This window comes from Crocodylus siamensis, chromosome 15 (assembly GCF_052110815.1).
Source record: "Crocodylus siamensis isolate JL-2025a chromosome 15, ASM5211081v1, whole genome shotgun sequence".
Lineage (NCBI taxonomy): Eukaryota > Metazoa > Chordata > Crocodylia > Crocodylidae > Crocodylus > Crocodylus siamensis.
This window is the reverse complement of record NC_143409.1, coordinates 51,277,231-51,557,325: the sequence shown is the minus strand read 5'-3', so window position 1 is coordinate 51,557,325 and position 280,095 is coordinate 51,277,231. Positions and strand designations below refer to the sequence as shown.

General features: G+C 51.4%; 13 protein-coding genes, 1 long non-coding RNA gene and 1 pseudogene across 37 annotated transcripts; 10 read left to right on the top strand and 5 right to left on the bottom strand.

Annotated features, from left to right (window-relative positions):
* The first annotated feature begins 14,514 nt into the window (after window positions 1-14,514).
* On the top strand, window positions 14,515-16,219 carry LOC149852776 (olfactory receptor 2B8-like). Its single transcript, XM_090028411.1, has 2 exons — window positions 14,515-14,529; window positions 15,275-16,219. Exons 1-2 carry the CDS (start codon window positions 14,515-14,517, stop codon window positions 16,217-16,219), a joined length of 960 nt encoding a protein of 319 aa, XP_089884537.1.
* A 5,963-nt stretch (window positions 16,220-22,182) lies between these two features.
* Window positions 22,183-33,860, top strand: LOC149852775 (olfactory receptor 2G3-like). Its single transcript, XM_090028410.1, has 2 exons — window positions 22,183-22,296; window positions 32,916-33,860. The coding sequence occupies exons 1-2, from the start codon at window positions 22,183-22,185 to the stop codon at window positions 33,858-33,860; spliced, it is 1,059 nt and encodes a 352-aa protein (XP_089884536.1).
* Window positions 33,861-52,847: 18,987 nt separating this feature from the next.
* LOC149852773 (uncharacterized) lies at window positions 52,848-69,697 on the bottom strand. Its single transcript, XR_016439436.1, has 3 exons — window positions 69,559-69,697; window positions 67,900-68,011; window positions 52,848-53,076 (listed from the first exon to the last, which is right to left on the bottom strand). It is a non-coding gene; the product is annotated as an uncharacterized LOC149852773 (long non-coding RNA).
* LOC149852774 (olfactory receptor 2B8-like) lies at window positions 53,797-58,928 on the top strand. Its single transcript, XM_090029494.1, has 2 exons — window positions 53,797-53,889; window positions 57,984-58,928. Exons 1-2 carry the CDS (start codon window positions 53,797-53,799, stop codon window positions 58,926-58,928), a joined length of 1,038 nt encoding a protein of 345 aa, XP_089885620.1.
* A 1,306-nt stretch (window positions 69,698-71,003) lies between the features above and the next one.
* MGAT1 (alpha-1,3-mannosyl-glycoprotein 2-beta-N-acetylglucosaminyltransferase) lies at window positions 71,004-96,658 on the top strand. Of its 2 annotated transcripts, none has more exons than XM_090029775.1 (2): window positions 71,004-71,140; window positions 92,381-96,658. In XM_090029775.1, exon 2 carries the CDS (start codon window positions 92,457-92,459, stop codon window positions 93,816-93,818), a length of 1,362 nt encoding a protein of 453 aa, XP_089885901.1. In that variant the 5' UTR covers window positions 71,004-71,140; window positions 92,381-92,456; the 3' UTR covers window positions 93,819-96,658. The 2 variants fall into 2 exon arrangements, with proteins under 2 accessions (XP_089885901.1, XP_089885902.1); XM_090029776.1 differs by lacking the exon at window positions 71,004-71,140 and adding an exon at window positions 84,503-85,043.
* Window positions 71,020-121,621, top strand: LOC149852771 (uncharacterized). Its single transcript, XM_090029821.1, has 2 exons — window positions 71,020-71,140; window positions 117,333-121,621. Exons 1-2 carry the CDS (start codon window positions 71,110-71,112, stop codon window positions 118,250-118,252), a joined length of 951 nt encoding a protein of 316 aa, XP_089885947.1. The 5' UTR covers window positions 71,020-71,109; the 3' UTR covers window positions 118,253-121,621.
* Window positions 121,622-126,055: 4,434 nt separating this feature from the next.
* On the bottom strand, window positions 126,056-138,615 carry LOC149852770 (uncharacterized). 7 transcript variants are annotated; one of them, XM_090029720.1, is made up of 7 exons: window positions 138,558-138,615; window positions 137,840-138,157; window positions 137,199-137,406; window positions 134,465-134,649; window positions 132,938-133,064; window positions 130,530-130,643; window positions 126,057-129,543 (listed from the first exon to the last, which is right to left on the bottom strand). In XM_090029720.1, the coding sequence occupies exons 2-7, from the start codon at window positions 138,065-138,067 to the stop codon at window positions 128,045-128,047; spliced, it is 2,361 nt and encodes a 786-aa protein (XP_089885846.1). In that variant the 5' UTR covers window positions 138,068-138,157; window positions 138,558-138,615; the 3' UTR covers window positions 126,057-128,044. The 7 variants fall into 7 exon arrangements, with proteins under 7 accessions (XP_089885850.1, XP_089885846.1, XP_089885844.1 ...); XM_090029718.1 differs by having other exon boundaries at window positions 138,514-138,590; XM_090029719.1 differs by lacking the exon at window positions 138,558-138,615 and adding an exon at window positions 138,444-138,553.
* Window positions 138,616-138,690: 75 nt separating this feature from the next.
* LOC149852769 (zinc finger BED domain-containing protein 4-like) lies at window positions 138,691-150,907 on the top strand. Of its 2 annotated transcripts, none has more exons than XM_090029687.1 (6): window positions 138,691-138,837; window positions 141,741-142,047; window positions 142,430-142,625; window positions 143,542-143,631; window positions 144,660-144,767; window positions 145,743-150,907. In XM_090029687.1, exons 2-6 carry the CDS (start codon window positions 141,817-141,819, stop codon window positions 148,319-148,321), a joined length of 3,204 nt encoding a protein of 1,067 aa, XP_089885813.1. In that variant the 5' UTR covers window positions 138,691-138,837; window positions 141,741-141,816; the 3' UTR covers window positions 148,322-150,907. The 2 variants fall into 2 exon arrangements, with proteins under 2 accessions (XP_089885813.1, XP_089885812.1); XM_090029686.1 differs by having other exon boundaries at window positions 145,740-150,907.
* A 3,046-nt stretch (window positions 150,908-153,953) lies between these two features.
* LOC149852767 (uncharacterized) lies at window positions 153,954-183,367 on the bottom strand. 7 transcript variants are annotated; one of them, XM_090029741.1, is made up of 11 exons: window positions 183,246-183,367; window positions 181,339-181,664; window positions 180,714-180,921; window positions 178,876-179,060; window positions 176,665-176,797; window positions 172,754-172,870; window positions 167,241-167,428; window positions 166,613-166,817; window positions 164,950-165,039; window positions 161,761-161,936; window positions 153,954-160,668 (listed from the first exon to the last, which is right to left on the bottom strand). In XM_090029741.1, the coding sequence occupies exons 2-11, from the start codon at window positions 181,573-181,575 to the stop codon at window positions 160,159-160,161; spliced, it is 2,049 nt and encodes a 682-aa protein (XP_089885867.1). In that variant the 5' UTR covers window positions 181,576-181,664; window positions 183,246-183,367; the 3' UTR covers window positions 153,954-160,158. The 7 variants fall into 7 exon arrangements, with proteins under 7 accessions (XP_089885867.1, XP_089885868.1, XP_089885870.1 ...); XM_090029742.1 differs by lacking the exon at window positions 183,246-183,367 and adding an exon at window positions 182,997-183,230 and having other exon boundaries at window positions 178,876-179,057; XM_090029744.1 differs by lacking the exon at window positions 183,246-183,367 and adding an exon at window positions 182,997-183,229 and having other exon boundaries at window positions 161,869-161,936.
* Window positions 167,435-172,740, bottom strand: LOC149852768 (uncharacterized; annotated as a pseudogene).
* On the top strand, window positions 183,246-204,844 carry LOC149852766 (uncharacterized). 9 transcript variants are annotated; one of them, XM_090029713.1, is made up of 6 exons: window positions 183,246-183,405; window positions 190,618-190,799; window positions 192,215-192,341; window positions 195,181-195,339; window positions 197,394-197,510; window positions 198,847-204,842. In XM_090029713.1, the coding sequence occupies exons 2-6, from the start codon at window positions 190,785-190,787 to the stop codon at window positions 200,799-200,801; spliced, it is 2,373 nt and encodes a 790-aa protein (XP_089885839.1). In that variant the 5' UTR covers window positions 183,246-183,405; window positions 190,618-190,784; the 3' UTR covers window positions 200,802-204,842. The 9 variants fall into 9 exon arrangements, with proteins under 9 accessions (XP_089885839.1, XP_089885838.1, XP_089885842.1 ...); XM_090029712.1 differs by having other exon boundaries at window positions 190,615-190,799; XM_090029709.1 differs by having other exon boundaries at window positions 183,293-183,405; window positions 198,850-204,841.
* A 3,104-nt stretch (window positions 204,845-207,948) lies between these two features.
* On the top strand, window positions 207,949-220,189 carry LOC149852765 (uncharacterized). The gene is given in 9 exon segments (XM_090029737.1): window positions 207,949-208,017; window positions 208,231-208,427; window positions 208,871-209,081; window positions 210,122-210,297; window positions 210,782-210,908; window positions 212,548-212,664; window positions 214,194-214,375; window positions 215,146-216,256; window positions 216,259-220,189. Coding segments are annotated over 8 exon segments (2,106 nt in total). The 5' UTR covers window positions 207,949-208,017; window positions 208,231-208,391; the 3' UTR covers window positions 216,405-220,189.
* A 2,156-nt stretch (window positions 220,190-222,345) lies between these two features.
* Window positions 222,346-230,277, bottom strand: LOC149852764 (uncharacterized). The gene is given in 4 exon segments (XM_090029759.1): window positions 222,346-224,001; window positions 224,773-224,889; window positions 227,500-227,626; window positions 228,962-230,277. Coding segments are annotated over 4 exon segments (1,521 nt in total). The 5' UTR covers window positions 229,178-230,277; the 3' UTR covers window positions 222,346-222,940.
* A 10,780-nt stretch (window positions 230,278-241,057) lies between these two features.
* Window positions 241,058-247,335, top strand: LOC149852763 (uncharacterized). The gene is made up of 12 exons (XM_090029800.1): window positions 241,058-241,376; window positions 241,685-241,795; window positions 242,250-242,353; window positions 242,768-242,803; window positions 243,026-243,093; window positions 243,267-243,294; window positions 243,544-243,642; window positions 243,987-244,039; window positions 244,229-244,480; window positions 245,907-246,149; window positions 246,674-246,724; window positions 247,181-247,335. The coding sequence occupies exons 1-12, from the start codon at window positions 241,325-241,327 to the stop codon at window positions 247,221-247,223; spliced, it is 1,140 nt and encodes a 379-aa protein (XP_089885926.1). The 5' UTR covers window positions 241,058-241,324; the 3' UTR covers window positions 247,224-247,335.
* A 5,487-nt stretch (window positions 247,336-252,822) lies between these two features.
* LOC149852762 (zinc finger protein RFP-like) lies at window positions 252,823-262,702 on the top strand. Of its 2 annotated transcripts, XM_090029756.1 has the most exons (8): window positions 252,823-254,148; window positions 256,087-256,182; window positions 258,180-258,410; window positions 258,775-258,797; window positions 259,429-259,544; window positions 260,554-260,613; window positions 260,979-261,043; window positions 262,044-262,702. In XM_090029756.1, exons 1-8 carry the CDS (start codon window positions 253,729-253,731, stop codon window positions 262,575-262,577), a joined length of 1,545 nt encoding a protein of 514 aa, XP_089885882.1. In that variant the 5' UTR covers window positions 252,823-253,728; the 3' UTR covers window positions 262,578-262,702. The 2 variants fall into 2 exon arrangements, with proteins under 2 accessions (XP_089885882.1, XP_089885883.1); XM_090029757.1 differs by lacking the exon at window positions 262,044-262,702 and having other exon boundaries at window positions 252,826-254,148; window positions 260,979-261,813.
* Window positions 262,703-280,095: the final 17,393 nt, after the last annotated feature.

Below are 280,095 nucleotides of genomic sequence, written 5' to 3'. Positions count from 1 at the left end.
AAGGATTTTGAAGCTGTCTCCCATGGCTGTCTCATTAACAAGCTAAGGAAATACAGACTAGATGAAAGTATTGTATGGTGGAAACGTAACTGGTTGTATCATTGTGCTCAACAAGTAGTCAACAGGCTCAAGGAAGTATCAAGTGGGGTTCCCTAGAGATCTGTCTGGGCTCCAGTACGGTTCAACACCCTCATTAATGATATGCATGGCAAGATTAAGTGTATGCTCAGCAAATCTGTGGATGACACCAAGTTGAGCAGAGCTGCAGACATCCTGCAGGGCAGGGCTCAGACCCAGAACGACCTGCATAGACTGGAAAAAATGCTCCGCAGTCAACCAGATGAAATTCAAGAAGGGCAAGTGAAAAGTCCTGGTGCTGCATGTGAATGGACTAGAGAGCCTTCCCCTAAACACAGGGGATGACCCTCATCTGGCCAAAAGTTAGGGAAAGTAGTGTGGTTGCAGAATTGGAAACACAAGACTCTCCCCCTTAGGTAATGACCTCCAGCATGGTGATGCCCAACACTTGCTACCGCCTGAGAAGTGGTGTGAGACAAGAAGGAGATGACCTGGGTGGAGTGTCAGTCCCGGGGAGGCTCCTGCAGCTGACAGCCTTTGCAAAAACCCATAGTGGAAGTCCCGTCCTCTCTTGGTCATTAAAGATCCCTTCACACTCCCTCCTCCACCAGAACTGTGTCCTCAGCCAGGTCCTCCCAGGGGCCTTTAGCAGTTATCAGTCAGTTTTTGTCTTCTTTTGCTCTTTTTTTCCTATAGAAAATTGTTTGGTTTTGGTTGTGGAAACACTGAAAATCTGATTTTTCTTTTCTATCAGCTGCAAGTGCCATCTGTTGGCAGAAGCCCTGAAGCAAAAATGTTCTCTGGTTATATGTAGAGTTGAAAGAAAAATCTCAACCGTTTTGCTCAGATGTCCTAAAAAAAGCAGGCCAGTTTCCCCATGCTGCTATTCAGTGTGGTCCTTCTTTGCATGTTTGTGAACAGGACTGGAAATGAGGAAAGAAAGAGGGAGACCACAGGCACGGTCAAAACGTAGCTATGCTATATAATTACATTATCTACTGGGAGAAAATGAATATATTCCAACTTTATTGTTTTATTGCAGGTATGAATATGACACACCAGTGGCACCTTCTATTCTCCCATTCCCCCTTAAGACATACCCCCAGTGTCCCTGTAATCCCTCCATCACATCAAAGGCTCTCCCCATTCCTCCTTCTCCCCAAGGGAATAGTCCTCAGTCTCTTTCCTATGCTTCAGGGTCTGAGTGTGGTCCAATTTCATCCACCATCTGTTCCTGCGCTTTCCAGTAGGGTCTCTTTGCCTTCCTAGAGTCAATGCCCTCATACAACTGTTCCCCTATGGCTTTCCTGCTACCAGTACTCAAGGTAAAGAGATGATGTTAGCAGCCTCTGGGCTAAACTACCAGGATAGCATTTGCAGTGGATCTGCCAACTTTGCCTCTTCCACTCAAGCCCAGAAGAACAGATTTTATCACTTTACAATTACAATTTTAATGCAGTTTTTAACAACGGTCCAGGGTGTACCTTCATTCTACAGGGAGTACGATCCTTAAGAGTTTAAAAGTATAAAAAATAAAATACAAAAATGCCATGGTAAAGATGAGACAGATGAAATATATTAAAAAATGCAACGTGAGGTAGTGAGGATCAAACACTGAGGACACAAAGTGAATTAGGTTAGATGCAGTAGACTGACTTAGCATATAATTTAGACAGATATGAGATACTTTCCCAAAGTTTGCTTTGCAAATAGGGTTTAATCGAAGCGGGAATGTGTTCACCAGGATGTATTTACAGTAGTGTTTTCAATGTACCTTGGCTTGTCTTGTCTATTAAAGGCTTTGCTTTAAAGTGGATATTTTGGTTCTTTTGTTTCCTTCAGTGACACTGAGCCTAACTGATATGTAGATGTAGCTTCAAGGTTTCTCCTACAGAAAGCCACTTCAGCTTCCTGGCTTGCTCTGAGCCTTGCCACATCCATGCAATGAGTGTGCCATGTCTCTGCCAATACTTAGAAGGAAAAATAAACGCATAAAATGATGGTGGGGCGGGGTGTTGCAGGCAAGAAGGGGCTTCTGTTATATCAGTGTCCAGAAGGGAAACGTATGATGGGGCTTTCTGCTACACTAAGTTCTTCCCAACTGATGCCTCCATGATCTGGTAATACTGCACTGTAATACATAAATAAACAGGAACTGGCTGGGGCAGGGATGCAGATAATCCTCCCTAAATGTTCCTGAAACTAGGACAGGACAGTGATAAAGCTGTATTGGTGTAAACCTTCCATTTTTACTTCCTATTTTTTAGAAACTGAAATTTGAACATTCCTGCCTGACCTGAGCTGACGAAGAATTCCCAGTGCCATTACTAGGGATGTGCACTGAAGGAAAGAAGAAGGAGAGAAGAATCCACCCCATTTGCTCCAGCGGTGTTACTCCCGGTTTACAGGAGACTGGGTATGAACACACCTGCATTAGATCTGGAAGCAGTTTGCTCCTGAGTAAACGCTCTTGAGCAGGCATCTACATGTGCAGGGAAGAGGGAGCAGATTTTCTGCTATTCCCCCAGCTGGGGTCATCTGCAGACTAGCTGAGGGCACACACTACGCACTCTTCCAGGTCGGTGATGAAGATATTGAACAGAACTGGTCCCAGGACCAACCCCGGTGCACTCCACTTGACGCTGGCTGCCAACTAGACTTCAGGCCATTGACTACTACCCTCTGAGTCTGATGATCCAGCCAGTTTTTCATCCACCTTACTGGCCATTCATCCATCTCTTACTTCCTTAGCTTGCCTGTGAGAATATTTTGGGAAACCACACCAAAGCCTTGCTAAAATCAGCACATCCACTAGTCTCCCTGCATCCACAGAGCCAGTCACCTCATCATAGAAAGCAATCAGGTGGGTCAGGCATAACTTGCCCCTGGTGAATCCACGCTGACTGCTCCTAATCACCTTTGTCTCCTACGAGTGCTTAGAAATGGATTCCTTGGGGGTACCTGCTCCATGATTTTTCCAGGGACTGAAGTGAGGCTGACTGGGCTGTAGTTCCCTGGATCCTCCTTCTTCCCTTTCTTAAATATGGACACTATATTTGTGTCAGGATCACCATGAGTTTTCAGAGATAATGGTCAGCAGCTCTGCAATCACATCAGCCAATTCCCTCAGCACCCTCGAGTGCATCCCATCTGGCCCCATAGACTTGTATATGTCCAGCTTTTCTAAATAGTCCATAACCTGCTCTTTCACTATTGTTGGCTGCTCACCTCCTCCCCAAACTGCGCTGCCAGGTGCAGTAGTCTGGGAGCTGACCTTGCCTGTGAAGATTGAGGTGAAAAAGGCACTGAACCCTTCAGCCTCTTCTCTGTCACAAGCTTGCCTCCCCCATTCAGCAAGGGACCCACACTTTCCCTGATCCTCCTCTTGCTACCGACATACTTGTAGCAAGCCTTGTTAGTACTTTTATATCCTTTGCTTGCTAGCTGCACTTTGGCCTCCCTGACATCATCCCTCGCACTGAGCAGGAATAAAGAGAACCTGCCCATGCTGTGCCAAAGACATCGCTCCTGACATATACTGGAGTGGTAGAAAGATCACTAATACTGGATAGCAAGAAAAACCTGCATGTGTCTCTGACTTGCTTCCATGCTCTGTCACTCTTACATGTTCGACTTGTCCTGAGATTGACTCCCTCTGGATTCAATTAAAACCACTTCTGAATCAGGCACAAAACTTTCTGATGACTGTCCATTCCTGGTATGGTGTTATCAGAGGTGGTCACACACAATAAGTATCCTTAATAAGGCCTGTAATTCTCATTCACTGTACGACCCAGAAGCCAAGATGTTAACGTTGACCACTAAACCAGGCCCTAATGAGCCATAACATGTGGCATAAACAGTGCTGTCAGCTTCTTGTTTGGGATGAGCCATGGGGCAATGATGATCTTACCTTGGGGCCTACTGCCTCCCACAGCTGGACATACAATGTAGGAGTAAAGACCCTTCAGTCTCTTTTGCCCTAACCATTAGATACAAGCTCTTTGTTGGAACATAAAATATGACCCTGGAAATTTGACTCCCAGCCCCTACTTGTAATGCATTAAACCCCATTACCTCCCTGCAGACTAGAGCACTGATGTCACCATTGGGGTCACTTGTCCTGCCTGTGGTGCAGGACAGATGTGCCATCCCTCTAGGGAGGCAATGGTGAAACAACCTCCCCTTGTACTCCAAAACCCATAAATGCTTGGCTCGCACCCCACAGGGCCCTGTGGAACTGGGGGTGGGGTGCTGCGGGGTGTGAGGAAAAGCCTCCTACACTCAGAGATGTGGACTCGTTCAGCTGGATTGCAGACCTGAACCTGCCCAGATAAAAGGCATACCCAGCCCTAATCAGCAGAGGGACACAAGAGCAGGAGGGGAACTAGGAACAGAGACCGGAGGAGTTGGCTGCATAGGTTGCTGGCTTGCCCTTGCACACATGCATCCTTCCCTTTCTCTCTCCTTTCTCCATCCGTCCACCTCAAGCATACATCTCTTCCATCACGTCTGTCTTTCGAACCCTCTCCCTCAAGCTAACTCTTCCCCTCTCTCGCACGCTGAGCCAGATTGATGGATCCCATAGCTGTAAGATGCAGGTTATGAATATCTGTTCAACCACCACAGCTGCCCCACTCCCATCTCTGTGAGACTCTCCTGAAGCAAAGCGCCAGCTGAGGCAGCATCCCAGAGTCAGGCAGAGGCAGTGCTGGCACACAGGAAGGGCTCAAGATTGGATTTTATCCCTGCCTGCCAAAAAGACCCTTCGAAATTGAGCTGGACCACTCCGAATTGCATTTCCCTCCGTGCCAAAGCAGACTTGGGCTGTCAGAACAGGGCAGCAGGCACCACAAGCCAGACTGCGCTGCAACTGGAGCATCCTAGTTGCCAGGAACCAGCCAGGTAGCCAGCAGGCAGCAAATGGAGGTGAGTCCAGAGGCTTTTCTTTCCAACCATTTGTTCAGGAGGACAGTAAGTATTGCTCAGAGAGTCCAGAAGTTTGGGAGTTTGTCCAGTTGCTTTTTAGCTCTTTTAAATGGGGATAACAGCATCCCCATGCCTTACAGGGGCTTTGAGGGGATAAATGTATTAAAGACAGTTGCAGGGATATACCTTAGCTGCATTGGTCTAACAGAGAAAAACAAAACTCTTGGATCAGAGATAGTATCTCTTACTAGACAAACTAAATAATAGGAAAAATGTTTTTTCTTTGCAAGCTTTCTGGTTCAAACACCCTTCTTCAGGCTGAGGGGAAAAAAAATTCCACCCTCTACCTCCCCTGTGCAAAATGAAGTTTTTTTCTACCTAGAAATCAGAACCCATAGTAAGGGTGATATGTTTTATTAAAATATCTACATTTTTGCAAAAATAATCCTTTAATTGCAAGCTTTCAGGCACAAACACTTGCAATTAAAGATTTGTTTCGAGGGTTTTTTTGTAAAAATCTACTTGGTGTTATAAAAGATATCACTGCTATCATGAGTTCTGATCCTTTTTTACCTCTAGACCAATATGGCTACAACCTGGATACTTTTTCTACCTAGGAGAACTTTTACAATCTTTGAATTTTTCTCAGTTTGAGGAAAGGCGTTTGGACCCAAAAGCTTGATTTTATGTATTGATTTATTGCTACTATTCAGCTGGTCTAATAAAAGATATCGTCTCTGACCCAAGAGTTTTTTGTTTGTACGGACATTTGGACACACACCTACACTGATTATAGGGACCAGCTACATACCTAAGGTAGGTGGGCAATAGCTTTGGATGGACTTCTAACCTTCCTTATCTTCTTTCCTAATCCTGCAAACATATTTGAGGATAACTTTTATATATGTAAGGAACCACACAGTCTGTCTTCCTGTCTAGCTGGGTAATTCTCATTTGTTGCATAAATACCTTAGAAAGAAAATCACTGGGATTTGGATACACAATTATTTTTCATTTCCTTGGACGATAGATCTTTCTTGTTTTGCAGGATCAGGCTCTAAATTGCTGGTATGACTACACACAGGATGTTTTATTCCTGCCTTCTCTCTCCTCTTCCTGTGGTGCTTGTCAGGGAGAAAAAAATCATCATCTTCTTCATTCCCATTGAGACAGCTTACATACTGATACATTAGTTCTTTTAGGATACGGACACATCCTCTTAACCACTTTAAAAGGGGGAGGGGGCTGGACTGCTGGAGAACATGCATCAGCTGTTATTGTCCAGCTGTCACATACTGCCACATGATCAGGCAGATAAGTTAATTAAATCACTGTTACTTTCAACATAAACAAGACAAGATTAAATTTGCATTGGTTTTGCTGCATGTGTATTGCTACAAGACCATGTAGATTTAATAGACTTAACATTTGCATCATAACAGTTTATATTTATATCAAATGATATTGGTGTGATTGTTACGCATCTGCATATTTACTCTTTTCATACAAATTCAAACCTTCCAGTCCTCTGATGACTGGCAAATAGTATCAGCCATTGCCGTGAGGATCTGTTTCAGCTGGTGATGCAGTATCATTTGGACAAGGTGGTTCCCAAGATACAGGCTCCTGTAAAAGTATACTACTTAGGAACTGCCAGTTTGTATGATATTTTGCTGTACAGAGCTGAGGAGCAAACTAAGATGCAGGATCCACATGCAAATGATGGGATTGGCTTTCCCCTGAGCTTAGCTCGGTTCTGGCATCAAGAACTACCTGCAAAATCTCAATGCTAAAATGTTATTGCGTTTTGATTCTGGTTCTGCATGTCACTAAAACAGCTAGTGAATTCTGTGAAATTCATTAAATATGGCATGCTGCCATAATGCTGATTAATACCTCATTAAAGATGATTGACAATTCAGGCACAGCAACAATTAGTTTAAAGGCAACAAACATAATACAAATATGTTAAAATATTTTTACCATAAGAAGCTGACTGCTTTGTGATGTTACAGAGGGTAGAAGTCATGTATTCTAGAAATCATTTCCTACTTGGGAAGGGAACTAGAGCTCTACTATATGGTATAAGCTTCCCTGATGGCACACATTGTTTCTATGAAGCCCACAAAAATTACTATCAAGATCATGGTAGTTAGCTTTGAGTAACTACATTTCTCAGAGTAACTAAATTTATTCCCTGCCATTAAGCATCCAAAGCTGTAGGGAGCCCGACAAAATGGATAACATGATGGTATATGCGGAGTCATTCTAGTGCGTGGGGTTGGATCTGGTATGTGTGGGGTCATTCTGGACACATGGCCAGAGCTTGGGTACATACTATTTCTCCAGCAAGCGTCAGATCTGACATGTACAGGGTCCACAGCCATGTCCAGCATGCACAGGGTTGCTCTGACATGCATAGCTGGTCTACTCCAGCGGTACCTGCAACTGCTCCTCTGAGGGCTACCAGAACTGCTGCTGCCCCCTCCACCACCCTCCCATCCCCAGACAACCCCTGGGTCTAGACAAAAGTGCAGCTCTCAGGTCTAACTCATGGTGATTCATAGAAAGTGCCATGAGTTACACCGCTCCTCCCAACCCAGCAGTTTCATAGTTTCATAGTTTTATAGTTTCTAGGGTCGGAAGGGACCTGAGTAGATCATCTAGTCTGACCCCCCGCCATGGCAAGAAATAATACTGGGGTCAAATGACCCCAGCAAGATGTTCATCTAACCTCCTCTTAAAAACCCCCAGGGTAGGAGCCTGCACCACTTCTCTTGGAAGCTGGTTCCAGTCCCTAGCTGCCCTGACTGTGAAGTCGCGCCTCCTGATATCTAGCCCAAACCTGCCCTCTGCCAGCTTGTTACCATTATTCCTGGTCACTCCTGGCAGTGCATGAGGGAACAGTGATTCCCCCAATGCCTGCTGATCCCCCCTGACTAATTTATAACAGGCCACTAAATCCCCTCTCAGCCTTCTCTTTTGGAGGCTGAACAGGTTCAGGTCCCATCGCCTCTCCTCGTAGCGCCTGCTCTGCTGCCCCCGATCATGCGAGTGGCCTCCTCTGGACTCTCTCCATGCTGTCCACATCCCTCTTGAAGTGCGGCGCCCAGAACTGGACGCAGGACTCCAGCTGCGGCCTGACCAGTGCCGCATAGAGGGGGAGGATCACCTCTTTGGACCTGCTCGAGATGCATCTGTGGATGCACGACAAGGTGCGGTTGGCCTTCCTGACTGCCTCCCTACACTGCCAGCCCATGTTCATCTTGGAGTCAATGATGACCCCCAGATCCCTTTCCGCCTCCATGCTGACAAGAGGGGAGTTCCCCAACCTGTAGGTGTGGTGCCGGTTGTTCCTCCCCAGGAGCATCACCTTGCGCTTGTCTGTGTTGAATCCCATCCTATTCTCATCCACCCACCCCTGTAGGTCCGATTGCAGCCTATTCCTCCCTTCTAGTGTGCCCACATCCCCCCACATCTTAGTGTCATCAGCAAATTTGAACAGGGTGCTTTTTACCCCCTCGTCCAAGTCACTGATGAAGATGTAGAACAGTGCAAGCCCTGGAGGACCCCACTGCCCACGTCCTTCCAGGTTGAGAAGGACTCATCCACCACCACTCTCTGGGTGCGGCCCTCCAGCCAGTTGGTGACCCAATTGATTGTGTGGGCATCGACACCACAGCCCCCCAGTTTCTTAATGAGAACAGGGTGAGAGACAGTGTCGAAGGCCTTCCGAAAGTCCAGGAAGACTATATCCACTGCTACCCCTGCATCTAATGATCTGGTAATCTGATCGTAGAAGGCCACCAGGTTGGTCTGACAGGACCTGCCACTGATGAACCCGTGTTGGTTGCCCCTAAGCATGCAGTCCCCTACTGGCCCCTCATGGATGTGTGCCAGTATAATTTTCTCAAACAGCTTGCCTAGGATCGAGGTAAGACTAACTGGCTTATAGTTTCCTGGGTCCTCCTTCCTCCCCTTTTTGAAGATGGGAACCACGTTGGCTCTCTTCCAGTTCTCTGGGACCACACCAGAGGACCACAAGTGCTCATAAAGCCGTGCCAGGGGTCCTGCAATGACCTCGACCAATTCCTTTAGGACTGTAGGGTGGAGATCGTCCGGGCCGGCTGACTTGAACATGCCCAGCCCCTCCAGAAGCCCCCTAACTAGTTCCACGCTAACCTTTGGCCCAGGTGTGCCTCCTCCGGGGCCCGAGGGGGGCCCAGCAGGAAGGTGGTTGTTCTGGTCCCTACTTAGGAAGACAGAGGCAAAGAAATCCTGTTGCATCAGGAGGGTGGAGGATCAGCTCCACTTTAGAGACAGTCCATGGAGAGAGGCTGCATCTGTGCAGCCCCTCCTCCTAGCTCAGTCCCCACCCCATCTCGCAGCTCACCTGCTGTCTCTTAGGTGGGAGCGGGGAGAAGGCAGGGGAGGGAGGTCCATTCTGGGGTTTTCTCAGCCTGCTGGGTTGCAGGGTGGGTATATTGGAGCCCTTCCACCACCCCAGGTGAGGGGCTTCTCCCCCCTCCCCACTCCAGTGGGGCTGAGAAAACCCCAGAGCAGACCTCCTTCCTGTACCTTCTCCCCACTCCCATCCAGAGGCAGCCAGGCTGTGCTGCAGCTGGAGCAGACAAATTAATGAAAACACTCTGCTTTGGAGCATCTTTATTTGAACCCTCATACAATGAGAGCTAAATTGTCATCTAATCAGAGGGCTCTGCAGCCGTGCTTTTCTGTTTGGGTACAGCTTTAGGGCGCTTTCAAGGGGCCTATCGTACGACAAATGTCATTTCTGTCTGCACCCCCTGTGTCAGCCTCTCACCATACTCCTAGTATCATGCTCTGCTGCAAGTGGGCAGGCAGGTGGGTGACTGCACAGATAGAGGCATACTTTGCAGTCCAGCTCATCTCCTCTACTCCACCCATACCCCCAGGCCTGACAGGAAGGGCTACCAACGTGGTTGCCTGTCTGAGAGACCCTACTGGAGCAGCCTCAGCAGTGGGGGCCGCCCTTGTTCCATGATGAGAACAGGAGGGGACACTCAGTGGAAAGAGTCCTCATGGCACCAAATGGATCAGCAATTCTCAATTTTTTCAGCCTCAAGCCCCCCATTCTCATCTTTTCTGAATTTAGATCTAGCTCAGTGGTTTCTACTGGGGTGCCACAAAATTCAGGTAAGTGTGCCACCAGTTTTAATGCAGAAAAGTTTGCCCCAGCTATAGAAAGGTTTGGGAAACACTGGGGTAGCTGGAGTATGAGACTCTATGAGCAAGAGAGAGGTGGAGCAGAAACTGTAGCTATATCTATAGCAGCATTTCTCAACCCGTGGTTCATGACCTAAAAGTGGTTGTTGGACTATAGGAAAGGGGCATGAACAAGCTTTTAAAAAAAAGGATCAACAAACTTAAAAAATGGATTTTCCTTTTGGGAGAAAAACATGGGAAATGGCAGATTTCCCATTGCAGGCTGGCAAAGTTTCAGCCTTCAAGAGGCTGCTTGAGGCTGGGGGGAGCAGGAAGAGGGCGATCAGGCAGGAGGCATCACATGCATGGGCGTGTGCACATGCATGTGGCAGCCAGGAAGCATGAGAGCAGGTAAGTCTATGAGATGGGGGGAGGAGGAGCATAGACAATGTATCAGGGGACAAGGGGACACAGGCAACACTGTCTGCCACCCCACCAGCTCCCCAGGGTACAGATGTGGCATGAGGGGAGCGGCGGCAGTGGCCAGGCCATAGCAGCAAGGGTGAGCCACAGCCCAGCACACAAGTGGCTGGTGGCAGGAGAAGATGAGGGCAATGCCTCTCCCCCATCCTGTCTGTTATTCCTTGAGCTGCTGGGGATAGCAGCAGGGCCAGGAGGCTGTATTCTACTTAAACTATTTACTGGGTCAGGACTGGCCATTGATGTTTACAAATGGGTCCTGGTACAAAAAGCGTTGAGAACCACTGATCTATAGCATCCATTTGTGCCACTGCCAGAGACAGGATATCGGGCTAGATGGGCCATTGGTCTGATCTAGTATGGCACTTACGTTCTTATGTAGCCCCTGGCCCAGCCACAGGCTGCAGTAGCTGAGGAAAGACAATTTGCACAAGAGGAAGCTCAAAAACAACAATCTTTTGGTGCAGGTGATTCAGGGTCAGCAGACTAACTTACAGGAGCTGGCCAAGTTACAGCTGAGTCAGGCTGAGGCTCAGCAGGGCCAAGTGCAGGACAGCTGGCACACCCTCAGCAGGGAGTCAGAAGGTAGGAGACCCCTCCTGGAGGGAGCTGCTGAGTTATACACCAGACAAGTGACTGTACAAGATGACCTGAGGTCTTTTGACTCATTTCAGTGGGTAGCAATTGCCACTCAGTAGAGCCAGGAGAACTGGACACCTGGGGCATTTATGGACAAATCTTTTCATCCCATGATGCACCAAAGATTTCATAGATTTTATAGATTTGTAGCATCAGAAGGGACCTCAGTGGATCACCAAGTCCAACCCCTTGCCCTGGTCAGGAAAGAGCACTGGGGTCAGACGACTCCAGCCAGATGACTGTCCAGTCTCCCTTAAAGACCTCCTGGTCTGGGAGCTTTATTGATTGGTGAGACTTAGGCAGCTTATTGGACTCGGACTGGAGAGAAAGCCCTTGATTCAGAGAGTCCTTAGTAAAGAGGTTGTCTAACAACACCTATTAGTAATGGTTTAGGGCCAAAAAGGTTATGAGGCTTTGGCTATTGGGGCAGGCATTGGCTGATGATGCACAGAAGTAGCTATGGCCAGAGAGCCGAACTCCCACCAAAATGCTGGAACACGTGATCCTAGAACCATTTATCTGGGATTTAGATTGTAGCACTGCAGCGTGGGAGATACAGCACTATCCCACTAGAGATAGCAGTAACGCTGGCAGAAGATCTTGCAGCACCCCGCCCCCCCAAAGGGAACATGGTGAGCAGTCAAGGGCAAGTCAAGCAAGGATGCATCCTGAAAGAGAGCAATACCCACAAGCAGGAGGCCAGTACAACCCTAGAGACAGAGGGCCCACTACCCAGACTGACCAGGGGTGGTTATTTGAAATGGGGGCCAAGGACACTGGGTACACTCCAACCTGAGGAAGCACCTTTCCAGTGTCATGGGGTGTGGCCAAGGGTCCAGGGGAGGAACCTGTGGCTTTATTTTCCCTATATAAAGGGTATATAGGGAAAATAAAGCCTTGCCAGAACCATACCAAGGTGGTAAAACTGCAGAGCACAAGAAGCTCTGGTTGTCATCTCAACTTTGGAAATATTCAAGAAGATATCCCCTATGAATGGGACAGAAGAACTATCTGCTTTAACCATAAGCAACCAGGTGGCAAGAAATGAGTGACCAGAGGCTGCAGCAGCAACACCACTGAGGGCAATGGAGGAGGACACGGCCACCCCTGAGAGCTAGCCTTAATGTCTGCAGCAGCACGAGCAGCCACAGGACAGGGAGACAGAAGCACTGTTAGTAACAGCAGCCAAGATTGGCAGTGCCAGTGAAGAGGCAGGTAAAATGGATAGTGCTTGGACAGTTAACAAAGAAATGGCAGAGAGAGTGAATAGAAAGAAGAAGGATTCACATCCCAATTCAAAGGACAGACATGCAGGCGCAGAAAGAGATCTCAACCACAAAAGAGTGTTTGTGAGTAACCTACCATATGATGTGACTGGTGTTCTGTTAAGTCAGATGAGAGAGAAATTTGGTGGAGGTCCATGACGTAAGACTGTTTAAGAATGTCAGAGGAAAGTCCAGTTGCTATGGCGTGGCTGAGTTCAAAGATGAAGAATTCATGAAGAACACAAAAGAGCAGGGGCGGGCAATTAGTTCCACTGGAGGGCCGTTTAACAAGTTTTGGTGAGCTATGGAGGGCCACAAGGGTAGCCGCGCACCTTGACAGGTGCCCCGCCCCTGGTCACCGTCTTCGGACTGGAAGTCCCACCTCTAAACTCTGCCTTTGCCACCAGAAGTCCTTGCCTTTACCCCAGAGGGAGGGTGATATCTTGAAACTGAAAAAAACCTCCAAATCATATACTAAAAAATAAATCATCTACTGTAATTTATTTTAATTTTATTTTAAAATATTTTTGTCCTGATTTATGTGTGTTTACATCGTATATATAGAGGCAACTGCATAATAGCTCAAAATATAATCCTACTCTTGTATATTTTGTGTGGACAGTAAGGGGTTAAGTGGGGGAATGTGGTTAGAGAGTGGATGTGTGTGTGTGTGTGGTGGAGTGTGTGGGGTGTGGGTATGGTGGATGGGTGTGGATGCATGTGGGGTACGTGGATGGTGTGGGCACTGTGAGAGGGGGTGGATGTATTGTAGGTGGGGTGGAAGAGAGAGAGGGAGAGAGGGAGAAAGAGAGACAGGGCTGGGCCACCAGCTCCGTCACGTGTGGCTCTGGCAGACTGCATGCAAGCCTCATGCGATGCAGCCAGGCAGACCCCACGCCAGACTCTGCGCTCCTACCACCTCACCTTGGGACTCTGCTGGCCCTAGGGCACTGGCATGGGCTCCGTGCTCCTGCCTACCGCCACCACTCCCTTTCTGCTTCCCTACTTTCCCTCCCATATGCCCACCAATCACTACTGCTGCCTCTTCCCAACCACCGTCATGCCACAGGATGTCTACCCACCCACCAATCCCCTGCCCACTATCCACCTGCCACCACTTCCCACCACTCCTCCAACTGTTTTCTTCCCCCCTGAGACGCCCACCCACCTCCCACTCTAGCTCCAGACCACTCTAGCCAACACCATGTCATTCCTAGCCACCTGGCTGGGACCTCACAGGACAGTATGGAACAAGTGCTGCCAAACCCAGGTCCTGATCACGATAGTCCCCTCCCCAGTGTCCCTCTGCCACCACCCACAATCCGATTTTTTTTTACTTTCCACTTCAACAAAGGGAGGGTGTGAAACAGCCAAAGGGTCACCAGGCCAGAAGATGTAGAGGTTTCCAGTTGGGGGCTAGAGTTGGCCTTGCTGCTCAGCCACTGGGTCCTGCTGCCAGCTCCCCCTGGGTCCTGCTGCCACTGGTGCTTTGTCATCTTTGACAGGCAGCCATGCACAGAAAATAATTAATTTTCTAAATTTTTGAGGGGCCCTGTGGGCCAGATAGAATGGCCTGGTGGGCTGAATCCAGCCTGCGGGCAATATTTTTCCCACCCCTGCAATAAAATTATGAACAAATATGATCTGGGGAGGAACCTTTGAGCATTAAAGAGACTCCTGATGTTTACAGGACATTGCAGCATGTGAGGGAGTCCTCGGAAGAGAGGGGCTTGATGTTGCCCCCAGGCTAGGGATTTACTGGCTTCTGTTTCTGATAACCTGAACATTCCTCTTAAGGTTATCAGTAACTGGGAGCCTAGCAGACTTGGGTCCATTATTTGTATTGGTAACCTTAATCCTAAAGCTGGCTGGACAAAACGGAAGGAGGTATTCAGTACTGAAGGATTTATAAAATGGGTAGAGATCAAAGCAAACAAAGATGGGAAGAGTCAAGGTATGGAAACAGTCATTTCTGAATGACCCAGTGAGGCAGTCCAGGATGTATCTATAATCAGTGGGCAGTTTCTGTTTGGCAGACCCATGTAGGTAAAAGGAGATGCCAGATCAGTTTCTCATAAAGACCTTCAAGAGATGTTCTGCAAAGTGTCGTAATTGTCCCACAGCCTAGTGGTTGTTTGAATGGGCCTTGGGCCGGGGAAAACCAGTTCAACTTAAATGAGTTGCTAGTACCTTTCAAGAAACAAGGGAAGGTGCTAGTTTTCATCTATAAAGAAATAAACAGTAACCTTCTGCAAGTGTAATCAGTACACCAAGTCCACTTGCTGAAAGCAAGTGAGAGGTCAGTCTCAGCAGTTGCTCCTCAGCTCTTCCTCTTGAGGCCTTACAGAGCTCAAGCTTAGATATTTTTTGGAAGAGCTACAAGACTTTTCTGACAAGAAGTTTTTCACTCCATGCTGAATTGAGGGTGGGCACCTCAACTTACACGTGCGTTGATATGGTATGTGCCGTAGATGACCCCTGAGATCTGTGACAACTCTTATTCTATGATCCACTTTTCTGTAACAAAACTATTCCTCAGCACAGAGATCCCACCGCTCACACCAACTGGGCCTGATCGTCTATAAAATGCCACAAGTACGAACGATCCCTTCCGAGTAAACACAGCGCTGTTGGTGAATTTTTCCCTTCCTCTCTCTAGCTGCTCCTTTCATCCTTACCTTTGTCCTTTCTCCCAGCAGGAAGAAAGAGGCAATGGGAGCTCCCAGGGAGTGTTCATCCTGCTGGGGCTTTCTAACAAGCCGTACCTGGAGAAGTTGCTCTTTGTGGTCTTTCTCATAACCTACATCGTGACATTGCTGGGGAACCTGGCCATTATTGTGGTTTCACGATTGGATCCTAGTCTCCATACGCCCATGTACTTCTTCCTCAGCAATCTCTCTCTCCTGGATATCTGTTACACCACCAGCACTGTGCCTCAGATGCTGATGAACTTCCAAGGCACCCTCAAGACCATCTCCTGGGCCGGCTGCGTGGCGCAGCTCTTCGTCTTCCTTGGCCTGGGGTCCATCGAGTGTGTCCTGCTGGCAGTCATGGCCTATGACCGATATGCAGCTGTCTGCCAGCCCCTGCGCTACACCAGCATCATGAACCACCGCCTCTGCTGGCTGATGGCATCTGCCTCCTGGCTAAGTGGCATCACCAATTCCCTTGTACAGACTAGCCTCTTGCTGCGGGTGCCCTTATGTGGACGGAACCGGGTTGACCACTTCTTTTGTGAGGTGCCAGCTCTGCTCGAACTGGCCTGTGCCGATACTTCCATCAATGAGATTGGGCTCCTTGTGGGCTCTGTGGTGTTGTTACCAGTGCCTCTGGGCCTTATCCTAGTCTCCTATGGCCATATTGGGGCTGCTGTAATGAGGATCCGCTCAGCTGAGGGCAGGCGCAAGGCCTTTAATACCTGCACGTCCCACTTAATGGTGGTATCGCTTTTCTATGGCACGGCCACCTATATGTACATGCAGCCCCCGTCCAACAAACCCCATAACCAGAGCAAGATGGTTGCACTTTGCTATGGTCTCATCACCCCAATGCTGAACCCCCTGATCTATACACTGAGGAACAAGGACGTGCATGGGGCCCTAAGGAGAATAATAGGAAAGCAGTTTGGGATGCAGAGGCCATAAGCCAGAACAATGAAATGGGACTGCCTGGCTGGAGTTGCGGCCAAATGGGATAGAGAGCCCGCTCCTCCAGTTGAGGAATGGTTCAAGGTGAGGGGGGTTGGAGAACAGTAAACTTGTCTTTTCTTCTCTAGGTCATTATTTCCAGCCCAGCTCAGTAGTGCCTGCCAGTTTTTAGAGTCTGCAAGTTGATGTGTGTCTGCATTCAAATACGCTCAGTGGAGGGTCAACCCCAGTATCCTCAGGAGGCTGCTGCAGCTGACAGCTTTTTCAGAGGGGGTGCAAGTGAGCACCCATCCAGCATGCCTTGCCGTGGACAAGTGTCTCAAGGAACGCTTGCATTCAATCTTAGGGGGTTTCAGGGGTAGGTCACCTGAGACTGGAGGCATTTTCATTTTTCTCATTTCCCTTATGTCCTAAACATGAGTCCCGTAAAGCTAAGTAGCCTGCACCTGGCCAAACTCTGCAGCGTGCTTCTCTGACTTGGGTACATGTGTGTGCTTGGAAACATACTTCTGGGTTCCCAGAGATTGGCGGGGGGGGGGGGGGGGGGGGGGGGATGATGAGGGGAAGGAGTTTTAAGAAGAAAGAGAACAAAGTTGGTTGTTAGAAGGATAGATTTTACTGAATAAACAGTGCAAGGGAGCTCACTGATAACAAGTGTCAGCAAAAGTGTTGGGGGGAACGGCAGTCGAGTTCTGGCCATATACCAGAGCAGCCAGTTAGGGTGCAGACAGAAGTGACAATTTTCATGCAATCTGACCCCTGAAAGCACTCCACAGCAGTCTCATAACACGCATGCACAGCTCCAGAGCACTTTTAAACAGCCAATCACATGAAAAAGTAACACTTGTTCAATCAGGTAAATAAGTGAAGGGACTCTCAATCAGACTGCTTTAGAGAATTTGTATGCAGTTCCCTGCGCGGGTTAAATGTCCTGCCCCTGGTTTACCACAGGAAGGAGGCAGAGTCTCCTCCTTGTGCTGCCAGAGATGGAGGGGGAGACTCTGGCCAGCACCCCCACCCCCAGGGAGAGGGTCCCCAGTGCCACATGGCACTGCTCAGGGGGTCCACCCCCTGAGAGAGCCCTTGGCAGCCCAAACACCTGCTGGTGCCTCAGGCGGGCAGGGGACCGAGCCCAGAGACACCAGCTGGCCTCACTATCAACCTCCCAGAGCAGACTACAGAGTTGCCTACCTCCTGGCCTCAGCCAGTGGATGGAGGCTCAGAGCCCCCAGCAAAGCTTGAACATCTGTTAACTTTCAATGACACTGTAACTTTAAATGCTTTGTGTAAAGCACTTAAAGTTACAGCATGATCAATAACTTCTGTAAGCGCCCCTACAGTAGGAAGGGGGAGAAGCAATGCCATAGGAGATGCCCAGAGGACTGGCCAGCCCCACTGCAGGACACATTTGGTGTCAGCGCATCACTGATCCAGTTCACAGGGACCTGGTTCAGGAGTACATCATTTTCTAGGGTTGCTGGTTATAGCCATGTCGGCCTAAGGCCCTAGGCAGACAAGGTTCTTTGGGTAGTTGTGATATCTTTTATTAGACAGCTAAATAGTTGGAAAAATTGTTCTTTGTAAGTTTTCCGGCACAGACGCCCTTCTTCAGGCATAGGGAGAGTCTCACAAATCACCAGCAGACTATCCCTATACCTGAAGAAGGGTGTTTGTGCCTGAAAACTTCCAAAGAACACTTTTCCAACTGTTTAGTTGGTCTAATAGAAGATATCCCACATACCCAAAAAACCTTGTCTGCCTTATTTTCCAGGTCCACTTTGGAACCATTCCAGGCAGCTTTAAACAAGTTTAACAGACTTGTCCAATTTTTTCTGCACTCAAGGCACCCCTTGACAGACTTGTGATGTCCCTCTGAAAATGTTAGCACTTAGTTTTCACTCACTCTCTGACTATCGAAAAATAATAGAGCAATTCTCAGTTGCAAAGAATTCAGAAAGACGATAATGGGTCTGACACTATGGATTCAGGATTTGAGATCTCTGGGTTTATTTTGCGATCAGATTTGCACGCCTAATATTCCTAACACCAGGCGTCACCCCATGGCATCCTTGCAAGGTTCTCAAGGGCCCCCGGCTGAGACTCCCTGGTCTATACTCTGGGAAAGCAGTTCTACCTCCAATCCACTTCAGCTGCAGGCTTAACAAACATAGCTGCTCTTACTGCCATCTTTTGGCAGAAACATAAAACTGACAATTCTCTCTGGTCATATTTACCGAAGAAATAAAAACCCCAACGGAATAAATGAGCCATCTTGCCCTGCTTCTGCTCGCTCTCATTTTATCTATTTGGGGCTCAGACAGTAAAGAAATTCTTCCTTATGTCCAGCCTGAAACGGTCTTGCAGGAGTTTGTGACCGTTCGACCTCGTCATCCCTTGGGGCGCTCTGGTGAACAAATGTTGCCCCAGGTACTGCTGGTCACCCCTGATAAACTTATAGACAGCCACCAGATCACCCCTGAGCCTGCGCTTTTCCAGGCTAAACAGCCCCATGGCTCTCAGCCTGTCGTTGTAAGATCTGTTTTCCTGACCTCTGATCATGCACGTGGCTCTCCTCTGAACTCTCTCAAGCCTCTCCACATCCTTTTTGAATTGTGGAGCCCCAAACTGGACGCAGGACTCCAGCTGCGGCCTCACCAAGGCTGAGTACAATGAGAGAATGACGTCCCAGGATTTGCTTGAGAAGCATCTCTGGATGCAAGCCAGCATTTTGGTTGCTTTACTAGCTGCAGCATCGCACTGCAGGCTCATATTCATCTTGTGGTCAATGATGACCCCCAAGTCTCTTCCTTCCGTAGTGCTAGCCTTTTTGTGAAAGATGCATGGATGCTCCAAATGAATGAGGGTGAACACCGTGCTGGAGGTGGAAGAGCACTGATGTAGGTTAAGGGGGTTAGGAGGTAGGTTTTCAAGACAGGTTGGCAGCTAATTCACTATTGATTCACTAAATCATTTACTATGAGTTAGCGGGATATGTACACATTTAAATTGCATAGGTGATATTGTAAAGACTGCTAACAATCTTGTATGCCTATATATCTTTGAAAATATCTTCCTGCATTCCTCCATCCTTCAGGGTATATCTTCATTGCACACACAAAAGCTAGCTTAAATTTATCTTGGAATTGAGTATCAGTGAAGTTATGGTGACATGATGCAACAGGGTAGGTGCCTCAGAGCAGCTGTGACACCCTCTTCATGGTCACTCTCTGCTCCGGTTCTGCTATGGCTCTAGGTACCTCCATCAACTCTTGCTGGTTATGTCTTGATGTGCTTAGTAAGATTTGGAAAGGGAAGCTCCCTGCCAGCAGATCTCCTCAGATCCTTTGGGACTCACTCTAAGCCTCACACTTAATGGCTAGGGACAGAAGTTACACATCAATCAGTATAAGTGATCAAAAACTGGTTTACACATGTAACGGAGCAGAAGCTCAGCGCACAAAAAACAGTTTAAAATGACTGAAATTGGTTTTAAGATAAACCTGGTTGAATGTAGTATCAGACTTAATTGATTTGAGTCAAACCAGTTAATGAAACTTCTGTCCCAACTCCCTTCCTTGTTCAAGTTAAATCACAGTTCCCCATCATCCCAGCATGCTTTGATGCTGAGCTAGGCTGTGAGAGAGCAGGGTCGCCCCCTTTCTCCTGGCTCCCTAGCTGGAGCAGTGATGGCTGGCTGATGGGGAAGCACAAACCCAGATGGGGAGGCAGCTCAGTCTGCAAGGTGGGGGCATGCCCCCCGCCAGGCAAACCACAGCGGGGATATGGGGACAGGGATGGGGTTAAACACCCCTTCCCCCACTCAAACTTACTGCTGGCTGCAACTGTGGACTACAAATCCGAGAGGCACCTGGAAGCAGGAAGAGGAGGTGATGAGCAACCCTGTAGAGTCCTGCTGCTGTGATTATGGACTGCAAATCCCAGAGACCTTGGGGGCAGCAGAAAGAGGAAATGAACACACAGCCAGAGAGCCATGCTGTAATGCCCCCCCAGCTTCTGGCCTGAACTACTGTAGGCATGTGGCATATTTCCTGAATCAGAGGTACTCGTCTATTCACTTCTGTTTAAATTTAATCTGTGCAATTTAGACCAGCCTGCAAAGACTGAATCAAGTGAGCCTCAGGCTTTTTGACTCTCTGTACTTAGCCCTGTTGCCTTAGGGCTAATCACAGGCTCCAAACCTCCCCTACAGCCATGCCTTGCACCTCTCACCCTGCAAGGCACCTACCTCATGAAACCTGGGGAAACCATTAATTCACACATTCTTTAGTATGGATTAATGGCTTCCAGAGCTTCATCAGGGTAATTAAGCCATAGTTTCAGGCCATTTCCAAGCTAGACCAAGGCTGCAAGTGGCTCGACTGAGGTCCAAGGACCTTCAGCACAGTTCGTTGCCAGTGGTGCGTGCATGCATGCAACGAGCCATGCCAGGGCTCCATGGACTCGGGTGCTGCAATTTGCACTCATCTAGCTGCCAGCCACAGCCAGCCAGCCTGGGACCATGGTCCAGGTACTGTGCAACCTCCCCACCCCCCACCCTGGAACTGGGAAAAATATTGGTCACCCACCCATCCCTGCAGTTATGAAGCTCAGGAGACAGGAAGGCCGAGGCTTGCCAGGCAGACAATGTACAGCCTTTAAGGTTCTGTCCACGCAGAAAGCTGGCTCTGCACAGAGGAGATGGGAGCTTCTCTAAGTCATCCCCCAACACAGGCATCCATCAAGCAAGAATAACACACACACTGCTTCAAAATCTTTCAGATTATACTCGCAGTATTGAATATTGATCTAAACCCCAAAATGGTATTCCATCTCTGTTTAATTTGAATGTGGATAAAAAAAGTTCCCTAAAAGAGTCTGGATTTTTCCTGTTCACATTCAAACTTCAGCCTCTTGATTTTTTGCCGAGGGAAAAAAAACTGTTCTGAATCCTTACTCCATACTATGGAAGGGGTAAACAGAGCTGTTAAATTCTCTGTGACTAACTTCACCCCTAATTTTTGTGACTTTTCTCTTAAATTATCAAACAGTTTTATATAATCCCTACAGATTTGCCCATTTTCTCTGTAATTAATCCGTAGTGACCCAAAATCACTTAATAGTATTTGCAAATAAAGTTTCACCAGCTCTGATGTTCTCAGTATCTCATTGATAAGACCACAGACCTCAGAAAGAGAAGTAACATGTCCAGTATATGCATATGCATATATAATAAAAGGCTCCGTCTGTGTGTCTGTCTGTCTGTAACACTTTTGCCCAACTGCACACGTGCCAATAGGCTGCAGGCCGGGCAGCCGGGGGCAGGACCAGCTGGGTTAAAACGGGAGCCCCTCCACCAGCACTGCCTCCTCCTGCAGCCTCCGGCGTGGCAGCTCCCTCCCTCCCACCTCCACAGAGGGGGAAAAATAATTGGCACAAGCACTTTACTAGCAGCGGGGCCAGCTGAGGAAAGACAGGAGCCCCTCTGTCGGGCCCACCTCCTCCTCCCCTCTGCAGTGCGGCAGCTCCCTCTGCCCACCGCCACAGAGGCAAAAAATAAAAATAGGTAGAGCACTTCATATGTGGCAGGGCCAGCTGAGGAAGGGTGGGAGTTCCTCCATCACAGAGAGGCTGGACCGGAAGAGGGGCAGGGGAGTCAGACCCGAACCAGGGGGAGGCGGGGCAGGGTCACACCTGAACAGGAGGGAGCAGGAGCAGGTTCGGGCCTGAAGTGGGTGGCAGGGGATGGGCCGCAGTCAGACCCTAACCGGGGCGGAGGGAAGGGGTGCAGCAGGGTCGGACCCAAACATGGTGGGGAGGGTGCTCAGACCCAAAAGGGGGGTCCCCTGCTGCTGGCAGCAGCAGCCCTTCAGGGTGTGCTTGAGGAAGAGCTCCCCCAGCCACAGGCAGCTGCGGCTGAAATCCAAGAGCAGCACATGGCAGCACAGGGTCAGCCCAGCCCGATGGTGCACGGCTTCCCGCTGGAGTGCCAGGAGCACAGGGAGTCGCACACCAGCAAGCCGGGCCAGCTCCGTGCCTCCCCATGGGGCTCGCAGCACTCCAGCAGGGAGCTGCACGTAGAGGCACAGATCCAGCCTGGCCCAGCCCAGTGATACATGGCTCCTGCCTGCAGTGCTAGCAGCTTCATGTGCTGGCACAGAGCCTGCCTGGCCTGCCCAGTGGTGCACAGCTCCCAGATGGGGTGCTGAGAGCAGCATGTGGCAGCACAGAGCCCTCCAGCCCGATTGCACGTGGCTCCCCATGGTTCCTGGCTGCACTGCTGGGAGCAGCAGGGAGCCGCACACCAGCAAGTCAAGCCAGCTCCGTGCCTGCACATGAGGCTCCTGGCAGGAGTGCCGGGAGCCCCATGGAGATGGAAGCATAGAGCCGGCCTGGCCTGGCCTGGTCTAGCCATGCACGACCTCTGAAAGCCTGCACCTCCAACCAGGTTTCAAAGGGGCAACTATGGGCCAGTAATAATTGTCTTTTGGAGGGGCCTGGTAGGCTGGATCCTCCCCACAGACCATATTTTGCCCACCCCCGTGCTAGGGACTGCGTCTGGCCCATGGACCAGGGGTTGAGCATCCCTGCTCTAAGTAAATTAGTGCTCGACATCCAGCCTACAGAACTCCTCATGGGTCTAGAAATTTGGTGGCGGGAGGAATAGTAAGATTCAACCTGTGGCAGCAGGACTAAGAAATAGAAAGAATGATTGCATAGCCCAGTAGTTTGGGAACTCGCAATACATTGGAGAAAAGGGGGTTAAGTCCCTCCTCCAATACTTTCTTACAGAAGCAGAGCAAGCCAGTTTGCGCACTGAGCTGCAGGGGCTAGTTCAGTGGCAGCTGCAGTGACAGATGCTGTTCTTGTGTCCCTCTGAATGGGTGCCCATATGCCTGATTTATTAACTTTTTTAAGGATGCCAGTGTGTGGGCATGCGGTATGATGGGGCCACGAGCACCATGAGTCGCCTGAACCCGTCTGCTCAACTAACAAGAAGGGCTGGCCATCTAAAGCAAGCATCTCCCCAATGCTCTGGGTGACCTTATTTGCCTGGGAAAGAAGCCCCGCTTTGTCCCTGCCTTTCCCCCGCTGTTCCAGGGTGGCCTGCCTCAGCTTCTGGGGAACGGGGGCTTTGGAGCAAGAGGGGGACTTGCTTTGGGCATGCTCCCACCGGTGCCAGGCTGAGGAGGAGCAAGGGCAAGGGGGTGGTGCCTCTTCATATGCAGCAGCATCCCCGTGGTTCTGCAGTGGTTCTCGTCCTTGCCCCAGCTGGTCTTGCATCAGCAGTGCGGGCAGATAGTGTACTTGGGATCACCTGCCACCTCAAAATGATCCCACACTACATTGCCCCCTCACTTCTGGGGTGCAGGTGTGGATCCTGCCTTATCCCCCTCCTCAGCAGGCAGGCACAATGACGGGGGAAGCTGAGCCACCTGGCCCCACAACCTCCTCCACAGCGCCTTCCGGAGAAGGAGACCTGGCTCTAGGGAAATTTGAGGGGTGGAGCACAAACTCCGATTCCTGCTCCTGCCCCAGAATTTCCCTGGCAATGGCCCTGAGCTCCCTGCTTCCAGATCTGCTCCTCCTCTGGCACTGGGAGCCTCGCACTGGGAAATGAAATTGTAGGGGAGGAGACTGTCATGCTGGTGTTTGTCATGCTGGAGGTGCTGGGCGTTGTTCTTATTGCTAGTGTTCATGGAGGTGGGGCAGGTGCAATCACTGCTGCCACCCCTCGCTGCCACTAACAGCAGAAGCCTCATGCGTGCTAGGGAAGAGGGTGCGTCTAAGTTTGGGTGTGGGGGACATACACCTCTCACTTTGCTCCTTCTCGCTCCCCTGCCAGAAGACCTGGCACCTGCCTTTCAGCACACTTCATAATGTTTGCTGTGCTGGAAAACGTGTGTGTGTGTGTGTGTGTGTGATATATCTTCTATATGCTTCCTATATCTTCTATGACTTTACTGTATCTTCTATCTGCTTATTTTACTAAACTATATCTTCTTCTATCTGCTTATTTTAATAGATATCTCCTATGTCTTTACTATATCTTCTTCTATCTGCTTGCCATATTTTCTATCTGTAACATACTGGAAAGGTGTATATGCAATCCTTTCCAAGAACAGAGACTAGCAAGAGACTTACTAGGAAGCCAGTCACTGCAGACAGCCACTGCCTTTCTCATGCTGTTGCTTGCGGACGGACAGCCCACAAAAGGGACAGAAAGACTTCACACAGAGCCTTATATGCTGTTTGTCCATCCCTCCCCCAGAGCAGTGGGATTGGAAGGACCTCAGGGACAGATCGCAGACACTGGCCAGCTACAGATATCAATATCAAAGCAGTCCTTTCACACACACCCCCAGCCCCCTCCTTCTTCTGAGTTTCTATGTCCCCGCAAACACGCCTCCAAAACCTTCCAAAACACGCAAAAAGTTTCAAATGGTTTCATTTTGCTTTGGAGATGTTTCACAGCCTTCCGTTTCATTTCAGATTCAGTGTTTCAGATGCCAAAATGGGCTAAAACACCTCTGAAATGAAACAGCTGCTTCAATTGTGCACAGCCCTAATGATCAGTAATACTAAATAGCAAGAAAAGATACTTGTCTCTCTTACTTGCTCTCATGCTTGGTCACTCTTGCATCTTTGACTTGTTCTAAGTTTGACTCCTTCTGGATTCAATTAAAACCACTTCTGAATCAGGCACAAAACTTTCTGATGACCTGTCCATTCCTGGTATGGCATTATCAGAGGTGGTCACGCACAATAAGTATCCTTAATAAGGGCTGTACAACCCAGAAGCTTCGATGTTAACGGTGACCACTGTGCCACATCCCAGGCCCTAATGAGCCATGACGTGGCATAAAGAGTGCTGTCAGCTTCTTGTTTGGGATGAGCCATGGGGCAATGATGATCTTACCTTGGGGCCTACTGCCTCCCACAGCTGGATATACAACGTAGAAATAAAGACCCTTCAGTCTGTCTTGCTTTAACCATTACATATAAACTCTGCCTGAGCACAACATATGACCCTGGAAATTTGACTCCCAGCCCCTACTTGTAATGCATTAAACCCCATTACCTCCCTGCAGACTAGAGCACTGATGTCACCATTGGGGTCTCTTGTCCTGCCTGTGGTGCAGGACAGATGTGCCATTCCTCTAGGGAGGCAATGGTGAAACAACCCTCCCCTTGTACTCCAAAACCCATAAATGCTTGGCTCACGCCCCACAGGGCCCTGTGGAACTGGGGGTGGGGTGCTGCGGGGTGTGAGGAAAAGCCTCCTGCACTCAGAGATGTGGACTCGTTCAGCTGGATGTCAGACCTGAACCTGCCCAGATAAAAGGCATATCCGGCCCTAATCAGCAGAGGGACACAAGAGCAGGAGGGGAACTAGGAACAGAGACCGGAGGAGTTGGCTGCATAGGTTGCTGGCTTGCCCTTGCACACATGCATCCTTCCCTTTCTCTCTCCTTTCTCCATCCGTCCACCTCAAGCATACATCTCTTCCATCACGTCTGTCTTTCGAACCCTCTCCCTCAAGCTAACTCTTCCCCTCTCTCGCACGCTGAGCCAGATTGATGGATCCCATAGCTGTAAGATGCAGGTTATGAATATCTGTTCAACCACCACAGCTGCCCCACTCCCATCTCTGTGAGACTCTCCTGAAGCAAAGCGCCAGCTGAGGCAGCATCCCAGAGTCAGGCAGAGGCAGTGCTGGCACACAGGAAGGGCTCAAGGTTGGATTTTATCCCCCATATGCCAAAAAGACCCTTCGAAATTGAGCTGGACCACTCCGAATTGCATTTCCCTCCGTGCCAAAGCAGACTTGGGCTGTCAGAACAGGGCAGCAGGCACCACAAGCCAGACTGCGCTGCAACTGGAGCATCCTAGTTGCCAGGAACCAGCCAGGTAGCCAGCAGGCAGCAAATGGAGGTGAGTCCAGAGGCTTTTCTTTCCAACCATTTGTTCAGGAGGACAGTAAGTATTGCTCAGAGAGTCTTGAAGCTTGGGAGTTTGTCCAGTTGCTTTTTAGCTCTTTTAAATGGGGATAACAGCATCCCCATGCCTTACAGGGGCTTTGAGGGGATAAATGTATTAAAGATGGTCGCAGGGATATATATTATAGCTGTGTTGGTCTAATAGAGACAAACACAACTCTTGGATCATAGACAAGTACCTTTTATTAGACCAACTAAATAATAGGAAAAATGTTTTTTCTTTGCAAGCTTTCAGGTCTATAGACCTTTCTTCAGGTTGAGGGGAAAACACTTCCACTCTGTACCTCCCCTATGCAAAATGTTATTACTTTTCTAGCTAGGAGAACTTTTTAGTCTTTGAATTTTCCTCAGCCTGAAGAAGGATGTTTGGATCCAAAAGCTTGCAAACACAGAAATGTTTTTTTTGCTACTCCTTAGTTGGTCTAATAAAAGTCTCTGATCCAAGAGTTTTGTTTGTTTTTAAGGATAATGGGACACACACCTACACTAATAACAGGGACCAGCTGTGTACCTTAGGTAGGTGGGAAATAGCTTTGGATGGACTTCTGACCTTCCTTATCTTCTTTCCTAATCCTGCAAACATATTTGAGGGTAACTTTTATATAAGAAACCATACAGTCTGTCTTCCTGTGTAGCTAGGTAATTGTCATTTGTTGCATAAATACCTTAGAAAGAAAATCACTGGGATTTGGATACACAATTATTTTTCATTTTCTTGGACGATAGATCTTTCTTGTTTTGCAGGATCAGGCTCTAAATTGCTGGTATGACTACACACAGGATGTTTTATTCCTGCCTTCTCTCTCTTCCTGTGGTGCTTGTCAGGGAGAAAAAAATCATCATCTTCTTCATTCCCATTGAGACAGCTTACATCTGATACATTAGTTCTTTTAGGATACGGACACATCCTCTTAACCACTTTAAAAGGGGGAGGGGGCTGGACTGCTGGAGAACATGCATCAGCTGTTATCATCCAGCTGTTACATACTGCCACAAGATCAGTGGTGTTCACCATTCTCAGTTTTTACCGACTTTTGCTGATAAATTCCCTGATTTTTTGTTTGAAGTCATTCAGTTTTTACTGATTTACACCTGTTTTTCATTTCCAATCCCTGTTAACCGGCATGAGTGGGGAATGGTCCAGTTAACAGGGATTTGAACTGAAAAGCAGGTGGTGTTGCTAAGCTAAAAGTGCTGCTATACTGGTTACCCAGAAGACAGGTTTCCGGCTGGACACGGGGTGGCGAGGGGCGGTGGATGCATGCAGACAGGGGAGGCGGGGGGGTGGCATGGGCCGCACAGGGCTGGGGCAGCGTGGCTGGAGCCACTGCCGTGGGGGCATGGGGCTCCTGGCTCTGACCCTGGGTGGGGTGGGCCGGGCCACAGGAATCGCTCCTGAGGCGGGCGGGTCCCACCTGCACCCTGGCGGCTTCAGCTTTGGCCCTGCTCCAGGTGCTGGGAGCTGCGAACCCCACTGCGGGGGACAGGCGGGAAAGCCTGGCCCCCGTCCCTGCGGCAGGTGCTGCACTCAGCCATTTCACATGGGCCCGCGGGGCTGGAGCTGCTGCCTGGGAGCATGGAGGTGCCAGCTCTGAACCCGAGCAGGGTGTGCGGTTCCACTGTCAGGCGCCCCCCACGCCACATCCAGACGCGCGCCGCTCCCCCTTCCCCCAAACCAGGGCTGCCCAGCAGCAGGCTGCTGCAGCAGGGGTTGGAGCAAGAATGCAGCCAGGGCAGAAAGGTAGGCCTGGCGCCACGGGCTTCCTGCAGCTGATCTGGGGACACGCTGTGATGATCTGTTTTAGTTAGTGATGCAGTGTCACTTGAACAAGGTGGTTCCCAGGGTACAGGCTCTTGTAAAAGAATACTACTTAGGAACTGCCAGTTTGTATAATATTTCGCTGTATAGCGCTGAGGAGCAAACACTGGCAGCGTGGAGAGGCAGTCAGGAAGGCCAACTGCACCTTGTCATGCATCCACAGATGCATCTCGAGCAGGTCCAAGGAGGTGATCCTCCCCGTCTATGCGGCACTGGTCAGGCCGCAGCTGGAGTACTGCGTCCCGTTCTGGGCGCCGCACTTCAAGAGGGATGTGGACAGCATGGAGAGGGTCCAGAGGAGGCCACTTGCATGGTCAGGGGGCAGCAGGGCAGGCCCTACGAAGAGAGGCGACGGGACCTGAACCTGTTCAGCCTCCAAAAGAGAAGGCTGAGGGGGGATCTTGTGGCCTGTTATAAACTAGTCAGCGGGGACCAGCAGGCATTGGGGGAGTCACTGTTCCCCCGAGCACCGCCAGGAGTGACCAGGAATAACGGTCACAAGCTGGCAGAGGGTAGGTTTAGGCTAGACATCAGGAGGCATGACTTCACCGTCAGGGCGGCTAGGGTCTGGAACCAACTTCCAAGAGAAGTGGTGCAGGCTCCTACCCTGGGGGGTGTTTAAGAGGAGGTTGGATGCACACCTTGCTGGGGCCGTTTGACCCCAGTACTCTTTCTTGCCGTGGCAGGGGGTCGGACTAGATGATCTGCTCAGGTCCCTTCCGACCCTAGAAACTATGAAACTATGAAACTATAATATGCAGCATCCACATGCAGTTGATAGAACTGGATTTTCCCAGACATCAGCTTAGCTCTGGCATCAAGAATTACCTGCAAAATATCAATGCTAAAATGTCTTTGGGTTTTGATTCTGGTACACATGATAATAAAAACAGGTAGTGAATTCTCTGAAATTCATGCAATGGCATTAAACTATGGCCACTAAGGTGCTGCCATAAAAATGATTAGTAAGTCATTGAGAATGATTGACAATTCAGGCATGACAACCATATGCTTAAAGACAACAAATATAATACAAATATGTTAAAATATTTTTAACGTGTGGAGCTCGTTGCTTTGTGATGTTACTGAGGGCAGAAGAAATATTTATTCTAGAAACCATTTCCTATTTGGGGAGGGAACTACAGCTCTATCGTATACTATAAACTTCCTTAATGCCATACACTGTTTCTATGATGACCCCAAAAATTACTATGGAGATGCATGGTAGTTAATTATGAGTAACTAAAAAAATCTCAGGGGAATATACAAATTATGTCGTCTTCAAGACTCAGAGGATGAAGCTACATACTGAGATGTGTGTTTCTGCTGAAGTCTCTTGAGATACCTGTTGGTCACTGAAATTAGCTCATGTGACAAATTCTCTTTGGTTCTAATGTTTGTGCGGTAATGTGTCATCCAAGATTTAACCCCAAATCAGTGATGCTCAGCCTCTGGCCTGAAGGCTGAATGCAGCCCACGGGGCCACGTCGTCCAGCCTGCAGGTGTCGATTTGCAGGTGGGGGAACAGTGGGAGCATAAATCGCCATGGCTCTGGAGGCCACAGCAATTAAAGCTGCCACCACTCCCCTGCCATTAAGCATCTGAAGCCGTGGGCAGCTCCACAGGTGGGATAACACGGTGCGACATGCAGAGTCATTCTAGTGTGAGGGGTCGGATCTGGTATGTGTGGGGTCATTCTGGGCACATGGCTAGACGTTGGGTACATAGCGTTTCTCCAGCACATGGGTCAGATTTGACATGTGCAGGGTTGTCCCACAGCCACATCCACTGTGCATAGGGTTGGATCTGGTGCCAATGAGGTCACTTCACAGCTGGATCCAGCATGCCCATGCCACATGGGATCTGGTCTCTGGATCCACCCTGCCTCTGCCACCTGGTCCCCAGGGCCAGGAGGCTGAGTGTCACTGCTCTAAGTTAATCATTTTTATTATACTGAAAATATGTACTGCAAGTTACCATGTGCATTATATTACTAGACTATTCAAATAGCCCCACTTAAGCCAGTGACTAACTGCCTGAATCAAGAGTAGCATCAAAGTGTTGCTGCAGCTGTGGTAATTCAGGCAATACATAAGAAGCAGGGTATCTGCCTGATCATCATCAATTTTATTACACCTGTAACGGAACCCTAACCCCTGTTACTGAGGAGAGTGCAGGCTGTAGGCTGTAGATCACATAATGGAGAACCCCTGCATCCTATTAGGGGATAAGGGAGTGTGGTGACCAGATGAAGCAGAGCTCAAGAGGGATCTTAACCCAGCTGTGTCAGAGAGGGTCAACCTGGCCACGGCAGGGGAACCAAGTGCAACTCCCTGAAGGATGCACGCTACAATGAGCAAGGAGAGAGGGGCTGAGGCTGGCCTTAGCCAGCAATGGAGGGGAACACACCTGAGGAAAGGCATCCCTGAAGGTTAATATTGGTTTTAGTCAGGTTGTGGGTATATTTCATTGAGGGTTTTGTTGTTTAACTGTGAGGCATGGGATGGAGTAAGGGAGTACGAAGGTCACTCTGTGCAGCTGGCTAAGGGTGCTAAGTGTCTTCTATTCATCTGTGGACTGACAGGTCCTAGACATACAGAAATAAGAGCTTGCTCAGAGGTAAGACACCTGGCCTAGGGGCTAAGCCTAAAGCAGGCTGAAAGTGCAGGAGAGAGACTAAACTTGCTCAGGGACAAGATGCAAAGGAGAAGGGCTGACCCTATCTGAGGGCAGAGACATTCTCCAAACAGTCAGACTTTAACAAAGACTGGGTCATAGAGAGGTGGCTCAATGATAAATAGGCACCTAAGGGCGCTTGTACATGTGACAGTCATCACGATGTACATGTGATGAACATGTCATTTGTGTGACTTAATGGCGGCACACTTTACACGTGTACCAGTTTGGGGGGTTTAAATCTGTCTGCTTGGTTACAACTACATCCCAACATAGTTTAGTTTGCAACATTACAAATTACGATGCAGCTGTCTGCTCACCTCCCAGCTGCAGGAGAGGCAGGCATGCTCCACAGAATAAAAGGATCGGGCCCCTCAACACTTCTGCCTTCAGCAGGCTCTTGCGGCAAGCAGGATGCCTGGGGTCACCCAGGCTTGCAGCTGGGGCAGTGCAAGAAGGTGGCAGGATGGTGGCTGAGTGTGCTAAGGCTGGAGAAGGTGGTGGGGATGGGGCATGGGACCACCCAAGCAAGCTACTAGCTGGTCGGGTACTGCCCCAGCTCAGAGGTGCCCAATCCAATGCTTCCCCAAGCCCACTCGGACTTTCAGCATCCTGTGGTCCCTTCTGCCTTCTCCAGGTGCCAGCATACCTAGCTTGCCCCTGGGGCAGTGCAGGGAGGTGGGAGGAAAGCGACTGGGTGTGCTGCCAGCCAGAGAACATGGCGGGGACAACGTACCTGACAAAGTCTGGGTGGGCTGAGGGAAACATTAGACCAGGTGCCTCTGAGCTAGGGCAGCACCCAGCCAGCTAATAGCCCATGCGGGCATCCAGCACCCTATGCACCATCCCTGATGCCTTCTCTGGCTGCCAGCACACCCAGCTGCCCTCCTGCCATCTTCGTGCTGCCCCATGGGCAAGCCAGCCCATTCTTAGGCAGCCCCACACGTTCTGCCACCCACAGAGACCTGCTGAAGGCAGAAGTGGCGAGGGGCCTGATCCTTTCTTTCTTTTCTGGAGGAGGAGCCTATCCACCGCTCCCATGGCTGAGGGGCAAGCAGCCAGTGGCCTGAGCAGCCCCTGAGCTGTGGGGAGCCCTGGCCCTGCTCTCCACAGCAGCGGGGCCCGGGTGGGCTCCTAGTGGGCCGGGTGCTGCCCCAGCTTGAATTGGGATGAGTGCTGCCTCTGAGCTGAGGCAGCACCCAGTCTGCTAGCAGGCTGCCCAAGTGGGGAAAATTTAAAAAGGATTGGGCCCCTCACCATAATGTGACTGAAAAGTTGAAACAATAGACTGTAAACTGTAAGAATAAAACCCTGAGGATTAAACCCCCATCACATGTACAAGTACCCTAAAGTATCACGTTGGTATTCTGAGGGCTGTATCCCACATTTATTATCAAGATCAAGATGTGGCAAGTGAATACAGGCAAGTGCCCTAGTGAACCAGAGTGTGAAACCGGCCTTGGGCTGGCCATCAGAAGACAACTGAGTCACCTGGGAGGCAGAGGCACCAATACATTTAGTGCATTAGCTGCGAATGACCATGTGTTGCCAAGTGAGAATAATGTTGTTGGTATAGCTCAGTGATTCACAAAGGGTGAGAGCGAAAAGGGCAACAAAAGTGCACCATGAAATCCCATTACGGGTAAATGCTGTCCTCCACTGTCTGGCACCCTGTGCCAAGTCCAGCTACTCCAGCAGTACCTGTGACTGCTCCTCTGAGGGCTACAGGTACTGCTTCTGCCACTTGAGCCCCTTACCCACCCCCAGGCAGCCCCTGGGTCTAGACAGAAGTGCAGCTCCCAGAGCTAACTCATGGCGATTCATAGAAAGTGCCATGAGTTAGAAGACAGGGCCACACAGGAAAGCTGCTTGCCGCTGCGAGCTCTGCGCTTCCTTGGAGACGCGTCCCCTGCACACGCGGGAGCGCTGCGGGCAGCAGTGTGGGGTGCTGGCCCTCACTGCTGCCATGCATGTGGGAGATGTGTCACCAGGGCATCGTGGAGCTTACAGAAGCAAGCAACTTTCCTGAACGGCTGTGCTCTGCCCTGTAGCACTCGGTCACACCCACCAGGCTGTGGAGACCCCAAATGAGGGCAGCAGGGCAGGAACCAGAGCCCTAGGTGTGCGCACACCCCACCCCCACCCCATGCACGGATCTGGCTGCTCCTTTCATCCTTACCTTTGTCCTTTCTCCCAACAGGAAGAAAGAGGCAATGGGAGCTCCCAGGGAGTGTTCGTCCTGCTGGGGCTTTCTGACAAGCCGTACCTGGAGAAGTTGCTCTTTGTGGTCTTTCTCATAACCTACATCATGACATTGCTGGGGAACCTGGCCATTATTGTGGTTTCACGATTGGATCCTAGTCTCCATACGCCCATGTACTTCTTCCTCAGCAATCTCTCTCTCCTGGATATCTGTTACACCACCAGCACTGTGCCTCAGATGCTGGTGAACTTCCGGAGCACCCTCAAGACCATCTCCTGGGCCGGCTGCATGGCGCAGCTCTTCGTCTTCCTTGGCCTGGGGTCCATCGAGTGTGTCCTGCTGGCAGTCATGGCCTATGACCGATATGCAGCCGTCTGCCAGCCCCTGCGCTACACCAGCATCATGAACCACCGCCTCTGCTGGCTGATGGCATCTGCTTCCTGGCTAAGTGGCATCACCAATTCCCTTGTGCATACTAGCCTCTTGCTGCAGGTGCCCTTATGTGGACGGAACCGGGTTGACCACTTCTTTTGTGAGTTGCCAGCTCTTCTCGAACTGGCCTGTGCCGATACCTCCATCAATGAGATTGGGCGGCTTGTGGGCTCTGTGGTGTTGTTACCAGTGCCTCTGGGCCTTATCCTAGTCTCCTATGGCCATATTGGGGCTGCTGTAATGAGGATCCGCTCAGCTGAGGGCAGGCGCAAGGCCTTTAATACCTGCACGTCCCACTTAATGGTGGTATCACTCTTCTATGGCACAGCCACCTATATGTACATCCAGCCCCCATTCCAGAAACCCCGTAACCAGAGCAAGATGGTTGCACTTTGCTATGGTCTCATCACCCCAATGCTGAACCCCCTGATCTATACACTGAGGAACAAGGACGTGCATGGGGCCCTAAGGAGAATAATAGGAAAGCAGTTCGGGATGCAGAGGCCATAAGCCGGAACAATGAAAAGGGACTGCCTGGCTGGAGTTGCGGCCAAATGGGATAGAGAGCCCGCTCCTCCAGTTGAGGAATGGTTCAAGGTGAGGGGGGTTGGAGAACAGTAAACTTGTCTTTTCTTCTCTAGGTCATTATTTCCAGCCCAGCTCAGTAGTGCCTGCCAGTTTTTAGAGTCTGCAAGTTGATGTGTGTCTGCATTGAAATAAACTCAGTGGAGGGTTAACCCCAGTATCCTCAGGAGGCTGCTGCAGCTGACAGCTTTTTCAGAGGGGGTGCAAGTGAGCACCCATCCAGCATGCCTTGCTGTGGACAAGTGTGTCAGGGTGTGTTTGCACTCATACATTGGGAGTTTCAGGGGTAGGTCACCTGTGACTGGAGGCATTTTCATTTTGTGTGCTTTCCTTTTCTCCTCAACATGAGTCCAGTAAGAGTCAGTAACCGGGCCTTGGCCAAACTCTGCAGCGTGCTTCTCTGACTTGGGTACATGTGTGTGCTTGGAAACATACTTCTGGGTTCCCAGAGATTGGCGGGGGGGGGGGGGGGATGATGAGGGGATGGAGTTTTAAGAAGAAAGAGAACAAAGTTGGTTGTTAGAAGGATAGATTTTACTGAATAAACAGTGCAAGGGAGCTCACTGATAACAAGTGTCAGCAAAAGTGTTGGGGGGAACGGCAGTCGAGTTCTGGCCATATACCAGAGCAGCCAGTTAGGGTGCAGACAGAAGTGACAATTTTCATGCAATCTGACCCCTGAAAGCACTCCACAGCAGTCTCATAACACGCATGCACAGCTCCAGAGCACTTTTAAATAGCCAATCGCATGAAAAAGTAACACTTGTTCAATCAGGTAAATAAGTGAAGGGACTTTCAATCAGACTGCTTTAGAGAATTTGTATACAGTTCCCTGCGCGGGTTAAATGTCCTGCCCCTGGTTTACCACAGGAAGGAGGCAGAGTCTCCTCCTTGTGCTGCCAGAGATGGAGGGGGAGACTCTGGCCAGCACCCCCACCCCCAGGGAGAGGGTCCCCAGTGCCACATGGCACTGCTCAAGGGGTCCACCCCCTGAGAGAGCCCTTGGCAGCCCAAACACCTGCTGGTGCCTCAGGCGGGCAGGGGACCGAGCCCAGAGACACCAGCTGGCCCCACTATCAACCTCCCAGAGCAGACTACAGAGTTGCCTACCTCCTGGCCTCAGCCAGTGGATGGAGGCTCAGAGCCCCCAGCAAACCTTGAACATCTGTTAACTTTCAATGACACTGTAACTTTAAATGCTTTGTGTAAAGCACTTAAAGTTACAGCATGATCAATAACTTCTGTAAGCGCCCCTACAGTAGGAAGGGGGAGAAGCAATGCCATAGGAGATGCCCAGAGGACTGGCCAGCCCCACTGCAGGACACATTTGGTGTCAGCGCATCACTGATCCAGTTCACAGGGACCTGGTTCAGGAGTACGTCATTTTCTAGGGTTGCTGGTTATAGCCATGTCGGCCTAAGGCCCTAGGCAGACAAGGTTCTTTGGGTAGTTGTGATATCTTTTATTAGAACAGCTAAATAGTTGGAAAAATTGTTCTTTGTAAGTTTTCCGGCACAGACGCCCTTCTTCAGGCATAGGGAGAGTCTCAAAATCACCAGCAGAATATCCCGATACCTGAAGGAGGGTGTCTGTGCCTGAAAACTTACAAAGAACACTTTTCCAACTGTTTAGCTGGTCTAATAGAAGATATCCCACATACCCAAAAAACCTCGTCTGCCTTATTTTCCAGGTCCACTTTGGAACCATTCCAGGCAGCTTTAAACAAGTTTAACAGACTTGTCCAATTTTTTCTGCACTCAAGGCACCCCTTGACAGACTTGCGATGTCCCTCTGAAAATTTCATAGATATCATAGACATCGGGGCTGGAAGGGACCTCAGGAGATCGTCGAGTCCAGCCCCCGTCCAAAGGGCAGGAAGTCAGCTGGGGTCATAGGATCCCAGCAAGATGAGCATCCAATTTACTCTTGAAGGTGTTCAATGTAGATGTTTGAACCACCTCCGATGGCAGTCTGTTCCAGACCTTGGGGGCTCGGACAGTAAAGAAATTCTTCCTTATGTCCAGCCCGAAACGGTCTTGCAGGAGTTTGTGACCGTTCGACCTCGTCATCCCTTGGGGCGCTCTGGTGAACAAACGTTCCCCCAGATCCTGGTGGTTACCCCGATAAACTTATAGGTGGCCATCAGATCACCCCTGAGCCTACGCTTTTCCAGACTAAAGAGCCCCATGGCTCTCAGCCTGTCATCAAAATGTCTGTTTTCCTGACTTCTGATCATGAGCGTGGCTCTTCTCTGCACTCTCTCAAGCTTCTCCACATCCTTTTTGAATTGTGGAGCCCCAAACTGGATGCAGGACTCCAGCTGCGGCCTCACCAAGGCTGAGTACAAGGGGAGAATGACGTCCCAGGATTTGCTTGAGAAGCATCTATGGATGGAAGCCAGCGTTTTGGTCGCTTTACTAGCCGCAGCATCGCACTGCAGGCTCATATTCATCTTATGGTCAATAATGACCCCCAAGTCTCTTCCTTCCGTAGTGCTAGCCTTTTTGTGAAAGATGCATGGATGCTCCAAATGAATGAGGGTGAACAGATCCATACACATTTAAATTGCATAGCTGATATTGTAAATACTGCTAACAGTCTTGTATGCCTATATATCTTTGAAAATATCTTCCTGCATTCCTCCATCCTTCAGGGTATATCTTCATTGCACACACAAAAGCTAGCTTAAATTTATCTTGGAATTGAGTATCAGTGAAGTTATGGTGACATGATGCAACAGGGTAGGTGCCTCAGAGCAGCTGTGACACCCTCTTCATGGTCACTCTCTGCTCCGGTTCTGCTATGGCTCTAGGTACCTCCATCAACTCTTGCTGGTTATGTCTTGATGTGCTTAGTAAGATTTGGAAAGGGAAGCTCCCTGCCAGCAGATCTCCTCAGATCCTTTGGGACTCACTCTAAGCCTCACACTTAATGGCTAGGGACAGAAGTTACACATCAATCAGTATAAGTGATCAAAAACTGGTTTACACATGTAACGGAGCAGAAGCTCAGCGCACAAAAAACAGTTTAAAATGACTGAAATTGGTTTTAAGATAAACCTGGTTGAATGTAGTATCAGACTTAATTGATTTGAGTCAAACCAGTTAATGAAACTTCTGTCCCAACTCCCTTCCTTGTTCAAGTTAAATCACAGTTCCCCATCATCCCAGCATGCTTTGATGCTGAGCTAGGCTGTGAGAGAGCAGGGTCGCCCCCTTTCTCCTGGCTCCCTAGCTGGAGCAGTGATGGCTGGCTGATGGGGAAGCACAAACCCAGATGGGGAGGCAGCTCAGTCTGCAAGGTGGGGGCATGCCCCCCGCCAGGCAAACCACAGCGGGGATATGGGGACAGGGATGGGGTTAAACACCCCTTCCCCCACTCAAACTTACTGCTGGCTGCAACTGTGGACTACAAATCCGAGAGGCACCTGGAAGCAGGAAGAGGAGGTGATGAGCAACCCTGTAGAGTCCTGCTGCTGTGATTATGGACTGCAAATCCCAGAGACCTTGGGGGCAGCAGAAAGAGGAAATGAACACACAGCCAGAGAGCCATGCTGTAATGCCCCCCCCAGCTTCTGGCCTGAACTACTGTAGGCATGTGGCATATTTCCTGAATCAGAGGTACTCGTCTATTCACTTCTGTTTAAATTTAATCTGTGCAATTTAGACCAGCCTGCAAAGACTGAATCAAGTGAGCCTCAGGCTTTTTGACTCTCTGTACTTAGCCCTGTTGCCTTAGGGCTAATCACAGGCTCCAAACCTCCCCTACAGCCATGCCTTGCACCTCTCACCCTGCAAGGCACCTACCTCATGAAACCTGGGGAAACCATTAATTCACACATTCTTTAGTATGGATTAATGGCTTCCAGAGCTTCATCAGGGTAATTAAGCCATAGTTTCAGGCCATTTCCAAGCTAGACCAAGGCTGCAAGTGGCTCGACTGAGGTCCAAGGACCTTCAGCACAGTTCGTTGCCAGTGGTGCGTGCATGCATGCAACGAGCCATGCCAGGGCTCCATGGACTCGGGTGCTGCAATTTGCACTCATCTACCGTGCTGGAGGTGGAAGAGCACTGATGTAGGTTAAGGGGGTTAGGAGGTAGGTTTTCAAGGCAGGTTGGCAGCTAATTCACATAGCCATTTACTATGATTGTTAGCGGGATCCATACACATTTAAATTGCATAGCTGATATTGTAAATACTGCTAACAGTCTTGTATGCCTATATACTTTTGAAAATATCTTCCTGCATTCCTCCATCCTTCAGGGTATATCTTCATTGCACACACAAAAGCTAGCTTAAATTTATCTTGGAATCAAGTATCAATGAAATTATGGTGACATGATGCAACAGGGTAGGTGCCTCAGAGCAGCTGTGACACCCTCTTCATGGTCACTCTCTGCTCCGGTTCTGCTATGGCTCTAGGTACCTCCATCAACTCTTGCTGGTTATGTCTTGATGTGCTTAGTAAGATTTGGAAAGGGAAGCTCCCTGCCAGCAGATCTCCTCAGATCCTTTGGGACTTACTCCAAGCCTCACACTTAATGGCTAGGGACAGAAGTTACACATAAATCAGTATAAGTGATCAAAAACTGGTTTACACATGTAACGGAGCAGAAGCTCAGCGCACAAAAAACAGTTTAAAATGACTGAAACTGATTTTAAGAAAAACCTGGGTGAATGTAGTATCGGACTGCATTGATTTGAGTCAAACCAGTTTATGAAACTTCTGTCCCAACCCCCTTCCTTGTTCAAGTTAAATCACAGTCCTCCATCATCCCAGCATGCTTTGCAGCCCTGAGCTAGGCTGTGCTGTTGGCTCGAGAGAGCAGGGTTGCCCCCCAGCTCCCTAGCTGGAGCAGTGATGGCTGGCTGATGGGGGAGCACAAACCCAGATGGGGAGGCAGCCTAGTCTGCAAGGTGGGGGCATGCCCCTCGCCAGGCAAACCACAGCAGGGATATGGGGCCAGGGACGGGGTTAAACACCCCTTCCCCCACTCAAACTTCCTGCTGGCTGCAACTGTGGACTACAAATCCCAAAGGGACCTAGGAACAGGAAGAGGAGGTGATGAGCAACCCTGTAGAGTCCTGCTGCTGTGATTATGGACTGCAAATCCCAGAGACCTTGGGGGCAGCAGAAAGAGGAAATGAACACACAGCCAGAGAGCCATGCTGTAATGCCCCCCCAGCTTCTGGCCTGAACTACTGTAGGCATGTGGCATATTTCCTGAATCAGAGGTACTCGTCTATTCACTTCTGTTTAAATTTAATCTGTGCAATTTAGACCAGCCTGCAAAGACTGAATCAAGTGAGCCTCAGGCTTTTTGACTCTCTGTACTTAGCCCTGTTGCCTTAGGGCTAATCACAGGCTCCAAACCTCCCCTACAGCCATGCCTTGCACCTACCCTAATTAAACCTGGGGAAACCATTAATTCACACATTCTTTAGTATGGATTAATGGTTTCCAGAGCTTCATCAGGGAATTAAGCCATAGTTTCAGGCCATTTCCAAGCTAGACCATGGTCCCAGGCAGGCTGTGCCAGGCAGCTGGAAGGCTGCAAGTGGCTCGACTGAGGTCCAAGGACCTTCAGCACAGTTCGTTGCCAGTGGTGCGTGAATGCATGCAACGAGCCATGCCAGGGCTCCATGGACTCGGGTGCTGCAATTTGCACTCTTCCAGCCACCAGCCACAGCCAGCCAGCCTGGGACCATGGTCCAGGTACTGTGCAACCTCCCCACCCCCCACCCTGGAACTGGGAAAAATATTGGTCACCCACCCATCCCTGCAGTTATGAAGCTCAGGAGACAGGAAGGCCGAGGCTTGCCAGGCAGACAATGTACAGCCTTTAAGGTTCTCTCCATGCAGAAAGCTGGCTCTGCACAGAGGAGATGGGAGCTTCTCTAAGTCATCCCCCAACACAGGCATCCATCAAGCAAGAATAACACACACACTGCTTCAAAATCTTTCAGATTATACTCACAGTATTGAATATTGATCTAAACCCCAAAATGGTATTCCATCTCTGTTTAATTTGAATGTGGATAAAAAAAGTTCCCTAAAAGAGTCTGGATTTTTCCTGTTCACATTCAAACTTCAGCCTCTTGATTTTTTGCCGAGGGGAAAAAAACTGTTCTGAATCCTTACTCCATACTATGGAAGGGGTAAACAGAGCTGTTAAATTCTCTGTGACTAACTTCGCCCCTAATTTTTGCCACTTTTCTCTTAAATTATCAAACAGTTTTGTACAATCCCTGCAGATTTGCCCATTTTCTCTGTAATTAACCCGTAGTGCCCTAAAATCACGTAATAGTATTTGCAAATAAAGTTTCACCAGCTCTGATGTTCTCAGTATCTCATTGATAAGACCACAGACCTCAGAAAGAGAAGTAACATGTCCAGTATATGCATATGCATATATAATAAAAGGCTCCGTCTGTGTGTCTGTCTGTCTGTAACACTTTTGCCCAACTGCACACGTGCCAATAGGCTGCAGGCTGGGCAGCCGGGGGCAGGACCAGCTGGGAAAGAACGGGAGCCCCTCCACCAGCACTGCCTCCTCCTGCAGCCTCCGGCGTGGCAGCTCCCTCCCTCCCACCTCCACAGAGGGGGAAAAATAATTGGCACAAGCACTTTACTAGCAGCGGGGCCAGCTGAGGAAAGACAGGAGCCCCTCTGTCGGGCCCACCTCCTCCTCTCCTCCGCAGTGCGGCAGCTCCCTCTGCCCACCGCCACAGAGGCAAAAAATAAAAGTAGGTAGAGCACCCAGCTTGGGAGTGAGGTTTCTACTACATGTGCGCTGTGCAGGAAGTGGGTTCCACAAAACCCAAGCAGCTCTAAGAAACTTGGACTGTTAGTCATTCATAAACCCGTTTCTTGACTTGGCTAAGGCCAAATAGGAAACTCTCTTCACAGGGCAGGGAAGTGAACCCAAATCTCCCCAGTTCTTGGCCTGGACCATCCTTTCTCATGCTTCACCTTTCCTCCTCAACAACGTCCCTTTTAACTCCATGTTAGACTCCATATGACTGAACTGGTCGTACACCTTCTTCCTGCAGGCTCCTTTCATACCCCTGCCTATGTGTGGAGAGGATGGCTCAGGAGCAAGAGAGAGGCAGACAGGAAGATGAGAATATGATGCAGAGGCAATGAAGAGAAGACCACAGAGCTGGTGCACTGTGTATCTAAGATAGCCAGTGTCCAGGAGCCAATGGTATAGGAGAGGAGGAACTGGGCTGTGGTGCAAAACAGTGCTGAGAAATCGAAATAAATAAATATATGTATTTTTATTGATTGATTTTAAAGAAAAGGCAGAGAAATGCCCTCAGATATTGCTAACCTGGAATTAATGTTGCCTGATGCTGCCTCATGTCCTTCCAGAGCAACAAGTTCGCCTAATCTGCCAACCGGTCACACTAGAGAACAAAGGGTAAGGTAATGCAATCTGAAACGTCCAAATGTCATTCAGAGTTGAAGACATGCCAATGTTGTCTGCGCTCTGCTTCTGCGAGCTATTCGCTAGCACACTCATAAGCCAAGTCCCTGGAGCTAACGCAGAACAGGGAACTGGGGACAGGACCGAAGGCGGTATCTGCCTGCACCAGTTCTATGCTTAGGCACTGAACCTGCTCCCCGCTTGCTACACTGGTTGGACTCTTCACAGCCTTTTATAGCCCATTTCCCCAGGGTCTCATACAACACTGCTCTACGTTCACTTCATTGCACAGATCCCCCAATACTAAGGAGATAACCCCCGTGTGCTGCTGGTGTCAAAATTTAGAAGTATTGTCACTGAGGGTGGGTGACCGGGCCAGTAGCCCTGGGCACTGCCTGCACTGGGAGGTGCAAAAGCAGTTGCTGCTGCAGTGGCAGCTGTCTACACTGCTGCAGCCAGGATGGCAGGAACCAGCATTGCTCTGTGTGCTGGCAGGTGCCCCAGGCACAGGCCTGCCCTGCCCTGCTGTGCTTCTGAAAATTACCACTGGGATGAGATGGAGGGGATATCTTAATGAAGACATTCTCCTCTTTTCTTTTATGGCACGCAAGAGGTAGGTGGGATAGGGAGAGTAGCTCGGGCCTTTCCAAAAAGCCTGGGTACCCAGCTTCTCCCCAGATCACAAAACTAATTCTGCTAACCTCCCTCCAACTAGTGCTTACACAGTCCGTTAACAGGGTGCCTAATATGAAGAGTGTGACTGGAGGGGATAGAGACAATCTTCACTACATATTCCTAAATCTGGGATAGGACGGGGTGATGGCGTCAACTGGACATTTTTTTTTTCTCGTTTGCAGAAGCTAAAGCCTGAACCTGAACATTTACATACCCCTGGGTGGGGACTTCTCAGTGGAATCACTGGAGGTCTGCACTGTGGAAGAGTGATGGCAGGGAATCAGTCCCAGTGGCTCCAGTGGTGTTACTCCTGGTTTACATGAGTGTAAGGAAGGAATCAGCTCTTGTTAATCCAGTGGGGTTACTCCTCACTAACCTACAATCAGTGAAAACAGGATCTGCCCATATTATGCCAAAAGGATCATTCCTGATGTGCAATGGCTAAGTACCCCAGGGAACAATCAGTGGCACCGGACAGCATGAAAACACACATTCCTTATATTTGCTCTCATGCTGTGTGTCTTGTGTGCATTGCATTTCCCCTGAGTTTGCTTCCCTCTGGATTAGTTCAAATCACTTCTGAATCAGGTGCAACCAACTTTTTACTGACTTGTCTATTCCTGTTGTGGGGGTTTAGCACAGAGATGGTGCTGCAATCTATAAATATCCTTCAAAAGAACTGAAGTCCTCTCTCTCTGCCCCCCAGGTGAAAAAAGGGATGTGCTCCAGGAGCCCAGCCTGGCTAGACAACGGTCTCTTGAATGAGTTGAAACTCAAAAAGGAATCCTATAGAAAGCGGAAACTTGCCATATTATTAGGGATGAGCATAAGAGTAACAGATGGGGGTGAAGGGAGAAAATTAGGAAGGCCAAAGGATGACTTGAGATGCAACTGCTAAGAGGCATACAAAGGTAATTAAACTGTCAAGAGGAAGAAGAAGACCAAAAAAAAACCATTGGTCCCTTACAGGATGCAGATGGCAATCTAGTTACGGATGAGGCAGAGAAGCCTGAACTACTTAAAGGTTTTTTTAATCCAGCATCAGAAATAGTGGCAGCTACCAGATGATGATGAGTGCAGTTTACAGTAAAAATAAGGCATGAGTCAAAAACCCAATGTAATAGTAGAACAGGTTACGGATTACTTAGAGGGGCTAGATCGGGGTGGGCAAAATGTGGCCTGTGAGCCAGATGTGGCCCACCAGGCCATTTTATCCAGCCTGCAGGGCCCCTAAAAAATGTAGAAAATGAATATTTATCTGCCCCTGGCTGCCTGTCATGCAGCCCTTGATGGCGTGCCAAAACTCAGTAAGTGGTCCTCCGCCTGAAATAATTGCCCACCTCTGAGCTAGATGCAGGGCTGGATGGGATGAACACTAGGAACACAAGGAACTGGCTGAGGTGATTTCAGAGCCATTAGTTGTCCCCCCGAGACCTGGTTGAAGGCTGGGTGAGGCCCCGGATTGTCGCTCCTAGTGAGTGATGAACTTAAGGGGGAAGGTGTGTCGCAGGACACTTCCATGCCCTGCTCCTAGGAAAAGGTACAGGTGCTGGCTGCTGGGGCAAGCGCAGTTCGGTCAGCTGACCGGAAGGGGGCAGGGCCTGGCCTATATAAACAGCCTAGGCTGAGGCCAAGCAGGCAGTTCCCCACTAACATCCAAGGGAGAAGGAGCTCTGCTAGAGCAGGCAGCCTGGAGAAGCTTGATGGCCTGAACAGCTTCGGTTTGAGGACTGGGTGGAGAAAGCCCTGGTAAGGGTTTGATCGATGATTAGCCGGGCGGCTTAGAGGTTTGCGTTTAGCCAGGGGGCTTAGTTCTGAGTTGAAGCCGATGGGCTCGCGTTAATGCTTTTGGTTGTTTGTTGTTACACTGGAGGACTGGGTGAGGCTATCGGGGTTGGAGGAGGCCTCATAGGGGCTGCACAGCGGTGTGGGACCCCCGGTGCCAGAGAGGGCACTGCATCTAGGGGTGCACTGACCCCAGCCCAGAGAAGGGGCACAGTGCATTGGGGGCCAGGCACGGCTACGGCCGTCTGCGTCCCAAGCACGGAGAAAGGCCCTAAGGCGGGTGAGAAGCCCCAGGGAGGGGATTTGGGGCCAGGCACGGCTATGGCCACCTGAGCCCTGATTGTGAGGCAGGGCCCCAGTGCGGGCGGGTTCGTGAGAGACAGCCCTGCAGAGGGCGCAGGCAAGACGGCCGCGAGAGAGGCCAGGGAGCGTCTGTGAGGATGTGGGCTACAGCAAGGGAAGCAAGGGGGCGCCGTGAGGGCGCTGTAAGGGATTGACTAGACAACGGCCGGGAAATCTGCGAGGCTTGGGGCGTTGTATCAGGGGTGGTAGGAGCCACACGTACCCCTTAAGGCTTTAGTGCATGGAGTCAGCTGAGACAGGGCACAGACCGGGCTAGATAAGGGGTACCGTATCCAAGAGGTCGAAAAGGCAGCCTCCCATAACACTAATGACATCAAAGACGTGGTGGGCGAGAACGAGGGTGCATTGACACCGACTTGGCATGGTAGGGGGCGCTAGGAGAGATCACGGCTGCTCCTAGGACCCCGCCCTGTGACACAGATGATTGCAAAGGGGCAAATATACTGTCCATCTTAGGTATCCTCAAGGAATCTATTCCAAAGTACCTAGAGGAGAACAAGGTGGTCAGGTTCAGCCACCATGGATTCACCAAAAGCAGCCTCCCAGGCTCCTACCAGAGAAGCAGTCTCCTGCAGGGGTGACACACTCACCCACCATGGCGATCTTCAAAAAAGTGTCTTGACACCAACCTTGCTGGGGTCATTCGTGCCCATGTGCAGGGGGGCTGGACCCAATGATCTGTAAGGTCCCTTCCAGCCCATAACACCTATGAAACTATGAAAAACAAATTTCCCTCTGTAATAAGGGGAGGCTCTATGGATGAGGGGAGAGCAGTGGACATGCTATACCTTGACTTTGCAAGGCTTTCGAAGCTGTATCCCATGACATTCTCATTAACAATATAAGGAAATACAGACTGGATTAAAATATTGTACAGTGGACACATAACTGGTTGTATCCTCAAGGAATCTATTTCCAAGTACCTAGAGGAGAACAAAGTGGTCAGATTCAGCCACTATGGATTCACCAAAAGCAAATCATGCCAGACCAACCTCATTTCCTCTGTAATAAGGTGAAGGGCTCTGAGGATGAGGGGAGAGCAGTGGACATGATATACCTTGAGTTAGCAAGCATTTTGAAGCTGTCTCCCATGGCCGTCTCATTAACAAGCTAAGGAAATACAGACTAGATGAAAGTATTGTATGGTGGAAACGTAACTGGTTGTATCATTGTGCTCAACAAGTAGTCAACAGGCTCAAGGAAGTATCAAGTGGGGTTCCCTAGAGATCTGTCTGGGCTCCAGTACGGTTCAACACCCTCATTAATGATATGCATAGTAGGATTAAGTGTATGCTCAGCAAATCTGTGGATGACACCAAGTTGAGCGGAGCATGCAGACATCCTGCAGGGCAGGGCTCAGACCCAGAACGACCTGCATAGACTGGAAAAAATGCTCTGCAGTCAACCAGATGAAATTCAGCAAGGGCAAGTGAAAAGTCCTGGTGCTGCATGTGAATGGACTAGAGCGCCTTCCCCTAAACACGGGGGATGACACTCATCTGGGCAAAAGTTAGGGAAAGTAGTGAGGTTGCAGAATTGGAAACACAAGACTCTCCCCCTTAGGTAATGACCTCCAGCATGGTGATGCCCAACACTTGCTACCGCCTGAGAAGTGGTGTGAGACAAGAAGGAGATGACCTGGTGGAGTGTCAGTCCCGGGGAGGCTCCTGCAGCTGACAGCCTTTGCAAAAGCCCATAGTGGAAGTCCCGTCCTCTCTTGGTCATTAAAGATCCCTTCACACTCCCTCCTCCACCAGAACTGTGTCCTCAGCCAGGTCCTCCCAGGGGCCTTTAGCAGTTATCAGTCAGTTTTTGTCTTCTTTTGGCATTTTTTTCCTACAGAAAATGGTTTGGTTTTGGTTGTTGAAACGTATTGGAAGTCTGATTTTTTTCCTACCAGCTGCAAGTGCCATCTGTTGGCAGAAGCCCCAAACCGAAAACGTCCTCTGGCTATATTTAGAGTTGAAATAAAAACTTGAACTGGTTTTCTCAAGTCCTAAAAAAAATGGTCCAAGTACCCCTGCTGCTATTCAGCGTGGTCCTTCTTTGTACGTTTGTTATTGGGATGAAAGGGATTGGAAATGAGGAAAGAAAGAGGGAGACCCCAGGCATGGTCATAACATTTCTATTCTGTGTAGTTACATTATCTACTGGATAAAAAAGGAATTCCCACGTTATCATTTTATAGCAGGAATGAATATGACACACCAGTGGCCCCTACCAGTCTCCCATTCCCCCTTAAAACATATCCCCGGTGTCCCTGTCACCCCTCCATCAGAGTGGAGGCTCTATGAGTCCCCATTCCTCCTCTCCAAGGCAGTAGTCCTAAGTCCCCCTCCTATGTTTCAGGTTCTGTGTGTGGTCCAATTTCATCCACCATCTGTTCCCCACTTTTCCCTGCTCTAGTAGGGTTTCTTTGTCTTCCTAGCATTACTGTCCTCATACAGCTGGTCCCCTATGGCTTTCCTGCTGTCAGTACCCAAGGTAGAGAGATGATGTTAAGAGCCTCAGGGCTAAGCTACTAGGATAGCATTTGTAGATCTGCCAACTTTGCCTCTTCCAATGAGGCAAATGAAGAGACAGATTTCTACCATGGTAAAAATGGGTGCTGAGAAAAATATTATAGATAAAAAAACAAGAAACTGAAATGCCCCCAAACATTGTTTACAGGGAGTTCATGTTACCTGATAGTGTCTACTGGTATTCCACAGCTGCATGTTCAAGTAAGCCCACAACCCTGACAAGTAAGAAATAAAGGGGTAAGCTGATGCAGCCTGAAATGTTGGACACTGTGGCTGTCCAGAACTAAAGAATGTGCTAATGCAGTCTGAAACCTGCCTCTGTGAGCAGCTCCCTAGCGCATCCATAACCCACATCCTGGCCCCATGCCCTTGCAGCTAATGCAGACCATTCAGGGAACCGGGCACACAAGCCCTTTAAAATCGAGCAGACACCTCCTCGGCACAGAGGCACGTGCCGACATCAATTCTATGATCAGGCTTTGAACCTAGTCTTCAGAAAAAAACCCTCTTCTACTACCCCAAGGGGAACCTTCACAGTACTTACTTTTACACCCCCTTGATGCTTATCCAAAGGGTCCAGTGTAACACTATTCTTTTTCTTCCCCTCAATAACATAGACCCGACAACACAATATGATAATTCCCATGTTTGGATATTGTCACAACCTACAGAGTTTAGCACAGGGACAAGATGGAAGGGAGATCTCAGTTAAGTCATTCACCTGTTTTGCTTAATGACACACAAGCAGTAGAGGTGTCAGGAGCATGGTTAAGGCCTGCTAAGAAGCACAGTGCGCCCTGCTTCCCAATGACAAAAAAAGTTCTACCAAGCTCTTCCCAACTGATGCCTCCATGATCCAGTAATACTGCTCCTTAAGACATAAACAGTGACTGGGGGGGGATGCAGATAATCTTCACAAAATATTCATAAAACTGGGGCAGGACAGGGCTAAAACAGTATTGGTGTAAACCTTCAATATTTACTCCCTCTTTGAACACTCCTGACTGACCTGAGCCTAAGTGAAGAATTTCCAGTGGACTCACTTGGGATCTACATTGCAGGAAGGAAAAAGGAGAGAAGAATCTTCCCCATTTGCTCCAGCAGTGTTACTCCTGGTTTACAGGAGACTGGGTGTGTCTACACCTGCATTAGATCCAGAAACAGTTTACTCGTGAGTAAGCGCTCCAGGAAGCAGGAGCAGATTTGCTGCTAATGGCAGCGAAATGCTCCCACTTCCTGAGGCCCTGCAATGCGTGCCTACCTCCTCAAGGGGAAGCACTAGCATCCCCCTAGGTACTAGCCTGGGGGCTAGCAGGGAGTACAGGGCCAGGAGACAGCTGTCTCCTGACCAGGGCTGGGACATTGCTCCCCCTGCCCTGGAAGCAGGGAACTCCCAGTCCTGGCTCTCTGATTGGGGCAGGAGACTTGCAAAGAGCTGCAGGGAAGGGGCAGGTCTCAGCCCCCACCCCAATCCACCTGTGGGCAGCTAGCAGTGAGCCCTAGGCCAGGGATTCATCACCCAGCCAGGGGCTCACTACTAGCTGCCCCACTAGTGGACCATGGCAGAGGAGTGGGATTTGCCCCACCCCTGTAGTACTTTCAGAGCCCTGCTCCCCAGTCACCCAACTGGGCTGCAGAGTTGGGACCTGCCCCTGACTGGGACAGAACCCAGCCCCCACTCCACGATTGTGGGGTGGGGCTGGAGAGCCTGTTCCCCATTCAGCTCCATGGTTGCGTAGCTCGGTGCAAAACAGCCTGGAGAGCTTGCTCCCCAACCAGCTCTGTCATCTGGAATGATCAGTAGGGCTGTGCAAAGGGCTATGTTTCATTTCAGTTTCAGATTCAACCGTTTCGGAGGACAATGATTCGGTTCAGTGTTTCAGAACGCTGTTCCGTTCTGATTCGGCCGAATCTGTTTCGCAGTTTCAAAGCTGTTTCGGTGATTCAGCCTTAGACTATAATAGGAAATCATTAAAATACCTGTAACTTTGTCATTTCTTGCCTGATTCGGATGAAGATTGCAGGGATGTTAGCCCCTTCTGAGGGCATGAAGCCTGCCAAGGTGAAGGGGTTTCTGTGAAACTGCACCTCAATTTGTTCTAAGCAAAACTCGTGACACGTGTGTGTGTGTAGGCACAGCAGGATGAAAACAGCAGGCATGCTAGCCAGAAACAGGGGGCCTTCCTGGTGCTGATTAGATCTCTGCCCACCCACCTGTTTCTGGGCCAACAGCCCGCCCCTCTTTTGCCTGCCAGGCCTTGATGGAAGACCAATTCAGAATGAACGCACAGCGGACATCTATTACAGACAAGAATACCTACCTGTGGGGCACATTTCTCACAAGAAACCCACTCTGTTTCCAATCTCTCAGGCCTGTTCCTCAAAGGAAATTTACAAGCCACTTTTCACAGACGAGTCTATGAACTTCACTTCATCAACCTCCTACATACAGAAACTCATGGGCTCAATATAGACATTGGATTAATGACACACTATAACCTGCCCGACACAACTCCCCAGGTACCCCTCCACTTTTACCTGCTACGTTCCCATTCCACGCCCCACCTCCTCCCCTCCCCCCTGACCTGTCCCTGACCCCCGGCACCTCAATTTACATTTTCACTGACTGGCTTTCTTGCCTGCATTGCATGCCTGTCTCTGGATCCAGATGTCTGAGGTGAAATGTAAGGCCATCTGTAGACCTGCCTTGCTCAGCTCCTCCCTCAAGTACTCCCTGCATGCCTCATACAGGGAGGGTGCCACCATCCTGCTGAAGGTGGTGTGTGTGGGCATGCGGTATGATGGGGCCACAAGCACCATGAGTCGCCTGAACCCGTCTGCTCAACTAACAAGAAGGGCTGGCCATCTAAAGCAAGCATCTCCCCAATGCTCTGGTTCACCTCATTTGCCTTGGAAAGAAGCCCCGCTTTGTCCCTGCCTTTCCCCCGCTGTTCCAGGGTGGCCTGCCTCAGCTTCTGGGGAACGGGGGCTTTGGAGCAAGAGGGGGACTTGCTTTGGGCATGCTCCCACCAGTGCCAGGCCGAGGAGGAGCAAGGGCAAGGGGGTGGTGCCTCTTCATATGCAGCAGCATCCCCGTGGTTCTGCAGTGGTTCTCGTCCTTGCCCCAGCTGGTCTTGCATCAGCAGTGCGGGCAGATAGTGTACTTGGGATCATCTGCCACCTCAAAATGATCCCACACTACATTGCCCCCTCACTTCTGGGGTGCAGGTGTGGATCCTGCCTTATCCCCCTCCTCAGCAGGCAGGCACAATGACGGGGGAAGCTGAGCCACCTGGCCCCACAACCTCCTCCACAGCGCCTTCTGGAGAAGGAGACCTGGCTCTAGGGAAATTTGAGGGGTGGAGCACAAACTCCAATTCCTGCTCCTGCCCCAGAATTTCCCTGGCAATGGCCCTGAGCTCCCTGCTTCCAGATCTGCTCCTCCTCTGGCACTGGGAGCCTCGCACTGGGAAATGAAATTGTAGGGGAGGAGACTGTCATGCTGGTGTTTGTCATGCTGGCGGTGCTGGGGGTTGTTCTTATTGCTAGTGTTCGTGGAGGTGGGGCAGGAGCAATCACTGCTGCCACCCCTCGCTGCCACTAACAGCAGAAGCCTCATGCGTGCTAGGGAAGAGGGTGTGTCTAAGTTTGGGTGTGGGGGACATACACCTCTCACTTTGCTCCTTCTCGCTCCCCTGCCAGAAGATCTGGCACCTGCCTTTCAGCACACTTCATAATGTTTGCTGTGCTGGAAAACGTGTGTGTGTGTGTGTGTGTGTGTGTGTGTGTGTGTGTGTAATATATCTTCTATATGCTTACTATATCTGCTATGACTTTACGATATCTTCTATCTGCTTATTTTACTAAACTATATCTTCTTCTATCTGCTTATTTTAATAGATATCTCCTATGTCTTTACTATATCTTCTTCTATCTGCTTGCCATATTTTCTATCTGTAACATATTGGAAAGGTGTATATGCAATCCTTTCCAAGAACAGAGACTAGCAAGAGACTTACTAGGAAGCCAGTCACTGCAGACAGCCACTGCCTTTCTCATGCTGTTGCTTGCGGACGGACAGCCCACAAAAGGGACAGAAAGACTTCACACAGAGCCTTATATGCTGTTTGTCCATCCCTCCCCCAGAGCAGTGGGATTGGAAGGACCTCAGGGACAGATCGCAGACACTAGCCAGCTACAGATATCAATATCAAAGCAGTCCTTTCACACACACCCCCAGCCCCCTCCTTCTTCTGAGTTTCTATGTCCCCGCAAACACGCCTCCAAAACCTTCCAAAACACGCAAAAAGTTTCAAATGGTTTCATTTTGCTTTGGAGATGTTTCACAGCCTTCCGTTTCATTTCAGATTCAGTGTTTCAGATGCCAAAATGGGCTAAAACACCTCTGAAATGAAACAGCTGCTTCAATTGTGCACAGCCCTAATGATCAGTAATACTAAATAGCAAGAAAAGATACTTGTCTCTCTTACTTGCTCTCATGCTTGGTCACTCTTGCATCTTTGACTTGTTCTAAGTTTTCACTCCTTCTGGATTCAATTAAAACCACTTCTGAATCAGGCACAAAACTTTCTGATGACCTGTCCATTCCTGGTATGGCGTTATCAGAGGTGGTCACACACAATAAGTATCCTTAATAACGGCTGTAATTCCCATTCTCTGTACAACCCAGAAGCTGAGATGTTAATGGTGACCACTGTGCCACATCCCAGGCCCTAATCAGCCATGACATGTGGCATAAAGAGTGCTGTCAGCTTCTTGTATGGGATGAGCCATGGGGCAATGATGATCTTACCTTGGGGCCTACTGCCTCCCACAGCTGGATATACAACCTAGGAGTAATGACCCTTCAGTCTGTCTTGCTTTAACCATTACATATAAACTCTGCCTGAGCACAACATATGACCCTGGAAATTTGACTCCCAGCCCCTACTTGTAATGCATTAAACCCCATTACCTCCCTGCAGACTAGAGCACTGATGTCACCATTGGGGTCTCTTGTCCTGCCTGTGGTGCAGGACAGATGTGCCATCCCTCTAGGGAGGCAATGGTGAAACAACCACCCCTTGTACTCCAAAACCCATAAATGCTTGGCTCGCACCCCACAGGGCCCTGTGGAACTGGGGGTGGGGTGCTGCGGGGTGTGAGGAAAAGCCTCCTGCACTCAGAGATGTGCACTCATTCAGCTGGATGTCAGACCTGAACCTGCCCAGATAAAAGGCATACCCGGCCCTAATCAGCAGAGGGACACAAGAGCAGGAGGGGAACTAGGAACAGAGACCAGAGGAGTTGGCTGCATAGGTTGCTGGCTTGCCCTTGCACACATGCATCCTTCCCTTTCTCTCTCCTTTCTCCATCCGTCCACCTCAAGCATACATCTCTTCCATCACGTCTGTCTTTCGAACCCTCTCCCTCAAGCTAACTCTTCCCCTCTCTCGCACGCTGAGCCAGATTGATGGATCCCATAGCTGTAAGATGCAGGTTATGAATATCTGTTCAACCACCACAGCTGCCCCACTCCCATCTCTGTGAGACTCTCCTGAAGCAAAGCGCCAGCTGAGGCAGCGTCCCAGAGTCAGGCAGAGGCAGTGCTGGCACACAGGAAGGGCTCAAGATTGGATTTTATCCCTGCCTGCCAAAAAGACCCTTCGAAATTGAGCTGGACCACTCCAAATTGCATTTCCCTCCGTGCCAAAGCAGACTTGGGCTGTCAGAACAGGGCAGCAGGCACCACAAGCCAGACTGCGCTGCAACTGGAGCATCCTAGTTGCCAGGAACCAGCCAGGTAGCCAGCAGGCAGCAAATGGAGGTGAGTCCAGAGGCTTTTCTTTCCAACCATTTGTTCAGGAGGACAGTAAGTATTGCTCAGAGAGTCCAGAAGCTTGGGAGTTTGTCCAGTTGCTTTTTAGCTCTTTTAAATGGGGATAACAGCACCCCCATGCCTTACAGGGGCTTTGAGAGGATAAATGCATTAAAGACGGTTGCAGGGATATATATTATAGCTGTGTTGGTCTAATACAGACAAACAAAACTCTTGGATCAGAGACAAGTATCTTTTATTAGATCAACTAAATAATAGGAAAAATGTTTTTTCTTTGCAAGCTTTCAGGTCTCTATACTCTTCTTCAGGCTGAGGGGAAAACACTTCCACTCTCTACCTCCCCTATGCAAAATGTTATTTCTTTTCTAGCTAGGAGAACTTTTACAATCTTTGAATTTTAGGAACTCCCAGTTTGTATAATATTTTCCTGTATAGCGCTGAGGAGCAAACTAATATGCAGCATCCACATGCAGTTGATAGAACTGGACTTTCCTGGAGATCAGCTTAGCTCTGGCATCAAGAATTACCTGCAAAATATCAATGTTAAAATGTCCTTGTGTTTTGATTCTGGTTCTGCATGATAATAAAAACAGGTAGTGAATTCTCTGAAATTCATGCAACAGCATTAAACTATGGCCACTAAGGTGCTGCCATAAAAATGATTAGTAAGTCATTGAGAATGATTGATAATTCAGGCATGACAACCATATGCTTAAAGACAACAAATATAATACAAATATGTTAAAATATTTTTAACATGCGTGGAGCTCGTTGCTTTGTGATGTTACTGAGGGCAGAAGAAATATTTATTCTAGAAACCATTTCCTATTTAGGGAGGGAACTACAGCTCTATTGTATACTATAAACTTCCTTAATGCCATACACTGTTTCTATGATGACCCCAAAAATTACTATGGAGATGCATGGTAGTTAATTATGAGTAACTAAAAAAATCTCAGGGGAATATACAAATTATGTCGTCTTCAAGGCTCAGAGGATGAAGCTACATACTGAGATGTGTGTTTCTGCTGAAGTCTCTTGAGATACCTGTTGGTCACTGAAATTAGCTCATGTGACAAATTCTCTTTGGTTCTAATGTTTGTGCGGTAATGTGTCATCCAAGATTTAACCCCAAATCAGTGATGCTCAGCCTCTGGCCTGAAGGCTGAATGCAGCCCACGGGGCCACGTCGTCCAGCCTGCAGGTGTCGATTTGCAGGTGGGGGAACAGTGGGAGCATAAATCGCCATGGCTCTGGAGGCCACAGCAATTAAAGCTGCCACCACTCCCCTGCCATTAAGCATCCGAAGCCGTGGGCAGCTCCACAGGTGGGATAACACGGTGCGACATGCAGAGTCATTCTAGTGCGAGGGGTCGGATCTGGTATGTGTGGGGTCATTCTGGGCACATGGCTAGACCTTGGGTACATAGCGTTTCTCCAGCACATGGGTCAGATTTTACATGTGCAGGTTGTCCCACAGCCATATCCACTGTGCACAGGGTTTGATCTGGTGCCAAAGGGGTCACTTCACAGCTGGATCCAACATGCCAACCCCAGAGGTTCTGGCCTCTGGATCCACCCTGCCTCTGCCACCTGGTCCCCAGGGCCAGGAGGCTGAGCGTCACTGCTCTAAGTTAATCATTTTTATTTTACTGACAGGTCCTAGACATACAGAAATAAGAGCTTGCTCAGAGGTAAGACACCTGGCCTAGGGGCTAAGCCTAAAGCAGACTGAAAGTGCAGGAGAGAGACTAAACTTGCTCGGGGACAAGATGCAAAGGAGAAGGGCTGAGCCAATTTTAGGGGAGAGACATTCTCCAAACAGTCAGACTTTAACAAAGTCTGGGTCATAGAGAGGTGGCTCAATGATAAATAGGCACCTAAGGGCGCTTGAACATGTGACAGTCATCACAACGTACATGTGATGAACATGTCATTTGTGTGACTTAATGGCGGCACACTTTACACGTGTACCAGTTTGGGGGGTTTAAATCTGTCTGCTTGGTTACAACTACATCCCAACATAGTTTAGTTTGCAACATTACAAATTACGATGCAGCTGTCTGCTCACCTCCCAGCTGCAGGAGAGGCAGGCATGCTCCACAGAATAAAAGGATCGGGCCCCTCAACACTTCTGCCTTCAGCAGGCTCTTGCGGCAAGCAGGATGCCTGGGGTCACCCAGGCTTGCAGCTGGGGCAGTGCAAGAAGGTGGCAGGATGGTGGCTGAGTGTGCTAAGGCTGGAGAAGGTGGTGGGGATGGGGCATGGGACCACCCAAGCAAGCTACTAGCTGGTCAGGTGCTGCCCCAGCTCAGAGGTGCCCAATCCAATCCTTCCTCAAGCCCACTCGGACTTTCAGCATCCTGTGGTCCCTTCTGCCTTCTCCAGGTGCCAGCATACCTAGCTTGCCCCTGGGGCAGTGCAGGGAGGTGGGAGGAAAGCGGCTGGGTGTGCTCCCAGCCAGAGAACATGGCGGGGACAATGTACCTGACAAAGTCTGGGTGGGCTGAGGGAAACATTAGACCAGGTGCCTCTGAGTTAGGGCAGCACCCAGCCAGCTAATAGCCCATGCGGACATCCAGCACCCTACGCACCATCCCTGATGCCTTCTCTGGCTGCCAGCACACCCAGCTGCCCTTCTGCCATCTTCGTGCTGCCCCATGGGCAAGCCAGCCCATTCTCAGGCAGCCCCACACGTTCTGCCACCCACAGAGACCTGCTGAAGGCAGAAGTGGCGAGGGGCCTGATCCTTTTTTTCTTTTCTGGAGGAGGAGCCTATCCACTGCTCCCATGGCTGAGGGGCAAGCAGCCAGTGGCCTGAGCAGTCCCTGAGCTGTGGGGAGCCCTGGCCCTGCTCTCCACAGCAGCGGGGCCCGGGTGGGCTCCTAGTAGGCCGGGTGCTGCCCCAGCTTAAATTGAGATGAGTGCTGCCTCTGAGCTGAGGCAGCACCCAGCCTGCTAGCAGGCTGCCCAAGTGGGGAAAATTTAAAAAGGATTGGGCCCCTCACCATAATGTGACTGAAAAGTTGAAACAATAGACTGTAAACTGTAAGAATAAAACCCTGAGGATTAAACCCCCATCTCATGTACAAGTACCCTAAAGTATCACGCTGGTATTCTGAGGGCTGTATCCCACATTTATTATCAAGATCAAGATGTGGCAAGTGAATACAGGCAAGTGCCCTAGTGAACCAGAGTGTGAAACCGGCCTTGGGCTGGCCATCAGAAGACAACTGAGTCACCTGGGAGGCAGAGGCACCAATACATTTAGTGCATTAGCTGCGAATGACCATGTGTTGCCAAGTGAGAATAATGTTGTTGGTATAGCTCAGTGATTCACAAAGGCTGAGAGCCAAAAGGGCAACAAAAGTGCACCATGAAATCCCATTACGGGTAAATGCTGTCCTCCACTGCCTGGCACCCTCTGACAGCTCCAGCTACTCCAGCAGTACCTGTGACTGCTCCTCTGAGGGCTACAAGTACTGCTTCTGCCCCCTGCGCCCCTTACCCATCCCCAAGGAGCCCCTGGGTCTAGACAGAAGTGCAGCTCCCAGAGCTAACTCATGGCGATTCATAGAAAGTGCCATGAGTTAGAAGACAGGGCCACACAGGAAAGCTGCTTGCCGCTGCGAGCTCCGCGCTTCCTTGGAGATGTGTCCCCTGCACACACGGGAGCGCTGCGGGCAGCAGTATGGGGTGCTTGCCCTCACCGCTGCCGTGTATGCGGGAGATGTGTCACCAGGGCATTGTGGAGCTTGCAGCAGCAAGCAACTTTCCTGAACGGCTGTGCTCTGCCCTGTAGCACTCGGTCACACTCACCAGGCTGTGGAGACCCCAAATGAGGGCAGCAGGGCAGGAACCAGAGCCTCAGCATGCACCCACCCCACCCCCACCCCATGCACAGATTTGGGGGACATGGGTCCCTCCTTCCCCTGGGGCATATGTGCCGCAGCAGGGAGCTGGTCCTCTCTGCCCAACCCTGCTGCAGCCAGTAGCAGGGAGGCGCCGATGTGCTCTGCACCACTGCAGCAGCCTCTGCCTTGTGTCAGAGACCCAGGCCCTATAGCCCTGGCAGCCGAGGGGCCCTCCACCAGGGCTGGGGGGGCAGGAGCTGTGGGTGGGGGACAAGGGGCCCCAGCTGGGCTGGGGGGCTATGCGGGGGAGTGAGAAGCACAAGCAGGGTCTGGGAGGCTGTGGGTGGGGAGTGAGGGGAACCATCCTGAGCCTTCGTTGGGAAGGACAGCATATAAATAGTACAAACAAATTAAGGACTCTCCTCTGAGGCAAGGGGCCTAGCAGTTAGGCTCTACAGTGCCAACATGCCTCTGACACTCTGCGCTTGTTCACCCTTGAGAAACGCATTCATTGACACTTGTTGTTATAATTGTGGTTTAGGGCTGAGGCTTCTCATAATCTCAGTCGGTTAGGATCTATGCAGAAGAGCCCCTTTCTCAAACAGCGTAAAGTGTAAGTATCCATATTTCTATGACAAATTCATAGAATTGGGATGGGCATCTGGCTGGGGTCATCTGACCCCAGCGCTCTTTCCTGCCTACTCAGGGGATCGGACTCGATGATCTGTTGAGGTCCCTTCCAACCCCAGCATCTACGAATCTGTGATCCTAGCATTTATGAAATTCCTTTTTCCCCATGTGTGTCCTAGTCTACCATCAATAAACTCAAATTCATTTATCTATGAGCTATCCATTCTCAGGCATATAGATCCCATTTTCCTATTACTGTATTTACTTGAATCTAAGACAGCCCTGAATTTAAGATGACCCCCAATTATTAGATTGTAGACATGGAAAGTTATAAATTTGTTTTAATTTTCTAGGCTAGAATCTAATTATGGAGGGTCTTCTCAAATTCATCCCTCCCACCACTGTCACAGAGAAAAGTAGTGGCAGCGGAAGCAGTGACTAGGGGACAGGCAGCCTGCCCCAGCCCCTTGTCCCCCTCATATCCCCTCCATGCCTGCCTCCCTGCCACTCTTATCCCCAAGCACACCCACACACAACATACACCCTTCCCCACACTCTCCCATGCACCCCCTACCTGCCACAGGAGCCACGCTGACCCCATCCACAGCCACAGCAGTTTGCCTGGCCTGTACTTGAGTCTCAGACAAGAAGTTTTTCACTCCATACTGAATTGAGGGCGGGCACCTCAACTTACACGTGCGTCGATATGGTATGTGCCGTAGATGACCCCTGAGATCTGTGACAACTCTTATTCTATGATCCACTTTTCTGTAACAAAACTATCCCTCAGCACAGAGATCCCACCGCTCGCACCAAGTGGGCCTGACAGTCTATAAAATGCCACAAGTAGGAACGATCCCTTCCGAGTAAACACAGCGCTGTCAGTGAATTTTTCCCTTCCTCTCTCTAGCTGCTCCTTTCATCCTTACCTTTGTCCTTTCTCCCAGCAGGAAGAAAGAGGCAATGGGAGCTCCCAGGGAGTGTTCATCCTGCTGGGGCTTTCTGACAAGCCGTACCTGGAGAAGTTGCTCTTTGTGGTCTTTCTCATAACCTACATCGTGACATTGCTGGGGAACCTGGCCATTATTGTGGTTTCACGATTGGATCCTAGTCTCCATACCCCCATGTACTTCTTCCTCAGCAATCTCTCTCTCCTGGATATCTGTTACACCACCAGCACTGTGCCTCAGATGCTGATGAACTTCCGGAGCACTCTCAAGACCATCTCCTGGGCCGGCTGCGTGGCGCAGCTCTTCGTCTTCCTTGGCCTGGGGTCCATCGAGTGTGTCCTGCTGGCAGTCATGGCCTATGACCGATATGCAGCCGTCTGCCAGCCCCTGCGCTACACCAGCATCATGAACCACCGCCTCTGCTGGCTGATGGCATCTGCCTCCTGGCTAAGTGGCCTCACCAATTCCCTTGTGCAGACTAGCCTCTTGCTGCGGGTGCCCTTATGTGGACGGAACCGGGTTGACCACTTCTTTTGTGAGGTGCCAGCTCTGCTCAAACTGGCCTGTGCCGATACCTCCATCAATGAGATTGGGCGGCTTGTCGCCTCTGTGGTGTTGTTACCAATGCCTCTGGGCCTTATCCTAGTCTCCTATGGCCATATTGGGGCTGCTGTAATGAGGATCCGCTCAGCTGAGGGCAGGCGCAAGGCCTTTAATACCTGCACGTCCCACTTAATGGTGGTATCACTTTTCTATGGCACGGCCACCTATATGTACATGCAGCCCCCATTCCACAAACCCCGTAACCAGAGCAAGTTGGTTTCACTTTGCTATGGTCTCATCACCCCAATGCTGAACCCCCTGATCTATACACTGAGGAACAAGGACGTGCATGGGGCCCTAAGAAGAATAATAGGAAAGCAGTTCTGGATGCAGAGGACATAAGCCAGAACAATGAAAAGGGACTGCCTGGCTGGAGTTGCGGCCAAATGGGATAGAGAGCCCACTCCTCCAGTTGAGGTATGGTTCTAACCTGGTCTGAAGAATGAGAAACTTGTATTTTCTGCTCTAGGTCATTATTTCCAGCCCAGCTCAGTAGTGCCTGGCAGTTTTTACAGTCTGCAAGTTGATGTGTGTCTGGATTGAAATGAGCTCAGTGGAGGGACAACCCCAGTATCCCCAGGAGGCTGCTGCAGCTGACAGCTTTTTCAGAGGGGGTGCAAGTGAGCACCCATCCAGCATACCTTGCAGTGGACAAGTGTGTCAGGGAGTGTTTGTACTCATGCATTGGGAGTTTCAGGGGTAGGTCACCTGTGACTGGAGGCATTTTCATTTTGTTTGCTTTCCCTTTTCTCCTAAACATGAGTCCAGTAAGGGTCAGTAACCGGGCCTTGGCCAAACTCTGCAGCATGCTTGTCTGACTTGGTTGCATGTGTGTGCTTGGAAACATACTTTTGCATTCCCAGAGACTGGGGGAATGATGAGGGGATGGAGTTTTAAGAAGAAAGAGAACAAAGCTGGTTGTCAGAAAGATAGATTTTACTGAATAAACAGTGCAAGGGAGCTCACTGATAACAAGTGTCAGCAAAAGTGTTGGGGGGAACGGCAGTCGAGTTCTGACCATATACAAGAGCAGCCAGTTAGGGTGCAGACAGAAGTGACAATTTTCATGCGATGTGACCCCTGAAAGTGCTCTGCAGCCATGCCATAATGCACATGAACAGCTGCAGAGTGCTTTGAAAATGGCCAATTGCATGGAAAAGTAACCCTTGTTCAATCAGGTAAGAAGTGAAGGGATTCTAAATTAGACTGCCATAGGCAGCTTTTATTGCTGCGAGGGTTACATGTCATGCCCCTGGTTTGCCACAGGGAGGAGGCAGAGTCTCCTTCTTGCGCCGCCAAGAGCACAGCCCAGGGAGGCCCTGGCCAGCATCCCCACCCCCAGGGAGAGGGTCCCCAGTGCCAGATGTCATCGCTCAAGGGGTCCTCTCCCTGAAAGAGACTCTGGGAGCCCAACCAGCTGCTGGTGCCTCCAGGTGGGCAAGGGACCGAGCCCAGAGACACCAGCTGGCCCCGCTATCAACCTCCCAGAGCAGGTTACAGAACTGCCTGCCTCCTGGCCTCAGCCAGTGGATGGAGGCTCAGAGCCCCCAGCAAACCCTGAACATCTGTTGACTTTCGATGCCACTGTTCCTTTAAATGCTTTGTGTAAAGTGCTTAAAGTTACAGCATGATCAATAACTTCTGTAAGCGCCCTTAGGGGAGGAAGGGGGAGAAGCAATGCTATAGGAGATGCCCAGACGACTGCCCACTGGGGGTCTTTAAGAGGAGGTTAGATGAACACCTTGCTGGGGTCGTTTGACCACAGTAATCTTTCCTGCCATGGCAGGGGGTAGGACTAGATGATCTACTCAGGTCCCTTCCAACCCTAGAAACTACGAAACTGTAAGCGCTAACATTTTCAGAGGGACATCGCAAGTCTGTCAAGGGGTGCCTGGAGCACAGAAAAAATTGGACAAGTCTGTTAAACTAATTTAAATCTGCCTGGAATGGTTCTAAAGTGGACCTGGAAAATAAGGCAGACAAGGTTCTTTAGTAGGTGTGATATCTTTTATTAGACCAACTAAATAGTTCATAGATTTCATAGACATTAGGGCTGGAAGAGACCTTGGGAGATCTTCGAGTTCAGTCTCCTGCCCTAAGGGCAGGAAGTCAGCTGGGGTCAAAGGATCCCAGCAACATAAGCATCCAAATGTTTCTTTAGAGTCCAGAGTAAGTGCTTGCACCACCTCGGGAGGGAGTCTATTCCAGGCCTTGGGGGCTCGAACAGTAAAGAAGTTTTTCCTTATGTCCAGCTTAAAACAATCTTGGAGGAGTTTGTGACCATTGGACCTTGCCAGCCCTTAGGGCACTCTGGTGAACAGGCATTCCTCCAGATCCTGATGTACATCCCTTATGTACTTATAGGCAGCCACTAGGTCACTGCTGAGCCTGCACTTTTCCAGGCTGAAGAGTCCCATGCCTTTCAGCCTCTCATCATAAGGCCTGTTCTCCTGCCCTGGAATCATGGCGTGGCTCTCCTCGGGACTCTCTCAAGCTTCTCCACATCCTTTTTAAATTGTGGAGCCCAGAACTGATGCAGTACTCCAGCTGCAGTCTCACCAAGGCCAAGTACAGCGGGAGGATGACATCCTGAGTTTTACTTGAGAAGCATCTATGGATGCAAGCCAGAGTTTTGTTTGCTTTACCAGCTGCAACATCGCATCGATGGATCATGTTCATCTTGTGGTCAATCATGACCCCCAAGTCCCTTTTGGCCATGGTGCTAGCGAGCATAGCACTGCTGAGCCTATAAACGTGATGAGGGTTTTTGACCAGCCAGAGAAGTGGGGTCCACTTTTGAACCATTCCAGGCAGATTTAAACTAGTTTAACAGACTTGTCCAATTTTTTCTGCACTCAAGGCACCCCTTGACAGACTTGCGATGTCCCTCTGAAAATGTTAGCACTTAGTTTTCACTCACTCTTTGACTATCGAAAAATAATAGAGCAATTCTCAATTGCAAAGAATTCAGAAAGACAATAATGGGTCAGAGTGTTATGACACTATGGATTCAGGATTGGAGATCTCTGGGTTTATTTTGCAATCATATTTGCACGTCTAATATTCCTAACACCGGGCGACACCCCATGGCATCCTTGAAAGGTTCTCAAGGCTCCCCAGTTGAGACTCCCTGGTCTATACTCTGGGAAAGCAGTTCTACCTCCAATCCACTTCAGTTGCAGGCTTAGCAAACATAGCTGCTCTTACTACCATCTTTCCACCCCCCAATGAAGCCCTATCCAAGCAAGCTAGGACAATTTGAGTAAGAGTTAGTGTTGGGGCTAGGAAGAGGAAGTACAGCTATGGGCCTCCTTTATGACTTCATGTAAATCACACCACCTCCCTTTCTGTGCCTTTCATCCTTTGCCAGCGTACAGTGCTCTTTATGGGCAGTCCCATATGTCTCTGTGCAGCACCCAGTACAGGGAGGCTCTGATCTCAGCTTGATGCAGGGAATGTCTCTTCCTGTGTTTGTGAAGCATCTGGCAGAATGAGGCCATGATCTAAATGGGGAGCTTTGGGTCCTCTTGTTAAGTGTAGACTCAGAGTACGCCTGAGAGGGGGATTTGTGTGTGGGTCTCTAGTGAGGAGCTATGGAAGAAGTTTCTTTGTGAAGGATGCACGGATGCTTCAAAACAATGAGGGTGAACACCGTTCTGGAGGTGGAAGAGCACTGATGTAGATTACAGGGGTTAGGAGGTAGATTTTCAAGACAGGTTGGCAGCTAATTCAGATAGTCATTTAGTATGATTGTTAATGGGATCTGTACACATTTAAATTGCATAGGTGATATTGTAAATACTGCTAACAATCTTGTATGCCTATATATTTTTGAAAATGTTTTCCTGAACTCCTCCATCTTTCAGGGTATATCCTCATTGTACACACAAAATCTAGCTTTAATTTATCTTGGAATCAAGTATCAATGAAGTTATGGTGACATGATGTAATAGGATAGGTGCCCCAGCAGCAGCCATGGCACCCCGTTCATGGTTACTCTCTGCTCCTCTTCTGATGTGGCTTTAGATACCCCCATCTACCCTTACCCATGAACGGCATGTGAGCTCAGCACCTTGCAGGGCATGGTGGTGGCGGGAGCACAGCAGTGGTAAGCAGGAGAGCTCCCACAGATGCCGCCAGCACTGTCGGTGGTGGAGTTGGTGAGAGGCAAGTGCTGACCAGGGGTTGGCAACCACCCGCAGACACTGCCAGCAGCATCAGCAGTGGCCAGCAGGGATCACAGACTGCCCACAGACACTGCTGGCAGTGTTGGCAGCAAGGTTGGCGAGCAGCAACCACCTGCAGGTGTTGCCACCAGCGTCGACAGCGCATTTTGGTAGGGGATGCACCACCACACTATGCGTTGCCTCTGCTCTAACCTGCCATGCCTTGATGCTCTTAATAAAATTTAGAAAGGGAGGCTGTCCCAGGGCCCTAAAGCAAGCTTTATGCTGGTCCCCTGCCCGCACATCTCCTCAGATCATTTGGGACTCACTGCAGACTTCACACATAATATACCAACCAGGCTCATACATGTCCCCTAGGACATCAATTGCCTTAGGGGCTAATCACAGGCTCCGAACTTCCCCTACAGCCATGCCCATGCCTTGAGGGTGCTTCCAGTCATACTTAAGTGAGCACCTTGCCCCATGCCACCAGGCTGCCTTAGACCTCCACTCCCTTGTTGGGTCCTTGGACTTCTCAGCTTCCAACCCCACTTCTCTGGCTGGTCCCTTTGGCCTTGACCCACCGCACCAGGCCTGGCTTCTCAGGCTCCGACCCTTGTCTCACCCTCTTGGGCTCGTACCTCCACCCTTCACAGACTCATGGTCCCTCTGGCCTCCAAACACTGTCTCTCTGGGCTGTGGCTCTCTAGCCCTTTCTCTGCCCATCATGAACTGTGGGTCCTTGACCCCAACTTTGCCTCTTATAGGGACTGGGTCCTTGGCCCTGTCTATCTCTGTTGCTTTCTCTACTGGTGGGCCGTTGGCCCTGAGTCTTGCCCTCTTGGCAAAACTGAAGCTTGTACCCAGCTTCAGCAAGCTCATGCCTCCGTGGCCCTCTGGGACCTCCATACCCCCTCTTTTGATGCCCACCCGGTCCACCGGTTTAAGCTATAAACAAAAATCATAAGCCGAACAGCTGCAACACAAACTACCCCACTCTGTTCACATACATCCCTGCCATACCTGCAGGGCCCCCATCAGCTCCAGAGACCTCCTGGCAGATTTCTGCAGGCTCCCAGCTTCAGAGCTCTTTCCCCTCCAACAGGGTCAAAATAACCACTGTGGTTCAGTCCTGGGCCTATATATCCCAGACCCTTTCTGTTTCCAGCCAGGTAACCTCCCCAGCTGCTCACAGCTCCTTTCTGATTAGGCTTGCTGGCTTCACCCCATGGTAGCTCACGGCTGCTGACTAGCTGCTGCAAGAGTGTCTGGCCAGCCAATTTTGCAGGCAGATCCTGGAGCCAGCTGCCACTTTCACTGGCTGAACCATCCCCTCCCCACCTCTGATTAATCTAGGGGTCCCCGCAGTCTCACCCCTTCACACATTTTTCCAGATGGCCCAAAACCACAGCTAAATTACCCTGATTAAGCCTGGGGAAACCATTAATTCGGATATTATTAAGCATGGATTAATGGCTTCCCAGACTTCCCAGGGTAATTAATCCATGGTTTCAGGCCATCCCAAGCTGGACATGGTCCCAGGCTGGCTATGGCAGGCAGCCGCAAAGCTGCAAGCAGCTGCACCGAGGTCCACAGACCCCCAGCACAGCTCATTGCCAGTGGCAAGTGCGTGCATACAACAAGCCATACCGGGGCTCCATGGACCTGGGTGCAGCTGCATACAACAAGCCATACCGGGGCTCCATGGACCTGGGTGCAGCTGCATACAACAAGCCATAGCGGGGCTCCATAGACCTGGGTGCAGCTGTTTGCCCTCTTCTAGCCACCAGCCACAGCCAGCCTGGGACCATGGTCCAGATACTGTGCAATCTCCCCACCGCCTGCTCTGGAACTGGGAAAAATGGGGGTCACCCATCTCTGCAGTTATGAATCTTAAGAGACAGGAAGGCCAAGGCAGGCCGGTAGATAATGTGCGGCCTTTAAGGTTCTGCCCGTACAGGAAGCTGGCTTTACACGAAGGAGATGGGAGCCTGGAAATCATCTCCCAGTGCTGGTAGCCATCAAGCAAAGGTAACACACATGCACACACAGGTACAAAATCTTTCAGATATTACTCTCAGTATTGAATATTGATCTAAACCCCAAAATGGTATTCCATCTCTATTTAATTTGAATGTGGATAAAAAGTTCCCTAAGTTTCTGGATTTTTCCTGGTTCCATTCAAACTTGAGCCTCTTCTTGATTTTTTGTGGAGAAAAAAAAAACTGTTCTGAATCCTCACTCTAGATTATGTAAGAGGTAAATGGAGCTGTTAAATTCTCTGAAACTAACTTTACCCCTAATTTTTGCCATTTTTCGCATAAATTATCAAGCAGTCATATACAATCCCTGCAGGTATCCCCATTTTCTCTATAATTAATAAGTAGTGACCTAAAATCACTTAATGGTATTTGCAAATAAAAGTTACACCACCTCTAATGTTCTCAGTATTTCAATCGTAAGATTACAGAACTCAGAAAGAGAAGTAACATGTTCGCTGAAAGCTGTCTTCTGAGCCAGAGTTAAGGTTTTTGAGCTTTTGCTTTTTCTTGGAGTGTTTAAAGTGACATTTCATCTACTTAAATTGCTGTAAGATAATACATAAATAGTGCAGAAACAAGCTGCCTTCTTTACAATCTACCTTACATTGCCATTTCTGTGTTCCTTAAGTCTCATCTTTCATTAATAATAGCAATTCATGAGATGAAGCTTATGCCTTACATGGGGCTGGTTCTCAGCAGGTATAAACTGACAAACATACTTGAAAGCCATATACAGATTTTCAGTAGCTGAGAAATTGTGACACATTGCAGATTTCATTTAAAGCAGGTACATCAAATGAATGAAGAATCTCTAGCGAGATTTCATTAGCTTAACTGTTCTGACGCTAAGAGGAGACATCAACACATTCACTTTTAGGTTCACATGATGAAAAGGGTCCAAGATCCCTTCTAAGCTTAAAAGCTCTTTGTAGCTGCTTATGAGAGTTTGTTTCAGCAAAACCTTCAATAGGATTTCCAAATACTGCCTGGCTCTGGTATTCACTGGAATTCAACCTTTACACTGCTTCAGAGCAAGGCCCTCCCGGTGCTTCTGCCCTCTAAGCTGCCCTTTCTTTCCCCTGAACAAAACTAAGTCAGGCTGCTTCACTTCCCTCCAGTCAACCCCATCTATGCAATGTCTATGCAAGAGATAGTTAGCTACATAATCTGAAGCTAGGCAGAAGACAGGGCAGATTTGCCCCTTATAAATAAGGGACTTCACAGCCTTATGCTTGTTGGCATCATTAGGCATAGATATTTCAGTCTTCTATGCATTTGGCCAGGTCCCAAACAGAAATTTCCAGGCTCAGTCCCTGGAGCCGACAACAGTTTTAGAAATCACTGGTATCCAAGAAGAGAGAATTGAAAGTCCTGGTTGTAGCATGCTGAATAATTGCAACTCCATCTGATGTCAATAGAAGCTGTGGGTGCTCATCCCATCTGGAGAACAGGCCTTTTGGGTCTATCGAAAGTACTGTGAGAGTGATTCACCACTGTTATGGTTACATTTAAAGTTGCTTTATAAGCCTAACGTTGGTTCCCCTTTTAAAGCTGACTGGTGTCATTGCCCTAAGCAGTGACAGGCTAGGTTTGTAACTGAGAAGCAGCTTTTCTACAAAATCTGGACTTAGGTAGACAATGAGTTCTTAAGTATTAGAAGTTCATTACAGTTCAGGATTTTTTCCCTTTTTTATACCCAAGAAAAGGTCTTTTATATGGGAGTATGTGTGTACTACCATGATCCAACCTTTGGCATTCTGGTTAATAAGCTGCCAACTTCCCTGTATTTGTTTTTCTGGAGGAAGCATGACGGCCCACATGGATGAGTCATGGCAGAGAGCTGGGCATCCTTCCATTGCATGTAGACATCAGAGCCTTGCACACAAAGCCATTATGTAACTGCAAGAGAATGGCTTTCTCCTGGCAAAAGGAGCATGGCTCCTTCTGCCGTTTGAAGGAGGCGTGGGTCCTATTGAGCACTAGCAGAGAACTAAGCTGTGGGTAAGAACTGCCTTAATTTCTTGCCGCTTCTGCTTAATAGGAAGCCAACGTGATTCCTATTAGTGAGGTTTGGAGCCTGCAGACACAGCTCCCAGCTCTTGAAGCTGCAAAGCAGCCAGTACCTACGATCAAAGCAATGGTTTATTGAAAAGATCTAAGCTGACAGGATGCCCAAGCCAGAGAAGACCTATATTTGCTTTCTGTGTTATGCTCTCTGGATTGTCCTGGAGTGTGCTGCAGAGGGTTCTGAATCACTCTTGTAATGGTCTACAATGGGGTCATCCATCTGGCAGCCCAGGGGCCTCTCCCCATTGCTGCACAATCCGGCAAACACGCACTCTGCAGGTAAATAACACGAGCCATTTGACGAAGCAGCACATAAAAAATAACAAGCATGGACAATGTCTGCAAATGACATTATTCATAGTAAATATATATAGTAATACTGCAAATAAGAGGTACTCCATTTGTCGGGGAAAGGCCTTACGTATACAGTGAGCAGATCATGTATGCGTTTGGCAAGAATAGTGCATTCAACTAGCATAGAGTATAGGGATAATAAACTCATACTATGTCTGCAGCCTCCCTGCCATGTGACATAGCACATGTGCTATGCAAGCAGCAAGCAGGACTGTACATCCTTCAGACAAAATATGCACATTCAGCAAACAGATGCCACAAATTTGTTAAATACTGTATATGTAGCAAACATGCACTGCAGCAAACACGCATGCATGGAGGTACATGCAGAATAAATGCAGAGCTAAAAGGAACAGAAATGAAATTCTCTGCTAGAGGCCGGGTCCATGCTGCAGATCAGTCTAGCTCTTTAAAAATGCCCTGGAAGCCTAGAACCAGCTTTTTGCCAGGGCTGGACAATAATCTCCGAGGCTCGTGGAGAAATATGCAGGTGCATGGAAACTCGTGATCCCTTGCTACTGTGACTTTTAGTATTTGCCTGAATAATCTTATTTACATTCCAGTTTAGAAGAAAACAAAGTCCATGCCTGAGAAAGCGCTTAGCAAAGGATTTTTTTTCTAGCATGTGATCTTTGCATTACTTGGAAAAGGACTTGCGGATCACTTTGGGATGGACAGGCTTACTTAGCAGGGAATTGCTCCTTGTATGCATCTGAAAGGTAGCAAAGGAAGCAGGTGAAATGGCACTGGGAGAGAGGATTCCTGGGTTCCGTCCTTAGGTCTACGACAGAAGGAGCTGTAATGGTTAGAGCAAATAGAAGAGCTGAGAATCAAGTCTCCTGGTTCTGGTCTTAACACTGGGAAGTTTTGGGCAGGGGTTGCGTTTAATTCCAATTAACCAAAACCATATATTACAATACGAGAGCACTTACAAGACAATAACCATAATTGCTATACCAGTATTTCTCAACCTGTGGGTCATCACACAAAATTGGGTCCCAAGAATACATGAGAGGGTTGCGAACAAACTTTAAGAATGGATTCTCCTTTAAAAGAAGGAAACCATGGGAAACGGTGGCTTTTCCCTCGCAGGCTGGCAGAGTTCCATCCTGCAAGGGGCTGCTTGGGGGCCCCCATGTCCCACACCCTGCCACGCCACACACTCAGCCCCTGCCCTGCACCCTGGGGGCCTGGCGGGAAGCTGGTCGGGAGTGAGGGGCACAGGGTTGGGACTGATCATCGATCTTTACAAATGGGTCGTGGTACAAAAAATGGTTGAGAACCACTGGGCAGGAGCAATGGCACTGGGAGGATTCTCGGGTTCTAGCTGTAGGTCTATGACAGGAAGGAGATGTCATGGTTAGAGCACACGGAAGAGCTGAGGGCGCAAGAAAAGAAAGCGACGCTGCCTTTAAAACCAAACCCAACCCATTTGCAAGGGGAGTGGGGGTGCTGCAATTCTCCAAAAAATAAGGCAACTTTAAAAAACCAAAATACAAAACAGGTCCAATTCCACTTATTATATGCAGAGTTGACAACACTGGCTAAGAGTCAGGCCTCTTACTTTCTGGTCTTAACATGAGAAAGGGGTGCATGCGTGTGCATGTTCTGGCCTTAACGCTGGGGGGGAGGTGGGGGGGGTGTCCAAAACAATATGATAACATTCACAACAATAACAGTAACAATAATAATACAGCGAAGCACCTGAATGGGCAGACACATAGGGCTAGGCAGCTAGAAACCCACCTGGCCAACCTGGCAACAGGCGTTTGGAGACTGGCAATGCTCTTTGGGTCCAGTGGACAGTAGCACGGGATTTGGCTTAGGGACCTGCCCTGTCCCCACTGAAGCCATGCACATGCACGCACGTGTGCGGGCACAACCATGAGCACATGCAAGGCTGCAGGGGGAGGGGGTGAAGACAGACCAAGGACCAGCAGGGCGACCACGACAGACGAGGGAGGTCGGGAATGAACAGGGGTCCTGGAAAGGGGGCGGGGTTACCATAAGGGGGCGGGGTCAGCGCTGCGGGGGTGGAGCCGGGGCTTTCCTCCCTCGCGTCTCTCCGCCCCCAGGGTCAGACTATTCCCACCAGTGGGGGGGGATGGGGAAGAAATGATGAAAGCCTCCGTCTCCTGCCTGCACTGATGTGGTGAAAGGGGCGGGAAACGCCACAGCGCGGGGAGGAGAAACAATCTCTCATTCCTGTCGGAGACATGAAGTGAATTTACCTCCCTCCCGCCATTAGGGACAGAATTGGACGGTCCAACCCCCGCTCTTCACTGGGAGGCGGAAGAGCCTTCCACTTGCAGGGGTGGGGGGAGGAGAGGGAGCATCAAATACCTGTCAGAAGGTCGAAGCGAGAGGAATGCTTTAGGGCAAAGAGGCCACAACGAAATAGGGCAGCGGCTCAGCAGATCAACTGGAAGTCAAACTAGCGCTTTTTCTGCATGCAGGGTTCCCGCTCCCCCCTCCCGCGTCCCGAATGGTTCGCTCCACCGCGAGTGCAGCCAGAGGAGGAGCGGGGGTGGGGCCTGGTGGGGTGGGACGTTCGGTTGCTATGGGTTCGCTTCCGGCGGCAGCAGGCGGAAGTGGCTGGAACCTGGTGGCTGTTGCGAGTCGGGTCGGGGTGGGGGCGCCGCCGCTGCCTCGGGACCCCGGCGGGAGGGGACGAGACGGGAGGAGATGCCCCTCCCCCCCCAGGCAGGGGCGAGGAGGAAGGCTCCCCTCCCGCTCCTGGCAGACGCAGCAGGCAGGCAAGAGCAGCGGGGACGGGCAGAGGCCGGGAGGGGCCTGGCGGTGGGGGTCCCCGGGGTGAGGAAGGAAGGAGTCTTGCCCGGGGGGAGGGTGCTCGGGGGGTGGGAATCTGGCAGTGGGGTGCTGGGGGGGTCTCGTGGCAGCAGGAACAAGAGTGGATGTGGAGGGAGACACTGGGTTGAATGGGCCACTTGGGGGAGAGGGAGGCTGGGTGCATGTGGCATAGGAGCAGTGGGATTGGGGCGATATGGGGTGGAAAGCGTGACTCTGTCAGGAATGCTCGGCCCTGCCTGTGAGAGAGTAGCTGGGACTCGGGTGGGGATAGAGAGCAGAAAGATGACTTCCAGCTAGGCTTGGGCTTCTGTGTGCGTGTGGCAGGGAGGGGAGCAGGGCCAGGGGAAGCGGGTCTAGGTGGCACTCATCTTCTGTTACCAATGAGAAGGTAAGGTGAGCTTGTCAGTTTGCATGGGGAACAGCTGGGGACATGAGGCTTTTTCTAATACAAGTGTGTGTGTTATACAGAGGCAAGACCCTAGCTAAAGAGAACGTGAACAGAGACAAGGAAACAACACCAGACCTGCTTCCCAGTGGTAGGAGTAGATGACCAGGAGCTGAAGGGCTCTTACGAGACAGGACATCAGGAGCTTGGCTTGTGCCTGAAAACAGTGGTGCATGGAGGGACACTGACTTGTGGCCTGCAAGTGACCGCTTTCTGGAGACACAGATGTGTGAGGACAAGTAGAGCAACTGAACAATTATGGCAGTGGTGCAGCCTGGCCTGCAGGCAACCTGGAGTGGCATCAGCGGGGAGCAGTAAAAGCCAGGCGCACACCTACGCTTCTGTCGTCCTCCTCAGAGACCCACAAGGCCACAATGTCTTGATATTTCTTGGAAGGTGCTTGAAGTTCCCTCCGGGCTGGGGAGACAAGTACAGAACTCACCTGTGTCTTGCACGGGGGAAAGCTTGCAGTGTGAGTGTTTGCTTCAGGCTGGAAAACGGGGAGCCGAACAAGTTATTCAGTGGCTGGAGAGACCTGTTCCTTCTCTTCTCCTGCACTGAGTCTTCACACAGGGCTCTGGAAGGGGGAGGGGGGAACCCGGAGACCCCCCTCCCCCAGGAAAGAGCCAGACGTTCATATGCCAATCCCCCAGAGCCAGAACAGATCAGGTGAGACTTGCTTATGATGTACTTTCTAACTTAAAAATGCTAAGTTTTTCTTCCTGTTCTTTCCAATCTCTTGTCCTTTAGTCTACAATAGAGACTCTTGGCAAAAGATCTGGCAAAAGATGATGTGTTGCCTTTTAAAGGAACTTATTTGGATGCTTAATCGATGGATGCTGCTGCTGCTGATGCAGGATTTTGAGGCCAGTGGCTTTGTAAGTTGAAGGATTGGAGATGTTTCTAGGAATAAGCAAATCGTTTCTAAGATGCATCAGCAATAGACCCCCATGAGTTTCGAGGCATAAGGTGATTGATAGGTGTCCTACCATGGAATTATATTGCACACCTAGGTGTGTGATGTGTTGTGCTTTCCCGTGGTGTGTTCACTGCCTGACAGATGGGAGTGGATGCTTCTATTTCTTTAGATCAAAGTTCTCAACTGGGGTTCTTTGGTACCCAGGGGTGCCTTAAGATCCTTTCAGGGGTGCCATTGGTTGCCACATAATATTAGCACTGTAAGGTGTACAAACTTAATTCACAAGATATAAACCCACAGATTTCACATAGGAATCCGTAGTGTTAAGAACATTCTGACCTGTTGGGGTCTTTCTGAGTTACTTGCACCAGAAGAATTGCTCTATTATTTTTCTGTAGCTAAAAAACAAGTGAAAAGCAAGAGCTGGCATTTCCTGAGGGGTGCCTCAAATCTAAAAAGGTTGAGAACCACTGCTCTAGATGGTCCCATTTTGCTCACATGGGGTCCTGGAGTACTTGAAGGGGATGGGCCCAGTGGTTTATTCCAGGGAGGCACAGTTTTACAATCTTCTTTGCTGAAATATCCCATCAGTGGCACTTTGGAATCTGGTTTTGTTCCCCTGCCTGCTAATGATCCCACCCCCCAACCTGCCTAGCTGACTTAAAGTTGCCTCTTGTCTGCCATATGCCTCGCTAAAGGATTCAGCACCACGTTGCAGCTAACTTGTGAAGGAATGGCCACAAGGGTGGTTTTGCTGGAGAGGAACAGTGGCAGCAGGTTTAATTCCCCCCTGCTGTGCACTGTGCAATCAAAATATGTCATTTTTTTCTGTCATTGGATGTCACTTGTGTTGCATAAAAAGGCTTCTGTCTGTCTTCCTCTTCATTTTGGGTACATCTCAGGAGCAGTACTGCCAACTACATCTATGCACACTGATATCCCCAGCCCTTTGATGAATTGGTATACTAGATGGGTGAGAAGAAATTCAAGGTCATTTGTTGAATCTTTAATTTATTTGCTGAAAATGACATTAGTGCAAGCTCCTGTAGAGTGCATCCCTGTTAGGATCTAAATTTGAGGCCATACCTGCTTGTTTCATGAACAAGTGATTGAACATCAGATGGGGGAATAATGTTAATTGGATCAGTAGTGCGGGGAAAAGCTTTGTACCTCACTTCTCTGCCCATGCAGGCCCCCTTCCTTGAGGTTGTATTGCAGTTGATATCCCATGTAATAAGGCTTACCCATCCTACAGTGTATGGGGGATGCTGAGGCCTGATTGTGCTTTTTGTAAATGTCTTCAGGCTTTATCTTGCCTGAGATGGAAATAGTTTACTGGGGGATTATTGGGGGTTTTTTGGTGGCTAGGAGTACACACATTCCCCAGGCTTCTCTCTTTATCAGTACCTAATAATAATAGTAATAGAATACAAAGCAAAGAAGGTATTTTGTGTAGTGGGCTTCAAATTTGAACCCCACACAATGTTGATGAGAAAGCGACTCTTTCTTTACAGAAATAGGGAGGCAGCACTAAATATTGTGTTCGATCAAAGCTTGTTCTCCTCTTCTGCTTACCACCCCTGCTTCTGATTACCTCCATGCTTTAACAGGAGCTGAGAGTGCTTGGAGATCTTGAAAGTTAGGCTATTAAGCCTTACCATGGGGGCAAGGGATGCGTTTTCAAATCCATCTATGCATTTCTTTAATGCTAATGCTCTTTTTCCATGTCAGTAGCCCCAGAACATGTCTAAGAGAATATTCTGTTCCAGTAGTCTCAAATGTCTCTCATTTTATAAAATTAACTTATGAAAGGTGTGTGTGTGTGTTTGGAGGGTGGTGGATATGGATGGATTTATTCAAAAGCACTGGCAGATTTAGACTGCCTATATTTTGTGTGTGTGTGTGTGTTTCTGTCTGTGTGCATGTGTATATATATTTTTTTAATTCAATTACCCTAGCTAGTAGTTACTAAGCAGTTGTTTAGGCAGCAGTGCTGTATGATGGCACTTTGGGGGTTCTAAGTGCTGGAATGGTTTGGCCTGCACGTGATGGCATGGCTGGGATAGCTTTAGGATGAAGAGCACTCTATAAATATAAGATGGGTTTCTGTATGCATGGCAGGACCTACAGCAGTGCTTCCCAAACTTTTCCTCAGCATGACCCCATTTCCTCAGCATGGCCTCATACTCCCAACCCACAGCCCCCCACCCCACAGGTGTTCCAGGGCCCACATCCCCCAGTCCACCCCCCAATAGTAACTGAGCCCTGGCTGCTGCCTGTGGGAGGCAGTGGCAGGTGCAGCCAGAGCAGAGTACGAAGCCTGGCTCCCCCCACCCATGGGTGGCATGGCCAGAGCAGACCCCATTGGGCAGAGGGGGAGTGGGGTGTATACTGCTTGCTGTGGGCTCAGGGCTCCCCACCTTGCTGCCCTCCCTCCAGGGGCTTCGCTGCTCAGCGGGTGGGCCCCAGCATGGGAGGAAGCACCATGCCACTGTGGTCACCAAGGTGAAGCGCCGGCTGCCCACCCAGTAGCAGTGGGGGGGGCACAACTCCACATCACTGCTGCTGCTGTGCCTCACTTCAGCGGCCATGATGGCATGGCGTGGCACTCCCTCCTGCGCAAGGTCCTGCCCACTGAGCGCACACATGCATGTGGCACCCCCTGCCTCCGACGGCCCTTCCCTGCTCCCTCCAGCCCCAAGCAGCCCCTTGCAGGCTGGAACTCTGCCAGTCTGCAAAGGGAAACCCCACTTTTTCCTGCGTTTTTCTCACTCTGGAAAACCCAGATCTGTTTACCATCACCCCATCTGCTGATGATGCAACCACATTTGGGATTGTGACCCACAGTTTGGGAATTGCTGACCTACAGGCTCTTATGTCCTGGGTACAGCCTTTACAAAGCAATTAGGGACCAGTCCAGGGGTGGGCAAAATGCAGCTCGGGGGCCGGTTGTGGCCTGCCAGGCCATTCTGTCCAGCCCGCAGGGCCCCTAAAAAATTTAGAAAATTAATATGTATCTGCCCTGGGCTGCCTGTCATGCGGCCCTCGATGGCTTGCCAAAACTCAGTAAGCACTCCTCTGCCCAAAACAATTGCCTGCCCCTGGACCAGTCACTGCCCTGCAAAGCTCTTGGCCTAAATATCACAGGCTTATACAGAAGTAAGGGTCATTCTTCCCATTTTTACAGGGAGTGGGCAGCAAGGAAGTGATTCACTGACTTGCCCATGCTCTCGCAAGGAATCTGGGACAGAGCTGAGAACTGATCCTGATTTCCCAACTAGACTGGCCAGTGTTTACTACTACAAGATCAGCCACCTCCTCTGCATTAGTAACTTTACAGTGTTGGGTCTAAAAGACTTGATTGCTCCAGAATTGTATGTTTGTCATTTCTAAATGCTTTGGCAGCTGAGTGTGCTAAGTGTATCATGACCACAGCAAGCAAAATTAGCTTAAATTATTATCTCAGAAGGCTTTAGTGATTTAATGTGCCTCCATCTGTTATTAAGAGGTGAAGGGGCGGGGTTTCAGGCAAGGTTTGCTAACAAATGGCGAGTTGGCGTGTCAGAGAAATCCAAGGAGGCTGTTCCGGGTGGTGGGAGGTGAAGAGGGGAAGTTTCTCATGCCTGCAGTAGTCAATGGAAAGTGCTGAATAACGAGGGCTTCAAAGACATTAGCTCTGTCAGTCTCTTCAATCCTCATCTGCAGTCTCTACTGCTTTTTCTGGCATTATGTTCCCTGCACACCCCGCTCTGCTGGTGTCCCCTAAACCTCTCCAACAGTGTCCTGCTATCCCAGCCTACCCTACAATACGGCTCTACCAAAGCCCCCCAGTCCTGACGTGCAACCTCCTTGCTATCTCAGCTCTGTTCCTCACCTCACACAACTCTGCAGAGCCCCCTCAGTCCTCTAGTTAATGTCTCACTCTCTTTTTCTCTTATTTTCTCTTTCTCTCTCCAGATACATTAACACCTACCTCCTTGGGTCATGCCTTTCCTCTTTCATAGAATCAAAGAAAATAAGGGCTGGAAGGGACCTCAGGAGGTCGCATCTAGTCCAGCCCCCTGTTCAAAGCAGGACCAGCCCCAACTAGATCATCCCAGCCACAACTTTATCTAGCCAGGGCTTAAAAAGATGGAGATGCCAGCACTTCTCTGGGTAATATGTTCCAGTGTTTTTCTACCCTCTTAGTGAGAAAATTCTTCCTAATATCTAATTAAGCTTCCTTTGCTGCGACTTGAGCCCGTCGCTTCTTGTTCTGTCACCTGTCACCACTGAGAACAGTCCAGCTCCATCCTCTTCCTAACCCTCCTTCAGGTAGCTGAAGGCTGCTATTAATTCCCCTCTCAGTCTTCTCTAGTCTTCTAGTCTCTTCTCTTTCCCAGGAGTGGCAGGCCAAGACAGAAAGAGATACTTTCTTGTTGCTTTTGACAGTGTTGTTGTCAGCTTGTTCCTGGTCTGCAACAAGGTGCATCCAGGGGAATTCTGTGTCCAGAGCTCAAAGGATAGGGAAAGGGCCAATGTCTCTCCAGCCTTGGGGACACTGTCAACTTTAAACCATGTAAGTGGTGCTCCTCTCTGCCCTACAAAGAATTGTGTTGGGAAGGTGATCTGGGTCAAGTCTGCCGAGTGTACTAAGTTAATGTTGGGATAGCTGGGAATTGGAGGCTGCCCTTACACTGCGTTGGACAAGACTTGATTAATTGAGTCTGCTGGAGCATGGTAATTACTGGACTCCAGCCAGCCTCCATGTCTCATGTATCAGCGTCCTTGTGCTTCAAAACAGCAGCAGGGTCACTTGAATCAAAGCTCATTGAACAAACGGACTTCAGGAAGGCCTTCAATATGGTATCCCACCCTATACTGGTGAACAAATTAAGAGGCTGTAACTGGATGATTACACAGTCCGGTGGGTGGCAAATTGGCTAGGGGGTCATACCCAGAAAGTGGTGATGGATGGGTTGGTATTGACCTGGAAGGACGTGGGCAGTAGAGTCCCACAGGCCTCGGTCCTTGGACCGATACTCTTCAATGTCTTCATCAATGACTTGGAGGAGGGAGTGAAGTGTACTCTGTCCAAGTTTGCGGACGATACAAAGCTGTGGGGAGAAGTGGACACACCGGAGGGCAGGGAACAACTATAGGCAGACCTGGACAGGTTGGAAAAATGGGCAGAAAACAATAGAACATGATTTAACAAGGAGAAATGCAAAGTGCTGCGCCTAGGGAGAAAAAATGTCCAGCACACCTACTGCCTGGGAAATGACATGCTCGGCAGCATGGAAGCGGAAAGGGATCTCGGAGTCCTAGTGGGCTCCAAGATAAACACGAGTCGTCCGTGTGACGAAGTCATCAGCAAAACTAACGGCACTATGTCATACATCAGCAGATGCATGACAAACAGAACCAAGGAGGTGATACTTCCCTTTTATCGGGCACTGGTCAGACCACAGCTGGAGTACTGCATGCAGTTTTGGGTGCCGCACTTCAAGAGGGATGTGAATAACCTGGAGAAGATCCAGGGAAGGGCCACTCATATGGTTAAGGGCTTGCAGGCCAAGCCCTACGAGGAGAGACAAGGGCACCTGGACCTCTTCAGCCTCCGCAAGAGAAGGTTGAGAGCCGACCTTGTGGATGCCTGTAAATTCATCATGGGGGCGCAGAAGGGAATTGGTGAGGCTCTACTCACCAAGGCGCCCCTGGGGGGTCACAAGAAAAAATGGCCATAAGCTAGCAGAGAGCAGATTTAGACTGGACATTAGGAAGAACTTCTTCACAGTTAGAGTGGCCAAAATCTGGAATAGGCACCCAAGGGAGGTGGTGCGCTCCCCTACCTGGGGGTCTTCGAAAGGAGGTTGGATGGGCTTCTGGCTGGGGTCATCTGAACCCAGCACTCTTTCCTTCCTATGCAGGGGGTTGGACTCAATGATCTATTGAGGTCCCTTCTGGACCCCAACATATGTGAATCTATGAAACTTTAGTTCAAGCGTCTCCGCCACCCTTTTGAAGCGCAGGGACACTGATACATGAGACAATGCAGCACTTTAATTAAAGCGGCTCTTAGAGGCAGGAGTGGCGTGTTGTCTCACACCAGTGGCGTTAGCTGGCACAGGAACCTCTTGCTGTGGTCAGTTGTCACCAAGGTTTGTATGTGAAGACTAAACCTCTCCTACTGTTGTATGTGTAGCCCAGTTGGTGGCTCTTCCTTCCATCAAGCTCAGGAAAACATCCCAGAAAGAATCAATTAAAGCAAGCATGTCTTCCAGCTGAGTCGTCATGGGGAAGTTGCCTGGATCTTCCCAGCATTTAGCAATACACTCTGTGTTTTATGTCTTTCCCTGTTAGAATTGGGCACAGCGCCCAACTGCTTTGCATGCTTAATAGCTAGTATAGTCTCTTTTTATCTGTGACACCTTGAGGCAGTTGAGCAGAGCAGATCCCAGCCCCTAATATACATGATGGTCAGGATGGCTCCCTTTCCTGCTCTTTGGTTTATAGTAGACAGAGGTAGTTAACTGTGTTAGTCTGAAGTCAGGCACAAGACAGGGAGAGATGATTTTTTTTAGAGCCTCTACCCAGCCAAGGTACAGTAAAAGCTTTGTTATCCGGCACCCACAGGGAATGGAGGGTGCCAGATAACAACACATGCTAGTTAACTGAGCAGCCCAAACAGGCATATTTGCCTGTTCGGGCCACTGCCCCTCCCATGGGGCCCGAGGGACAGGGAGGGGAAACCTGCACAGGCTGCAATGCCCCGGGCCATGGGGGCTTGGCAGCACAGACTGCTTTCCCCCAAGCCGTGGGGCCTCCGCGAAACCAGAATTGCCACGGTGGGCACTTCCGGTTTCACTTTTCCCTTACCAGCTGGCATCCGAGTTAACAGAGCATGCCGGCTTGTAAGGTGCCAGATAACTCAGCTCTTCCTGTACTACCATTCACTGCCTTCTGATTAGCCTATAGGAGGTGTGCCTATTAGTGAATCGCTTGGGCAGCAGGACTACAAGTGACAGGAAGGAATTGAGGTATTGGATTCCCCTGGAACGGTGCGCAGCTCTGAAGGAGGTTTCTGGATCGTGCTGGCCGTGATCAAGCTACCTAGCCGTTTCAGGACATGTGTCAGAGTATGAGTGTTATGAGCCATGCTGACAGGGCACCTTCCCTGGCTCCCCAGTTTCTCCCTCTGCCCATCCCACTTATAAACCAGTCTGCTGCTTTAAAAATAGTTTCACAAGGAACCCCACATCCTGAAATGCTAGGGCAGTTCCCAGCTTCGGCAGCCCCTTTCCTGGGCACCAACACAACAGGGTGGGGAGGGGGGCCCTGCCAGAAGCCCCCAACTGGGAACAGGAGCCAAAAGGCACTAGCCCCTCCCTCATCTGTTTCCCACCGTCCCGGCCCCCCGGAAGGAATTTGTTTCCTATGGGCTGCTTATCTCTTCCAGGTTCATATGCTGCGTCCCTGTGTGCTCTAACCTTGGCTGAACTCCACAAACTGCTTTCATGTGCAGAATAGCTCCCAGGCGCTCCATGTGTGTGGCTGGGTTGAAGTGGCCCCATGTGCCAGCCAGTGCCCCCAGTCTGGGGCTAGAATGAGGGAAAGGTCCCCTGCCCTCTTGAGCTAGCCGGATCCTGGTGTCTGTTCCTCTTCTGTGTAAGCACCAGCCATGAGTCTGCAGCAGCAGGCCTAGGCTAGGTAAAAGCACCTAATTATCAGCCCAAAGAACCTGGGGTGTGTCTGTGCAAGAGGGGAGTTGTTGCCACCGCCCTTCCCAGAAGATTCGCACTAACCCAGCATAAGATCATAGGCCGTGCTCCTGACTGTGTTCTTCTCTTGAAGGGGTTTATTCTTGTTGGGGATTGGCCTAGATTAAAATGAGTGTAATGGAGAAGAGGGCAGGAAGAGACCGGCTTCCAGCTTGCCGCGTGTAGAGTGAGTTCATGTGCCTTTTCCTCCTTCGGGGACCTTGTATTTGCTATGCTCCACCAAGGTAGATTTGATTTAAATCAAATTGATTGAAATCATGGGCCAGGAATCCTCGTTTTAATCTCTAGTTTAGGCCTGAAGAAGGGTGCTTGTGCCCAAAAGCTTGCAAACAATTTTTCCAACTATTTAGTTGGTCTAATAAAAGATATCACATCTACCCAAAGAACCTTGTCTGCCTGTGATATCTGGAGGCACAAATCCACCGTTTGAGAACTAAAACTAAGCATCACAGAGATGCTTAATGGGATCTAGACTGAGCACTGAGTCCCATTGGGTAGAGTGGGTTTCTCTAATCTTTACTAACCTATAGCCGGGCTTCTGGGAAGCCCATAAGATTGGGCCCCTAATATAGTCTATGGCCTGTTGTGACCTATTCATAAAACTTCTAAAAAGGTTAAATGAATATATTGTCTCAAATAGCATATGATTAGAAGTTATGATCTCTATTCCATGATGATATCTTTAAGCTTTAACATATATTCAATTAAAACTGTCTTTATATAAAGTGTTGTTTTTTTAAGAAAAAATCTTAACAAAAAATCAAAAGAGATGATTGAGTCAAAATATGATTGAAATAAAAAATCTAATTCTTTTTATTTCTTTCTTTTTTTAAATCATTGATTTTTATCCACCACTGGAGAAGCCACTAAAGCAGGGGTGGGCAAAATTTCCCTATTTTTAAATTTTTATTTAAATTTATTTTAAAACAAGCTGATTTCCACAGAGTCCCCAGGAGCAGCAAGGCTGTGATAGTGCCCTGCCAGCTCTGCTTGGGCCAGTCTCCATGGAAACCCTGTCCCTGCGCTGTCACTCCTGGGGTCTCCATGGAAATCAGCCGCAGCAGTGGCTGCTGGGAAGTGGAGTCCACCACAGGCCCAGTCCGGCCTACAGGCTGGACTTTGCCTGCCCTTGTACTAAAGGGATTTACGATGGTCTGGAGAAACCTGTGCTAATGAACAATTAGCGTCCTTTTCAGGTGACCAAAACAAGATGTGATTCAGGGTGTGGCTTTCCCCATCCCCCAGCGGATAAGTGGCACAGCCACAAATACACCCTCGATGCCCTTGCTCTTAAATCCACCCTGCTTTAACTACTAGTTATACTGCTCCCATTGTTCCCTTACGTCAGACTGGCAGAAACTATGGGGTTCTGGGCCTTCCTCCGTAGGATGGGGTGTAGTCTTTTTCTTAGGTTCATGTACGCTCAAAAAATCTAATCATCTTCTTGTTGTTGCAGTGGCAGGACATTGCCAATGCTCTTGTTTCTCCAGTTTTTATCTGTGGCATGTTATGTCGTATGTTCCTGGTGTTTCAGTTATTGTTCCTTCCAGTTGCAGGTGAGGGCTCAGAGTGGCGATTTGGTAATCCTGTGGGTTACCAACTACCTATAAACACAGGGCACTACACTAGACCAGTAACCCAGAAGGCCTGTTGCTGTCTGAAGCTCCTGCGGAGCTTACCATTTGTGCAGGTTCTTGTCGTCTCCGGTGTTAGTTCCCTTCCCTGGTCTGAACCTCTCAAAGTCTCCCACCTGCATCCCTTTGACTGTTGATCTGAACACAGGAAACAACTTCTCCTTATCATGGAGACCAACTGTGTTCGCTGGTTTCCTGGTTTCCTCTTTGCTCACTTTTTGCTTCCCTTCCCCACCCTCCCCAACACGCAGAAGTCTCTTGGGCATGGGGTAGGTGGTTCTTCAGGTGCAGCTGATTTTGTTTTAAGTTCATCTCCAGCCCCAGTCTACTCTTCCGAAGACAATTAGATCTACTGCCTGGAGGGTTCTGTGCCCTTCTCAGCCTTGGTACAGATATAGCGAAACTCTCTGCATGGGCCCTTGCTAATCAACCAGCCTTTGCCCTGGAGGAGGACCCAGTGCAGGAGAAAAAGCATTTCTTCCTTTGTCTCTGCCAATGCCATGAGCCGCTCAGGTGAGAACAATGTGTGAAAACTAGATCAGAGTCCCTCTTCATTGCAGAGGGACTTTGGCCCTGTGAGCCCAGGCATTAAGATGAACCTTGCTTAGGTGTGAGCAGGCATATTGCAAAATGCTACTCAAATTGCTGTACCCTCAGCATCGCTGTGTGGGTTGGAAGGTATATCCTGTGGGGCTTGGGCAAACTCGGTTGCTTTGCTTCTTTCCCAGAGTATCGTAAGAGAGCTTGTCTGGGCACACAAGGGGAATCACGGTAAATCACTGAGGTTTCAGCAGTTGAGTTATTTAGACTGTTTTCTGTACCCTCCAAAGGATGAAGTGAAAATAGAACCCAAATTCTATCTTGTGCTCCTGTCTGGGCCATCTAGCCTGGTTAGGGAGCAGCGTTAAAGTTGAATGAGAACACAAAAGGAAGAGAGTGGCAGAGCCTGAGCTAATTCAGCAGAGGATGAGGACTGTGAAAGCATAAGCTGTTGTTGCCTTTGCTTAACAATTTCATCAGCATGGAGCAGAGCCCCAAATCCCTATGGTAAGGGTCAGCAACCTACAGCCCACAAAGAGGTTGGATCTGGCCTGTGAATATCCAGCATAGCTCGCAGCTATGCCATGCTGTCTGTCCCGTCCACAGCCCTCCCTGATATTCTCTTGTGCCTGCACTTACCTTTGCTGCCTAGGGGCTAGAAACCAGCAGCAAGGGTGAGCACAGGCAGCTTGGGTGCTCCAGGAAGCAGAGCTTTGCAGCCTATAGCAGGGCAGAGCCACCAGAGTAAGATATGAGTTTTTCAAGAAGGAGGACAGAGATCCTCCAGCTTGCTTTTACATATCCATCCATCTTCAGGTGTGAGCTGTGGGATGCTGAACAGACCTGATATAAACCCCTGATATGGGGAGATGGACAGTGACCCCCATTGCTCTCTGTACCATCCTGTCTGGTTTGAGCTCATTCTGGCACTGAGACATAGGCCTGAGTGGGATTCAGCTTGCCTGTTCAGCTGTTGTGCCACCATGATCAGGATTGCTGATACAGGCGTGTGTGTGCCTCTCACGTTTCATCTTGAAGGCTCCCCAAATCTCCCTCCACCATCTTATTTTTCCCTTTTAACAGAAATCTCTCACCTAGCACTGAAATACCTTGCCCCAGAGGTGACTGCACAAAAATTGCTTCTTCCACATTGAAATGCAGCCACTTCAGAGGCAGGGCATAGTAACCACTGCAAATGGGTAAGGAAACAGGACCAGAAAAAACAGGGGAATCCTAGTTGAAACAATGACGTATGTGTGTAGATATAGATATATAGATATAAGCTGAGCAGAGCTCAGTCGTTCAGCTCCGTGTGGCGCTGCCCCTGGTAAGTATCCTGCCTCCCAGATTTTTCAGCCTCGAGCTTCTGATACTCCCAAATCCATGGCAGGCATCCTGTATGTAAGCCCTAAACCCAGAGGCCTTGGAGATCAGATGCCCCCTAGTCTTGCTTGTCCCTAGCTAAAAGGCCATAGGAGCAAGCTAGGGGGAAAGCCTTAGAGTAGTCCCCCCATCACCATAAAATGTGTAGCCGAAAATACTCCCATTGGGAGATGATAGTAGATTCTCATAGTGGTGCATACCCACAGTACAGTGGACAGGTTTGCGTCCTCAGCTCCACCATCTGGATACTCCACCAGCTTCTGACACTCATCTTTCACAGGCTGATAGCCTCATAAACCCACGTGGGAAAATGCATTGGGACAAACTGCCTTGCAGTGAGGTGGGTGAGTTCAAGGGACGCACTGATACCTAGGCAGGACATTGGGTGTGTGTGTTGGGGGGGGATCCTGCCTACCTTTAGCACTCACTTGAGGCAAGCAGTCATTTCTGGTCTCATTTGAAAGGGAGACCACTGAAGTTAGCACTGATTTAAGACGGTGATGGAATGCCTTATGCTGGTACCCTTCCTCCAAAGCATGCAGCCTTTCCTGGAGGTTTTCTTTCCAAATTGACCTGGCCTGACCCTGGTTAACTCAGAATCCTGGCTCTGAGGTGGTACAACTAATAAATGTTTGCCTCTTGGGAAGTTTGGTGCACACACGTCTGAATTTCCAAAGCTGAGCTGAGATCTGGGTTTGCGGGACAAGGAGGGGCGTTAAGGCAGGTTAGATACACCCATCTTGAATTGTTTCTCCGTGCCCTGGCTTTTCACAGGCTGTGATACAAAGGGATCTGTCTTGGCTTGGGCAAGGCCAGGGTTAGAGCATGTTTTTGAGGTTAGCATCTGAACCCCACTCTCTTACCCTTCCACATCCAGGAGTCTGGAGGAAAATCATGGTAGCCCAGGCTTGTATCAGAAATTCCCAGATAATTTTCAAATGCTATGAAAACCTTAACAAAGCATGGATATGGGAGATCCTTTGTGCCTAACTTCTAATACCCCTTCCCCACCCTGATATGGACTGAAGCCTGTGCTTCCTATCTGGGAAAAGCTGTCATCCCCGTGCCAGCCAGGTCTGACCCAGCGCAGTATCAGATTAAATCGATTCTCTGGAGGTCGAAGTCCCAGCATCTCATCTGCCTTCTGGACCTTCTCTGTTCTTGTGGTCTGTGGTAGGAGTCACTGTTAATGATTAACACTCGTACGTAAAGAAACGTGGCATTAAAAATCCACTTCTTGGAATTGTGGGGTTTTTCTTTTCCTCTGATCATCTGGAAAGTTTTTTGTCTCCCCAGTGACAGTTTCCAACCCTTCCTCAATGAAGTTTCACTCTGAGCCTTTGACCCACTGTTATGTGCCCTTCTGGTTCTTGCACTTGAGCCATACTTTGCTCTCTGCCTTTCAGGCTGGTGAGGAGAGGCCCCGCTGATCTCAAACCTGGGTGGAGTTATACCAAGGTGACTGAGAGCTGAATCTGCTCTCCTCATCTCCGTCCTTCTCCTCTTCATCCCCCCCCCCCCCCCAAAAATCATGTTGGTTTTTTTTCATTTCTTTATTTTCCCCTTCCTTTTTCATCTTCCTAGCAGCTCTGGGTGTCCAAGGGTTAAAGTCTGCTCTGTTTCAGGCTGGGGGGGGCCCTGACTTCCTGATCGAGAGCCGCCCCATAGCAACCTCTGACCCTGCCTTCCTTCCTTTCTAGCCTACATGGGAGGGCCACGTTTCCTGAGCACTAAGGCAGCGAAACATGACTGGGCTGGTCTGAGCGCTGGGGAAGCTGCTTTGCATTAAAACTTCAGCAGGACGCAGAGGCTGGCTTTCCTTCCTGTCCCCGTCCCCTCCACCCTGCCCTCCTGACTTGCCTAGAGCTGAGCTCTGGAGAACTGCTATTTCCCCCCTCCCTCCCGCCTGCCCGCCTTCCCCTGCGGCTGGAAATCGGATACCAGGGAGAGAGACTCAAGCGATTAGAGCCATTGGAGAGAGAAGAGTTTCTAAGGCTGGACTTGGGTCGTTCGCCTTGTTGAACAGTGACTGGCACCAAGAGAGGCAAGGAAGGGAGGTGGGAGAACCGGGACAGAGCCCAAGTGTCTGACAGCAGGGTCCTCTGACCAGACTTGTATCACGGGCACAGAAAGAGACTGTCTCTCAGACTGAAGTTGGAAGCCGGGCTTGACATTCAGCCGAGGACAGAGAGAGATTGAGAGAGGGAGACCTACTTGGCTCATCTGGGATCCAGACGACCGCCTGCCTTGATACCCGACAAAACGGGACTCACGTAGGCGAAAGCGGTGCCCCCGTCCCAACATGTTGTCATGATGGAGAGAGGACGGCAACTTTGGTATGGTGGAAGCTTTCTAAGTACACCTAACTTTTTCCATGTACAGGAGAGGGGAGCCAAGAACATTGTCAGGGGCAGGCTGGGAGGCCTGAAGGACTTGTAGCCTTTCATTGCTTAAAAAATGTGCTTGTGTGTGTGTGTGCAAGGTCACGTCTGTTCCTGTGCAATTGTGATAACGTCCCTATGCCTGCAATTAAGTTGTACTGTCGTTTGTACAGTGGCGTTGTTCTCAGTTTGGACTGTTAAACAGGGCTCCGTTGTGTTGGGTGCTGCACAGACCCACAGAGAGAAGTCCTTGCCCTACTGAGATTAGGACCCTGTTTACCAGCCTCACACTGTAGTCTCTAACCCTTTGGCACTTCCCATGTAAATAGATGAGGGAGAAACAAAATCATTGCTTCTTCCTGAGAAGTATTAGGGTCAGTATGGAGTGTTTTCCCTCCTACCTCTCTGGCTGGTGCTTTTCCTATCCCAGGAGGATTTGGCACCAGGAGGAAAAGCTTAGGGCTCTGGAACGCTAGTCAAGGCTGTGAAAAGCAGCTGCAGATTAAGACTCAAATGACAGTATAGTGATACGTGGGTCTGCCTCGCTACGTGGCTAGTCCGGGTGCTGTATGAGGCCCAGCCAGGCTTCAGCGCTGCCCATCCTTCAGTCCCAACGCTGCCTCGGGGCTCTTCAGTGCCGCCCTCTCTTCTGAGCCTGGTGCTGCCATGGTGTATGTGGTGGTGGTGCTTTGGCTGGACACAGCAGGGTCTAAACTGCTAAGGTGAGTGTATGAGGAATGCAACTCCTTAGATGATTGATTATCAGGCCTATGATAAATGATCACAAGTCCCCTCTGTTCTTATTCTCTCGAGGATTTTTTTCATCAGCATTACTTGCCATCTAAACTTGCGGATAAAGGTGTCGACGCAAATTCCACCAAGGTTTGAGGTTCTTTATAGTTCTTCTGGCTTTTTGCCATCTTGCTCAGGGCTTTGACTTACCTGAACTGCCTTCTTGGCTGGTGTAACCTGGCTTATGACGTAGCCTGGGGCTCCATTCTTCTTTATTACTGTCTCAAACAAGTTACAAACCAGTCCAACAAACTTTTCCCCTCCCAGCATGGGGTTGCTCTGCTCCAAAGGGGAAGTCTACCAGCCTACTGTATGCTAATGAAGAGGTTGGGAGACTGCCTGTGAAGAACTGGGAGACCTGAGCAGTTTGGGCAGACTTTCAGGGAATAGTTTCATGGGGGAACTGAATAGTTTCACTAAGATAATCTTACAGTTAAAAAGACTGGCATAGCAGATGGGGGTTTAATCTGCTCTTTCACAGATTCTCTTGGTTGACTTGCATATGGCGTCTATGCTGCCTCCAAACTGTGCTGGGGAGCGCTGCTACAAAGCTTGCTTAACTCGCTCTCTACACGTCCCCTCTCCTTAAAACGTGGCAGCAAAGCTGCCTCAAAGTGACCTTGAGTATGTGCCCAGCACCACTCTCAGGTTCTTTGACTTGGACCTGTTTGTTGGCATGAGTCCTGTATACCTACATTGCCTCATTTCCAGGATTTGACGCACATGGAAGAGGTGAGAGCTTGCAGCCTGCTTGACAGTGGTGCCCCAGGGGAGGGGGAGAGGCAGAGGGGCCCAAATGTTGTTTAGTGTTTATCAAGAGCATCTAGAAGCTCCTGACCTAGACTTGAGGTGCTGTGGTGCCAGGTGCTATATAAGCACACGATCTCATGAGGTCTGATAAGGAAAAGTACAAAGTCCTGTACTTAGGACAGGACAGTCCTATGCAGGAGTACAGGCTGGGGGCTGACTGGCTGGGTAGCAGCTCTGCAGAAAAGGACCTGGGGGTGACAGTGGACAATAAGCTGAATATGAGTCGTCAGTGTGCCCTTGTTGGCAAGAAGGCTAACGGCATCCTTGGCCTCACTGGTAGGCATGTTGCCAGCATAGTAGAGGGGAAGAATCACTTCCCTTATTTAGCACTAGTGAGGCCACATCTGGAGTACTGTGTCCAGTTTTGGGTCCCCCACTACAGAAAGGATGTGAACAAATTGAGAGTTCAGCAGAGGGCAATGAAAATAGTTGCAGGCTGAGGGACGTGACTTTTGAGGGGGGCTTATTTAGTCTGGAAAAGAGAGAACTGAGAGGGGATTTAATAGTAGCTTTCAACTCCCTGAAAGGGGGTTCGGATGAGGATGGAGCTGGACTGTTCTCAGTGGTGACAGGTGACAGAGCAAGGAGCAATGGGCTCAAGTTGCAGCAAGGGAAGTTTAGGTTGAGTATTAGGAAGAACTTTCTCACTAGGAGGGTAGTACAACACTGGAACAGGTTACCCAGAGAGCTGGTAGACTCTCCATCCTTAGAGGTTTTTAAGATCCAGGTAGACAAAGCCTTGTCTGGGGTGACGTAGTTGGGGCTGGTCCTGTTTTTAGCTGAGGGTTGGACTAGAGGTGACCTCCTGAGGTCCCTGCCAACCCTCATTTTTCAATGATTCTCTGAAAAGACCTTCCCTGATGCAAAGAGCTGATCTCATCAAGCTGTAGGGGCAGGGGTGGGGTCAGCACAGCTGTGCTCTCGGTGCACAGGGCCCCAGACTTGATCCATCTCACTGTGAGTACTGCAAGAAAGCCCAGCCCCTGTGCAGCACTGAGCCCGAGTCGTGCGTCAACCACCCACACCCTTCCCAGATCTGTACTTAATTTGAATAAATGGTAAAGGGAATTTCTGCTTGCACATGCTCACTCGCTCTCTCTCTCTTTTTTAACTCTTTGAACCACAGCCAGTTAATACACGTGGTTTTTATTTGAGCAAACCCTTCCTGTCCCTGTGCAGCACAGATCTCTGGGACAGGAGTGTTTGGAGCCCACCACTGAGGAGGCACAACTGTGTTAACTCTCCGAGTGCTGGGGATGTGTCTGGAGAGCTGGGAGGCAGTAAAGGAACAATCCTTTCTCCTGACAGCGGGGCCACAAGGACTTGGCTGTTTCTTGGAAGGAGGTCTTCTTTCTAGCTCCATCCCCTTGATGTGTGTGACCCTTCAGCTCCTGTTTCTCCCATCTGGCTGCATAATCTCGGTGCATCCCTGCTTTGATCCACCAACGGTTGGGTCTGGGGCTAGAAGTTGGTATCTGGGAGGAGGGTGCATGACCACAGAGTGTGCTAGCTTGTGTGGGGATGGAGAGCTGGGAGGACTTCTGGCAGTAGGGGAGGCAAGTCAAATGGCGAGGGGAACAACAGGATCGCCTGCCTTTCTCTGGCTTTACTTTTTCCAGCTGTGGCAACTCCCATAGTGGTTTTTGCTGAGCAGTGGAGAAATCTAGAGAGGAACTGAGAATCCAGAGGAGATCCAGCGGGCCTTCCCGTCACTGGCCTGTCTGACTCAGCACCACACAACCCCCCTTGCTTCAGCTGGGATTTAATTCCAAGACCCTTAGTTTGGGGGATTACTAAAGATCCCCGAGTCAGTGTGAACCCTGGCATCCGACTCATATCACGTTTGGGGTGTTCTTGATTCTGACACGTGTCCCTGCTTTCTTTCTGACGCACGTGTTTCTGCTTCCTTTAACTCCAGCTCTCCCGCATGCCATCTTTATATCTCTTCACTTCCTTCCCCAAGTTGATACGGTGTCACGCTGCTGCCTGGTTGCTCAGCAGAGGCATTTTGGCAGACAAATGAGTTTTGATCCTTTAGTCTAACTCCAGGATCAGCAATCTTGCCAATGTGGCCAGCTGCCTGTGGTTATGCTCGTTGCTGATTCTCAGCCCCTGTGCAGCAAGGGTAAAAGCAGACACAGCAGGCTCTGCACCAGAGGTGAACGCTGGGCACATCTACAGGAAACGCTGTGGTGCAGTCATAGTGAGCTACCACACAGTAGCACCTAAAAATAACTGTGCGGCGATGATGCTGTGCGGTAATGCCAGCTACTGCATGGTCCATCACTTTTGTAGATGCAGCCACTGTGGAAGACATGGGTGGCACAACACGTCTCCATGCCGCCAGTTTCCACCCACCCTCCCCCTGCCAGATGCATCCCACCGGCTGTAGGTTGAAAGTTAATCCTTGCCAAAATGACCCATTTACTGCTTCCTCGGTGTTTCGCTCATGAGGCCTCTGGGGATGCTCTTGGAAGGAGAGGACTGAAACCAGCTTGGATGCGACTCCTCTCCATCCACATTTCACCTACCTCTTTAACCAACTTGGCGGCTCTGGTCAAACTTATTTTGCCACAACCTTGAAGACTGTTGCTCCCTGAAGTGTAAGGGGACCTGGGTTATCTGGGGCAGGTTGGGTAATGATCAAACTTTTATCCGGGATGATAAATCCAAGATGTCCAACTTCAGTGCCTTTTTACTGCTGTATCAGGCCTTGCTTTGGAGCTATTGAATGGCTGGAGCTGTCTGAACTACTCTCCTGTTACCTTTCCCATCCACCTACCAGAGGTCAGCTCCACTGGACAGAAAGAGCCCCTTGAATGTTAATGCTGAGCTGCCTCTGCTTTGAATCTTCATCTGAGTGTTGGGGAGCTGGAGTTGTTGGTGAATCCCAGGTGGAGGCAATAGCACCTGGCGTTGGAGAAGGAGAGGAGATGGTACCCCGTGTCTGAGAGAGGAAGAGGAGGACTCTCTTCTGCACAGATGGATGGCAGGATTTCTCTGGTAGTCATGGAAAGAGTTAAAAGGGTTACAGTCAATGGGCCTTGGCTGAGAAATGGCTCACTGTGTTTGCAGGTTGTGAAATCCAAGTTGGAGTGACCCAGAAGTTAGGCAGCCTACCCACAATGCAGCACTCCCCTGTCCCTGGCTCCACTCCTAAAACAATCCTGGAGCTAGGAACTGTTGTCTGAATTTTTCAGCTTGTTGCCAAATTCCCAATGTGACTTTTAGCCCGTTAGTAAATGAGCCTCAAACATGCAAACACAATTAGCTGGGCTTGTGGCTGAGGGGGGCCTACAGAGCCAGGGTCCAGCACTGCATAACACTAGTACTCTTCTCCCTGCACCTTACCTGTAAGGGGCTGCCCTCTTTCATTTCCCTTTCTTTGCCCCCACACCTGGGCCAGGGTAGGCTGTAGCTGCAAATTGCCCTTACAGGGGCAGCTGCTTCCATCCTCCTAAACCCAGCCATGACACATGCTCTGTTTCTGACGGAGCTGTGTTGTCTAACACAGTGGTTTTTCTCCACTTTTTTTTCCTTCACTTGCAGACCCCTAAAAAACATTGAATGGAGATGCAGCCCCCTTGAATAGGAAGTGTGGGTATTTATGTACTTTTGATCACAGTCATCTTTCGCAGACCCCTTCGACAGTCTGCAGACCCCCAGGGGTCCGCGACCACAGATTGAAAACCGCTGGTCTAACATGAAATGTACCCCACCTTTATTCTAGTTAAGGATCACTGTGCAATAGCCAGTGGGGTCAGCATCCTCCCTCCTTTGGGTACCAGGGGGGCACTTTCACCCCACAAACACCCAAGTGCCCGGTAGCCCTGGGGCATTCAGTTTTGAATACTACTGCTCTGGCTGCCTGTTTCCCCTCTTCTCCCCCTGCCCCCTTTTTGTTGGCGTGGACTTCTAGCCCTGCAGCCCCATGTAGTCTCCCTGCTCCTCCCATATCTGTATTCTGACATTGGGAAGAAAAACTTGTCCCTCTCAAAACCTAGGAAATCTATCCTGTTGCTTGTAGTGTCAGAAGCCACAATTTTCTCCGGCCCTCCTGCAATTCTGCTTGCTTGTCTTTCCTGCTTTCTCCAGCCACCTATTGCCATGGCTGTCTATACTTGTATGTCCAGGGAAGGAGCTTAAGCCTTCCCGGGGTTTGAGGAAGATAGTTGGAAGGAAGAGGCAGAGGTCAGAAGGAGGGGTTTCCCAGCAGAGTCGGCAGGTGCATCTTTCTCTACTCTGTCTAAACCATCCCAGACAAGTGTCCATTACGGCCTCTCTAACTAGCTTGTTCCAATGTTTGCCCACCTCCTTAGTGAGAAAGTTCTTCCTCCTCTCCTGCCTAAATTTTCTGTGGGAGAGGGGTGTTCTTGGAGGAAAATCTGAGAGGGTGGCTCAAGAAGTAACACGGTTCCCTCTGAATTGGTGCTGACCCCTCTTTTTCCGCATGGTGGGAAAGGGCGGCAGGGGGACACTCAGTAGAGAGGTGCTCTTCTCTCCAAGCATTGACCTGGGCCTAGCAGTTTTAGGGAGGAAAAACAGTCTCTCTTTACTCTTTGTAATGGGTCCTAAACTGTTGCTCCACAGCTGTCAGTTGGCTGACAGATTCCCCCAAGTTTCAGTACAAGGTGAGTGATTGCCATACAGTGTAACTGCGTGGCTGTTTACCCAACTGCTATATGCAAGAGATAGCAGCATCTCCGGACTGCCTATACAATGTTGGCATGTGGCTGTTAAACATGCCTCTTGCCCCTCCACACCACATACACACACACAGGCTACACCAAAGGCACTGCATCAGTATTGAGGAGAAGGGATGGCCTACCTGGCCCAATAGTGTTGATCTAGGTGTAAACTAGTGAAACATCCTAGAGGCAAGGAGTCAAAATGAGGACTCAAGAGCCTTGACAGTGACCATCTCCTGTGTGCACAAGGCTGATAGCATTTTATCACACCTAAACCCTAACTGATTGCACGTACACAGGTCTGTTGGGTTAAATATAGGACTAGGTGGAAGAGGATTAACAAAGCTACTGATGCAGCAACTAAACAAGGAGGATTATGGGCTCCAGCATTGCTGCACATGTCTAATGCCCATGGAACCAGTAAGATCTGGGCGGATGTCAGTGCTGTGATTTGAGGGGTCTGGCGGTGCAGCCAGGTGAGGGGAAGAGATTTGCTTCCATCAGGAATATAAGCCAGCACAGTGCTGACCCACAGCTGGTGTAGGAGAAGCAATCAAAATCCAATGTCTGTCCAGAAGTGGGCATCGTCCACGAGCACTTTTCTCTTGCCCCTGTTCTCGCTTGAATAATAGAATCCGGAGAAACCTGAATTTGTAGGATAATGAAATAAACGCTGGCATTGGAAATTGAGGGTATTGATCTTTCCTTTTCCTCTACCCCACCTGCACCCACTGCCTAAATACTGACCAGCCATTGGGTCAGATATGTTGGCTCGGCCAAGTGGTAACCATGAGCTTTTTTGCTGTTTGGTGCAGGTACCTGAAGACGTTACAGCACAGGAGGGTGGTGAGCTGGGACAGAGGTCAAGGGTTATCACTGGGAGCAATGAAGTGAAGTGAAATATGGGGTAACAAAGTGTAAATGACAGGAAAAGAATCCAGAATCCAGTCTTGGGCCATTGCTTGTCCTTCACTGACTCCCCTTCCCCTGTCCATCTTGCAGGTCCATGGCTGTGGAGTAACGCCTGAGGAACAGTGAGTGAAAGCACAAGTGGACAGGGGGTCTCTGCCTGTGAAGGATGCTGAAGAAGAGCAGCCTGGTCCTCTGGGGCGTGGTGCTCTTTGTGGCCTGGAACGCCCTTCTCCTCTTCTTCCTCTGGACCCGGCCTCCGGCTTCCTCTGATGACCATAGCCATTTGACTGAGGAGGTCATCAGGCTGGCCCAGGACGCTGAGCAGGAGCTGGAGCGCCAGAAAGACCTGCTGAGGCAGATCCACCACTATAGTGCCCTTTGGAGCAAGAAGAGGAAAAAGGCAGAGGAGATGGGTCGGGTTCCTCCAGCTGCTCCCTCCAACGCTGGGGCTGTGCCTGCAACAGGTACGGTTCCACACCGCCCGCGGATCTCGACAGATGCCATCCTGCCCGTGCTGGTGATTGCCTGCGACCGGAGCACAGTGCGCCGGTGTCTGGACAAGCTGCTGCACTACCGGCCTTCCCGGGAGCGCTTCCCCATCCTTGTAAGCCAGGACTGCGGGCATGAGGAGACAGCCCGGGTCATTGCTTCTTACGGCGATGCAGTCATGCACATCAAGCAGCCGGACCTGAGCGACATTGCTGTGCCCACTGACCACCGCAAGTTCCAAGGCTATTACAAGATTGCCCGGCACTACCGCTGGGCCTTGAGCCAGGTCTTTCGCACCTTCCAGTACCAGGCAGTCATTGTAGTGGAGGATGACCTGGAGGTGGCACCAGACTTCTTTGAGTACTTCCAAGCAACCTTCCCGCTGCTGCTGGCCGACCCCAGCCTGTGGTGCATCTCTGCCTGGAATGACAACGGCAAGGAGCAGATGGTGGATGCAAGGCAGGCAGAGCTGCTCTACCGCACGGACTTCTTCCCTGGCCTGGGCTGGTTACTGCTGTCAGAGCTGTGGGATGAACTGGAACCCAAGTGGCCCAGGGCCTTTTGGGACGACTGGATGAGGCAGCCGGAGCAGCGGCGGGACCGCTCCTGCGTAAGGCCTGAGGTTTCGCGCACCATGACCTTTGGCCGCAAGGGCGTAAGCCACGGGCAGTTCTTTGACCAGTACCTGAAGTTCATCAAGCTCAACGACCGCTTCGTGCCTTTCACCCAGATGGACCTCTCCTACCTCAAGAAGGAGGAGTACGAGCACTCGTTCCTGCCCAAGGTCTATAGTGCCCCGGAGCTGCGAGTTGAGGAGCTTCAGGGAAACAAGCACCAGGAGCTGGGCACTGTTCGGGTGCAGTATACCAGCCGTGACTCCTTCAAGGCCTTTGCCAAGGCCCTGGGTGTTATGGACGACCTCAAGTCAGGCGTGCCCCGTGCTGGTTACCGTGGCATTGTCAGCTTTCTCTACCGTGGCCGGCGTGTCTACCTGGCCCCCCCCTCTGACTGGACAGGCTATGACCCTAGCTGGAGTTAGCACAGTCTTTCCTGGGACATTGGCCCTTCAGCATGTTGGGACCCTACGAAATGGGGAGGATGGGTGTCTATGTGTGTGCATGTGTGTCTGTGTGTGCGCGAGTGTGTGTGTGCGTGCGTGCTCCAGAATGAGGAGGGGGCACACAAACTTTGTATTTTTTGTTTTATGAGTGGCATTCGAGTGCATTCCGGGTCAGGGCAGGCGCGTTTGTGCACTTAAAACTAGGGTAAGGGAGTGGGGAGACAGGAATTGTTGTGACACCCCATTGTAGACGGGGCTGGTTGGCATGGGCTAGGATACTCTCCACAGCCCTCTGCCCCAGTGCCTCTCCCTTCTCTGGTGTGGTAATCTCCCCTCTACTACATCCCTGGTGGCTTCTCCATGGGCTGCATTCAGAATCCTCGATCATGCCCAGAAATGTATAACCTACCGGGGCGAGCTAGGGTTTGATAGAGCCGAACCAAACTGGACAACTAGTGGCTTCCTTCCAGCATAGGTATTATCCATCAGAGGAGGAACAGGGTGAGGGGTAGCATGAAGGTGACTCCAGAAGTTGGGATAGATTAATGGAAAAACAGAACCCTTTTAACATCTCTTTAGTAATTTTCCCATGGCCATCCTTGGTTGGGGGCTGAGTGTGTGTAGGCAGGGACCTCCTTGAGGGATCAGCTTTGGCAATCCATAGTGGGAGTGGAGCAGCAGAGATAACAGGACCTCCAGGTGGTCCTGCCAGGGCTATCTTTTTTTTATAGAGGGGCATTGTGTAGAGGTCAGGGGCTGTCTTGTCCATCACAGCCTTCTTGATGCTCCATATCACCAGTGCTGTCTCGGATAGAGTAATAAGTAACCACTTATCCTTTGATTTTCTTCCCTCCCTCCCACATTGGTCGTCCTGTAACCTTCTCTAGCTCCATGGTGCAGCAGCAATGCAGGGACATCTTGCACTCTAAATCTTCTCTTTGTTGGGCCTCATCTAACAGTCGGTGGCAGGAATGGAGCATCAAGAGCCCCTTGCCTTTTGACCTCCACAGTGGGTTCCGGTTGCCCTGTGGTTCTGGGGTGTGTTGGTCATCTTGAGCTGTCTCCACCCAGTGAACCCCCTCCCCCTCGTTACGCACAGCCATTCCTCTCTTCACGATGGGTGTTCCTCAGCGATTGCCTCTTCCCCCATGTAATCCCATAGTAAGGAGGAGGCTTGTTGCAAAGCCAGGGCACAGAGCCCCAGCTTGCTGTTTTCCCTAGGAAAGAAAGGGGAGTCTCAAACTGCAGACTGCCTTAATCCTCATTGGGAATTTCTTTCCTCTCCATAGTCAGGTTTTTGCTCAAAGTTGCCTCATCCCTCCTGCACAGGCTTCCACCCTGTGTCCCCTGAGAGATCATAACTGATCCTCTGTTGCTGTAGTAGAGGGGAAATGGTATAGTAATGGGGTGGGTGAGACGTGAGACCTGGCCATGGAGGAGACCACCGGGAAGTGATGGAGTACAGGGGAGGAGGTTCTCCAGACCCCCATTTTGGCCTCGGGGGTGGGGGGTTCTGCTAAGCGATTCAAGAGTCACTTTGGAAAAGGGGAGTAAGGATTCAGACCTCATTTGGCCAAAATGTAGACCACACCAAAGGGTAACACTTTGTTTTTTGCTTTCCTGTTTGTTGGTTGTACTGTTTTGTTCCCTTTTTGTTTAAATCTCCTTGTATCTTCCCCCAAAGGAAAAAGAGAAATATGAAGCCAGTTGCTGATCCAGTTCAGTTACTGGTTGAATTCCTTAGCGTTCTGCAGCACGTTTGGCAAAGGGGAGGTGGCACAGGAGCTCCCCTACTCTCCAGCCGGTGGGGGCAATGTCTGGTGGACGGGATCTCCTGACAAGTGAGGAGGCGGTGGGTCAGCAGATTGCCCTTTTTCTTCCAGCTCCCATGAGCTCCATCCAGAGTGGTGCAGTGTGTTTTGTATTCTCCCCACCCCTTCTCCTTGCATGTTACTGTGGAGATCTATCTTGAGGAGATCTATTTGGAGGAGGGATCTCAGAGAATCCACCAAGGTGAAATCAGAGTCCTGGACATGAAGAGGGAGTTGTGTGAACTGTTCCATTACATCCTGCCTGGCACTTTGAACCTTCCCCTCCACCCCCGTGTGTTTTGCACATGACTTCATTGTGAGCTGTGCCACCCTTGCCCAACATGGCTTTCTGGTGGCACTTCTCTTCCATGATGCAGAAAGGCCTTCAACCCTGGCTTTAAGGCACAATGAAGCACCAAACAGTGGGTGCTCCCTTTCACCAGTCCAGCAGAGGGGGAAAAGCCTTTGCTTCCCTGCCTTTACCAGATCTGCACACCCTTTTTTATTTCCCCACACAAGTAAGGGCAATGTGGCCTAGCATTTCCTCCAAGCTTGACTGCCCCTTTGCAGGAGTGGAGTAGGTGCCACCAGCTGGGTGGCTCTTCTCAATTGAGGAGATGGCTCCAGTCCCTCCTCATGCCCCCCAACCAAAGACTGCAGCTCTTTAGGAAGCCAGCAGCTCCCTTTACCCGTACAGGAAAGTTTGCTGCTGAGGCAAGCGGAGTTTGAAACCCTTCCTTTGTTGTGGCGATGGCGATAGAAATCTGCTTGCGTTTTTCTTTTCTTCACCACATGCTTGCCCCATCTGATGGCCTTTCAGTTAGTCTGGGATGACTTTCCAGCAGTTTTCTGTTTTTGGGTGGAGGGGGAGAGGCTCTTGGTGATGCTACCAGGGGAGCCACATACTTGGGCCAGTTTGGGATCACCCAGTGCCAAGTTCATCCCGGTGTCTTTTTACACTTTTGTTAAGAAGCCATTCCAAGTGGAACAAATGGGGAGGGGAGGAGAGGAAGGAATTTTGGAAGGGGATAACCAGGGGGGTGGGGGGGCGGGGGGGAGAGAGAGGCTGTTTTTATGTCCAAAACTTCATTCTGCAAAAGAGAACTTTAAGCTGCAGAAGTTATTTTCCAAAATAAAAGCCGGATCTTTTCCGTCTCAACATGTCTTTGGTCTCTGCTTTGCAGTGTGTTCATATGGATTTCCCCTGATACCCAGCTTTCACATCCCAAACAATAGAGTTAAAGGGAATTGTTTCATGTGAGAGCATGCTCTTGCATAGCTAGTAGGCCATGTCATGCTCTAAACATCCCCCCCAACTCAAAGCACCATCACTCAGTGTCTTCTGTGATGGGATCCTTTTCGTCCCTGCCCGAGCCTGGGGAAAAGCAGAAGAGAGCCAGTCACTTAATGATTAAATGTTAAAATGGGGCACGGGCAAGGACCCTGGGCACAGACCAATTGTGCTCCAGCAGGGAGCAGTGTCATGCTTGGCTGGCATGGAGCTGATCACAGGGAATTTGTTCTGGTTTGATCTTGCATCAGCCCTGCTCAATAAAGGAGGAGGCAGGGACTGCCATGGTTCGTGGTTGCTGGTACCTCTGCTGTAACACGCAAGAAGCAGCAGGGCTTGGTGAATCCGACGTGAAAAATGCCCAGGGACAGTAATATGAGAGGCAAGGATTTATTTGGGCAATATTTTGTTATTGGACCATCTGCACAGCTGGGATGCAGTTAGACAAGCTTTTGAATGCACACCATTCTTCAGGTCCCTTTTCACACTGTGCTCTAAAAACGACAGCAGTGAAGGGAACATTTGTAATGTGAGGGGAAGATTTGTTTTAGATCTGAGCCCATCCTTTTATAATGGAGAGGTACAAAAAGTGCTGTTGCGCATCACCTCTCAGGACCTTCTGTTGCCGGACTCTGGCCCAAATAACTTCTATTCTGAATAGCTGAAGGCTAGGAGGAGAAAACAAGTAGCATCTAATGTTCCTGTCCTATAAATTATGCTGCCTTAGTTACTTCTGTACCCTCTGACTCGCAGCAGAACGAAGCATGCTTGATCCTGTCTCGACAGGGTTGTGAGGGCTTGATGCCACAGGGGATGTGTCAACAGCAACTTGTGTTGTAAGAGATGGCTACCTCCCACTCGCAACCAAGGTGTTGGGCTGTCACGTGATGCCATCACAACAGCTCTTTGTGGATGTCATCATGTAATTACATCTGTGCAGCTAAGTTGGCTGGTGCTTCCTCGACTGAAAGACAGCACAGCGCAGGTCAACAAACACCCCCCGCCCCCCACTCCCACTTCCCCCTTTGGACCTGGCATCAGCACCCGAATCAGGCAGGTGCAGTCATGTTAGTGCAACACGGTGCAAAAAACCCAAGGTCACAGCTGCAGCCCTGGAAAAGACCTGTGTAGAAATGTTGAACTTCATCAGTAGCCGCTTAAAATGATCTTGTCTCTGCTGGGGGAGTGGTCCCTCTAGACTAGTTCAGCACGCCCTGTCCTATGGACCCTTAAACCCACCTTACCCACAGGTGAGAGAGAAAGGTGGGTGGGTGTCCAAGTGACTTTCATTACAACTCTGAGCAAAGACATCATGACCTTTTTTTTTGCCTAATGCCAAAAGGTAGGGATCTGTGTAAGAAATTGTAAGTGACATCATCATATCTACAGAGGCATCTAAATAAATCTTTGGAGATTAGTGCCCATAGATAACTTCTGTTCCAGCCTGGCTTGGAGTTGTGTGGTTGAAGGCTGGACCTGTCCGCCCTGTTTTACATTTGTATTTTAATGCAGCCAGACATGCAGACTGCATTTGGTTCTGGGCTGCTGCGCAAATCAAAGGACAGCCAATCCCCAGATGGTTTGGTTGGGGAGTGGGGAGGGGGCAGGAAGAAATGGGGATTATGCTGCAATTACGCTGCCAATTGGCAGGGGGCAGGTAAGTCTGAGTGTAGCTGTACAATAATAAATAGTCCTTTACGTGTCTCAAATGCCTTCTCTGTCTGAGAATTTCAAAGCCCACTACCAGAAAGCATGACTAGGCCTCGGCAGCCCATTTCAAAGGCTGCTGCGTTTTTGTCTCAGCTGTGCAGACAGGGAAGCTGAGCAGACAGCAACGGCTTTCCCTTGCCCGTGTTAACGCTGCAGTCCAGCAACAGAGTGGAACCAGATGTCTGTCTGGCGTCTGGTAGGTGAATGTGGGGCTGGTATTTCACCCTGTGCTTTGCACCACAATGTCTCCTCTGTTCCATATAATCTGTTTCTGGGACAGACCCTCAGTGGGGATAAAGAGAGACTGTGTTGTTATAACACACAAACTTCACAGGTGAAATCAGGGGTCCATTGCACCAGGTACTGTAGAGGTACCGAGCAAGCTGCCCCTGCAGAGGCAAAGTAACCACCTGCCATGGGAATCTCCTTCGTTAGAGGTTGTCAAGAAGAGGACGAGTGGCATCTGGGACAGTTTCGGAAAAGCCCAGCTTGCTTCAGTGCAGGGGGCGGATTAATTGATCCAAGATCCCCTCCAGCCCTAGTATTGTATGACTGAGCACTTGAATTGCAACCTGGCATGGAAACGGGGAAGCCCCATGGTGATGCTGGGCAGAGCATGTTCCAGATGCTCCTGTTTTGTGGCTTTTCCCAGCCATGACGAATCAGGACTGAGCCACAGCTAGGGCCAGAGCCGTGTTCGCTGCGGGGCCGACCGTAGAGATTTGTAGCGTTACTCCAAATGCAGCTGAGTTGGCAGGACTCGACCCTGGGGCAGCAACAGAGACAGAAAAGTTGACTGTGGCTTGGAAGAGCTAGCAATGCCGTTCCCAGAAGCAGAAGCGAAGCTTACAGTGGCGCATGCTCTAGCGCCTGGGAGAAGCTTTCCCACAGAGCCCCTGACTCAAGTGCCCCTACCCCAGCATCTCCACCCCAACCTTTCTGCAGCTGCCAAGCCCTCCCATGGGTCCTGGAGAAGGACCAGACAGGCAGTCCATACAAAGCAAACCCCAGGGCCACTTGCAGGTAGTCTGTATACACTATGATCTTTTCCTGTCCAAGCCAAGTCACCCAATAGATAGCGCCGCGCCTTGCAGGGCCGGTCCATACGGTAGGGCAGCCCTCTTCCATTCAGGGCCAGTGTCAACAGGGTAGCAGCTCCGTGCCATTCAGAGCCAGGCAACATAGAGCAGGAGTAATCACCCCCTCTGCCGTTTAGCAGTCACCCATATACAGCTTAGCAGCCAACCATCACACAACCTCAGCCCGTGCGCTGCAGATCCGTGCACTCCCACTCCCAGCCGGCCCAGGCGTGCACAACAGCTGCCACCTTTCCCTGTCTCGGGGTCTGCTGCCATCTTCTGGCCTTGCCCAGCCCCAAGTGAGTCATTTCCATTCTTTCCCTCACTCCTTTTTCCCCCCATTTGTCCTTTCCCTTCACCCGCCCACCCACCGGGGCTGAGCGCACAGGATGAGTAAGGATGACTAGAAAGGGCCTGAGGTGGCTCCTCCTCTCTCCCCCGGGGTAAATCAGGAGTACCCCTAGCCACCGTTTCAGTGACTCCAATGGAAAAGCAGCAACAGCAAAATTAGAAGCACGAGGTTCACTCCCAGCTTCCCAGTCTCGGGAAGCGTCTGAATTGTCGCTCATGCAATGCGTTGACCTTTGAGTCCTCTAACCCGGCACTGCCCAACTGGTGGCCCATGGACCACATCCAAGCCCGAGGTGTTAACGTGCAGCCTGCTGTGGTCCCCAGCCACCCAGGGGCTGGACAACCCCCTCTAACCTTTCAGTGTCTTCAGGGTGACTGGCCTCAGGCACAAAGCGCTACCCGGCTGCTGGCTGCCCAGCCCAGGCACAGTGGAAGAGCTGGGGCAAGCACTCGGTTCCCACCTGCAGGCGAATCCCACCCCTTGAGGCTGGGCTCAGGGGAAACAGAGGCAGCCCCAGGGCTGTGGGGATGGAGGGAAACAGGAAAGCTCAGGAGGAGACTTCCATGCTCTTGCCCAAGCCCCTTCCCTGCGTCACGGACAACTGGGAGGATTGAGACGGGGCCGTGCAACCGCTCGAGGTGCTTCTGGTGTCCTGGAGCAGAGAGAGGAGAGGAGAGGAGCTGTGTCCCACATGCCACACTGGGGGCCCTCCTTTTCGAGTCTCAAGTATACTAACACATCCCAGTGTGCTATTGCAACAAGGTAACACTGGTGACACGCGCAGCTTGCACGCCGCTATAACCCCCAGTCCTGTTCTGCAGCATTGCAGCTTTGCCAGTTAATCCCCGGTTCGTATCTGTGCAGGTGATCGTGTGATGCTTGGCAGGGTCCTTCCAGAACTCCTCTTTATTTCAGACTTATTTTCCAGTTGCATTTTGAATCCTAGCCCTGCCCTCTGCATCAGGGGGGCAGCAACACTGTACTGACGTTGCCTGCAGCTTGTAACCCAGTCACACCGCAGGCTGCTGATCCCCTCCTGCCATCCAGCTGTCCCTGCTCTGTGCAGATGGCTAATTTGGCAGAGACCATAAGCAGAGGCTGCTGTGAAGGGGGAGAGAGAGCAGCCTTTGCAATTCAGACTCACCATGCTTTTCAGCAGCACCTTTTCCAGCGGGGGCTGCATTATGGGGGTGAGAAAGCAGCCTTCTGCACAAAACAAGGCCACGCGGGTGGCTGGAAGAGATTGGTGGTCTATAGAAGTGGCTGGGTCAGAAGCTATGGTTTTAATCAAAACTGACCCTGATCTAAGGGACATTGGATCATTGCTCTTTGCTTTTTCTTCTTCTTCTTCATAGCTTTGTATTTCTCTTTGTTTTCTTTTGCTTTCCCAGTCCTTCCTCTCAAACCCTCCAGAAGTTCACCGCATGCCTCCAGGGGTACGTACACAGCAGTTTGAGAAACAGTGCCCTAGGCCAACCAGCTCTCATCTGGCACCATGTACTGAGCTGTGCTGCTGCTGCAGCCATGACTAGGGAGCAAACTAAAGTTTCATTTCCTTCAGAGAACAACATGCTTCACTCAGCTTCACACTTTGCTTTTAATGATGGTTTTCCTGTTTCATAGCTGTAAAAATAGTGTATGCCTATATGCATGCATATAAGCTCATTCATTGCATCATATGCGTGCACAGAAGCTCATTCAGTGCACTGTGAGCCATCGTGTTATGTAACCTGGGGCTATTTCCACTCCAGATCTCTTCCCTGGACCAAGGAAAAGAGAAAGGCAGCTTGGAGGCAAAAAAGAGAGAGAGAGAGACCCTAAGAGGCATCAGCATACGGAGAAGTATGGGCCAGTGAAGGGAACAGGTGTGATTTTGACTGAAGCCCCAGGTGCTTCCTCCATTTCTATCCCATCTCACTCAGGTTGGGATGGTGCTAGCAGAGGGGGCATCCTCACAGCTTCCCTTTCCACCTGAATAACATGCCAATACGCCTCTCCCCCCACCATCCTTCCTGTGGGTACAAAAGCTAAGCAGAAGCAGAGCCTGCCACACGGCTCTGGGGAACGTGGCATCAAATTGGAGGTGGTACTATTACTACTACTTCCACTCTTGCCTTCTGAGTATCGCTTCCTCCCTCTGATATAACGAATGATTGAGGTATGAGCCTGAGACTGTTATTTCAACAGACAGCGGGGCTACGGATATAGCACCTGCTGCTGGAAGTGAAAGCCCATGGGTTGCTTTGGGGAGACGCCAGAGGGAAAGCTTCCCAGAGTCCTGAGCAAGTGGCATCAGGCAGTGAGGAAAAAAACCCTGGCGGAGGAGCGTGCAAAGCAAAACTTCTGTTGCTTTTGGGAGAGGAACAAAACAGCCATAAACTCAGAGAAATGAGGCTGGAAAGGACTTCCAGAAGTCCCCGAATCCATCCCTAATAAAGTTAAAACTCACCAACCACCTGTTTAGCCTGCTCTTCAAAGCTTCCAATGTCAGAGAGTCCACAGATATTCTAGGTAAAGTGTTACACCCTTGCCGTTAGGAAGTTCTTCCTAGTATCTAACCTAAATCTTCTTTATTTCAGCATAAGCCTCTTACTTGCCTCTTACTTGCCCTGTCCCCTGTGGACACAGAGCACAACTTATCACCACCCTTTGTACAACAATCTGTTTTGATCAGGACAAAAAGCACTGAAAAACAAAGGCATCTTCAGTAACCCAAATGAGGGGAAGTGTGTTGCCTTAAAATCTTTCTTTTGGGAAATGCTCGTGTATCCCGCTTTGGATGACTTACTTCATGGACATCCATGCTGCCTCAAGACAGAGAATATGAATGAAACAGGGTACTATGATCTAAACGCAACCTCTGCTTTGCTTTTTTTTGCATGTCAAGAGTTAAACGCGTACAGTGGCTAACATTAACCTTCATTTTGCAATGTTGATGTGCCAGACCTCTTCTGATCTGCCCCAGAGCTCATGCTGGCTAAAAGCAGAGGGCATTAGTGAAATGGTGTCATACATTATATTGTTTCTTGACTTCTGTATGCGTCACTTCAGTGAGTAGTACCTGTCTTGAAAACAACTCCATTTAAGCATCCATGGTGCTGTTACCATAGGTGTAGCGATGTGGCCTCGCTCAGGTAAAGGGAAACACAGACACAACACAACAGTGCAATAAGGCTGGAGAGCAGGAAGAACCCAGCAAAATCATAGTGGCTCTGTGTTAACATATAAAGACTGTGGGTTTTTTTATCTTCTCTGGTATGGCTATCATTTTGGGTAGGGATATGTGAAAGTCCAGGGGGTACAGAGAGTCTCTGAAAATACGGTGGTGTCTTTACGGCACCTTCAGTTCAGGAGATTCATGGGTGTACGGGACATTAATGCCCACACATTTGGGCATTAACTATGTACTTTTGAGGATCTGGTGGAAGATCTGTAGGAGCTTTCTTTCCCATAAGGCTTTACAAAATACTATGCAATACTTTCCCAAAGCAGGCCCCTCCATGGTCTGGGTCTCCCCTTTTGGTATAGTTGGATCATAGGGGCTGAGATTCGATCAGCCCCTGGGTTTCCATGACTGCTTCATCCTCCAGGTCCAGAACCAGATGGGTAGGTACAGTACTGCCATTCTCTTGCTGGGTAGGTTTTCTTCATTGGTGTCTATACAATGCAGTGGTTCAACAGCGGCATTTCTCCCAAATAAAATAGTTCCATTCCTCCAAGTAGGTCTCCCAGAGGTTGTCTTTCATTTGTCCTTCCCATGCATATAACCCACCTGACCTTCCTAGCCATCACCGAAATGTTGGCTCTGCCTCTCCTCAGTGAAATCACCCCAGTGCAGCTGGAAACATGGGAGTGAGCAGCACTCGGAAACAGTGCCCCAGCAGAGAATCTGAAAGAAGGGAGCAGACCATGGGCGACTGGTGCCCCCGAGTCTGGGGGGGCACCAGATTGCTGACGGAGGAGTGAGCGGGGGCCCCCCAGCAGCCGATCACTGGGCCAGTAGACTTCTGGTTTTGTGGCTGGCGCTTCTGGGGGGTGCGCGGCTGATCTCAGGGGGTGCATGTGCACCCGCACGCACCCCCAGTGTGTCGCCAGTGGAGCAGGCATTACCGGCAGAAAAGGTTCAGAGAAGAGCTACCAAATGAATTAGATGCCTGGAAAACCTCCCTCACAGTGCGAGGTTTAGAGCGCCCAGCCTAATGAGTTTATTCAATAGAGGTGACTTGATCAAAGTGCGTAAGAACTAATTAGGGAAGAGATTATAGACAGTGAAGAACCTTTTATTCTAGCCCAAGGAGGCAGAATAATGCAACAATCGGTGGCCAACGCTAGAAAAATTCAGACAAAAAATAGGACGAGAATCTTGACATCATAACTGAGCACCGGACCACATCCTCAAGGCCGTGAAGGATTTCCATCATGTGATGTACTTAACTCACAGCAGTATAGCTTTCTAAATGCCATGCTATAGCTCAGTGGTTCTCAACCTTTTTATCCCCGAGGCACCCCTCATTAGTCTAACGACAGCCCTCAAAAAATGCCAACTCTTAGCTTTCACTCATTTTTTTTGACTTCATCAAAATAATAGATCAATTCTTCAGCAATTCTCCCACTGCCTCTAACAGCCCCCGCATTGGCCACCCTGCACCCTGAGCAGCATGCTGTGCCACAGGAGCATGGCCCAACACGGGACTGCAGGGCCACACTTTTCAGTCCAGCTCATTCTCAACTACTCCCATGCTCCTGGGGCTGGGAGGAAGACCTCTAAGGACAGGCGGCTCGGGGCCATGCTCACCCTCTCAGGTACGAAGGAGGGGGCAGAAAGTGGCAGATGAGGTCCTACTCCCCCTACCCTTACCTAGCACCTAGATTCCATATTATTTAGTCATACATTTCTCCTCCCTTGCTTGCTCCGAGGGCCTTATGGCTTAGAGCAAGCAAAACTTGGGGGCATCCGAACCCCAAGACTCTGGGCTTGGGCCTGCAAGTAGGACGCCCACCAAAAGTTTTGGAAACATCTGAAGCCCCAGGTGTGGGTAGAGGATGTTTGCTGGAAATAGGGCCACTTGTGGTTCTGGACTCTTGGATTTGGAATTAGTTTGGGCTATTTTGACCTCAGAGACAAATTATATATATATAAGCCGACCCACTGGACAGCCAAGAGAAGGAGATACGTGGCTCCTGAATGAAGGTTGCAAATCAGAGGTTCATAAAGATGGGGAGCAGTGGGTTCCAGCCTAGACCTTTGCTCACAATTGACAGAAACTCTCTCTTTGATCCAGTGAATATGAATGCAAGGTTCAGTGGAACGACTTCAAGATAAAGCTTGGAGAAAGGCTCAGGCAATGCCTACCTAGCCTGCAGCTTGGTGGCCTCCTGAGATGCAGGAATGCTGGCTCAAGCCTGTTCTGTGCAAGGAGGGACCGGGTCCTGTGGGCACGGGGTTTGTGTGGCCCACTGGAGTCTGATGGGTGTCTCTCAGAGTGCTCTGCCAGTAGCCCAGGATGGGACTCAATTTGTGGGATTGAGCCCTATGTTGGGTGCATGCATTTCAGCTGAGCCCTGTGCCCAAGGGGCATGTGTGGCATACCAGTGTCCTGTTGGTAGTGAGTGCAAGGCTGGATGTGTATCCTTGGCCTTCCTAGCTGGAAGTAGCAGGCCTTGTGGGTTTGAAGCTTTGAGAGGTGGTGGAATCTGCATTCTTGGAGGTTTTCAGGACCCATCTTGACAAAGCCCTGGCTGGGATAACCTAGCTGGGACTGGTCCTGCTTTGAGCAGTGGGTTGGACTAGATGACCTCTTGAGGTCCCTTCCAACTGTAATTTTCTATGATGCGATGACCTAGAACCCAGGTCTCCCACCCACTGCTTGTGTGCACTAACAAGGGAGCTATTGGGTTACACGGTGGAAAGAGGCTCTGCTACTGCCAGTTGTGTTCTTCGACATGTTGGGATTTATGATCCTATTTTTCTACACAGAAGCACCAGGAATGTCGTAAATGAGATTGGTATCCAGGTTGTAGCCATATTGGTCTAGAGGAAAAGGTAATCAGGACTCATAGTCAAGATGATATCTTTTATTAGACCACCACGATTTTTGCAAAAAATTTCTTTAATTGCAAGCCTTTGGGGTGTTTGTGTCCAAAAGCTTGCAGTTAAATTTTTTTTTTTTTTTTTTTTTTGCAAAAATCTAGTTGGTCTAATAAAAGATATCATCTCGACTATGAGTCCTGATTGCCGTAAATGTGATTGGACATCTCTGTCAAGGATATTTTCATTCCCTTCCCTACCTGTGACCCTGAGAAGGGAGAGAACAGCTGAATTGTCTATCTTTGCTATTGTTTTCTATTTCTTTTATGAATAACTTTCTCCTTCTACCTTCAAGGCAATGATAACTCCATACCATTTCAGGATAGTTAATCTGTTTTTAAAGGAATTTTGCACAGGGTCTTGCCTTCTACAAGGCGCCATACAGTTCAAGGGGAAGGGAATAAAGGGATATTGGAAATAATCCCGTCAGAAGTGGATTAACCATGCCATGCTGAACCATTCAAGATTGTACCAGCAATCAGAATGTATTAATTTCTAATCCCTTGTTGGGTCTAAGAGGGTACCTTCTGTATACCACCATTCCTTAATACTGGAGCAAATAATTTGATTTTCATATTTTGTGGGGGAGGGGAAGTTGATCACTGGTTTCATGATGTCTCCTTGGCCTCAGCTGGGCTAAGAGCTTCAGGCAATCATATTCCTCTGGAACTGAGACTTACAGTATTAATATCATGAATCATTCAGTAAGTGGAAGGGGGAAATGATGATACACTTTGAAAGAAGTTAGTCAAATATTTATTAAGCAAGAGATAAAATGAGGAAAAATATTAAAAGATTTACACAATCTGGCTGTCAAGTCAAAAAAGGAAAAATGGGAATATTTTTAGAGGAATCGTGGCTGTTTAGAAGAAGCAAAAATAAGCAGTATGTATACTGAAAATGTTCGTTGATAAATACATTGGGTAAAAATAGGTGGTTCTACATAAAAATCCAAAAATGCATAAATGGACAAATCAGGAATTATACAATCATATTTTATTGCTGAAGAGAAAAGGGGGCAAGGTGGAAAAGGATTATATCTGCATTATATTAGAGAATTATGTAGAAGAGCAGCAGAAGTAGAGGGGATTTTATTCACAAATATGACAGTAAAAAAAAATGACTTTAATGTTGCAAAATCCTGCACTCAGAATTGAGCAGTGCCAGACTCATGTTGTCACTGCTGTGAAATTCAAAAGGACCCCACAGGTAGAAAACAGTATTTCTTAAATGGATATGCACAGTGGCGACACATAGCGGGTGCACGGGGGTGCGAGCGCTTCCCGGGCAATGGGAGCGCCAGATGAAGTGCCGCAGCCACTTCCCAGGTGGCGAAATTGGCCATGGGGGACCACCCCCTCCCAGTCTCTGACTGGTCACTGGGGGGGCATGTGCCCCCCCGACTAAGGTGGCACCAGTCACCCATGGACATGTACCTTCTCCCCTGCCCTTACTCCTTTTCCCTTAACATCTGTCTTATTTTTCCCAGTCTGCTTCCTGACAGTCCATCTCCAGAAGCACAAAGTGTGCAGGGGCCTGTTCATGGTCCCCTGGAAACGTCTCCCTCCCCTGTCTCTCCTGGCTTCCCTAAGCTGGCCTTTGGAGGAGTTTCCAGGCAAAGCCAAGCAGTGACTACTTATTAGCACAAATGTGACCCCTCTTTCAGACACGTTCCCAACCATGGAACAGGTCCCTAGGGACTACCAGATCTGAGGCTCCCAGGGCCACGTGTGCAGAGTCCCTGTCCTGCCTGTCTTAAGCACTTTCCCAAGGCCTCTCTTGATCACCTGGAGTCTCTAGCAAAAGAGTTGGTGTGGGGCTGGGTCCTGACCCTGGAGGCAGGGGACTTTGGGGCAGAGACAGGGCTGAGATCTGTCCCGGGGCAGGACTTGGAGCCCTGGCTGGGATGATCTAATTGGGGCTGGTCCTGCTTTGAGCAGGGGGTTGGACTAGATGTGAGCTTCTGAGGTCCCTTCAACCCTAACTTCCTATGAGTCTATTCCCACCATGCTTCTGGGACCCAGGACCCTAGAGTTGGGGAGATTATTGACTCTGTCTCAGTGGTGATGATAATAAATATTGCACTTAGCACTGCTTAAGGCTTGGCAGTTCTGCAGAGATGCCATGGGAACTGGTTCATTTGCCATCATGGGAAGGAAAAAAATAACTTCTTTAAATGTCTTTCTTTGCTAGACATCTGCCCTACCATGAAGGATTCCTTTCTCCCTGCGCCAGTGATATAGCTACAGCCAGCAAGTGTGCCTGGATTGGACTATCTTCAAGAGAAATGGGAACAAGTGGGTGGCAGATTATTCTGAGAGCTCTATATTTTGTTCAAAATGCCTAGAATTTGGTGACTTTGCCAATATATGCAGTGCTGTTGGAGAGGACGGAGGTGTGTTTTCCAGAGGAAGGAGTCTAGTATGTTCTGTCCATGTGATGACTAAATGTAGCTGGGACTTTATGGGGTTTTTTTTGCGTACCCAAAATCTTGGAATTTTATATTTGAAACTTCACAGTTAAAAGCACTGGATGAGAGAGGGATAAGCTGAAAGCCTGACACCCTTCTTCTATTTGACCAGCAACTGTTATTATAAGCATCAAAGTTAGACAGAGGTACATTTATGGGGCACAGGAGGAATTTGATGGGCATATTTCTTTTTTTAAACAAAAAGCAAATCATCCTGGCCACCAACTCCCCCTCTCTCTGGTGTACAAAACACTGAGCATCAAACTAATCAGGTCTGTAGTTGTTACAGAAAGAATAAGGCAGAGAATGAGCATTATCTCAGACATTTGGAATAATCTTTTCTCAGACCGTTAGCTGCCGAATGAGCAGAGGGATGGGGCAGCTATATTGTAAGCAGCCTATCTGATACCCCAGGGGGAAGGGCCTGGGGATAAGGAGCTGATAAAGGGCTGAACTGGGACACTGTCATTTGCATTCTGGAAGAGCCGGCAGGTAAAGGCTGAATAGCTCCATGTAAACTGGGGGGAGGAGGATAGGTGGGATATTAAAGCTCCTTTCTCATCCCCCGGTCCTTTCCCTTGCATTGGTAGCTCCCCCCTAACCACCTCATTCGATCCCCCCTACCCTACAGAACCTGATGGAAGTGAAGGAGCTCAGGAAAGCTTATGCTCTCTCTATATCTTAGTCTACCAAGGTGCATATCTACCCTGCCTTACCTGGCAGGGAAGATCCCCTTCTCAGCCTTGAATGACTTGGTGTTAGAGGGTGAAGGCCTGTCCCTTGCACTGCGGGCAGGCTGATCCCGGCCGCAAAAGTCTACAAATGCCTCCAAATGCAAGGATCTGGGCTGCACAAGTTACGGTGAGGAGGGATTGCTCTTTTTGCTCCTTCAGCATTTTGTGTAAGGGCCAGTGAGACCAGGGTGCATCTGAAGTCCAAGGCCTCCAGGCTAGGGGCTTGCATGCAGGATGCCTGCCATGGATTTGGAAGCATCTGAAGCCCCAGGCAGAAGAGTCTGGGAGGAAGGATCCTTGCTGGTGGTAGCACCACACAGACTTGAACAACCGCACGGTTGATAGGATTCATAATTGATTTGGTTGATTTGGCCTGAAACACATTTAAAAAAAAAGAAAGAAAGAAATCTACCTTTCCTTCCCCTAACAATCAATAGAATCAAAAAGAGCCAATTTGGAACGACCAGACCTTCCCCCAGGGCCATGCTCTGCCTTGAAAGCTCATGCTGGCTGGGTAAAGGGAAATCAGGCCACCTGAGAGCATTTCCGTGTCTTGGTAATGTACTATCTGCCTGCAGATGTCCTTCAGGGGAGAAAAAGCAAAAGACTTGAGGAGGCTGGAAAGAAAGGTGAGGACGGGCGGGTTCGAGGCATGCAAAGTGTAGCATGCTCTGCCACAAGGAGCCTGGGAGGGGATTTGGGCAGCATATGTGATCCCTGGCATGTGGTAGAGGGAAATACATTCAGGCAGAAGCCCTGCTATCATAGGGAAAGGTGTGTACTTAAGGGACAGACTGAGTCTATGGGGACAGGGGAAATGGCTATTTCATGTCCTTTTAATCTAGAAAGCAGAGTCCAGTAACATTAAAGGCTCTATTGATCAGGAGAGGACTTTTTAATCTGTTTCAGCTGTACATTTCTGGAGTCCAGGGGCTACAGAGTTAGGGAATACACTTACACAACTGTAACCATCCTCCTGGGGTCATGACCAAAGATGCCCATAACACACCCACACAAATCAGAGTGCAGGACCATAGCAGGACATCATCTAAAGCAGGGGTCGGGAACATTTTGGGGCAGAGTGCCAAAAACACCCCCAATTTCAACCTGTAAGAGGTTGGCGTGCCAGGGGAAGATGGTGTGGGAGCCATGAGGGGCCTGATCCTTGTTGTCTACCCCTACCCCCTTCTCCACCATTCACCCAGAGGCACACATGCCAAGTAAAATCCTTTTGCTGAGGCTAAACAGGTTCAGGTCCCTCAGCCTCTCCTCATAGGGCCTGCCCTGTTGCCCTCCAACCAAGTGGGTGGCCCTCCTTTGAACCCTCTCAAGGCTGGCCACATCCCTCTTGAAGTGCGGCGCCCAGAACTGGACGCAGTGCTCCAGCTGTGGCCTGACCAGTGTTGCATAGAGGGGGAGTTTCACCTCTCTGGACCGGCTTGAGCTGCATCTGTGGATGCACGACAAGGTGCGGTTGGCTTTGCTGGCTGCGGTCTGGCATTGGCAGCTCATGTTCATCTTGGACTCACTAATGATCCAAGATCCCTTTCCGTCTCTGTGCTCACAAGGGGGGAGCTCCCCAGCCTGTATGTGTGCTGTGGAGTCCTCCCCAGGTGCAGCACCCTGCATTTATCTACGTTGAAGCCCATCCTGTTACCATCCACCCACTTCTGTAGTCTGTCTAAATCTAAATCTAATTGCAGCCTCTCTCTCCCTTCGAGTGTGCCTACCTCTCCCCACATCTTGGTGTCATCGACAAACTTGGGCAACGTGTTTTCCACCCCTTCGTCCAAGTCGCTGATGAAGATGTTGAACAGTGTAGGCCCCAAGACCGAGCCCTGGGGGACCCCACTATTCACATCCCGCCAAGTCGAGTACGACCCGTCCACCCCCACTCTCTGGGTGCGCCCCATCAGCCAATTTTTGACCCATCCAACTGTGTAGGCATCAATGCCACAGTCACTCAATTTATTAATGAGAATGGGGTGAGAGAGTGTCAAAGGCCTTCTTAGAGTCCAGAAAGACTACGTCCACAGCGACACCATCATCCAGGGGTTTAGTTACCTGGTCATAAAAGGCCATCAGGTTGGTCTGGCAGGACCTGCCTTTGATGAACCCATGTTGATTTCCCCTGGGCATGATCTCCCCTGCCGGCCCCCCACATATGTGATCCTTGATAATTTTTCAAGGATTTTGCCCAAGACCGATGTGAGGCTTATGGGACTGTAGTTTCCTGGGTCCTCCTTTCTCCCTTTCTTATAAATGGGGACCACATTAGCTAGTTTCCAATCTCCGGGCACCTGACTCATGGACCATGATTGCTCATACAGCTGGGCCAAGGGCACAGCAATGACCCCGCCAGCTCTCTCAACACCCTTGTGTGGAGGGCATCAGGGCCCTCAGATTTGAAAACATCCAGCCCTTCCAGAAGATCCCTAACTACATCTGCGCAGACCCAAGGCCTGGCAGTACTATCCCCAGGACTGCCCCTACCTGTGGTGATATCTGTGGTGGGTTTGCTGATACCTGTGGTTGATTTGGTGATATCGCTTATGGGAGCAACTATAGAGCTGGGAGAGATGTTAGACAAGTTCTTGGGCCTTTTCTCACTTAGAAATAAAAGCAAGGGTTTTTATGCTTGAAAGCTTATCCAGCGTTTCTCACAACTCTTGGGCATTAGAGGGTCAGTACACACACCCACAGGAGGCTTCAAATGCCTCTACACAAATGCTCGTAGTATGGGCAACAAGCAGGAGGAACTCACCCTCCTGCTGGCTGACACCAGCCCGGACATAGTGGGGATTACGGAAACATGGTGGGATGAAACGCATGATTGGGTGGTCAATGTCAAGGGCTATAGGCTGTACAGGAGGGACAGGATAGGAAAGAGGGGTGGGGGCGTGGCCCTCTATATTAAGGAGGAATACACATCCTCGATAATTAGCAAGGAGTCAGCGGAGGGGCACTCTGAGGTGCTTTGGGTTAGAGTACAAGGCAGTCGAGGGGAAAGGGACTTAACGGTGGGGGTCTACTACAGACCTCCCAACCAGGGGGAAGAGCTTGACCACGAATTCTTGGGTCAGCTCACAGAGGTGGTGAAGCCTAAGGATGTGGTAGTCATGGGGGACCTGAACTTCCCGGACATCTGCTGGGAAGAGCAGTCAGCCAGGTCTGACCGCTCACGTCGGCTCTTGGCCAGAGTGCAGGACCTCCATCTAACCCAGGAGGTGCACAGCCCCACCGGGGAGATGCCTTGTTGGACCTAGTGCTGGCCACGGGTGATGACCTGGTGAGGGGGCTGCGGGTGCTCGACCACCTGGACGACAGCGATCATCACCTGCTGGGATTCACCATCCAGCGCAAGGTGGCAAAGGCCTGCAGTAAGGCAGCGGCCCTAGATTTCAGGAGGGCAAACTTCAACGAGCTAAGAAGGCTGGTTGGGGAAGCGCTGAGGTCCCGGAGGGGAGGGGAGCCAGGTGTCCAAGGAGAGTGGTCGCTCCTTAAGGAGACGATCCTCCAAGCCCAAAGGAAGGTAATCCCAATGAGGATCAAAGGGAGCAGGAGAGCACACAAGCCCCTGTGGCTCACCAAAAGCATCCGGGAATGTCTCCTGGCTAAAAAGGAGGCTTACACCCAATGCAAGGAAGGGGTCATCAGCAGGGAGGGCTATTCTGTAGTTGCTCGGGGATGTAGCGGGGTAGGTAGGAAGGCCAAGGCAGAGATGGAACTGGGACTAGCTTCCCAGATTAAGGACAATAAGAAGTCTTTTTTTAAATACGTAGGGGGTAAAAAGAAGGTCCTGGGTAATGTGGGGCCCTTGCAGGACGACATGGGTAACTTGGTCGTCACACCAGACAGCAAAGCTAACAAGTTTAACAATTTCTTTGCCTCCGTCTTCCTAAGTAGAGACCAGAACAGCCACCTCCCTGCTGGGCCCCCCTCGGGCCCCAGGGGAGGCACACGTGGGCCACAGGTTAGCGAGGATTTAGTTAGGGAGCTTCTGGAGGGGTTGGACGTATTCAAGTCAGCCGGCCCGGATGATCTCCACCCTAGAGTTCTAAAGGAACTGGCCGAGGTCATTGCAAGTCTCCTGGCACGGCTTTATGAGCACTCGTGGTGCTCTGGTGAGGTACGGGAGGACTGGAAGAGGGCCAACGTGGTCCCCATCTTCAAAAAAGGCAGGGAGGAGGACCCGGGAAACTATAGGCTGGTTAGTCTCACCTCGATCCTAGGCAAGCTGTTCGAGAAAATTATGCTGGCACACAGTCATCTTTCATTGACCCCTTAGACAGTCTGTGACCCCCCAGGGGACTGCAGACCACTGTTCTAGTGCAGCATTTCTCAATCTGTGGGTTGCGACCCAAAAGTGGGGTCACAAGCAGGGCCATCCTGAGGGGGGGATCAGGGCGACCGTCCCAGGCCCTGTGTTTTGGGGGGCCCTGTGGAGCCGGCTCGGCTTCGTGTCCGACCACTTGCCACCCCCCTGCTGCCACCACGTCCGGGCCACGCACAGACTGATTTGCCCCGCGCCCTGAGCCCTGTTACGGTTGTCTCTGATCAGAAGAATATATGAAAAGGTCATGAACAATCACGGAAAAACTTGGAAAAATGTAAATGTCAGTTGGGAGTCACGTAGGGCCACATGTTGATACTGCTGTTAATTGTTTTCTGTTGATATGGATTTCTGTCTTTAAAATTAAGACTATTGAACTGCTTTAACTTGCAGTGTGTAATAAGTCTGTCAACCATTGATCCTTCTGATCACGTACACATGAGCGGTCACCCAGACCTGCGGTGCGTATGCCTGGGCAGGAGCTTTTTCAGGACTGGAGGCTGCCCAGACCCTCCGGCCCCAATTTAGGCCACTGAGACAGAATCCAAAGGCCAGACTGAATCTAGATTTGGTGCCTCCATGCCTGTATTTGTATAAGCATCCAGGAATTGCACCTGGGTCTCCTGTGTAGCTGTGCTACATGTATTTTGGGGCCAAAATACTTGTGTGTTTTCTACTTAAACTATTTACTGGGTGGGACTGGTCATGGAGGTTTACAAATGGGTCGAGAGTACAAAAACAGTTGAAAACCACTACTCTAGTGCATCCCTGGCTCCTGGCTTTCCCCTAAACAGTCAAACCAGGGCATCCACAGGCTGCAGTGGGCCCCTGCAACTTTCCTGCCCCGCTTTGCTCCCTCCTTGCTCATCTTGCTTTTCCCCACCTGCCTCCGTACTGTCACTGCTGTCTCCGAGCTCGTCCTTAAGACACGGGCGGGTGGGGGAAGCCACCAGGAAGGAGGAGGGGAGATCTCAGCAGAGAGCAGTGGAGAAGACCCCGCGGCTGCAGTTTTGGGGGGTGCGCTCAGGGAGGGCAGGAGGGTCCTGGCAGAGAGTGGTGGTGCAGCGGACTGGATCCGCGTAGCCCCCGGGGCAGGGAGGGATCCCAGCTTGGAGCCTGGCTCTGGCGGCAGCTGAAGGGCAAAGGCAGGGGAAAGCCCAGCCCTGCCGAGGCTCCTGGCGTCAGATAGGACCGAAGATGCTGCTTGAGAGCCTCCGAGTGGAGCAGCGCTCTTATCCGGCCTGGTCCGCCTCATCCGCCGTGCCAGCCTCCATGCCCCTGGAGGGTCTGAGCGACTCCCATGGGAAAGATCCCCTTCTTGGGTAAAGAAATTTGGGAAGGCCACTGATGAGACACAGCCCAGGGTGTCCCCAGAGCCATTGCAGTCTGGCCTGTTCTTCTCCTGGCTTGCAGGGGTTTCAGATAGGACAACCTCAAGGGTCCCTGTGAGCAGGCGAGTAGAGTTGCAGTGGGGGAAAAATCAGCTGCACAAACCCATGCCACTGCTTTTTGCCCTGGTGCACGCCTCTTAAATGTGGGGTTTGTGCAGGGAAAGTTGCCCCGGGTGGGGCAGGGGAAGCCGGGGCAGCACCTGGCCTGGCCCCAGCAGCCTTACCTGGAGGCCTCTGGCTCCACCAGTGGCAATCCAGGTGACCAGAGCATGGTCGCCAGCTGGAGCATGGCTCTGACAGGCCAGGCTCTGGTTTTGGGTGGCATACACTGCCCCATTTTTTTCTCCCCATGTGTTTTTGTTCATATTGGGAGTTCCTGGTATCTAAATTTGGCTCCGTGCTGCAAGTATGCGCGTGGTGAACCAAATCACGTGCACAGGGTGCATTTTGTGGCTCCTTTGAGCCGCCTCAAAACACGTGTGTGTGCTCACGTGTACGTAGCCCATCTGTTCAAGAAGCGACCCCTGTACCAGAGCAAAGGTACAGCCCAAAATAACTCCCCCAACCCCTCTTCGGCCTGCCTGTGCTGGAGCCAGAACCGGGGGGCTGTGAAGCAGGAAGCAAACACCCACCACTGAGACCCAGGCAAGACGCCCCTTGCTCTCCCATCCAGGTATACAAACGGGGAAGATGCTGGTGCCCCTAGACTCTGTTCAGGATCTTCACCTCTTTTATCGCCTTCTGGCCATTTGCTGAGTGAGAAATAGGAAGGCCCTCCTCCCTTCCTCATCTCGTAGCTGGAAGGAGCACTCTGTCCTCCCCCAAGGCCTCCCGGCTGCTGGCAGTGGGGGAGAGGGAAAGCAGATTAGGGATTTTGCTCTTCTACTCCCCTCCCAGCTTCCTTTTTCTTGACCCTCCTTCCCTTTAAGCAGTGGAGCCAGGGCTGGGGCTTCAGGTGCTGAGTTGGGGACACTTGTGTTTTTATAGACTGGGAGCATGAGCGACTGGTGCCGCCTTAGTCAGGGGGGCATGTGTCCCCCCACAGCCAATCTTGCTGATGCATGAGTCCCCCCTCAGCCAATACCACCACCGATCACTGCCGATCGCTGCAGCCACTTCTAGGAGTGCCATGGTGCTCCACTCCCCAGCCGGCACTTGCAGTGGGGGGCACTGGCACTCCCGCCTGCCCCCTTTCCCCGTTGCCTGAGTGGTGAGCGCGACCGGTCAGGGGGTGCACCGGTCCTCTCACGGGGTGCACGTGCACCCCTGTGCACCCCCTATGTGTCGCCACTGGCTGGGGGTCTTCTAGGAGGTGGCTATGTGGGAAGCAATTGCTGCTGAACTCTGATCACAGAGTCCACTACAGCGCCATCACGCCGGCAAATTATGAAACGGTGGCCTTGTTGGGTAAAGGATCTTGTCTTCTGAGGTACTGGAAGCCGTGGGGTCTCTGATGTGCATAGTTTAGCATCTCCTTAGGTTCTTCCATGGCTGCTGTGTTTTCAGGAAAATAGGCCTCACCCTCTCCAGATGAAATTTGGGAAGACGTTCACCTCCCTTCACCGTGGTATGGGGCATTCAGAAGGTGCTTCATATCTACACAGTCTGCAAGACTATTCCACAGTGCTTTGCTTGTTAACTGGGTGCTTATCTACGCCCTCTGCTAACCGTGACCACATGCCACCTGGCTGCTTCAGTGTTTGCATGCTGACAGCTGATGTCTTGTGCAAGTTTAGCTCATGTAGAGTAAGATCTGTAAGAATGGAAACCCCCTGAAAGGGGCCATAGCCATGCAGGATTCACTGTTCACGTTCCTGTGAACAATTTGACTTCAGGAAGAAGTAGACTGGCTCGCTGTTACTATGAGCAGCTTGCCCATGCCCATGTGAGATATGCCAGTGTCATGCTAGGCATAGAGTGACCCATCAAACCGAGACCTCTTCAGCTTAGTTAGCTCCGTAAACCCCCAATCAGACATTCACACAGCTCCTGAACGCCTCCAATCACAGCTAGAAAGTAAACCTGGCCCACACACAGGGACCAAAACTGCAGGTGGGACGAGATCCAGTAAAGAGCAGATGACGCGGCATGGTACAGCTTAGCCGGGGGTTGAGAATATTCCCAGGCGCGATGGGTGCTCCTATGCTGGTCTAACATTGCTGTATCTCAGGGAGTCTTTTGTCCCTGGGACAAAGAATAACTCGTTTCTGGATTTTCTGTGTCTGTTCCCGCAGGTGATGGGCGGGAGAATGAAAAGGAGACCCCACAACAGGAAGGGCTTGAGGAAGTTGCACCAAATGAGATTTTATCACAGAGACCCAAAGGGGATTTTACACAGAGCTGTCGGCAAGGAAAAGCCAGCGATAGTCAAGTGAGCTCAGCAAGGCCAAGAAAAATGGGGGATACATCCTTTAATAATGGGAAACTTTGCAGGGACTTTGCAGGACGAAAAGCCCAGCAAAGAATCCACCCAGGAGAGAAAAGGCCCACCTGTACCAAACACGGGGGAAATGGGAGTCACAGACCTAATGTGATGGCACAACAGAAACTCCACGCAGGAGAGAGGCTCTATGAATGCGCCGAGTGCGGGAAAAGCTTCAGCCAAAGCTCAAATCTCATTCTGCATCAGCGAATCCACACGGGAGAGAAACCTTATAATTGCCCCGACTGCGGGAAGAGTTTCAACCGGAGTTCAAACCTTGTGGTGCACCAGAGGATCCACACAGGAGAGAAACCCCACACGTGCCCCGACTGTGGGAAAAGCTTCATCCAGAGCTCAAACCTAACCACACATCAGAGAACCCATACGGGGGAGAAACAGTCCACGTGCCCGGACTGTGGGAAGCGGTGTAGCGATCACTCGACTCTTGTTAAGCATCAACGAATCCACACGGGAGAGAAACCATATCCATGCCCAGACTGCGGAAGAGGATTTAGTGACAGCTCAACCCGGATCCGCCATCAGAGGACCCACGCGGGAGAAAGACCCTATAAATGCCTTGACTGTGGGAAAAGCTTCAGCCTTAATTCAAACCTTATGACCCATCAGAGAATCCATACGGGAGAGAAACCCCATAAATGTGCAGAGTGTGGGAAATGCTTCAGTCAGATTGCACATCTCAGGAAACATCAGAGACTCCACAGAGGAGAGTAATTTAGATTTGGGGAGAAGCAGATTTGGGGGGAAGCAGATTTGAAGGCTTGTATTGATAGTGCTGAAACATATACCCAAATACCATATTTTCAGATCTACCATATGCCCCCCAAATAAGACACATACCTTGTTGTTGGGAAGACAAAATTAACAAAAGATTTTTCCGGAGTTATTGCTGCATAAAACAAGGGAAGAGCCAAACCTTCAGCTCGTTCACTCTCCTTTTTCTGCTTAAGCAGCAGCTGAAACCCCAGCTGCTGCTTAACACTGGTCTCCATGGTTGGATCTGCTATTTTGAAACAAGCTAAAAACTCGCAAGGCTGTGAAATAGGAGAAGAGGACCTGGGTGTAGCTAAAAGACAGAAACATGGCCAGAAGAAAAGTTCATTTGACTGGTGGAACATCAAAGCTATTAAGAAGAAAACCTGATTGTTAGCGCCTGTGGAGTGAAGAACAATGAGAAATATTTTTACTACTCGTCCCATCCAGGAAGAGCACACACCAACTGCAGAGGCTTCCTCAGCCCGACGAAGGGTTTTTAAATCCGAAAACTTGCTAATTTTTTTTCCCAACTATTTAAGTTGGTCCAATAAAAGATATCAGATTCACCCAAAGAACCTGGTCTGCCTGAGAGATAAGGCGGCACTGAATGAAATATATTTAGACAGTTCAGAGCAAAACCAGGTTACATTTGTTCTCCTGATCTGAAGTCTGATGTGAGATTATTTTGCGACACCATTTTACATGCCTTTTTTTATTTCTCTCCATTTTCATGCACAACTCTTGGTCACAGACTTGATTTCAGCTCAGATCCATAAGGGGATGTCACACGATAAACCAACATTCCCCAGCACCGTCCTTTGTACCTTATTTTTACCCTTTCAAATGAGAATGTAATGTTGCGCGGACAGTGGAAAATTATATGTGAACTTCAGCACAAACACTAGTGGGTACTTCTATGGAGGTTGAAGTCTGAAATAGGTTGGAGTGGAAATAGAAGTGGAAATAGAGTTGGAGTGGAAATGGAGGTTGAAGTGAAGGTTAGGGAAGCTTGTCCCTAACCCTAACCCTTGGTTGAAGTGGAAATAGGTTGGAAGTTGAAGTGGGTGGAAATGGAGTTGGAAGTTCTTTCCTGCTGCTCGCAGTGACGGGAGATACAGCCATGAGCCGGGGTATGTGGGAGGTCGTGGGATAGAAAGGTGAGGAATTGCAGGGGTTGCTTTTGAAAGCCAGGCAGCTAAGGCTAATAATTAATAGCCTGTTGCACTGGGGTCAAGTGGAGACAGGAATTATTCTGTAAGCTTCAGGTGAAGCACTTCCTGCATTTTAGGAGGCTGTGGATGATGTCCCAAGGGTATGTCAAGGAAGTCCGGTTTCCTTCAGGGAAGATGAGCAGAGGTAAGAAGGAAGCAGAAGCAGTTAACAGACCTCACCAGCCTTGAGGAAGGCCAGGCCCCATTTTCAAAGCCAGAGGGAGTTGAAAAGCTTAACAGCCCACGTAGTCACCCCCAGCCGTCTACTGCACCCTTCTGTGGAGTGAGTGATAATGGTAATTGCTCTACTAATTCTCCTGAAGGCTGCTTTGGGGTGATCCAGCTGGGGGCTAGCATGAAAAATAACCGTCACCCACAGTGAGCAAATCCCAGCTTTTGGCTCCTTTGTGAGTGGAAATGCGGATGTGATGGGGAACCAAAACTACAAAGCAACCTGGCCTGTTAGCTTGATTGGGGTTAAAGCCTGGCCTGTTGCAGGAATTCAGAGGGGGATTTTCAGAAGCAGAGAGAAGTCCAAGGTCTAAGCCATGCTTGGCCTTGCCTTGCAAAAGGGGGTCTGCTCCATTAGTGGGGTTTCATAGTTTCCTAGTTGGGTCAGAAGGGACCTGAGCAGATCATCGAGTCAGACCCCCTGCCATGGCAGGAAAGAGGCCTGGGGTCAAATGACCCTAGCGAGGTGATTGTCAAGCCTTGTCTTAAAGCCCCCCAGGGTAGGAGCCAGCACCACTTCTCTTGGAAGTTGGTTCCAGATCCGAGCTGCCCTGACAGTGAAGCAGCGCCTCCTGATGTCTAGCCTGAATCTACCCTCTGCCAGCTTGTGACCGTTATTCCTGGTCACTCCTGGCGGTGCTCGGGGGAACAGGGACTCCCCCAGTGCCCGCTGATCCCCCCTGACTAGTTTGTAACAGGCCACTAGCTCCCCCTCAGCTTCTCTTGTGGAGGCTGAACAGGTTCAGGTCCCGTCACCTCTCCTCGTAGGGCCTGCCCTGTTGTCCCGATCATACGAGTAGCCTCCTCTGGACCGTCTCCATGTTGTCCACATCCCTCCTGAAGTGCGGCGCCCAGAACTGGACGCAGGACTCCAGCTGCGGCCTGACCAGTGCCGCATAGAGGGGGAGGATCACCTCCTTGGACCTGCTCGAGATGCATCTGTGGGTGCATGACAGGGTGCGGTTGGCCTTCCTGACCGCGTCCCCACACTGCCGGCCCATGTTCATCTTGGAGTCAATGATGACTCCACAATCCTTTTCTGCCTCTGCACTGACAAGAAGGGAGTTCCCCAACCTGCAGGTATGGTGCTGGCTCTTCCTCCCCAGGTGCATCACCTTGCACTTGTCAGTGTTGAAACCCTTCCTGTTCTCATCCACCCACCCCTGTAACTTGTCTAGGTCCAACTGCAGCCAATTCCTCCCTTCTAGCATGCCCACCTCCCCCCACATCTTAGTGTCATCAGCATATTTGAACAGGGTGTTATTTACCTCCTCGTCCAAGTCACTGATGAAGATGTTGAACAGTGCGGGCCCAAAGACCGAGCCCTGGGGGACCTCACTGCCCACGTCCTTCCAGGTCAAAAATGACCCATCCACCACCACTCTCTGGGTGCGGTCCTCAAGCCAGTTGGCGACACATCTGACTGTGTTGGTGCCGACACCGCAGTCCCCCAGTTTCTTAATGAGATCGGGGTGAGAGACAGTGATGAAGGCCTTCCTAAAGTCCAGGAAGACTACATCCACTGCTGCCCCTGCATCTAATGATTTGGTGACCTGGTCACCAGGTTGGTCTGACAGGACCTGCTTCTAATGAACCTGTGTTGGTTGCCCCTAAGATTATCTCCCCTGCTGGCCCCTTGTGGACATGTGCCAGAATAATTCTTTCAAAAAGCTTGCCCAGGATCGAGGTAAGACGAACTGGCCTATAGTTTCACGGGTCCTCCTTCCTCCCTTTTTTGAAGATGGGAACCACACTGGCCCTCTTCCAGTCCTCTGGCACCACACCAGAGCACCACGAGTGCTCGTACAGCCGTGCCAGGGGTCCCACAATGACCTCAGCTAATTCCGTCAGCACTCGGGGGTGGAGATCATCCTGACCCGCTGATTTAAATACATCCCGTCCCTCCAGAAGTTCCCTGACTAGAACCTCCCTGACCCCTGGCCTAGGTGCGCCTCCCCTGGGGCCTGAGGGGGAGCTGATACGGTCCCTGCTCAGGAAAATGGAGGCAAAGAAGGTGTTAAATAGATTAGCTTTGTTGTCTGGTGTGACGACCAAATTTCCTAGCGTGTCTTGCAGGGGCCCCACGTTACCCGGTACCTTCTTCTTGCCCCCTATGTATTTAAAAAAGGACTTGTTGTCCTTGAGCCAGGAAGCTAGTCCCAGTCCCATCTCTACCTTGGTCTTCCTGACTGTCCCCCTGCATCCTCAAGCAACTCCAATATAGTCCTCCCTGGTGATGGCCCCTCCCTGCCATTGAGTGTATGCCTCCCTTTTAGCTAGACCTTCCTAGAAGACCTGCTTTTGGTGAGCCATGGGGGCTTGTGCACCCTCTTGCCCCCTTTGATCCATGTTGGGATTACCTCCCTTTGGGCTTGGAGGATCATCTCTTTAAGGCGCAACCACTCTTCCTGGACACCTGGCTTCCCCCCCCTCCCCTCCCCTCCGGGACCTCAGTGCTTCCCCGACTATTCCCCTTAGCTCATTGAAGTCCGCCCTCCTGAAATCTAGGGCTGCTGCCTTGCTGCCGGCCTTTGCCACCTTGCGCTGGATGGTGAATTCCAGCAGGCGATGATTGCTGTCGCCCAGGTGGTCGAGCACCCGCAGCCCCCTCACCAGGTCATCACCCATGGCCAGCACCAGGTCCAACAAGGCGTCTCCCCTTGTGGGGCTGTGCACCTCCTGGGTTAGATGGAGGTCCTGCATTTGGGCTAGGAACCTACGTGAGCTGTCAGACCTGGCTGTCTGCTCTTCCTAGCAGATGTCTGAGAAGTTCAGGTCACCCATGATGACCACATCCTTTGACCTAACTACCTCCGTGAGCTGACTTAAGAATTCCTGGTCTAGCTCTTCCCCTTGGTTGGGAGGTCTGTAGTAGACCCCCACCATTAAGTCTCTTTCCCCTCGACTGCCTTGTATCCAAACCCAGGGCACTTCAGAGTGCCCCTCCTCTGACTCTGATTCTGTGCTACCTGATGAGGATGTGTATTTCTCCTCAGGTAGCACAGAGTCAGAGGACGAGCACATGGAAGTGCTCTGGGTTAGAATACAAGGCAGTCAAGGGGAAAAAGACTTAACGGTAGTGGTCTACTACAGACCACCCAACCAAGGGGAAGAGCCAGACCGGGAATTCTTAAGTCAGCTCACGGGTTGTGAGGCTGTGCTTCTTTCAACCTCTCCGCACCTCCAAATGTAGCCAAAAGGATTCAGGCCCTACCTACAAAACAGGGAGCTTCTTCCTGGCTGTGGACAAACACTTCTGTATCAGCTTCCAGGATGATGGTGTGTGGGGGGAACAGCAACTGCAGTTAATGGGTGAATCTCATCTGGTCTTTATGCAGGTAAGTGCCATTTGGCTGCCAGTTTTGGCACTAGGCTGTATTTAGATTCTGTTTCCACCTGTGGAGGAAGAGCTGTCCAAGTGTGTGCTGAACTACTTGAAAAAAGGGTGGTGACTTTTCCCCCATTTTAATCCAAAGGTCTAGTGGTTAAGGCATTTGCCTAGGAACTAGGGGGCTTTCTGAGCCTGGAGTTGGAAGAACCCAGCTAGAGTAGGTTGGGACAAGACTGTGTACCCTCCACCCAGACAAGGGTTTACCATCCAAATCCCTCTGCGTCCTCTAGGGGCAGCCTCCTTGTCAAATCATAACATCAAGGTATGACAGGCAAGATAACAGGGTGAGACCATGAGATGCCAGAAGGGGCAACAAGGTGGGGGTCCAGATAGTGGCCAGGAGAGGTGACTCTGGTGCTCCAGCACCGGGATGCATCACACCTGGATCATCACACACCCATGATGAGACATGAGACTAAGGCCATATACTTACCTGTGGGAGGGACTTAATCTGTACCCTGTTGGAAAAGGGGAGATCAGTGCCTCTCTCTTGAATGGAAGCAGGGAACTGAGGTAACAGATCAAGGTGAGGTCCCTAAGAATTAAGAACCAGACACTAAACCACCAGGAAGAGACATGAAGGGATTTGGATCCGTAAGCATGAGCCTATTCCAGCTTTATCCAGGCTCCAAGAATCAGCTAATGGAAATCACGCCTGGGTCTTCCTCCCCCTCCTCACTGCTTTTTGTGGCTTGATCAGAATGCAAAGGGGATGGCATCTTACAAGTGTCTAGACATAGGTGTCTCCTCATGGAAGATGCTCCTTCTCTGTGCCTGCAGGGGGTTTTCCCTGTGCACTGTACCTCTAAAAGGATACGGCTGGATAAGTGGGGAAATCAAGGCCCAAGGCTTCACGGGGTCGATCCTGCCCAGGGAATCCCCAGGTATGCTGGACCAGAACCTTCAAATCCAAGGAGTCCCTGCCAGGAGGATGTTGGGCAACGCAGGCAGCTTCAAGATGTCTGGACTCTTCCACCACAAGGCAAACAGACATGGGTGGCAATATAGAGGCCACAATTTATTCCTGCCTTCTGCTGTGGCCATAAACGTGAGCAATTGTGGTGCACTGAAGGTATGGGCATCTGTTTCCTTTCACTTTATGCCACCATAAAAGTGTTTCTGGCAGCCCAAAGGTGATGTCCCTTTCACCCTGTATCAAAGCTGTTTTTTCAGCCCGGCGTTTCATACTATACCAGGCAGCCTGGCTCTGAACTGGGAGTATTGGGGAGTTAAGGGGAAGGGAACAGAGATGCCCAGAGCAAGAGGGCAGAGCAGATCATCTGCATGTGAGGGGTGAAATGATGGCCTTGATTTGGCATCCCGAGTCTGTCCACACCTGGTCCTTTAGGAGCATTTGGAGCTTGCATGTGCAGATTTGCAGGCTCTGACCCTGGGAGAGCCCCTGGGCTGGGAGACAGATGTTCAGTACACCGAGCCCCCCCAGGCCAGTCCATGTAGGAACCATTTCCCCTCATGCCCCTCAGGTATCCCTTCCAGTACGGGGCTGTGTCTCCTGCCCTTCCTTCCCTCCCCACAATGAGAAGGCAAAGTGCTACCTGCCGCCACGGGCTGGGGAGGGACCATCATTACCTTCGGAGGATCATCCCCATGCTGAGGGTTTTTAAGCCCTTCTGCTGTAAAGGAACCAGCAATGCAAAGAGAAAGGGTTTTCTTTAAAACAACCTTAAAGGAAGGGGGAAAAAAACCCATCCCAAAATAAATGTTTTCCTTGTAGGGGCAAACCCCCACCTCCCCAACAGCTAATGACATGGGTGGCCAAGGGTGAACTTCAAAGGGCTACAACTGGGTTCATTTATGTTGCATTTTGCCTGGTCTCTGGAAACAAGGCCCTTCTCTGCATCTTCAGAAGAGACAGTTTTTTTTGGTTTTTGCCAGGCCTGCCCAACCCTCAGCTGGGAATCTCGTCAAAGGGCCCTTCCCTGGCAGCAGAGGCACAGAGACCATCTACCCTAATCAAACATTCATTTCTGCCTCAAATTCCTGCCAAAGATGGGCTTTGCTGGAGACCAGGGAGGTTCACACCTTTGTGCAGAGGAGTCATAATGGATGTGCGTGGCTTGACACAGCTGGAATCACTGCTCCAGACTCATTATTGTTAGGATACTGGCATGTCTGGCTGTACAGCCAGCGACCCTGGGCCCTTTGCACTAAGTGCTGCCCACACGAGCAAAGGTGTCCCTTGCCCCAAAGTGATCAGCACTAGAATAGCTTGGACCTTCTTCTTCTCTGCTTACCCCAAATGCTCCCACCTGCACAGTTGAGTCCAGAGACAGGTTGTGGGAAAGGCGCCTGCGGTGGATGCTCAATATAGCCACAGAGGGGTACAAGTATTCAAGCTAGCAGCTGTTATGAAAGCTAGTTTTGGTTTCAGGAGGCATCCGTCATGGAGCAAAACTAACAATGTGCAACTTGGATCACCAGGCAAAGAGTTTGGGAATAAAGGTAACTCAAACCAACAGTTGGGACAAAGAGTTTGCAAGTGCCCCGGATCACTTGTTATTGTTAGGGTCTCAGCAGCCCAGGCCTTGAGATAATGTTAATCGCCTCAGCCAACGTTGGAGAATGGGGGTCGTGGGGACCCATTTATCCTGTCACCATTGGGGCAGACCCGTTACCTAACTGGGAGTGTGGAGTAGTGAAGTGGAAACAGTTTGGATAGGGGTGATCCTGGCTCAGGCAGGAGGTTGATCTACATGTGCCCTAGGTTGGGCAAAGGATGCTGATGGGCCACAGGGCAGAAACAGAATAGACTAGAAAGGGTAAGGGTGAAAAATTTCATATCAGCAATTCCTGCATCTCAGCTGGTCCAGTCCTCACCATCTCCACATCACCCCTCCTCATGGCTGCCTCTCTCCCTCCTGGGCAAAGGGGGAAGCCTTTCCCTTGGAGATGAAGACCAAAGATGCTCAGATTTTTCTTCATTTGCACATTTTGCTTTGGAGGGCAAAAGAGTTTTATTCCCTTGTGTTACATGCATGTTTTTCTGCTCTCCCCCTTCCTCCCTAAAAAACCCCTCTTTACTGATTTTCATAAGATGTTTTTATTCGAGTGAAGTTTTCAGCAAAATATTTTGTGATTTTTGCCTGGAAACACTTATTTTTTTTCCTTCACGAAAGACACTTAAAAAAATAATAATAAAGAGAAACAATTCATATGCATATGTAAGCTGTGTCCCCATTCAGGCTTTACATCAGAATTTTCATAGTTTCATAGTTTGTAGGGTCGGAAGGGACCTGAGCAGATCACCTAGTCCGACCCCCTGCCATGGCAGGAAACAATACTGGGGTCAAATGACCCCAGCAAGGTGTTCATCCAACCTCCTCTTAAACACCCCCAGGGTAGAAGCCTGCACCACTTCTCTTGGAAGCTGGTTCCAGACCCTAGCCGCCCTGACAGGAAAGTAAAAAAATAAATTAAAAAAAAGCTATTAAAGCATTACTTTAACATATAACAAATGTACACCCCTGCGGTCTAAAGTTTTGGGCAAAGCAGTTTCTTGATAACATGCCCTTGCTGTTTCCCTTCCCGGGGTATCCTGTGTCCTGAACGTAAGGACTGAAGCCTTTCTGGATCCCCCCTTGACGCTGACAAATTTGAGTGTGCGAATGAAACGGAAATGATTTTTCCGCAAAACACTCCTGACTTTAGCCAAGGCACGAACCAAAAGACAGAGGAAACATTTCCCAGATTGGAGAAGACAGGAAAAGTCTCATGGAGGGCTCAGAACAGAAAAGCAGCCTAGAAAGTCTCAAAAAAAAAAAAAAAAGGCAAATCCTGATGATGCTGTGAAGGAGGGCAACTTTCCCCTAATCCCTGTAGGCCTTTCACAAGATCCCTTCCCCCCATCACTGCAGACCTGTGCCAATGCCCCCCCCACCCCGGGCAACAGTTTGGGGTGCTTAGGTAATGAGAACGATGGCTCTAATAGTCTGATGGTTGTGGGGGGGACAGAGGACAATGGGAGGGGAGGGTAAGGGCCACTGCTAGGGGATAACAGAAGAAAAGTAGGCATCAGATCCTGTAGGGATACAGATGTTACAGGAGTCTTAGCAGTGCTGGGGGGGTAAAAAGGAAAATGGGGTTTAAGGAGGTGGTGTGCAGAGAGAGGGGATGAGGGATCTAGGGCAGAGACAATAAGAGTTGAGCCTGCAGGTGCCTGGGGTTCCCCTGCCTTTACCCAGTATGTCAGCCAGCGATGCCTCTGCCACCAGTGTGCTCAGCACTGAGGAAATCCCATGCGCAGCCATGGAGCAGGAAGTCTAGATCAGCGGTCTCCAACTTTTTTGATCGCACACCCCTATCAGTAAAAAAATTTTTAAGCATGCACCCCCAATATATGTATATTTATATAAATCGAAGTTCTAATATTTTCTTCCCGTACCCCAATGGATCGTCTTGTGCACCCCACTTCAGAGACCACTGGTCTAGATCACTCCCATATCCCACAGGGGCTCTCATCATGAGCAGTAAAAGGCATGGGATGGTCAGGGGGGAAAAGTTATTTTCTCTGTCAGAGAATGCTTAAGGGCTGATTGGGGGTTACAGTAGACAATGACTTGAATATGATTCAACAGTGTGCCCTAGAAAGAACTTTTTCACAGCAAGGGTTGCCAGAATGCGGAATGGGCTTCCAAGAGAGAAGGTTGCTCTCCTCTACCTCGGGGTCTTCAAGAGACTGCACAAGCACCTAGCTAGGGTCGTCTGACCCCAGCGCTCTTTCCTGTCCAGGGTAGAGGGGCAAACTCGATGACCAACTGAGGTCCCTTCCAACCCCAACATCTATGAATAAATCTAGTTGGCAAGAAGGCTAATGGCATACTGGGCTGCAGTGGTAGGTATGTTGCCAATAGGTCAAGGACAGTAATTATTCCCCTCTATTCAGAAGTGAGGCAACATTTATGGACAGTGGTACAGCTTATCCCTTGTGTGCATGCGCTGGTGACTCATGACCATTGACCTCTTAGTGAATCCCTTCCCACACTGGCTGCAGAAGAAGCGTTTCTCCCCTATATGAGTGCGAAGGTGATAGGTGAGTTTGGAGCTCTGCGTGAAGCTCTTCCCACACTGGCTACATTGAAATGGTTTCTCGCCTGTGTGCACACGCATGTGACGTGGGATTGTTGACTTCCTGGTGAAGCTCTTCCCACACTGGGGGCAAAAAAATGGCTTCTCCCCTGTGTGCACGCTCAGGTGAGTTGTGAGTGAAGAGCTGTTGCTGAAGCTCTTCTTACACTGGGTGCAAGAGAATGGCTTCTCCCCCGTGTGTATGCGCAGGTGAATGGTGAGGTTGGAGTTATACGTGAAGCTCTTCCCACAATAGATGCAAGAAAATGGCTTCTCTCCTGTGTGCACACGCAGGTGACTCATGAGCGCAGAGCTGCTGCTGAAGGTCTTTTTGCATTGGCTGCAAGAGAATGGCCTTTCCCCTGAGTGCACGCGCAAGTGACTCGTGAGCCCAGAGCTGTTCCTGAAGCTCTTCTCACATTGACTGCAGGCAAAGGGCTTCTCTCCCGTGTGCACGCGCAGGTGACCTGTGAGTGTTGACCTCCTGTTGAAGCTCTTCCCACACTGGGTGCAATAAAATGGCTTCTCCCCGGTGTGCATGCGCAGGTGTTGCATGAGTGCAGAGATGTCGCCAAAGCTCTTCTCACACTGGATACAAGAGAATGGTTTCTCCCCCGTGTGCACGCGCTGGTGCCGTGTGAGCTGGGAGTTCTGTGTGAAGCTTTTCCCACACTGGGTGCAAGAAAATGGCTTCTCCCCTGTGTGCACACGCAGGTGTTGCATGAATACAGAACTGTCAGCAAAGCTCTTCTCACACTGGCTACAAGAGAATGGTTTCTCCCCCGTATGCACACGCTGGTGCCGCGTAAGCTTGGACTTCTGTGTGAAGCTTTTCCCACACTGCATGCAGGAGAACAGCTTCTCTTCTGCATGCACACACATGTGGCTTTGAAGGTGATCCCACCTCGTGAAGCTCTTTTTGCACTCAGCGCAGCAGTATATCTGCTCCCCTGCATGCATGCCCTGGTGCACTTGGAGATCACTTAAGGAGGCAAAGCTCTTCCCACACTCTGAGCAGCAGTGGAGGTGCTCCTTCGAGGGCCCATTGAGAGGGCATGTATGGTGGAAGCCATCCCCACACTCAGCACAGGCCTGGACATTCTCCCTCTGGGGAGTCCCAAGTTCCACATTGTTTCCAAACTTCTCACTGGGCTCTCCACATATACTCAGGTCTCTCTGCCCTTCAAATCCTTCCCTGCTCCTTTCGGTCTCCACTGTTCTCTGTTCTTGTTGGAAGGGGAGCTGGTTTCCAGTTTGAAACAGATTCAGGTTGGCAGGCTCTTCCTCACGAGGCTGCTGCTGCTCATCTCTGCCCAGTGACTCAGCATCTGCTGGGTGGAGACAAGAACCCATAAATTAGTCTCTGTCCAGCTGGTGAAGGGAAAGATCTGGTATTTCCCCATGATGGGATGTGCCCCAGAACTTGGATGGGCCTAGGTACCTCTGTGAAAACAAGGGGTCCAAGTGCTTGTGCAATCTGGGTCTCTGGTCTCTCACCTTGTATACCTTGTGCCCCAGTTATGAAGCAGAACATGGGCGATTCTGGTGGAAACAAGGCACTTGTATCCCCCAACTGTGAAAGCTTGTGAATCCTAACTACACCAAGCAGATACTTCATACTGCTGGAAGCACTGACTGAACACTGCCTTTATTCCCCTGGCTGTCACATAGGGGAGGGACAGAAATTCCACTCAAACTAAACAAGAGAACTGGTCGCAGCAGGAAGCAGAGCACCAGGCTCTCTATAGCCCCATCCTTAATAACCCCCGCAGGGTTTCTGCCAACTCTGATAGCTGCCATGGGGAAATTCAAACAAGATCATGTCCTGCCAGAGGACACGACAGAGGTGTGGCCACTTCGGATTGGGCTATCGGTCCTTGCACTGCTGAGGGAAGATGGAAATTTAAGCTCATCCCCAGGGATACCAGATTTGTGCCTCAAATCAAGACAGCAAGCTAGTCTTTGTCCCTAGCATATCAGTACTTCTCTAAGGACAGCCCCTTCCTTCCATGGCAGAAACACTTGTCAATATGCCTCCTTAAGAGGAGGATCTGAAGGGTTGAAGGCAGATTTATTTCCTAAACAAACCTAATAGGGGAAGAAAAAAGAATCAGTTGCCCATCCTGCATCACTGAAATACAAGGAGTGGGTATACACATCTGTCTGGACAACACAGATCTGGCCAGGTTGCATGAGGTCAGGACTTTGTGGGAGCAACTTAAGGCAAATGTTCAGGTTTCCAGCTCCCCCTATGTATTGAGAGGTTATGAGCTGAGGTGTGGGTGGAAGGAGGAGGTCAGGGAGTTTCAAGACTCACCTGGAGCCAAGTCCTCAGAAAATAAGTTTTCTCCAGCTTCCTCATCACAGATCCAGAGCTCCATCTCACCTTGCTGGATGCGGTAGATTAGGTCTGGTGTGGGACCTTGATAACCTGTGTTGGGGAGTGTATAGAGGTTGGTTATTCCACAATCCAGTGCCCAACTGGGACTTCGAGAAAGGATCCAATGGATTCAAATATTCTAATGGGGACTCAAGGGAGGACTCTTAGGAAGGAGGGCATTTCAGCTGGTGTGGGAGCTGTGTATGCTGTTCTGGGGAGTGTGTGGGGGGGGTACTTCCACCATCCAGTGCCTGATTGGGATGTGGAGAATGGATCCAATGAACTCAGATGTTTAATGGGGACCCAAAGGAAAAGGAAAGGAGGATGTTTAGAATAAAAGAGAAACCACAACAAGCAGAAATCTTTAACAGAGTATCACCTTGGCCACCTAAGTAAATGGAATGATGGTCATATGAAGTATCAACCCCTCAGAAGTATATAAAGGGTAAAAAGGTTACAGTGGCCCCTTGGAAGGTGGGCAGAGATGTAACGCTCTGTGATGTGTAAGGAGGAAGAAAGAGAATACTGTTATAGATTTTCAAGATATTCATTTGAAAAGAGAGATGATGAATATACTCATAGCCATCTATCCAACAAATCTTATTAAGGTAATTCCAGGTGAAAAAAATAGAAATGTTTGCAGTAGTTTTTGCACTGATGAGTCTTGCAGGTAAAAAGTCAATGACAGACCGAGGACAATGAAAGCTTGTTTATGGGAGAGAGGGGAATTCATTTTGGGACTGCGCAGAAAAGGATAATGTTATAACAACTGTAGAGGCAACTATAGCAACCTTTCGATCCAGTGGATGGATCCTTATGTGAAATGATGCATATGTACTGAGGATATAGACTGTCTGCATTAGGGATATGGATTAAAAGAGGAAGATGACACATTTTTACAAAATGAGAATGCCCACAGTAGGGTACTGTTCAACCCAGGTTCCCAGGAAAAGAATGATGATAAAATTACCTTCAGAAAAGATTGTCATTCAATAAAAATAGATTACAGGATGACTACAAAGAGAGATATAGTCAAACCATACCTTGCGAGAGCAACATGGTCCCATAGAGTATCAAGCCTGCTGACTTTGGGTTATTCTCAAAAGGTAAAATAAAAAAAGAGAATATCAGGGCAAGGATATTGGAAATTACTGCTGCAATACAGCTTATAAACAGAAAGCCAGGTCTTTGCAACAAAGCTGACAACAATCTTATAATACAGAGAGCTTAATGCAGATTCACTTTGAGATTCAGGGAAGGTATATTTATTTGCACTTGCCGAAGATGTATTAGATGAAACCCAAGAACATCAGAAACACAAGGTGGGAAATGGAGGTATCAAGAGATATTGAGGAAAATACAGAAGTCTTTGGGAAGAGACAAAAGTCCATTTGGACCACGTCATTTATGCAGAAAATAGTAGTAGTATCAAGAGAAGCAGCACTGAAAGGCTTGTATAAAAAAACTGAACATTAGAAAAGATGGAAAGATAATTGGTAGGCTAGCTTAAATCCACAATGACTAAAAAAAAGGGGGGGGAAGGACTTGGATGATGTTGTGTCCAATGCTATTAGTGATGAGGAAAGCAGATTAACATATGATCAAATACAAAGCGTGTATTCTGAGATTTTGTTGAAAGGAGAATGTCCCAGAGAACATTTGCATCCATTGATGCTGTAAATGAAATTGAATTTACAGCTGACAGTGCAGAGGAAATCAGGAAAGCAGTAAATAAATGAACAAATGAACTAACAAAAGGGAAATGAAAGTGAAGAAAGAAGTTAAACAGTAGGTTTATATACTCAACCATTGGAAGTTCCTGAAGCATTAGGAGATGAAGGGAAATAGTGGTTCTGCACTTAATGAAGGAACCTGTGTTCCTAGAAGAAATGAAGCCAGGAAGGGGGAATGAGGATTCCCCATGGCCTGTACTGGGACGAAAGAGGCAGGACTTGAAATGAATGGTGACTAAGTATAACATCACTTCTGCCTTTCAAACAGAAAGGGAGTAACTATCAAAGTTCCGATGCCAGGAGAACAAAACTGATTCAGCCACTCATTCCAAACCGATGATCAATTATTGCAGCCAGAGTCAACATGAACACATAGATCAGGTATAATCACTCTGGCTTGAGAAAAGTAAAGAGTGTCACTAATCAATAAGGAAAGTCCAGAAAACAATAAATTGGCCTTCAGATATGTGGCAAATAAAAAAATAAATAAATAAATAAATAAAATTGTGCGGGTCCCCAAGGAAGATCTTTGGTGGAGGTTGAGAAAGCAACCACTAGAAAAGGATACTTTACTACAGCTCTGAGTAGAGAAAAAAAGAACCAGAAATTTACCCAGGGAAACAAGGGCTTGGTAATTCCTCAGCATCTGGTCCTGGTAAAGCCCCTTGTCTCCAGTTTCCAGCAGCTCCCACTCCTCCCTTGTGAAATACACTGCCACGTCCTCAAAGGCCTCCAGGAGCTGCAGTCATAAGCATTACACCATCAGTGTCTTCTTGTCCACCCTCCTCCAACCTAAACAAACCTAGATTTTACTCCTCAGCTGATCCGGCTGCTCCAGCAAAGAGTCTGGCATGGAAACAGCTCTAAGGGCAGAACAGCACGTTTGTCTGCTTTAGTTCATGTCATCCAGGGAGTCAGCGCAGTTATTCCCTCTGCCAGTATATGCTGTGCCTAAAAGGGAGGTACTGTCATCAGTACACCAGCTGAGACTGCAGTCCAGGTGCCATGAGCGCCCCCTGGCGAAGCTGTTTTCATGGCAGTGACTCACAGAAAATACCCTGCTTCAGAGGGGGACCCTGGGAATTCACCCCGCTCCACCAGACACAGCCCAAGAAACGGTGGCTGTCGGTGCAGTCAGGAGTCTTCTCTTTCCTCCATAAGGCTCTGGGCTGGAGAGCTCCCAGGAGATTTACTGACCCACAAAACACAGGGAACCTCCCTGTTGCTGTCCTACATGATATGGGGCTGCTGCAGCCACCCCCATTGTGTCCGGCTGTGGAGTGGAAATGAAGGGCAGGGGAAGAAGTGAAGCCCGGAAGGGGGAATGAGGATTCCCCATGGCCTGTACTGGGATGAAAGAGACAGGACTCGGTCGAAACTCAGCCTGGAAGCAGGAGAAAGGGCGGGGGCGGGGGGTCCATGGCAATCCAACTTCATGTACAGAGACAAGGATATTACAGCTCCCCAAAGCACAAAGTGTCCATTTTCCTTGGGCACAAGTGAGACCTGCACGCCTGGAGGGAGGCTTTCTCCAGATATAAGCAACTCTGGGAATTTTTCCTTGATCCCAGTTAAGGCACTGGTACAAAGGGACTGGGATTCATTTTCCTTTCTGGCAAGTTGATCCTCCAGGACTCAGGAACACTGCTCACTCCTAGCAAACTGCCAGCTCATCATCCTGTCCTGGCACTGGCTGGGCTGGAGACCCTGCAGGACTTGGGTGCAGACCCCTCCATGCTTCTCAGGGAGAACCTGGTGGGCTCAGCTGAGGAGACCCTCACCCCATGCTTCCTGGTGCTGGCTGGGTGCCATAGAGGGCCCAAAGGAGCTCCCTCCTGAGACCCCAGACTCAAAATGCTCTCCTGAAGTACCCCTCAGAGGAAGCTGAGATAGCCTTCCAGAGGCAGGGAGTGCTGGACCCACTGGTGCTAAGGGCAGTACTTCTAGTCCAAGTCCCCCAGGCTATCTGTACTTGGCAGCAGTTCCTGCTTCCCCTCAGGCCCTCCCCAATGGCTTGGTGTGGATGCAGCCTCTCTTGCAGCCCTTTAGGTCTCTCCATGCCTCTGGCTCTTTCCCACACCCAGAACTCTTGCTGAGCTTTGCCCTGGCACCACACTCACACTCCACTGCTGCCGGTACCTTGCTCACAGTCATGTTCCCTCTGTGCTGTGGGCACCCGCCCTGCTTCTTACGCACTTGGCTTGGCTTAGGTGTCAGGAGTCCCGTCTCCCCAGATCTTCCTGGGGACGGCCTCAGCAGTTCCAGGTGTACAGGCCTTTCCTCAGGAGGCTTCTCCTCAGCTGTGCTCAGGTTTCCTGCATCTGCTGGGAGGGAAGGCGCATCAAAAGACTGTTCTAGTGAGGCCTACATTGATCAATACATAGAGATACTGCTCTCACAAAGGCTTTGCTAAAGCACTGGCCAGAGCAGGTGTGATCAGCAAACCTGACTGATACATAAACTCCTTGCATAAGCAAAGCCTTGGCATTTGCTCCAGAGGATCAGCAGAAGAGATGGCTATACAAGTTAAGAGAATAGTTCGTGGCATGGGATGGCTCAAGATAGTCAAGTTATTGATGGAACGTAACATGTTTTGACCATTGTAGACAAGACAAATTAGAAATAAAAGGAACTTTATGGCCTAGGGGGTGCCTGTGGAGTGTTGTGCCAATACTTTGTCGTGGGTGTACACACGTTAATACTTTGTCTGTCAGAACAGAAATGTGTTAGGACCATGCCTTGCAGATAAACTTGGCTGAGCCATTGTCACCACACCAAGCCTGTGGTTGTTCTTTAAAACAAGACTGGTGTTGGGATATCATGGCACTGACTTTTGCCAGCATCGCATTCCCTGAGACTTGTGGCCCTACCAGGCATTCAAATTTAAGCTAGACAGAAACCAGCTATAAAGCTGTTACAAGTTTTCAAGCACAGATTTCATAAATAGCTGGCTCTTTTTATAGCGGGTATATACGTTTATGGCTGGTCTAAATGTATTGCATGATTGACCAGTAAATTGTATAATGTATAAACCATGAGGCAGGGTCCTTCAACACTGACATAAAAAATCAGTTACATCCAACAAAGACAGCAATGACAACACAGGTTAGCCCTAGTGCCATGGGCAAAGGCAAAGCCCTGCTAGTGTGTGCCTCGGTCAGCCCCCAGGCCTCAGTATATGAGGAAGATGGAAAAAATCAAATCCCACAAGACTTTTAAGGCCCCTGCTACACATTGCATATATTATGGAAAGGATTGGTCAATCGCACAATAAATTTACATCAGCTACACGTGCAAGGTTAGACCAGTCACATGAGCAAAGTAATTATCAGTTGGTGAATCGTGCCATAAATTTAGACCAGCCACACACGCAAAGTCATTATCATGTGATATAAATGACCACCCAGCTATGAAGAGAGCCAACCAGATACAACGTTAGTGCTTGTAAATGTGTAATAAAACTCTGTAACTGGCTACTATCCAGCTTTCATTTGAATGTATAGCAGGACCCTTCTAATACATCTCCACAGTCATGAAGCTGGAGATGAGCCCCAGTGACACTGCCCTTGCTCAGAATGGCAAACACAGTCATCGCTCCATATAGGAGATACAATGGAGACCTTGGTGCTGCACCAGGATCCACACTGCGGAGGAGAATGAGGGAACCGACAGGGCCACTTGCTCCAGGGGCTGAGGGGGCAGAAGAACAGATAAGTTGCTGAAACGACCCCCTCCCCCTCAAAAAAAAAAAACCACACATGAGCAGCCAAGACTTTCCCACTGACGGGAAGTGCCTCCTGCTGCTGGAAAGGGCAGAAACACCACCTCTTATCTGCCCCTAGCAAAGAGTCTCATCTGGGGAAGCAGTCCAAGGACCTTTCATCTGTTGACGAGCCCCAAGTCTCCTCTGTCAGAGGAATCTGCAACGGGACAGAGGCCCGGGGTTAACCGTAAATAAAAACTAGCCCAAAGTTGCTAGGAAAGCCCACTACCTGCACATCTGCACCAGCCCATTCTTAGGCACAGATGGTTCATGGCAGGCGCAAGAGAGGAGTGACTGGGACTCAAGCATTGATAACGGTCACAGCAGTGCTCAGTACAACCACAAAAACTGCCTGCATCTGCTCCCATGAGACCTTGCATCGCCACCGAGCTTGCCAAAGAGCCATCGGCTGGTTAAAGGTGAGCAAAGCCACTGCAAATTTTGCCCAAATGGAAACAACTGCCAAGGACAGCAAGAAAACAATGTACAGAAAAAGAGAAGCATGAGAAGGAAAGCCTGCCTGCTAGGGTGTGTTCATACAAACAAGGGTATACAAAAATACCAAATGCTGAAAACACAGTGATGCAAAAAACCTATAGGTGGCCAGTAGCAGCAGCAACTGTCATGGGGTAAACGATGAATATGCAAGTAACTAAAGTCATAATAGACTTTGAAAACAAAGGGGTGTTGGACTACTACACTGCTGGGCTACGAGACAAAGCCCCTGAATGTCTCTGTAAGACCCTGGACTGTCTCATCAACAGGACACGGGAGCAACACTCGCTGGCAAGGTGACTGGTGTATTTCTAGGTATGGGAGAGTGCACTGGCTGTTGAATAAAACTACACAAGGGCAAAGGAAACTCCTGCCTTTGGAGCATTCTCTCTCTCAAGAACCCACTGGTTCCCCGATCCCAGGCCTCAGGATAACATGAGGAAGATAGGGGATCTTATCACTGGATGCTGCTGTCACACTGGAGCTGCCTGGGGCAGAAATTGAGGCCCTCTCACCAAACAGATTTGCAGGGAGAGACCCCAGCCTCTTGCTATGGGGACTGAACACTGGCACCTGGGCCCCACAGTACCTCTACCCAGGCCCCTGGCATGTTACCTGGCTTCTCGTGGGGTGGGGGCTCCTCTCCGGGGACACGAGGCAGCTCTTCCTGGGGCTCTGGGGTTTCACCCCATTCTGCCTGCTCCACTGGCAGGTACCCGGGATGGGGCTGTGGCTGTTCTGGCTGAGAGCAGACAGACTCTCTCAAGGTCCCGGGTCCCTCCATGTCCACCGCCACGTCCTCAACCTGCCTATTCACTGTGACCTGGGGACAAGACAACCACGTCACTGGGAGCTGGGAGAGATGGGACTAGGAAGAAGCAGTCCCGGACACACAGAGACAGGGAGGCAACATCGATGGCCAGGGTGAAACTCTCTCACTTGGAGCATCTCACCCTCCACCAGCCCCAGCCAAAACCCCTCAGACAGGGCCTCTGCCTCAGCACAGGCCTCTGTGTTATGCTCCTGCTCCCAGCTTGGTATCTCCTGGGGCAGGATGCCCAGAAACTGCTCCAGCACCAGCAGCTCTGGCATCCACTCCTTGTTGCAGCACTGGGGCTCCAGCTAGAGCTGGCAGAGCTCCCGCAGCTGGCTGCAAACTTCCTGCTGCCCTTTGGCTGCCTGGGAGCAGACACCCCAGGCCAGGAGGACTGACAGGGCCACACTGGACAACACAACCCCAGCACAGAGACACTCACCTGCCAGTGCTGGATGGGCCCCTCCCGTGGCTCCTGCTTGACCTCTTGTGGTGTCACCCATCTTGTGGGGACACTGCCTGTGACAGCATGAGGGGCTTTCCCTGCCCTCTCAGCTCCCGCCCGGGGCTTGGGGCCAGCTGGGTCCTGCTTCTCCATCTCCACCCGAGGCTGCAGCAGCGCTGGGAGGGGGAAGCCCTTGGCTGGCACTAGCTCCAGCTCAGCAGCCATCTTCTCCGCCTCACCCCCGCCCGGGCCTGTGCGCTGGCTCTCCCGCCCCCACACGCAGCGCCTTTCAGCAGCCCACGGGCTCCCGGCTGCCTGCGGGAAGGAGACAACGGGGTTTATCGTGTGACGGGGGAGCGAGGATTACAACATGCCGTCCCGGACCCACCGCCCGTCACCCAGCCCCAGCACCCCCTGGCCTCCGCCACGCTGAGGGGCCACACAGCCCCGGCCTCCCGACACGGGGCGGGGCAGGGCGAGGGGCGCAGCTCCCGGCACGCCGCCCTGACGCCCCGCGAGATCCCAGCTGCTGGTGCCCCTCGCTCCCAAACCGCGGCCCCCTGCCCTGCCCCGGGCCCAGCCAGCGCCCCTCAGTCTGGACCTGCAGCCCCCTGCCCCGCAGCCCCTGGCGCCAGCCCCGCCGCTGCCCGTCACACCCGGCCCCCGCCTGCCTCCGACCGCGGCCCGGGCCCGGGGCCTGCAGCGCCGCCAGTACCCCGAGGGTCGAGGGAGGGCAGAGGCAGGCCCCGCTGCGCGCGCAATCCCCACGCGGCCCCGCCCCTACCCGGAAGCAGTTTGCCGGCCCCGAGCAGAGCACGTGACCCCCCCTCAGCCAATCGCATTGGCCCGCTGCTGCTCGCCCCAGGCCGCCTGCCCGCCCCCACAGGCCGGAGCCGGAGCCGGGAGGAGGAGGAGGAGGAGCGAGCTTCCCGCCTGGCCCGGCCTTAACCCGCGCCGCGCTGCAGCGGGACAGGGCGCGGGGCGCTGCGGAGGAGGTGAGCGCGGCGGGCATGTGTGCGCGGGGGTGTCCGCGGGCAACGTATCCCGCGGGCGTGTGAGCGAGACCCGCGGGCGGAGGGAGAGCTTCAGGCTGAGCGGGGCCGAGATTAGCCCGCAGACAATGCGCGGCCCCGGCCCCGGCCCCGGCCCCGGCCCCGGGGATCCTGGCTTTCTGCGGTAAAAAAAATATCCCCGGTTTTTAGGTTAAAATAACTCAAAAACCACGGTTTTTTCTGTGATTAAAATGAAACATCGCGGTAGGCATGGATATAGCTCTGTGTGTGTGGAGAGAGGTAGATAGGTATGTACGTATGTCTCTGTGTATTAGTGGGGTCTCGTTTTAATCACTGAAAAATGTAGGGTTACTCGAAAACCTGAGAATTGGGGATTTTTTTTTTGTCAGAGAAAAGCAGAATCGCTACTGATAAGCTGTACTCCCCCTCCTCCCCCCGCAGAGACCACAGACGCTGTGGTTGGAGGGCCCTCAGGAGGTCACATCTCGTCTGACCCCCTGCCCAAAGCAGGACCAGCCCCAGCTGCATCACCCCAGCCCGGGCTTTGTCCAGCCGGGTCTTAGAAACCTCCCGGGATGGAGCTACCACCACCTCGCTGGGTATCTTGCTCCAGTGTTTTGCTACTGCCCTAGTCAGAAAGTTTTTCCTAATATCTAAACTTACCCTGCCGCAACTTGAGCCCATTGCTCCTTGTTCGGTCACCTGCCCCCGCTGAGAGCAGCCCGGCTCCATCCCCATCCGAACCCCCCTTCAGATACTTGACGGCCACTTCTTCCCTTATCTAAGCTACATCAGCCTGGTTCCCCCAGCCTCTCCTCACAAGTCGTGTCCCCCGGCCCCTGAACCATGTCCCTTGCCCTCCGCTGGACTCTCTCCAACTTGTCCACATCCTTTCTGTAGTGGGGGCCCACAGCTGGGTGCAGGACTCCAGATATGGCCTCACCAGCACTAAACAGAGGGGAAGAATCACTTCCGTGATCTGCTGGCAGCGCTCCTACTGATGCAGCCCAAGATGCCGTTAGCCTTCTGCACAGCAAGGGCACGCTGGTTGCTCCTATTCAGCTCTTTGTCTGTCGTCATCCTCAACAGCCCTGTGCAAAGCGCCTACTATTCGTTTCGGATTTGGCTGATTCAGAGGGCGGTGATTCAATGCGGTGATTTGAATCGCTGCCCTGATTCGATTTGGCTGAATCTGATTTGGAGATTTGGCTGCTGCCAAATCTCCCAATCGGCCTGGCCAGGCCCATCCCCCGCCCACTCTCCCAGCCCAGTAATGGCTGCCCCAGCTCCCAGCACTTGCAGGGAGGCGGGGAAGCCCTGGCTCAGTGAGTGCTGCCGGCAGGGGGGGGGGGGGGCGGCATCCTTGCTGTCTCCACTGCCCAACACTGCACGGGGGGCTCTGCATGAGGCCCTCACCGCGTACTCCAGCCCCCCCACGGGTGCCCTGCTGAGGCCACCTCCGGCCCTTTAAGAAAAAAATAAAAACAACACCCCCCCCTCCAACTCACCACTCCTGCTGGTGAAGGTGATCCCCACTGCCCCATGCCAGGTGGGGAGGCTTTGCACAAGCCCATGAGGCCACTGCAGGAGCAGTGAGTCTTGGGGTTTTTCTTGGCTTTTGGGGTTTTTTTTTTTCTTTAAAGGGCCAGAGCTGGCCTGGGTGGGGCACTGATGGGGGGGCTGGGGGGGATCAGGGGGCTTGTGCAGGGTCCCTCAAGCAGCATGGGGCAGGAGGGACTTTTCCCCCTGTCCAACAACACCTGCTGAGCACCAGGGTTTTTTGTTTGTTTTTTTTAAAAGTACTGAGCTTGGGTGGGCAGGGCAGGGGGGTGGGGCTGGGGAATGGGCGGGTGTGAGAGGAGGCTTGCAGGGGTGATCCCATGGTCCCCTCCCCCATCCCTAGTACTTACTAGCTCGGAGTTGGCTGCAGCTCCCTGCTGCAACCACCAGGGCCTGTCCAAAGTATCAGAGCTCTCCAAATCTTTTCGGAAGATTTGGAGAGCTTTGAATCAATTCGGACCTTTAAATTGGTCCCCTGATTCGACTCGGATTCAGAGGTTCGGCCACCGAATTGGGCCAAATCTCCTCCAAATGGAATCGCCACCCAAAGCTTCGCACAGCCCTAACCCCCAGCTCCTTTTCTGCAGAGCTGCTGCTTAGCCAGTTGGTCCCCAGCCTGTACTGGTGCACAGGATGGTTGTGTGTTAAGTGCAGGTCTTTTGACCAATGGAGACCACATACAGAGCATGGGGGTGCTCAAAGGCTTCTTGGCAGCGCCTGGGCCAGGAACAACACTGCTGGTTCAGCCAAGCTCTGCCCTGGCTTTGCTGCTGTTGCTCTCCCTGCCCTGGAGCTGCCTCTCCCTGGAATTTTGCCCCTCTGGAGAGCTGTAGCCAGGCTTGGTGGCAGGGCAGCGGGCAGAGCTGCAGGCAGCAAATGATGCTGCATCTAAGTCCAGCCAGTTCCTTCTGTTCTTCCTCCCCCAGGCCTGCTGGGAGGAGCATCTGGAGGGCTGCAGAGCAGACTGCAAGTGAGGGGCACCAGCAGGATTGTGGGGTGCAGAGGCTGTGGGTCAGGAATGAAGGGAACCAGCAGGGTATGAGAAGGCTGTGGGCGGGGAGTGAGGGGCGCTGTGGGGGCAGGGCCCTCTGGGTCTGGAGTGAAGAGCACTGTCAGCTGGGATTGTGTGGAGGGGTGCTCTGGTATCTGTCCCAACCCTGCTCCCCATGTCAGGGCAGGGCAGGGCAGGACCCTCATATGGCCCCATGGTGTGGGTGAAGAGGTGCTGTGGTTGTCTGGGGGCTGTGGATCTGCAGTGATGTGTTGTGATCCTTGCTCCCTGATCATATGACAAATCCTGTTGTTTCTTTCCCTTGGGCATCCAGGACACTGCTGAAAGACCCTGTGTGGGAGGAGTGAAAGAGCAAGAACGCAGGTCCAAGTTGGGGTGAGGCAAAGAAGATGGCTGCTGAGTTGGCGCCAGCCATGGGCTTCCCCTTCCCGGCGCTGCCCCAGGTTCTGGTCAAGGAGGAGGAGCAGGACCCAGCTGGACCTGAGCCAGAGGTGGAAACTGAGAGTGCAGGGAAAGCCTCTTGTGCTGTTCAGGCTGGGACAGGCAGAGCATCCCTGAGATGCGTGACACCACAACAGGTCAAAGAGGAGCCACTGGAGGAGCCCATCCAGCGCTGGCAGGTGAATGTCTCTGTGCTGAGGCTGTGTTGTACAATGTGGCCCTGGGGTCAGTCCCTCTGGCCTGGGGTGTCTGTTCCTAGGTGGCTGAGGGGCTGCAGGAGGTTTGCAGCCACCTGCAGGAGCTTTGCCAGTGCTGGCTGGAGCCCAGTGCCACAGCAGGGAGCAGATGCTGGAGCAGTTGTGGACATCCTCCCCCAGTGATACCAAATTGGGAGTAGGAACATAGGGTGTCCCAAGCTGAGGGGTTTTGGCTGGGGCTGGTGGAGGACAAGATGCTCCAGGCGAGAGCGTTTCACTGTGGTTATCAGTGCTGATTCCCTCTGTATGTGTGTCTGGGGATGCTTCCTCCCAGCTCCCAGTGACGTGGTTGTCTTGTCCCCAGGTCACAGTGCACAGGCAGGTCGAGTACATGGCCGTGGACATGGAGGGACCTGGGACCTTGAGGGAACCTCTTTGCTCTCGGCTGGGGCAGTCACAGCCTCATCACGGGCACGTGCCACTGGAGGAAGCAGGATGGGGACCCCAGGAGGAGCTGCCTTGTGTCCCCAAAGAGGAGCCCCCACCCTATGAGGAGCCAGGTAACGTGCCAGGAGCCTGAGCAGAGGTACTCAGGGGCCCAGATGCCAGTGCTGCCTGGCTGTTCAGCCTCTAGAGTGAGGGGTGGGGGTGTCTCTGTGCAAGTCTGTGGGGTGACAGGGTCTCGATCTCTGGCCCCAGGCAGTTCCAGCATGACAGCAGCATCCAGTGGGAAGATCTGTTATCTTCCTTGTGTTATTCTGAAATCTGGGATTGGGAACCAGTGGGTTGTTGAGAGAGTGACTGGTCCAGAGGCAGGAGTTTTCTCTTCCCTGGTGTAGGTTTATTCATCAGTTGGCATTCTCCTGTACATAGAAATACACCAGTCACCTTGCTAGCGAATCTTGCTCCCGTGTCCTGTTGATCAGACAGTCCAGGGTTTCACTGGGGCATTCAGCGGCATGGTCTAGTAACCCAGCACCCTAGTAGTCAAACGCCACTTTGTTTCCATACTGTTTTATACCTTTTGTTACTGCATGTTCCTCATTTTCCCCATAATGATTGCTGCTGCACCAACCATTTACAGGTTATTTGCATAACTGAGTTTTCATCATTGGGTATTTTTTAAAACCCCTGCAGGCCTTCCTTCTTATGCTGCTCTTTTTCTGTACATAGTCTTCTCACTGGACAAAACTTGCAGTGGCTTTGCTCAGTTTTAACCAGTTCATGGCTCTTTAACAAGCTCGGTGACGATGCAGGTCCTCATGGGAGTGGACATGGACAGATTTTGTGGTTACATTGAGTGCTGCTGTGGTCATTATCAATGCTGGAGCTCCACTCACTCCTGTTTGCCTACTATGCTCCCTCTGTGCCCTTTGTGTACCATGTGCTGGTGCGGGTTTGTGGTCAATGGATTTTCCTAGAGACTTTGGGGTAGTTTTTATTTACACTTAATCTTAGGCCTCTTTCTTGCTTCAGATTACCCTGACACAGAGGGGACTTGGGACTCGTCAGCAGATGAAAGTTCTTTGGGCTGCTTCCCCAGACGAGGCCCTTTGCTCGGGGCAGGTAAGAAATAGTGGTTCTGCATTTTCCAGAGTGGGGAAACACCTCCCATCAGTGGAAAAGTCTTGTTTTCTCGAGTGTTTTGCTGGGGGTCGATTCAGCACCTTTCTTGTCCTGCCCCCACCCCCAGAAGCCACCCTCATCCCCTGGAGCAATGTATGTTTGGTCATTTGCACACACACTTGCTCTCACACATGCTCCCTGCAGCTGGCACCAAAGCTGAAGCAGGAGCATTAGCCTGCCCAGGGCTGTAGCATCTTATTTCTGCTCCTCGCCCCCACCCCATCCCATGCTGCTTGGCTTGGCTTGGCTGACCCTACCAGGAATAGGGCTGAGAGACATGCTGTACTAGGCATCAGGCTGTGGTTTTTATAGGAGTGAGGAGCCAGGCTGCAGAGGGGATGGAGGGAATGCCCCCACTTGTTTGCATCCCCCTCCACACCCTCCAGCCACTGTGCAGACCCTGACTGGGGGAGGCAGGACCAGGGGTTCAGTTACCACTCTAGCCTGCATCTCCTGTCGCACTGTGCTAGGTGGGTGGGTGAAGCTTCAGCGTCTGCTGGCACCTCAGGGGACCATGGATGGAAGCAGCCCTGCCCACCATCCCATTTTGTGCCATGGAGTCAGACTCTGTCTCCCCGGCTGCCATGTTGGGTCAGGTGGGTAAGGCTGCTTCCATCCACTGTCCTCTGCTGTGTCAGCAGAAGCCATAACTGTAGCCACCATCCGCAGGCCTGCTGATTGATTCTGGTGGTGAGCAGGCAACAGCTCCGACTCCAGCCTCTGCTGGCACCGCAGGCTGGATAGAATGAGTTGGCAGACCAGATATGGCCCATGGGCTGTATTTTGCCCACCATTGATTTATATACTCCCCAGAACAGAATACATGGCTCCCACACCAGCTGAAATGTCCTTCCTAAGTGTCCTCCTTTCTGCCCATTAGAATATTTGAGTCCACTGCATCCTTTTTCCCAGTCCCAATCCAGCACTGGAGGGGAGAATAACCACCCTCTGTACATTCCCCAACACAGGAGGTCCCACGCCAGACCTAATCTGCCACATCCAACGAGGGGAGATGAAGCGCTGGGTCCGTGATGATGAGGCTGGAGAAAGCTTGTTGTCTGAGGACTTGTCCCAAGGTGAGTCTTGACAAGCTCTAATGCCCTTCCACCTACGTCTCGGCTCAGAACTTCTCAATACCGATGGGGAACTGGAAGCCTGAACTTGCCTTGAGCTGCTTCCACCAGGTCCCAACCTCACACAGCTTAGCTGGACCTGTTTTGTCCGGGCAGGCGTGTATCTCCACTTCTTGCATTTTAGTGATGCAGGGACAGGCAACTGATCCCTTATTCTTCCCCTCTTTAGGATTGTCTTGATAGGAAATCCACCTTCAACCCTTCAGATTGTCTTCTGAGGCAGAATTTTGGCAAGGGTTTCTGTCATGGAAGGAGGAGCTGTCCATAGGGAAGTAGTAAAATGCTAGGGACAACACCTAGTCTGCTGTCTTGGTCTGACGCAAAATCTGGTAGCCCTGAGGTACCGTGAGCTTTTGTTTCCATCTTCCCTCAGCAATGTGTGAGTTAATAGCCCAGCCCAATTTGGCTATACTTGTGCTATGCACTTTGGCAGGGCATGATCTTGTTTGAATTGCCCCACGGTAGCTATCAGAGTTGGCAGAAACCCTGTGGGTTCTATTAAAGATTGGGCTGCAGAGAGGCTGATGCTCTGCTATCCACTGCTACTAGTCCTGTTGTTTAATTTGAACTGAAACTCTGCTCCTCCCCTTTGTAATAGAGGAATAAAATCAATACTTTCAGTTTTATGAAATGCCTACTAGGTGCAGTTGGGATTCACAGGCATTCATGCTTGGGGGATTACAAACACTTCCTTGTTTCCACTGAATTGCCCATGTTCTGCTCCATAACTGGGGCACAAAGGATACAAGCTGTGAGACCAGAGACCAAGAGTCCATGTGGAACTGGACTCCTTGTTCTTACAGAGGAACCGAAGCCCATCCAGGATCTGGGGCACATCCCAGCATGAGGGAATAGCAAATCTTTTCCTTTACCAGCTGAACAGACACTAATTTTTGGGGTCCCATCTCCACCCAGCAGATGCTGAGACACTGGGCAGAGTTGAGCAGCAGCAGCCTCATGAGGAAGGGCCTGCCAACCTGAAGCTGTTTCAGTCCAGAAACCAGATCCTCACGCGACAGGGACAGAGAACAGCAGAGACTGAAAGGAGCTTGGAAGGATTTGAAGGGCAGAGAGACCTGAAGACCTCCAATGGCATGGTTCCCTGCAGGCAGGGGCTGCATATATGTGGAGAGCCCGGTGAGAGCTTTTGGGAAAAAGAGGAACTTGGGGCCCAGAGGGGAACCCCCTGGAGGGAGAATATCCAGCCATGTGCTGAGCATGGCGACAGCTTTCACCATTCATTAGGGCTGTGTGAAGCTTCAGTAGCTGATTCGACTCGGAGGAGATTCGGCCCGATTCGGCGGCCAAACCTCCGAATCGAATCGACTGATCCTTTAAAAGGTCCGAATCGAATCGGAAGCGTCCGAATTGATTTGGGGAGATTTGGAAGGCTTGCACAGCTCCAGACCCCTCAAAGCTCCTCTAGAGGCAAGTCTCCTTCTCTGGAAGGCACCTGGGAGGAGGTTATGGGGGCAGGTGGCTCAGCTCCTCCTGTTGTTGTACCTCTGCCTGGTGAGGAGGGGGAAAAGGCAGGATCTGCACATGCACCCGCACCCCAGAAGCGAGGGGGTAGTGTAGTGTGGGATCATTTTGAGGTGGCGGAAGATCCCACATATGCTATCTGCCTGCACTGTCAATGCAAGACCAGCCGGGGCAAGGACGAGAAACACCTCACCACCACAGGGATGCTGCTGCATCTCCGCAGGCACCACCCCCTTCTTCTTCCTCCTGGCGCTAGTGCAAGCGTGCCCAAAAAGAAGTCCCCATCTTGCTCCAAAGCCTCCGTCCCCAAGAAGCAGGGGCAGACCACCCTGGACCAGTGGGGGAAAGGTGGAGACAAAGGGGGTCTCGTTCCAAAGGCGAGTAAGCTCACCCAGAGCATTGGGGAGATGCTTGCTCTGGATGGCCAGCCCTTCTCCTTTGTTGAGCGTCCAGGGTTCAGGAGGCTCATGGCGCTCTTGGCCCCATCCTACCAAGTGCCCACATGCACCACCTTTAGCAGGACCGTGGTGCTCTCCCTGTATGAGGCATGCAGGGAGTACTTGAGGGAGGAGCTACAGAAGGCAGGCCCGCAGGTAGCCTTGCACTTCACCTCTGACATCTGGAGCAGCCGGGGTGATCATGCCTACCTCTCCATCACAGGGCACTGGTGTGATCAGTCAGGGCGTCGGTGGGCTCTCCTTCAAGCAGAGATGATGGATGAGTCCCACACAGCAATGGAGATCATGGTGGCTATGAACCGCATGGTGCAGGGGTGGCTCGTTGGGCACAGCGGGCTCACCCGGGGGTTTATGGTCACTGACAATGGGGCCAATATGGTCAAGGCGCTGCATGATGCCAACTTTGTTGGCATCCCCTGTGTGGCACACAAGTTGCACCTCATTGTCAGGGATGCCTTGGAGGGGGACGGGGCTGCTGGTGATGGTGCCAGCACCACCAGGCATCTCATTTCAAAATGCAGGAAGGTGGCGGGCTATTTCCATCGCAGCATCAAGGGGGGCAAGATGCTGCGGGACAAACAGACAGAGCTCAACATCCCGCAACAGAAAATCATTCAGGATGTGGAGACTCGATGGAGCTCCACATACCTGATGCTGGAAAGGCTGGTCGAGCAACAGAAGGCCATCCAAGAAGTAGCCTTGGACAGGGAGATTGGGATCAGTGGCCCCCTTAACAAAACAGAATGGGATACCATTTCCCAGATTTTGGTGATCCTTAAGCCGTTTCTTGAGGCCACGGAGAGCCTCAGTGCTGGCGATGCCCTCCTTAGCCAGGTGATCCCCGTAGCGAAGGAGCTTGAGAATGAATTGGAGAAGTTGCAGGGGAGCGATGAAAGTGGCTTGCCCCAGCCAGGAACACCAGAGGTGCAGGTACTGGTGAAGCAGTTGAAGGAGGGTATCAAAAAACAGCTGGATCCCTTGCAGTCCAGTACGGTCCACGTGCTGGCGGGTATGTGTGACCCGAGGGTGAAGGGGAATGTCTGTAGCAGCAAGACCCTTGATCACTGGAAAGAGGTGCTGGTGAACAGAGTCAGGGAGGCAGAAAGGCAGAGGCAGGGGGATATGAAAGAGGGGGATCCACTTTCCCGTGCCAGCACTCCAACCACGAGCCAATCTCCTTCACCACAGCCGTTGCCAATGTGGGCTAAGGGCATGGCTTCAATGTTGGGGCCCAGAGGCACCAGACTCCACCATCAGGTATGTAATGCGGAGGCCTCGGTGGCTGCCTATCTCGCTGAGGAGGTGGAGCCGCTGCACTGTGACCCCTTGGCCTATTGGGCAGCCCGCTGCCAGGTGTGGCAGGATCTGGCCATGGTTGCCCGGGAACACCTGTCCTGTCCACCGACCAGTGTTCCAAGCGAGAGGGTGTTCAGCATTGCTGATGATGTGACATCCCCCTCTGCCTCCTTAGATCCTGGTTTTGTGGAGCAGCTGGTGTTCCTAAAGGTGAACCTCCCACTTCTGGGGTTCCCCAAGCTCCACGTGCAGACAGAGTGAGTGCCACCCTCCTCGCTCCGCACCTACGTGCTTTCAGAATCTTGAGGTGCACGTTCACAGAAACCTCTGCAAAACTTGGCAGGCTTCGTGTTTCAGAAGGGGCTGCCATCCCTGCTGTTTTCATTTGAATCTGCAAAAAAATGACCAAGTTATAGGTATTTTAGTGATTCCCCATTATAGCCTATGGCCGAACCTCCAAATCCAAATCGGCCAAATCGAATCACTGTCCCACCGAATCAGAAGCGAATACTTGCTGCTTTGCACAGGCCTACCATCCATGCCCTCTCAGACACTAAAGAACATACTTGGGGGAGCACCTGCACATCTGCCTAATGTGGGAAGAGCTTTTGTCTCCCTGCATGACCTGCCAAGTACAGGAGGGCATACACATGGGGAGGAGCTGTGCCACTGCTGTGTGCAAGAAGAGCTGCGCCAGGATGGGATCACCTCTGAAGCCACACATGCGTGCATGTTGGGGACAAACCATTCTGCCCACTGTGGGAAGAGCTTCACCCAGAGCTCCAGCCTCACGTAGCACCAGCGTGGGCACATGGGGGAGAAGTCCTTCTGCAGGCAGTGTGGGAAGACTTCAGCAAGAGCTCCAAATTCAACAATCACCTGCATGTACACACATGGAAGAAACCCTTCTCTTGCACTCAATGTGGGAAGAGCTTCACTCACAGACTGACACAAACCACCTGTGTGTGGATACGGGGGAGAAGCCATTTTCTTGCACTCAGTGTGGGAAAAGCTTTACACAGAGCTCCTGTCTCAACAATCACCTGCGTGTGCACTTCAGGCAGAAACCCTGTTCCTGCAGCCAGTGTGGGAGGATTGTCACCCACAGCTCCAATGACTGATCACCTGCACGTACACACAGGGGAGAAACCCTCCTGATGCCAGTGTCAGAATACCTTTGCTTACAGCTCCAAACTCACCAGGGTCCTGCACGTGCTCACAGGGGAGAACCTGTTCTCTTGCATCCAGTGTGAGAAGCGCATCAGCTAGAGTTCAAAGCTCATGAGTCTTATGCACGTGGGAGAGAAGCCATTTTCTTGCACACAGTGTGGGAAAAGCTTCATGCAGAGGTACACACAGCACACTTCTATGTATACACAGGGAAAAAGCCATTCTCCTGTGCCTGGTGTGAGAAGAGCTTCACTGACAGGTCATCACTCACCAAGCACTGGCGAGTGCACAGAAGAGAAACCGTACCGCTGTGCCCAGTGCCAGAAGCATTTCCAGCAGAGCTCTGAGCAGCGAACCCATAAGAAAAGAATCATTGTACTGAATGGGGATCTGTTTCCCACATCCTCCCTGGGCAGTGGGAGTGGGAGTCCTGCCCATGGATTGTAACATCCAAAGTTCCCTTCTGTTTCCATGTGAAATGTCCCAAGTGGGATGTTGTAGTAGCTTCTGGTGGCAGCTAGGCAGAGAAGAGAACAGTTAGAGCTAAGTGATGGAGCCAGATAGCAGAGAGGATAAAAACTGGGGTGGGGGGGGACACAAAACCAAAGTTGCCTTTTAAAAAGACATCCTTTCTGAAACCATCCAGACCTAGGCCATTACGTTTGGGTATTAAGGTGATCCCTTCCAATTTCTACCTGTGGCGTTTGGGACATTACCTTTGTTATCTGTTTTTTTACTGTTCTTGAATATTTTATTTCTTTATCAACCAGGCAGGTCCCCCGCTCCCACTGGAGAACCAGTTTAGATGAGACACTTAATAAAAGGAATATCTGTTAATGAGTTCTCAATTGATTTGTCTTAGGGAACTCCCAAGCCACCTCTGTGGTTTGTTACTTCACTTGTTACATGCCAGGACAGGCCTGGCTATTGAGGTCTTTTTGTGGGGGGAAAGGGGAAGCAGGACATTCAGCAATTAACTTTCTCAGCTTCCTAAGTAGACCCAGCCTCTGGCTTGGATGATGGGAACACCCGCACAATGACAGCCCCCCCCCCCCCCAGCCTTCATAGTCCCAATCCAACCTGGATGTGACTGCAGAGGGGCTCTTGTTCTGTGCATCCAGGCTTCCCCGCCCCCCCCCAGTCTCCTCAGTGCCTCTGCAACCTAGCTCCAGCTGTATGTGCTAGCCAGGATGAACCCCATGACTCCTGGGGCTTTGAGATCATGTCCTGGGTAACAGCGTCATTTGCTGTTTCCATGGTCCCACCAGTGTTGTCAGTTAATGGGAACAAGCCCTGGATCTTGGTGATTTCCCTGGAAGAGGAAGGAGCTGGGAAATTCGTGTCCTTGGACCTTAAAAGGGGCTCTGGTCCCCAGTCCATTCCCACATCGCAGAGAAAGAGACCCACCATAGGGATGCCATGCTCATTTTGGGGCATGATGAGCAGAGGAGGCATTATAAACAGTAGGGCAGGAGAAAGCAGGGCGAGGGAAGCAGCAAGCACCTCATGGTGAAGCTTTGCGGAAAGAGATTGAAGAGCAAAACCTGCATTATTGGGCACGGGGAGGTGTGGACATGGGCATGAGCACATCCAGGAAAGAAGTTCTATGGGGATGAGGAGAGGTGAGAATCAGGATAGAGAGCAGTGAATGCTTCGCCAGCTGTAAATCTCCTTAATCCTGCAATCCAAAAGTCTCACATACTGGGAACATGGGACCCTTGTGAGGTGTTTTGTAAATTCCCTTTCCTCTACAAGACACCTTTCATAGATGAGCCTACGAACTTCATTTCATAAATCTACTGGGTACAAACAATCATGGACTCAATATAGAGATTGGATTCATGACACATTACAACCTGCCTGATATCTGATTTACCCGATGCCTGCCAGACCTGACTACTTACACTTTTCTTCCCCCCCCACCCTTCCTCCCCACCTCTCCCCTCCTTTTCTGCCCTTTGACTTCCTAATTTCCAGCTATTTATTTTTTCAAAGTCAGCCTCTTTTCTACTTTGAATTACTACTGTAGAGTCTCCCTTACTCACCTTCTCCGCCCCGCCCTCCCCACTCTACCTTTTGTTTTCGTAATTTCCAACTATTTACATTCTCACTGACCTCCTGTCACACTTTTAGCTTCTCTCATTGCTTGGAGTCTCAGCACACCAGAGGCTCCCTAGGCCTGAAGGAGGGTGACTGCACCCAAAAGCTTGCAAAGAACTCTTATCCAACTACTCAGGTGGTCTAATAAAAGTTATCACATCTACTCAAAGCCTTTCCTGCCTATGTCTTAGACCAACACAGCTACAACCAAAAACCGAGCAATAGGAGAATTCGGCACTCTTTGAAAAACTGGGGAAATGTTATTGAAGAAACCAGTCCATCAGTTACAATCAGTTTGGTTTCAGAAAATGAAAGGGTGCAAGCAGAGAAGACCCAAGCAGGGTGCAGGGCCCTGCCCCTGGATGCAAAGAAGCTTGTGGTGGATTCAGTGTTGGGAGCAGGGGGTGCCAAGCAGCCAGACATGCCGGATTCGGCGGTGGATTTGGCAGTGGGGGAAGGGGGTTGTTGCCGAGCAATCAGACATAGAAGCTGGCAGCAGCTCAGAGTTGCCACGGCCACTCTGCCTGGCTCCACGAGGCCCCCCAAAGCACAGGGTCTGGGACGGTTGCCCTGATTTGCCCCTCCCCCTGGGATGCCCTAGGTGCAAGAGATCTTCAAACTCCAAAAAAAAGCACTGTAGAAGAATAACTGGTGCTTGTGGCTTTCAGAGACAAAGAGCATTTGGCCAGATCCCAAGGGAAGGTTTTCAATGGAAACGGAGTGAAAAGGATACCATGCTAATAAAATATAAGTATCCTCAAAACCCCCCAAGAAATTGGAACAAACAGCTAAAATACAGATCTTCAGCAGGTCAAGTTCATGTTCACCAGGGCTGTGCTCCCAAATGGCTTTTAGCTTCCACCATCATGATAAAAAATATCAGCAAAGCACCAGAAAAATACATCATACTAATAACATGTAAGTATTGACGACCCTCCACACAAATTGGAACAAGACTCTAGAACAGCGATTCTCAACCAGGGGCCTTGAGAGCTATCACGTGTTCTCTGGAGTACCACACACTTGTCAGTGTCACAACAGGATTCATAAGTTAAAGGCAGAGGGCACGTCTAGACAAGTGTGGACGTTTGGTTCCCCTGGGACAAGTGGCAGCAGTGGACCACCGTCTCCTTCTTGTCAGGCAGAGAACTTAGACACAGGGATCTTCCTGCTGATGTGTTAGCTGAGCTGCGGCTGCTGCAGCCATCCCTGCTGTCTGGGGAAGAGGATGGGACAGTAACACTGGCTTCAGTGGGGATGTCCAGGAGATGGAGAGGGAATGGATGGGGATTCCTGATGGCCTGGTCTCCTGGGAAAATCAACCTGGGAGGAGGAGAAAGAGGGCATTGCAGTACCCCCCTCCAACTTAAAGCCTCAAAAGTGAATGGTTATGATGTGCTGAAGATATGGATATTTCTTGGCCTTCAGTTTTTGCCTCCACGAAAGTGTTTATGATGGCACAAAGCTGACATCTCTTTCCACCCTGCGTAAAAGCTGTTTTTCAGCCCGGCTCTTTGTACCATACTAGGCAGCCTGGCTCCAAATTAGGAGTGCTGGGGATTTTAGAAGGAGATGCCTAGAGCAAGGGGGCAGAGGAGATCACCTGCATTTGGGATGGGGGAATTATGGCCCTGATTTGGCACCCCTTGTCCGTCCACAGCTGGTCCCTTAGGAGCATCTGGAAAGTGTGAGTGCAGATTTGCAGGCTCTGACCCTGGGACAGCTCTCAGGCTGGAAGACAGGTGTTCAGTACACCGAGTCCCCCCAGTCCAGTCCATATAACCATTTCCATAACCATTTCCCCTCATGCCCCTCAGATATCCCTCCCAGTATGGGACTGTGTCTGCTGGCTTTCCCTCCCTCCCCACAACTGAGGGGAAGGCAAAGTGCTACCTGCCACCATGGACTTGGGGAGAGACGATCATCACCTGCAGAGAATTATCCCCATACTCAGGATTTTTAAGCCCTGCTGCTGAAAAGAAACCAGCAATGTGAGGGGAAATGGTTTTATTGAAAATAATCTTGAAGGAAGGGGAAAAAACCCATCCCAAAAATAAATGTTTCCCTTGTAAGGGTAACTCTGTCACCACCAGCCAGTGAAATGAGCAGTCATGAAAGGTAGACTGCAGAAGCCTGAAATGGGAATCATTTACATTTCATAGATTCATAGACATTAGGGGCTGGAAGGGACCTTGCAAGATCATCAAGTCCAGCCTCTGCCACAGGTGGGAAGTCTGCTGGGGTCAAATGATCCCGGCAAGATAAGCATCCAAAAAGTTTCCCAAAATGGGAAAACTCTTAGTGTTCCACCTCACAGGGGCTTTGTCTAGATTAATTAATTAATGTTTATGAAGCAGTCAATTGCTAGGGATGAATGCCACAGAAAAGCCCAACATTAATAACTGTATTCAACACAGACTTTGTTTGCAGTATATAAAGCATGTGGTCATTAAAGTGAGCACTTTTGATAAAGAATGTATATGTAATCATAATGAGTATGTCCAAGGGAGCTGAATCAAGGTGTTACAGATAACCATCATTCTGAAATGTCTGAAGCTTGAATTGTTTGACGTTGCAAACTTCTTATGTAGTTTTTGACATACAATGCAGAAGCGCACAACAAGGACTGTATGCGAGACAGCTTAGGTTACTTACCAGACAGAGAATCTATAATTTTTTGAACTTCTCCAAGTAAGAATTACTCTGTGAAGATGCTTCACCTTTTCCTGAACCTGTACTGGTATCAGGACTTTTTTCCTCTGGATGATGTTGCTCCGTTGGGTCATCTGGATTCTGGCCTGACAGCCTGTCTCTGGAAATGAGGTCCTTTTCTCTGCATCTTCAGCAGATACGTTTTTCCCCCCAGTTCTGCCCATCCCTCAGTTGGGAATTCTCTTGAAGGGCTCTTTCCCTGGCAGCAGAGCTGCAGAGACCGTCTGCCCTCAAGCCATTCATTTATGTCTTAAATTCCCTCCAAAGATGGGCTTTGTTGTAGACCAGGGGGTTCACACCTCTGTGCAGAGATGTAATGGATTAGTGTGACTCGACACAGTTGGAGTCACTTCTCCAGACTCATGATCATTAGGATATCGGCATGTCTTGTTGTACAGCCAGGGGCCAGGGACTGGCTAAGTGCTACACACACAAAAGCAAGGGTGTCCCACTGACCCCAAAGTCATTAGCATTACAGTAACTCTGATGTTCCTTTTTTTTTTTTTTTTAAATCTGCTTACCCCAATGGTCCTACCGGCACAGCTGAGTCCAGAGACAGGTTGGGAGAAAGGCGCCTGGGGTGGATGCTCAATAAAACCATGCAGGGGCATAGGTGTTTGGGCTAGCAGCTCTTCTGAAGTCCTGTTTTGGTTTCAGGAGGTGCTTAGTTAAGGTGCAAAATTAGCAGCGTGCAATTCAAATCACCAGGCTAAGAGTTTGGGAAAAGGTGCCTTGAACCAATAGTCAAAGAGTTTGTAAGTGTCCCTGGTGAACGAGTATGGGTATTGTTTTTAATAACAACAAACTGGGCAAAAGTGATGCAATCTATACTCTACTTACACTAGAATGGCCTCTACATGAGCTGTTACCTAACAGGAAAGGGACCTGAGGGACATTGTAGACAGTTCACTAAAAGCATCAAGCCAGGGCTCAGCAGCCATCAAAGAGGTACAATAAATGTTTAGGATTAAGAAGAGAATTGTAAATATTAGTGACGCCCAGGGGGTGCATGCGCACCCTGATATTGGTGGTGCATCCCCTGAAAGAAGCACTGATGACACTGCCAGTGGTGTCTGCAGGCGGTTGCCAACTGCTGCCACCGCCACTCATCGACTGCCAATCGGTGCTCGCCGCCCCCCGCTCGCCACCATTGCCACCGCCTGTGGGCGGTCACCATGCCCCCCAGCCCCCGGGGGCACGCGTCATTCATGATTGTAAACAAAATGGAAAGTATCATGATGCCACTTCATAAATCCATGGGATGTCCATACCTGGAACATGATACCCAGTTTTGGTCCCCACACCTCAACAAGGATAGAGAAGAACCGGAGAAAGTCCAAAGGAGGGTAACAAGGATAATGAGTACTACTGAGGAGCTTTCATGTGAGGAGAGATGAAAGGAGGCCAGGCCTGCTCAGTTTTAAAAAGAGACGCTGGAGGGGGCATACAAGAAGAGTTTAGACAATACTGATGACAATGAAAAACTCAACAGGGATTCACTATCGACTCTCTCTCCCAGTACAAGAACTAGGGATAACAACATGAAACAAGCAAGTAATAAATGTAAATAGAACACAAAGATTTTTTCCCCCCCACACACTGGGCATGTCTACACATGCATTTATGCCAGCTTAAATTTACTGCGCAGTAAATTACTGAGCAGTAAGCGGGAAAAGGCTGGAATCTATATGTGCAGGCATTAAAGTGCATTAGTTAGTCCCAAGTCAGTCCACATACACAGTGTTACTGTACAATAAGGTGTCTCCTGACCCGGGGGGGTGGTGGGCCAGTGAGGTGTTGATCTCACTCACCAAAAAGCAGCTGTGCTGCTTCCAGAAGTCCTGCAGTTGGCGGTCCTACTCCCCGGCCAGCACTCCCGAGGGTGATGGGGTGCTGGTGCTCCTGTCTGTCTGCCGGCTAAACAGGGAACACGGCCTGACAAGGGGTGCACCAGTGCTCTCAGGGGGTGCACGTGTACCCCCATGTACCCCCTACTCATTGCCACTGAACTAATCGGTCATATGCATGATGCAAGTATCAAATTTACACTCAAGTTGGCGTAAGTTGCAATATTTACTGCACGGTATGAGTGTGCATGTGTAGACGTGTGCCCGTACTGTGCAGTAATTTCAGTTACTTTGCAGTATATGTGCACATGTAGATGTGCCCAGTGTGTCCTTAAAGGGGGGGACTTGTTGCCACCAGATGTGGTGGAAGCTGAGATTGTAGCCAGATTCAAACAGATTGGACGCATTTTTGGAGGAGAAGGGCATCAGTAGCTACTGAGCATGGGAGGGAGGGGCATGGACTCCAAATCACAACTCCTTACACCCCAAATGCTGGAGGCTGCATGTGGGAAAGGAACGGTGGAGAAAACCCTGGTCAGACCAAGTCCACTCTCTCTTCCAGCACCCACTCTCTGCCACCTGCCAAGTGACACGGGCCTATTTGTTGCCTCAGAGAACCAGTGGCCAGCAAATAAATTATTAGCCTCCTTTAGAAGGGGAGGCTATTGGAAAGGTAACAGCTAATTGCTAGGGACAACTGAAAACATAACAGAGATGGGAGTGAAAGTCAAAGTTTTATAACTAGCGCGCTGAGCAGAACAAGGCCAAAGAGCCAGCGGACACTGCCCAGAGATGGATCTGGCTGTGCCACACAGGAGACTGGGTTAGACAGACTTAGGGTCTGACCCAGTACATACTTATGTCCTAACAATAGTAACAAGAAGAATAGCAATAGCAATATTAATACTAATATACAGCTCTGTTTAGTGCCACGTTGAGGGAACAGTAAACAGCCATCTGCTGCCTTTGGGAGGGAAGGAAGGTGACATTGGGAAATTACCTTCATCCTCGAGAGTTTTAGTCAGTCAAGGCTAAAAAGGAGCTAGCAATGGGAGAAGCAGCAGGGCAGGGGTTATTGCAAATGTACTTTGACAAGAGGAAAGTAGAAATCAAACATGACCATGACTGGCTCCTTCTCGTCAGGTCCCAGACACCTGCTGTCAGAGCCTGCTACATCCCCCTGACCCCAAAGAGGTGTTAGAGAGACTCGTTTGTTCCCTCAGTGATGTTAGCTTAGCTCACCAGGCAAATCAGCACCTTGGGGAGAAGGAAAGGGCTCTCCTTGGGCTGCAGAAGGCACCCAGTAATGATTGTGTCTTAGGTTAGAGAGGGATATGGATGGGTCACAGGGCTGAAAACAAAGCAGAAACAATGATGATTAGGAAGGTTAAAGGTGAAAAATATCATGCCAGCAATTTCTGCATTTCCCAGGTCCAGTCCTCACTCATGGAGACTCCCTCTGTCCCCTTGTCACCCCCTCTTCGTGGCTGCCTCTCCCCCTCCTGGGCAAGGAGGGAAGCCTTTCCCTTTTAGCTGAACAGATTTTTCTTTGTTCAAACATTTCGGGGTGAGGAACAAAAGAAACAGTTTTATGGGACATATTCCCTTGAGTTGCATACCATACAGTTTGCAGTCCCCAAGAAAACAAAACCTCTTTACTGGTTTTCATGAAATTGTTATTCCTCAATTGAGTTTTCAGCACAAAATATGTTTGTGGAGTTAATTTTTTTCTGGAAACAAATGTTTTGGGGTTTTTCCTTCACCAAAGATTTAAAAACAAAGAAACAATACATATTTACATGCAAGAGTCCTATTCAGGCTTTACATCAGATTTTTTTAAAGAAGAAACTCAGAAAATCAAATTTAAAATACATGTAAATAAAGGTATTAAAGCAACTTTAAAAAAATTGTACAAGAAGCAGTAGGCAAGCTCCACACACCTGTGGTCTACAGTCTTGGGCAGAGCAGTTCCTCGACAACGTGCCCTTGGCTGTTCCCTTTCCTGGGGTGTCCTGTGTCCTGAATGTAGGGACTGAAGCCTTCCTGGATTCCCCTCTTGATGTAGACAAATTTGAGTGTGTGAATGAAACAGAGATGATTTTTCCCACAACACACTCCTGACCTCAGCCAAGGCAACAGCAAAAAGACACGTAGAAAACATTTCCCAGAAACTGGAGAAAGCAGGGAAAGTCAGAGGGAAGAACTCAGAACAGAAAAGCAGCCTTGAAGATCTCAAAAAGATGCAAATCATGAAGATGCTGTCGAAGAGGAAAATCTTTCCCTAATCCTTGTAGGCCACCCACCAGCCCCGTCCCTCCCATCACATCAGTTTGTGTCCTTATGACACAAGAGTTGCTAAAAGCATCTAAGAGATCATTTCTTTGTAAAATTAGAAGATTTCAGAGGGGAAAGTCAGTGTTTGTTACTCCTGACCTACATTAATAGCCATGTGATTCGGGCTTTCTATCTGGGGCTGCTAATTTGCTTTCAGACTCTCTCATAGTCCTGCTGGAAGAATCAGCATCACCTTAAAGACCCAGATGATCTAGGCATCTCTGATTTCCCTGGAGACCCCTCAATTACAGGTCCCTTCTCCCCAGCTGGTTTCTGCTCCTTTTAAATGAGGGGCAGGTGGGATGAGGGCAGCAAAGTGCTATAGGTGTTTTATCCCTGCCTGGAACTGGGAGGCTGTGGATAGGTACCAGGTGAGAGAAGACAGGGCCATGCCCTGGCTTGGATGGAAAGCTGTCCTGGAGTCAGTCCAGTTGGCAGGACAAGCTTGATGTGGTTGGAAGAAAGCGAGGAAAGGTTAAAACATGTTAGAAATTCATAGGGCTAGGCATAAACTCCAACCTTGGTGGCAGACTCTGAGCTCCTCTTTGACCCAAACCAGGTGGCAGATTGCCTCCTCTCTGACATATTCACCCCTGAGCTAAAGCAGCACCTGCCCTGAGTCCTGTTCTCCTGTGCCACATGGGTGAAGTTCAAGGAGGCCTTTTGTTTGTGCTGGCTGGTCTTAGTCTAACCCGGAAAGAACTTGAACTTATTTAGCCTCGGCAGATGAAGGATGGAAAGTGCATTAGCTGAGGACAAAGGCTGCCAAGAATGCTCCTGGGGCTGTTCCCCCACAAAAGGAACCCTTGCACACACAGGAGCCTCAAAGATTGGGGTGTGTCTGCATGGACACGTGCGCCAAGGGTGTGGATCCAGGGAAATCAATGTGAGGAACTGGGTCAGGAAAGGGACAGACACAGCTGGGACCTAGAGGATAGGGGCAAGCTGGATCCTACGACATGGCCTCTCAGTCTGCTTGCCCATTGCCCAGGGCTCTGCAAGGCCTGACTGCCCTGACCCTAGGGCTGTGTGCGCTGTTCCAGCTGACCAGCACATGGTGGCTGGCACTAGGGATGTGGTCCGTCTTGCTGCACTTCCTTGAGTGGCATTCCTGGCCTAATGGGACAGAGCCAGTTTGAGCTCGCTGGTGGTGCCATGGGGACAGCAAGTGATGCTGAAAACCGGGACATGGTCTCAGACCCAGGAGTCACAGGGCTCATTCTGGCTGACGCATACAACTGGGGCTGGGCTGCAGAGGTATTGAGATGGGGAATCCTTTGTGCGTAGAACAAGAGCCCCTCTGCAGTCACATCCAGGTTAGGTCAGGACTATGAAGGGGGATGGTCGCTGTGGTGGTGTTCCCATCGTAGGAGCCACAGGCTAGGTCTCCTTAGGAGGGTGAGACAGTTAACTCCTGATGTGCTGCTCCCCACCACTCCCCTGCCAAAAAGACTTTCTTGATAACCCAGCCTGTCCTGGCACGTAATAAGCAAAGTAATGAACAAGAGGAGGCTTGAGAGTTCTCTCAGACAAAGCAATTGAGAACTGATTCTTCAATATTCACTTTATTGTCTTATCCAAACTGGTTATCTTACAGGAGCAGGGGCCCTGCTTGGTTGATGCAGAACTACACAAGATAGTCAAGGATGTTAAAAAACTGATGACAATGGTGATGTCCCAGATGCCACAGGAAGGAAGAGGAAGGGATGACCCTTGCTACCACAGGTAGTAGCTTAGGACTGACTGGTTTAAGAAAGGATGTCTTTTTTCAGGGCAACAGTTTTGTATTGCTAGTTTTTATCCTTTCTGTTACCTGGCTCCATCACTTAGCTCTAACCTGTTGTTTTTTTCTGTCCCAGCTGCCACCAGAAGCTACCATAACATCCCATGGAGGACACTCCACATGGAAGCAGGCAGGAATTTGGGGTGTTATAGTCAGGGGGAAAGTCCCTCATCCTCCCGGGGCAGTGGGGGTGAGGGTAACTGCCCTCTTTTCAGTGCGATGATCCTACTCCCATGGGTCTTCTGGTGTCTGCTCAGGGAAGATCTCTGCCGGAAACACTTCTGGCATTGGGTACAGCGGTACGGCATCTCCCCTGTGTGCACGCGTCGGTGCTTGGTGAGCGAAGAACTGTGGGTGAAGCTCTTCTCACACTGCGTGCAAGAGAATGGCTTCTCCCCCGTGTGCACACGCCGGTGATTGTTGAGATTAGATCTGTCAGTGAAGCCCTTCCCGCAGTGGGCACAGTAGAACGGCTTCTCCCCTGTGTGCAGGCGCAGGTGGTTGGTGAGTGTGGAGCTGTGGCTGAACCTCTTCCCACACTGTGTGCAGCAGAATGGCTTCTCCCCTGTGTGCACACGCTGGTGCCTGGTAAGATTGGACTTCTCAATGAAGCCCTTTCCGCAGTGGGTGCAGGAGAATGGCTTCTCCCTCGTGTGGATTCGCTGGGAAAAGAAAACCAGAACATTATCCAAAGAATAAATGGCTAGTTAATGACTCAGCATCTGGTAAAGCCTGTTGTCTCCAGCTTCTAGCAGCTCCCACTGCTCCCGCATGAAATACACAGCCGCATCCTCAAAGGCCATCTGAAGCTGCAGTCACAAGCATTACACCATCAGCATCTCCTGCTCCACCCTCCTCAAACCTGACCCTTAATCCTCAGGTGACGCAGCTGCTCCAGCAAAGGGCCTGGGATGAATACAGCTCTATGAACAAGGCAGCGAGTTTGTCTGCTTCAGCTTAGGTCATCCAGGGAGTCAGCACATCTATTCTCTTTATTAAAATATGCTGTGCCTATAAAGGGAAGCACTGCCATCCGAACAACTGCAGCAGAGATTGCAGTCCAGGTGTCCCAAATCTCCAGTGGGGAACCTGTTTTCATGGCAGTAACTAGCAGGGGGACTACCGCCACTGCTGGCCCACTAAACAACCCTTGCAAAGCTAGTGGGCAAAGGCACTTAAGGGAGTCCACCCCTGCCCCAGCCCTGGTACCATTTGTGGGCAAGGTAAGAGCCACCAAGGGGACACTTGTCTGCCTGTACACAAATGCCAGGAGCTTGGAGAATAAGCAGGAGGAGCTTGTCCTCCTGCTTAATGCAAATAATTATGACACCTTAAGGATAACGGAGACCTGGTGGGATCTACCCATGACTGGACCACAGGTATAGATGGCTATATCCTGTACAGAAGGGATCGAGTAGATAAAAGGGGTGGGGGTGTAGTTCTCTATGTTAAGGAAAGCTACGCATCCCTGCAAGCTGATGTTGGCAACCAGGGTGGACGACTGGAGACCCTCTGGGTTAAAATCCATGGGGAACATGGCACAGGGGACACAATGGTGGGAGTCACCTAGGCTATCTGTACTTGGCAGTGAGTTCCTGCTTCCCCTAAGGCCCTCCCTGCTAGCACAATTTGGATGCACCCTCTCTCTTTTTGTGACTATTCAGGTCTCTCCATTACTCTGGCTCTTCCCCGCACCCCCAACTCTTGCTAGCCGGTGCCCTGGCACCATGCTGACACCCCACTGCAACCTGTACCTTGTTCACAGCCATGTTCCCTCTGTGCTGTGGACACCTCCCCTGCTTCTCATGCACTTGGCCTGCTCCAGGTCCTCTCTCTCTTGATCTTCTTGGGGATGGACTCACCAGCTCTGGGTTTACAGGTCCTTCTTCAGAAGGCTGCTCCTCAGCTGTGCTCAGGCTCCCTGCACCTGCTGGGAAGGGAAGAGCATGCACAGGTCATAGGCCTCACTGGAACATCCATCAGTATATACATAGTGCTCATATAAAAGCTTTGCTAAAGCATTGGCCACAGCGGGCTTGATCAGCAAAGTTGGCCGATGCCTGAACTCTTCACATAAGCAAAACCTGACATGTGGGCCAGAGCGGGAGAGGGCTGTACAAGGTAGAGAACAGTGTGGAGTACCACACAGTGGAATACCACAATGATAAGGCTGGAATGGGAACCCCCAGGTTATGACGTGGAGCAAGCCCATGGCACAGAATGGCTCAAGAAAGTCAAAGTTATTGGTGGAGTGTAACATATAATGTCTTTTGATTACTGTACAAAAGGAGAAATAGAAATGAAGGAAAATTTGTATTGGCCTAGGGGAGCCTGAGTGGTGCTGTGCCAATGCCTTGTCATGGGCATATGTGCATTAGCATCCTGTCCATCAGACCATGTGCATTAGGGCCACACTTTATAGATAATAAATCTGGCCAAGGCTTTGCTATCGAACTGAGCCTGTGGTCATTCTTTAAGTCAAGGTTGATGTAGGGATCTCCTGGTAGTGATTTTTTGTCAGCTTGGCAGTCCCTGAGACTTCAAGCCCTGCCACATGTTCAAATTCAAGCTAGATAGGAACCAGTCAAAAAGTTGTTACACAATTTCAAGTGCTAACTTTGCAGCCCGTTGGCACTTTTTATAGCTGGACGGACATTTTTATGATGTCATAGTTACTTCCACGTGGCCAGTCTAAATTTATTATGCAATTAGCCAGTGAATTGTGTGAACTTAGGCATTTAGTCAACGATGCACTGCAGACTAGGCGATTTGGCGAGATGGAAGCCCAGGAAGGGTGGCTGTGCCTTAAGGAAATGATCCTTCGGGCACAGAGGGAGACAATTCTGATGCAGGGGGAAAGGGGCCAAGAGGCTTCCTTGGCTGACCAGAGAAATCCAGAGCAGCCTAAGGGTAAAAAGGGGGGCATATAAGCAGTGGAAACAGGGAGAGATTACTAAAGAGGAGTATGCCTCCTCAGCTCGCAGTTGTAGGGAGGCAGTTAGAATGGCCAAAGCTACCATGCAGCTGGGGATGGCATCCCAAGTTAAGGATAACAAAAAATTGTTTTTCAGATATATAGGGAGTAAAAGGAAGGCCCAGGGTGGAATAGGACCACTACTGAATGGTTAAAAGCAGTTGGTGACAGACATGGAGGACAAAGCTGAATTCCTCAACAAGTTCTTTGCCTCAATGTTCCTAAATGAGGGGCAAGACAAGTCTCACATTGTAGAGAGGCAACAGCTGGGTGCCAGACTACCAAGCATTGACCCTGAGATGGTGCAGAGTCACTTGGAAGGACTGGATGTGTTTAAGTCGGCAGGCCCGGATGAGCTCCATCCAAGGGTACTGAAGGCACTGGCCGATATCATTGCACAGCCACTGGCAAGAATATTTGAGCACTCGTGGCGCACGGATCAGGTCCCAGAGGACTGGAAAAGGGCCAATGTGGTCCCTATTTTCAAGAAGGGGAGGAAGAAGAATCCAGGCAACTATAGGCCAGTCAGTCTCACCTCCATCCTTGGCAAAATCTTTGAAAAGATTACTAAGGCTCATACACGTGAAAGCCCAGCAGGAAAAATTATGCAGAGGGGAAACCAGCACGAGTTCGTAGTGGGTAGATCATACCTAACTAATCTAGTCTCTTTTTATGACCAAGTTACAAAACACCTCGACACAGGAGTAGGGGTTGATATAGTTTACTTAGACTTCAGGAAGGCCTTTGATACAGTATCCCACACCATACTGGTCAACAAGTTAAGAGGCTGTGACTTGATTACACAGTCCGGTGGGTGGCAAATCGGCTAGAGGATTGTACCCAGAGAGTGGTAGTGGATGGGTCGGTATCGACCTGGAAGGGAGTGGGTAGTGGGGTCCCGCAGGGCTCGGTCCTTGGACCGATACTCTTCAACGTCTTCATCAGTGACTTGGATGAGGGAGTGAAGTGTACTCTGTCCAAGTTTGAGGATGATACAAAACTGTGGGGAGAAGTGGACACACCGGAGGGCAGGGAACAACTACAGGCAGACCTGGACAGGTTGGACAAATGGGCAGAAAACAAGAGAATGCAGTTTAACAAGGAGAAATGCAAAGTGCTGCACCTAGGGAGGAAAAATGTCCAGCACACCTACTGCCTAGGAAATGACCTGCCCGGTAGCACGGAAGCAGAAAGGGATCTTTACATGCAACACATCAATAACACCTGACAAAGACAGCGATGATGACACAGGCTAGCCCTGGTGCTCCTGGCAAAGGCAAAAGCCCTTCCACACCTGTGTGTTGGCATGTGCCAAGTCATCCCCCATACCTCAGTGTATAGGAGAGGAGAGATGAAAGAATCAAATCCTATAAGTCTTATAAAGACAACTACTACACATTACATATATTATACTGGCTACATGTGCAAAGAAAGACTGGCCACAAGAGCAGAGAAACTCTCACACCATTAACTGGTGACTCACACTATAAATTTAGACCAGCCACACATGCAAAGTCATTAACATGCGTTAAAAACTACTACCCAGCTATCAAGAGAGCCAATCAGCTGCAAAATTAGTGTCAGAAAATGTGTAACAACTTTATAGCTGACTTCTATCCAACTTTCACTTGAATGTGTAGCAAGGCCCTTCTAATAGATCTCCACAGCAATGAAGCTAGAGATGAGCCACTCTGACTCTGCCCTTGCTGGGAGGGGCAATGATGGACATCACTCCTTGTGGGAGACACGACAGGGGACCCTGGTGCTGCATCATGATCCGCATTGCAGAGGATGAGGAGGGAACAAACAGCGTCACTTCCTCCAGGGGCCGAGGGTGGCTTCTAGGTGGATGGCAAGAGAACAAGCAACATGTTGAATCGATCTCCAACAAAACACTTGAGCAGACAAGACTTTTCTACGACAGGATATGCCGCCTGCTACTAGAAAGGGCAGACTGAGCACGTCTTACCTGTCCCAAGAGAAGGCCTTTGTTTGGAGAAGCAGCCCAAGGAACCTTCATCTTCCGATGAGTCCCAGGTCTCTTCTGTGTCAGGGGAATCTGCAACAGGACAGAGGTCTGAGGTTAACTGTAAATAAAAACCAGCCCTAAGTCACTAGGAAAACCCATTGCCCACACACCTGCACCAGCCTATTCTTCAGCACAGAGGGCTCACGGAGGGTATGACAGAAGTGACTGGGTCTCCAGCACTGAAAACGATCACAGCAGCACTCAGTGTAACCATAAAAACTGTCAGTGTCTGCTCCCATGAGGCTGTGCATAGTTACCAAGCTTGCCAAAAAAACTACTAGCTGGTTAAAACTGAGCAAAGTCACTGCAAGTTTTGTCCAAGTGGAAACATTGCCAAGGACAACAAGATGTGCCCTTGTCACAAGAAAGGCTAACAGCATCCTGGGTTGTGTTAGTAGAGTGATGCTGGCAGATAGAAGGAAATGATTCTTCCCCTCTACTCCCCACTGTGACCAGTTTTGGACTCCCCACTACAGAAGGGATGTGAACAAAATGGAGAGAGTCCAGTGGAGGGCAACAAAAATGTTTAGGGGGCTGAGGCACATGACTTCTGATAAGAGACTGTGAGAACTGGGATGATTTAGTCTAGAGAAGAGAAGACTAAGGGGGGGTTGACTAGCAGCCTTCAGCTCCCTTACGGGTGGTTCCACGAAGGATGGAGCTGGACTGTACTCTGTGGTGGCAGATGACAAAACAAGGAACAATAGTTTCAAGTTGCATCAAGGGAAGTTTAGGTTAGGTATTGGGAAAAACTCTCACTAGAAAGGTAGTAAAACACTGGAACAGGCTACCCAGAGAGGGTGTAGTCTCTCTATTCTTGGAGGCTTTTAAGACCACGATGGACAAAGCCTTGGTTGGGATGATCTAGTTAGGGATGGTCCTGGCTTAAGCGGGGGGGTGGACTAGTTGACTTCCTGAGGTCCCTTCCAACCCTAATTTTCTATGATTCTATGTGCAAAAAGAGAGAAGCTTGAAAAGGAACGCCTGACAGTCTTGGTGCACTTATGCAGAAAGGGGTTTAGATAAATACCCAAAGGTGAAAACTAAGTTATACAAATAGCCTGTAAATGACCAGCAACAGCAGCAATTGTCATGGGGGAAATGATGGATATGCAAGTAACAGAAGGGAGAAGATGGCTTGGAAACAAAACAGTTTTGGACTACTAGCGTGCTGGGTTACTAGACCATGTCCCTGAATGTCCCAGTGAAACCCTGGCCTGTCTGATCAACAGGACACGGGAGCAAGATTTGCTGGCACGGTGACTAGGGTACATCTAGGTACAGGAGTGCATGCTGGCTGCTGAATAAACCTACGTGAATCCAGAAAAAACTCCTGCCTCTGGAGCATTTTCTCTCTCTCTCAACAACTTGCTGGTTCCCTAATCCCAGGTTTCAGGATAAAAACACAACAAAGATAAAGGTTCTTTCCACTGGCTGCTGCTGTCCTGTCACGCTGGAGCTGCCTGCAGACAGAGGTCAAGGCCCTGTCACCACAGAGATTCACAGCGAGAGATCCCAGCCCCTTGCACCAGGGGCTGAACAGCCAGGTAGGCACCAGTATCTGGGCCCCACGGTACCTCTACCCAAGACCCTGGCACATTACCTGGCTCCTCATAGGGCAGGGGCTCCTCTTTGGGGACACAAAGCAGCTCCTGGGGCTCTGGGGCTTCACCCCATCCTGCCTCCTCCAGGGGCACATTCCCAGGATGAAGCTGGGGCTGCTCTGGCCAGGAATAGAAAGGTTCCCTCGATGCCCCAGATCCCTGCACGTCCATGGCCATGTCCTCGACCTGCCTGCGTACTGTGACCTGGGGACAAGACAATCACACTGCTGGGAGTTGGGGCTGTGAGGGTGTATCCCCAGACACCTGGAGATGAGGAGGTAACATTGATGACCAGGGTGAAATGCTCTTACCTGGAGCATCCCTCTGCCAGCCCCAGCCAAAAACCCTCAGCCAGGGTCGCCGCCTTGATGCAGGTTTCTACACCGTGTCCCCACTCCCAGCCTGGTATCTCCTGCGGCAGGATGTCCAGAAACTGCTCTAGTACAAGCAGCTCCGGCACCTGCTCCTTCCTGCAGCACTGGGGCTCCAGCCAGCACCGGCAGAGCTCCCACAGGAAGCTGCAAACCTCCCGGGACCCCGTGGCTGCCTGGGAGCAGACACCTCAGGCCAGTGTGGCTGACACCAGTGCCCTTTCTGATGACACAGCCAAAGCACAGAGACACTCACTTGCCAGTGCTGGATGGGCTCCTCCAGAAGCTCCTGCTTGACCCGTAGTGGTGTTGCCCATCTCGGGGATGCTCTGCCTGTCCTGGCCCGGACAGCATGAGGGGCTTTCCCTGTCCTCTCAGCTCCTGCCCCAGTGCTGGAGCCAGCTGGGTCCTGCTCCTCCATCATTGCTGGATGCTGCAGAAGCACTGGGAAGAAGAGAACTAAGGCTGACTCTGGGTCCCGCTCAGCAACCAAGTTCTCTGCCTCACCCCAGCCTGGCCCTGTGCTCTCACTCTCCCGCCCCTCACATACGAGGCCTGTTGGCAGGGTCCTGGCTCCTGGCTGCCTGCGGAAAGGAGACGACAGGGTTTTATCATGTGATGGGGGAGCCAGAACTGTGACCCACCATTGCAGATCCACAGCTCCTCAGCCAGCCCCAGCCCCAGCCCCCTCGGCCTCACCCACACCAAGGGGCCATGTGGGGGGCCTTCCCTGACACAGGGCATGGGGAATGGGCTGGATTTCAGGAGTGCCCCTCCAGGGCCTCAAAGCCCCACAATGTGGTCCAAGCTGCTGGCTTCCTTCACTTCCAACCTGCAAACTCTTGCCTCAATCTGGTGCAACCTGCCCTCCCTTTGTTTCCCCCAACCACTTCAGTGCCCCTCAATCCTAACTTGCAGCCCCAAACCCCCCCAAACGAACCAATGCCCCTCACTCCCAGTCTGCAGCCCTGCTGACACCCCTCACTCCTTAGTGTAGGGCTGACCAGGTTCCACGTGCAAGCTGCTCTCTTCCCTTCCCTCCAGTCCCAAACTTCCTCTTCCTTTTCCCCATAGGCAACATGTAGGGGGTGTAGGGTAGCACTTCTCCAGACCTGGGCGCCACGCTCCTGTTGCTCCTGGCCCTAGGGCACCGGCATGGCCCCACGCTCCCACTTCCCCCATCTGCCACTGCTCCCTTCTGCCGTTTCCCTGTCCCCCTGCCCCAACTCACTGGTCCGTGTCCCAGCTACTCCTGCAGTCCCAGTGCTGCAGCTAGGAACTGCATGGAGCTGGAGTGGCCGGCTGGCGGGGTGGAGGGAGCAGGGAAATGTCTGTGTCAGGTTGGGGGGAAGGGGTAGCAAGCACGCATGCAGAGTGTATCAACAGCTAGGCAGTTGCGCGGGGCCGCGCTGGTGCACCAGGGCTAGCGCCTGTAGGGCCCAAAGTGGGGCAGCAGGAGAGTGGGGCCTGGGTTGGCAGGGGTCTATGGAGCCAGACTAGCTCCCCTATCATCCTCCTAGCTCAGTGCAACCCGATTCTACAGACCCCTGCCAGCCCAGGTCCTGCGCTCCTGTCATCCCACCTTGGGCCCCGCTGGTGCTGGCCCCAGTGCACCTCCGCAGCCCCATGCTCCCGCCCAGCTGTTGTCGCACTCCATGTGCCACTTGCTGTCCCTTCCCTCTGCCTTCTGCAGCCATTTCCCTGCCTGCCAGCCAGCTGGCAGCTCTAACACAACGTGGTTCCCAACTGCAGCGCTGTGACTGCAGGAGCCAGCCTGACCAGCCTGAGGCCTGGGGCAATCACCTGTGGTCCTCCTCTGCCTCTCTCCTCCCTTTTTCTTATCTCCATGTCCCTTGGTAGGGAGGCAGAAACAGCTCCAGAACAGAGGCTTCTGGCTGGGGGTGGGTGGCAGGGCGAGGCCGGACTTGCTGTGTCTGCCTAGTTCTCCTGCTAGCTCCCCCAGGGTCCTACTACCCCTATCTCCTGCCATCTTTGACAGGCAGCCAGGAGCAAATAAATATTCATTTTCTAAATTTTTTTAGGGGCCCCGCAGGCCAGATAGAATGGCCTGGTGGGCTGGATCTGGCCCGTAGGCTGTATTTTGCCTGCCCCATGTCTAGGGGCGGGGCCCTCACTCCTACTGCCCAGGTGTAGCAGGAACTGAAATCTGTCCCCCCCAATTCAGCATGATAATCCTGCTCCCATGGGTTCATTGGTGCCTGCTCAGGGCACAGTTCTCCCAGAAACACTACTGACATGGGGCACAGGGGTATGGCCTCTCCCCCCTGTGCAGGCACTGGTGCTAGGTAAGCAACCACCTGTAGGTGAGGCTCTTGTCACCCAGAGTGCAGAAGCAGTTTCTCCCCCATGTGCAGGCACAGGCGGTTGGTGAACATGAAGATGTGCACAAAACTCTTTCCACGCTGGCTGCAGCAGAATGGATTCTCCCTTGCGTGCTTCTGTTGGTGGTTGATGAATGTGCAAGTGTCACTGAAGCTTTTCCCACACCACAAGCAAGAAAAAAAAAGTGTCTCCCTTGCATGCAGGTGCAGGTTCTTCATCCAGTTTCAGCCTCTAGGAAAGATCTTCTAATACTACAAGCAGAACTGCCTCTTGCCTGTGTGCACATATAGGTGCACACAGGCCAGAGCACAGCTCTACGTGAAGTTCTTCTAACCCTGGGTACAAGGAAATGGTTTCTCCCTCACAGGCATACATAGATGATCTCAATGCTCATGAGTCTTGGTGCAGTTCTCACGTTGGATGCAAGAGAATGGTTTCTTTCCTGCATTCACACACAAGCGATTAATGAGGTTGGAGCTCTGCATGAAGTCCTTCCTGCACTGGCTTCAGGAGAACGGTTTCTCTGTGTGCAAGCACAGATGCTGTGTGAACTTGGAGCTTTGTGTGAAGCTTTTTCCACACTGACCGCAAGAGAACGGCTTCTCCCCTATGTGCACACGCAGGTGCCGCGTGAGTGTTGAGCTATCAAAGAAGCTCTTTCCACACTGTGGGCAGGAGAATGTTTCTCCCCTGTGTACACGCATAGGTGTTTGGCACGTTTGGACCTCTCAATGAAACCCATCCCGCAGCGGGCACAGAACAGAGTCTCCCTTGTGTGTATGCGCAGGTGCTGCCTGAGTATGGAGATCTGTGCGAAGGTCTTCCCACACTGGGTGCAAGAAAACGGTTTCTTCCCTGTGTGCACACGCAGATGACTTGTGAGCACTGACCTCTCATTGAAGCTCTTCTCAGACTGGGTGCAAGGGAACAGCTTTTTCCCCATGTGCATGCATAGATGACTTGTGAGAGTCTGGAGTTCCTTATGAAACTTTTCTCACACTGGTCCCAGGAGAATGGCTTTTCACCCACGTGCAGGTGATGTGTGAGCGTTGACCTGTTGCTGAAGATTTTGCCACACTGGCTGTAGGAGAACAGCTTCTCCCCTGTGTGCATATGCCGGTGACTGGTGAGGTTGGAGCTCTGCACAAAGTTCTTCCCACAGTAGCTGCAGGAGAAGGGTTTTTCCCCTGTGTGCACACTCAGGTGACTGGTAAGTATGGAGCTCTGCATGAAGCTCTTTCCATATCAGCTACAAAAGGGCTTCTCCCCCTGTGTGCACATAGGGGTGTTGTATGAGGGATCATCTCTTGGTGAAAGTCTTCCCATGCTGAGTGCAAGAAAAAGGTTTCTCCCCACTGTGCACATGCAGGTGGCTTGTGAGTTTGCAGCTCTTTGTGAAGCTCCTCCCACAGCGGGTGCAAGAAGATGATTTCTCACCCATGTGCAACTGCAGGTGTTGAGAAACTGCAGAGCTGTTGCTCAAACTCTGCTCACACTGGGTGCAGAAAAATGATTTCTCCCCCAAGTGCATACGCATGTGTGTGGTGAGTATGGGGCTGAGTGTGAAGCTCTTCCTACACCTGCTGCAGGAGTACAGCTTTTTGTAAGTGACTGGTGAAATAGGAGGTCTGAATGAAGCTCTTCCCACAGTGGCTGCAGGGGAAGGGTTTCTCCCCCAAGTGCTTATGCAGGTGATAGGTAAGGTTGGAGCTCTGCCTGAAGGTCTTCCTGCACTGGCTGCAGCCAAATGGTTTCTTGTCTATATGAACACACAGGTGATTGGCCAGATGGGAGATCTATGCAAAAATTTTCCCACAGTGGCTGCAGGAGAAAGGCTTCTCCTGTTTGCACATACAGATGCTGCATCAGCTTGAAGCTCTTGGTGAAGCTCTTCCAAAATGCAGGAAGGAGAATGGCTTCTCCCATGCGTACATGCATATGTGGCTTTGGAGGTAATCACACCTGGTGAAGGTCTTCTTGCACTCAGGACAGCAGTACAGCTGCTCTTCCATGTGCAAATACCTCATGAACTCAGAGGTTGCTTAGCGAGATAAAGCTCTTCCCCCACTCTGGGTAGAGGTTGGGGTGCACCACTGAATACATTTTCTGGTGCCTGAGGAGAGGGCGTGGATGGTGGAAGCTGTCCCCACACTCAGCACATAGCTGGACATTTTCCCTCCCTGTGGTTCCCCTGTGGACCCCAAGTTGCTTTTTGTCCCAAGAGTTCTCACCGGGCTCTTCACATATATGCACCCCTGCCTGCAGAGAACCATGCCTTTGAGGCTCTTCAGGTATTTCTGCCCTTCAAATCCTTCCCTGCTCCTTTCAGTCTCCACTGTTCTCTGTCTCTGTTTGGTGGGGAGCTGGTTTCCAGCCTGAAACAGCTTCAGGTTGGCAGGCCCTTCCTCATGAGACTGCTGCTGCTCAGCTCTGCCCAGTGACTCAGCATTTGCTGGAAGATGAGACCCCAAAAATTAGTCTTGCTCCAGCTGGTAAAGGGAAAGATCTGCTATTCCTCCATGCTGGGATGTGCCCCAGACCCTGGTTGGGCCTAGGTACCTCTGTGAAAACAAGAGGTCCAATTTAATGTGGACTCCTTGTCTCTGGTCTCACAGCTTGTATCCCTTGTGCCTAGTTATGGAGCAGAACGTGGACAATTCTGGTGGAAACAAAGAAGTGTTTGTATTCCCCAAAGAAGGAAAGCTTGCAAATCCCAACTGCATCTAGCAGGCATTTCATAGAGCTGGAGCTATTGACCGAATACTGCTTTATTCCTCTGACTGTTCCAGAGAGGAGGAGCAGAGTTCCAGTTCAAACTAAGCAACAGGACTAGTAACAGTGGGTAGCAGAGCATCAGCCTCTCTGCAGCCCAATCCTTAATAGCACCCACAGGGTTTCTGCCAATTCTGACAGTTGTCATGGAGCAATACAAATGAGATCATGCCCTGTCAGAGAGTATAACAGAGCTATGGCTACCGTGGGCTGGCCTATCAACTCTTGCATTGCTGAGGGAAGATGGAAACTTAAGCTCATGGTACCCCAGAGATAACAGATTTGTGCCTCAAATCAAGACAGGCTAGGCTTTGTCCCTAGCCTTTTAGTACTTCCCAGTGGGCAGCACCTCCCATCCATGACAGAAATCCTTGCCAAAATGCCTGAGAGGAGGATATGAGGATTGAAGGCAGATTTCCTACCTGAAAAGCCCTAAGTAGGCGAAGAATAAGGGATCAGTCTCCTGTCCCTGCATCACTGAACTGCAAGTAGTCAATGCACACACCTGCTGGCACAACATAGATCTGGCTAAGCTGTGCAATTTTAAAACATTGTGGCAGTAGCTCAAGGCAGGTGTTCAGGTTTCCCCCTGCGTATAAAGAGGTTCACAGATGAGGTGTGGGCGAGAAGAGGACAGGGATTTTCAAAACTCACTTGGGGACAAGTCCTCAGACAACAAGCTTTCTCCAGCTTCTTCATCATCACGGATCCAGAGCTCCATCTCTCCTTGCTGGATGCGGCAGATTAGGTCTGGTGTGGGACCTCGATATCCTGTGTTGGGGAGTGTATAGAGGCTGGTTATTCCACGGCTGTAGGGCTGTGCAAAGGTTCGGTCGCTGATTCGATTCGGAGGAGATTCAGCCCGATTCAGCAGCCAAATCTCCGTATCCAAATCGAATCAGGAGACCCATTAATCTCTCTGAATTGAATCAGAAGCCTTCGATTCGATTCAGAGAGATTCAACAATTCAGCTATAGACACAGCTTTATATGCTTGGAAATACTTCTGGTCCACTTCCCGGCGTGCCACCAAGCACACGGTAGGGCCCACCTGCATTCCTATGGGACACTCCATCCACCCCACCATCTCAGTGTTCATAAGCCACGCCTGGTACCTCAAGGTATGTAGAAAAAAACATATAAAGCTGTGTCTATGGCCAAATCGCTGATGCTCCAAATCAGAATCAAATCTTCAGATGAGGCCAAACTGAATCAGGACAGTGATCACTGTCCCCAAAATCAGGCCAAATTCGAATCAAATGCTGCCCACTTTGCACACCTCTATTATCCAGTGCCCGATTGGGATTTGGATTAAGGATTCAATAGACTCAAATATTCTAATGGGGACTCAAGGGAGGACACTTAGGAAGGAGAACATTTCAGCTGGTGTGGGAGCTCTGTATCCTGTTCTTGGGAGCATATAGTGTGTGATTACTCCACTATCCACTACTCATTTGGGATTTGGAGAAAGGATCTAATGGACTTAAACATCTAATGGGGTCTCAAAAGGAATAGAAAAGGAGGACATTTAGAATAAAAGAGAAGCCACTACAGATAGAAACCTTCAATAGATTATGGCTTTGGTCACCCAAGTAAGTGGAACAATGGTTACATGAAATATAAATCATCAAACCCTCTGAAGTATATATAGGGTAATAAACTCACAGTAGCACTAAGGAAGGCGGGCAGAGATGCAGTGATCTATGATGTGCAAAAAGGAAGACAGAATGCTTTTATAGCTTTTCAAGGTACTGGTATGAATAGAGAGACAGTGAACATGTTCATAGCCATTGACCAAAATGATCTGATTAGGGTAATTCCAGAAAAAAAATGGAAAGGGTTTATTTTCAATAAAAGTTTGCAAGTGAAGAATCAATGACAGACTGAGGACAACAAAAGCTTGGATATCAGAAAAGTAATTCATTTTGGCTCCATACAGAAAAAAGATGAATTAATAACAACCGTAGAGGAAACTATAGCAGCCTTTTCACCCAATGGGTAGAATCTTTACAAGAGGTGACGTACATATGGACATGTACTTAGGATATAGACTACTGGGTTTGTGGATATGGATAAAAGAAGGAAGACAACACATTTTTCTCAGTAAGAAAGTCAGTATTATGGTACTGGTCCACCCAGTTTTCCAGGAGATGGCTGATGATGATCACATTCAAAAGAGACTGTCATTCAATAAAAATAGGTTGCACAATGACTGAAACCAGAGATATAAACAATCTCAAAGGCTGATACCTTGTCAAAACAACACATTCCCACACAGTACCACACTTGCCGACTTTGGCCTATTCTCAAAGATAAAATACAGAAAGAAAATGTCAGGGAAAGAAAAAAATCGTGGAAGATGGCTTAAACAGAAAGCCTGGGCTTTGTAACAAAGTTGACCAACAGTCTTATAATATAGAGAGCTTAATACAAATTCACTTTGAGATTCAGGGAAGGCAACTTTACTTACAGCTGGTGAAGACGTATTTGAAAAAACCCAATCATGTAAGACACACCAGGTGAGAAATGGAGGTTTCATTAGGTTTCAAAGTAAATAGGGAAGTCTTTGAGAAGAGACAAAAGGGGATTGACACCAAGTCCTTTATGCAGAAATGACAAGAACTATTACAACAGTAGCAAGAGAAGTAGCTTGTACAGAAAAGTGAACACTAGAGAGGATAAGAACACAACTGATATCCTGTCTTCAAACCCATAATGATTCAACAAAAGACTTGGATAATGTTGTATCCAATGCTATTACCGATGAGAAAGGAGGATGGACATGTAATCTGAAAGAGATATCATGTTTTGAGATTTTATTGAGAGGGAGAATATCCCAAGGAACATTTGCATCCATCGATGCTGTAAATTGAGTTGAAATTCCAATATACAGTGTGACGGAAATCAGGAGAGTTGTACATAAGTTGAAAGCAAGCAAGAAAAGAAGTTAAACAGTAGGTGCATATATTCAACCACTGGAAGTTCCTGAAGCATTAGGAGATGAAGGGGAATGGTGCTTGTGTATTTAATGAAGGAAACTTACAAGATAGAGAAGACTTGAAATGAATGGTGATTAATTATATTACTTTTCTCCTTCAAACAGAAAGGGAGTAACTACCAAAGTTCCAATGACAGGAGAACAAAAATGACTTAGCCACTTACTCCAAACTGATGATCAATTATTGCAGCCAGAGTCAACGGGGAATGCACAGATTAGGGATACTCAGTTTAGCTTGAGAAAAGTAAAGAGTGTCACTAATCAATAAGGAAAGCCCAGAACATAAAAAAATGGGGTTTAAAACCCCTTTAGATATGAGGCAAAAAAGCATTTGTGCAGGTCCCCAAGGAAGATCTTTAGCAGAGGTCAAAGAATCACTAGAAAGGAACACTTGACTACTAAAAGTTATGTACATCCTTCTCCACATAAATCAGAACCAACACCTGTAATAAAGATGCTTTGGAAGTGAAAAGTGTTTTTCATCAGGGCTCTGCATTCAGCCAATGTCCCTTTACTCACAGGGATGGATGTCACCAAAGATGATCTTAAATCATCTGCACCATGGGTCCTGTGATTTTTACAAAGAGATTCCCAGTATGAAGAGCAATTCTAGCAGAAGACAACATCACAGAATGGCAAAACATGTACTGGTCCACGGTGATGAAGATGCTAGAAAGTAATGTGGAGGGAAACTTAGAAGGGCTCTCTATTAGAAATACCCATGTGATGGAACATGGATAAGTGTCGCTAGAGAAGCTGAGGAAATGGAAAAGCCGTGGGTTGCAACAGCAACTGCCGCTACCACCTCCATTGATTACCAGCCAATGCAAGTTAAAAAGGAGAAAGGGGCTTAAGGGTAGAAACAGATGTCATCAAACCACCTAGCGTGGTGAAAGACCCAAGGAATGCACAATCCAAAGCATCCCAGGCTTTCCTTGCTTAAAGAGATGTGTCCCCGGACTCTCCCCAGCCTGCCTCTTCAAGTGGGAACACTCAGCTTTCCCTACTTCTAGAGATCCCAGGGGTGTGTCTCCATAAGTGGACAAATCCTGGCTTTCTGCGTTTAATGAGATGCACCTCAAGATTCCCCAGGGCGCATCTCTTAAATAGGGAAAAGCCAGGCAGGGGCTACAGGGGCCCAATCCTGCCTGGATATTCAAGAGGTTTACAGGATTGGGCCCTGAAGCCTCCAGAGCAGCTGGAGAGAGTTTCTGCCACCAAGCAGACATCCAGCCACAACTGAGTGGTACAATCCATTACTGGTATTATTGAGGCCATGACTCGTATGCATCTGTGGTGCAACAGAGGCTTTTTGCTTCACCTTTGTACCGCCAACAACTTTTTTTTTGGAGGCACAAAGGTGAGGACAGGTGACATGGATTTCCACCAGAGGATATGAAAACACGAAGTGGACAAGAGACCTGAGTGATGACAGGGCAGTAGGGCAAAATTACATTTAAACCACCAGCAAAAAATGCACAACGATATGACTGTAAGGGAACAAGGAGAAGCATGGGACATTTCTGATCTCTCACAGCTCTGGGAGGAAACAAGAATCAGAACGTTACCCAGGGAAACAAGTGCTTGGTAATTCCTCAGCATCTGGTCCTGGTAAAGCCCCTTGTCCGAAGCTTCCAGCAGCTCCCACTCCTCTCGTGTGAAGTACACAGCCACATCCTTAAAGGCCTCCGGGAGCTGCAGCTGGAAGCATTACACCATCAGTCTCCTGCTCCAGCCTAAACAAACCTAGATCTTACTCCTCAGCTGACACATGCTCCACAAAGGGTCAGCTTGGATACAGCTCTTAGGACAGGGCAGTATGTTTGTGTGTTTTAGCTCACATCATCCAGGGAGCCAGTGTAGCTATTCCCTCTGCCAACATAATGCTGTACCTACAAGGGAGACATTGCCATCCTAATGTTACCAGCAGAGATTGCAGTCCAGGAGCCCCGAGTTTCCCATGGGGAACCTGTTTTCACAGCAGTCTCTCACAGGGAGAACACCCTGCCTAGGAGGGGGACCCTGGGAATTCACTCTGCTCCACTAGACACCACCCAGGAAACACTGGCTGTTGGTGATAGAAGAAGTCTTCTATTTTCCTCATGAGGGTATGGGGTGAGGAGCCTTGCAGGCCCTAAATCCCAGGAGATTTACTTCCCCAACAAAACAAAGGGAACCACCCTGCCAATATCCTACATGATCTGGGGCTCCTACAACCATCCCTGTTGTGTGCAGCTGTGGAGTGGAAACGCAAGGTTGGGGAAGGAGCAGAGCCAGGAACAGGGAATGGAGATCCCCAGTGACCTAGGCTGGGATGAAGCAGGTGGGACTCAATGGAAACTCAGCCTGAAAGCAGGAGAAAGAGGGGGCTGTGGCATTCTAACTCCATGTACAGAGACAATGATATTACAGCTCTCCAGATCACAGTGTCCATTTCCCTTGGGCACGTCACACCTGAGGGCTCAGGCCAGGGGAGAACAGTATGCCAGATATAAGCAGGTCTGGGAATTTGTCCTTCATCCCAGTCAGACAGTGGTGCAAGGAGACTGGGATTCATTTCCCTTTCTGGTAGGCTGATGTGTTGCACCTAGGGAGGAAGAATCATCAACACACCTATAGCTTGGGAGGTATCACACTGAGTAATGCAACAGCGGAGAGGGATCTCAGAGTTGTAGTCAACTCCAAAATGAACATGAGACACCAATGTGATCAAGTAATAAGTAAAGCTGACTGCGATCTTCCTTGTATAAGTAGGTGCATCACAAACAGGTCTAAGAAGGTGATACTTCCCCTTTATGCAGCATTGGTTAGGCTGCAGCTGGAGTACTGAGTCCAGTTTTGGATGCTGCACTTCAAAAGGGATGTAGATAACCTGGAAAGGGTTCAGAAGAGGGCCGCCTGTCTGGTTAAAGGGTTACAAGAAAAACCCTACAAGGACACATTGAGGGACCCAAATCTCTTTAGGCCTCCGTAAGAGAAGGCTGAGAGGTAATATTGTGGCCATCTACAAGCTCATTGGGGAGGACAGCAGGAAATAGGAGATACGATGTTTACCAGGGCACCCACTGGGGTAACTAGAAGCACTGGCCACAAACTGAAGGAGAGCAAATTTAGGTTGGACATCAGGAAAAAAATCTTTAAAGTGAGGGTTGCCAAAATAAGGAATGCGTTTCCAAGGGAGGTGGTGCTGTCCCTTTCCTTGGAGGTATTTAAGAGGAGATTGGACAAACACCTGGCTGGGGTCACCTGACCCCAACACTCTTTCCTACCCTAGGCAGGGGGTCAGACTTGATGATCTAATAGGTCCCTTCCAACCCTAAAATCTATGAATCTATGATTCTCCAGGACTCAGAAACACTACTCGCTCCAAGAAAACTGCCAGCTCATGATCCTGCCCTGGCACTGGCTGGGTTGGAGGGACCCTGCTGGACTTAAGTGCAGAGCCCCTCCACCCTTCTTAGGAGGAACCTGGTGGGCTCAGCTGAGGTGACTCTCACCCTGTGCTCCTTGGTATTGGCTCTCTTCTGGGTACCCATGCTTCGAGAGGCAGGGAGCACAGATGCCAAGGGCAGTACTTTCAGTCCCAGCCTAGCTGGTAGCTAGCTCCTGCTTCCCCATAAGCCCTCCTTGCTGGCTCCATTTGAATACAGCCTCTCCTGCTGGTGAAGCTTCTTCTTGTGGGTCTTTAGCTCTCTCCACTCCTCTAGTTCTTCCCCACACCCCCAACTCTTGCCAGGCTTTACCCTGGCTCCATGCTCACACTCCACTGCAGCCTGTACCTTGCTCGTAGCCACATTCTTTCTTTCCTGTGGGCTCCTGCCCTGCTTCTCATGCATTTGGCCTGGCACATGTGTCAGGAGACCCCTCTCCCCAGATCTTCGTGGGGGTGGCCTCAGCAGCTCCAGGTTCACAGGGCCTTCCTCAAGATGCTGCTCTTCAGCTATACTCAGGCTCCCTGCACCTGCTGGGAGGAGAATAACATCCGCAGGTTGTAGGCCTTGCTGGAACATCCATCAATACCTACATGTTCACACAAAGGCTTTTTTGCTAAAGCACTGGCCAGAGACTGCCTAATCAGCAAACCTGGCTGATGCCTTAACTCCTCATATAAGCAGAACTTGGCATGTGAGCCAGAGGATGAGTGGGGAAGATGGCTGTACAAGGTAGAGAACAGTCCAGTACCAGGATAAGGCCAGAATGGGAACCCCCAGGATCAGGATGTGGAGCAAGCCATGGTACAGGATGGATCAAGACAGTCAAGACAATGGTGAAATGTAACATGTAAAGTGTCTTTTGACCACTGTAGAAAAAGAGAAATAGAAATGAAGGAAACCTCATATTGGCCTAGGGGAGCCTGCATGGTGCTGTGCCAATGTCCTGTCACAGGCATACGTGGATTAACACCTTGCCTGCCAGGTGTTAATGCATGTACCTTGTCTGCCAGGTCTCCTCTGTGTTAGGGGAATCTACAATGGGACAGAAGCCTGGGGTTAACTAAATAAAAACGAACCCAAACTCACTAGGAAAACCCATTGCCTACACACCCGCAACAGCCCATTCTTGGGCACAAAGGCTCATGGGAGGCATGACAGAGGAGTGACCGGGACTCCAGCATCTGTCATGATCACAGCAGCACTCAGTGTCACCACAAAAACTGCCAGCATCTACTTCCACAAAGTCCTGCATAGACACTGAGCTTGCTAAAGAGCCACTGGTTGGTTAAAGCTGAGCAAAACCATTGTAAGTTTTATCCAAATGGAAATACTGTCAAAGACAGCAAGAAGACGAAGTGCAGACAGAGAGAGAGAGTGGGAGAGAGAAGTGTGAGAAGTGTGATAAGGAAAGCCTACCAGTCTGGGTGCATTTGTACAGACTGGGTCTTAGCAAAATACCCAAATGTGAAAACTCAGTTAAATAAATAACCTGTAAATGGCCAGTCGCACAGTAATCACCATGAGGAAAATAATGAATATGCAAGTAACAAAATGGGATAAAACTGTTTGGAAACAAAGTGGTGTTGGACTACTGGACTGTTGGTCTACTAGACCAGTGGTCTCCAAACTTTTTTGATTGTACACCCTTATCAGTAAAAAATTTTTGAGCACGCACCCCCAATATATGTATATTTATATAAATATAACTATAAATAGAAGTTCTAATATTTTCTTCCTGCACCCCAATGGATCGTCTTGCGCACCCCACTTTGGAGACCACTGTACTAGACAATGCCCCTGAAAGTCCCAGTGAAACCCTGGGTGGTCTGATCAGTAGGACAGGGAGCAAGACTTGCTGGCAAGGTGACTGGTGTATTTCTAGGTATGGGAGTGAGTGCTGAATAAGCCTACACAAGTGCAGAGAAAACTCCTGCCTCTGCAGCATTCTCTCTCAATAGCCCAGTGGCTCCCCAATTCCAGGTTTCGGGATAACATGAGGAATATAAAGGGTCTTGCCACTGGGTGCTGCTGTCATGCCAGAGCTTCTGGGGACAGATCCAGGCCCTGTCACCCCACAGACTCACAGCAAAAAACCCCAGCCCCTCAGTTGGGGGCTTAACAGTCAGGCAGGCACTAGCATCTGGGCCCCTCAGTAACCTCTACCCAGGCCCTGGACACATTACCTGGCTTCTTGTGGGGTGGGAAATACTCTTTAGGGACACAAAGCAGCTCCTTCTTAGGCCCCCGGGTTTCATACTGTCCTGCCTCCTCCAGGGGCATGTGCCCACGATGGGGCTGAAGCCGCTCCGGCAAGGAGCAGAGAGGTTCCTTCAATGCCCAAGGTCCCTCCATGTCCATGGCCACCTCCTCAAGCTGCTTGTGCACTGTGACCTGGGGACAAGACAATCACATAACTGAGAGCCAAGAGAGATGGGGTGGGAAGAAACAGCCCTAGACACACTAGGACGAGGAGGCAGTATCAATGACCAGAGTGAAACACTCATCTGAAGCGTCTTGTCCTCTGTTAGCCCAGCCAAAACCCCTTGGCCAGAGCCACCACCATGGTGCAAGTCATCATGTCATGCCCCCATTCCCAGCTTGGCACTGCCTGGAGCAGGATAGCCAGGAACTGCCCCAGCACTAGCAGCTACAGCATCTGTTCCTTCCTGCCAGGCAGCACTGGCAGAGCCCCCACAGGTGGCTGCAAACCTCCTCTGACCCCTGGCCACCTCGGAGCAGATGGCCCAGACAAAAGGGCTGACCCCAGGGCTACATTTGACAACACAGCCAAATCACAGAGACACTCACCTGCCAGTGCTGGATGGGCTCCTCCAGCAGCTCCTGCTTGTTCCAATGTGGTGCTACCCATCTCGGGGATGCTCTGCCTGTCCTGGCTGGGACAGTACGAGGGGCTTTCCTTGCCCTTTCAGTTCGTGCCCTGAGCTCAAGTTCTGCTGAGTCCTGCACCTCCGTCTTCACCAGAGGCTGCAGCAGCACTGGGAAGGGGAGAACTAAGTCCAACACCATCCCCAGCTCAGCAGCCATCTTCTCTACCTCACCCAAGCCTGGGCCTGAGCTCACTCTCCTGCCCCTCACATGCGCGGCCTGTTGGCAGTGTCCGGGCTCCTGGCTGCCTGTAGGAAGGAGACAATGGGGTTTTATCGTGTGATGGAGGAGCCAGGATCCAAACACCGCTGTGGATCCACAGCCCCTCAGCCAGCTCAAGTTACCCAGAGAGGTTGTACAATCTCCAGCCTTGGAGGTTTTTAAGGCCCAGCTTGACAAAGCCCTAGGTGGGATGATCTAGGTAGGGATGATCCCTTCCAGCCCTAATTTTCTGTGATGCCTCACTCTGGTCCCTTGCGGGGAAAAGAGGTTTTAGAAGTGTAAGTTACCAGAATGTCTACTGTCTATAGCTTAATCTCTCCCCCTCTCAAAATCTCTCTCTCCCTCTATCACTCTCCCTCTCTCTACACATTTCTCTCTCTCAATCCCTGACTCTCTGTCTCATACACACGCAATCTCTCTTTCAGTCTCCCCCTATCTTCATCTATAACCTATGTCTATAGGTTACCGAAGTGTAACCCCCCCACCAAAACATGCACACACATCTGGGGTGAATTTCACACACAGACATGTACACACACAAACTTCACTCCCTCTTGACACACAAGTTGCCTGTGGGTAATTGCCCCCAAAAACACATGTACACCCCCCATATATATCTGGGGTAAATTTCACACTCACACACACACACTTTCTGTCTCTCTCTCTCATATACACAGAGATTACTTAAGGGTAGCCCCCCCCAAAACACACACACATACAGCCAAGGAAAATGCCACACATGCATGCACACACTCCAAACACACACGCGCACACGCTCCCTTCTCTCTGACACAGATACAAGTTATCTAAGGAAGTAGTTCTTAACCTTCTTTCCTTTGTAGACCGCTAAAAACCGTTGAACGGAGGTGTGGACCCTTTTGAATTGAAAGTGTGGGTGTCCACATACGTCTAATTGATCAGTCACCTTTTGCAGTCCCCTTAGACATAATGTGGCAATCCTCGGGGGTCCACAGACGGCAGGCTGAAAACGGCAGGTCACCCCCTCTCCTCCCCAAACACACATACACACATCTGGGCTAAAGGTCACATGCGCGCACACTCCAAACACATGTGCACATAGCATGATATGGGTACCACACACACTGCCCAAGGGCAATCCCCCCCACCCCCGTACACACACTACACACTGCCCAAGGGTAACCCCCCCAGAGAGTGCGCGTGCACCCACACACACTAGGCACACTACCTAAGGGCAATCCCCCGCCCTCTCTACACACACACACTTAAATGTATGAAGGGTACATTTTATGCACACGCACAGACTCTTCTCTCTTATACCACCCCCCCCGCACACTGGTTACCCAAGGGCTTCCCGCAACACACACACACACACCCACCCCGTGTCCCGCAGCCGCAGGCGCAGGCGACCCGGGACCGGCCTCCACCTGCCTCGTGCAGCCGCAGCCGCGGCCTCCTCCTCCCTCCCTCAGCGCTGCAGCCAGGCGGGACCGAACCGAGTCGGGCCGAGCCGAGCCGGGCCGCCCCGCACCACCACACGGCGCCGGCGCGGCCCCTCCTCCCGCGGGCAGGGCCGGGCCCGCCCCGCGTGACTGAATGACTGTCAATGACTTAAAAACAGAGCGCACCGGTTCAACCCAGCGCGGCGCTCAGCTGAGCGCGGGCACCCGTCGCATGGCCGCGGCCGCCGCCACCCTCGCCATCCGGCCCCGGCCCCGGCCCCCGCGCTCGGCCGCTCCCTCAGGGGCAGCGCGGTGCATTGTGGGGCGGGGCCGCGGGCGCCCGGAGGTGAGTGCCGGCCGGGCGGGGGTCTCGCCCTGCCTCCCCCCCCCCCGCAGCGCCACCGCCTCGGCGTGTGCGCGCGCGTGTGCCTGGGCGTGCTTCTTGGTGGGCCTGTGCGTGCGCGTGTCTGTGTGCAAATACCTCACAGGCTTTTGTGGGTGAAGCTCATCCCTCAGATCTTGCGAAAGGGTCTGAAGTGGCGTCAGCCCCCTCCCCCCATGTATACCTACACCCCCCGCCCCATGTACACACCAGCCAGTGCCCTCGTCCGAGCTGGCTGAAAACAAGAGCTGTCAAAGAGCGAGTGAGCTCCCTGTGAGCCAAGGGCTGCCTCTACCGGGAGAGGAGATGGCACCAGCGGGGCAATTTGCCCCCCAAATCACCAATGATGCAACAGCAGCTAAGGTGCCTCTGTGGTTGGGGTGGTCTCAGGAATCACTTGACTTGTGTGGAGGGGGGGTGTGAGTGCGTGCGTGCGTATGCATCCATGCATGTACATGCAAATATCTCGCAGGGTGATTTCACTCCTTTATAAAGTGTAAGTGTATATGTGTTGTGCGTGCATGTATACGTGTACATATGCATGTATATATGCATACTGCTAACTGTTGCTTTGTGGGCCTAAGGTCCATGACCCCACTATGTGCCAACCAGGCCTGTGTCCCAAGGCGTGTCCACTGGCTCCTTGAGGGCAGGTGGGCACTGCCCAATGTGCTCTGCTTGGTGCCCCCTTCAGTGCACTCATTTTCAGCATGTGACCCTCACTCCTGTTTGGATTTTTTGTGGTCCCAAGCTCTCAGTAATGTGCCCTTAGTGACCCCCATCACTAAGAGAGGCTTATAGCTCTGCTGGGTGGGCTTTGCCCATGTCACAGACTGGCACATCAACAGGCCCGTGTCACCATGGCAGAGAGCAGGGGCTGGGAGGGAGAGCGACCTGGGTCCGACCAGGGTTTCCTCCGCTGTTCCTGTCCCACTTATGGCCTCCAGCATTTCATGTCTGGGAAGCTCTGATTCAGAGGCCGTGCCCCTCTCTCTCATGCTCAGTCTCTTATGCAGATAGAGATATATAAGTATCCAGGTCTCAAAGGTGCAGGTCTACCCTGCCTTCTACCTGATTTTGGACTAGCACACCTAACTATGTTTCTCTGCTCAATGACATGAATGCCAGGGAAATGTTGCAGGTATCCAGGTTGTAGCCTTATTGGTCTAGAGGAGAAAGCAATTGGGGCTCATGGACAGAGGTGATATCTTTTATTAGACCAACAAGATTTTTGCAGAAAAAAGTTTTTAATTGCAAGCTTTCAGGCACAAACTCAGGCATCAGAGAAAAGATTGTAAAAGTTCTCCTGGGTAGAAATGAAAGTTCATATTTCACAGGATTTCGCATGCGCTTTCAAGATGCTGAAGAAGGCTAGATTTTGTTTTGTGAATTGTAGTAAGAGAGAGATGTAAGAGTCTAATGATTACAAGATGAATCAAACAACATTTTTGGATTATAATTTCCTCAGTTTGTTGTGTTTATATGTGTGTTTGTGTGCACACGTATATGTGTATGTATGTATATATAATTTGCTATGTTACAAAGTGTGTTTGTGTATGTATATAAATTGTTTGCTGTTATAAAGTACAAGTGTGTATATATATGTATGCATGTAATGAATTTGCTACATTATAAAGTGTGTGTGTGTATACAATGATTTGCTAGTTATAAAGTGTGTGTGCATGTGTATGTGTATAATATATATATGTGCTATGTCAGGGGTTGTCAACTGGGGGTACACATATCCCTCAGGGTACTTGGACAGTTCTAGAAAGTATGTGCAAGCAGGTAGGTAGGAACAGAGCACCGCTGCCTCCCAGGAGCAGGGTTGGGGTGGGGTGAGGGCAGCCATGCCCCTCTGCAGGGCAGGGAAACTTGCATGCAGCAACCGTTGCTGCCACCCACTCGCCCGATCAGCTTCCCCACCCCACAGAGGGGCACCACTGCCTTCACCTAGCCTGGTGAGCTTCCCCACCCTGCCCTGGCCCTGCTCCTGGGAGGTGGCGGCACTTCATCCCTGCCCACCTGCATGCTGTCCCTGCTTCCCCACTCTGCATGCCGGGGAGCAGAGTGGATCTGGCAAACTACGGACCCATCAGCCTAACCTCTATCCTGGGGAAGGTCTTGGAAAAGATTATTAAAGAGGCCATTCTTAACAAATTGGCTGTTGGCAACATCCTGAGGGGTAGCCAGCACGGGTTTGTTGCGGGTAGGTCTTGCTTGACCAATCTCATTTCCTTTTATGACCAGGTGATCTATCACCTGGACAAGGGAGAAGAGATTGATGTCATATATCTTGACTTTAAAAAAACCTTCGATCTGGTATCCCATGATCACCTCTTGTCAAAATTGGGTAACAGCGGCCTTGGCCTCACCACAATGCACTCGCTGGGGAATTGGCTCCGCGGTAGGGCCAGGAGGGTGGTGGTTGAAGGAAGTCAATCATTGTGGTGCCCTGTGACCAGTGGGGTCCCTCAAGGCTCTGTCCTTGGGCCTATACTATTTAATATCTTCATTAATTATGTAGACACTGGTGTCAGAAGTGGACTGGCCAAGTTTGCCAGATACACCAAACTCTGCTGTATAGTGTCCACACCTGAGGACAGGAGGGTGATTCAGGCTGACTTTGACAGGCTCACAAAATGGGCGGATGAGAACCTGATGGTGTTTAACACCGAAAAATGCAAGGTTCTCCACCTTGGGAGGAAAAACCTGCAGCATGTTTATAGGTTCGGCAGTGCTACACTGGCTAGCACTATGGAAGAAAGGGACTTGGGGGTCATGATTGACCACAAGATGAACATAAGCCTTCAGTGTGATGCTGCAGCTAGTAAAGTGAGCAAAACGCTGGCTTGCATCCATAGATGTACCTCAAGCAAATCCCAGGACGTCATTCTCCCCTTGTACTCGGCCTTGGTGAGGCCACAGCTGGAGTACTGCCTCCAGTTTTGGGCTCCACAATTCAAAAAGGATGTGGAGAAACTTGAGAGAGTCCAGCGAAGAGCCACACACATGATCAAAGGTTAGGAAAACAGACCTTATGACGAGAGGCTGAGAGTCATGGGACTCTTCAGCCTGGAAAAGCGCATGCTCGGGTGGTTTGGTGACTGCCTATAAGTTTATCGGGGTGCTCACCAGGATCTGGAGGAACATTTGTTTACCAGAGTACCCCAAGGGATGATAAGGTTTTCTAGTTTCATAGTAGCTAGGGTCAGGAGGGACCTGAACAGATCATCTGGCCTGACCCCCTGCCACAGGCCCCAGATAGGTGATCATCCAACCTCCTCTTGAATTTGCCTAAGATGTCCAGCCTGAAACAGTCACAAGGTTGAATAGTCACAAACTCTGCCGCGACCGATTCAGGCTGGACGTAAGAAGAACTTCTTTACTGTCCGAGCCCCCAAGGTCTGGAATAGACTGTCGCCGGAGGTGGTTCAAGCACCTACTTTGAACACCTTCAAGAGACGTTTGGATGTCTATCCTGCTAGGATCCTATGACCCCAGCTGACTTCCTGCCCCTGAGGCAGGGGGCTGGATTCGATGATCTTCTGTGGTCCCTTCCAGCCCTAGTGTCTATGAATCTATAAGAGTCAAAGCCAATTATGAGCTCAAGGACTGAGATGTTTCAGAAAGTCTGGGTGCATGTTGTCATAGCTAGTTTCAGTGCCAGATTTTATATTGCACAGCACAGAGTTGAGTTGAGTCGTGTTGGTAAAAAGGTTTGGGGAGGATCTTGGTTCTGAACATTTTGATGGAAATAACACAATTTTCCATGTATTTTTTCACTCAAAATCCTTGTTGTTCTGGGGTTCTCATCACTTTCAGAAAGTGGCTGGCAATGCCATTGGCTAACACAGATGGTCAAATTTGGGTTGGGGGACATTAAGATGCTCCCAGGTGGTGAATGAGGCCCCAGCTCCTCCGACTGGAGTGACATAAATTCAGTCATGAAGTTGAGTCCTCCCAGCAGTTCTGATGAGCAGCACTGAGTGATTCAAGCAGGTGATCTGTGATATCTGGATTGCCATATTTTTCATACTTACCTATTCGGACTTGATGATCTGCTCAGGTCCCTTCCGACCCTGGAAACTATGAAACCTAGTACAGCAGCACACTTCCCATCTAAGCAAGAAGTTCACAGAGGGTGAAATCCTCTGGTAGGAGAGGATTGTACTTATAGAGGGGATCACAGAAATGCTTATAAACTTCATCAGCTGGGATGTTTTGCCATAGGATGGTAACAATGGATCGCCATGAATAGGGACCAGTTGACTTTCCTGATGATCTGTCTGGGTTTTTTATCCATTTAATGGATGATGGTGGCTGTGTGGAAGGTCATTGAGAGCAATGCAAGATGCTGGTTGTGGGTGGCTGTTGGCTGATGTAAACCGACTTGTGTCAAGGGAGTGAATAATTTTGGTCCTGTCTTGCTGAGTGGAAGGTGCCACACTTTAGAGTCATGGATCAGGGCAAGGTCATTGCTGGATGCTCAGTTTTGTAACAGGTCACTCTCTTCATTTGAGTGAGTAACCTGAGTCTGTGTGGTGGCTATTAAAATCATCAACATGCATGGCTGTGTGAAGGAGAGATGGAAGAGGGCAGTTCCCCCAGGTTTTGCTTGGTGACTTATTGACATTTGCAATCCTGAAGCTTCCTTTTATGACATCACAAGGATTAGTGAATAAGGTGGGCTGCCTTAGAAATGTTGGTACAGACATAGGTGGCTCTCCTGTATTTTGCATGAAGGGTGTAGCATATTAAATACATTGGCAATGTATATAATTAATTTAATGAATGATGCATGCCCCCCGGAGGCTGGGGTGGCATGGCGATCGCCGGCAGGCGGCAGCACTGGGGGGCACGGTGGCGGCGAGCAGGGAGCTCCCACAGGCGGCCTCAGCAGTGTCTGCAGCAGAGGGTGGGAGGGTGATAAGTGCCAATCAGCAGTCCGCAACCACCTGCAGATGCTACCGACAGCAGCGGCCAGTGGTGATCAGGGACCGCCTGGTGATGCCTCCGGTGGTGTTGGTGCTGAGGGAGTGGGGTGGCAACCAAAGACCGCCCACAGATGCCGCTGGCAGCGTTAGTGGTGCTTGTCAGGGTGCACTGCCAGTTTCAGGGGGGGCACCCCCTATGCATTGTCAATGATTAATTTGCTAGGCTAGAAACTGCGTATATGTATATAATTGCTGTTATAAAGTGTATTTGTGTATATGTATTTATATATCTATATCTATATATATATCTATATCTATATATAATTACATTATATTATATATATATAAAATGTGCTATGTTGTAGAGTGTGTGTATGTATAAATATATACTACATATACAAATTAATTTACTATGTTGTAAAGTGTATGCGTATGTATTTTTTTGCTCTGTTATAAAGTGTGTATGTATGTGTATATGTGTGCGTGTACACAACACACGTGTATGTGTATATGTGTGCGTGTACACAACACACGTGTATGTGTATATGTGTGCGTGTACACAACACACGTGTATGTGTATATGTGTGCGTGTGTATAGATGTAGAATATTATACACACATATATACATGAAATTTGTTCACGCACAAGCTCAGAGCCAGTGTCGTGGACTCTGTGCATGTAAGACCAGTGGCATCTGCCCCTGAGCCAGGCAGTGCAGTTTCCTTGGAGGGAGCAGCTGCCTTACTGCTCAAGGGAAACCCATCTGGGGACAAGCACGATTCACCAGCCAATTCCATAATATATGTAACATGTAGCAGGGGCCTTAGAAGACCTGCGGGACTTAGACATTTCCATCTCTTTCTCTTCCCATACGCTGAGGCCTGGGGCTGACTTAGGCAAATGCCAGCATGGAGGAGTAGCAGGGCTTTGCCATTGCCGGTGTCACTAGAGCTAACGTGTCCTTGCCCAGTGTTATTGATGTGTTGTTAGAACCTCAGGCTGCTGCTGCACATATCATATATTATGCAGTTTACTGGTTACTTGCCCAATAAATTTAGACTGGCCACACTTGCAAAGTAACTATCACACAATTTATGAGAAGAGGTTGAGGGAACTGGGTTTCTTTAGTCTAGAGAAGAGAAGACTGAGAGGGGATTTGATAGCAGCCTTTAACGCTCTGAAGGTTGGTTCCAAAGAGGAGCGAGCGAGACTGTGTTCTCAGTGGTGACAGATGACAGAACAAGGAGCAATGGTCTCAAGTTGCAGCAAGGGAGGCTTAGGTTGAATTTTAGGAAAAACCTTCTCGCTAGGAGGGTGGTGAAGCGCTGGAACAAGTTACCGATAGAAGTGGGGGTATCTCCGTCCTTGGAGGTTTATAAGACAAGCCCTGGCTGGGGTGATCTAGTTGGGGATGGTCCTACTTTGGAGGTGGACTAGATATGACCTCCTGAGGTCTTTCCCTAATTTTCTATGATTCTAATTCACTGGTCAGTAATGTAATAAATTTAGACCAGCCATATGTGCAAAGTAATCAACATGTCAGAAAAATAACCATCCAGCTTCAAAAAGAGCCAACCAGCTACATCATTAGTCTTCGAAGATCTGGAACAACTTTTTAACTGGTTTCTATCCAGCTTGGAGTGTGTGGCAGGCCCCAAAGTCTCGGGGACTGTGGTGCCAGCAAAAAGTCATGGCTGGGACCCAACATCAGTCTTGTCTCAAAGAATGAACACAGGCTTGGTTTGATGGCAAAGGTTTGACCAGGTTTGGCCTTAACATACTCCTGGTCTGACAAACAAGGTGGTAACACACATATGCCCATGACAAGACATTGGCACAGCACCACACAAGTTCCCCTAAGCCAATACATAGTTTTCTTCATTTCTAATTCTCCTTTCATCCTATAGTCAAAGCACCTTATGTGTTGCATTCCACCAATATCTTGACTATCTTGAGACATTGGCTTGCTCCACATCCTGATCTGGGGGTTCCTGTTCCAGCCTTATCATCCTAGTACTGGACTGTTCTCCACCTTGTACAGCCATCACCCCCTCCCATCCTCTGGCCCACATGTCAAGAGTTGCTTATAGGAGGAGTTCAGGCATCAGCCAGGTTTGCTGAACAGACCTACTTTGGTCAATGATTTAGCAAAAAATAGCCTTTATGGGAGCAGTATGTATGTATTGATGGATGTTCCAGCGAGGCCTATGACCTGTAGATGTTCTTCCCTTCCCAGCAGGTGCAGGGAGCCTGAGCACAGCTGAGGAGCAGCCTCCTGAAGAAGGACCTGTACACCTGTTGCTTCTGAAGCCGTCCCCAGGGAGATCAGGGGAGAGGGGACTCTTGACACCTGAGCCAGGCCAAGTGCATGAGAAGCAGGGCAGGTGTCCACAGGAGGGAGAGAACATGGCTGTGAGCAAGGTACAGGGTGCAGTGGTGTGTGAGTGTGGAGCCAGTACAAAGCCTGGCAAGATTTGGGGGCATGGGGAAGAGCCAGAGGAGCAGAGAGACCTGAAGAGCCACAAAAAGAAGCTTCACTAGAAAGAAAGGCTGCATCCAAATGGAGCCAGCAGGGAGGGCTTCAGGGAAAGCAGGAGCTCACTGCCAAGTACAGATAGCCTGGGAGACTGGGATTAGAAGAGCTGCCCTCAGCACTGGTGGGTCCAGCACTCCCTGCCTCTAGAAGCACTGCGTCAGTATCCCCTAAGAGAGCATTTTAAGACTGAGGGGCCCAAAAGAGAGTCCCTCTGGGCACTTTGTGGCACCCAGCCAGCACCAGGGAGCATGGGGTGAGGGTCTCCTCAGCTGAGCCCACCAGGTTCCCCCTGAGAAGCATGGAGGGGCTCTGTACCTAAGTCCAGCAGGGTGCCTCCAGCCCAGCTAGTGCCAGGGCCAGATGATGAGCTGGCAGTTTGCTAGGAGTGAGCAGTGTTCCTTAGTCCTGGAGGGAAATCCAGGTTCAAGCTATGAGAACGGGAAATGAACCCCAGCCTCCTTGCATCAGTGTCTGACTGGGATCAAAGAGAAATTTCCTAGAGTTGTTTATATCTGGAGGACCCCGCTCCAAACCCACAGGTGTGACTTGTGCCCAAGGACAATCAGCACTTTTATGTTCTTCGTCTCTGCATGGAGTTGGAAAGCCACAGCCCCTCATTTTCCTGCTCCAAGGCTGAGTTTGCACCGAGTCCCATCTGTTCCAGCCCAGCCGATTACAAATCCTCATTCCCCCTTCCTGGCTGTCTCTTCCTCTGCCCTCCATTTCCATTCCATGGCCAGACACACCAGGGATGGATGTAGCAGCCCCAGATCATGTAGGGCAGTGGCAGGGAGGTTCCCTGAGTTTTATGGGGCAGTAAATCTGGGATTTGGGACCCGCAGAACTCCTCACCCCAGAGCCTTGCAGAGAAACAAGAAGTCTCCTGACAGGCAGGGTATTCTCTGTGAGACACTGCCATGAAAACAGATTCCCCAGAGGAGACTTGGGGCCCCTGGACCACAGTGTCTACTGGCATTGTTCCGATGGGAGTACCTACCTTACTGGCACAGCATGTACTGGTAGAGGTAATAGCTGTGCTGGCATGGCCCTTTCAATTTCAAGACTCATCACTAAACCTTTATTGAGAATATACACATTTCTGAGGGTGGGGGGTTGCCCAGAATTACCGAAATAAGATCAGTTCAATGACGTGAGCTACAGCAGACAAATGCACGGCTCTGTTCGTGGAGATGTGTCCAGGCCGACCCTTAGTTGGAGCAGCTGTCAGCTGAAGAGTAAGACTCAGGTTTATGAAGACTGAAGCAGGAGATGCTGATGGTGTAATGCTTGTGACTTGCAGCTCACAGATGTCTTTGAGGATGTGGCTGTGTACTTCACACGGGAGGAGTGGGAGCTGCTGGAAGCTGGAGACAAGATGCTTTACCAGGATCAGATGCTGAGGAATTACCAAGCCCTTGTTTCCTTGGGTAATGTTCTGGTTTTTGTTTCCCCACCCAGAGCTGCATGAGATCAGAAATGTCGTATCCTCCTGCATTTTAGCTGGTGGGTTGAATGCAGTTTTGCCCCACTGCTCTGTTGTCATTCAAGCCTCTTGCCCTCTTTGCAGTCTCATATCCTACTCTATTGGTTTCAGATGCCTTTGCAGGGGTCTTCTCCTCGGTGTAACCCCTGCTGTTTCCATATCCAGCGATTTCTTTGCAAAATGACCTGCCTTTGCCGTCCCATCATATTTGTATCATCTTCAATTCATTCACCAACAAGCATCTCCTTGGGAAATTGGTTTATCCTTCTCATTCTCTTTTTGTCCAAAAGCTTAACAATCCCAGCATGCAGTGCACATTTCAGGTGGAAACAAATGTCACCTGTCCTGACCCTTGTGCCTCCAAAAAAATGTTTATGGAAGCACAAAGACGTAGCAAAATGACCTCCATACCCTTTGTTGCACTGCAAATACCTAAAATTGTTAGCCACAACAATGCTGGTAATATATTGTGCTGCTCAACTGTGGTGGACATCTGTTTGCTGGATGGTGGGAGAGCTCCCTGCACCCTTCAGCTGCCTTGGCCTGCTACTCTGGAGGCTTGAGGGGCCCGATCCTGCAAATCCCATGAATTTCTGGGAAGGATTGGGCCCCTGGAGCCTCTGCTCAGCTTCCTCTCTTTAAGAGACATGCCCTAGGGAATCTTGGGGTACATTTCTGTAAATGAAGAAAGCCAGGATTTGTCCATTTATAGAGATACACTCCTGGGATCTCTAGAAGTGGGGAAAGCTGTGGGTTCCTCACTTGAGGAGACAGGCTGGGGATAGTCCAGGGACATGTCTCTTTAAGCAGGAAAAGCCTGGGGTGCCCTGGGTATGGAGGAGACCTATGGATTCTCTGGCCTTGGATTATGTAAGTAGGGACCAGTTCAGCCACCTCCCTGCTGGGCCCCCCTCGGGCCCCGAGAGAGACACGCCTGGGCCAAGGGTTAGCGAGGAGTTAGTTAGGGTACTTCTGGAGAGGCTGGACGTGTTCAAGTCCACTGGTCCGGACGATCTTCACCCTAGGGTTCTACAGGAACTGGCCGAGGTCATTGCGGGACCCCTGGCGCGGCTCTATGAGCACTCGTGGTGCTCTGGCGAGGTGCCGGAGGACTGGAAGAGGGCCAATGTGGTCCCTATCTTCAGAAAGGGAAAAAAAGAGGACCCGGGAAATTACAGGCCAGTTAGTCTGACCTCAATCCCGGGTAAGCTCTTTGAAAAAATTATCCTGGCACACATCCAGGAGGGCCTTGCGGGGGAATGCATGCTCAGGGGCAACCAACATGGGTTCATCAGTGGCAGGTCTTGTCAGACCAACCTGGTGGCCTTTTACGATCAGGTCACCAAATCATTAGACGCAGGGGTTGCTGTGGATGTAGTCTTTTTGGACTTCCGGAAGGCTTTCGACACTGTCTCTCACCCTGTCCTCATCAAAAAGCTGGGAGACTGTGGTGTCGATGCCCACACGGTCAAATGGGTCGCCAACTGGTTGGAGGGCCGCACCCAGAGGGTGGTAGTGGATGGGTTCTTCTTGACCTGGAAAGACGTGGGCAGTGGGGTTCCGCAGGGCTCGGTCCTCGGGTCCGCACTGTTCAACATCTTCATCAGTGACTTGGATGAGGGGGTAGAAAGCACCCTGTTCAAGTTTGCTGATGACACTAAGATGTGGGGGGATGTGGGCGCACTAGAAGGGTGCAATAGGCTACAAGCTGACCTTGACAGGCTGCAACGGTGGGCGGATGAGAATAGGATGGGGTTTAACACTGATAAGTGCAAGGTGTTGCACATGGGGAGGAAGAACCGGCACCACACTTACAGGTTGGGGAACTCCCCTCTTGCCAGCACGGAGACGGAAAAGGATCTTGGAGTCGTCATTGACTCCACGATGAACATGGGCCGGCAGTGTGGGGAGGCAGTCAAGAAGGCCAGTCGTACCCTGTCATGCATCCACAGATGCATCTCGAGCAGGTCCAGGGAGGTGATCCTCCCCCTCTATGCGGCACTGGTCAGGCCGCAGCTGGAGTACTGCGTCCAGTTCTGGGTGCCACACTTCAAGAGGGACGTGGACAATATGGAAAGAGTTCAGAGGAGGGCCACTCGTATGATCAGGGGTCAGCAGGGCAGGCCTTATGAGGAGAGGCTACGGGACCTGAACCTGTTTAGCCTCCATAAGAGAAGGTTAAGGGGGGACCTTGTGGCCTGCTACAAACTGGTCAGGGGGGATCAGCAGGTATTGGGGGAGTCCCTGTTCCCCCGTGCGCTGCCAGGAGTGACCAGGAATAACGGTCACAAACTGGCGGAGGGTAAGTTTAGATTAGATATTAGGAGGCGCTACTTCACAGTCAGGGCGGCTAGGGCCTGGAACCAGCTTCCAGGGGAAGTGGTGCAGGCTCCTAGCCTGGGGATTTTTAAAAGGAAGTTAGATGAGCACCTTGCCGGGGTCATCTGACTCCGGTGCTCTTTCCTGCTAAGGCAGGGGGTCGGACTGGATGATCTACCTAGGTCCCTTCCGACTCTAGCTACTATGAAACTATGAAACTATGGATTTCCTGACTGCTCCACTGTAGCAGGCAGTTTGGTGACATCTGTTTCTGCCCTCAATCCCCTTTCTCTGCCTTTTTAACTTACACTGGGTGGTAACCAGTGGTGGTATTGGCAGCAGTTGCTGTTGCAACTCATGGCTTTTCCATTCCCTCACCTTCTCTAGTGACACTTGTCCACATGATGGACACAGGTACTTCTAATGAGAAGCCCTTCTAAGTTTCCCCCCATATTACTTTCTAGCATCTTCATCACTGGACCACAGCTTGCTTTGCTATTCTATGATGTTGTCTTCTGCTCGAATCATTCTTCGTACTGGGAAGTCTCTTTGCAAAAATTGCATGACCCGTGGTGGAGATGATTTAAGATCTTCTTTGGTGACACTCATCCCTGTGAGTAAAAGTGAGTTGGTTAAGTGCAGAGCGTTGGTGAAAACCACTGTTCACAAGTTGGTGTCTGGGTGTGTGCCTGTGAACAAGTGGTGAAAACCATTTGTTCTGATTTTATGTGGAGGATATACATATCTTTTAGTAGCCTGGTGTCCTTTTCTGATGCTTTCTTATTCCTCAACCTCTTCTAAAGATCTTCCTTGGGGACCTGCACAAATGCTTTTATTTTTTCCAGATATCTAAAGGCCAATTTATTGTTTTCTGGGCTTTCCTTAATGATTAGTGACAGTCTCTTTCCCTTTCTCAAGCCCCAAAGTGATTATCCCTGATCTGCCTGTTGCTGTTGACTCTGGAGGCAATAATTGGTCATCAGTTTGGAAAGTTTGGTTAAGTCATATTTGTTCTCCTGTCATTTGAACTTTGGTAGTTACTCCCTTTCTGTTTGAAGGAGAAAATAGATATTATAATTAGTCATGATTTATTTCAAATCTTCTTTCTTATATTGTTTCTTTCATTAAGTACAGAACCACAATTTCCCTTCATCTTCTAATGCTTCAGGAGCTTCCACAGGTTGAGTACATGAACCTACTATTTAACTTCTTTGCTTGCTTGCTTGCTTGCTTTCAGATTAATTTACCACTTTCCTGATTTTCCTCTGCACTGTCAGCTGGAATTTCAACTTTATTCACAGTGTCAGTGGCTCCAAATGTTCTCTGAAACGTTCTCCCTCTCAATAAAATTTCAAAATGCAAGAATTGTTTCAGCTCACATTTTAATACTTTTTTTCGCATTACAAATAGCATTCAATACAACATGATTAAACAAGAGACTTGAATAATTACAGATTTAAGACAGGATATCAATTGTTTTTCATCCTCTGTAGTGTCCAGCTCTCCATACAAGCCTTTCAGTACTGCTTCTTTTGCTACTGCTATTTTTATAGCTCTTGTCTTTTCTGAATATATGACTTGATCCAAATCCACTTCTGTTTCTTCACAAAGACTTCTGTTTACTGTAGGTAAAGCTACCTTCCCTGAATCTCATAGTGAATCTTCATTAAGCTCTCTATTTTATAAGTTGGTTTACACAGCCCAAGCTTTCTGTTTACACTAACTTCCACCATTTCTTCCTTTCCTTGATGTTTTCTTTATTTTACCTTTTGAGAACAGGCCAAAGACAGCAAGTACAATACTGTGTAGGACCTTGTTGCTCTCACAAGGTGTCGCCTTTGAATTTGGTTATATCTCTACTTCTGTTCATTGTGCCACCTATTTTTATTGAATGACCATCTCTTCTAGAGGTAATTTTATCAAATTATTTTCTTGGGAAACAGCATTGACTGGTGCCGTACTACAAACCTCTTCATTCTGTAAACAGTGTGTCTTCTTCCTTCTCTTATCTATATCCCTAATGCAAACAGTCTATATCGAAAGTACATATACAGCTCTGGATCATCTCCTGTAACAATCTACCCATTGGATGAAAAAGCTGCTATAGTTGCTTCTACAGTTGTTATAATGTCATCCTTTTCTAGGCAGTGTCAAAATGAATTACTTTCTTTCCTATATACAAGCCTTCATTGTTATTATTCTGGCATGGCCCTTTCAATTTCAAGACTCATCACTAAACCTTTATTGAGAATATACACATTTCTGGGGGTGGGGGGTTGCCTAGAATTACCGAAATAAGATCAGTTCAATAGATGGCTGTGCAATGTCTGTTTTCAAATCAGTATCTCAAAAATATGTAAAAGCATTCCCTTTCTTCCTCCTTGCACATCACATATCACTGCATCTCTGCCTACCTTCCTTGCTGCCACTGTGAGCTTTTGGAGGGGATGATGCTTTATATTTCATACAAACATTGATTGTTGCACTTGCTTTGGTGGCCAAGACCATGATCTGTTGAAGTTTCTGCCTGTAGTCACTTCTCTTTTATCCTGAACGTCATCCTTTCCTTTTCCTTTTATTCCCCATTAAAATGTTTGAGTTCATTGGATACTTTTTCCAAATCCCAATTGGGCATTGGATGGTGGAGTAAACACCTTTTCTATACTCCCCAACACAGGATGTCAAGGTCCCACACCAGACTTAATCTGCCGCATACAGCGAGGAGAGATGGAGCTCTGGGTCTGGAATGATGAGAAAACTGAAGAAAGTTCATTTTCTGAGGACTTGTCCCCAGGTGAGTCCTGAAAATCCCCAACCTCCGTCCAGCCACACCTCAGCTCAGAACCTCTCTATATCCAGGGGGAGCTGGAAACCTGAACACTTGCCTTGAATTGCTGCCACAAGGTCCTGACATCACACAGCTTAACCAGATCTGTGTTGTCCAGGCAGGTGTGTGTACCCACTCTTTGCCATTCACTAATACAGGGACAAGCAACTGATCCCTTATTCTTTCCCTATTTAGGGCTGTTCAAGTAGGAAATTCACCTTCAACCCTTCAGATCCTCCTCTCAGGAGGCATTTTGTCATGGAAGGGAGGGGCTGCGCACAGGGAAATACTAAAATATTAGGGACAAAGCCTAGCCTGCTGTCTTGATTTGAGGCACAAATCTGGTATCCCTGGGGGTACCAAAAGCTTAAATTTCCATTTTTTTTTCTCAGTAATGCAGGAGTTGATAGGCCAGCCTCTGTTGTGATCTTTGGTAGGGCATGATCTTGTTTGAATAGTCCTATGGCAGCTATTACAGTTGGCATAAACTTTGGGGGTGGCTATTAAAGATTGGGCTATAGAGAGGCTGCAGATCTGTTACCCACTGCTGCTAGTCCTGTTGTTTAGTTTGAACTGGAACTCTGCTCCTCGTCTCTGGAACAGTCAGGGGAATAAAAGCAATATTCAAACAATACCTCCAGCGGTATGAAATGCCTACTAGGTACAGTTGGGATTCACAAGCTTTCATGTCTGGGGTAGGGGGATAGAAGCATCTCCTTGTGCATAGGCGATGCACTGGGGGTGGGGCACAGACATCACCTCCCCGAGAGCTCTGGTGTCCCCCCACAAGAGCAAGTGCTCCAGCTGATGGGGGCATGGAGAGCACTTGTGCCCCCTGTAAAATTGGCTCTGCTGGCAGGACATCAGTGGCACTTCCTCTGAGCCGCTGGTGTACTCAGCGACAGGCTGTTGGGGGCCACCCCCCTCCACACACACACACTTGGCTGCCATGAGTGGCTGCTGGGGACCCACCCTCCCCACCTCTGGTTGCTGCGATCAGCTGCTGGGGAACCTCCCCCTCCCAGTTGTGCCCTACTGGTGCCCCCCCCAGACTCAGGAGGCCTCCTGTCACCCATCTCCTTGTGTTTACCAGAATTGCCCGTGTTGTGCTCTATAACTGGGGCACAAGGGATACAACCTATGTGACCTGAGACTCAGAGTCCATGTCGAATTGGACCCCTTCTCATACACAGAGGAACCTAGGCCCATCCAGGGTCTGGGGCACATCCCAACAAGGGATAATAGCAGAACTTTCCCTCTGTCAGCTAGACAGGGACTAATTTCTGGGCTCTTGTCTACCCAGCAGATGCTGAAACACTGGGCAGAGCTGAGCAGCAGCAGCATCTTGAGGAAGGGCCTACTAACCTGAAGCTGTTTCAGGCCAGAAACCAGCTCCCCCACCAGCAGGGACAGAGAACAGTGGAGATCGAAAGAAACAGGGAAGGATTTAAAGGGCAGAGAAACCTGAAGAGCCCCAAGGGCATTGTTCCTGGTAGGCAAGGGCTGCATATATGTGGACTGCCCAGTGAGAGCTTTTGGGACAAAGAGGAACTTGGGGCCCACAGGAGAACCCAGTGGAGGGAGAATGTCCAGCCTTGTGTTGAGCGTGGCGACAGCTTCCACCATCCATGCCCTTTTCTTGGGCACCAAAAAATGCACTCAGGGGAGCACCCCCATCTCTGCCCAGAGTGTGGGAGGAGCTTTGTCTCCCTAAATGACCTGCAAGTGCATAAGGGCATACACATGCAGGAGCAGCTATACCGCTGTGCTGAGTGCAAAAAGAGCTTCACTAGGTGGGATCACCTGCGAAGCCACACTTGTGTGCATGTGGGGGAGAAGCCATTCTCCTGCCTACAGTGTGGGAAGAGCTTCACCAAGAGCTCCAATCTCACACAGCACCAGTGCATGCACACAGGGGAGAAAATGTTATTCTGCAACCAGTGCGGGAAGAGCTTCACCGAGAGCTCCAAACTGACCAGTCATCTGCGTGTGCACACAGTGGAGAAACCCTTCTCCTGCAGCCAGTGCAGGAAGAGCTTCACCTACAGCTCCAGTCTCACCAATCACCTGCGCATGCACACAGGGGAGAAACCCTTCTCCTGCAGCCATTGTGGGAAGAGTTTTACCCAGAACTCCAACCTCACTGATCACCTGCGCGTGCACACGGGAGAGAAGCCATTCTCTTGCATCCAGTGTGGGAAGAGTTTTACACAAAGCTCCAATCTCACCAATCACCTTCGCATACACACAGGAGAAAAACCCTTCTCCTGCAGCCAGTGTGGGAAGAGCTTTTCCAAGAGGTCAATACTTAGTAACCACTTGCGTGTGCACACAGGGGAGAAGCCGTATGCCTGCAGCCAGTGTGGGAAGAACTTCACTGAGAGCTCCACACTTGCTGTGCACGTGCGTGTGCACACGGGGGAGAAACCCTTCTCCTGCAGCCAGTGTGGGAAGAGCTTTGCGGAGAACTCCAAGCTCGCCAATCATGTGCGTGTACACACAGGGGAGAAACCATTTTCTTGCAGCCAGTGCGGGAAGAGCTTCACGCAGAGCTCCAACCTCACCAATCACCTTCGTGTGCACACGGGGGAGAAACCCTTCTCCTGCACACATTGTGGGAAGAATTTTACCCAGAACTCCAACCTCACTGATCACCTGCGCGTGCACACGGGGGAGAAGCCATTCTCTTGCATCCAGTGTGGGAAGAGCTTCACACAAAGCTCCAACCTCACCAATCACCTCCGTGTGCACACAGGAGAGAAACCCTTTGCCTGCAGCCATTGTGGGAAGAGCTTCTCCAAGAGGTCAACACTTACAAACCACCTGCGTGTGCACACAGGGGAGAAGCCATACTCCTGCAGCCAGTGTGGGAAGAGCTTCACTGAGAGCTCCTCACTTGCCGTGCACATGCGTATACACACGGGGGAGAAACCCTTCTCCTGCAGCCATTGTGGGAAGAGCTTTGCTGAGAGCTCCAAACTCACCAATCACGTGCGTGTGCACACAGGGGAGAAACCATTTTCTTGCAGCCAGTGCGGGAAGAGCTTCACGCAGAGCTCCAACCTCACCAATCACCTGCGTGTGCACACGGGGGAGAAGCCGTATCGCTGTCTCCAGTGCCAGAAGTGTTTCCAGCAGAGCTCTGCCCTGAAGAAGCACCAGCGAACCCATGGGAACAGGATCATCATGCTGAATGGGGGGCAGTTTCCCTCATCGTCCTTGAGCAATGAGCGTAAGGGTTCAAACTGCGGACTGTAATGCGCCCAGCTTCTTCCTGCTTCCATGTAGAGTGTCTCACATGGGAAGTTCTGGTAGCATCTGATGACAGCTGGGACAGAGAAGACAACAGGTAAGATTTAAGTGATAAAGCCAGGGAGCAGAGAGGATAAAAGTGGGGAGACACAAAACCAAAGTTGCCCTGAAAACGGACAATCTTTCTTGAACTGTCAAGTCCTAGGCTACTACCACCTGTGGCAGCAAGGTGATCACTTTCTTTTCCTTGCTGTGGTGTTTAGGACATTTTATTGTCATGAGTTTTTTTACTGTCTTGATAAAGAACCAGACAAGATAATCACCTAGGCAGTTCCTCTGATCCTGTGAGAGAACCAGTTTGGACAAGGAGCTCAATAAAGGGAATATCCATAAATCGGTTCTTGATTGCTTTATCCTAGGAAACTCCCAGGCCTCTTCTTTGGTTCACTGCTTTGCTTGTTGCATGCCCCCAGGCTTCCCTCTGTCTCCAACTCCTCTGCAAGCTCAGCTGTATGTGATGGCCAAGATGAAATCCGTGACTCCTGGAACTGAGAGATCATGTTCTGGGTCACAGCATCACCTGCTGTCTCCATAGCCCCACCATCTCCAATTGGCTCTGTTCCTCCATAAGGCCAGGAGTGCCACTCAGGGAACTACAGCACAACAAGCCAGATCCCCAGTGATAGCTAACGTGCTGGTCAGCTGGAACAGCAGACGCAGCCCTGGGGTCAGGGCAGCCAGTCCAAGTCAACGTGGAAGGCAGACTCAGAGGCCATGTCCCTTTGGGGTCCAGATGTGTTTGTCCCTTTCCCAAGCCAGTTCCTCACACTGATTTTGTACTCATCCTTACAGACACCCCCAATCTTGGGGGCTTCTACTGTGTCTCCAAAGGATATTCCAGATGGGAACAGTCCTGACTGCATTCCTTGCAGTATTTTCTTCTCTGCCACATAGGTGGCCCCATCTGCCAATGCACTTTCCAGCCTCCCTCTGCCCAGGTTAAATATTTGTTTTGGGTAGACCAGCCCGCATACGCCCAGGGTCTCTCTGATGTTCACCCCCATGGCACAGGAGAATGGCTCAGGGCAGGTGCTACTTTTACAAGGCTGAACATATCAATGAGGATGCAAATCTGCCACCTAGTTTGGGTCAGAGGGGAACTTGGAGTCCCCTGCCTAGGTTGGAGTTTGTGCCTATATCTCTGAGTGCCTTCCAATATTTTTAAATCTTTCTTTGCTTTCCTCCCAAACAAATCAAGCTGGTCCTGCTTACTGGACTGGCTCCAAGATGGCTTTTCATCCAGGCAAGAGCATGGCCCTATTTTCTCTCACCTGGTACCTGCCCACAGCCTCCTTGTCTCAGGCAGAGGATGCAACAACAACAGTACTGTGCTGACCTTGACCCACCTGCCCCTTATTTACAAGGAGCAAAAGCCTGGAGGTAGGGGAAAAGGGACCTGTGACTGAGGCTCTCGAGGGATATCGGAGATGAATAGATCATATGGGTTTTTAAAGAGCTGCTGATTCTTCCAGTGAGGCTATGGGAAAGGTTGAAAGCAATTCATAAAATTAAGGGCTGGAAGGGAGCTCAAAAGATCATCGGGTGCAATCCCCCTGCTCGGCAGGAATACAGCTGAGATCAAAAAATCCCAGTAAGTGTCTGTCCTGGCTCCTCTTGAAGATTTCCAAGGTTGGGGAAGACTTCCTTGGGAAGTCTGTTCCAGACTCTGGTCACCCTTACCATAAAGAAGTTCTTCCTTGCCTCCAAATCAGCAGCAGCAGCTAGAAAGCCTGAAGCACATTGCTGTTGAAGTACCTCAAAAGCAAGTGAAGCTGACTTTTGCCTCTTGAAGCTTCTAATTTTACAGTGGACTCATCCCTTGACTGCTTTTTGACAACCCTTGTGTCATAAGGACACAGACTGCTGTTGTTCTTACCTGTGGCAGGATAACATGGTTTTGATGTTTTTGCCTTGTAGTTGTAGGGTAGGGTTGAATGTGTAGTTTTAGAGAGAGGTTAGGCAGGGACTTGCCTGGGATGGCTGGTCTAGATGAGCTATAGAAGTCCCTTCCAGCCCTACTTTCCTTTTTGATGATCTGCTAATGAGTACGTTGTAGTTATAGTCCCCCCCATAAGAACACTAGGAAAGGCTCTGGCAATACTTGGCCATGCCAGGGTCTATTCCCACTACACTTGTGGAAGCTTTTGGGGTGGGAGCCACAGGGTGGCAGCACGGGTAAACTTTCCCTCAATTAACTTGACCACAGCATGGACAGGAGATGGGGAAATGGGCTTGGAAATGTTTTTGGGAGATGTGTTCTGCCAGGAAGTGAGCAGCTGTCCAGCAAACCCTCTTTCAGGAGCAAACGGGCCTGGACTGGTCCCCTCCACTCTTCCAGAACACAGAAAATTCAGCATAACCTAACGGGAGTTGAGGTGAGGATGGCCCACTTCAAGACGGTGGCTTCCATCAATCATATCGCCACAAAACTCAACTAGTTAACTCTATATCACAAGAGCTGGAAGGGAAGTCCACATGGGAGAGGCTAACCATCAGCTACCCATCTGACCTCCTTGAGGAAGGGGTAGTATATTTTCCTGGTTGCCCCCTTCTCTCACCCCAATCCCTTGCTGGGCAGCCCCTGAGCCATGGCCATGACAGTAGCTGGGAACAGGCATTCACATAGCGACTGCATCCCCCAGAGAAAAAACTGCTCTTCCCCATGGCCCTGGCAGCCAGGACCTAAGACAGTGACATATCTGAAGCTCTTTTTACCCCTGCCAGAAATACTGGAACCAAGGGCCCCCCAAACCCCCGCAAGCATTACCAGCCTCCGAGCCTTGAAATGCCGTCTGCATTTATAGCCCCAGGAGACAACGACGAGGATGTATGACCTGCAAGCATTCAGCCTTTAAGCATCCTCTGACAGAGGACTAGCTCTTCCCCCCGCCCCAATCGTATGCTTTGTGCTGCTCATGCCATGGGCCTGCTCACTGTGGGGTAAGGGAGTGACTTAGACTTCCTGTGCTATGGCTGTGGTTGGGGCCACCCTGGTGGCATGGGCTTCCCTGGCTGACACATGGAGGGTCCCTGGGTGAAGACAGGGGGGACCCTACCAGGACCGCCCTCACCTGCAGGCTCAACTCTCTCACTTCTGCTCTACAGCCCTCCCCTCACTGCGCACCCTCTCCCCAAGCCTCATTTGCCCTCAGACCCTGCCAGCATTGCCCTGAATTGCAGTGTCCCAAAAGCACCTGGCACCTACTTTTCCTCCATAATCCCCTATTAGTGGCCCTGACCCTACCCTCCCAATGCTCTCTGCCCTCCTCCCCAACCACGAGACCATTTCAGCCGGCACCTTTGTTGCCTAAACACCCCAAACTGTTGGGGGATACGTTGGCAAGGTCTGATGTGATGGGGCGGGGCAAAGGGTTTGGGGAAGGCCTACAAGGATTGGGGAAAGGCTTCCCACTTTCACAGCATTTTCAGGATTTGCCTCTTTGAGACCAAGGCTACTTTTCTGTTCTGGGCAGACTTCTCCTGCCTTCTCCAGTCTCTGGGAAATGTTTCCTCTGTGTCTTTCCACTCTTGCCTTTGCTAAAGTCAGGAGTGTTTTGTGGGGGGAAAAAAAATCTTCGTTTCAGTCACACACTCAAATTTGTCTGCATCAAGAGGAAGATCCAGGAAGGCTTCAATCCTAAAGTTTGGGGCACAGGATATCTCAGGAAGGGGAACAGCCAAGGGTATGTTATCAATGAACTGCTCTGCCAAAGACTTTAGACCACAGGGGTGCAAAGCATGCCTAATCTTTCTTGTACAATTTTTTTTTAATTGAATAGTTTTTTTAATTGCTTTTAATTTTTAAATGTGATTTTCTGAGTTTCCTCTAAAGAATTTCTGATACAAAGCTTTTGAATGGGATAGATCTTACATGTAAATATTTATCGTTTCTTAGTATTTAAAAAAGTGTCTTTGGTGAAGAAAGAAATAATTGTTTCCAGCAAAATGAACTCTGCAAAATATTTTGCTGGCAAGTAAATAAAGGAATACAAAATGTCAATGAAAATTAGCAAAGGGGTTTTGTTTTTCTGGGACTGAAAAACGTGCATGTCACTCAAGGGAATATGACCCATAAAACTGTTTATTTTGCCCCCCAAACCAAAATGTGCAAATAAAAAAAATCTGAGCATCTTTGGTCTTCAGCTGAAAAGGAAAGACATCTCTCCTTGCCCAGGAGGGGAAGAAGCAGCCATGACAAGGAGGTGACATGGGGCAGAAGGAGCCTCCATGAGTGAAGACTGGATTAGCTGAAAAGCAGAAATTTCTGACATGAGATATTTCACCTTTAACCTTCCTAGTCAACCCTGTTTCTGCCCCATGTTCTACCCTAGAGCTCATCCAAATCCCTCCCACAACCTAGGGCACAACAAAGGCATTAATGGGTGCTTTGATCAGCCCAAGGGGAGATCTTCCCTTCTCCCCAGGCGGGCTGAGTTGCCTGGGGAGCCAGGCTAACATCCCTGGAGGGACAAATGGAGCCCTTTCTAACACCCCTTGTGGAGCAGGGGGCTGTGAGGAGTCGGGGGATGTAGCAGGCTCTGCAAGCAGGTGTCAGGCACCTGATGAGAAGGAGCCAGCCAGAGTCGTGGTCGTGGTCATGGTCATAGAGAAGTAGGGCAGGAAGGGAGCTCCAGAGATCATGTAGATCATCCTCCTGCCTGAGGCAGGATCATCCCTATCCAAACTTTTTTCACTTCACTCCCCCACACGCCCAGTTGGGCAACTGGGGTCTGTCCCAATGGCGATAGGACAAATGGGCCCCCATGACCCTCATCCTCTAACATTCGCTAAAAGGATTAATGTCCCCTCAAGGCCTGGGCTGCTGAAAGCCCAACCCCAGGGGCCTGTGGAGGGCTGGGGCCACCTGTCCCCCTGGAAGGAGCAGTTCTTATGGGGTAGGAGCCATGACCCCCATCCCCTCCCATCAGCTGAGGGAATTAAGGTCCACTAAACGCCTGAGTAAGAGTGTGTGTAGAGTCCATTCTAGTGCAAGTATAATATATTTTTGGTCATTTTTGCCCAGGTATTAGTTGTTTGTCATTATTAATAACAATAAGTAATCAGGAAGACTTGCAAACTCTTCATCCCGACTGTTGGTTTGAGTTACCTTTATTCCCAAACTCTTTGCCTGGTGATCCGAATTGCACGCTGTTAGTTTTGCTCCATGACGGATGCCGCCTGAAAACAAAACTGGCCTTCACAACAGCTGCTAGCCTGAATACCTGTGCCCCTCTGTGGTTATATGGAGCATCCACCACAGGTGCCTTTCCCACAACCTGTCTCTGGACTCAGCTGTGCGGGTGGGAGCATTTGGGTTAAGCAGAGAAGAAGAAGGTCCGAGCTATTCTAGTGCTGATCACTTTGGGGCAAGGGACACCTTTGCTCATGTGCGTAGCACTTAGTGCAACGGGCCCAGGGTCGCTGGCTGTACAGCCAGACATGCCAGTATCCTAATGATAATGAGTCTGGAGAAGCGACTCCAGCTGTGTCAAGCCACGCACATCCATTATGACTCCTCTGCACAAAGGTGTGAACCTCCCTGGTCTACAACAATCCTATCTTTGGTGGGGATTTGAAGCAGAAATGAATGAGGGGACCATTTGACTTGAGGGCAGATGGTCACTGGTGCTCTGCTGCCAGGGAAGGGCCCTTTGATGGGATTCCCAGCTGAGGTGTGGGCAGGACCGGGGAAAAACCCTGTCTCTGCTGAAGATGCTTTGTTTCTGGAGACAGGGCAGAATGCAATGTAAATTAACCCAGTTTCAGCCTTTTGCAGTTCACCCTTCCTGTCCACCCATGCCACTAGCTGTGGTGGGGGAGTTCCCCTATTAGGGAAACATTTATTTTGGGATTTCCTGGCCCCTCTTCCTTTCAGGCTATTTTAAACAAAACCCTTTCCCTTTTCATTGCTGGATCTTTTCAGCAGATGGGCCTAAAAACCTTCAGCGTGGGGATATTTTCTGAAGGTGATGATGGTCCCTCCCCAGCCCGGGGTGGCAGGTACCAATTTGCCTTCCCCTCATTGGGGGGGTAGGGGTAAGAGCAGCAGACACAGCCCCATACTGGGAGGGATACTTGAGGAGGGGCATGAGGGGAAATGGCTTCTACATGGACTGGACTGGGGGGACTCAGCGCACTGAACATCTCCCAGCCCGGGGGTCTCTCCCAGGGTCAGAGCCTGCAAATCTGCACTCGCACGCTCCAAATGCTCCTAAGGGACCAGGTGTGGACAGACACAGGGTGCCAAATCAGGACCATCATTTCTCATCCCACATGCAGGTGATGTGCTTTGCCCCCTTGCTCTGGGCATCTCCAGTCCCTTCCCCTTAACTCCCCAGTACAGAGTGAGTCCAGAGACACGCTGCCTGGTATGGTATGGAGAGCTGGGCTAAACACAGCGGGGAGTGTCCGTGGGGTGTGGAGGCGTATCCGAGCTCCAGCATCTCCTCCCGGGTGCGCGCCAGCTTGCGCAGCTCGAGGCGGGCATGGTCAACCCGCCTGGGGGGCAGCCAGCAGGCCTCTGGGGCCAAATAGCCGTGTGCAGCTGCCCAGCCACCACCTGCGCAGGGGGGTAACTCTGCAATGCCCCACCTTGACCCCTGCCCCTCCCCTGCCCTGCTACCTGCCCCCCAGCTCTGCCCCTACCCTGTCGATTGCCCCTTTGATCCCCCTGCCCTGGCACCTGTCCTGCCACCCCAGGGATTGCCCCTCAACCCATAAACTACCCCCAAACCCTTCTCCTGCCCTGGTACCTGCCCCCAGCCCCTCTCCCACCCAGGGATTGCCCCCCCTCCCCAAGATCCCCCCTGCCCTGGCAACTGCCTGACCCTAGGGATTGCCCCCCTGAGCCCCTCCACCACAATGGTCCTAGGCTCCGCCCCCACCTGTAAGCCCCGCCCCAAAGCCTGAGGTCCCGCCCCGTATTCCGCATTTCAGCTCCTCCCCCCCGTAGCCGCTCGTTCGCCACCGCGTGAGTCATCGTGTCCCTCCTTGGCCACCGTTCCCCTCTCCCGCCGCCCTGCCGGAAGTGCCGCCCGTCGCCGAACTACAACTCCCGGCGCGCCCTGCGGAAAGTCGGAAGCGGGGGGCGGAGCTCGGTTGTGGTTGGGGGCGGATGCGGTGGGGGCTGCGCTGTGCGGCAAAGCCTGGCGAGGCGGGGCAGGTGCGAGGCTGGGGAGCGCAGGGACGCCGCGGGGTTGGGTGTCTTCGGAGCCAGCCTGGTCCCCACAGCCGGTGTCAGGGCAGGAGGGGGAAGCGAGGACGACCCTGAGACCGCTCTGAGTGGTTGGCAGTTGGGGGGTGTTGCCGGACCTTAGGGCTCGGGTCCTGGGTCTGCTGTCACGTGATAAAACCTGTGCTGTGTTGTTTCCCACAGACGTCCACAGCCGGCCATCTCCTGGGCTAGGCGCCGGCACAAGTGGAGGGGAGAGCAAGCCCCTGGGCTGGGGCGAGGCCTCTCGTGGTGGAGAAACTGGCTGCTGAGCTGGAGCCCGTGGCAGCTGTGCACTGTCCTTTCCTAGCCTGGTGCAGCTGGAGATGAAGGTGGAGGAGCAGGACCTTGGAGGAGTGAAGGTAGGAACTGAGGGGGCAGGAAAAGTCCTTCTTGTCGCCAAGCTGGGACTGGCAGGGCACCCCTGAGACGGTGGGTACAACAGCAAGTAAAATAGCAAGGTGCTGCGAGAGGCTTGTACCTGCTTGCAGGAGCTCTGCCAGTGCTGGCAGGAGCCCGGTGCTGCAGCGAGGAGCAGATGCTGGAGCTGGTGGTGCTGGAGCAGTTTCTGGCCATCCTGCCCCAGGAGATGCAGAGCTGAGAGTTGGGGGGGGGGGGCAGCGTCAAGACCTGCGCTGGCACAGTGACTCTGGCCAAAAGGTTTCAGCTGGGGCAGGCGGAGGATGAGAAGCTCCAAGTTAAAGTATTCATTTAACCCTGACCATCAATGCTGTTGTCTCCAGCTCTTTGTGTCTGGGGGATATTTCCTCCCAGCTCCCCAGTGACGTATTTATCTTGTCTGCAGGTCACAGTGAATGTGAAGGTCAAGGAGGTGTCCTCAGACAAGATGCAGCCTGCTAGAGTATTACAGGAACCTGTTGATTCCTGGCTGGAGCAGCTGAAGGCCCATCTTAGAGACATGCCTCTGGAGGAGACGGGACAGAGGAAAACTCCAGGGCCTCAGCACAAGTCACCTTGTGTCCCCAAAGAGGACCCTCTGTCCAACCAGGAGGCAGGTAAGGTATAGATGCAAGCTAGGGTGCCTGAGTAGCTATCCTGCATGCAGGGGGACAGGCTCAAGTGTCTGCCCCTACCTATGAGGGCTGCAGTATTCATAACTAGGTGGCTGATGTAGCAAGTGCCAGGTCACAGGGATGGCCATGACATCCCTGCTAGCCACACAGCTCCTGTTTCCCTGGCTCTCTGGGTACCATCCCCTCCTTCCTTCCTGCCTCACCTTGATGTAAGTACTTAACTTGAAAAAAGGAAGGTTGTTCACAGGTCCCAGAGCAACTAATTGCCTTAAGGGCTAAATTCATGGTCTCGGACCTCCCCTGTCGCTATGCTTGTGCCTCACAGATGTTGCTGTTCAGTCTCTCTAGCTTGCTGGGGCTTTGGTCTTCCTGGCCTCTGCCCCTTCTAGCCCAGGCCCATTGTGGTAGACCTGGCTTCTGGGCTCCAGCCCTTAGCTTGGCCCCTCCTGGGCACTGCTGTCATCTCCTCCACCTACAATAGACCTAGCCCAGTCCACTAGAATAAATTATAACCAGAGGGTTTATTCCTGGGTTATAACACAACCTCCATACCTGGTCTGAACCCAAACGTCAGTTCCTTGGTTGCATGGCAAAGGTTCCCTTTACCGTGAGCCATACCCCCACAAGTCAGCAATAGGCTACTTCCATTCCCCAGCGCAGCACAAGAAGCCAGGAGCTCCTCCTATCCTGGAGCTTGTTTGTGTTCCTCCAGAGCCAGACTACCCTCCCTGGCTCAAGCTCTCTAACCTGCCCTGCTTTGGTTTATATGCTCCCTAAGCCCTTCCCCCTGGTTGGGTGTTGCCTTGACTGGCTGCATATGTGGCCCTTTGCTTTAATGGCCAGCTGACTGCCTTGGCAGCAGCGTTTCTGTGTTGCCTTCTCTCTTGCAGCTAGCTCTGTTGAGCTGGGCTCGTAGCTGTAGTTTCTCCATTAAAGTAATAGGAGCCCTAGACTCCAGTCCAGAAGAATAGCAGGGTGCTGGCAGCACGAGGGCTAACCTGTCAATTATCTTCCCCACCCAGCAGGAGTAGGGACCCTGAGTAGAGCTGATCAGCAGTCTCCTAAGGAAGGGTCTGTAAACCTGGAGATGCAGAGGACTTCCTTGGAGAGACTGGGGGATAAGGGTCCCATGACACCTGAGCCAGACCAAGTGCAGAAAGAGCAGGGAAGGCCTTCAAAGCACAAGGAGAGCATGAAGGTGAGCAGGGCACCAGCTCCAACTACAGGTGGGAGTACAGCTGTGGCAGAGCCAGGAAGAGGCAGGGGTGCTGAAATTATTTGGGGAGTGGAGAGACCTGAAGAGTGACAAGCCCCTGGTGGCTGCAAACACCCCAAGCTGGTATTAGCTGGAGCTCCCTTCCCAGTGCAGGTAGCCAGGGGTGCTGGCATGGCAAGGCATGGTCAGAGTCCATGGGGCCAGAGCTCTTTACCTCTGAAAGTGCTGCTTGGTCTGCCTCCGCGGACTGAGCAAATAAAACACGAGGAGCTGAGCTAAGGCAGACTCATGAACTCTTATGTCCACAGCTGCACCCACATCACATCAGCTGAATAATGGACAGTTTTACATCCCTACCTGTCATGGCGAAGCTTGCACATAGTTATAGAGTAATTCCAGAAAGGGCTGTGGGGGCTGGAGGCAGCTGGAACAGGAGATACTGATGGTGTAACACTTGTGCCTGCAGCTCCAGGAGGTCTTTGAGCACGTGGCTTTGTATTTCACACGGAAGGAGTGGGAGCTGCTGGAAGATGCAGACAAGGTGCTTTACCGGGACCAGATGCTGAAGAATTACCAAGCCCTTGTTAACCTGGGTAAAGTTCTGTTTCTTGCTTCTCCCTGGAGCTGTGAACTCTGAAGTTTGCCTTCTAGTTTTCAGCAGTCTCCTCCTCATGAACTCTTGGCTGGTGGTTTAAACCCGCTTCCTCCCCACTGCTTTCTGTAATCGGATCTCTCTTATGTTTCATATTGATATATCCTCCTTCATTTGATCCAGCCATCTTCACTTGAGTCTCTCCCGTTTGTGTAACTCTTGATGCTTCCATATTCAGTAGTTTCTTACCAAAATGAATTCCCTTTTCCTTCTCAGCCTGTTCATATAATTTCCAGTTCAGTGTGTGTGTGTTGTTTTTTTTTTTTAAATCACTAACAGCTATTCCTTGGGGAAGTATTCTGATTTTCTTCCGTCTTTTTGCCTCATGTCTTGTCTGAGCATGTTTAATAGTCTGAGCATGCTCAGTTCAGACCCAGCAGAAGTCAATGGAAGTCCTATCAGCTTCTGGTGCTATAACACATGGAAGTTGCATTTTCTCAACTTCTCCAGTGACATAGGGACGCATGATGGAACCTAGGTGCTTCTAATAAGGAGTCTCTGGAAGACTCTGTCCACATTCCTTCCTCACATCTTCATTTCCACAGACCATAGACTCCATCTTTGCTGTATTTACTTTGAGACCTTTGCTCAAACTCACTCTGCTGTTCTCAGAAGTTTTCTTGTCTTCCTAAAATCCATCTGCTTGTCAAATGCCATCACTGTATTTAAAAAGAAGTGGGTGAGGTACAGGGCCTCGTGAAAACCAGCCTTCACTTTCAGAGAATCTCTAATACAGGGGCTTGTTCTGGCTTGTGTGGAGGTTTAAGGTACTTGATTTTTACTACGTCAGTTTGGTTTTCTGGTGCTTTGTTTTCCTTCCATTTCCCCCCACAGACACTTCCTTGGGGAAGTGCTCAAATGCTTTTTCTAGTTCAACAAAGACTAAATAGATCCATTCTACATTATGGGCTTTCACATACTGTAAAATGTCTCCTTTTCTCTCTGTCCATTACTCCCATGAACTTTGTTTTAAACCCTATGGTGTTTACCAACCTGTGTACTCATCTTCCTTTCTAGTATGATTGGTTGGGATGGTTGCTTTAGTTGTGCCCTGTTGATGAATTTCTCTGTCTCCCAGAATAAAGTTTAATTGTCAGCCCTCATGGATTTGGTTAACTGTCGTGAGTCCTCACTTGAAACCTTCACTGAGAATAAACTCATTTCCACTCCTTTTGCCATGATAAGATGAATGTTACCTAACCATAAGCATGTCAAATGTCTCTTAGTTTTCCTACCTTGAAAACAGAAAAAGATTTATGTTTTTGCTTCTAGTACATCACAGATAACTACATCTCCATCCCTATCTCTGGTGACTCTTAGTTTCATACCCTTTTAATACCTCAGAGTGGTTGGTGTTTTGTGTCCTGTGACTATCCCTTCACTACCTGGGTGGCAAGGACCATAATCTGTTAAAGGCTTCTCCCTGCAGTGCCTTCTCTTTAATCCTAAATGTCTATTTTCCCTTTTTCCTTCAAGGCCCTAATAGAATCCTTGTTTTCCCTGGATCCATTCCACACATCCTGGTTGGTCATTCTGCATCCCAGTATCATTATGAACGCTCTAACTATTGGTCTTCACAGGATATCGAGGCCCCACACCTGACTTAATCTGCCGCATCCAGCAAGGACAGGTAGAACTCTGGGTCGGTGATGAAGAGGACTGTGGGGAAATCTCAAGGTTGGAGGACCTGCTGTCAGGTGAGTTGTGCCTGTCCCCTCCACCCAACTGCTGTCTCAGAAATGCTCCATGCTCATGGACAGGGGGCCTGGAAACTGCAGGCATGCCCTGTGCTGCCATTCCCAGGTGTTGACCGCAAATAGCTTATGCTGCAATGTATCCAGGCAGGTGGTGTTCCCATTGCCCAAAAGTCAAAGTTATTCTCCCGCTGTACTCGGCCTTGGTGAGGCCGCAGCTGGAGTACTGCGTCCAGTTTTGAGCCCTGCAATTCAAGAAGGATGTGGAGAAGCTTGAGAGAGTCCAGAGGAGAGCCACACGCATGATCAGAGGTCAGGAAAACAGACCTTACGACAGCAGGCTGAGAGCCATGGGACTCTTTAGCCTGGAAAAGCGCAGGCACAGGGTGATCTGATGGCCACCTGTAAGTTTATCAGGGGTAACCACCAGGATCTGGGGGAAGTTTGTTCACCAGAGCGCCCCAAGAGATGACGAGGTCGAATGGTCATAAACTACTGCAAGACCATTTCAGGCTGGACATAAGGAAGAATTTCTTCATTGTCCGAGCCCCCAAGGTGTGGAACAGCCTGCCATCGGAGATGGTTCAAGCACCTACTCTGAACACCTTCAGGAGCAAATTGGATGCTTATCTTGCTGGGATCCTATGACCCCAGCTGACTTCCTGCCCTTTGGGTAGGGGGCTGAACTCGATGATTTTCCGAGGTCCCTTCGAGCCCTAGTGTCTATGAAATCTGTGGAGACAAGCAATTGTTCCTTTCTTCTACCCCTAATTAAAGCTGTTAGGGGACAATTGAGTTGGTGTCTTGATTTTTAGGCACAGACTTGGTTTCCTTGGGGTACCATGATTTTAAATTTTCAGTTTTCACTCAGCTACATATGAGTTGATTCCCCAGTCCAAGGTAGCCTTATCCCTATAAAACCCTGTCCCAGGGCATGTGTTTGGTAGCTCCCCATGGAAGTCAGCATGGTTGGCAGAAGTTCTATGTAGCTATTATTATTGGACAAGAGAGAGGCTGAGCTCTCCCTGGTTTCTCCTGGTAAGATTGATCCGGAATCCAGAAAGTGTTTAATTATGGTCTTGGGCTTCATTCAGTGGCTCTGTGGGGCATCATTTCCCCCTAGACCAACCCATGCTGTATGATATAGCAGTCCTTAAAGAGCTTTATTCCTCCTTTAAGCAAATGCCTCTGGTTTCATCTTCAGCTTCCATTCAGGTACTATCCTAATGCACACATTCTGCATGGGGTTTTCTCTCAGCAGGGTCTGAGGTGATGGAGCTGACAGCTGGGACAGAAACCCTGAGAATATGGTTCTGAAATCCACTGACTAGGGAGCATTAACATGGCATATGGACCTGCCTCTTCCTCCTACCCAGCACTTGGGGTTTTGGAAGGAAGACCTTGTTTTCTTAAGGAAAAGCAAGTGCCAGGGTCCAGTCCTACTCCGAAGCCCATCCCAGCAGAAGGAATCGCAGTGTTTGACCTGTGCCAGCAGGGCAGGCACTAATCTAGGGTTTCTCTTCTCCACAAAGGAGGTGCTTGGCTGCTGAGCAGAGCTGGGGAGCAGCCTCCTGAGGAAGGGCCCTCAAACCTGGAGCCACTATGCACTTCCCCAGGGAGTTTGGGTGAGATGGACTTCCTGAGACCTGAGAAGGAGCAATGGCACAAGAGTCATGGGAGGCCCCAAAAGCAGGAGAATATAGCAGTGAACCAGGTACCATCTCCAGTTGATGTGAGAGCGTAGAAGGGACAGAACCCATAAAGAGCCCTGGGTGCAGGGAAGAATTTGTGGAGCTGAGAGACCTGCAGAGCCATAAGCCAAAGTTCCCCTGGAGAGAGACACTGCATCCAAACCAAGCTAGTGGGGAGGGCTTCAGAGGGAAGCATATGGGGAGAGCCCACCCTTGCCCTGAGTACAGGAAAAGTTTTACCTGCCCCTCATTCCTGGCTTTGAACAAGATAAAGCACGTTGGGGAAAAAGCCCCACATATGTGCCAAGTGTTTGGGGGGGGGAGCTTCATTTTGCCTCTTGACCCTGGCTGCTCACAACAATCACCAGTGTGCCCCAAGGGATACAAGGTCCAGCGGTCACAAACTCCTCCAAGACCGTTTTAGGCTGGACGTAAGAAAAAATGTCTTTACTATCCAAGCCCCCATGGTCTGGAATAGACTCCCTCCAGAGGTGGTGCAGGCACCTACTTTGGACTCCTTTTAAGAAATGTTTGGATTCTATCTTGCTGGGATCCTTTGACCCTAGCTGGGGGCTGGACTCGGTGATCTTCCGAGGTTCCTTCTATCCCTAATGCCTATGAAATCTATGAAACAATATCCATTCTAGAGGGTGCCCCCACCACTTCACCAAATGGTGGAAGAGCTTTGTGTGCAGGTCAGACCTGGTCAAGCGCCCACATGGGCACAAAGAGAAGCATCAGTATCTCTGTGTCGTGTAGTAAGTCTTTCACCCTGTCTTTCTTTCTGGCTCAGAACCAGCTCATTCACTTCGAGAGGAAGGCATACTGCTGCAGCAAGTGCAGGAAGAACTTCATCTGCTGCCAAGACCTGTCCCAGCATCAGTGTATGCAGAAAGAGGAGCAGCCACACCAGTGTGCCAAGTGTGGAAAGAGCTTCAGGCAGCCCTCCAGCCTGTCCAGGCACAGGTGTGTGCACACCAGGGAAAAGCCACATCCATGCTCTGAGTGTGGTAAGAGCTTCACTCAGTCCTCAATGTTGGCCAAACACAAGCTCATCCACTCAGGGAAGAAGCCACATCAATGCTCTGATTGTGGGAAGAACTTTTCTGGCTCTTCCCACTTGACCCGGCACCAGCGTATCCACACGGGAGAGAAGCCACATAAGTGCCCTGTGTGTGGGAAGAGCTTCACTCAATCCTGCCACCTGACACGGCACCGGCTTATCCACATGGAGGAGAAGCCACATGGGTGCTCTGTGTGTGGGAAGAGGTTCAGGCAGCCCTCCAGCTTGGCTAAGCACAGTTGCATCCACACAGGGGAGAAGTCACATCAGTGTCCTGAGTGTGGCAAGACCTTCAGCCGCTCCTCCAGCCTGGCCCGGCATCACTATATCCATACAAGGAAGAATGCACATCGGTGCCTTAAATGTGGGAAAAGCTTCACTTGCCCTTCCCACCTGGCCCGGCACCAGCTTATCCACACAGGGGAAAAACCACATTGGTGCCCTGAGTGTGGGAAATGCTTCAGTCAGTCCTACAACCTGGCCAATCACCAGCGCATCCACACAGGGAAAAGGCCACATCAGTGCTCAGAGTGTGGGAAGAGCTTCTTCCTGTTTTCACACTTGACCCTGCATCAGCGCAACCACACAGGGGAAAAGCCACATCGGTGCTCTCTGTGTGGGAAGAGCTTTGCCTGTTCCTCCAAGTTGACCCGGCACCAGCGCACCCATAGAGCAGAAAAGCCATATCAGTGCCCTGAGTGTGGGAAGTTCTTCAGCCTGCCCTCCCACCTGGTCCAGCACCACCGCATCCATACAGGAGAGAGGCCATATCAGTGCTTTGTGTGTAGAAAGAGCTTCACCCAGTCCTCCCACCTGCTCCGGAACCAGCTCATACATACGGGGACAAGCCACATCGGTGCTCCAAATGTGGCAAGAGCTTTAACCGCTCCTGCAGCCTGTCCCAGCACCAGCTTATGCACACAGGGGAGAAGCCACATCAGTGTTTTATGTGTTTGAAGAGTTTCACCCTGGTTGCCCACCTGGCCTGACACCAGCTTATGCACACAGGGGAGAAGCCACATCAGTGCTCTATGTGGGAAGAGCTTCACCCTAGTTGCCCACCTGGCCCAGCACTGGTGTGTCCACACCCGGGAGCATCCATAATCTGCTGGCAGTGTAGGAAAGGCTTGTCGACATCTACCTGCTTGGCACCCACCAGTAGCTGCATTCAGGCAAGCAGCCTTATGCTGATGGGCTGCAGGAGGAATTCACCCAGCCTTTGGCCATTGTAGGGCACTGCAGAACCCACAGGAGCCAGAGACTGGTCCCCCAAGATTTAATCTCAGGAGGAGGGGCTAAGAGGAAACAGCTCAGGCCGAGGCCAGACCAGATGATGCGGTAACTTGAGGAGACTCTTTGTATCAGCCTTGGAGCCTGTGCCTTCCCTATTCTCCTAAAAACAGTCAGTGCACCCAAGGATAGAAGAAGTGCTTTCACAATAGCATGCCCTCTCCAGAACAACTAGCTTCAAATGATATCCAGGGACTGTTCTTTGCTGCCTCCCAGCTTAGTCTGGCCTCTTGGTCTCAGGGTCTAGTATGTGAAGCTCTTGAGTTGCAGGAAGGAGAACATTTATGGCTGGGGAAGCATTCCCTGCCCTTCACCCTGACCTCAACTTTCCTACCCACCATCTAACACCTCTCCCAGGCCTGCTCATGCCCACTGGGGGTCTGCAAGAATCTGCTGCTGCTGCCACCTAAGCCCAGTTTGGCAGGTCTTAATTTCGAGCCTCTGCAGAACTCTGCACCACTAGGTGCCTGCTGCTCCCTGCCCCCCATCCTCTTATTTCATTCTCTATAAGGCAGTCTCTGCTAATTGAGACCCAGAACTGAACATGATTTCCCTGTGCTTGGTCTCTGTGTTCCCTCCAGAGTTGTGACATGGAAACGGACTAGGACCCAGAGCCCTTTCCAGGGTGGCTAGCTCTGTGACTTCCTAGTCCCTTCACTTTCCAGAGGATTCTCTATAATCCAGGAGTTGTTGCTAATCCTCAGGAGCAGGATCTGGTCACACTCAAAGGCCTTCCACATACTGCTTGCAGCAAGGACTTCGCTCTTTTGGAGGAACCTCTGCCCAGGGGGTGGCAGAGTCCCTTTTTTGAGTGAAATGAGGTAGCAGGGCTGCAGGATGTGCAGCCTGTGGCAGGTCCTGCCTCTTGTGGAAGAGTGGGGAAACTGAGGCTATTCTCTGGGAGCAGTGCATCATGTTGTAATCTCTCATTTTGAATACTAAGGCTTCCCTGCTAGTCCTGAGGACATTTGGCTCCATGGTTGTCCTATGGGGGCTCCAAGAAGTCAATAACCCTTTATTGAGCAAACACTTTCATTCATCCCCATAATAGTCCTCTCTGCTATTTCCCAGTGTACAAAACTTCCCTAACTTTCCCTGTATTACAGTGTTTAAGAAAATAACCTCGTGACTTTCAAGTGAGCCTTATTATTTTTGACAGGAGGGCCGGTTTTGTCTTGGAAGTGGCGATAAAAGAAAGGAATGGGACTTTGAGATATTTGGAAGGACCCCATTACTTGTTGAATCTCTAAGGGGTTGTGCAGGTTGGGCAGCAATGTGTGTAGGTGAGGGAGCATGTGCCAAAGGAACTGAAACCCTAACCACCCTTTTCTAAGAGAGGAGTATGGGTGCAGATCAGTTGGGGTCACCTGGGGTTTCTTCCCAAGGCTTGAGTTCAGTGCTTGCTTCCCAAAGGCAGTTCTCACTGTTTTTTATGACATTGTCTTATGGAAAGAGGAGGCTGAGTTTTATAAAAGTAGATGCATCGATGCTTGTTTTCAGGGTCCTGAGCAGGGCTGAATAGGAGCACAGGGCGGCACCTAAATCCACCAAGGCCCCTATAGCCAATATGGATCAAGCCCCATGTGGGGATGCAGCCAGCCTCACTTGCTGCAAAGAGACAGGCCAGATGAAGGCCACAGCAGCTCTAGCAAGTGATTGGGAACATGGGACTGCTGATGAGGTCAGGTCTCCACTTCAACCCGTGGCCACAGCCATTTTGGGCTCTGATTCCTATTGGATGATGGCATTTCCACCTGGAGGGATAAAGCCAGTAGATCTTCCCTTTTGATTTCTCTCCCTTGGTTCAGATCCCAGAAGTGCAAAAGGCTGCTGAGGAAGGTGATGTTGGAAGTAGTGATTTAGAGCCCAGGTTCATATTCTACATCTGGCAGCCTGTGCCAGGTTTCTTGGTAACTTTGCTCAGGAGATAAGTCCTCTCACCACCCTACTACATAAAAATGTCCAGCTTTACTGGTCTGCAAAAGCCCAGTGCGCCTTTGAATATCTGAACTGGGCCGTCACCTCTGCCCCTGTGCTAGCTCGTCCAGACCCTGCCGTGTCATTCATGGTAGAAATGGATATTTGCAGCATTGTAATAGCTGTGGTGCTGTCCCAGTGGTAACGCTGAGACCAAATTCTGAATGAATGCATCTCCTCCTCCTGTAAAAACACCTCAGCAGAACTAAATCTTGAGCTCCTGACTCCCCTCACAGTGTAATTGCCCTTCCACCCCTACCAGGGACATGTATGGCCCCAAGAGTTGAATGGATGAGGTTCAAATGGGACTCACTGGACCTTTAGTTAGTTTGTTGATAAAAGTGGTCCTTCTATTTTTTTTTCCATCAAAGAGGACTACTTTCTGCCTCTTATTATTTGGGGCTCACATTAAAACCCCTTTCCCTGTGAGACCAGCTCTTTCCAGGGTGGTAGTTTTGGCAGTCGGCCCCAGCCGTCCACAGGCCCCTGGGGTTGGGGTCTCAACAGCCCAGGCCTCAAGGGGACGTTAATCCTGTTAGGCAGTGTTAGAGGATGAGGGTCATGGGGGCCCGTTTAGCCTGTCACCTGTAGGACAGATCCTAGTTGCCCAACAGGGAGTGTGGGGTAGTGAAGTGGAAACAGTTTGGATAGGGATGATCCTGGCTCAAGCAGGAGGTTGATCTACATGGTCTCTGGAGCTCCCTTCCTGCCCTACTTGGCTGCGACTATGGCTATGGCTGGCTCCTTCCCCTTAGGTACCAGACATCTGCTCTCAGAGCCTGCTACACTCACCACCTGGTCACAGCCCCCTGCCCACCAAGGGCTGTTGGAAAGGGCTCACTTCATTTCCTTGGGGAATGTTAACTTAGCTCACCAGACAACTCGGCACCCTCGAGAAGGGAAGGAAAGGGCTCCCCTGGGGCTGAGGAATGCACCCATTAATGCCCTGGTTGTGCCCTACACTGGGGGAGGGATGAATGGACCACAGGGTGGAAAACAGCTGAAATAGGGATGACTAGGAAGGTTAAGAGTGAAAAAATGCCACATCAGCCATTTCTGCATCTCGCCTTGTCTAGTCCTCACTCACGGAGACTCCTCTGTCCCCTCGCCACCCCTTCCTCATGGCTGCCTCTCCCTCCTGGGCAAGGGGGGAGCCTTTCCCTTTGAGCTGAAGAGCAAAGAAGCTCAGATTATTTTTTCATTTGAACATTTGGGTTGTGGACAGACGGGTGGGGGGCAAAAGACATAGTTTTATGGGACATATTCTATTGAGTCGCATGTTGTTTTTCGGCCCTCCCAAAAACAAAACCTCTACTGGTTTTAATGACATTAAAATATAGGGGGGGGGTTACTTTTCCTGTAAATGGTTATTTTCTCGTTCACCAAAGTTGCTTTAAAAACCAAAACAAAACAAAGAAACAATAAGTATTGACATGTAAGTGGCATCCCCTTCAGGCTTTACATCAGCTTTTCGAGGAAACTCGGAAAATCAAGTTTAAAAATTAAAACCAATTAAAAAAAAACAACTTGTTAAAGCAACTTAAAAAAAGCTGTACCAGCAAGATGAGGTATGTTGTGCACACACATGTTCTAAAATCTTGGGCAGAGCAAAACATTGATAAGTATGGCTGTTCCCCTTCCTGAGAGATCCTGTGTCTTGAACTTTAGGATTGAAGCCTTCCTGGACTCCCCTCATGCAGACCGATCTGAGCGTGCAAATGAAACCAAGATATATTTTTCCATAGAACGTTCCTCACTTAGGCAAGGCAAGAGTCAAAAGACACAGAGGAAACATTTCCCAGCAATTGGAGAGGGCAGGGAAAGTCTTGAGTGAGGGCCCAGAATAGAAAAGTCACCTACAAGGTCTCAAAGAAGAGGCAAATCCTGAAGATCCCGTGAAAGAGAGAAGCCTTATCCCAGTCCCTGTTGGTCTTTCACAAGACCTCTGCCCCCTATCACCTCTGACCCTTGCCAATGTACCCCGCAATAGTTTGGGGTGCTTAGATTTCATAGACATCAGGGCTGGAAGGGACCTCGGGAGATCATCGAGTCCAGCCCCCTGCCCAAAGGGCAGGAAGTCAGCTGGGGTCATAGGATCCCAGCAAGATAAGCATCCAATTTACTCCTGAAGGTGTTCAATGTAGGTGCTTGAACCACCTCCGATGGCAGGCTGCTCCAGACCTTGGGGGCTCGGACAGTAAGGAAATTCTTCCTTATGTCCAGCCTGAAACGGTCTTGCAGTAGTTTATGACCATTCGACCTCGTCATCTCTTGGGGCGCTCTGGTGAACAAACGTTCCCCCAGATCCTGGTGGTTACCCCTGATAAACTTACAGGTGGCCATCAGATCACCCTGTGCCTGCGCTTTTCCAGGCTAAAGAGTCCCATGGCTCTCAGCCTGCTGTCGTAAGGTCTGTTTTCCTGACCTCTGATCATGCGTGTGGCTCTCCTCTGGACTCTCTCAAGCTTCTCCACAATTGTGGAGCCCGAAACTGGATGCAGTACTCCAGCTGCGGCCTCACCAAGACCGAGTACAAGGGGAGAATGATGTCCCGGGATTTGCTTGAGAAGCATCTATGGATGCAAGCTAGCTTTTTGGTCGCTTTATTAGCCACAGCATCACATTGCATTGCATTAGGTAATGAGGAAGATGGCTGTGATGGCCTGATGGTTGCAGAGAGACAGTGCAGTGCAAGGGTAGGGTCAGCTGTTAGGACGTTAGGAGGGAAAAGTAGGCACTAAGTGCCCTGGAGATGCTGAGATATCGCAGGAGTCAGAGCAATGATGGGGGGAGTTGAAATCAACTGGGGTTTGGGGTGGGGGTGCGCAGTGAGAGAAAGGGGTGATGGCCCTAGGGCAGGGGTGATCAGCAGTTGAGCCTACAGGTGTGGGGGTCATGGTAGGGGTCCCCCTGCCTTCATGTAGGCACCCTCTGTGCCAGCTAGGGAAGCCTGTGCCACCAGTGTGCTCCCCACTGGGGAGACCCCAGCCGCAGCTGTGGGGCAGGAAGCCCCTGGCTGGGATGATGTAGTTGGGGCTGGTCATACTTTGAGCAGGGGGTTGGACTAGATGTGACCTCCTGAGGTCCCTTCCCCCCCTAAATGTCTCTGATCATAGGATGATCCCACGGTGTTGAGGCCCACAGCAGGAGCAGCTGAAGGCACAGAAGAGCTATTGCTCTCTCGGAGGATGCTTAAGGATCGGATGCTCAAGGGACACATCTTTGCTGCTGTCTCCCGGGGCCATAAACACTGATAGCATCCCTGCTGATATTAAGGCTCAGAGGCTGGGGATGTTCATGGGGTGCATCTTGGGGGACCTTGTTTCCAGCATCTCTGGCAGGGGCAAAGAAAGCTTCAGATACCTTTCTGGTCTCAGCGCCTCCTGCTAGCTGCCAGTGCCAGGCTGGGGAGTAGTTTTCTTTAAGGGATACAGTCACTATATGAATTTCTGTTCCCTGCTGCTGTCATGGGCAGTGTTCATGAGCACTGCCCACGAGTATGTGAGGGGGATGGCTAGCTAGTGCTCAGCCTCTCCCTTCCCACGCTTTTAGGCCTCGTGTTATGTGGTTTGCAAGTTGTACTGAGATTAGGATTGCTGGAAGCCATTTCCTTTCTTGAGGGGTCTCATCCAAGCTGGTTCTCTTATAGGAGCAGGGAAACTGCTTGGTTGGCACAGAACTAGACAAGATAAACCAGGACACGAAATAACATGGCAATGGCAATGTCCCAAATGCCACAGGAAGGAAGAGGAAGGGATCACCTTGCTACGCCGTTGGGAGTAGCTGAGGACTCAATGGTTCAAAAAAGGACATGTCTTTTCAGGGCAACTTTGGCTTTTATCCTCTCTACTACCTGGCTCCATCACTTAGCTCTTACCTGTCATCTTCTCCATCCCAGATGCCACAAGAAGCTACTGTAACATCAGCAGGAGGGAGCTGGGGGCATTACAATCCAGGGGCAGGACCCTCACTCCCACTCCGCAGGCAGGATGAGAAAATCTGCACCCCACCAGGTGCAAGGATCCTGCTCCCACGGGTTCGCTGGTGCTTGCTCAGGGCAGAGCTGAGCACCGAGAACAGGGGTCCGGCTTCTCCCCCATGTGCATCTGCTGGTATGTCTTGAATCTTGACCTCTTGGTGAGACGCTTCCCACACTGGTTGCAGAAGGGTTTTCTCTGCGTACACGTGGGCGATTGATGAGTTTGGGTTCAGGAGAATGGTTTCTCCCCCGTGTGCATGCAGGGGTGTTGCATGAGTGTTATCTGCGATGCTTTTCCAATGCTGCGGGTAGAAGAGTGGTTTTTCCTGCCATGGGCACTCGCAGGTGCTTGGTGAGCTTGCATCTCTCTACCAAGCCCTTCCTACAGTGGGTGCAGGAAAATGTCTTCTCCCTGGTGTGCATGTGCCCTTGCTGTGCGAGCATTGAGCTCTTCTCATGCTCCAGGCAAGACAATGGTTTCTCCCCTGTGTGTATGCACCAGTGCCGCCTGAGCGTTGTGCTCAGGGTGAAGCTCTTCCCACACCGTGGGCAGGAGAACGGCTTTTCCCCCGTGTGCATGCACAGGTGTCTGGTAAGCGTGCAACTTTGGCTGAAGCTCCTGCCACACTGGCTGCAGGAAAATGGCTTCTCCCCTGTGTGCAAACACATGTGATTGCTGAGTTTGGACCTGTCAAAGCAACCCTTCCCACAGTGGCTGCAGGACAAGGGTTTCTCCCCTGTGTGCGTGCACAGGTGCCGTGTTAGCTTGAAGCTCTTGGTGAAGCTTTTCCCACACTGCAGGCAGGAGAATGGCTTTTCACGCACATGCATGCCTGTGTGGCTTTGAAGGTGATCGCACCTGGTGATGCTGTTTTTACACTCAGCACAGCGGTACAGCTGCTTCCCCGTGTGCACACTCAGGTGCACTTGGAGGTCACTTAGGGAGACAAAGCTCTTCACACACTTCAGGCAGACGTAGGGGTGCTGCCCCAATTGCAGTCTCTGGTGCCTAAGGAGAGGGTGGAAGCTGTCCCCACGCTCAGCACAGGGCTGGACATTTCCCCTCCCCGTGGTTCCCCTGCAGGCCCTAAGTTCCCTTTTGTCCCAAAAGCTCTCACCAGGTTCTCCACATATATGCGGACCTTGCTTACAGGGAACCATGCCCTTGAGGATCTTCAGGTCTATCTGCCATTTAAATCCTTCCCTGCTCCTTTCGGTCTCCACTGTTCTCTGTCCCTGTTTGGTGGGGAGCTGATTTCCAGCCTGAAACAGCTTCAGGTTGGCAGGCCCTTCTTCGTGAGGCTGCTGCTGCTAAGCTCTGCCCAGTGTCTCAGCATCTTCTGGGTGGAGATGGGACCCCAGAAATTAGTTCCTATCCATCTGGCAAAGGGAAAAATCTGCTATTCCCCCATGCTGGGATATGCCCTGGACCCTGGATGGGCCCTGGTTCCTCTGGAAGAACAAGGAGTGCAATTGACTGCACCATGGGCCTCTGATCTCACAGCTCGTCTCCCTTGTGCCCCGGTTGCGGAGCAGAACGTGGGCAATTCTGGTGGAAATAAGGAGATGCATCTATCCCCTCGAGAATGAGAGCCTGTGAATCCCAGCTGCACCTAGTAGGCATTTCATACCAGGCCAAGGGCACAACAGAGATTTGGCCACAGTAGATTTGGCCTATCAACTCTTGCATTGCTGAGGGAAGATGGAAATTTAAGCTTATGGTACCCCAGAGATAACAGATGTGTGCGCCAAATCAAGACACCAGGCCAGGCTTTGTCCCTAGCATTTTAGTGCTTCCCTTGGTGCAGCCTCTCCCTTCCATGACAAAATATCTTGCCAAATGCCTCCTGAGAGAAGGATGTGAAGGGTTGAAGATGAATTTCCTACCTGAACAGACCTAAATAGTGGAAGAATAAGAGATCAGTTGCTTGTGCCCGTATCACTGAATGGCAAGGAGTGGGTACACACACCTGCCTGGACAAAGCTGTGTGATATCAGGACCTTGTGGCAGCAATTCAAGGCAAGCGTTCAGGTTTCCAGCTGCCCCTGTGTAGTGAGAAGTTTGGAGCTGAGGTGTGGGTGGAAGGAGGTTGGGGATTTTCAAGACTCACCTGGGGACAAGATCTCGGACAACGAGCTTTCTTCAGCTTCCTCATCATCACAGACCCAGAGCTCCACTTCCCCTCGCTGGATGCAGCAGATTAAGTCTGGTGTGGGACCTTGATGTCCTGTGTTGGAGAGTATAGAGAGTGGTTATTCCACCATCCAGTGCCCAGCTGGGAACTGGAGAAAGGATCCCATGGACTCAAATATTCAAATAGGGACTCAATAGAAAAGGAAAAGGAAAGGAGGACATTTAGGATAAAACTGAAGCTACTACAGGTAGAAACCTTCGACAGATCGTGGCCTTGGCCACTTAAGTGAGTGCAATGAGGTTCATATAAAATATACAAATAGAAAGCATTGGCCCTTCAAAAAGCTCACAGTGGCAGCAAGGAAGGTAGGCAGAAATGCAGTGATGTCTACTGGGCAAGAGGGAAGAAAGAAACACTTGTATTGATTTTTGACATACTGGTTTCTAAAGAGAGACTGAACCTACTCATAGCCATCTATCCAACTGACCTTATTAGGATACTGAGTTGATATGGATAAAAAAAGGAAGAAGACACTTTTTTTTTTTCAGAATGAGAAAGCCCACAGTATGACCCCGGTCAACACAGTTTCCAAGGCAAAGAAGTATGATAAACTCACCTTAAGAGCACCTTCAATAAAAATAGGTTACATGCTGACTAGAAAAAGAGAGACAAGCAAATTCAGACCCTGATACCTCGTGAGAGCAAAACGGTCCCACCCTGTATCCTAGTTGCTGACTTCGGGCTATTCTCAATAGGTAAAATAAAGAGAATATCAGGGGAAGGGCGAAATTAGCTTAAACAGAATGCCTGGCCTTTGTAACAAAGTTGAGCAATAGTCTTACAATATAGAGGACTTAAGCCGATTCATTTTGAGATTCAAGGAAGGTAGCTTTCCTTACAGCTGCTGAGGATGTATTCAGCATAACTCAACCACATAAGAAACATCGGGTGAGAAATGGAGGTTTCATGAGGTATCAAAGGAAACAGAGATGTCTTTGGGAAAAGGCCAAAGTGGATTCGGACCATGTTATTTATGCAGAAAAGACGAGAGCTATAAAATGGCAATAGCAAGCTTTGAAAGGCTTGTATAGGAAAGTGGATGCTAGAAAGGATGAGAGCACAATTGATATCCTGGCTTCAAATCCACGATGATTCAACAAAAGACTTGGATAATGCTGTATCCAATGTTACTCACGATGAGAAAAGAGGATTCACATGGATATTCAAGGGGGTTGCAGTATTGGGCCCCTCAAGCCCCCGGAGCAGCTGGCCTGGAGAGCGCAGGAAGTTTTCTCGCCATGAAGCCAATAGACGTGCACTACAATCAAGTGGCACAATCTCTTACCAGCTTTGTTGCGGTCACTTATTTTACATCCTTTAGGTTCAACAAAGTGTGAAGAGGTGGTTTTGCTTCACCCTTGTGCTTCCATAACCGTTTTATTTTTGGAGGCACAAGAGCGAGGACAGGTGACATGTGTTTGAACCCTTAGAGAGCACCAAAATGTGCACTGCATGGTGGGATTGGTAAGTATTTGGACCAAATTCAAGAGGCAAGAGAGCGAGGAAGATGGACTAGTTCCTCAAGGGATGGATGTAGGCCGCTGAATTAACTGAAGGTGGTACAAATGTGCTGGGATGGTGAAGGGGGATCGTCTTGCACAGAAATTGCTGGATATGGAAACAACAGGGGTTAGACCAGGGGTGGGCAAAATACAGCCCATGGGCTGGATCCGGCCAGCAAGAGGATTCTGTGCAGCCCATAGGGGGTCCCTCAGCCCAGCCCAGTCGTGGGAGACAGCCCTGGCTGTGGTGCGTGTGGACGGTCCTGCTGTCCCTAGGTTTGGGGTGGGTGGGGGCGGCACTGCCACGGGACCCAGCTCTGCTATGCGGGCACCTCAGCCCATCTGCAGTGGGCAGGCAGTTTCTCCATGGAGACTACCTCAGGACCCCCATGGCCAGGGCACGCTTGGGCAGGCAGCTGGCACGAGGCCACAGGCAGGCAGGGATCGGCAGGAAGGAAGGGGACGGGTGGGTAGGGCTGGAGCTGGGACCAGTTGCATGGGCCATGATAACGCCGAGCTGGGTGGTGGGGCAGTGCTGCAATCCGCTCCCCCCGTGTCCTTGCCCACAGAGCCAGCGCCCATCACGGGTAGGGGAGGGATCGCAACTATCCCCGGCCCCAACTCTGTGTTGTCACCACCTGCAAATGAGGGCCCACCCATCTGTCCCACCGCTGGACACCATGTCCTATCCACCCATGACCCCCTACCATCCCCCTGGCCAAGTGCACCCTGACCACAGGTCCCCTTGGAGACCCTGCCCACCCACCTGCTCCATATGGCATGACCTGATGGGATCACCTGCCCCCCACCCCCTGCAGACCCAGGTCAGTGGCCTCTGTCCCCTGCCCGGGCAGGGTCAGCATCTCCCATGCCCTGCTACAGCTCACCAAAACTCCTTAAGTGGCCCTCCAACCCCCCAAAATGCCCATGCCTGGATTATACCAAGAAGAAGACCCAAGCGAAAGTCTGTAATAAACAGAGGAGAATACATGGACAAAGTGGGCAACACAGCAGTGGGCGAAAGCGGATTTAAACCACAAGCCAAAAGTTCACGAGGATACGCCTGTAAAGAAGCACGGGGAGGAACGGGACATTTCCGATCTCACACAGTTTGGGTGGAAAATGAGAATGGGAACGTTACCCAGGGAAACGAGGGCTTGGTAATTCCTCAGCATCCGGCCTCGGTAAAGCCCCTTGTCTTCAGCTTCCAGCAGCTCCCACTCTTCCCACGTAAAATACACAGCCAAGTCCTCAAAGGCCTCTGTGAGCTGCAGCCCCATCAGCATCTCCTGCTCCAGCCTCCACAAACCCGGGTCTTACTCCTCAGCTGACACAAAGGGCCTGGCAGGGATACAGGTCTAGAGAGCAGTGCGTTTGCGTGCTGTCGCTCACGTCACCCAGGGAGTCGGCAGCTATCCCTCTGGCCGCATACACTGTGCCTATAAGGAAGACGCTGCCACTGGGACAACCCCAGCAGAGACTGATTCCTGGAGCCTCCCTTGGGGAACCGTTTCCACACCCTGCCTGGGAGGGGGACCCTGGGATTTTACCCCTCTGCCCCAGGAAACGCTGGCTGTTGGTGGTGTCAGGTGTCTTCTCTTTTCCCCATGAAGCTGTGGGATGGGGAGCTCTGTAGCTCCCAAATCCCAAGAGATTTACTTCTCTACAAAGCACAGGGAACCACCCTGCTATATCCTACCCGACCTGGGGCTGCTGCATCCATCCCTGTTGTGTCCAGCTGTGGAGCGGAAATGAAGGCCGGGGGAAGGAGTAGAGTTAGGAAGGGGGAATGGAGATCCCCAATGACCTAGGCTGGGATGAAGCAGGCAGGACTCAGTGTAAACTCAGCCTGGAAGCAGGAGAAAGAGGGGGCTGTGGCATTGCATCCCCATGCACAGAGACAATGTCAATCCATCTCCCCGATCACAAAATGTCCATTGTTCTTGGACACAAATTGCTCTTGAGGGCTTGGCTGGGGGTGGGGATCCTCCAGATATAAGCACATTTGGGAATTTGTCCTTGAGCCCAGTCACTGGTGCAAGGAGACGGGGATTAATTTCCCTTTCTGGCAGGCTGATCCTGGATTTCCTTCCAAGACTCAGGACCACTGCTCACTCCTAGCAAAATGCCAGCTCATGATCCTGCCCTGGCACTGGCTGTATTGGAGGGACCCTGCTGGGCTTAGGTGCAAAGGCCCTCCAGGCTGCTCAGGGGGAACCTGGTGGGCTCAGCCAAGGAGACCCTCACCCCATGCTCCCTGGTGCTGGCTGGGTGCCACAAAGTGCCCAGAGGGACTCTCTCTTGGGCCCCCCAGTCTTAAAATGCTTTCTTAGGGGAAACTGAGGCAGTGCTTCTAGAGGCAGGGAGTGCTGGACCCACAGATGCTGAAGGCAGCATTTCTCGTCCCAGCTTCCCAGGCTATCTGTGCTTGTCAGTGAGCTCCTGCTTCCCCTCAGGCCCTCCCTGCTGGCTTGGTGTGGATGCAGCCTGTCTTGCTGGCTAAGCTTCCCCTTACAGCTTTTCAGGTCTCTTCACTCCTCTGCTTCTTCCCTGCACCCCAATTCTTGCCTGGCTCCACACTCCCACCCCGCTGCAGCCCGTACCTTGCTCATAGCCATGTTCTCCCTCTCCTGTGGGCACCTGTCCTGCTTCTCATGCACTTGGCCTGGCTCAGATATAAGGACTCCCATGTCCCCAGATCTGCCTGGGAGCAGCCTCAGCAGCTCCAGGTGTACAGGCCTTTCCTCAGGAGGCTGCTCCTCAGCTGTGCTCAGGCTCCCTGCCATGCCACTGGCAAATGTAAAGCTATTCTCCACCATGATAGCATGTGCCTGAGTCAGCCCCTGGGCCCTAGCATATGACAAAGGAAGAAGAGTTAAAGTCCCACAGGCCTTCTAAGGCCCCTAATATCCATCCAGTCCCCAGAGCCATGTCCTCTGGTCTGCAGGGCTCCTGGAGGGGCTGGAAATTTGGGGTGGGACAAGCCAGTAAGGAGCCACCACTGATGTGCAGGGCATGGAGCCCCCGTGGACGTGTGCTCCAGCGCTGGGGAGTGAATGACGGCTGTGCGAATCCCTGAGGCTCCCTGAGCTGACACCAATCTGCTCCAACCATGGCTGCCACCAGTCCCACAACTGCGAGCATGGATCCCTGCAAGCCAGATTTAGCCCTGAGTGCCAGGGGAGGTAAGTGGGTTTTTTCCTCAAGGGCCGTGCTTATTCCAATGAAAAGACTGGAGAAACCTGCGTTCCAGCTGGGATTCGCAGCTGGGACCTTCCGATCCCGCTGGACTGCCTTGACCAACACAAAGTCTTCGCTCTTGCAATATTCTCACCACCTCTTCCATTTCTCTCTCAGGTCTTGACAGAAATACTAACCTGGAGCACGGTTGTTGGTTGTGGCTATGGGTGTTTCTGCCCAAAAGGTTGCAAAGAACATTTTTTCCAACTATTCAGCTGGTCTCCTAAGAGATAGCACATCTGCCCAGAGATCCTTGCCAACCTGGAGCAGAGAAAGCTTTTCCTTTTGCAACTTTCCTGAAACACCTTGCTGACCACCCAAGGTTGACTCTCTGAGGAACAAAGGCCTTTGGCCATCAAACAGTATTTCATAGATTTTATAGATTTCATAGACATCAGGGCTGGAAGGGACCTCGGGACATCATTCAGTATTTGCATTTCCTCAGAGAGCTCGACCTTGACTATCTGAGCTAGAAATGCCAGGTTTCTCCGTGTTTGCTACGGCAGTGGATCATCTTCTTTCTTTCCTTGCATGTCAGGAGCTAGTATTTGACACAGGAATATGAGATGAACACCAACTCTTATAAGAAAAGGAAAGCTAAGATTAACTTTATTATCCTACATCTACTCTTAACTTCTATGACATCTATGTTCAACATTGCACACTAAACCTATGCTCAACATTACATGGTATTTGTGCCTTTGGTTTATTCTCTCCCCACATGGCTGTCAAATGATTCAAAGGCAGGCTACTAACACAATTGACACCGGGATGGATGTCCCAGTGCCCCAGAGGAAGGTGAAAACCCCCAGAAGTTAGTATCATAAATGAAGGGGGGGGGAATTCCTTCCTGGTCCTAAATGGTGACCAGCCAAAACCCTGATGCAGGCGTCACAAAATGCCACCCACACAAGAGTGTCCTCCACTTGGCAACCTGGGCACCACAAACTCTTGGTGCCTGGTCTTTCCCCAACCCTTTGCAGGGCCGGGCTGGAAGAAGATGCTCAAGTTCTTCACCCATGGGAGTTTCTCAGGCTGCTCCTCTGTGCAGAAGTGGAAGTGGCGGTGGGGGACGGCTCGCACTGGATGGATCTGCTCAGTCGGTGATGTGTGTGGTGGCTTCGGCGCTATTGCAGCTGGTCTCTGTAGCTGCCGGGCTCCCGGAGGCTGGGGAGGTCGTGCTCGCTCAGGGAAGTGCTGTCAGGGTCGAGATGGTTTGCAGCTGTTGCTACGCAGTGTAAGAAAAAGCAGCAGAAGATTAGGTCCATGCATTGGGAGTGTGATACTAGGCTGTGATGTGAGGAAGTGGGGACTGAGAGCTTTCCCGGGACGCAAAGGCCAGAACATTTGAACGAGGAAAAACAGACTAGACCACGCTTAGCCTCCTGCATGGAAGAAGCTGAACATCTTTAGGACTCGCTGCCCAGCTACACTGAAGGTGAGGCAGGTGCTTTGAATGGACAACCCCAGCCCCAAAAAGGCCATGGTGGAGAGAGCTAGAAGCAAGGGGAAGCAGGTCTCCGACAGCATCAGCCCCAGCAACTTGCACAGGAGGAAGAGGGTCCCACCTCTCCTGGGGTTGCTCGGCCCTGGGGAGAGCTCCCGCCACTCTGTCATGAAAGATGGCAACACCATGCAGGCCCAGGGCAGGGAGAGGACTACCGGGGGGCAGCAGGACATGAGGGAAAGGCTGCTGCCAGGCACAGGAGGAGAAAGGAAAGGCCTGAGGAGGACGGAGGCTAGGACAGGACTGTCTGGGGGCAGAGGGGAGAATTGCCCACACGTGGCAGGGAGCAGGTTGGTGCTAGTGCCAAGAGCCTCCCGCTCCTTCCCACTGACCCCTGTTGCCCAGGGGCAGAGGGGACAGGACAGCACCTGCAGGGGCAAGTGTGGGCGGCTGGAGAGAGGCGAGGGCGCCGGAGGAGCCGAGCAGCAGGCTGTGGCCTTGCAGGTCTTCAGGCACCAATTTGAAGCAGGTGAAGATGAAGAGCTTGTTCAGGACCCGGACGGGGATTTCTTTCTCCTGCCAGGGCACAAGAGCCCGGCAGAGCCTCTGCTGCCCCCAGGAAGGACAGGGGACATGGGGAGGGGTCATGGGGCAGGGACTAGACTGAAACCAAGGGGTTTTGGCAAGAGCCCAGGGAAATGGGGGCACGTTCCCGGAGGGGCCTTTTTCTGAGAGTCGTGGTGAAGACAGAGTGGCAGCCCGGGGCAATGGGGCAGATCGGCAGCACCACCGGGCTGAATCCTCCCTTCTCCCTACAGCAAGCGCAGGCACGGGGGCAGCAGGACAAATGTGGCCGTGCGGGGCCCTGTGCAGCTCCAGGGACTCCTGACTGGGGCTGGGAAGGGGAAGCTAGTCTTGATGGGGACACGCTCTGTATCTTTGGGCCTGGCCAGGGATCTTGACCCTGAGGGACATGACTTGTGCGAGGGGCCGGCTGGTGCCATCCTGCTCAGACAGATGAATTGACTCCTTTGCCCAAGGCACTTGGCCGGCCTCCCGTTCTCGAGGCCAGTGTCCTCACGCGGCAGGGGAGATTTGCATCTTACAGACGGGCAGGTTTCAGCTTCTGTTGAAGTGACTGGTGGGGTCACGATTTCCTGGGCTATATACTTATATATATAGGTCACCAATTCAGTTAGTCTATGAGGTGCAAATAGACCCTGCCCTGTGCTAGAGCTCAGACTCCAGTGTGTAGTGACCTCTCTCTGCTCCACGTTGTCCCCAGGCAACAGGTGGTGATAGGACGAGAGCGACTCGATGTGGCAGAGAGGTGAGGGGCCCTGATCTCACTCTCCTCCCTCCCGTCACTGCCCAACGTGGCTGCTGACCTTGTGCCCCATCAAGCGGCCGGCTTCCCACAGGATGGGCTAGAGGAAGACCAAGTCAGCTTGGCTGATGTGCATGGGTCCATTGTGCACTGCATGAAGGGCCCTCCGCAGGAAAGATCTCCTTTGCTCCTCCAGCAATATCTTTCTCAGCCCCTGAAACAAGAGGACACAAGGCTTGGCACATCCCACAGACAGCCTCCATCTCCGGGGCCTGGGACCACATCGCCCTGGATACTTGCAAGGCTGTAACCCACCGCAGGAAGGACCCTGCGAGCTAGAGACAAGCAGCACCCCTTTCTCCGCACCCCTTCATCACAGCACCCTCACCTCTCCCACTCTTGCCAGGTCTCTGTAGTGCTGGACCTGGCTCTGCTCCACCTGGCACTTGCAGCACGGCTCCTCTGCCCTTTGCATGTCTTGGCCTAGGAGCAGTGGAGACACGTGGCTCTGAGCTGCCATCCTAGCTTTGGTGTTTGACATCTGAGCAGCGGGGCTCCGGCTGCCCTTATGGCACCGTGAAGGTGGGCCCATCGTTCTGCGGGACCCAATGGGCACCAGGCATCCTGGGACCAGTCTGGGCTGGGGGCTTTGGGATGGGCTCCCTGATGCGCACATGGGACACCCAGGCCTGGTGCTTTAGCACAGGCTGCAGGGTCACAGCTGGGCGCTGAGGTGGAAAGGCCGTGGTCATTCACACCGATGCCCTGAGTTGTTCCCAGGTTGGCAATGGACAGAGGGCGATGCAGCGTCTGGCCAGCGCCTGGGATCAGGCCCTTGGAGGAGAACCACTGGCATGGGAGCCCTGTACTCCAGCTGGGTCTGCTTCCCCCTCTGGTGAAGGAGGATTTGGGTGAGCAAATACACGCCCGCCCTGGCCTTGCAGCTGCTGGTCTCTGCCGGGTCGCTGATGGACAGACCCAGGCGGGCTGCCATGTCCCCCACTTCGGGTATGTCAGGGGAGCCCTGAGGAGGGGGAGAAGAGCAGGGAGTCCATGCACATCCCATCTTCCCTCCCCACTAAATTCCCCAGGTCCGGCTGTCTCTCTCCACCTCCCCCCAGGCCCCAGCAGGAGGCTGGGGAGGCAGAGACCATCATGCCAGAGCATGACACCCCTCGCTCCCATGGGAGCCTGGAGCCCGGGGTTCTGCTCGGGGTGCCAGGATGATTGCCTCTGCCTGATGCTTCAGGGCTAGAAAGGCCCCAGGACTAGGGATGACCATGCCCAGAGCAGACCATGGAAAAGAGACCGGGAAAGAGCCAGGGGCACCACTGAGGCAGAAGCAGAGGCCCTGGAGTGATGCTCAGTCCTGACTATCCAAGGAGGGCCCTGGCAATGGCAGGGGGGCAGGACGCTGGGGTCGGGGCTCATTGACCTCAAACTAGGAGCAGCTGGACAGCAAAGTCAGTGATGCTGGTGAAGACCTTCATGCCCAGTTCATGGTGCTGGGCATCCGGCGCCTCAATCCACGATGTAAAGTGCTGTGGGAAGAAGACGTTAAGATCAGTGGGCACATGCCCCAGCCTAACGCAGAAGCCGTGGCACCATCCTCCCCAGGGCCAAGGCTTGGAGCTCGGGCTTGACTATCTGCCTCAGGCTTTGAGAGCAGCTTGCTGCTGTGCGCAGGGCTGGAGCCGTCCCTCCCCGCGCCCAGCCCCTCTGCATCGTGCCCACCTCCCTGATGGAGAAGAGCGTGCCCAGGCTGGGGGCGCTGGACAGGACGCAGCACAGCAGGCCCTCCAGGTACTCCTCATACAGCTGCTTCATGATCTGGAAGGGGAGGGAGACCCAAGGGGCAGTACCACGGGCCTGGGGCCACTCCTGCCAGGGGGTGGCTTGTGGGACATGGCAGTGGCAGGGGGCCCTACCTGGTTGTGATGGCTCTTATGCTGTATGACCAGGAAGCTCTTTTTCATGGCGGCCCATGGGAGGCGCGACTCCAGCTCTGGCTCCAGGCTGAGCTGTCCCAGGAGAGATGCAAAGTCTCTTGCAACAGGGAGGTTGCCCCCGCTCCCGGGGCCTCTCCCCAGCAGCCCTTTCCCAGGAGGGCTGGGGTGACGGGGCCTAGCGTGGGCTCTCCCTGGGGTGGAGCGGGGCAGCCTTGCAGGGGCCGGCAGGGCCCTGGGGGTCGGGCCTGGGCTGGGCTCAGCTCCTGCCCTTGGGTCTTGCTGAGCAGGGACATCGTGCATGGCAGGAGCCCCAGCTCTGCCTGGCAAAACTGCTCCCGCTCTGCTGCCAGGTTGTGTGTGCCCTGCTTGGCCCCCCCATCCCTGAGTGCCCAGGGCAGAGATACCTGGGGGTGCTGTGTGGTGTGGCACAATAATGACACAACACAAAAGTGTGTGTTTGTGTGCGCGTGTTTGTGTATTACACAACAATGATACAGAGCAGAAAGAAGTGTGTGTGTTACAAAATAATGATACGCAGCAGAGGTTTTTGTGTGTTTTACAGAATATTTATGCAGAAGAAATGCGTGTGTGTGCTACAAAAATATAGAGAGCAGGAATGTGTGTGTTGCAAAAGAATGATACAGAGCAGATGTCTGTGTGTGTGTGTGTTACACAATAATCATGCAGAGCTGAAGTATGTGTCTGTTTTATACAATAAAGGAGCACAAGTGTGTGTCTGTGTTACATAATAATGATACAGAGCAGAAGTGTGTGTGTGCACGTGTCTGTGTGTTGCACAGTAATAATATGGAGCAGGAGTGTGTTTGCGTGTTTGTGTCTTGCAGAATCATGATACATAGCAGAAGTGTGTGTTACAGAATAATAATACAAAGCAGAGAGGTGTGTGTGTGTTACAGAATAATAATACAGAGCGGTGGGGTATTACAGAACAATACAGAATAATCATACAGAGCAGAGGGGGTGTGTGTGTGTGTGTGTGTGTGTGTGTTACAGAATAATAATACAGAGCAGAGGTGTGTGTGTTGCAGACTAGTGATACAGAGCAGAAGGGTGTGTGTCTGTGCATTGCAGAATATTAATACTGAGCTGAAGTGTGTGTGTGCTCGCATGTGTGTTGCAGAATAATAATCCAGAGGAGAAGTGTTTGTGTTACAGAATGAAGTGTTTGTGTGTTTTACAGAATAATGATGCAGAACAGATGTGTGTGTGTGTTACAAAATTATAGAGAAGAGATGTGTGTGTCTGTGTTACAGACTAATGATATGGAGCAGCCATGTGCGTCTTTGTTGCCAAATAATGATATACAGCCGAAGTGTGTGTGTGTGCATTCATGTGCTCGTGTTCATTATAGAATAATGATATAGAGCAGAAGTGCGTGTGTGTCACGGAATAATGATACAGAGTAGAAATTAGTGTATGTTACAGAAGAACAATACAGAGCAGAAGTGTGTGTGTGACACAACCATGATACAAAGCAGAAGTGTGTATGTTACACAATACTGACAGGCAATAGAAGTGTGTGTCCATGTATGTGTGTTAAAATGTTGTCCTGTGCGGTCAAGCCAACGCTCAGGATCTCTGTATTGTGCTGTTTAGACAGGAGGGCATGGTGTACAATTGCACATGCACACATACACAACTCAGTTAGGCACATACACACACACTAGGTGCATACACCCCCCCCCACACACACCAACTCAGGCACACGCATCTAAGATTACCAGCCTAGGCACATGCATACCTACCACCAATTCAAGTACATACATGCACTAAGGATAATGGCATGAACTCATACACAATACACATATACACACACATATACACACATGTTAAACACTGACTCAGGTGACATTGTGTGTGTGTGTGTTGGTGCCTGTGGTACCTGTGCTTGGGATGCTTGGTAACTAAAGAGCAAGTGGCAGAGATCAGGGGAAAAGGCAGAGGGGAGGAGGCAATAGCGAAGAAACAGGGCTTGCAGGCAGAGAGGAGCTCAGGATGGCTGGAGCCATAACAGCAGGGGCAGGTGTTGGAGGTGGCAGGTGGGGAGACCTGAGACAGAAGTCAGAGGGGTGAGGAGCAGGGCCGAATTGTAGTAAAGCAAAACCCAACTCAGGGTCCAAATAATAGTTTTATTAAATGAGCACTGTACTGTACAGCTTGGATCCCACACACACTCACACAATGGCAGCAGGAGAAAGAGACTCAGTGGAAGGGTTGGAGTCCAACAGAAACAGAGTCCAAGTCCTCGGCTGAAAAGAGGGTGAGGGGGTGACAGCCACCAATCCAGGCTGGGAGGGGGTCCTTGATGGCCAGCCAGGGTCTTTCTCCAGCAGGTGTTGTCCAGAGGGGGGTCGCCAACAGGGCCCTGGATTGATAGGCAGTGTGACATGTAGCAGGTCTGGTCCAGGTGAAGATGCGACCCCAGGAGTCAGTGTTCACTGCCCCTTTTTATAGGGCAGATGACCTATGATCTCCCATGGGGAGAGCATGTCCAGGCAAGGGCGGCCTGGTCCGGAGGGCTCCAGACGTTCACCGTGAGCAGGTGCAGCCATGGCACAGTGGTGGGTCGCCTCGTCTTTTGTGTCTTGAATGCGGAGGGTGGTTGCAAGGGCTGGGTCCTTGGTCCAGGTATTGGTTTCGATGGCGGGGTGATTTAGTAGCGGGTTCTGCTAACTTAGTGTTTCACTCATCCAGTCACTCTTTTGCTTCAGGCATTCAAGGAAAATGAATTTACATGGGAGAGGTTACAGACTTCATCATTACAACACACACAACAGGGCATGGGGGCAAGATGGGAACAAGATGGGAACCTGACACACAAAATGGATACTCGGCATCACTCATGCCAACCCACATGACAGGCCTACATCACACAGTATTGATATGGAACAATAAAAATGAATGCAACAAATGATAGGAAGATCAATATAATACAATATAAAACAGTAAAAATCAATGCAAACACAAGAGGACACTATTTATAATATAAAAGGGGTTACTATTACAAGAACTTAGCTTACCTAGTATTACTTGTAATCACTTCTAAGGGATAGAGAAGGTGGAGAGAAAGTCAGAAATGGTTAGGGGAAGGGGAGGAAATGTATTTCAGAAAGAAAAAGAAAACCTGGGGGTTTTGCTACAAAAGAATGATACAGAGCAGACGTGTATGGCTGTGTGTTGCAAAGTAATGATACAGAGTCGAAGTGTGTGTGCACGCACTTGTGTGTGTTACAGAGTAATAGTACAGAGCAGAACTGTGTGTGTCTGCTACAGAGTAATCATACAGAGCAGAAACGTGTCTGTATGCTGCAGAATAATGATACAGAGCACAAGTGTGTGTGTGTGTGTGTGTGTGTGTGTTACACAATAATATGGAACAGAAGTGTGTGTGTGTGTCTTGCAGAATCATGATACATAGCAGAAGTGCATGTGTCTGTGTGTGTCTGATGGAATAACGATATGGACAAGAAGTGTGTTCATGTGTGTCACAGAATAATAATACAGAGCACCAGTGTGTTTGCAGAACAATGATACAGAGTATCAGGTTATGTGTGTGTGTGATTCAATATTTATAAAGAGCAAAATTTGTGTGTTACAAACAAATGATACAGAGCAGATGTGTGTGTGTGTGTGTGTGTGTGACAGAATGATGATATGGAACTGAAGTGCGCGTGTTTGTGTGTGTGTGTGTTGCAGAATAATGCAGAGGAGACGTGTGTGTGTGTCCAAATGATACATGTGTGTCTGTGTTGCAGAATTATGATACAGAGCAGAAGTGTGTGTGCGTGTTTAGGTGTATATTACACAAAAATGATACGGAGCAAAGTGGGGGGTGTGCGTGTATATCTGTGTGTTTATGGAATTTAATGCCAGGCTGGTTTCAGCGATGTAAGAGCTCTGGTGTGCCAGCCCCAGCCGGCAGAGCACGGCGCTGGCACCTGCTGCCTCTGCTGCCCGCGCAGGCAGGCGGGGCCGCGGGGCTGGCTTTTGTGCAGCTCTCGTGGGGTTTCATTCCCCGGGCGTCGGGCACAGTAACACGGGGCCGAGTCGGCAGGCTGGAGCCCGGTCGGGCGCAGGGCACTTGGGTGCTGGAGGTGTCTGTGCTGACGGTGAGACGGCTTTGGGGAGCAGTGCTGTATCTAGCGTCTGCACCACTCCAGATAGCTCCGACCCGCCCCCGCCCTGTCCCTGCGCCGGGTGAATACACTGCACATGATGTGCAGCTCGGGCCGAGGGTCTGTCCAGGCTTCACCACCCCGCGGACAGACTCCTTCAGCGTGCCCTGGGACCGGACACCTAATGGAGAAAGGCACCACGTGTTAGCTAATGCAGCCTCCCGCCCTGCCTCTGCATCCCCTGCCCCCATGGCAGCAGGCGCTCAGCCAGGGGGCTGCCAGCAGGGCCAGCAAGGCCAGTGCTGGTGTCAGGGTTGTTGCGGCTGATGCCCGGGGCGCTCAGCAGGCGATGGGGGCAGGTGTGGGGAGACACGGAGGCGCCCGAGCAGGGCTGGTGCTAAAGGAGGAGCAACCCCCTGGGGAATAAGCAGGAAATGGGGGCGCAGCATTTGCGTGCCCTTGTTTTATAAGGGCCCTTTTCAGATCGTGCTGAACACGATGCAGATCTGGCTGTTGACTAACACGAGTTGGGGACCCAAGGGGTTGAGGAGCCTGGAGAAGCAGATGACGTCCGAGAGGATGCCCAGACTGCCCACGAGCCAGACGTCAAAGCAAATCCCTCCACAGCTCTGGCCGTCCCGCCCCCGGAGGGACACTCGGGACATAAACAGCGACTGACCGCAGCCCGACGTGTGGGGGAGGGGAGACCCCCGGGGCGAGGGGAGGCAGTGGCCTCGCTCAGCGTCTGCGGACCTGGCTCTCGCGTGTTAAACATTTGGCCTGTCACAGGGATGCGCGGGCGATGGGTGTGCAGCGGGCTTGCCTTTCGGAGCTCGGCTGAGTCCCAGGCTTGAAGGGTTGGTGCTAAGGTGGGAAAAGGTGTTAAGTTAAACCCCTTTCCTGGCCCGAGGCTGGGGTGCCCTGGCCTGGCGCACACATGAAGCAAAAATGCTGTGGTTCGTTTCTTGGGAGGCGAAGAACTCTCAGACACACGCTATTAGCAACACAAAAGGTATATTTGCAAATAGGGTCAGAGCGAAGACAAAAGACCACACTCTGCCCCCCGAGGGAAACTTCTCAGCAGGCTTTATCCCCTCTCTCCTGAGCACGTGTGCAGAAGCAGGAACTCTTACAACTCATTTCCGGTTCATACAAACATATATGTAAATACGTCACTTCATATGTCCCATGTGCATTATAATTAACTACTTAAGTATGCGGGGCGGATAGGCTTATATGCATTAGCTAATTACGCATGCTTAGAAAAGCTCTCCAGGTTACCAAAAGTTCAAACCCACTCTTTCTCAAGGACAGGATCATTAAAAATTGCAATTACTCTTATCTGCCTGAGAAGTGAAGGGAGCATGAAAGGGAGTGTGATTTAGCGTAACAAAGAGATAGTAAATTTGCGAAACAAAGAGAGTGATACCTTAATACAAAGAGCCCTTGGTAGTTTCTCCTCCACCCCCTCCTCCCACCAGGGAGAGCTGCTAGCTGTGCTGTTCTAATAACACTATTCATAATGCATTTTTAATAATATTTCCAACACACACACAAACACGCGCACTTCAGTTCCGTATCATCATTCTGTCTCACACGCACATCTGCTCTGTATCATTTGTTTGTAACAAATTACTGGGGTCGTTTGACCCCTGTACTCTTTCCTGCCATGGCAGGGGGTCAAACTAGACGATCTACTCAGGTCCCTTCCGACCCTAGAAACTATGAAACTATGGCCTCTTTGTGTGTGGAGGCAGCAAGGTTGGGGCTGGGGCAGGGCTGGGCCTGGTTGTGGGCGGGGTTGTCCAGGCTCCACTGGGACTTCCCAGAGCGCGGTCCCCCGACCCTGGGCTGGTGTCTGCAGCGCAGCCCTGCGAGACACTCCCCATTCCCCGGCCTGGCCTGGCCATACGGCCCCTCGGCTCCTCCCTGCGCACAAAGGGGCTCAGGCCGAGCGCAGCGGTGGCCCCAGGAACCGCTCTGCGCTCCCAGCCCCGCGCCCTGCCCGCGGGTGCCCTCACCCCCAGGGCAGACATCGGAGAGGCCTGAGGCTCTGGCCCCAGGCGCTCGGGTCTCGCCAGGACCCTGCGCCAGGGCTGTCCCTGCGCTTCGCTGCCAGCCCCGGGACTCAAGGTCGAAGGTCGTCCCGGGCCGGGGACACCCGCAGGCCAGGCCGGACCCCGGCACCCACAGCCCCCGCGCCCAGCACCTTGCCCTGGGGAGTAAACACCCTGGTTGCCGCGGCAACGGTGCTGCTGCCCCCAGCGCGACATCACAGTCCCCAGCCCAACTGTCAGCCCGGCCCCGCCCAGTGCGCTCGGGCGTCGGCGCAGCCAGGCGCACGGCCCCGCCCCGGTCTGGTCCTCGGCGCCGGCAGGGGTCGCTGAGCCGCTCTTAGCTGCTTGGTGGTGAGCTTATCCCTTAGAGAGCTCCTTAGTGCGATACTTTGATAGTTCAGTAGCTTATTACTTCAGTAGTTCGTTAGTTCATCTGTGCATTTGTTAGTTAGGTACTTAGTTGGGTCATTAGATAGTTTGTTAGCTTATTACTTTATTCATTAGTTAGATAGTTAGTTCCCTAGTTCAGTAGCGCAGTAGTTAGTTAGTTAGGTTGGTAGTTAGTTCCCTGTAGTCCCCACCCGAGCGGCGGGAGCGCGCACCTGTGGGAGCCGTCAGTGCCCTTTCTGGCTCAGGCGAGGGCACCCCGGGGACACCCGCGGGCCCGGCAGGGGGATTTTGGGCGATGGGGCGAGTGGGCGGCAGGGGCTCAGGCGGTGCCAGGCCCAGGCCGCGGCCCCGTGCCTCGTCCCTGCTCTCGCCAGCCCGGCTCCTCTCTCCTCCTCCAGCGCAGGGCTGTGTTTCTTGCAGATGCTGCGGCGCGAGAAGCTGCCCCCGCTGCGCCTGCGCCCCAGCAACGCGGGTGAGGTCTGGGCACGGCCCCCAGGGCAGCAGTGCGGGGTGGGCGGCGCGGGCGGCTCCAGGCCCGTGGGACATCCCCTCCCAGCAGGGTTTGCCTGGCAGGCCAAGCCCCCGCTGTCCCCGGTCCAACCTGCACAGCCCCGGCTCCGTGCCCCCAGCCGTCCCCCTGCTCCGCACCAGCAAGGTCCCGGGCAGGGTGGGCCTCTGCTCCCGGGCAGGGTGGGCCACACGGGCTGTGGGACCCCTGTCCTCACAGTGGTGCTCAGTCCCCACAGCCTGATGCTCAGCCCTCATCTCCCCCCGCACCAGATGCCCCGCTGGGCGCAGGCAGGTCGGCAGCAGGAAGACTCCCCTCCACTAAGGACACTGCACGTTTACCTCCCCTGGGGGCAGACCAGGAGAGGAGGGAGCCTGCACCCGGTGAGTTGGGGTCCAGCCTGAGCTGTGGGAGGGCTTGTGTGGTTGCGTGGGGAGGGGGCAAGGTCTCTGCATGGGGGCACCCCCTCTCCCTCCTCAGCCTCCATTCCTAGGGGCCGACCTGATCCAGCACCCCGGCACTTTCCTCCACCCTCCACATGCCTGTTTGCACCAGGAGACCCCTCCCCAGCCGTACTGCCCCTCATCCCCTTGTCCCCTGGGACCGCGCCCCCATCAGGGGTATTTGCATGTCAGGCGACCAGCCACATCCCTGGGGTCTCTCCCGGACCTGCTCCCTGGGGACTCCCACCCGACCCCTGTGGAGGAAGGCCCTGCCCTGGCGGCTCACAGGACTCCTGGCAGGTGCCCCCACGCGCTGTGCCCAGAGGGGCTGGCCGCCCTGCGCCCTGGCAGCAGAGTGGGTCCAGCTGACGCGCGGCCCCTTGTCTCCCCGCAGGACCAGGAGCAGTGCCGGGGGGAAGTGGAGGGGTGGGGGAGACCCTGCCAGCTGTGCGGGGCAGCTCTGCCAGGGGCCAGATGTGGCCGGACCCTCCCGCTGCCGTGAGTCTCTCCCCTGCCCAGAGGTGCTGGGGGCTGATCTGGGGTCAGGGGTCTCTCACCAGGTGCACTTTGCCCCCCCACCCCCACGCACTGCATGACACCCCAGGGAGAGTCTCGCTCTCTGCCGACTCCACAGGCCTTGGAAGAATAAGGGAGGGGGTCGTGGGCTCACCCCCGATCACAGGGACAGTCCTTCCCAAACCGGAGTGTCTCAGGGGACCTGGGACCTCGAGCTGGGCGGTGGGGGCTCAGCTGACGCAGGTGGTAACAACCAACCCCTGGCACCCCTGGGACTCAGGTCTGAGAGCTGTGCCTGGCCCCAGGACTATGGGGGCCGCCATCCCTGCACCCTGGGGAGATGGGGAACTCGCTGCCCAGGGGAGTCCATCGCCCAGCAGCTCTTTCCTTCCCCAGGCGGAGAAACCCCGTGGCAGGCAGTGCCGTCAGCAGGTGAGCAGGATCCAGGCGGGGTGGGGGCTGTGAGGGAGACCAAGTGGGCTGGGTGATGGCCACATGGAGGGGTGGACCAGAGGGACAAGTCTGGGCTGGGCTGGGGGATGGCGGGGAAATGCAGGGCCCGAGGGAGGTGTTGGGGGCAAGAGGTAGCTACGTGTGCAGACAGACGGCGGTGGCGTGATGTCTCTCCAACCCGCGCTGTCTCGTTTGCTGCAGCTGGAGCTGGAGGCGCTTCGGGCCCGGCTGGCACAGGCAGAGCAGGACATAGAGATCGTCCTGTCCTGGTAGGTGTGGGGCTGGGCAGGGAGCTGGCTGTTCCCATTGTGCGGCACAGGGCTCGGGGCACAAGCCCAGGGGCCATTCCACCTTCTGTGCATGTCTCTCCGTGGGGAAGGGGAGTTTTCTGGGACGTTGCCATCAGTGTCTCTGAGCCCAGAAATGTTTTCTGTCTCCACAGCGCACGGCAACGGGAGGAGCGGCTCCGGGTGAGTTTGCATGGGGCAGAGGCCGGCAGGACCATGAGGCAGGGGAGGAAAGAGGCTGAGGCCAGGCTTGGCCAGGCTGGGGGACATCCCAGAGGATGCTGAAGCTAGGAACAGGGTCCCGACACATGGCGTGTGGGGAGAGGAGGGTCCTGCTGGGTGCGCAGGGAGGTAGCGCTGGTGGGTGCGGGGCCCGATACACTGGGCGCGGGCATGGGCAGGCTCTGAGGGGCTGGGGGGATTCTCGTGCAGGCCCAGGTGGAGGCGCTGAGGAGCCAGAACCTCTTCCTGGTGCTGGCCCTCAAGGCCCAGAGAGAGCAGGACCAGGATCTGGACGACAGCCCCATGGAGGTGAGCCGCTCTGCACGCCCCTGTCCCAGAGTACGAGGAGTGTGTGTGTGCCTGTGTGTGCACAGGGCAAGCCTGGACCCTGCTGTGCCAGCCCCGCAGTGGAGGGGACAGGGGGCTGCCCTGGCTCCGTGGGCGGAGGGTTTGTGTGCGCAGTGCTGGGCACCACGTGAGCTGTGTGGATGTCACAGTGGGACCGGTGGGGTGACAGGTCTGTGCTGCACTGACCTCTTCTGCTCCCTGGATTGCTGTCCCCCAGCCTCCCCCGATAGTCCACCACGTGCCAGGTCTGGGCCCACAGGCTGGATTTTCATTTCATTACCATTTTCCTTTTCCATTTGCAACAGACTCCCATGGACATGGAGGGGTTGGCGGAGGAGTGCTGGCCGCCCTGGCGGGGGTAAGTGGGAGACAGGGAGGGGAGGGTGAGGTGCGGGGCTGTCCTGGGTAGCTGGTGGGCTCTGGGCCAGGCTATGGGGTGTTGCAAGTGGTGCTGTTTGCAAGGAGGGGAGTCCTTCCTTCTCTCGTGCTGGTGGGGATGAATTCAGTCCAGGACCCATTTCTGACCAGTTCCTTTTTGTGCAACCAGGAGCATTAGCCCCCATCTGGAAATGGAGGCAGGGTCCCATGAGGACAGGGGGACCCAGTGCAACCTGCCCCTGTGTGTAGAGGCCAGCACCCAGGCCGAGGGCCCTGGGCACGAACACGCCGGCACCCAGACCAGGGCCCTGTGCGTGTCTGAGATGGGGTGCCAGACCGAACCCCCGCCCATGATGGATGCAAGCACCCAGGCAAAGGTTGGCCAACATCAAAAACAACCAGGACAAGGGGAGAGGTATGATTTTTTGTTGTGCGAGTTTGAGAGCCTGGGATCAGAGCTGGATGGGACCAGGGTGATGATCAGGGCCTCTTCTGCCTCCAGGCAGGTCAGGATGACCTGTGATGCCCATCCCTCAGGGTGCCAGTGCCCTGAACAAAACAGCTGTTCCCTGTGTCAGTCCCACATCACCTCTGAGCCTGCAGATCCTGCGCTCAGGCAGTGTGAGGGTCACATTTGGGAGGGGATTGGTATGGTGCTTTTCGTTGTGTTAGTTTGTGAGAAGTTCTCCCATAAAGAAGTTCTTCCTTATGTCTAAGGTAGATCTGCTTTCTGTCATTTTGTGGCCATTACTTCTACTTACCCCTTGGGGCACCCTGGTAAATAGAGCATCTCCTATTTCTTTCTGCCCTCAACAACTCATCGGGAACCAATTTACGTCGGAGGGATACATGCCTCATACAGTTGTGACACACAGGGGATGCCCGGGCAGTGGACACAAAATGGAGACTTGACATGACTTTGGTTCACTTACAAACACAGGCCTAAGCCATACAATATCCATATGAAACAATAAAAATCAATACAAACCTAATAATAATACAACATAAAACAGTGGATATCCAAAACCAAAATCTTGCTACCCAAATAAAAATATTTAAAGCTTATCCTACATCTTAGCTTCCTTATAGCTAGCTATCTATACGGAATGGGGAGGGAAAGAAAAAGTCAGAAATGGTTGGGAAAAGGGAGTGAATGCAATAAAATAAAAGAAAAAAAAAGAAAAACTGGGGGTTTTGCTACAGGAGAGCTTTTTACTCTTACCATAAAGAAGGTCTTCCTGATGTCTAATGTAAATATGCTGTCAGTTTGGGCCCATTATTTCTAGTTATCCCAAGGGCACCCTGGTAAATAGAGTATCTCCTATTTCTTTCTGCCCCCCGCCACCTCCTGATGAATTTGTTGATGACTACAGGTCACCTCTCAGGCTTCTTTTTCAGAGGCTGAAGACATCCAGGTCCCTCAATCTCTGTAGGACCTTTCCTGCAGGCCCTGAACCATATCAGTGGCCCTCCTCTGGACCACCTCAAGCTTATCCACATCCCTCTTCAAGTGCGGTGCCCAAAACTGGATGCAGTTTTCCAGCTCTGCCCTTATCAATGCCGCATAGAGGGGAAGTGTCACCTCCCGAAACCTGTTTGTGATGCACCTGCTAATGTATGATAGACTATGGTTAGCTTTGCTTATCACTTGTCACTCTGACGACTCAAGTTCATCTTGGAGTCGACTGTGACTCCAAGATCCTGTTCTGCTGCCGTGCTGCTTAGAAAGTCATCTCCCAGGTTGTGAGTGTGACACTGACTCTTTCTCCCTAGGTGCACCTCTTAGCACTTGACTTTATTAAACTGCATCCTATTCTGTCCATGATCCATCTCTAACCAATTACTTTTTGTGCAATCAGGAGCAGATTCCCCTCCCAGACAATGGACACAGGGACCCAGGTCAGCCTGCCCGTCACCAGAGAGGCCAGCACCCAGGCAGAGGGCCCCCAGCATGCAGACACCTGCACCCAGACCGCAGCCCTCTGCCTGGCTGAGGTGGGGTGCCAGGCTGGCCCAGGGCCCACATTTCAGGCAAGCACCCAGACTGAGCGGCAACACAGTCCAAAATGGAAAAGACCCCAGGAGGAAAGGTATGATGCTTTTCCTAGTGTTAGCTTGTGAGCTGGGATTTGCATGAGGAGCAGAGGGAGGGCTTGAGCCAGGACTCAGCTCCTGGTCCTGGGAAGGGTCTCGCAGGCTGGGAGAAGGACGGGTTGAGGGTCGGGACCCCTGGTTTCTTCCCAGCTCTGGAGGCCTCTGGAGATAATAGGTTAGTAAAGAGGAAATGACTAGTGCGTCTTCAGTAAGTCCCTTTGACCACAACTCCCTCCAGTGCCCCGTGTGTCTAGGTGGGGCAGGAGGTCAAGAGCCGTGGGCTCCCTGTGCTGGGAGCCCTCACTGTTGTGTATATCCAGAGTGCACCCAGGAACCAGAGCTAGGCCCAGCAGCACAGGGGGTGGAAGGGAGATGGGTCCGGCAGGGCTCCCGGGGCCAGTCGCTTGGGCGGGGCAGTGGTGGAGAGAGGGGAGGCTGGGGCATGGGCTGGTGGGAGTGGCAGGGCCTGCGGATTTGGGGTGTCTGCAAGGTGACCAGTGTCTCTTCCTCCCACCCCCAGTGCGGACACAGTGACAGAGGGGAGGAGGCGAAGGTGGGCAGCAGGGAGAAGGTGAGTGTCCCCTTATACCCCAGTAGTGGCAGATGTGAGGGGTGCCCTCCCCCAGCCCACATGATGATCGGGTGCCTCCTGCCTCCAGGCCACTCAGGATGACCCATCCTGCCTCTCTGCCAGGGCTCCAGTGCCCCATAAGGACCAGCTATCTACCATTTTGACCCCTCGTTGCACACCTCTGGTCCCAAGGACCCTGCTGCCAGGGCTTCACCCCGGGGTTTGTAGGTCAGAGTTTCCAGCCCAGGTCAGGCCTGCTGGGACAGAAAGCCCCACTGATCCATGTGTGAGAACCACATACTGCTCCCTGCTGGGGAGATTCTCCTTCATGCTGTGGTTGTTCCCTGGGCCTTAGTGCGGGGGCCAAGATCCATCCCATCCCACGCACACTAGTTTCTTCTCGCCTGGCCTGCATCCCACCCAGAGCGTGCCGTGACTCTGCCCCTTCTCCCACAGGCTGGCCAGGATTGTCCAGTGCTGTATTGCCCCCAAGAGATGAACAGCTGAACTCCTCCCCTCCCCACGCACCTCTGTCGTCCCCTCCCTCCATCCTCCCCTGCCTGATGCGGGATGGGCCAACAGGATGCCAGCATTGGTGATTCTGCCTCTCTGAGCATGTAAGTGCTTTCCTGTTCCTCCTAGGTTCCCACAGCCTCCTCTTTTGTCTCATTGTCTTGGGCCTACACACTCCAACTGAGGGGCCATGTCCTTTGAATGTACCCATAAGCCAGGCAGGCTGCAAGTACACTTGAGCTATAAGGCAAGGAGGATGCACAAGTGTGAACAGCAAAGCAAGCGGCATGGTATGAGCCACTGCTGCATTGCTCTGATTTTACACCTGTTCAGCTTTCTGGGTTTAAGTGGAGTGCCCTTGGCCTAGATTTGGACCATCAGATCTGGACTGGACAGACCAGCCTACTGCCATCTGACTGATGGCAAAATTTTCAAGAGGGCTTTAGCTTGGTCCTGCTCTGATCCTTCTGAGTGAACTACGGTTGACTGGTGCCTTCTGAGTCAGAAGGGGTACTTCCCTGCAGCTGTCTGTCTGTGACCGGGGATCGCTTGTCTTGGCATCCCTACACCCTGGCTGGTGCTCTCAGGAGGAGACCAGCGCTCTTCACTGCCTGCCCCCCCCGCCCATACCCAAGCAGGAAATGCTGCTGTGAGGGGATGCACCAGTGCTCTCAGGGGGTGCACATGCACCCCCGAGTACCCCTACACAATCGCTGCTGTTGGAAGGAAGTCACGAGTGCTTCCTAGAAAAGAAGGCACTCTACTGAACAACTTCAGTGTACCAGTGTTACATTGCTCTACGATGGACTTCCCCCAAGTATCCAGCTGGAAACTCCATATTCCCTGGAAATGTGTGCTCTGAGGACAAGGCAGAGAGACACTATGCATATGGGCCTAAACATTTTTGTGGATGGCTGCAGCTTTTATGAGGAAGGAAAATGCTCATGACCAGAGGTCAGTCAGACAGCCCTGGGGAAGATAAAGTAACCAAACTATATGCAGGCTGATCCATCCCTTACCACTCCTCTAACCCCCAGCCCATCCTGCCCCATTTGATTGTAGCATTCAAAGCCCTAGGAAATCTTGATATGGAGATTGCCCCCCTCACTCTCATGTATCCTTGTATCAGGCCTCCACCTGCCTCACCTCAGCACTGTGGCTCAGGTGACCCGGCTGCAATCAAGGCAGGCAGCGCCACGCCGAACAGAGGACTCCCCGCGACTGGCCCAAAGACTAGTTGGAACAGCCTAAGGGTGGGTCTGGAGAGAGAGGCACCTGGGGCTTGCACTGGGACACTTGAAACAGAATTGGATGTTTTCCCAGCTGCCAAAAAAATCTGGCAGTTTTCCCCAAGCCCACCACACTTGGGGAAGCACTGGACACTTTTCCAGCTATAGCATTTAGGAAGAACCTGGAGGCTCAACTCACCACTGCAAGGAGTCCAGCAGGTTCCCACCACAGACCAAAATACCGAGGGAAGCACCACACCACTCTCCTGACTGCTGGAGCATAGGGAACCCAAGTGGATGCTCCTCCTCCCGGCTCAGATACAGCAGGTCCCCCAAATGCACACAAGCCTGTGGAGAAGCCTCCAGCGCTTGTGGGGATGGGAGAGGGCTGCCCAGGGTGATCTGAAGTGGGAAACAGATGAAAGACTCCAGTGCGGAGGCTTCCCCACACCATGTACCCAACCAGTAGGCAGGAAAGCAAGCCTCACTCAGGCACAGTGGTGCCCACTGTGAGGGAGTGGGGCCTAGGAACGGCCGTGTACTCCCTAGCGCCCCCTACCATCACGAAAGGTGGACTCAGCACCCTCGGATTCTCGCCCGCCATGACTTTGATAATAAAATAAGTTAAGATGGGAGGCTGCCTTTATCCCCCTGGGGAACGGTACGTATGATCCTGCCCCTACTCCATATGGGGTGCCTCTGTGCACCCCTCCCTTAAAGGGTATGCATGCCTCCACACCTCCCCTTCAGCACGCCCCAAGCCTCGCAGCTGTTCCCTAGGACGTTGTGCGGTCCCCTGTCCTCTGGTGCTCTCTCTGGCACCCCGGGCTCATCACCCACCTGGCACCCCAGGGCCTGGCTCGCAGCTGCTGCCCTGTTACCGGTGCCCCTGGGCCTGGCTCGTTCTTGAGCTACTCCTCAGCCCACTGCCCCACTCGGGGGCCTATCGCCCACCTCTGGGCTTCCCACCCCTCTCGGGGTCTCTGCCGCACTCTCCGCAGCTGTTGCCCCCTTCTGGGCCTATACCTCGCCCTTCGCACGTGCTCTCCACCCCTTTTGGGGCCTATGCCGCGCTCTCCGCAGCCGTTGCCCTCCTTCAGGGCCTATACTGCGCTCCTCGCGCTTGGGGCTCAGGTGGCCACAACCATGCCTGGCCCCGGGACCCTTCTCTGGGTCCTTTGCCCCACTGGGCAAAATACCGCCCTTACGGGCTGGGGTCCGAAACCCTGCACACCGCGCCTCTCCGGCGCGGACAGTAGTGCCCCACTGGCACCATGCCCCTACTGGGCACCGGGAACCCCCAGGCTGCTGGGGAGCCCCTGTGAGGCCCCCTCTCACCCCTACAGCCTCACCTGGTCCTCCGGTATAACTATAACCAAAAACTCTGGCAAAACCACCTGGCTACAACATAAACAACACAGAGCCGCCTCACTCCTAACGTAAACACCAAGCCCCCACCAGGGCTCTCAACCGGACCTTCCTTTAGGGTGTTCTCGTCCCCAGCATCATCGCAGCCGGTCAACGTGGCTCAGGCCGCTCCTGCTCCTGCTCCTGCTCCTGCAGCAGCCAGAAGGGGACTGCTAGTCAGTCTCCCGCCTGGGCTGTTTATAAGGGCCTGGCCCTGCCTCCTTCCGGCCACCTGACCTGCCTGGTCACCCTGGCACCTGAGCTGCCCTGGTGATTGGCAGCTCACCTTATATCCTTCTCAGGCACAGAGCACCCCAGTGCCTCCGTGACACCCACCATGAGGGGGCAGCAGGGCAGGCCCTAAGTGGACAGGGTACGGGACCTGAACCTGTTCAGCCTCCATAAGAGAAGGCTGAGGGGGGAGCTAGTGGCCTGTTACAACTAGTCAGGGGGGATCAGTAGGCAGTGGGGGAGTCTCCGATCCCCTGAGCACTCCCAGGAGTGACTAGAAATAATGGTTGCAAGCTGGCAGAGGGTAAATGCAGATTAGATATCAGGAGACGCTACTCCTCTGTCAGGGCGGCTCGGATCTGGAACCAGCATCCAAGCGAAGTGGTGCTGGCTCCTACCCTGGGGGTCTTTAAGACAGGGCTTGACAATCACCTTGCTGGGGTTGTTTGACCCGAGGACTCTTTCCTGCCATGGCAGGGGGTCGGACTTGATGATCTGCTCAGCTCCCTTCCGACTCTCCTAACTGGGAAACTATGAAACTATAAGATGGTGCCATACCTGGCCTAGTGCCTGGGTGGGAAAAACTCATGCAAGAATGGCAACAGGCCAGGAAACAAATGGGCCTGATGGTGGGTGAGTGAGGGGAGCACCAGCATGGGACCAACCCAAGGCTAAGAAAGGGATCACACAGCAAGGGGGCATCGTGGTCTTGCCTGGCTTGCGCAGTATGAGCCAATCAACTTACATGACCTTTTTAGTTGTGATTTTGCACACAGAAGACAGAAGCAGAGTCCTTGTGGTCTGTTAGCAAGGATTTAGTTAGGGAGCTTCTGGAGGGGTTGGATGTATTCAAGTCAGCCGGCCCGGATGATCTCCACCCTAGAGTTCTAAAGGAACTGGCCGAGGTCATTGCAAGTCCCTGGCACGGCTTTATGAGAACTCGTGGTGCTCTGGTGAGGTACTGGAGGACTGGAAAAGGGCCAATGTGGTCCCCATCTTCAAAAAAGACAGGAAAGAGGACCTGGGAAACTAAAGGCCGGTTAGTCTCACCTCAATCCTAGGCAAGCTGTTCGAGAAAATTATGCTGGCACACATCCAGGAGGGGCCAGCAGGGGACTGCATGCTTAGGGGCAACCAGCACGGGTTCATCAGTGGCAGGTCCTGTCAGACCAACCTGGTGGCCTTTTACGATCAGATCACCAGATCATTAGACGCAGGGGTAGCAGTGGATATAATCTTCCTGGACTTCCGGAAGGCTTTCGACACTGTCTCTCACCCTGTTCTCATCAGGAAACTGGGGGGCTGTGGTGTAGACACCCACACAGTCAAATGAGTCACCAACCGGCTGGAGGACCGCACCCAGAGGGTGGTGGTGGATGGGTCCTTCTCAACCTGGAAGGATGTGGGCAGTGGGGTCCCCCAGGGCTTGGTCCTTGGGCCCGCACTGTTCAACATCTTCATCAGTGATTTGGACAAGGGGGTAAAAAGCACCCTGTTCAAATTTGCTGATGACACTAAGATGTGGGGGGATGTGGGAACATTGGAAGGATGCAACAGGCTACAATCAGACCTAGACAGGTTACAAGGGTGGGCGGACGAGAATAGGATGGGTTTCAACACAGACAAGTGCAAGGTGATGCACCTTGGGAGGAACAACCGGCACCACACCTACAGGTTGGGGAACTCCCCTCTTGTCAGCACGGAGGCGGAAAGGGATCTGGGGGTCATCACTGACTCCAAGATGAACATGGGCCGGCAGTGTGGGGATGCAGTCAGGAAGGCCAACCGCACCTTGTCAAGCATCCACAGATGCATCTCGAGCAGAGCCAAGGTGGTGATCCTCCCCCTCTGTGCGGCACTGGTCAGGCTGCAGCTGGAGTCCTGCATCCAGTTCTGGGCGCCGCACTTCAAGAGGGATGTCGACAGCATGGAGAGAGTCCAGAGGAGGCCACTCGCACGATCAGGGGACAACAGGGCAGGCCCTATGAGGACAGGCTGCGGGACCTGAACCTGTTCAGCCTCCAAAAGAGAAGGCTGAGGGGGGATCTTGTGGCCTGTTATAAACTAGTCAGGGGGGATCAGCAGGCACTGGGGGAGTCCCTTTTTCCCCGAGCACCGCTAGGAGTGACCAGGAATAACGGTCACAAGCTGGCAGAGGGCAGGTTTAGGTTAGATATCAGGAGGCGTTACTTCACGGTCAGGGAGGCTAGGGTCTGGAACCAGCTTCCAAGAGAAGTGGTGCAGGCTCCTACCGTGGGGGTGTTTAAGAGGAGGTTAGATGCACATCTTGCTGGGGTCATCTGACCCCAGTACTCTTTCCTGCCATGGCAGGGGGTCGGACTAGATGATCTGCTCAGGTCCCTTCCGACCCTAGAAACTATGAAACTATGGTCACAATTCTCGCCAGACACCTTGCATAAAAAAAAAGACATCATCATGCCTTTATGTCACCATGGTTAATTCCAAGACCCAAGTAGAAAGGGGTGAGGTGTAGGTGAGAAGGAGCCCCACAGAAGTCATGAACATGCTGTCACACCTGGACCCCCAGGGAACCACTGATCCTCACCTCCAGGCAAGGGAAAGTGCACCCAGTGGAAACAACAAAGTTGTGGTGTGGTGTGACCCTGGGGGGTGGGACATGCCTGCAGCCCAAATGCCAACTACATTGAGCATGAGCCTGTCACAAACCCCCTCCCCACAAAAACCCTTGTTCAGGCCTCTGTGCAAACAGTCCTACTGGAACGAGGCGAGACGGACCGAGATGTCTTTGTCGTCAGATCCTTCTGCCTCAGACCAGCTGGAGCAGGGAAGTGGCTCCTCTGCGTTGGACACACGGAGCAGCTGATCCTCCTCCAATGTCACTGCAGCAGAAGAAGTGACTGAAGAAGTGGCCCAGGTTGTGTGTGAAGGGCTGTGGCCTCAAAGCAGGAGGCAACAGGCAGAAGTTTCCGTGCAGTTGTTACAACCCTCCCTGGGGGCTGCCTGGAGACTCCTCGGGGGCAGGGAGGGGTTGTAGTGCTCTGATAGACGCTGGATGCATCTACATGTGCGCATTTACTGCGCAGTAGCTGAAATAACTGAGCGGTATGGGTGTGTGTCTACATGTGCACGCCCATACTGTGCAGTAAATATGCCTGCTTACGCCAACTTGAGAGTAACAGCAGCGGAGCCTCCTAATGCCTGAAGAAGGGAGTTTGTCCCCAAAAACTTGCGAAGAACTTTTTCCCAACTATTTACCTGGTCGAATCAAAGCTGTCAGATCTACCCAAAGACGCCTGCCTGCTCTGAGGTTTTAGGCAGCTCTCAGCCCCAAATAACAGTCCTGGCAGCTGTGACAAGCTCTTGGCTGACAGCAGATGCAGTGAGAAATGCTGCGTGCGTTGAATTATTTCATGGTGGCTTCAAACCCTTTTTCTGCTGTTTTTGTTGGAGTTGTGCCGAGCTGCTGCTCCACAAAGGGTTACCAGATCCCCGCAGTCCCAGGGCTGGATCTCTACCCCGGCTCCTCCCAGCTCAGGACGAGTGCAGTTATTTGGCAGGAAGGAAAATTCCTGATCTCGGGGGTGAGCCCAGCCCTGAGCGCAGGGAAGTGAAACTAGCCCCGTGCCCTCCCGTCTCACCGCCATGGCCGCTGCACGCTCTCTGCAAGGCCTCCGGGACGAGGCGACCTGCTCCGTCTGCCTGGAGTTGTTCACGGACCCGGTGATGATCGTGGGCTGCGGGCACAACTTCTGCCGAGCCTGCATCGCCCAGTGCTGGGAGGGGGCCGAGACGGATGTCACCTGCCCCCAGTGCAGACAGACCTTTGACCAGAGGCTCCTGGGCCCAAACAGGCAGCTGGCGAATGTAGTGGATCTGGTCAAGGGCCTGAGCGTGGGGTCAGCGGAGGGAGCCGGGGGCACGACGGTGTGCGAGCAGCACGGGGAGGCTCTGAAGCTCTTCTGCAAGACGGACCAGGTCCTGATGTGCCTGATCTGCCGGGAGTCCCGGGCGCACCGAGCTCACACCGTGGCTCCCGTCCAGGAGGCCGCGCAGCAGTGCAAGGTACGGGCCCGCGGGCCGGTGCGGCCGTGCAGCTGGGTGGGACGCCCACCTCCCTCCGGCGCTGCGTCTTCCTGCCCCGCGGCCCCTGCACAGCGGCATCGCTGCCCACGGAGGCTGGTTTGTGGTAGCCTCTGTGCCGACGTCCTGCGGGGGGGCGAGAAGGACCAAAATGCCCTTTGCTAAGTGCCTGACCCAGCACAGACAACTGGGCCGTGCTCTTCCCCAGACACAAACCCCGGCTGTTTGATCCAGGGACAAACACCGCCCGACTGGGAGAATGAAATAACTCTGGGAAAATTAAAGTAACCTCCCCCTCCCCCCTCCCGACTGGAGTCCTGCGTCCAGTTCTGGGTGCCGCACTTCAGGGGGGATGTGGACAGCATGGAGAGAGTCCAGAGGAGGCCACTCGCATGGTCAGGGGGCAGCAGGGCAGGCCCTACGAGGAGAGGCGACGGGACCTGAACCTGTTCAGGCTCCACAAGAGAAGGCTGAGCGGGGATCTTGTGGCCTGTTACAAACTAGTCAGAGGGGACCAGCAGGCACTGGGGGAGTCCCTGTTCTCCGCAGCACTGCCAGGAGTGACCAAAAGTGATGGTCACAAGCTGGCAGAGGGTAAATGCAGACTAGACGTCAGGAGGCCCCACTTCACGGTCAGGGCACTTCACGGATCTGGAATCGACTTCCAAGAGAAGTGGTGCAGGCTCCTACCCTGGGGGTGTCAAAAGGAGGCTGGATGTGCCCCTATCCGGGGTCGTTTGACCCCAGGACTCTTTCCTGCCATGGCAGGGGTCGGACTCGATGATCTGCTGAGCTCCCTTCAGTCCCAACCAGCTATGAAACTATGAAACAACAGAGCCGGGAAGGCTGGTCTTCAGCATCATCCCATAATAATAAGGACGCGCACTTTATCCCTATAAGTACAGTCAAGCTCCTCCAGTGTCGCTGACCCACGGCTGTGTGCGGGGCGGTGGCTTGAACCAGGGGTGTCCGGCACCGGTTTCCCTGCACCCATTACAACCCCCCTGGGAGCTGCCTGGGGGGATTGTCGCGTGTGCACAGACTCTGCTCCCCTCGTGCAGAGCCCACGCGCATGCTCGGGAGGGCAGGCCCTGCTCACGGGATCTGCCACGAGCAGCCACGTCCCCCAGCCGATGCTCCCGGCGCGTTGCAGGAGTGTCAGCGATGCGCATTGCATTGGTGCCGGGGGTTCAGGGGCAATGCTGGGTCCAGAGGGGACGTGGTGGCACCGCCCCAGTCCAGGGAGCACGGCCAGGACCTCCTTTTGTATCTGAGCACCTCCTTCCCCCGCCTCTGTCCAGGCCTGGCCACCCACTGCCGTGCCGCGCTGCGCCTGAGTTAATGCTGCTCCTCCTGTGGCATCTCGCTGTAGCGGTACCGGTATCAGTAGTTGTAGCTGTAGTGCTGGGCTGTGATACTTCAGGACCGGTGCCTTGCTTCTGAGTTTCTTCATTTTGGTGCCCTGCAGACCAGACCTGTCTTGTCCTGCCCGGCTGCCCACGGCTGGCTGGCACTCTGGCCTGGCGACCGCGGCGGATTCAAGGCCGTGTTATTCTCTGGTCAGTGCGTGTCGCTGACAGGCTGCACTTCCCCGCTGGTTGCAGCGCTGCCTCGTGGCACATCCCTCGGACCGGCTCCGTGTTTCTACCTGCTCTTCCCGCGGGGCAGGAGCTGGCTCCACAATCCCGCTGCACACTGGCTGCTGGCTGCTCCGGCTGTGCTAAGCGCGCACCGTTGGGTGCTGCGTCCAGGCAAGGGCTGCGCTGTGCTGGAGCTGCTGGTGCAGCCGGAGCGCACGGACGTCCCCGGGGTCGCGCTCACAGCGCACCCGCAAGCAGCCCTCGCGGTTATGGTGCGGGGGAGAGACTCCAGCTTCTCCCCTCCGAGGAAAACTGACCCGAGGAGTTTCCCTTCCCTCAGGAGCAACTTGAGACTCAGCTGCAGCTGCTCAGGGGAGAGAGGACGAGGCTGGAAGCCCTGCGAGGGAGTGAAAGTCAGAAACACCAGGAGTACCAGGTGGGGCTGCTGGGCCGGGCTGGCGTGGGGGGAAGGAAGGGACGTCCCCTGCTCTGCACGGTTGGTGGGACGGTGACCGTGGCATTTTGTGACGGTGCGTTGCAGGGTGTTGTGGCCGGTGCCCACAGCCAGGCCTTGCACGCCCCCTCAGCAGCAGCAATCCCGGTTTCCTCTGTTTAAAAATCACAAATTCTCTGATTACCCCCCCTAATTTTCTGACTTAAAAATCCCAAATCTGTGTTTTTCCAACAATTCAAATGCAATGCCACTATATGTATAGGTATCAGCTGAACACAACGTTTTATTGACATTTTTACAATTTTTAAGCAATTTGGAAGCCGAGAGTGCCTGAGTCTTCATAATAAAATCAATTCTAAATATCTCTATAATTTGGCATTTGCTTTTGGCTTCTTTATCTTGCAGAATCAGAGCTCTCCCTGAGCTTCGGGGGGCAGCAGGGAGCTGTGGCCAGGCTGCTGGTGCTCTCAGGGGTAGGGGTGGCCGCACGCAGCGGGAAGATGCTGCCTCGCAGGGGCCATAGCCGGTCTGGGAGCTCAGGGTGCCACTGGCATCCCCTCCTCCTCTCTTCATCCTGCGCCCAGGCTGCACTCCCTTTGCCACTGCCTGCACGGGCAGGAGCTGCCCAGACACCGTGGGAGGGACCGAGACCACCTGGAGCCCCCACCGTCCTCCAGCTGCCCGCAGCATGGCCCCACCAGAGCCGCGCTTCCCTGCTGTGCCCAAGCCCCAGCCAGCAGCGCAGGGCCACGTGTGGGACCACGCAGCTCCCCACCCCCCGAAGGGCCCCCTGTCCCTTTCCCCCACCCGAGGACTAGGTGCATCTGGGGCAGTCCCCTCCGGGCTGGGCTCGCCAGCAGCACCGAGCGCTGCGTAAGGCCCCCTGCCCCGCTGCAGCCCCAGGGCCCAGACTCCTTTCCCCAGCCCCACACACCAGCACCCTCGGGCAGTCTCTATGTCCTGGCCCTCCAACCCTGTGCCCGCTCTCTTACTCCTTGCACCGCTGGCGGCATGGGGACACCGCATCTCACTCCCCGCTCTGCCCCCCCCGTGCTCTGTCCTGCCTGCTGGGCCGTGGCGGTAGCATTGCCTGGTAAGGTCCAGTCAGGCTGCAGCCCTGTGCCCTCCTGTGGGTGCAGAAATTTAGGGAGTGGTGTGCCCCCCCCATTTCCCCCTGATGGTTATGGCATCACCTATGACCAGGCAGCCCCTGCCCCACACATACCCCCCTGCCCCACACACTAGTGGGCTGAGGCCTGGGGCAGAGGGTGGGAGTGGGGAGCACTGCCAGGGAGGGGAGGCTGCAGGGGGGGAGTGAGGGACACCGGCAGGGCTGGGGGTCCGTGCCTTGGCAGTGCGGGGCGCCAGGCTACGAGGGCTGCTCAGCAGCAGGGAACACGGCTGCAGCTGCTCCCAGGTCCTGGTGAGCGAAGGAGGCAGCAGGACCTCTGATTTTCTATGATAAAGAAAACCAAAATCAAATACCAAAGTAGATAGGTATTTAGAAATTATTACATGATAATGATGAAAGCACAAGTAGTTTCCAAATTGCTTTAAAATTGTGAACATATCAGGAAACCATTGTGTTCAACTGATATCTATATTTGTACCAGTGTTTCACTTTAATTTTGGAAAAACATGCATTTTGGGTTTTATATCAGAGAATTTGGGAGTTTTATACAGGGAAACCATGATCCCAAGTGATGAGTCAGATGCTTTCCTTGCTGAGAGCCATCAACTTGTCCCCTATGCCAGGTCCGAGCCCTCAAGGCTGCAGAAAACTCTTTTGCAAAGTGAACAGAGTGAAGAGATCCCAGGCCGGGCCCCAGACCTGAGCTACCCCCAGCTCTGCTCCAGGCGGTGGGAGGTCGGGGGTCCCAGCCGTGCAGACAGCCAGGACCACGGGGGCTAACGAACCATCCCTGACTCTCCCCAAAGCGGCTGCCCTCCCTGACGCGGTTTCTCTCTCTTCGTGGCAGCAAAAGGCAGCAGGCGAGAGGCAGAAGATCGTGGCTGCTTTCGAACAACTGCGCCGGTTCCTGGAGGAACAAGAGCGGCTCGTGCTGGCCGAGCTGGGAGAGCTGGAGAGCGGGATTGGGAAGAGTCAGGACGAGACTGTCACCCACCTCTCCAAGGAGATTTCCCGTCTCGACAGCCTGATCGGGGAGCTGGAGGGGAAGTGCCAGCAGGCCGCCAGTGACCTCCTGCAGGTGAGGCACATGAAATGCCCCCAGTGCCAGTGCAGGGGAGGGAAAGGGCTCAGTCTTGAGTCTGCCGGGACCAGGTGCAGAACTGAGGAGGAGCAAGCAGGGCGACAGCCCCAGACAGGCACGCGGTGGCAATGATGGGCAATGCAGAGTATGAGCTCTAGCTGCTGCTGCCCTGCGCGTGTCCACTCCCCAGGGTGCACGGCTGCCCTCTTACACCTCTTGCGGGGTCACTAGATGGAGGCATGTAAAGGGGCCCAACTTTCCCCATATCCCACTGCGTGTGGCACTCGGAGTCTGAGGACAAAGTCCCCGGGTGTGGAGCGTGGCACTGAGCTCACTCTTGCATCTTTTTCTCCCCCTTTAGGACATGAGGAGCACGCTGAGCAGGTAGGTGGCTCCACCTGGCTCCCCATAGAGGGAAGGGTCTCGGGGACAATGCAATGGGCACATCCCTGCAGGGCACCACAGCACGGCAAGCGCTGGGACTGTCCCTGAGGTGGGAAGGATGAACGTCCCCCTCTTCTCCTCGGGGAAGTGATGTCTTTGGGCACTGGTGGCCTGAAGACTGCAAGGTGTAATCTGGGCCTTCCCGCTCTTGTCCCTGGGAATAGTCCTGGCCGACAAAACTTGAGCCAACTTCCCGTGAAGTCTCAGCTCCTTTCTGATGCCAGGAAATGTCCTGGGCATTTCAGAGCTGAAGAAAACCTATTGGTTCCTGCTAGGGGAGCTGCCACTGCCACCACGGGCAACTGGTGCCTCTCCGAGTTGGGTGGGTGGCGTTGGCTGTGGGGGCAGAGCTGGGAAGCTCCTGCAGGCACCGTCGGCCCTGTCATGGGGGGCATGTGCCCCTCCCCGTGCTCCTCCTGCGCATCGCCTATGACTGCCACTGTCTGTGCTGCCCCTGCGGCTGAGGCACCTGGACAGAGTCAGTCTCCAGGTCCCTCCATCCACCCAATGTTTTTACCATGAAGCTGAGCTGCAAAAAGAAAATCAAATAACACGGACTAGTTTTTCCCAGGTGCAAGAAGGAGCAGTTCCAGCTGCCAGAGGGGATTTGCCCACAGCTGGAAACAAGACTCAGCATCTTGTCTGGACAAACGCTAGCTCTCCAGGAGACTTTGAAGAAGTTTCAAGGTACTGAGAAGGGGCTGTGAAAGGGAAGAGGGAAGTGTCCTTGTTGAGGAGGAGGAGACAAGCAGTTGGTGTGAATTTGGAGCCATCATCTTTATTAATTGGGAAATAAACTGAACGTGCTGGACTGATATCGCTGGTCGTAGGAATGAAGACACGAGGCAAGGGCCTCTCTCTGCCTTTGCACGAGTCGCTGATGAACCAGGGCTCCTCTGGGTGCCCCTTTGATCCGGGTTTAGAGGTGCAGGGCCCTGCAGCTCCAGCGCTGCTCAGCATGGGCACCTGCAGCTGGGGTGGTGGGAGCTGCGGGGCCCTGCCCCACTCCGAGCGAGCCCCCAGTGCCTCGTGTCAGGCCACCAAAGTTAAGAGGTGAAATGAAACATGCGGCAGGCTGTCAGGTTTGGTTCCTGCTGGCTTGACCCCAGGGAGTGCAGGGGGGAGGGCTCCCAAGGGCCAGGAGAGGAGCAGGGAGGGAGCAGAGCAGGCCGGTGGGGGAGTCATGGGTGAAGCTGCACCTCTGGTGTCCTGCACCCCCATGGGGCCGCTGGAGCAGAGGCGACTCTGCCTGGACCCCTGGACTTCCCCAGCCGGTGCAAGCCCTTGTCTGTCTCCTCACCTAGTGAAGAAGACAGCTGTGAAGCTTATCCCCTTCCCACGGGCTCCCCCTCCACCCCACTGCTTGTCCCTTTCTGTCACTGAGTCCCTCACCCCAGTGTCTAAGGGGGCAGGGTGGGCTGGGCACTGAGCTCCCCGGGGCCCATGGCTGTTACATTTCTCCCCCTACTCCTCTGCCTGCACCTGCAGCTCCCCCGGCCTGTCCTGGGGGAGGAGGCCGCGCTGCAGGGGAGCAGGGAGATGTGGAGGCAGCTTCTGCAGCCACAGTCCCAGCAGCAGGGGGGGAGCTGCCCCGGTGTCTCTGCTCCATCCCAGGGGCTCAGGACTGAGGCAGGTCCCAGGTTGAAGTCTGAACCAGACACCAGAGGTCTAATGTCTGCGCCCCTTTCCCCTGCAGAGACTCTGCCGTCCGCCCTGGAGGAGGCCAAAGGGGAACCAGCGGGATCATACAAAAGAGGTAAGCGCTGGGGAGCTGGTCCCGGCATTAACACAATGATCCCACAGAGCCTGCTGCCGCCCCTCGCACAAGACTCAAACCCTCTCCCAGCCCAGCACCAACCCCCCGCGCTGGGACCTGGGGCGCTGGGCTGGGATTTTCCTGTCCTTGCCTATGGGTGTCTCCCCCTTTCCCCCAGGCCAGGGCTCTCCCCCGTGCCCGGCTGAGGGGCTGCGGGGCGGCCGTGCTCAGCCCCGGGCCCAGGGCAGAGGCAGCTCCGGGGGCCCAGGACGGTCCCAGGCAGGACGGGGCTGCTGGGGCGGGGGAGGAACGGCCCCGCCTGCCCCGGCTGAGCTCTGCCCTGACGCTGCGACTCTCTCTGCCAGCGACACTGACTCTGGATCCAGACACGGCAAATCCCCACCTCGTCCTGTCGGCAGATCGGAGAAGTGTGAGTTGCACATTCAAACAGCAGCCTGTGCCCAACACTCCTGAGAGATTTGATGTGTTGCAGTGTGTGCTGGGCCATGAGGGATTCACCTGGGGGAGACACTGCTGGGAGGTGGAGGTGGGGGTGGGAGTAGGGGTGGGGGTGTGGATGGCGGTAAGGCGCAGGGCCGTGGGGGTGGCCAGAGAGTCTGTGAGGAGGAAGGGACAGATTAGTTTTAGCCCCGAGGAGGGGATCTGGGCCGTGCAGTGCTCTGGGGGTGAGGTTTGGGCTCACACGGCCCCTGCTCCCACCCGCCTGTCCCTGGCCCGGGTGCCCAGGAGGGTTCGGGTCTGTCTGGACTGTGCAGGGGGGCAGGTGTCGTTTCTCGATGCTGACACCGAGGCCCCGATCTTCACCTTCCCGCCGGCCTCCTTCGCTGGGGACAGAATCCGGCCCTGGTTCTCGGTGTGGGGGGATGGAGCTGCGCTCGGCCTGTGCCACTGAGTGATGGGGGAGGGGGAACAGCCGGGGAATGGACCCCCACATTGGGAAACGGGCCTCTCTGGCTTTCCCTTTCTCTATGTCCCCGGAGGACTCCCCTCTGCCCGCCCCCGTCCCCTGTGTTAAATGTTTCTGAGCAAACTCCAGTCCTACCACCGGAAAGCGGTGGAAAGGATGGAGAAAATGCAGCCAACTCCACCTGGAAAAGGGACATGGGGCACAGGCTGTTCCAAGTCCCCGGGAGGGGAAGTGGGAAAGGAAAACGGAGAGGACAGCGGCGCAACTGGACCTGGCGCCAGCGAGAAGCACAACAACAGGATCAGCAGCAGCGGAGGGGCAGCGGCAAGGACTGAGATTTGAACCTCAACCGGGGCCTGGACAGAGGAAGTGGGATTGGGGTAGGGAAGGGCAGCGGGTGGGGGCGCAGGGGAGCGGGCGCATTTATTCTTATTGTTTTTGCGGGTTTGCTAATGCGGTTTGAGCTGTGAGATGGAAATCAAAAAAAAGTCTGCACGCACAGGACTGCAGCCTGGCCGGATCGGCACAGGCAGGAGCCCCCTCCGCAGCCCAGCAGGCAGGACCCAGCGCGGGAGGGCAGAGTGCGGCCATGAGAGTCCTTACCGCGGCCGCCGCCACTGCGCCAGCTGCACTGCCAGCAGGACTAACAGACCTGGGGAAGGGCCATGCTGTCCTCACCCCCTCGCTCCCCAGCCACTCACAGGCTGGGCCACGGCTCTACCCCGCTGCCACGGCCCAGGCGTCACTGCCGCTCCGCTCAGGCCACCCACACGGCCCCCACTCCGCCCCCCCAGCACAGACCCGCCGGCCATGCCAGCACCTCACCGCACGAGGAGGTGAGAGCGGCACAACCTGCCCCCACTCTGACTCCTTGCGCTGCGGGGGCACGGGGGCACCGAGTCTCCCCACCCGGCTCTGCCCTCCCACCTTATCTCGGATTCGAGTAAATATGGTGCAACTTGATTCCCGGTCTCATTTGTTGGGGACTTGCCCACAGTGTGAGGACCATTTCCTTGGATTTATTCAATGTCTGTGAGTGTGGAATAAGCACATCTGCCAGGAAACCGGTGTGTGCTGGTGTGTCTGGGTGCACTCGTGATGTGTAGTGGGTGTACGCGGATTTGGCGGTGAGGTTGGCAGTGCACCCCCTGCAAAAAGCATCAGCTATGCTGCTGGGGGCATGCGAGGTTCATGTCTCTGCTGTACCTCACTCCTGGGCGCTGGGCAGGGTTGGCGCAGTCCGCGTCCTGGGCTGACCGGCCCCTGCCCCAGTGGCATGTGCAGTTTTGGGGGTCTCCTCCCTGCCCCAGATGCAGTGACCCAGCTTCAGGGGTTGGACTTTCCTGGCCAGGATCTCTTATGAAGGCAGCGGCCCTGCGGTGCCAGCCCAAGCTGTCAGCTCTGCTCACGCCTCACAGCTCCAGCTCCCGGGCTCAGCCATCAGGGAGGGGAAGTGTCACACCGGGCCCCAGTGAACACGCCTGGCAAGCCTGGCGCGGCCTCCTCGTTCCCCTTCACCATGTCCAGACTCCCTTACAGGCTGATCTGGGCCGTGCTGGGGCTCAGGGGCCCCCACCTGTGCCACATTTGCTGCACGTCCCTCCTGCTTCTGTCTCCCAGGAGGGAGGACAAGGTTGAATCCTCCCCCAAATGAAACTTGACTGCACTGGAGCCAAAACGCCCCAAACTCTTCCCTCACTGACATGCCAGTGTCCTGCCCCGCAGGCTGTCCCTGGCCCCGCACACACAGCGGAGAGCTGGGGGCAGCTGGGCAGGCCCCCACCCGCGCTGGGCTGCTCTTCTCCCTGGTCCCTGGCAGGTGCCAGCACTGAGCTCCCTCCTGCCCAGGGCTGCCAGCCCGGGGCATTGCAGACCTTGTCCTGCCCCCACAAACGCCCCCCCCCAGCAAACCACACCCCAGTGTAACAATGTTCAGCGCTATCCCATCATTGCAGCTGGCCAGAGCCTGCCTGCCGTGCTGTCCCACACCGGGCTGTGGGGATGATGGACTGTGGAGGACCCTGCCACGGGGTTGCACAAGAGGCCACTCACTGCGCTGACCCTTCATGGGGGAGAGGTGAGGCCCCGTCTGGGGTCAAACACTGCCTCTGGGACAGAAAGCAAAGCGCAGGAAGACACAGTCACATTTCTTCAGGAAATGGTAAAGACTGAGAGCGCCCGACAGGAGAGAGAAGCTGGTCGAGACATTGGGGGTGGGAGTAAAGAGAAGATCGGTGAGGGCAGGAGCTGAGATCAGAGAAGAGCTGAAGAAGCAGGTGTGTGAGCCTGGCAAAGGGACACGGGAAAATGAGCATCTTGGCAAAAGGACACACACACGTTGGCACAAGACTTGAGTGTCTGGAGTATAAATATAGATGCCGCAAGGATAGTTTCTTTGCAGTAGCCTGGGGAAGGGTAACTCCTGCTCAGAGCGGTTACCATTGTCCAAAACCAATTCACTGCGGTGGGCTGCTTGTGCTTACTAAGCAGAGCAGCTAGCGTAGTGTCCAGGTGACAGGAAACCACTCAGAGCTTTTTGCCATTTAATATCTATTTTTCATTCTGTCTTTGAAATGTTTGGGTTTTCTTCTGATTTCAAGTGAAAAAAATCAGTTCCTTGGACGCAGAGGAACAAGAGCGCTTCAGTGCCTAGGAGGTGGCACCTGGCGGAAATGGAAGTGTCCAGGGGAGTTAGGCACGGATGGTACGAGGTGGGAGTTGGCCGATGGCTTTGAAAAAGCCCGAATGTTGCAGTGACCTGCTTGAAAAGCCCACTAGGATCCAGGTCCACAACGTGAGGTGTCTAACACCCCCATTCAGATGAAAGTGAATTAGGCACCCTCGTGACTCTGATTGTATGGGCCTTATCATGTAGAGGTGTCCTAAGTCCGTTACAGAAGTGTCATAATATGTGGGTGTGCCAGAGAGCTCTTGTTTCACTGCCATTAGCAAAGTAGTGTCCACTTTCTTCAGCTGGAGAAAGGGAAGAAGACAGACGGAAACGCAGGAGAAACAGCTGCAAAGCAGCCCCAGACACGGGCGTGGGCGAGCTGGGCAGCCGCCTGGGGCCCAGACAGAAGGCGGGGCGGGGGGCTGAAAAGGGAAATAAATAAATAAAATTGCAAAAAAGTTGTCATAATTGAGCATATACTATTCTGGCAACGTTATCAATTCAGAACAAACTATTTAAAGACATCGATACCACAGATGTAATAAAGACATTTGCAACAACAACTCATTATAACTGGCAATGTGGGGCCCGAGACTGAGTGTTTGTCCAGGGCTGCCAGGAGTCTAGGTACCGTCCTGCTGGGGAAAGAAACAGAGAAGGACAAGGAAGGTCACCAGCACATCGAGGGAAGTGATTATTTCCCTGCTATTCTGCGCCGCGGAGGCCACATCTGGACTTGTGTGTCCAGTTTTGGGCCCCCACTACAGAAAGGATGTGGACAAGTCGGAGAGAGTCCAGCGGAGGGCAATGGAAATGGTCACCGGGTTCGGACACATGACTTGTGAGGAGGGGCTGAGGGAACGGGGCTTATTTCGTCTGCAGAAGAGACGACTGAGAGGGGATTTGATAGCAGCCTTCAACTCCCTGAAGCGGGGCTCGAACGAGGAGGGAGCTGGACTGTTCTCCGTGGTGGCAGAGGTGACAGGACAAGGAGCAATGGCCTCAAGTTGCAGCAGGGGAGGGTTAGGTTGGATATTAGGGAAACTCTCCCTAGCAGGATGGTGAAGCACTGAGAGGTGGTGGCATCTCCATCTTTGGAGGTTTTTAAGGCCAGGCACAACTGAGCAATGGCTGGGATGATTTAGATGTGGATGATCCTGTTCTTCGTAGGGGGTTGGACTAGATGTGACCTCCTGAGGTCCCTTCCAAACCCCATTTTGTATTTTCGATATGGAGAAGAAGAAGCAGAAGAGATTGCACGCGCTGGACTGCAAGAGGAGGCAAAGTACAGGGTGTGTGGGAGGTGCAGGAGCATGCACGGGCCTGGACAAGGATCCTCGTTAGAAAAACACTCTGACACGGGGGAGAGAGAGAAGCAGTTTGCAAGACTTGGCAACCCCAAGCACCAGCAGTGAAAGAGAGCGCCCAGCAAGCCATGCACTCGCACTGAATGCCACCTTCCCTCCACGTTCCCTGGTTTCCCAGACTGACGAACGAGGGATATTCCTAACACTGGGGGCTACTAATTCCTAAACATGCTGATAACTAATGATGCTCACGCCCTGCGATCCTGGCCTCACAGGGGGCATCTCCAGCTGCTTTACACCATTCCTGGCTGTGCCAGCCCCAGGGGCCTTTCAGGCGCGGTGTGGCCGAGGCAGACTGCCACTTAGATGCACGAAGGGAAGCACAACTCCACCGCTCCCCCTTGCAGGCCGGCCCCTGTCCCCGGGGTGGGTCGGTGCTGAGCTCGGGTGTTCAAAGCAGGACCTGGTTCACAAACAAGACTGAGACTGGGGATGTTCATGAGTTAACCCCTTCCTGCCATCCCAAATGGGCCTAGCCTCTGGCTCACCCAACACAGGATTGAACCCAATGTTCCTGGCGCTTGGGCCTCTAATTTTAATCCTGGTCCAACCTGCAGCCTTTAACACATCAAAGTTGCCTACTCTTGTTCTCCAGCTAACGGATAATAAAGCATTAGAGGGGAGGAGGAAATGCCCCTCTGCGTTGCTGGGGGTTCAGGAAGGAACAGGATCCCCTCGAGACACCTCAACCCCATGGCAATGTCTGGTGGGGCAGTGGGGGCAGGACCCGGCCCAGTGTCCCTGCCCAGCTACGCTTCAGCAAGGCCGGGCTCAGGCGGCTTTGTGACGCGTGTCCTCTTTGCCATCACACTGCCCTCGCCATGGTGCTGGGGCAGAGATAAAAGCAGAGCAGAGGAGTTTCCTGCTCGCTCTGTGGTTGACACAGATGTTCAAAGCAAGGGAGCAAGAAACCCCAGCCACCGCCCGACACCTCCCAGGGCAGGATGAGAGCCTGCATGGTCTGGGACCCCGCGGAGGAGGAGATGCTCTGGGGTCAGGTTTGAGGACCCGTTGAATTACCCAACTAAAATACATATCCCTAATAAACGAGCTGAATTTCAGGCAAGTGAAATTCCCTTCTACATCCAGGGGGTAGAAGAGCTCGGCAGGAACATCCTTGTGTGCCAGTGAGACCCCGGATGACTGCCCGTCCTCTCCCCACCGTGCCTCTCCCGGGACAAAGGGAGAGCCAGGCTGCCCTCCCGCAGGTGTTTCTCCAAGTCGGGCCCGTGGCCCAGGTGCACTTAAATCATGCAGCTGGAGCAAATGAGTGGAGGGGGCCGGGCTGAGGCTGTCTTAGGCCAGGAGACGGAGAAAGAGAGCAGACTATTTCTTCACACCCTACATCCACATTTTTCCATGATTAAAATTTAAAACCCCTAAGATACAGATTTATTGTTGTGTTTCATTTTTAAAAAATCACAGAAAAATGTGGATTTTAAAAAACTCAGTATTTTTTAAAATCAGAAAACCAAGATCCCTGATGACCAGTGAGTAGCTGTAAATGCATGGGGGTGACAACAGGGAGCAGAGCAGCTCCAGGGCTTCTGCGGGGCTGTGGGTTGGTGCGATGGGAGGAGCCCTGGGCAGCGCCGGGACTGGCACAGCGCTTTGCTCCCTCTGGTAGACACAGGCTGAGGGTTGGACGGAGATGAGCCCTGCCTCACCCCTGTCCGTGTGTGCGCCAGTGCTGCCCACGCGCGGGATTGCTGGCGCTGCTCTGGACGTCTGCGCTTCAGGACTGCGAAACCCGTAACTCTGCCATAGACACGCGGAGGAATTACGGGTTTTGCATCCTTGTAGTGCAGCCGTCCAGAGCAGCACCAGAGACCCCCAGAGAGTGAGAGAGAGAGCGAGCGCTTGTGCACGTTCGATTGTGCCAGCGTTGGTGCATCCCCTCACAGCAGCATTTCCTGCTTAGGTATGGACAGGGGCGGTTTACGGAAGAGCACTGGTCTCCTCCTGAGAGCACCAGCCAGAGTGTGGGGATGTCAAGAGAAGAGATCCCCCATCACAGACTGACCGCTGGGGGGAAGTACCCCTCCTGACTCAGAAGGCACCAGTCACCCATACTTCACTCAGAAGGATCAAAGCAGGACATACCAAGCTTAAGCCCTTTTGAAAATTTTGCCATCAGTCTGATGGCAGTAGGCTGGTCTGTCCAGTCCAGATCTGATGGTCCAGATCTAGGCCAGGAGCACTCCATTTAGAGCCAGAAAGCTGAACAGGTGTAAAATCAAAGCAATGCAGCAGTGGCTCGTACCATGCCGCTTGTTTTGCTGTTCACACTTGTGCATCCTCCTTGCCTTATAGCTCAGGTGTACCTGCAGCCTGCCTGGCTTATGGGCGTGTTCAAGGGACATGGCTCCTTGTAGCCTCAAGAAAGCCTAAGGTCATGATGGCCCCTCAGTTGGAGTGTGCAGGCCCAAGACAACGAGACAAAAGAGGAGGCCATAGAAACCTAGGAGGAACAGGAAACCACTTACATGCTCAGAGAGGCCAATGCTGGCATCCTGTGGGCCCATCCCGCATCAGGCAGGGGAGGATGGAGGGAGGGGACGACAGGGGTGCGTGGGGAGGGGAGGAGTTCAGCTGTTCATCTGCTGGGGGCAATACAGCACTGGACAATCCTGGCCAGCCTGTGGGAGAAGGGGCAGAGTCAGGGCACGCTCAGAGTGGAGTGTACACCTGGCAAGAAAAAAATAGTGGGAGTGGGACGGGTGTGGATCTTGGCCCTTCCACTCACACCCAGGAACAACCTCGGTGTAAAGGAGAGTCTCCCCAGCAGGGAGCAGTACGTGGTTCTCACACATGGATCAGTGGGGCTTTCTGTCCCAGGACGCCTGACCTGGGCCAAAATCTGACCTGCAAACCCCGGGGTGAAGCCCTGGCAGCAGGGTCCTTGGGACCAGAGTTGGGCAATGAGGGGCCAAAATGGAAGATAGCTGGTCCTTACGGGGCTCTAGAGCCCTGGCAGAGAGGCAGGACGGGACATCCTGAGTGGCCTGGAGGCAGGAGGCACCCGATCATCATGTGGGCTGGGGGAGGGCACCCCTCAGGCCTGGCACTACTGGGGTATAAGGGGACATTCACCTTCTCACTACTCCCCACCTTTGCCTTCTCCCCTCTGTCACTGTGTCCGCACTGGGGGTGGGAGGCAGAGACGCTGGTCACCTCGCAGACACCCCAAACCCCCAGGCCCTGCCACTCCCACCAGCCCATGCCCCAGCCTCCCCTCTCTCCACCACTGCCCCGGTCCCAGCGACCGGCCCTGGGAGCCCTGCCGGACCCATCTCCCTTCCTCCCCCTGTGCTGCTGGGCCTAGCTCTGGTTCCTGGGTGCACTCTGGATATACACGACAGTGAGGGCTCCCAGCACAGGGAGCCCACGGCTCTTGACCTCCTGCCCCAGCCCTGCCCCACCTAGACACACGGGGCGCTGGAGGGAGTTGTGGTCAAAGGGACTTACTGAAGACACACTAGTCATTTCCTCTTTACTAACCTATTATCTCCAGAGGCCTCCAGAGCTGGGAAGGAACCAGGGGTCCAGACCCTCAACCCGTCCTTCTCCCAGCCTGCGAGACCCTTCCCAGGACCAGGAGCTGAGTCCTGGCTCCAGCCCTCCCTCTGCTCCTCATACAAATCCCATGCTCACAAGCTAATACTAGGAAAAACCATACCTTTCCCCGTCTTCCCCATTTTGGACTGTGTTGCCTCTGGGTCTGGGTGCTTGCCTGAAATGTGGGCCCTGGGCCAGCCTGGCACCCCACCTCAGCCAGGCAGAGGGCTGCGGTCTGGGTGCAGGTGTCTGCATGCTGGGGGCCCTCTGCCTGGGTGCTGGCCTCTCAGGTGACGGGCAGGCTGACCTGGGTCCCTGTGTCCATTGTCTGGGAGGGGAATCTGCTCCTGACTGCACAAGAAGTAACTGGTTAGAGATGGATCATGGACAGAATAGGATGCAGTTTAATAAAGTCAAGTGCTAAGAGGTGCACCTAGGGAGAAAGAGTCAGTGTCACACTCACAACCTGGGAGATGACTTTCTAAGCAGCACAGCAGCAGAACAGGATCTTGGAGTCATAATCGACTCCAAGATGAACTTGAGTCGTTGGTGTGACAAAGTGATAAGTAATGCTAACCGCGGTTTATCATACTTTAGCAGAGGGACGTGGATAACCTAGAGAGGGTCCAGAGGAGGACCACCCATATGGTTCACAGTCTGCAGGTGTTGAGGAGTTTGTGACCCCTTGCGGAGCTGTTCCCAAAGACACAGAGTCGCTGTCTGTCTCAAAATTTATTCAGCATGCTGGGCACTCTGAGTGAACTCAGAGGCCCCGAATAAAACTGTTAGAGGCAATTTATAGTCTACAGACAAGATACGCGCGCAGGTGGGAATTTTCCACTGTGAAGGAAAACAAGATGTTAGGTCAGTGTGGGAAAACTCTTAATTGTTTCAAAACTGGTTTTTGGCTGCGTGTTAACTAATGGAGGGGGGTGTATCTCTGCTTCAGACTTCAAGGCGACGAGGCCTGTGTCTTATCAGCCTGTCCTTGAAGCACTGAGCCTGCTATAGGAGTTCAACTGTTAGTAGAATTTCTACAATTCCCCCCTTTGATCCTGGCCTTCAAAGGTCGGGATCACTTTCTACTATATTTGGCATTTAAACGCTTCTGGCACGCTAATATTTCAGCTTTCTTCTATGTTATGCATAGTACATCTACAACACGTGGATAATACAGAAAGTAGGGTTCCAGTACATTGAATACAACAACAGATTAGAATAAAAAACACCCAAGAGCAACAATAATAACAATGAGTTTGTGAGCCTATCGTAATCCGGGGAACCAGGATGTTAGGAGATCCCATGCATCTTGTATACCCCAAGAGGTGTTATCTGTGCTTACGGTGTGGAATTGACTAGCTATGTTCTGCATCTTATGAATATCCTCCAATACCTTTCCTGATTCATCTACATAGGTGCAGCAGGTATCATTGACTAAAGTATATACCCTGCCTTGATTAGCAAGAAGTAGGTCTAACGCTAGGTGATTTTGCAAAGTAATATGAGAAATTTGAGTTACTTCAGTTTGCAGTCGGGTTAAGGCATCTGCGGTGTTATTAGCTTATACTTCTAGGGAGGCTGAAAGGTTTACAAGAGCCTTTTCGAGTTCAGAAACACCTAGCCAAGGTATGAACCATCGGGCAAAGGAATGGAATGAGGTAGGTCGCTCAACAAGAGGGTTGAGGCCTGTTCCTCGTCGGAACTGATGTGGGCGGTTTCGGTGCCACCCCTGAAGCGATGTGTTCGGGTGAAGTGTCATGTCTGGGACCACTACGCCCAGGGTGCACGTGCCACACCAGGTGGGTGGCAAATGCTTAAATGCAATTCTCCCACAAAGCCAATAATGCCCTGCGTGTACAGGTCCATTAACTTGCCAACCGAGAGAGGATGAGTGTAGGGTTATTGTTATATTAGAAGCACCTGCTGTGGCATTTCCTACAAACACAGCAAAACTACCAGGACATGGCTTGTAATAGCACACAGAATCTTGAGGGAAGATTACTTCATTAAGAAACCAGTACTCATAGTACCATTTGCTGTCATTACGGGTGCTCTTGCTAATAGAAGAATAATTGAATGAACCAAGGCCAAGACCGATGAGAGGAATACCTATGCTCGGATGCTTGGGTAGTTGAGTACACACCCAGCAGTTCGAGAAATTTAAGTTACTTGCGTAGGAATTGGTCATTTTCACAAGAGTGTTATGAGGCCATTCTACATTTTGGTGAGGATTGACAGCTAGTAATTTAGGGGACGACACTTGCCAAACTGAGGTCCCCATTCCGCTTTTGAAATAGAATGATTGTTCCCCAGGGTTAGTAGTTTTACTTTGGATGTAAGCTTGACTTGCCTCTGTGGTGGGGTCTGCACACCAAATTTCATTGCTATTAGCGTAATACCCATACAGCTTACGTTGACCTGGTGAAGCACTGGACCTGTACATGACAGCAGAAGCCCCTTTAGGTGGGACTTGATTAACTTCGTCCTGAACTTGTTTGGTGTTAGTATACCCGAGTTGGGTGCCAGGATAGACTCCTGCGAACCGGGTGAGACTGCAGGGGCACCCGATTAATGTGGGCAGACAGACTACTAACACAAATGTACTTATGACAGTACTTGCAAGGCACATATTGTCCATTGATTGTTGGATCTCCGCAGCCGAAGGGGAGGGACACGATGAGGTTCCGTTGGGGTAAACGCTGCAGGTTTCACGTGTGTGTGATGGATCCACGAATTCCTTTTGGCGATTTTGATTGCGGAGTGGGTGGTTAGTAGGACTCGGTATGGTCCTTCCCACGTTGGCTCTAGGCAACTTTTCCATCGTGGAACACGGACCCACACATAGTCGCTGGGACTGAAGGGGTGTATCTCGCAATCGAAGGGTACAGGTTGCTGAACGGCAGCATGGCGCTGTAGAGAAGTAAGCTGCTTCTGCAAAGAAATCACATAATGGGTTAAATTCTCATCCCCGCTAGCAATCCTGTATTTGGAGGAAGGAAACCACGGGTAATGGGGGATGGATGACCAAACAAAAGCTCATAGGGAGCTATCTTAACATCAGCTCTAGGCGCGTTCGCATAGCAAACAGTGCAAGGGGCAATGCCTCGGGCCACTTAAGCTGAGTTTCCGAACACACTTTGCCTAAAAGGGTTTTTAGAGTTCGATTTGCCCTTTCCACCCCTCCAGATGACTGAGGGTGATAAGGGGTGTGAAGCTGCCTAGTGATTCCCGACCGTGTGTAAATTGTTTGTAAGACCTGGGAGGTGAAGTGACCTCCTTGATCTGGGTCAATGACTTGAGGTATGCCAAACCGCAGAGTAATGTCCTTTAGAAGTGCATGACTGACTTGTTGATAAGAGGCATGGGCAGCAGGAAACGCCTCCACCCAATGGGTGAGCTGATCTCGTACTACTAAGGCATATCTGTATCCTTGGCACCGGGGAAGTTCGATGAAGTCTATTTGCAGTCTCTCAAATGGTTGATATGCCCAAGGTCGCCCCCCAGGTGGGGCTTTTCTCTCTGGGCCAGAGCTGAACGCTGAGCAAGTGGGGCAGACGCTGGTCACTTGTTTAGCTGCTGCATGGATCCCAGGGGAAACCAAACTCAGAGAATGGTTGCAGCTATGGCAGTTGCCCCATAATGACCTTGCCCATGGACTATTTGGCACAGGGGACGCTGTAATGTTTTAGGCAAGATGGGGTGGGCATCGCTAGTGTACCACAGTCCACCTTTTGAATAAGCCCCATAGAGACATTTTCAGTCTTCTTCTTCTCCTTTGCACGCTTGCTCATATCCTCCAAGGCTCTGGGTGTCTCTCACACAGGAGCAAGGGTGTTGAGACTTAGGGGTTGCTGAGCAGCAGCTTTGGCAGCAGCATCCGCCCGCTCATTTCCTTTAGCCTCAGGCGTGCTCCCGCTGGTGTGTGCGGCGACATGTATTATGGCTATCTGTCTGGCTTCCAGGAGCTCAGAAACCTGAGCGGAGTTTGCAATCTTTGCTCCGGAAGAAGTAATGAAGCCTCGCTGTTTCCATAATTGCCCGGTGGAGTGGCAAATTCCAAGCGCATACCGACTGTCAGTGTATACATTTAAAGTCATCCTGGTTGCCAGTTCACATGCACGAGTTAAAGCAATCAGTTCAGCTGCTTGTGCACTCAGCCGGGGGGACAAGGGCTTTGCTTCAACGATGTTGAGGTCAGTGACGACTGCATACCCAGTCCGACGAACTCCAGCTTCTATGTAGGAGGACCCATCCACATAGAAGACTAAGTCAGGATTGTTCAGGGGCACATCAGTGAGGTTGTCTCGGGGCTTTTCCATCATACGAACGATGGTGCAGCAGTCGTGATGTGGCTCTCCATCCTCGGGATGAGGCAAAAGCGAGGCTGGGTTGAGGCTAGTACAGCGTGAGATGCGCACATTTTCGGCAGCTAGCAGAGTCACTTCATACCGGGCTAGACGCTGGTGAGAGATGGCTTGAGTCTTTTCTTTAGTCATTAGGGCTTCAACTTCATGAGGAACCCTGACTTCGAGGGGGTACCCCATGACTAGCTCTTTTGATCACTCAACAAGCAGTGCTGCTGCTGTAATGGTGCGCAGACGCTGACTACCCCTTTTGCCGCTGGATCTAAGGTGGCAGGGTAATAAGCAATCGGGCGTAGCTGAGGTCCCAGTTTCTGGGTAAGGACTGCTGAAGCTACTCCCCATCTCTTGTGGACAAACAACACAAATGGCTTCTCGTAGATGGGGAGTCCTAAAGCAGGGGCGTGTGATAGCTGGTGTTTAACTTGGTGAAAAGCTTGGTCTAACTCGGGGGTCCATTGAACCACTTCAGGTTCTCCCTTCCGAGCGGTCTCTACCAGAGGCTTAACCATCTCTCCGTAAGCAGGGGTCCATGGCCGGCAAAATCCAGCCGCTCCTAAAGAGGCTCGCATATGCCTCTTAGTGGTGGGCTTTGGCAAGTCTTTTATAGCCTTTACCCTTTCATCAGACAAGTCCCGCAGTCCCTCTGAGATCACATGGCCCAGGTATGTAACCTTCTTTTGGCAATATTGTAACTTTCCCGGGGATACTTTATGTCCTCTTTCAGCTAATCCTTCTAATAGTCTTAAAGCGTCCGTCCGGCAGCTTACCTGAGTCCGTGATGCTGGTAGTAGGTCATCTACATACTGTACAAGCACTGTAGCCGAGGTAAGTATGATACCTTGTATGTCTCTCGTCAGGATTTGGCTGAAGATAGTAGGACTCTCGGTGTATCCTTGGGGAAGTCGTGTCCAGGTTAAATGCTGTTTTCTCTTCCAAGTGAAGGCAAAAAGATATTGAGACTGGGCTGCAACTGGGATTGAAAAGAAGGCAGCACACAAATCAATTACTGTGAATCGAGTGGCCCACCACGGGATGGAGGTAACAATAGTGGCAGGGTTAGGAACTACGGCAGCTCTGGGAATCACATAATCATTTATAGCATGTAAGTCTTGCACAAAACGATAAACAGGCTTGCCATCCTTTCCTAATTTAGGTTTCCTGACTGGTAACACAGGGGTATTGCAAGGAGACTGACACTCCACTAAAATCCCTTGCCTGATGTATTCATCTATAAGGAGCTCCAAACCTTCTTCTGCTTCTTTATTCAGTGGGTACTGAGGCACGTAAGGTGGGACTCTCCGCTTGGTTTGAATAACAACCGGAGTGGCAGACTTCAGCAGTCCTACATCGGTGGCCTCCCAGCCCCACAGTGTGGCTGGCAATTGTTGTAGGTCCACCGGTAAATTTTCCTTCCCCCCCCCGAGGCCAATGCCCCGGAGAAATAAGACAGTTTGTCAATTGGTAATTCTAAAGTTATTCCCTCCGGACTGCAGCGCAGATGGCCCTCAGCTTACACAGTAAGTCCCGTCCTAACAAATTCATAGGAGCACAGGCAGACAACAAAAAGGAGTGTTCACACAACAAGGGTCCCACTTGGACTCGAGCAGGGGCACTCCTGCTAGTTTTGAACAATTGCCCCCTCACTCCCATCACATTCTCCGTTCCTTCCTCAATTAGACCTGCACGCTCAGGAGTTCTGGATAACATAGACATAGTCAATTAAACAATCATATCGTTGCTCTCCTACCTGAATTGAGGCAACAGGGTCGCTCTTATTGCAATTTATAGTTACCGCAGGGCAGACTGGGTGAGGGTGGTCAGTCGGGTCACTGAGTCCTTCTTTCCTGCGAGTAGTCTTTGACACCGGTTCCTGGCGTCACTGGTCCGGAGGGGGCCCCCGTTCTGAGATGGCTCCGATGTTCATCCCCTTCCTCTGGGGACACTCTTGTTTGAAGTGTCCAGGTTGTTTACAGTGGTAACATACCTTGCTGGCCCTCTGAACTGCGGACCACCCCTCGCCCTGGTTTCTCTGTCCTAATCCCCTCCATTGAAACCCTCCCTGGCCCCTTCCCCTGTTCCGTCCTCTTCCTGACACGCTGTGCACAGTTCCCTCAACCATTGCAGCTACTGGCTTAAAATCTTCCTTTCTCTCCTTCTTTCTTTCCCTCGCCTTTCTCCCATCAAACACACAGCTTGCTATGTTTCTTATCTCTAACATGCTCTTTCCTTCCCACCCTGGAGTATACCTGCAGAAATGCTCCTTGATATCGGGAGCACTCTGGTTTACAAAGGCTGATACCAGCGAAGGCTCGTGCTCTGGTTTATCTACATCAAGACGAATGTATGTCTTGGCTGCCTCACACAAACAGGTAAAGAAGGCATCCGGATGCTCCTTGGGTCCCTGTTTTTATGCATGGAATTTCCCCCAATTCACGGGCTTTTTACTCGCTTCATCAAAGCCTGCTAGTAAGTCGTTCCGGGCTTCCCTCAGGGATGCCCTTCCCCCGGGGGTGTTGTAATCCCAATTAGGTTCATTAGAAGGCCAAGGATCTCTGTTTGCTGCTGAGGCAACAGCCCTGGCACAGTCTAAAACTTGAGCCCGCTCGTCTGGGGTCAGCAGGGTACCCATGAGTTCCTGCATGTCTGACCAAGAAGGGTCATAAGTATGGACTATGCGCCGAATAGTCCGTCCTACTTCATCAGGTTTTTCCCAAAACGAGGGGGTTTGTTGTTGCAAAATGAGGAAGTCCCCTCGGAGGAAAGGCACATGAATTAGAGTAGGGCAAACCTGGAAGCTGCCCCCGCCATCCACAAATGGGACCGGGTAGGTTCGCAAAGGAGCCTGAACCACCGCATTCGGGTGCTCCTTCCCCTGGCTGGGTGGAAATGCCTCCCCCACAGGACCCTGGCTCTGGGTCCAGACCGAAGCAAAGCCTCTGGAGGCAGGGGGCCCGGAGCTTGGAGCTGGCGCTGACGCCGCGGGAGCTGCAGCGCTCTCGTCAGGGGGCAGGGGTTGACCAGGGACAGGGAGAGCAGGGTAGAGAGGCTCAGGTCCGTCTTCAGACTCTACAGAGACTGAAATCTAGGGATCATAAGGAGGTGGAGTGGTAAAGAACCGGTTTTGGGTTATCTGGGTGGAACATCTCAGGAACTTGATTGATACTCAGGAAAGACCTACTTGGGAGCCAGCTTGACATTATATACTTGATGGGACATCCCCTGGTGTCTTCAGAAATAATAGATTGCACCATCAGAGTTTTGGATTTTTACTTGCTGTGAACAAGCCTCAGCTTGGCATGACTTTTCCAGATCTTACTACAGTCTTTTAACAGACTTCAGGCACTTATTGGAGTGTCCATAACCTGTTGTGGAGAGGACTTCCACCAGTCGTCTCGGGAAAAGTATGACAACACGTGTGGACAGGGCTCCAACGGGCTGGACGCTGTGATGAACCCTGTACCGGTGTTCATATGTTGCCCGTATCCGCTCGGACTCGGTCTATTGCCTCAGCGCTCCCTAACCCGGCAACCGAGTTTTAGCCAATTAAGTTTTCATAGTGGGACCGGGGAATGTATGGCCCGAGATGCCTAGTAAACTTACTTCCACTTAGAGGTGTTTGTTTGGGGTGGAGAAGGAAAAGTCCTTTGTAAATCCAGATTAGAACTGGTCTGATAAATGCTGAGCTGGGTGTGGGGGTTGATGAGCATTTGGAGCACAGCTTCCCCATCGTGCAGTGCTGCCCGCTTCACTGGTCCCAGAATTCCCTGCAGTCTCTGCTTCAGGCTTTCTGTTCTCCATCTCTCATGTAAATGAATGGTCATCGGGCCCCATCTCAGATGCAAATGAGACCTAGTTGTTTCACTATTGTCACCCTTATCTGGAGGGTTTTAGGTGTGTCTCTCACTGCATCTGAATCAGTTTCTGTTTGCGGGGGGGCGATTCTTTGTGAGTCAGACAGGCTGCGTCCTGTGTCCGGGGTCCCCAAGAACATGGAGCTGACAGGTAACACTCTGGCCAGGATACTTAGGAATTAAGGGGTTGTTATTATTATTATTGTTGTTGTTATTATATAATAATTATTATTTTATTATTATTATTATTACTACTACTACTACTACTACTATTTAGGAACTAAGGGGTTGTTAACATGATGGGCAACTATGTCCTACTAATGCTAGTAACTAACAGTGTTAACTACCTACTCACTGGACTAATTTGAAAAATACTAAGACTAATTCCTAGTTCTGCTAATACTACTGACAGCTGACACTAAGTACTAGGAATACAGATAATGGAACAAAAGACAACTACGGCTACAATGACATGCAACAACCCAAATGCAACTTGACTCTTCTCATCTGTGTCAACCACAGAGCGAGCAGGAAACTCCTCTGCTCTGCTTTTCGCTCTCCCCAGCACCATGGCTGTTGCAGGATCCTTCCCTGGTCGGGCTTACCACAGATCACGAATAGGCGGGAGAACAGTGAACAGGCTTGGTAGCTTTTATTAGTGACTATCAACGTAGCCGCACAGCGGCTAAAACTCACCACGCCTCACGCGCCCTAATGGTGCGCGACGCCGATGAACCCGGCTGGCGAGGAGTTTCTGGGGTTTCAGGTCGCCGGGATCAGGCGGGTCTCTGCGTCCTCCTTCGGCTGGCCACTCCGAAGGCCGAGCCTTGTCCGTAATAATTTGCCGTAAATCCTTCCGAGTCTGTTAGACGCAGAAAGGACCCTGACGATCAGGTGCAGGCTCCTTTTATAGCTTAGGTGACGTGCGGTGGTGTGATTGCGTGAGGCACCTTTCGATAGACCCACGGCGCTGACTGACCGCGCTGGACTCCGCCTTCTTGTGGAAAGTTCTAGCTCCCGCTTATCTCTTGCATTGATGGCAGAAAAACAACTATGGTCTGCCTAGCAACCGTTACATAACTCTGTGTAACTTTTTCTGATTGGCGAACATGGCTACTTAACAAACATAGTGATCACAACAATGGCGAGGGCAGTGTGATGGCAAAGAGGACACGCGTCACAAAGCCGCCTGAGCCCGGCCTTGCTGAAGCGTAGCTGGGCAGGGAGACTGGGCCAGTTCCTGCCCCCACTGCCCTACCAGACATTGCCATGGGGTTGAGGTGTCTCGGGGGGATCCTGTTCCTTCCTGAACCCCCAGCAATGCAGAGGGGCATTTCTTTCTCCCCTCTAATGCTTTATTATCTGTTAGCTGGAGAACAAGAGTAGGCAACTTTGATGTGTTAATGGCTGCAGGTTGGACCAGGATTAAAATTAGAGGCCCAAGCGCCAGGAACATTGGGTTCAATCCTGTGTTGGGTGAGCCAGAGGCTAGGCCCATTTGGGATGGCAGGAAGGGGTTAACTCATGAACATCCCCAGTCTCAGTCTTGTTTGTGAACCAGGTCCTGCTTTGAACACCCGAGCTCAGCGCCGACCCACCCCGGGGACAGGGGCCGGCCTGCAAGGGGGAGCGGTGGAGTTGTGCTTCCCTTTGTGCATCTAAGTGGCAGTCTGCCTCGGCCACACCGCACCTGGGGGTGGCACAGCCGGGAATGGTGTAAAGCAGCTGGAGACGCCCCCTGTGCGGCCAGGATTGCAGGGCGTGAGCATCATCAGTTATCAGCATGTTTAGGAATTAGTAGCCCCGGTGTTAGGAATATCCCTCGTTCATCAGTCTGGGAAACCAGGGAACGTGGAGGGAAGGTGGCATTCAGTGCGAGTGCATGGCTTGCTGGGCGCTCTCTTTCACTGCTGGTGCTTGGGGTTGCCAAGTCTTGCAAACTGCTTTTTTCTCTCCCCATGTCAGAGTGTTTTTCTAACGAGGATCCTTGTCCAGGACTGTGCATGCTTCTGCACCTCCCACACACCCTGTACTTGGCCTCCTCTTGCAGTCCAGCACGTGCAATCTCTTCTGCCTTTTCTTCTCAGTATCGAAAATAGAAAATGAGGGTTGGAAGGGACCTCAGGAGGTGACATCTAGTCCAACCCCCTACAAGGAACAGGACCATCCACATCTAGATCATCCCAGCCAGGGCTCAGTTACACCTGGCCTTAAAAAACTCCAAAGATGGAGATGCCACCAGGTCTTTGGGTAACCTGTTCCAGTGCTTCACCACCCTCCTGGTGAAATGGTTTCCCTAATATCCAACCTAAACCTCCCCTGCGGCAAGTTGAGGCCATTGCTCCTTGTCCTGTCACCTCTTCCACCACAGAAAACAGTCCAGCTCCCTCCTCGTTCGAACCCCGCTTCAGGGAGTTGAAGGCTGCTATCAAATCCCCTCTCAGTCATCTCTTCTGCAGTCGAAATATGCCCCGTTCCCTCAGCCCCTCCTCACAAGTCATGTGTCCGAACCCTGTGACCATTTCCATTGCCCTGCGATGGACTCTGTCCGGCTTGTCCACATCCTTTCTGTAGTGGGGGGCCAAAACTGGACACACAAGTCCAGATGTGGCCTCCGCAGCGCAGAATAGCAGGGAAATAATCACTTCCCTTGATGTGCTGGTGACCTTCCTTGTCCTTCTCTGTTTCTTTTCCCAGCAGGACGGTACCTAGACTCCTGGCAGCCCTGGGCAAATGCTTGGTC

What these genes read in the sequence shown, in the direction of transcription:
- LOC149852775 (XM_090028410.1), top strand. Translation starts at nt 22,183, where the DNA reads ATGGTGCACGGCTTCCCGCTGGAGTGCCAGGAGCACAGGGAGTCGCAC. An exon ending in ACTCCAGCAGGGAGCTGCAC is followed by an intron (nt 22,297 to 32,915) that starts GTAGAGGCACAG and finishes TTCTCCCAACAG; the next exon opens with GAAGAAAGAGGCAATGGGAG.
- LOC149852774 (XM_090029494.1), top strand. Translation starts at nt 53,797, where the DNA reads ATGGCTCTGGAGGCCACAGCAATTAAAGCTGCCACCACTCCCCTGCCA. An exon ending in TCCACAGGTGGGATAACACG is followed by an intron (nt 53,890 to 57,983) that starts GTGCGACATGCA and finishes TTCTCCCAGCAG; the next exon opens with GAAGAAAGAGGCAATGGGAG.
- LOC149852771 (XM_090029821.1), top strand. Translation starts at nt 71,110, where the DNA reads ATGCCAATCCCCCAGAGCCAGAACAGATCAG. An exon ending in CCAGAGCCAGAACAGATCAG is followed by an intron (nt 71,141 to 117,332) that starts GTGAGACTTGCT and finishes CTGTTCCCGCAG; the next exon opens with GTGATGGGCGGGAGAATGAA.
- MGAT1 (XM_090029775.1), top strand. Translation starts at nt 92,457, where the DNA reads ATGCTGAAGAAGAGCAGCCTGGTCCTCTGGGGCGTGGTGCTCTTTGTG.
- LOC149852770 (XM_090029720.1), bottom strand. Translation starts at nt 138,067, where the DNA reads ATGGCTGCTGAGCTGGAGCTAGTGCCAGCCAAGGGCTTCCCCCTCCCA. An exon ending in GGCCCATCCAGCACTGGCAG is followed by an intron (nt 137,407 to 137,839) that starts GTGAGTGTCTCT and finishes TCTTGTCCCCAG; the next exon opens with GTCACAGTGAATAGGCAGGT. An exon ending in GGAACATGACTGTGAGCAAG is followed by an intron (nt 133,065 to 134,464) that starts GTACCGGCAGCA and finishes TTATGACTGCAG; the next exon opens with CTCCTGGAGGCCTTTGAGGA.
- LOC149852769 (XM_090029686.1), top strand. Translation starts at nt 141,817, where the DNA reads ATGGCTGCTGAGTTGGCGCCAGCCATGGGCTTCCCCTTCCCGGCGCTG. An exon ending in AGCCCATCCAGCGCTGGCAG is followed by an intron (nt 142,048 to 142,429) that starts GTGAATGTCTCT and finishes TCTTGTCCCCAG; the next exon opens with GTCACAGTGCACAGGCAGGT. An exon ending in CCCACCCTATGAGGAGCCAG is followed by an intron (nt 142,626 to 143,541) that starts GTAACGTGCCAG and finishes TTCTTGCTTCAG; the next exon opens with ATTACCCTGACACAGAGGGG.
- LOC149852767 (XM_090029741.1), bottom strand. Translation starts at nt 181,575, where the DNA reads ATGGCTGCTGAGCTGGGGATGGTGTTGGACTTAGTTCTCCCCTTCCCA. An exon ending in AAGGCCTTCTCTTGGGACAG is followed by an intron (nt 161,937 to 164,949) that starts GTAAGACGTGCT and finishes TTCCCTTCCCAG; the next exon opens with CAGGTGCAGGGAGCCTGAGC. An exon ending in GGAACATGGCTGTGAACAAG is followed by an intron (nt 160,669 to 161,760) that starts GTACAGGTTGCA and finishes TTCTTTTCCCAG; the next exon opens with CGAATCCACACGAGGGAGAA.
- LOC149852766 (XM_090029713.1), top strand. An exon ending in CCAAGCCCTTGTTTCCTTGG is followed by an intron (nt 192,342 to 195,180) that starts GTAATGTTCTGG and finishes ATTACTTTCTAG; the next exon opens with CATCTTCATCACTGGACCAC. An exon ending in TTCTGAGGACTTGTCCCCAG is followed by an intron (nt 197,511 to 198,846) that starts GTGAGTCCTGAA and finishes TTGTCTACCCAG; the next exon opens with CAGATGCTGAAACACTGGGC.
- LOC149852763 (XM_090029800.1), top strand. Translation starts at nt 241,325, where the DNA reads ATGCTGCGGCGCGAGAAGCTGCCCCCGCTGCGCCTGCGCCCCAGCAAC. An exon ending in GGACAAGGGGAGAGGTATGA is followed by an intron (nt 244,481 to 245,906) that starts TTTTTTGTTGTG and finishes ACCAATTACTTT; the next exon opens with TTGTGCAATCAGGAGCAGAT. An exon ending in AAAAGACCCCAGGAGGAAAG is followed by an intron (nt 246,150 to 246,673) that starts GTATGATGCTTT and finishes TCCCACCCCCAG; the next exon opens with TGCGGACACAGTGACAGAGG.
- LOC149852762 (XM_090029756.1), top strand. Translation starts at nt 253,729, where the DNA reads ATGGCCGCTGCACGCTCTCTGCAAGGCCTCCGGGACGAGGCGACCTGC. An exon ending in CCGCCAGTGACCTCCTGCAG is followed by an intron (nt 258,411 to 258,774) that starts GTGAGGCACATG and finishes CTCCCCCTTTAG; the next exon opens with GACATGAGGAGCACGCTGAG. An exon ending in ATGAGGAGCACGCTGAGCAG is followed by an intron (nt 258,798 to 259,428) that starts GTAGGTGGCTCC and finishes AGTTTTTCCCAG; the next exon opens with GTGCAAGAAGGAGCAGTTCC.